Source organism: Ambystoma mexicanum, chromosome 6q (assembly GCF_040938575.1).
Source record: "Ambystoma mexicanum isolate Mex_15411 chromosome 6q, UKY_AmexF1_1, whole genome shotgun sequence".
Classification (NCBI taxonomy): domain Eukaryota; kingdom Metazoa; phylum Chordata; class Amphibia; order Caudata; family Ambystomatidae; genus Ambystoma; species Ambystoma mexicanum.
Genome location: NC_090937.1, coordinates 568,265,138 through 568,553,495, shown reverse-complemented (window position 1 = coordinate 568,553,495; position 288,358 = coordinate 568,265,138).

Sequence of the window (288,358 nt, the reverse complement as noted above, 5' to 3'; positions counted from 1 at the left end):
TGCAAAAGGCGTTGGAATGACATCAAACGCAGCACTAAGGCTAAGCGTGCCTCTAATTACAACTTGACTCTGGTGACTGGCGGTGGGCCTGCACCAGAGGAGGAAGAGCTCACTCCGCATGAGGCACTTGTTGCGGAGTTCATACCACCTGAACTGGTCGAAGGAGTGGGAGAGATGCTGGACTTTGATGCGCAGTCCAGTGAGTGTTGATGCGTGTTTGTTGAGGATGTGTGCTCCCTTGCCCCTCCCTTGCCCCTGCTCTGCCGCTCTGCACCCCAGTTCCACCTTTGCACTGGTGTTCTTCAATCTTGCCAATGTGTACTTTCTTGTTCAAGCGTCCAAACATATGCCGTGTGGTACAGCCTTAGTACTTGATGCAGGGTATCTCACTTGTACTGTGCATAGGTCAGATCTCCCGCAGGGACATGAGTGCCCATTCATGCTCCATGTGCATTGCACGCATGCCCCTATGTGTCCTTGACTGGATGATCACTGTAATACAAGTCCTTGGTTACATACATTGCCTGCCATCTCATCAGCCTTCCCATGTCAACTGTGGCTCAGTCCTGCGTTGCACACATGTTTAGGGTCTGACAATCTGTGTGGCTCACAGGCCTCAGCCTGTTCAATGGCCAATGACTCTGTCCAACTGTTGTTGTGTCTTCTTCACACATGGGCGGAATCCAGAGTTTTCATCATGTGTCCTGCTTACTGTCCCTGCATCATTTGCAGTGTTGTCACTTGAATCACATTCAGCTGTTGATGCCAGTCAACACTGCCTGTCAATACACAGGTGTATGGTCAGCCATTTGATACCATGCTAGGCATCCCTGCTTTGGTACTGGGGTGAAGGGGTGCTTGGCTTCTAGATATGGTACACATTGAATGCACAATGCACGTGATGTCTGAATTTGACATTGCACTGCCTTCACATTTCCTGGCACACACCATGGAGTCCTTGTACATGTAGGTAGTGAGTGGCGTACACATTTTCTGCACTGCATAGACCCACTTCTATGGAAACTGCCACCATTTCAGAAGCAATTCAAAGTTGACCCAGCATGCATGGCAGGTTATATGTTGTGTGTCACATGTCTGCCTGATGCGTTTGCTGTCGGTGTGTGTGTGTGTTGTGTGCTTCTGACATGTATAGTGACCTTTTTTCTCTCTATTTTTCAGGTAATGATGCAATGGAGGCGGAGGATGGTGTTGTCATGCCAGACACAGGGTTGGTACCGCTACATCAACCCGGCACTAGTGGGGGTCGTGGGGTGGTAGGCCACGAAAACCCCCAAGTGCTACAGTCCATCTTGTCTCTGGCTGCCTATGAGTCCAGCCTTGATGACGACTCTGACGTCCATGTTGAGTTGGATGAGCATCAAGTCCATGTGTCAGGGGTGAGTGATTCTGAGGTGGACACTCCTCTGTCTGCGACACCTGCACTGAGGGATCAGACAATCTTGGTTCCTTCCGCCCGTGGCGGATCGGGACGCAGGGTCACCCTCCACACCAGTCACTGATGTGCCTGGGACATCACGTCGACGGGGGCATGTAGTCGTGCAGCCGCGGGCGGTGCCAACACAGCGAGGACCCCCGGTCCTTGGGTCCCGCAGGGGTCAAGCCCGGCAACGCGGTCGCCACGCGCAACCGCAGTATACTGAGTGGGAGAAAGACATGACTGCCAATTCAGAACGGCAGGGGGCAGCAATGGAGAACATCGCTGAGAGCATGGAGCGTGTGGCCCGATCTGTGCTCCCCCCTGCTAGGCAGGTGCTTCTCCAGCAGCAGGCGACACGGTCCATGGCCCGCTTGCTCATGCTGGGCATGGCGGCCTCAGACAGGGCACACCAGGCTGAAATGTCGTCTCTGCGTCAAGCAATTGCTGCTCATGCAGAGGCGCACATGGATGCCCTGAGGGAGGAGTATGCTTCCCTCAGATCCACTCTGGGTGTCCTTATGATGTCCCAGAGGCAGCAGGCAGAGGAGAGGTTTGCACAGCTTGAGCGTACCATCTCAGCTGAGCTACAGGCTTTCCGGAGGTGCAGCGGTTGTCCAGCCAGGCCTTGCAGGAGGAACTCCGTGTTACACGTGCTACCTTGCAAGAGGAAGCACGTGTATCACGTGAGGTTCTGCATGCAGACCTACGTCACATCGCCACACAGAACCAGGCTCACCCGTCCGGCAGACTTGCTGCCGACGAGGGGCAAGCTGCGGCTAGGCGTGGCCAGGCTACTGTGCCACGTCCTCCTTTCCAGGATTTGCCAGACTCGGACGACCATCTATCTCCCACATAGGTCGGGCTGTGCAGGCGTTGGGCCCATTTTTTTGGCTTAGCATCATCGCATGTGGATGTTGAGCAGCACCCTTTACCTCCCCCCTCCTGGGTGCCTCCCCTCCACCCCGGGTCGTATGTGGCCATTTTTGATTTTTCTTTTAGTTTAGTTAGTTAAGTTTCTGTTTGATAGTTAGTTTAATTAGGTAATGTAGGTTTTCCATAGTTAGTGTAATTAGTTAATAGTTACTATAGTTTAAAATTGCCCGTCTATTGTGCTTTCATGTGACGGTGCGGTGCTTTGTGGCTTTTGAAGGCATCCACTGTCTGTTCCAGCTGGGCCCTTCAGGCTTGTCTTGTGTATGTGTTTGCTGCTTGGGGTCCTTGACTCACATATGCCACTCCTGCCTCCCTTATCCATGGGCTCACAAGGATGGTTCGGTGTTACAAAATTTTACACAAGGGCCTTGGACTGTCATATCTGTGGCATGTCTGGTGCTGTGTGACTTGTGTTTACACCCCTAGTGGGGATGATTTTGGTGTTATTGTCCACTGTTCAGCTTTTGCTAGATGGGGTGTTTCATGATTAATGTGTATATTCATTGCTATGCATTGTGTAGTATGTTTCTTATCTTTACTGTACACGTGCTTGTTGCAATTCATGCTGTAGATAGTGTTACACACTTTGGATGTGAAAGACGGACTGATGGTGGGATTTATGCTGTGACTCTCTGACATGGTCAAGTAATGAGATGCCTGAAGAGACACACACAGATGACTTTGAAGCATTAATCATGTGTTCCATGCCCTTTCTGCAGGGGGATGAGCCTCCAGAGCACCTTAGCCAGCAGACATGGCCCATTGGACGACGGAATTCTGGACACGTTTGTTGGTGCCCACATGCACATGTGTGCACAAGCAGAGGCACAGGGATTGCAGACCTACATCCTAGAACTGCTGACGTGTTCCAAGGAACTCCAGGCAAGGTGAGCAGCACAGGGGGGCCACTACACAGCAAAGCTTGCACCAGGCGAGTTGCACATGCAGGCTTATTCACAGCACTGAGGGTGAGCTTGGACGAATATTGGTGTTGAAGCACACAATGCAGCTCATTTGTGTTGGTGGACTGATGGCTGTTGATTGTAGGGTTGTCTGGGACACCTGCAGGGGCAGTGGCACATGCCCTCCGGTACACCAAGGTCCATTGAGGTACTTGTATCAACCATGTAGCCTTCCGAGACCTGGAAAGGCGCAGCTCACAGGGACAGACAGCAAGGGACATACTCGGGTGCAGTGCATTTCATTTCCATGTACTTTATGATAAATGCACTGCCAACTTTGTTTGGGTCATGGTGGTACGCAACTTGCTCTGAAGTCATGGCTTGCTATATGGGTCTGTCTGCTTACCCAGGGAACATTGCATGTTGTGTGAATTGTGACACATTGGTGTTCCATTTGCCACGCACCCACCGGCGGCTGACTTACTGCATTGACTGTGTATGACCCGTCACATGGGTGATGTTATATATGGGTACGAAGCATCTACACCAGATTGTCTGTTTGTAGAGTAGTTTGTTGCTATGGGGCATGTTTGGTGGTGTGTTTTTGTGTAATTGGCACGTACAGGTTGTTGACTGTGGCTCTCTTTGCAGCATTGCAGTGCTCCTGTAACCGGACCTGAGAGTGCGCAGGCAGGAGGCCAGCACTCAAAACCAGAGCTAAGTGTCTTGTTGTTTTTCTTTCAAACTGCTCTGCATAGACTTGCTGGGGGGTGCACTAATGCATGGATGTATGTGTGATTCAATTTGGTATGTTTTTTTCCCCCTAATCACCCGGAATCCTATGCAATTTTGAACCCTGTACCCTCTACCCGGTGTTCCTGCTTCCCGTACCTATCCAAGCAACGTTCCCTAACCCTCTTTCCCCGCTGGGGTTGCGGATGCCTGTGTAAGCCCCGAACTTGCAGGCGCCAAAACCCTAGAGGGGGTGGTTGGTTCGTACCACTCGTAAGCCTGGACTACAGAAGGCCATGACAATGATGTCCAAGTTTGTCTGGATTGTGTATGTGTTCATGCAGGTAGTACATTTTCGTGCATTCCCTACTTTCATGTGTCATTCCTCCTCCCCTCTCCTGCCACTCATTCCAGTTATCCAGTGTGCCAACACCTGTCCCGACTGCATATCCCTGAACCTCCTTCCCCACCAGGGTCTCAGGGGCCTGTGTGAGTTTGACCTTGCAGGCACCCCGGACACGGTGGGGGTGGTTGTTTTGTGACACTCCCGCGCCTGTACACGGGACCTGTGACAATACACATCCGTTCATGATGCATCATCCTATGTTATGTACCACACATGGTTCACATCCTGTTGTGACATTGTTTTACCGTGCTACCTTGGTTGTTGCATCATTGTGGTAGTACTTGGCCTTTGTGAGGTACTGCTACGTCAAGTCATCTACTGGAGGGTGTTCGGGTTCGTTTTTATGCCTTGGATTTTGTGATTTTGAAAATGAGTATGGATTCTGAGGGTGCAGGCATCTTTTTACACACAAAGTGGGAGATGGTGACGAAGGGTAAAGGTGATCCTGTGGCCAGGTGGAATTGAGGGTTGAAGGCTCCATGACCCAGGTGCAGTTGTTCAGTGGGTCATGGTCATTTGTGAGGGAGGGGGGGTTGTTGTTGATAGTTACCTTGCCCTGCAGTGTGATGGGAACTCTGACATTGTAATGGTGGTATCCTATGTACATGTTGTGTTCTGCTGATCAATGCCTGTTAATGTGTTGTGTTTAGCTTTCAGGTGCGAGGGGATAGTTGTGGTTTGACATGCTGGGTGTACACATGGTGAATGTTCACATGTGATGTGTAGAGAACACTGATGGTCACTTGAGTGCACATGCATATGTTGAGTGCATGTCCTTGCAGACCCACACACTTGCACGCTGATGCACCACATGTACTACCACCCTTGCATATCCACGTGTACACTGTTTGCCTTCTGGTGACCACTGTGTCCCTGCAGCACATGTTCTGTGACCAATTATGGATCCTGTACATGCCTAATTTGGTTTTTGATGTGGTCTGTCGCTTAGATGTGATGCTCAGGGTGTGCATCACACACAATGGCTGTTCACTGTGCTGTGCGCTGAGCAGTGTGTTGCAGGAGTAGGACACAGCACACAGAATCTGCAGTGTTGATTTTGCAATGCACAATGTGCATGTAGACAGGCATTCATTGTTATATTACGTCTACAACTCTTGTAATGCATTTGGAAATGACTTATTTTGGGTGGGAGGTTGTTGGTCTGTCATTTCATCTGATTCCTGGTCAGGCATCATTGGCTGATGCCACTGTACATTTTGGACATGGCAATGTGTACCTTATTGTTGCTGTGTTTGTGTATGGGTATTGCTTGCCATGTCATGTTGTGGTTTGGGAGGGGTTGAGTGACATAACAGTGATGGCCATGGCCTGTTGTGCAGGTGTGTGTGATGCACACCTTGCATGTCAGGGTCATCCGCTTCTCAGTGCAACTAGCTGGGGGTAGATCTCTCTCCACGGCAGGGCCCTCCCACTGGAACAGTCTTCCTGCCTCACTTGAACTTGAGGGGAACCATCTCCGGTTCGGGAAGCACCTCAAGACCTTCCTCTTTGCTTCTGCTTTCTCTCTGCCTCTCCCTTGCGGAATTCTTCACTGGAACTGCACTGGACCTGCAACTGGGCCACTCTCACCGACCTCGGTCCCTGGCCCAGCCACTCTCCACTTGCACTGGCTCCCTGGCAACCCCTGCACTGCGGTACTGTCTCTCTATCCCTACAGCCCCCCTTCCCAGCACTTGTCTGCACTTACCTTTGCAGTTGCCACCAGCTGACCTGTGTATTTGTTTTTTGGTCTACTTCCCCTGTACTGCACTCCCCCCCCTCCCCTTCCCCTTGCACTTTTCCCTTCCCCCTACCCCTGCATTTGCACAATCTGAATGACACCTGGCCTAGTTGTACCGTTGTCTGTCTTCCCTTGTTCCCCCCTCCCTGCCTCATCGCACCTTGAAATACTTGTGTATAGACCATATCATGTCATATGTCATATGTGTGCCTTTTGGTCACACAGGATAGCTTGTGTTTAAGTAGCTAGGGATGCAGACGATGTGGCACTTCCATGGCAACATTCTCAGGGTGGTAGGGTTGTGACAGTTGACTGTCTCTTTGTCATCATCGTTTGTCACCTGGTATGTGCCAGGCCTGTGTGCACTCCGCAGGGGTGGGAGTTTAGATGAAAAATGTGGCCACAAGCTGGGTCCGGACTTCCTCGCCACGTGCCCTGTCCCCTCCCATGGGCAGCGCCTGTGCCTGTGGTTGGGGATGTGGGGGCACCACCATGTCCACCGGTACGCCCTGCCGTGTTGCAACATTGTGCAGGACACATGATGCCACAATGATCCTGCACACTACTGGTGGTGCATAGAGTAGTTGCCCGTCAGAGCGGTCAAGGGAGCGGAAACGTGACTTGAGCACTCCGAATGTGCGGTCCACTATGGCCCTGGTTGCAATATGGGCGGCGTTGTATCTTGCCTGGGGTGGTCTGGTGGGGTTCCGGATTGGCGCCATCATGTGGTTGCTCAGAGGGTAGGCACTGTCCCCTGGGGAGGTGATAATAGTTGAGATTGTTAGGGTTTGAGTGTTTGTCTGTGTGTGACTTGCATGCATGTGCAAGGGCATTTGTACTCACCTAGGAGCCATGTGTCGCCATGCTGCCCAGCTTCCAGGGCCCGGCTAAGGGTGGACATTCTGTATATGAAACTGCCATGGGTGGAGCCAGGGTAGTTTGCATAAAGAGAGGTGATGATTCCCTTTGCATCGCATACCACCTGTACATTGATGGAATGCCAGTGCTTGCGGTTTCGGTAGATGTGCTCAGTGGCCCTAGGTGGACGTAGGGCCACATGGGTGCAATCTATGGCACCGAGCACTTTGGGGAAGTGTGCCACCCTGAAAAAATCCAGGACAACGGCCTGCCTTTCTGCGGGTGTTCTGGGCATGTATATGTGCCTGCGGACTGAGGGGCGCGCTGTCATGATTGCCAGTACCTGGTGTAGGCAGCGTGACTGCTTGGCCTGTGAGACCCCCCCCCCAGTATGGCAGTAGTCCGCTGAAATGACCCAGTGGCCAAAAAATGCAGGACATTGAGCACCTTCTCCAAGGGGCTCAATGCTTGGGAGCAAAGGGTGGGGGATGTAAGGTCATCTTCCCACTCCCTGACCAGGTCTAGGATGATGTGGGGTGGAAACCTATACCTGCCATAGACCTGGTCGTCAGGCATCCCAAAAAGGCTTGTCCGTGGTGCAAAAATGCGTGCCCTGGCTATTCTCCTCCTCCTGCAGTGTCCCACGATCAGTGCTGCGACAAATGGGGCATTCATCGTAGCTGTATATACGTGTTTGTTGTTTGCGCGCACTTTTGTACTGTGCGCGGGGACGCTTCCGCCTGCCTTCGTGTGGCGGACGCATTGACGCCTGTGTGCGTCTTTTGCCGTGCGCGGGTTTCCCGTATTCGGATCCATGAATATGGGTTGTTCGCGTGCCTGTGGGCGTTCCGTGTAGTTCCCTGCAGTATTTCCCCAGTTACGCCTTCTTTTTCACGCGTTGTTCCCCATTCCGTGTGTTACGCCCACTGTTCCGCCCACTTTGGTTGTGTGCGCCGCGCTATGTGCACTTTCGCGGTGCGCGTAGCGCACGCCGTGTATGCCTGCGTGCGCCATGGCTGGATTGGGCGCACGGACAGCGGGAAATACGCGCAGCGTCTTCCTTAAATCGCACGCGTGCGCGTGCGCTGCGTTTCTCACGCTTGCGCTCCCTTGCGCCTGCTTGCGCATGGATTTTCGGCGCACGTTTGTTCCATGAATCAGCCCCTAAATCTTTTTATTTTAAAACTACTGAAACTTAGATTGATCGAAACCAGCAGGCATGTGTACATGGCCTTCATGGATCTTGAGCAAGCCTTCGCTTGCGTTAATAGGGAACGATTCTAGAACAAAGTTCTAGCGTGGAACTGCCCACCCGATCTGGTAGAAGCAATTAGGCTTTTGTACTTGGACACATCGATACAGGTGAGGATCTCATCAGGGGGGTGCTCTGAGGAAAAATCCGGACATATCAGGGCCTAAAGCAAGGCTGCTCTTTAGCGTTGATCCTTTTCGACCTCTATATGTCTTATCTGAGGAGCTCCCATGGGTCTTGTAAGCCGACGATTTAGTCTTATTTGACCAGACGCTGATCGGCCGCCAACGCAGATTAAATAGGTTTGTCACCTACCTTAAATCGAATGATATGCGGGTAAACACTAGAAAATCAAAATTCCTCATCATGTCCTCTGCTAGTAAAAATCATAAGGGAGGAACGACATGGAGAGTGTGGCAGGAAATTATAGAGAAGGTAGAAATTATAACATACCTAAGGACTATAATTAACAAAAACGTGGACGAGAGGACTCACCTAGTAATGCTCTGGGGTAAGGTCGGGAGAGTGGCGTCTCAGGCAATTCTGCTGCATAGGAAATTCAGAGCTTTCTCGCTACAACCCGTGATGATGCTTTATAGACAAATGTCATCCAGATACTTACATATGGGGCAGAGGCAAACCTCAATGTTGAAAGAGTGGGGGGTACTAGAAGGGTGGTTTTTGAGGAAGGTTTTGCGACTTCCAAACTCGTTCCCAATTGCATGCATTCGCTATGAGCTGGGGCTGCAATCATTAGTTAGAGTCAGTGGTGGCACGTGGGAAAACTTTTTCCTATATAGAAAATGTCTGACTTCAGTTAACTCCCTTCCCTTTGAAATTCTGAGTCAATCGGAATCAGCCTGGTCAGATAAGGATTTCCAAAGATGGAAGGAGAAGTGTGATAGCTACCTGAAGGAATGTAACATAACGCTAGACATTTTAATTAACAATCCATTGAAGGCTAAATAGAGGATGCAGGAGCATGAGTGAATTAATACATTGCAGTTCAGACACTCCTTCAGGCTCTCTCTGGCGTTTCCTGAGGAAAGAAAAGGTCTAAATCAAATCCTGGGGTACCTCCAAAAGTTTCCCTCTGCCAATTATCAGGATTAAGTCATGCGATGCCGCTTAAATATTCTGCGACGTTAGAAAGCAGATTCTGGAAGCTGACTCTAGCTGCAGATACTGATGTGACCCACAGGAGAAAGAGACCTTCTTCCATCTGGTAATCAGCTGCAAAACATTGGCCGAGGTGCAAGGGTGATTTCTGGGAAATATTATCATGCAAGCCAAATCCCTAACAGCCAAAGAATGGTGCAACTGGATACTCCTTGGGGGTAAGACTAGTTTAGTCTTAGCTGTAATGTCCTTTTTGGAATGTGTTCTTAAAATGTTAATGACCTGGGAAATAGGAAAATAACTTATATCACTCCCTTTTTTTAATTGTTTTGTTTGTTTTTTTAAAGGACGTTTCCCTCAGTTACACAAGGTGATGACAAGAAAGTAAAGCTATACATTTTCTTTTGCCTTGCCAGGGCTTATGAATGTGATTTTACTCTGTGGAACTATGTTAATGGTAAAAGATGTTACTTTCTTGATGGAGATAATTAATGTATTTTACTATGTGTAGCATATGTAAAAGGTTTTAATTTTGTAATAAACCATAACGGAAAAAAAACAAAAAAGAATACAAATTATGTAATAACGGCATATGGGTACTGGTATTCTTCCCTTCTTTACGTTCAACACTTCAATTTGTTCTTGCTAGTGCCACCCCAGCAAACCTATTCCTTAACTGTGGTCCACACAGACTTTCCAACCGTGGCGCTACCTCTGGTGTTTGCTCCTGCCCTTTGTCATCCTTGATCTCATCCACTGTACACCATTTGTCTTCCCTCAGCTCTCTGTTCGTGTCCTTTTCGGACCTCACCTTCCCATACCCTGTGCTTCCCACTCGTTTTATCACAAGAGTCACTACCAGTCCACAACCACTGTTTCCCCAACGCCCTTTGTGAGCTCTTTAGCCTCACCCCCTTCTCACACACGCACACACACACTACCCACACTACTAAATGAGTGATCCTAAATGTTTCCCTTATCTCCTTGTCATAAATCAAATGGCTCCGTCATCTTTCCTCACTCGAAAAGGTTCCCTACACTCCTGTTTTTCCTCTGTAAAATCATCTTAAATATCCCATATATAGTAATAAAAACAAAATCTCGCCACGTGGCCTTACCAAATCTTACTCTTACTTTACTCAGGTATGCCACACTCCCCCACACACTACCTCTTGGTATTCCTCGCAAGGGGTGTACTCACAGCTGCGTGTTCAACCAAGCTCCTCCATCACAGGGTCCCAATGATGACTTGCACTCTCCCAGGAGCCATGCACTGCTACAAAGAGCAGACAAGAATTCTGTGAAAATGGCTCCTGCACACCTCTGTAGGTTTGCATGCTTGGGACTGGTTGCTGCAGGTGGGCACAGCCCCTTCAGAGAAGCGGTCTGGAAGCCTGGGGGTCACTGGGGTCATGACAGGGTCACCAAATTTAGGAAAGCCGCCCAGACGCTCACACCAGAAACCCACTAGGGAAAAAAAAAACAATAAACCTCCTGCAAGAATAACAGAATTTATTTCCACAAAAAAGGGAAAAAGCACCAACAACCATAGAGGATGCCAAGTCATTAGTCCCAGCCTCGTCCTTCCATCTTTTCCCACATGGGCGAAGTTGCAGTCGTCATTGGGAAGCAGACAGCCAAATAATGATATTGCTAACTAAGAAATACACATCTATTTCTATGTAACAGTGCACCCGGTACGAGCAGAGAGAGGGTGAGGGGGAAAACTGAGGTCATACTAACTCACACACTTCACTCTCTACGACAGGCCAGCATTTCTGCAAGTTCTCCCACCCTCGTTTTGGGCTATAATGTCATTCCTCCCTGCACCTTGCAGCACAAATCACGTGACCTAGAAGTGAAGGCAGGAAGCCCTGCTTTATAATCTTTTTGATCAATTGGGGGTCAAACAGGTTTGTGGGGGTTGGAGGCTCTTGCCCTCCTTCTCATGGGATCTAACTGTTCACAGGCACTCAGGAAGATCGTGCCCCTTCCCAACACCAATGCAGCTGGAAAGGGAAGAGGCAGGGGAGCTGCTGTGCCACCACAATCTGCTAAGTGTGGTTAGGATCATACAACAGAGGGTGGAGGGGGAAGATGGCAGGCTGCATAGCCAGCCATCAGGCGGCTTGGAACGTGGGCTAGATCGGGAGTATCAGCCTGCGTTTCAAGCCCCCTCATTGTTGGCTCCCACCCGCAGGGTGCTAATGGTCTTAATGTCCTTGATCTGCGAATGGCCTTTTCAGTTCCTTTGTTGTTTCTGGTACCCCCCCCTCTCCATTGCAGCATCTAAAAGCTAGCTGTGCATTGCAAAAGGTGACTTATAATCCAACTATAAATACATATAAAACGTTACGCTTCAATTTAATTTTCATTACTTTTATTTTAAGAAAGAGTTATATAAATAAATAAATGCATGTCTTGTATAACTCCTCATGCACATGATTCACCCTCTGGTCAGGAAGAGGGTACCTCATCAGCACTCTTTTTTTCTGGACAACACTAATTGACTGTTTTCCCCAAATTTTGAATTTCCCTGTCACGTCATGTAAAATGCAACTGAAATGAATGGATCATACAGCAGAAATTCAAAAGAAAGCGTTTTTTTTAATTTTTTTTGTACCACAATTGTGTTTTCATTTAAAACAAGATAAAATGCAGTTCAAACGCATAATACGAGTCTCTTTGAGTCCACCTGGCAGAGGTTTATCTTTCAAATACTGTACTGGGTAATACAGGTGCATTTCAATGAAAATACAACTGCTCTACTACCGTTGTAATATAAATGCCTAAAGTTAAGACCTGTGAAATCTTGACCTCAAGCAACCCGGATATGAGCTATCCTAATGAAGATAGCATTGCTGTAAATAACTCATGTTGCTTTTGAAAGGAAGTGCTACAGTATTCGAGCAGGAAATCCGTCAAGTGGGAACAATAGATTTTTCACGGAACTACATTACTTTGCCAACATTCTGCACAGGACCCTGCAGTGATAGAATTCGTGAAGGGATTCTATATTGTTTCACATTATTTTACAATGTCCAGAACAATTTCAACCTTTATTGTGACGTGGTTCAGAGAAACAAAGCTTTAAAAAAGCTACAAATCAGGAGTGTTGACCACGAACTGTTGAAACTTAAATAGAGTACATAACTCTGTTTGGAGTCAGAAAAATCTTTAGTCTGCCATGTAAACTGACAGAATTGAGAAATATGCAGCAAAGAAAAGCCTCTGGGATGCTGTGACTTTTTGTATTTTCTTCCCATCAGTAATTGGTAAGTATATCTTCTGCCTGAAATCAATGTTATTTTATTGTATTGGCGGTAATGTTTCTCGCAGGCAAATCAGAAGAAATATTGCAGGAAAACAACAACAGCAGATTGCTGATGAATCAGTCCTCTTGGATGTCACGCCAGACAGAAAAGCTGAACTCTTGCTGCCTGCTCTTCTTCCGTTTCCTCGCTATGGCATTGCCAAAAGCGGCTGTTTATGCAAAGAAAAAGGGACAAAGAGAATTAAGATACCAAAACATAGATGTATTTGTAGATTGCTTCTTCACTCCAAGGATGGTATCGTGGCGCTATGGACAGATACCAGATGCTGCATTACAGGAACTGTGCACCGATGGAAGTGCAATTAGTCATTGCATTAGTGCAAAAAGTTTATATTTATGAATTTTCTCACCAGGGCATTGTTTGCTCTCTTTCTAGCACTGGTACGAAAATTGCCCTAGTGCAAAAATGTTTTGAAAGAAACGCGCTTTTTGCAGTAGGGACATTTTTGCACTAGAAGCAATGATGCAAAGCTTCTGTGCAATGGCCAGATGCTGAGGTCACAAAGGCTAGAGCCCCTTTCAAACACTCACAGTGTTAGAAAAAATATGAGCAGCACATGAGTTCTGTAGGAATGATGTGCTGATAGCTGTGGTCCAAGCAGTAAGCCAGTATATGCCAAGAGCGTGGAGACTAAGGCAAGACCATTTCTAATACGGTTCACCGAATGGAGATGTTTGCTGCTAATTTTGTAATATTGCATTCTAATTGTGGCGAAAACTGTTTTTCAATCAGTATTTGCTGCTAATATTTTTAATGCGCCTTATTTATCAATCATAATCTAAATTAATTGTCTGGCAAATGTCTTTATTTGCTAGGCCATCATATTCAAAGTTAACTGAACCATAGTTAAATAACCCATCTCTGCAGGACTGGTTCCAGGATATGACCAGCTGCTAAGACGTTATTGCAGCAGCTGTCTTGACCAGCTTTTGAGATGCCTAACAGGGTGAAAGAAAAACTGAAAAGGTTTGAGTGGATTCAAACGCTGCAAGTGGTTTCTAAATGTCAACTGGTGATGCACTTGCCCACGGACAACTGGAGGTTCAATAGTGTGTGCATATACCTGAAATACTTCCCGGATAAAAATGTAAGAGACAATTTCTTGTAAGCTGGGTTGAACTTGTACTCAACACACGAGATTCAGGCTATTTGAGGACTATCGAAAGACAATAAGTGTCGCTTCTGCAGACAAATGGACGCGGCTGAAACATTGGTCCATATAGTCACAAAATGCACGGGGCTGAAAGATCTTCGCACATTTTACTTTAGACATTTATTTTCCAATTTTATTGTTTCTGACCCGCATGTTTGGTGGTCACTTTTAATTGGTGGTGCGAAAATCAAGTACATTATAGCCCTGGTTCCATTTCTCGAGCGCCTATCTTTTGACTCTGGAACATTTAGCTGATTGGTTTAAATAGTTCTGTTACTGTTCTTCGTGAAGCTGTGACTTCTTTCTTCTTATTTTTTCTTTTTCTTTCTTTTTCTTTTTTCTTTCTTTCTTTCCTTATCACAGTTTACATCTAAATATCATTGCTAAAAAAATGTTTTACAATTTGAATGCAATAAATACATTTAAAAAAGTCTTTATTTGCTAGGCCATCACATTCATAGTTCACTGGACTATCGTTACATTTTATTTTCTATGGTTCATCATTGTTTTGTCTAGCTCTTGCTGCTCTAATCAGTATTTGAATTGATTGTCATCATACCACATTTTTGTACCATGTTTCTTAGGTGGTATAGCTGGAAGATACTTACACAGTTATGTCTGTTCCATTAGCATGCCACGGCTGGGGGAAGCCCACAGTATTGGGGCCCGAAAACACTAACGGTGCCCTATGGGGGGCGCGCACTCAAAATGCTGATGATAAAACACGGCAAGTGAGAGGAGATCAAGATAGACACATCACACCATTCACATGCATACACTTTTGACGCTGTCACATGACATACACAGGTAGCATTAAGAGTGTGGTGTGGGCTGACTGAGTTTGTGATTAAATAACTCAGCTATCCATAAACAAAAACCTAATCCATAAAATGTGTTTTTTCACAAAACCTGTTATGTTTTTGTACCCATATACTACATAATATACACATCATTATTTACAAAGGTATCTAAAAAACTGTAATACAATTATATTCAATTTATTCCATATGACAAAAAGGATAAACATGAAATTTGCTATACACCTATCAGCCCCATCACCATTCCCCGACTGTACTAATGGTTCCCTCTCCTTCACCATCTCTCTTTGGAGGAATTGCCACTATTGGAGAATTTCAGGTGAAATACAGATTCTACACTGCAGGTGTGTTAACATTAGCATTACATTAGAATTGCAGGTAGAGTATAGTAGAGCTAGGTTTACATAAACCATACGAGTGAATAGCCTGGATGTTGTAGCTGTAGGTGCATAAACATAACAGGTTGCCACAAATATAAGTGGCAATTAAATATGAGCAGACACAAAAAGGCAATATCACAAAACTCCTGAGGGAAAATTATATGGCGTGTTGGGGGGATGAATAAGATATGTTCTGGGCAAAGTAAACCTTGAAAATAGCAAGGTCCTTCCATACAAAGAGAGAGTCATATGAATTGAGAATACAATGGAACAGGAGAAATGTATCTAAGATTTGTGCTAGCAAAGAATGTTGCCTAGAAAGATTGTCGTTGCAAAAGGAACATCTGAAAGTCAGATGGAGTGAGGAGTGACGGAAAGTTGCCGAAAAAACAGACAGGGCCTCATTACGACCCTGGTGCTCCCGTAATGAACGGTGCCGGTACGGGACTGGCACCGTTCATTACGGGATGCCCCATTACGAGGTCTCCTTGAGGGACCCGCTCAGAATGTTTGGTCAGACCAGACGTCCTTGGCGGGTCCCACAAGTGGACCAGGGAGCTATTAACGGGCCCGTTATTAGCTCCCTCCCCATTCCCATTGAGCCCTATGGGATCTCAAATGGGAATGGGGATGGGTTTTTTCAATGAGGAATTACCGGGTCCTCCAAGATTGGAATGGCCCGGTAATTCCTCATTGAAGGAACCTGGATCTGGAACCCGGTATCATTGTATAGCCCTTATTAAGGGCATGGCTGCCTCCATACTCGTAATGAGGCCCACACTCTGGGAAGAGGTGATGCAGAACAGAAGAGGTTGGAGAACGTTGATGAATAAGGAACAAGTGGGTATAGGAAGGAAAAATGACTAGAATTCAGGTGCAGAGCGGAGAAGAGGGAAGAAAAGAGGGAGAGAAGTTGGAGTTTGGACTTTCCAGAGGCTTAGTTTTGGCTATCTGACGACCATTGGTGGGATTTAGAGGCTGGTTTTGGTGATTAGATATTTTGTGGACTGCCTGGGAGCAAATAATAAAAAGACAATTTGAAGCCTTTCCTGAAGGAAGTTAATCTTCCAAACCCTGGTTGGTCAGAGAGAACATTGGAGACACGAATCCAGTACTGGGGAGGAAGAAAATCCGAACTGTGAAGTCGAGAAGGAGTCTGTAACGAATAACACAGAGACCAGGGAAAAGCTGACCTAGGTCATCCCAGGGACAGAGAGCATGAAGAGCTGCCAGAAACAGTGTCAATGGTAAGTCATATTATAAATAAATAAAAAGCCTTATGAGCTGATTGGCAAAGTGTACATTTTGACATAAAACAGCATTTCATTGACATTCTGTTACTTGGGGATGGTGAATACAATGTTCTAAGTTCATTTGGAAGGTTTGCTTCTAATGAAGAGGTTATAAAAATAATGACTGTCCATGCAAACTCAGAGTCGGATTGTTAGCAAAGAGAATACGGGAAAAGAGCTTTGAAAACACAAATGTTTCTGTTCTCACGTGGTAGCTTACTTAGCATATTACTTCACGGGTGAAAAGGCTTTTCCATTCTGTTGACGTTGGTATTGCAAAGCTAGAGTAAATGTTGTTCATACAATTGTGTGATAAAATAAGTATGTTTAAAGGTTTGAAGCTTGTATATTTGTGAAATAGCTGTTTCCTCAGCATTTTCTTTATTAAGAGTAATGTACTGGGTGACAGAGGTATTAACATATAATGGATAAATGTTAGTGAGAATTGTAGCACTTATTCCATAAAGGTGTGTTCATTTATGAGAATGCATGAGAGTTTTGTGTCATGCTGTGGTTACAGAAGTTATGGCCAATAACCGTGAATGACAGTGCAGTCTGGCAGTGTCTTGCCTGAGGCTTAAGAAAATAAGACAACATAGAGTGAGAGAGACAAGCAAATACTCCTACACCACTGAGTGAAAAGGGACAATTAATTTACAGGCAGTGATCATCATAAAGGATTGTTTAAAAGCGCTTTTTTGTGTTGCTCAGTATCCATTACCAATTCCTTTGCTTATGTATGTTGTGCATGGCACCATTATTGAGTCATTGCTGAGAAATAGGTAACCATTGCTAGCTTTCAGCAATTGGGAAGCATGTACGTTTCTCTCAGCTGCACAGGAGCTACCAGTTCTACCAGTTCTGAGACTGAAGAATACTAATGAATGATTTAATAGGTTGTTCTTTGTGCATAGAGGAGGGCATATTACATTTCTGTGTATTTACCAATCATTTCCCTCTATTTGGTGGAGAAGATTGAACGTTGAGAGTTGGTGTGAGTGAAGGAAGGGAGTGGACACGAGGACAGTTAACATATTGGAGTGAGAGTGCTGCTAAAGAATGATCAGGATGGAGGAGAGGGTGAGAGGGGGAGAGGGGCATATGTACATAAATAAGAATCACAAAAAAGGCATCCAGATCCAATTACTCATTTGCAATTAGCATTCTTGATACCACACATTAGACTGCATTACCATAAGAACTGATTTATCGTTTTGACTGATGTATAATCATTGTATAGCCATTAACATCACAAGTCTAGGTACTCATGATAATTACCAGCTAATCTAAGCCCAGAAGCTACCACTGTTTGCCAGGTATTAACATGATGGCTCTGCTACTCACACCATGAAACATATTTCGCTATCCTTTACCAGGCAATGCTTCAAAAGCCCAGGCACTCACCACTTCAAGGTTGTGTTATCAAAACCCAAGGTGCTCATACCATTATGAGAAATTGGCATTAGAACTATCAAAACACCAGGTTCTTCCACTATTACTAACCAATGCCACTCACCCCATTGTCAAGGTTATGCACAATTAGCCTAGCACTGGCAATTTCCATGATCTCCAATTATGAGCCAGTGCAAGATTTAATTATGTCAGGTTAGCAAAGAAGTGCCAGGGTATATTATGCCCATTGTAGTAAAGCAGTTCATGATTTAATTCCACCCAAATAGGATGTCACTGGCAAGTACCATTATGGCCACGTAAGACAGAAAGTGCAGTTGCTGATATGTCAAGTTATCATAAGCAATGTCAGATTCAAATATGCACAGCTAGGACATTAAGGCCACATCCCAGTATGAGTAGTTATCACAACAAAGCGAGATACCATTATGACCACCAGCACAGTAAACCCAGACTTTATTATGTCCAGCTAGCACTGGATAGACATATTCTGTAGGGGACTGTATATTTGTAGTGCTGTGGGATGTATGTGTGTGTTGCCGGGGCAGTGTGAATGTGCATTGCTGGAGCATTATGTGCACAGTGGTGTGGGTGCAGTGCAGTGCCGAGAGTTATGTGAAGTGGAGTGCTGAAATGGTGCTTATGTGCAGTTCAGTTCTGAGGATGTTGTATGTGTGTGCAGTGCCTGGGGGTGTTGAGTCTGCAGAGCTGTTTTAGGTGTCTGTGAAGTGCAGCATCTGGGTAATGTGTGTGTGTGTGTGTGTGTGTGTGCATTGCTAAGGCTATATTTAAGCAGTGTGGGAGTGGTGTGTGCTCAGTGTGTGGTATTGTGTTTGTGCCGTGGTGGAGCAGTGTGTATGTACAGTGCTGGGGCAGTATATGTGTGTAGCGCTGGGTTAGTGTGTGTGTGCAGTGCTGGGGAAGTGTGTGCATGCTGCATAACTAGTGTATGCGTGTGTGTTTGCATACAATGCAGTGCTATAGACAATTGTTGTGGTGCTGAGGGTGATTTGTGTGTGCAGTACATTCCTGGGGCAGTGCAAGTGTATTTCTGCAGTGAAAGAGGGTGTGTGTGTGTGTGTGTGTGTGTGTGTGTGTGCGCGCGCGTGTGTGTGTGTGTGTGTGTGTGTGTGTGTGTGTGTACAGTGCTGAGTGATGTGTGTGTTGTTCAGTGTTGGAATTTTGTGCCTGCATGTAGTGTTTTGATAGTGTGAGTATACTTAATTGTTGAAGGCAGTGTGTGCAGAGCAGAGTTGGGGTATTGATATGATATCATATAATATGTGATTTATAACGTGCCTGTACACAAGTGTTTCTAGGCGTGACAAGACAAGGAGGGTTAAACAAAGGGAATTCAAACAGCGATCTTACTAGGCCTTGTGTCATTCAGATTGCGCAAGCGCTGGGAAGGGAAAGGAGGGAAGTGCAAAAAAGAGGGGGGTGGAGAAGTTCAGGTAATCAAAAAATGCAGCCAGCCGGTGGCTCAGTGAAGGTAATCACAAAGTGCAGCCAACTGGTGTCTCATAAGTGTAGGTAGAGGGGACTGTAGGGTTACACATACAGACAACAAGTGCTGGGGGACCCAAGAGGCAGTGCGAGGTGCAACTGGACTGGCAGGGACCTGGGACCAGGTTCAGAGGGTGGCCAGGTGACCAGTGCGTGGAACAGACAGGTCATCAGCAGGGGAGAGAAAGAGACAAAGCAGAAGCAAAGAGGAATGTCTTGAGTTGCTTCCCAGAACCAAAAATGGTTCTGCTCAAGTTTGAGAGAGACAGGGAGGCTGTTCCGGGGGGCGGGGGGAGAGGGGGCAGTTGAATAAAGATCTTCCACTCTCTGCTTGGAAAAGCGACTGACCCTCAGAGAGTTGGATGTGGATGAGCAGAGAGATCGAGATAGGAAATACCTAGGAAGAGAGAGTTGGAGGTAGTGCCGTCCCAGGCCCCAGAGAGCCTATTGGATCCTTGCCACCACTGGGAGCCAATGAAGACATTTCAGAGCTGGAGAGATACGGTCCCTGGGCTTGAGGCGTAGGACAAGTCTTGCAGTCCTGTTCTAGATAGCTTGTAGATAATGGAGAGTAGAGGCAGGAAGATTTAGAAAGAGGCTGTTGCAGTGGTCAAGCCTTGAGAGGACCAGAGCTCTGGAGACAGGGAGCTTCTGGGGAAAAGTGAGGAAAGAAGAATACCTCTGAGGAGGTGAAGCTAATCGTTTAGCTTCTTAGAGATGTCAGAAATATGATGGGAAAAAGATAGGGTGGAGTCAAAGATGACCCCAAGGTTCTTAGCCTCAAAGGTAGGAGCAAGAAGAGTACCCAGAGTGGCCAGCCATAGAGAAAGAGGAAAGGATGGAGCTGGTGTTGCGATGAGGAGGATCTCAGTATTACTGGCATTAAGGCAGAGATCGTTGGTGGCACAACTCTCCTGAATTGCAGACAGACAGTCAGGAAAAAGATAACAAGTAGAGGTGGCTGAGGGGAGCCTGAAAGAGAGCTGGGTGTTATCCGCATAACACTGAATGTTGGAGCAGAGAGCGGCAATGCAGTGGGTTAGAGGTGCCAGGCATTGGTTGAACAACCAGGGAGAGAGGTTAGACCCAAGGGGAATACCACAGGTAGAGAGAGACTAGAAGAGAGGAAGGACCCCAGTTGGACCGGAGAGGGTTGGTCAGTGAGAAAGGAAGATAGCCAAGCCAGGACCAGATCAGTGATACCCAGGTTATCGTGGCAGCGCTTATGCAGGATGGGAGGGTTGACCATGTCGAAAGCAGAAGAAAGATCGAGGAGAATGAGGACAGAAGAAAGTTAAGGCTGGAGAGCAGGTCTTCATGGATGTTCAGGAGAGAGGTTTCCATGCTGCTGGACCTGTGAAGCCAGACGGGTGGTCATGGAGACAACCAACCGATTCAGTATGAAGGTTTAGCTTGGAAATGGGCAGCTTTTCCAGGAGTTTGCCCAGGAAAGGAGCGATACAGATTGGGCAATAGTTAGCCAGAGAGGAAGGATCGGCAGAGGGATTCTTAAGGAGGTGGTGGACAAGGGAGTGCTTCAGAGGAAGGAGAAAGTTCCAGTGGCAAAAGAGTGATTGCAGAAATTGGCCAGGGCTGGAGCAAGGGTATTGATGTGGTCCTTGATGGTTCTGGAAGAACAGGGAAGAACCTGTTTTGATGAGACTTTCATAGATCAAACTTGTCTAGATACATTGTCTGGGGTGAACAAGGGAAAGGAAGAGAATGGAGAAGGACAGCAGGTCAACGGCAGGAGAGAAGAAGGAGAAGGAAGAGAGGGTGGACAGGGTGTCCTTAGTTTTAGTGATGAAATGAGAAGCCAAGGCCATGCAAAAGGTCTGGGAGGGAACAGGAGATGTAGAGACTGCAATGGGGTTGGACAGCTCCTTGCAGATTTTGAAGATTTCAGGTGAGTTGTTAGATGCCACAGAGATGCAGCCTTGGATGTGTGCTCTCTTCTTGGCATGGACAGAGAGTCTGTACTGCCTTTGGAGCAGGCAGCAGTCCTGTTTGTCAGAGGGTGCACCTGTAGCCCTCCACATCCTCTCAGCCACCCTGCACTTGCATTTGAGGGTGATGAGGTCGGAGTCATACTAAGAGTTGCACTCAGATTTGGGCTTCAAGCAGACCCTCATGACAGGGGCAAGTACATCAAAAGTGTCAGAGATAGAACGATGTAGGTTAGAAATGACTGTGTCAGGATGTGTGTCAGCCAAAGGTGCAGAAGGAGGAGAGAAAGTAGTGGCAAAAGCCTCCACTGACACACGCTTCATGGATCGTATCACCAAGAAGGTAGGTGGCAGTGCTGGAGTAGGCATGGCCTGACGGGTAGAGAGAGAGAGATGGCAGGAAAGGAGAAAGTCTTCACTACAGGAGAGAGAATTGGTGAGAAGGTTGGAGAGGGGGAGATCTGACGAGATCAGAACATCCAGGGTATGCCCTGCTGAATGAGTCAGGCCAGAGGGAAGAATAAAGAGACAGATTGAGTAGCAGAGGTTGCTAAAGAGTCCTGCAGAAGTACAAGAAGCATGCAAGTGGATTTTAAGGTCTCAGAGGAGCAGAAGTTGAGTGGTAGGGGAGAGGAGGGTGGAGGAGAGATCTGCCCACTCAGAGATGAAGGAGGTTTCCTGTCGGGCGGCCGGTAGATAGTGGCCACAGTGAGAGAAAGGCCAGGAGAGAGCCTAAAGACCAGGCATTCAAAGGAGGAGTAGTCCTGCATGGGAATGATAGAAGCAGGGATCCATTCCAGGAAGATCAAAAATACACCTCCACCTAATGGTTGGTTCTGGGCACAGAGGATCTAGTAGCCATCAGGAAGGAGAGTTTCAAATATTTGTGACATTGCTGGCCATGAACAACGTCTCAGTCAGACCAAGGACATCCAGATCGAGTTCTTCCAGGAGATGGCAGATCTCAGAGGAGTGTTTGACATCTGAGCGAGAGTTGAGTGTGCATGCAAGCTTTGCAGGATAGTGTGAGTTCCGGGCTGGAGGCAGTTTGCACAGGGCAGTGTTGAGGCTGTGTACTTGTGTGCAATGTAGAGATGGTTTGAGTGCACAGCATGTCTGCACTGCAGTAGGATGATGTGAGCACGGAACAGAGGAGTGTGGGTGTGCAGTGGAGTGTGGTGGTGTGTATGTGGAATGTTGTGTAATGTAGAAGTGCAGTGGGGTGGGGCATATACACAGTGCTGTGCAGTATAGGTGTGCAGTACAGTGATGTGGTGACTGATAGCTGGGTGTGAGTCTTTGTGTGTCTAGGGGCTTGGGCTAGCTGGTGCCAGTGTTTATGCAAGTGCATACCCTGTGCAGTTTTGGATGTTTATTACCAAAGCATACTTGGGCCTATCTTATGCCTGTTTCATGCTTTTATAATTAAATGAGCTCACTTAATGTTGAACATATCTCAAAATACATTTCCTTTCAATTTACCTAGCTCATACTTTTTTTTACAGAGGTTTCCCTTTGCCAAATTTCAGCCAAAGTTTAAAACAAAAGTATTTAGGCTGAAAATAATATTGCTGTTAGAACTTCATGCCACAATCCTACAGGTTTGTAATGCTGTTGTAATCAAAAGTTATGTCCAAGACCCACCTAATGGGGTGCATTGTATTACTTCTGTAGGACAATGTTTTCAATTGCACAGTTACAGAATGTATTTACAATTGTTGAGCAGTGTACAAATGTTGTATTCTGTAGAAATTGGGTCAGTATGACATGTGGGTCTAGGGTGCATGTCAGCACTTCCGTGTGAAAGACAAGTTGATCAGCTCAGCTCAGGTAAGACTGTTTTCTTTGTTTTATTGTGTATTTGTTTAATTGCTAACCTTAGACATGGAACAAGATACACAAATAAATACATACATTCATTAAATTCTCAAAGAAAAATAAAGTGCATATCTACAATACCTTTAAAATACCTATATGACATGTTATGTACAATGTGTTAACAAAGATTAATAAGTTAAATTCTTCTAAAAATGATTAAGATCTAGAAATTGATAAAAAATGTCCACCCTTTAATAAATATTTACCTAAAATCCATAATGTTTATCTCATTATCTCACACTAACAGTCATATTAAACCATAAATATAATGCTTGTGGAATTTTGGGATTTAACCTCGTTACTACTTGCCTTTGATATATTTGACTGGGCACTGGAGTGCGCGCCTCGCCTTCCTCTTTTTTCACATATTGTTATGGGAGTCCCGGGCTCCAAAAGCAGCAGCACCGGGGTTACTGTGCCCCACTTTAGAGAGCCATATTGATGGTTTTCTCCCCTCCCCCAATTTTGGGAAAGATTTGTGCTCTTGGAGGGGTGTTGGTTCCTGGTGACCTGAATTGTAAAAATGTGATCACTACAGCTATCAGAATCCGTTGAGACTGAAAGAGCAATGAATTAGTAACGCCTGTAAAGAAATACAGCCTCCCTGATGATTGTTTGTGACAAGAAAGCGCTAGGAGGAGAAGAACAACAGAGCAACTGAACTGCAGCAGTAGGGATTAAACCCTGTTAATACTTGTCTAATTTTGGGATTTAACCCAGTTACTACTTGCATTTCATATATTTGGCTGGGAACTGGAGTGTCCTCTTTTTTCACTTAAACAGTATATATATATATATATATATATATATATATACATATATAGTCATACAAAATCAACAGGACTATATCCAGGAGGCGAGAAGACAGTTTATGGACAAAGTATGTTACAAAAAACTTGAGGGTGACCCTTCGGGAACCATGAATCTGAAACTCACTGAATTTCTGACGGAATGGAGCAACTTGGGCATACTCGATGAAGAGTGCAAGTGCAGGTACTTACAACTAACAGTTCCCGCCATGCCTACAATATATTTTTTACCCAAGTGCCATGAGGAGGCCACCGGGAAGACCCATCGTCAAGACCCATTGTCACTTTAAGTGGAGCTTTACTTGAGAATGTTTCCAAGCTCGTAGATGATACCCTGATTTCTTTTGTAACTTCGTTCCCATCTTATTTAAGAGATACCAAGGATTTCCTCAATAGAATCAGTGGCATCCCATGGGAATCATCTTTTCTATTGACCGCTTTAGATGTCTCTCTGTACACTTCAATCAAACATGAGGAAGGCATAAAAGCATGTGAAATCTTTCTCAACACCAGATCTATGAATTTCTTAGTTCATGGTAGAATGATTATGGAGATGATTCGCCTATGAATCACTAACAACGTCTTTTTATTTGATAATGAGTATTACATTCAACTCCAAGGGATGGCAATGGGCACCACCTTTGCTCCGGCATACGTGAATCTCACCATGGGTTGGTGGGAAACGTTTATGGTCTGGCATGGAGATAACAATCAGTACACAGACAAGATTGTGCTTTGGCTGCGCTTTATTGATGATTTGTTCATCATATGGCAAGGCAGTGCAGAGGAATGGTTGGCTTTCATCAATATACTCAATGTAAACATGTTATATCTTAGATTCACAGAAAGCCACAGGTGGAAGTTGATTGTTTTTTTGGATGTGTTGATCAAAGAAGACCAAGTGGAATTGATCACTGAATAGTTTAGGAAACCTACGAGTTCTAACATACCACTCCACGCCACTAGCAACCATCCACCTTCACTCAAAAGGAGCATACCATACAGAGAGTTCATATGGATACATAGGAACTGCTCCCAGATTGAAACTTTTGACAAAGAATGCCCCATTGTGGCACAATGCTTTCCTAACTGCAGATATCCCAAGAAGGTACTCAAACCTGCATACATTAAGACCCACAATCTGGACAGAGATTCCTTGTTACTATCTAATTTAGTTCAGAGCTTTGCCAATAAAGCCTTGCCAATGAAGACAAGGCCATTAATCTGATCCTCACATAGGGAGAAGGGTCTGTGAACATCCTTCAAATCAAACATCGACACTGGCATGTGCTCAAACCTGATGAGCACTTAAGCAGCACCATTGGGGACATAGTTAGCATCACATTTCGGAAATCCACATTCATCAAAGATTCCCTAATGGCCAGCTACATGAGTCATGAGATAATGAACCAGGCAGATCTAGGTTTAAGCAAATGCATCCAGGGATTTTACCGATGCGTGAAATGCAAAGCCTGACAGTATGCTAAAAATCAATTAACCTATAAACATCCAGTTCTGGGGAATTAAATCAAGATAGTTTCACAAATAACTTGTAGCACCTAATAAGTGCTCGTTGTTCTCTCCTGTCCATGTGAATAATGGTATGTGGCAGCAGCATCAGGAACTTAAACTTAGGGTCCTCCAACATATTAGAGCCATCAAGAATAAAGATCCAGCATATCCCATGGCATTAATTTTTGAAAAAATCCATGAAGGAAATCTAGAGGGTTTCACTTTTTTGGCATACATACACACAAGAAACATCCAAGTGGTGGAAAACATGAACTGCAATTGAGCCAATTAGAGACTAAGTGCATCCTTGATTTCGAGACCAAGACACCATGTGGGCACAATCTGGATGAGGAGCTCCATACCTTGAGGGAACATAAACTGGTTGTTTGTCTCCTGGTCTTTCTTACTATGTTTCTCTCTTCTTCAGTGTCTCTCCAGCCATACTGTTGCAGTAATCTTTTAATTGTTATTTTTTGTTAGCATTATGTGTTTTCAGATGATTAGATGTGACTCAGCTAGGGCGGTGGCCATAATTGGGTTGTCCTCGCATTTCAATAACTCGGTCCTTCAACTCAAGCGTAATTTTATTGATTTTTGTTCTAGAAGGGAACATGTGGACAAATGAAATATCTGACCATTCTATTTTGGCATGTTATTAGATACTCAAAAGGCTAGGGGAATCAAAATCCCTTGGCCATGCATTCCGAGAACTTTATTTTGCTGGTCTATTTTAATAACAGCTGACTCCTATCCCGCAAATCAGCTTTGTAGTTGTTTGTGTGTTAAATGTTTCTGTTTAACCATTCTGTCATTGCCCATATTTGAGAAACTGTAGCATCCGTCTTGGTGGGCCACGCGCAATGCAAGGTCGGTGCATGGGAATGGCCCGTGCCTGGAGTGCGGTGACGAAGAAGTGCGAGCAGAGATGGTTGGTGGTGACGAGAAGAGAGAGAGCCGGAGTCCGGTGGGGCTCAATTGACAGATAAATCTTATTTCCCCTTTAAATACTTAATGTGCCCAGCTCATTTTAATAAAGCCCTTTTCTTTTAACTTACCATCCGTGTCATCTACATTTCGGAATACTTGAAGTGGCGACGAGGATGGTTGGAATTCTATGAGCTCCACTTTGCCAGCTGAGATGCCACCCCGAGCAACTCCATACAAGAGGTGAGAGCCACCCCCTCTCTGCGGCGCCACATAACAAAACAAATGGCGCTGTGTCAAGCTTTTAATATTTCAGTGGAACCACTTCCCCTTTTCACAAACTCACGTTAGCCCTTAGCAACAAATCTCGTGAGAATCGTGACACCATAATGGAGTCAGGAGAATATCAGGACTTTTTTTCATATCCCTCTGTGTCCATCGATCAATCAAGCACAATGCAGCACTGAGATACAGGGCCTCATTACAAGCATGACAGTCTGGGAACTACGGTACCGGTAACCATGCCCCGTAGTTCCCGGATCGCCATACTACGGGCGCCTGTCAACCCACCAGGTCTGGCCTGGCGGGCAGAGCGGCACCCCGCGAGCACAGCATGTCGGCTGCACCGGCATCATTGTGAATGGTGCCGGTGCATTCGACATCCCATTCCCATTCAGCCCTATGGGGCCGAATGGAGATGGGGATTCCCTTATTGCCGGCACCCGCAAATTGGCAATTACCGGTTCCGCCGCACGCGACATGACCAAGTTCTTACCCATTCGTGGGTGCCGGTAAAAATGCAACTCCGGCGGCAGCCATGCCGGTTTTGCCGGCACGGCTACTGCCGGAGTTGTAATGAGGCCCACTGATTACATTCCATTCATTATAAATTCCCATGAGGATTGGAAGGATTTCAGAATTCGTTTTTACACATGCTGCCATACCTGCATGTGCTAATCACTAAGAGGAAGAAGAACCTCATATGCTACAAGACATAAAATAAATCACTCTAAACAAATGCTGCAAGCAAACAACAGGCAAAGAGCTGCCAATACTTTTACATCCTACTATGAGCACCACTTACTGCAATACATATTGAACCAAACCCCGGAGCAGCCACCTACCTTCAGGCCAAGCCACACAAAAAAGCAACAATCAAGTACATCACTAATCAGTGGTTCACCATCACCACATATCATGGCATTTAGCAGTGTACCACCCCCTGCATTGTCTCTACCTGAAGTGGGGGAGACCACTATCCCATTGAAAAGATGAATACAATTGTTTGAACACCACGCAAACGTAGTCTGTGGACAAAACTGCAGCATTGAAAGGAGGAAGTCCCTATTTCTACATTGTTTGGGTCCTGAAGGCTAAGAAAAATTTGAGGACCTGCCAGAACTTCCCAAAACTCAAGATGATGACCTCAACGAATATGAGAGAACAGTAAAAAAAATCAACATACACTATGAAAATAAACTCAGTACGATCGTAGAATGATACAAATTTTGAAAAAGGGCACAAGAAGAGGGGGAGAGTGTACAACAGTACATTGCCAGTCTGAGGAAGTTGGCAAGGATGTGCAACTTCAATGAACAGCTGGATGAACGTTTGAGGGATCAGTTTATGCTTGAATGCAATAATACCAAAGTCAGGGAAAGGCTGTGGTCGGAGGATAACTCATCATTTGACACAGTTTTAAGTATTGCAAAAGAAGTCGAACACACAGATAAGTGTGTCAAATTGTTGGAAAAGAGAGTTAAAACAATAAATATTAAAGCAGAGCAGAATGAAGTGAACGTGTTACCTATGAATGCACCCAATACCAGAGAAGCCATTGCGTCAGCTGCGGACACATTTTCCAAAAGAAGAACTTATGAGAGGACTCATAAGTCGACCTGCAGAGATGATAAAAGAGGCAGGTCATGGTTTCTGGGACCGAGAGCAAGTAGCCCCTGGAGGAACAGTCCAGGCAGGTTTTTCAGGTGTTATAGTGACAACCACTGGGCAGATGATCCCGATTGCACTGCTTTAAAAATAATTTGCCGTTCATGTAAAGGTAAGGGGAATTTTTCAAAGTGTTGTAAAACGAAAAAGACAGCTACGAATTGGATCGGAGGAGATCACAGCGAAGAAGAAGGAGAGTAGTGTGTGTGAATGATCTTCGATGATGATGAAGAGGAAATGGATAGCCCCAAGGCCTCTGTGTTTATAGACAATATGAAAAATAACATGATGATTGATTCTGGTGCCAAATACATATTATTGCCACAGAGCAATTGGGATTGGTCCAAACCAGAGTTCCTAAATGAAATAGCCACTAACCCCAGGGCTTATTGGGGAGTAGCGATTGAACTAATGATGGTTCTGGGGAATTTTAAAGTTTAAAGAGAGGACAGCCAGAGGAAAACTCTATGTAACAAGGAAAGGAAAGAACCTCACTTTTGAGCTGGTCACGCCAGCAGAAACTTAAGATGAGATTAGACCCCAACATAGTAGATTCAATGCTTGCAGTGGAGAACAACAGCATGTAAGATGTTGTTATGAAAGGTGTTGTGAAATAAGTCTTCTGTGATGAAATAGGGTGTCTACGTGCGTTTGTACATACAATTCAGATGAAAAAAGTTCATCAGCCGGTGGCACAAAAGTTATGCAGTATTCCACTCTCGATGAGGGAGGAAGTGAAAATTTAATTGAAAAATATTGGAAGATCATGACATCATACAAAGTATAGATTCCAGTGAGTGGGTGTCACCTCTTGTTGTCCTAAGAAGACAGGTAAACTCAGGATATGTGTTGATATGAGGGAGCTCAATAAGTGTGTGAACCCAGAAAGGCACCCACTGCCTAACATACAAGAAATTGGGCCCATAAATTGCTCAGCTAAATTTTTCTCCATGTTAAATCTAACATCGGCGTATCACCAAATTAAATTTCATCATGAATCGAAAGCTCTGATTGCATTTATCACACAAGACGGGTTATTCCAGTACAAGAGGATGCCATTCGGCCTTGTCTTTGTGGCTTCAGTATTTCAAAAATCATGCATAGGCTATTCGATGGAGATGATGGCATCATATGCTTTCAAGCTGAAATACTGATACATGCAGACAACCAGAGACTTCATAATGAGAGACAGGAACATGTGTTCAAAAATGTGAATGCGGCAGGAATGACTTTGAGTAAAGAGAAGTATAAAATCAATAGGCCAGAGATGGAATATCTGGGGAACATCATTTCGACAGAGGGAATATGCCCCAGGACGCAACTAGCTGATGCAATAGAGAGAATGCCCAGACCCACCTCTAAAGAGGAAGTTCGCACTTTCATACGCATGGCAGTATCTTACTCAAAATGTATTCAAAACTTTGACAGAATTACAGTGTTCCTGCGTGAACTCACCAAAGGAAAAAGTGTTTTTGAATGGAGAAAAGAGTGTGAGGAAGAATGTGTATCGATCAAATCAGCATTGGCAAAATCTCCTGCTTTAAAACATTTCAGAATTGATCGCAAAACAAGTATAACTACAGATGCCAGCAACATTGTTTTGGGTGCCATTGTCACTCAGGAAGAGGAAGGAAGCGATGTTGTCATAGCATTCGCCTCCAGATTGTTAAAAGGAGCAGAGAAATCATACACCACCATTGAAAGAGAAGCATTGGCAATTAAGTGGGCGGCGGATACATTCAGGAACTTTATTTGGGGAATAGACTTTGAATTTCGCACCAACCATAAACATTTAGAGGGTAATTCATAGAAATTCGCACAAAAGTGGCGCACGCGGCTGCGCACGGTGTCCCTGTGCGATACACTGCGCCAGCCGCATGCGAAAAAATCCTTTTCATCGCACAGCATATTCATGGATTTTAGCCTCCGAAACCAGCCGTGGCGCAGAATGGCGCAGCGACCCTGCAGAAGCGCCAGTTACGCCCCCAAGAACGCCCTCGCGCAAGGAAAAGCCTTCAAAATCCCCAAATCATCGCAAAGGGCTGCGCTAACCCTGGACCAGTTCACAGGGCTGCCAAACAGCAAACGCCAAGCGGGGAACGTGTATTTCAGTGGTTAGCGGGAAGTTTCACACACGATTGTCCTCGGTACGTGTACATCAGGGGTGCGTGGGAAGTAACACACGCGATTCCATCAGGGCACGTGTATTCCAGGGGTGCGCGGGAAGTATCACACGCGATTCCATCAGGGTACGTGTATTCCAGGGGTGCGCGGGAAGTATCAACGCAAAAGCAGCAGGGTACGTGTATTCCAGGGGTGCGCGGGAAGTATCACAAGCAAAAGCAGCGGGGTACGTGTATTTCAGGGGTGCGCAGGAAGTATCACACGCGATTCCATCAGGGTACGTGTATTCCAGGGTCGCGCGGGGAGCACCACACGTGAATTGCACATGTGGGTCCTCACAGGTGTTCCCTCTACACCCTCCACGGCCCCTGCAGGTGGCCCACACCACAGGGGCCTACCCTGCACATGTCCCGCAGGCACCCCATCCACCATGGCCATGCCCCCCAGCCAACCCACATGTCACCTTGCACTACTGCCCACCAACGCATGTCCCCCTGCACCCCCATCCACCAGGGGCACCCTCCACCAGGCCCCCACTCATGTCTACCACCACCCCCACCCCCCAGCATCCAGGGGCACCCTCCACCAGGCCCCCACTCATGTCCAACTCAGGTCTCCCTGCACCCCCACACCCCAGCAGTGCAGGGGCAGCCTCCACCAGGCCCCCACTCATGCCCTCCTGCACCCCCACCCCCCAGCATCCAGCGGCACCCTCCACCAGGCCCCCACTCATGTCTCCCTGCACCCCCACCCCCCAGCAGTGCAGGGGCAGCCTCCACCAGGCCCCCACTCATGTCTCCCACCACCCCCACCCCCAGCAGTGCAGGGGCAGCCTCCACCAGGCCCCCACTCATGTCCCCCTGCATCCCCACCCCCCAGCATCCAGGGGCACCCTCCACCAGGCCCCCACACATGTCCCCCTGCACCCCCACCCCACAGCATCCAGGGACAGCCTCCACCAGGCCCCCACTCATGTCTCCCACCACCCCCACCCCCCAGCATCCAGGGGCACACTCCACCAGGCCCTCACTCATGTCCAACTCATGTCTCCCTGCACCCCCACCCCCCAGCAGTGCAGGGGCAGCCTCCACCAGGCCCCCACTCATGTCCAACTCATGTCTCCCTGCACCCCCCACCCCCAGCAGTGCAGGGGCAGCCTCCACCAGGCCCCCACTCATGTCTACCACCACCCCCACCCCCCAGCAGTGCAGGGGCAGCCTCCACCAGGCCCCCACTAATGTCTACCACAACCCCCACCCCCCAGCATCCAGGGGCACCCTCCACCAGGCCCCCATTCATGTCTCCCATCACCCCCACTCCCCAGCAGTGCAGGGGCAGCCTCCATCAGGCCCCCACTCATGTCTCCCATCACCCCCACCCCCCAGCAGTGCAGGGGCAGCCTCCACCAGGCCCCCACTCATGTCTCCCACCAGCCCCACCCCTCAGCATCCAGGGGCAGCCTTCACCAGGCCCCCACTCATGTTGCCCACCACCCCCACCCCCCAGCAGTGCAGGGGCAGCCTCCACCAGGCCCCCACTCATGTCCCCCTGCACCCCCACCCCCCAGCATCCAGGGGCACCCTCCACCAGGCCCCCACACATGTCCCTCTGGACCCCCACCCACAGCATCCAGGGGCAGCCTCCACCAGGCCCCCACACATGTCCCACAGCACCCCCACCCCACAGCATCCAGGGGCAGCCTCCACCAGGCCCCCATCCATGTCTACCATCACCCCCACCCCCAGCAGTGCAGGGGCAGCCTCTACCAGGCCCCCACTCATGTCTCCCATCACCCCCACCCCTCAGCAGTGCAGGGGCAGCCTCCACCAGACCCCCACTCATGTCTCCCTGCACCCCCAACCCCAGCATCCGGGGGCACCCTCCACCAGGCCCCCACACATGTCCCCCTGCACCCCCACCCCACAGCATCCAGGGGCATCCTCCACCAGGCCCCCACTCATGTCTCCCACCACCCCCACCCCCAGCATCCAGGGGCACCCTCCACCAGGCCCCCACTCATGACCAACTCATGTCTCCCTGCACCCCCACCCCCAGCAGTGCAGGGGCAGCCTCCACCAGGCCCCCACTCATGTCCAACTCATGTCTCCCTGCACCCCCACCCCCCTGCAGTGAAGGGGCAGCCTCCACCACGCCCCCACTCATGCCTACCACCACCACCAACCCCCAGCATCCAGGGGCACCCTCCACCAGGCCCCCACTCATGTCTCCCATCACCCCCACCCCCCAGCAGTGCAGGGGCAGCCTCCACAGGCCCCCACTCATGTCTCCCATCACCCCCACCCCCCAGCAGTGCAGGGGCAGCCTCCACCAGGCCCCCACTCATGTCTCCCACCACCCCCACCCCCCAGCATCCAGGGGCAGCCTCCACCAGGCCCCCACTCATGTCTCCCACCACCCCCACCCCCCAGCAGTGCAGGGGCAGCCTCCACCAGGCCCCCACGCATGCCCCCCTGCACCCCCACCCCCCAGCATCCAGGGGCACCCTCCCCCAAGCCCCCACACATGTCCCCCTGCACCCCCACCCCACAGCATCCAGGGGCAGCCTCCACCAGGCCCCCACTCATGTCTCCCACCACCCCACCCCCCAGCATCTAGGGGCACCCTCCACCAGGCCCCCACTCATGTCCAACTCATGTCTCCCTGCACCCCCACCCCCAGCAGTGCAGGGGCAGCCTCCACCAGGCCCCCACTCATGTCTACACCACCCTCAACCCCCAGCAGTGCAGGGGCAGCCTCCACCAGGCCCTGACTCATGTCTACCACCACCCCCACCCCCCGGCATCCAGGGGCCCCCTCCACCAGGCCCCCACTCATGTCTACCATCACCCCCACCCCCCAGCAGTGCAGGGGCAGCCTCCACCAGGCCCCCACTCTTGTCCAACTCATGTCTCCCTGCACCCCCACCCCCCAGCAGTGCAGGGGCAGCCTCCACCAGGCCCCCACTCATGTCTACCACCACACCCACCCCCCAGCATCCAGGGGCATCCTCCACCAGGCCCCACCTCATGTCTACCATCACCCTCACCCCCCAGCAGTGCAGGGGCAGCCTCCACCAGGCCCCCACTCATGTCTCCCATCAGTCCAACCCCCCAGCAGTGCAGGGGCAGCCTCCACCAGGCCCCCACTCATGTCTCCCTGCACCCCCACTCCCAGCATCCAGGGGCACCCTCCACCAGGCCCCCACTCATGTCTCCCATCACCCCCACCCCCCAGCAGTGCAGGGGCAGCCTCCACCAGGCCCCCACTCATGTCTCCCATCACCCCCACCCCCAGCAGTGCAGGGCACCCTCCACCAGGCCCCCACACATGTCTCCCACCACCCCCACCCCCCAGCAGTGCAGGGGCAGCCTCCACCAGGCCCCCACTCATGTCTACCACCACCCCCACCCCCCAGCATCCAGGGGCACCCTCCACCAGGCCCCCACTCATGTCTCCCATCACCCCCACCCCCCAGCAGTGCAGGGGCAGCCTCCACCAGGCCCCCACTCATGTCCCCCTGCACCCCCACCCCCCAGCATCCAGGGGCACCCTCCACCAGGCTCCCACTCATGTCTCCCTGCACCCCCACCCCCCAGCAGTGCAGGGGCAGCCTCCACCAGGCCCCCACGCATGTCTCCCACCACCCCCACCCCCCAGCAGTGCAGGGGCAGCCTCCACCAGGCCCCCACTCATGTCTCCCATCACCCCCACCCCCCAGCAGTGCAGGGGCAGCCTCCACCAGGCCCCCACTCATGTCCCCCTGCACCCCCACCCCCCAGCATCCAGGGGCACCCTCCACCAGGCCCCCACCCATGTCTACCATCACCCCCACCCCCTAGCAGTGCAGGGGCAGCCTCCACCAGGCCCCCACTCATGTCCCCCTGCACCCCCACCCCCCAGCATCCAGGGGCACCCTCCACCAGGCCCCCACCCATATCTACCATCACCCCACCCCCCAGCAGTGCAGGGGCAGCCTCCACCAGGCCCCCACTCATGTCCCCCTGCACCCCCACCCCCCAGCATCCAGGGGCACCCTCCACCAGGCCCCCACACATGTCCCCCTGCACCCCCACCCCACAGCATCCAGGGGCAGCCTACACCAGGCCCCCACTCATGTCTCCCACCACCCCCACCCCCCCAGCATCCAGGGGCACCCTCCACCAGGCACCCACTCATGTCCAACTCATGTCTCCCTGCACCCCCACCCCACAGCAGTGCAGGGGCAGCCTCCATCAGCCCCCCACTCATGTCTCCCATCACCCCCACCCCCCAGCAGTGCAGGGGCAGCCTCCACCAGGCCCCCACTCATGTCCCCCTGCACCCCCACCCCCCAGCATCCAGGGGCACCCTCCACCAGGCCCCCACTCATGTCTACCATCACCCCCACCCCCCAGCAGTGCAGGGGAAGACTCTACAAGGCCGCCACTCATGTCTCCCATCACCCCCACCCCCCAGCAGTGCAGGGGCAGCCTCCACCAGGCCCCCACTCATGTCTCCCTGCACCACCACCCCCCAGCATCCAGGGGCACCCTCCACCAGGCCCCCACACATGTCCACCTGCACCCCCACCCCACGGCATCCAGGGGCAGCCTCCACCAGGCCCCCACTCATGTCTCCCACCACCCCCACCCCCCAGCATCCAGGGGCACCCTCCACCAGGCCCCCACTCATGTCCAACTCATGTCCCCCTGCACCCCCATCCCCCAGCAGTGCAGGGGCAGCCTCCACCAGGCCCCCACTCATGTCTACCACCACCCCCACCCCCTCAGCAGTGCAGGGGCAGCCTCCACCAGGCCCCCACTCATGTCTACCACCACCCCCACCCCCCAGCATCCAGGGGCACCCTCCACCAGGCCCCCACTCATGTCTACCATCACCCCCACCCCCCAGCAGTGCAGGGGCAGCCTCCACCAGGCCGCCACTCATGTCTCCCATCACCCCCACCCCCCCCAGCAGTGCAGGGGCAGCCTCCACCAGGCCCCCACTCATGTCTCCCTGCACCCCCACCCCCCAGCACCCAGGGGCACCCTCCACCAGGCCCCCACTCATGTCCCCCAGCCAACATGTCACCACAATGTAGATCCCTGGCCCTTATGGTCAGCCTCCAAATGCCAAACACCCACCTGAGTATTGCATCCACCCACTTAGAAATGGCAAAAACATGATAGAACCCCAATTGCAAGTTTGGAAATGAACACATGTCCCTCACATACACCCAATGGGTGTCAGTGAATGTCAAAACCCATATCATGATATGCATGAAACCAATGAGATGATACTACACATTGAACTTTGAAGAAATAATATGTATTAAAAGCAACATAAATTGAATCAAAAATAAACAAACAATAATGGAAATTTTAAAAAAAAACAGCAGGTCCGTGAAATAATGCAAAACCCCAAATCATAATGCAAAGGAAAGGTGTCCAAAGTCACAGTCCACAAATGTAAATCCAATGGAAAATTAAAATCGAAAACCATTGCTCCATGGGGAAATCATAAAAAAAATTGAAAATCCAAAAGTCAACTATATACAGATAAACAATCCAGGGTCCATGATCCCAACCGAAGAAATGAAACCTATCTAATAACACAACCTTAAAAAAAAAAACTATATACAAAAATGTGGCCCCTTGTCCAAAAGGTCGAAAAAAAATGCAAAACCAAAGGAAACCTAACACTAACTACAGAACTATTTACAAGGGCAGCGGGCTAGTCCGACGGCTCACTTCGGGATGTTCTGGGCGAGGGCATCATCGAACTCCTGCTCCATGTCCCGGAGGCGGTCCTCCTCCATGGCCCCGAGGGTCCGCAGGGCCATCCACATGTTCACCCCAAACTCCCTGTGGATTGCCTCGAGGCACTCGGCCCGCCTCAGGGCCCTCCGCATGGAGTTCTTCGCCCTGACCATCGTGAGCCGTGCCTCTTCCGCCCGCTGCCGCTATGCATCTATGGCGTGGCCCAACCGCTGCCACACGGAAGACACTTCCCGTCCTGGGTCCTCCTGCCCTCCGGCCGATGCCTGCCCCTCTGATGTCGAAGGCCCCGAGCCATCATGGCTCCCACCACATTGCTGCTGCTGCTGCGCCTATGCCCGTGCACTGCCTCCTGCTGCCTGCACATCCTCCGCTGGCTTGGGTGCAGTCGTTGATGTGCCCCCCCCTGCTGGACGTCCGACTCCCGACTGTGGCAGGGATGCCTCCTCCACCAGCCTGGCTGCACGTCAGAGGCAGCTCCACAGGGCACCCAGGTGACTGATGAGTGGGAAGATGGCACGGAGGACGACTGGCGCATAGGGGGTTCAGTTGAGGAGGGGGTCCGAGCAAGCCCCATCAAACGGATGAATCCGGCCTGGGTGACCTGTCCCAGTAGGCCGACGCGGTCAACGAGCCATTCGAGATGACGTGCAGTCTCCTCATGAAAAGACTGCAGGTCACCTCGCATGGCCGTTGACGCAACGCCACACCAGTCAGGACAGGCTCAACCCGGACCCAGATAGCCACGTCCGCAGGCAGAGGAAGGCCAGTTGTCGTGAGCTCATCCCCTGCCTGAAAACGGGTCTGGACGTAGGCATCCCTGCTGGTGCAAGATGATGCAGTGACAGGATCAGGGACAGGATTGCACACAGGCAACTCCGCGGCGACCTGTGCTGCCTCCTGTCCCTGGTCCTGCACTGCACCACTAGCACCAGTGGAATCCCCACCTCCAGACCCCATCTCTGTTGCTTGCACAGCCTCCTCCTCCACCAAACCCCCCACCAACCTGGATGACTCCGTGCCATCTTCCCCCATTGGGCCCTGTGGGGTCCCAGCTGCCCCTTCTGCTGCCGAGGAGTCCAACTCCGACCTCCGCCTCTTGGACCTCCCCCCGGCAGCTGCGGCCTGGGACGCGGCACCGGACTCCTCACTCCCCGACGAGATCACAACCTGGGTGGGGAGCCGGGCCTTGCGTCTCCGGCTGGCGGTGCGATCCCCGCCGCTGTGCTCCACAGCATCTTCTCCGCCCTCTTCATCAGTTGACGCTGCAGACAGGGAGAAATAAAACACAGGCATCAGGGCATTGTACAATGGACACATACACACATGACAGTTGCACATGAGTGGCATTGGCAAACCTTAGACATGGTATCACAATTGGAAACACACATGTCATTTCAACTTGCACACATGAGCCATACCACAGCCACATCGCAACTGCCAGCACCATCCATACACATACAACAGCATGAGCAGGCAAAGGTGAGCCAGACATCACATGCAACACAGGGAGTGCACTACACATGCACGCACACCACCACACTTGCATGCATGTGTACACCTCAGCCAACTGTTGCAGTGTTCCGATGGGCATCCATGTCACATCTGCCAATCAGGCTTCCACATCCCGCTGTCACATGCATCCATGTTGCATCACTGTTGCACCCTTGTCAAATACACACACATGCACATGTACACAGTGCTGATACATGCAGCTGAAAACAACATACATGCGTGACATCACAAACATGCCTACTTACATACACATTCATCCAAACATGTGTGCCCACACAACTGCATTTGGCATGCAAGCCTACACACACAAGCACCATCCATGTCTCACACATGACAGCCCTTGCATGTGTTAGCCTCATGGCCCTGCACTCCCCCGCCCATACTCGGCCCCATACAAACAGATGTGCAACCGGCACACTACTGGCACATCACCACACACACAGCTTACAATCATGATGCATGTACACTTACCGCTCGACTCCAGACGGGTCTGCCTCTCAAGGACCTGGACGTGGAGCGCTGGGGATATGCGTTCCAGGACCCTCATCTGATCTTCCGACAAGTGGCCCCGGCGCCCCTTAGCATCCGCTGCCTTCAAGAGGCACCGGGCCTTGTTCAGGGTCCTGGACCTGAAGTCCTCCCAGCGCTTCTTGACATGTTGGAAGTCGCAGACTGCCACCCCCTCCGCGTTGATGGCAGTCATGATGTCCGTCCATATCCGAGTCCGTCCTTCCTTGTCGGCGCGCACACTTCCGAAGAGGGCATCATACTGCCCCAGGACTTGCTCCACCAGGACACCAACTTCCCTGGCACTGAAGCTGGTGCCCCTCTGCCTCTCTGGCCGGGGGTTGTCAGTGGTGCCAGATGTTGCAGTGCCCGACATGACAACACCAGAGGCAGGAGTGGGTGGGCAACTGGGTCCTGGGGCTGGGCTGTGGAGCGATGGAATCCCAGTCGGGATTCTTCGGTTCCAGCAGGGGTGGTCACAGCAACAGCACCCCTGGCTGATGTGCAGGCAGCAAATGGCAGGGCACGTGGGCAGCAGGCAGTCAGGCAGCAGCAGATGGCAGGTGGGAGCGTGCTCGGGGCTCTGGGGGGCAGTAAGTCGGCTTTCTGGGCAGGAGCGTGGTCTTCCGTGTGCTTACGCGTGGCCAGCTTGATACGGAGTGATTTGGCACGTGAAAATCCTGCACGTCTGCGTGTAATTCGAGTAAAGGCCCTTAGCACGTAAGCGCGTCTGCACGCATACGTGATTTCATTGGCCCAAAGGCCCCCATGCGCAGCTATGACGTCACACGCATGGCCGTAGAGAATGGCGCGTGTAAAAAAAAAGATACACGTCCGAGTGTCAAAGCGTGTAATTGGTGGAAATGGCCTCATCGCGTATGCGCGTCTGTGACGTGTGTATAAAAGGTACATGTAGAACGCCATTTCCTTGTACGTGCTTTTCGTGGAGAGCGAGTGGGTGAAATCTGTACTTCTTGTCGGTTCACACGCGATTTACTTCACAGCGTTTCAAGTTCGTACTCCGTTACCTCTGACAGCTTTTTCTCTTTTCCTCTTTTTCCTGGGCCTGTTTCCTCAAACAGCGTTCCCTTCTACTGTTGTCCTGTCTCCTCAGACAGCGTAGAATTCTTCTTTTGGCGGGGGTGTTGCCAACACGCATACGCGCATATTTTTCACGCTTTTGTTCCTGGCAGACGGTGAGTCGCGCACGTATTTAACATCTGTGCTTGCTCCGTGTGTCGCATACCCCTTCAGAGGTCATTCTAAGCTGTGTGTGACACGCATACGTTCATTCTTGTGTTTCTGGGTGCCACAGCGTAGTGCAGGTTTATTTTTCCACACACGTGGTCTAGGAGGGGTTGCGTGCACCTTACTTCCCTTTTTTGGGGTGCCTGTGCATTGCGTGACCCGTCATCTTTCCCCAGGGGTAACATACAGCCTTGCTAGAGCACTAGGGTATGATTACCATCTGGTACCCAACCCCTTTGACCGCCAATTGCCTAGGACAATAGTTCACATTGACTCCCATACGCACAATAACATCAGTGCCATGGCTGGGAGGCCAACAAGCCGTAAGGGTGGCAAAGGTGGCCGAGCCCCAAGTGGTGACCGTTGTGGATCCGGTAGGGGACGTGGCCGTGACTTGCAGGGTACCCCTAACCCCCCATGTGTGGAGGAGCAGTCAGGGACACCCATCCCTCCCCCCCCCCGGTTGAGGGCAACGTGGCTGACACCATCCATGCTCAGCCCTTGTTGGACCAGTTCACTGTGGAACCAGACCTGGTACAGGGTGACTCCATGGCTGACTTCCAGGTCAGCAGGTCTAGGCCACGTGCGCCGGCGCACGTTGGTGTCATCAGGCCACGTGGATCAGGGGCAGCTAGGTCATCTGCTGCCCCGCGTAGGCAGGCTGGGGAGGCTGCAGGGGCAGCTGCGGCTCCATCCACCCCACCTCTCACACACCCAGCCAGGACAGTGTCGGTCCAAGTCCATCATGCTGACATTCCCCCTGACACCATCACACTTGAGCTATTGCCTGCACCAACTCCCATGCTGAGTGTGCCATCCCACACTCCAAGTACTTAGTCCACCGGGGCTCCAGCCCCTAGTGTCCAGAGTGGCGTAGGACACTCAGGATCCCCACCACCTTCCAAGTGGAAGAGGAAGAGTGCTCGTCCAGTAGAGGCTGATGCCCCAGACACGGCTACACAGTCCGGCCCGTCAAGGAAGCCCAGCTTCAATGAGGCCGAACTGAATGCACTTGTAGAGTATGTGTCCGCACATGACCGCGAAATGGTGATTGTTGCAGGATCCAAGACCACACCTGCACAACATCAGGCACACTGGCAGACCATCGCGGACATCATAAGTGCCCTTGGAATCGTGAGGCGCACAGCTACTGAATGCTACAAGCGCTGGAATGACCTGAAGCACAGGGCAAAGAATAAGCTGGCCTCAAGTCATGCCGCAACTCTAGTGACTGGAGGTGGGTCTCCAGCAGAGGACATAGAACTCACTCCACATGAGCAGGTTGCTGGGACCTACGTCACGGAGGAACAGATCCAAGGCATGGGAGAACTGGCAGATTACGAGGCATTGTCCGGTGAGTGCACATGCATGTGTGAGTCATCCATGTGCATGGTGTGTGTGGGAGGGCTTCTGTTTGGGTGCCAGGTGAGGGTGTGTGTGCCTGAGTGGTTTGGGTCACCCATGTGCCTCATCCAATACATTCTGCGCACCAGCATTTGGGTATAGCAGTATCCCTTCTGCCAACATTAGACATCCAGCCCAACACCACGCCAGTTGCCCTTGAAGTGTCATCTTGCCACAACATTGTTGCTTATTTTCCTCTGTTTATTCAGGCAGATTGTTTGCATACCACCACTTTTACTCGGCATTTCTCAGTCCTATTGTCACATGTCTGACATGGCTATGGTACAGTGGACTGGCTTTGTTTCCTGGACATGATTTGTTTAGACATGTCCCTGTGCTATAGGACCATTTTGGACTGGCAGATCCAGGTTAAATATTTGAACCATTTCAATGAAAAAATCAATTTCATGAGCAAACTGGACTGAATGAACAATTGGTGCTTTCCTCTCCCTCTTCACTTTATGGCTAGGGTACATGCCATCTGTGTGATGGCATGTGTATTTGACCTGCCAATCACTGGCCAATGTGTGATGCCACTGCTAGGCAGCATGCAGCAAATGTGTTCATCTTCGATCTTGGTGTCATCAATGTGTGCCATCTGCCTACCCTTCACACGCAGTGACGGTGCATGCAAGGGAGGGTTTTAGTCATGTGGGACATGTGTCAATCAAGTACTGTTTCTGTAGCCTCTCAGCCCTAATTGTGTGCCATAGTGCTAATGCCTGTTTCCATTTGTTTTCTTTTATGTCTTTGCAGGGGATGACGCACTTGATACTGCTGGGGTTGTGGAGATGGTGCAGACCCAGGAGGGGTCTGAGGCCCGACCGACCACCAGTGAGGGACGTGGTGTGGTGATGGGTGAGAACGCACAACTGCTGCAGGTCATGCTCTCAAGGGGTGTCTCTGACTGCACCTCCCCCGAGCTGTATTCAGGTGTCGATTCGGATGATGAGACCTATGTGCCGTCGCAGGTGAGTGTTCCTGGGAGGGATTCTGTTCTGTCTGACCCACCTGCACCAGGGTTAGAACCCTCAATGGTGATGTCAGTGTTGGCAGGTACGCCTTTGGTGGTTAAGGATGCAGGGTCACACTCTGCAACATCTGATCCTGTTCCTGGGCCAGCAGATCAGAGCGGAAATGCAGTCCTGCAGCCTCAGGCAGTGCCGGCACAGCAAGGCGCAGTTAGCCTTGCCCCAGACAGGTGTGGTGCCCGCCGACGTGATGGCCGTACGCCACCTGGCAATACCGCATGGGAGCAATCCATATACGGTATGGCAAACCAACAGGCAGCATCATCAGAGATGATGGCTCAGGCCATGGATAGGGTGGCCACTTCCATTGTCCCCCCCGAAAGGCTGATGGAGCGACTACAGCAGGCAACAGACTCCATCTGCCAGTCACACAGGGAGGACAGGTTGGGGTCCGACAGGGACAGGCGGGCGGCACTGGCGACTCTGCGGGAAGCCATTTTCATAGAGTCCCAGGGCCACAGGGAAGCCCTGAGGGTGGAACTCCTTCACCTCAGGACGACTCTTGTTGAGCTTGAGGCTTCAACAAACAGAAGGACAGAACAGCAGCTGGAGCGTCTCACACGTACGCTCTCAGCTGAGATGCAGGCAACTAGGGGGGAGGTCCGGGCATCCCGTGAGTTGTTGCATGGGGACCTACGCACAATTATCCTCCAGAACGAGACCTACCACACCCGCATGCTTGCTGCCATGGAGGAACAGACTAGGGCTTTGCGTGGGCTGCCTCCCATAGTGCCACCACCTCCTGATGCAGCTGCAGAGGGTGAGGAGAGCGACAGCAGTGATTCTCCCACAATAGGGTAGCCGTGTAGGCCATGAGCCCATGGAGGTGTTTTTTTTCGCAAGATCCACACAGGTGGGTTTTGGTGTGCACCCTGTCCTCGGACCTCCTGGGTGGCCTCCCCCGCCCCCCCCCCGGGCCCATTAATGGCCATTTTTTATTTTTTATTTTATTTTTTTTTGGACAGTGTGTTGCCTTGTGTGGCTCCCGTGGGCATACGCTGTATTGTGGCTGGGCACATGCAGGCTTGTCATGAATTTGGTTCAGATGCTTGGGTTTGTGTGACACACACCCCTCCTGCTTCCCGTTTCCATGGGCTTGCAAAGGGTGTGCCCAAGTGACATTGACGTGCATGGTGACGTTGGACTCCCATTCGATGTGTGGGCAGTCTGTAGTCAATACTGTATATACATTTATAGTGCATATTGTTGTTGTATTGTACACTGCATGGTGTATTGATATGTGCCTCTGCATCCATCTCATCCTCCTAATTTTCAGGTCCATTTCTCATGTCTTCACAAGGCAGTCCACCTTGGAACTGGAGTCCATGTTGTAAGCAGTGCACCTACACTCTTGCGTGGCGCTAACACTGTATACTTGGAAGTGTTCGAAGTGCTGGCATCATCAGGTAGTGAGGCTAGCAAATTTTTAAGCCTGTAATGTCATGTTTAAGGTAGGTTGGAGGTTGTGTAGGTGATTGGTATTCTTGGTGAGTATTTGGTAATGTGTGTTGTAGGTCCTGCATTACTGTGAGCATTTCATGTGTGGCCATGTTTCCATTAGCGATACTGTAGCTGGTGACACTTAGGGCATGTTGTGGGGATTAACTTTTTTGCTCTCACATTGCATGACATGCCATGGTGTGTTGTGTGGCCGTGCCGGGGAGGGGTTGGGTGACATGGCACTGTTCTCATGTAGTATTTTGCAAGTGGGTATTCATTTCTGCAGCATGGAAGTGTGTCTTTTGATGACACTGCATTGGTGGTGTTTGTGTAGGTAGGGATGCACACATTGTGACACTTCCACATGAACAATCTCAGGCTGCTATTGTTCTGACAGTTGACTGTCCCTTTGTTCGTCATAATTGTCAGGTTGAGTCATCGTTGCTTATCAGATGGTATGTGCCAGGGCTGTGTGCACTCCACAGGGGTGTGATTTCTATGTGAAGTAATTAGCCACCAGCTGCGTACGGGCTGCCTCACCCCGTGCCCTTTCCCCTCCCATGCGCAGCGGGCGTGCATGTGGTTGGGGATGTGGGGGCACCACCATGTCCACAGCCAGGCCCCGGCGTGTTGCAACATTGTGCAGGACACATGCTGCCACTATGATCCTGCACACTACTGGGGGAGCGTATAACAGCTGCCCGCCAGAACGGTCAAGGGAGCGAAAGCGTGACTTGAGCACTCCGAATGTGCGCTCCACTATGCCCCGGGTTGCAATATGGGCTGTGTTGTATCTTACCTCGGGAGGCGTGATGGGGTTACGAATTGGCGTCATCATGTGGGTGCTCAGAGGGTAGGCACTGTCCCCTGGTGAGGAGGAGATGGGTATTGTTAGGCGGAAACCTGTGCAGTTCCCTCTGGGACCACTGCAAAAGATTTAGGACTACAGGTGTTTGGCAGTAAACCCACTTGGTAGCAGTCTGTACCACACAGATTCACTTGGTAGCTGTGGCTGAGCAGTCAGACTTCCCTCAAGAAGAGTTAGGCAGTATGTGGAGTATACAATATAGGGCAATCATTCACAGTAAGACAAGCAAACACGGAACCAGGCTTCGGTGTAAAGATATAAAGGTATTTATTTATAACGACACATCTATAGAAAACACTCTGGCACTAATACAGCAAAACAACTTCAATCACAATACTATACGAAGAAAAAGATCAATCCCCCTAACAATAGTTCGACAAGTCTAGGTTTACCGGCATCACTTATTTGCAGACAGAGGTGTATGCTTTAACCTAGATGGCACTCTAGTATTCGTTAGGTAGGGAGAGAAGAAATAAGACAGGTTATGAAGTCAACTCGGTACCAATACTTTACGGACAAATGCAAGGCAAGTAGGGCAGGGTCTACTGCAGATCATGAAGTTCAGAGGCCAGGCCCACTCAGAGAGAGGCAAGGCGATATGTCCCAAAAGTGTCTCAGTGGAAATGCGCTTCGAGTCTTTATCGCAAAGTGTTATGGAAAGTTTGGAACCAGTTCAGAACCACACGTTAAAGAAAGCTTGGAGCCGACCCAATGGAAAGGCGAGGATTAAGACACCTCACTCGATCCGGCAGAAAGGGAAGCCAGGCGGACACGGTACCTTGTTTGTGGAGAGACAGCTCAGGCGGGGGCAGTTGTTCCTGGTGGTGGATGCACGTCGGGTCTTTGCCAAGAGTAGAGATGATCTCGTCGTCGAAGAAAAGTGAAGTCCGGTGCACCACCAGGGAAGAGACCAGCCGCGGAGTGCTCCGTCACAAGGCACCACCTTTTGGTCGCGGTACAGGGGTAGTGGCTATCCGGTTGCCGAGGTGCTTTGCACGGGCAATTCGACCACTGCTTCCTGGAGCGAAGAAAAAGCAAAGGGGACTGGTTGTTCCCACCAGTCAGGGGAAGAGATTCTCCGGGAGATCTCCTCTGTTGTCGGGAAGTGGTGAGTCGGTTCCCGCAGGGCTCCACCGGAGGTGTCGTCGTTGTAGGTCGGCTCAGTGTTACCCTCGTTGGATTCTTAGGTCCTGTGGCGACTTCTGAAGATCCAGTCCCAAAAGCCCTGCTTTTATGCAGAAAACCCCCATTCATTCAGCCTAGCTGTCAATCAACACACGCTAAGTGGTGAGCGGGGGGGCTCACCACTTGGGCCAATCACACCAGAGTGCGACCGGAGTTGGCAAGGCAACTCGGTCCAGGGTGCCTAAACCCCCTCCCACACCCCTGTGGTAACCCAGACAGAATGGCACCACTTTGGAGGGCCTCTGTACAGAAGCCAAAAGTGGAACAAAGGGCTCAACCTTTGGTTTAGGAGTCACAGAGACGAACACAGACGCCATTTTAAAAAGCCGAGTTCTGGCAGAAAATACCATCCGATAGACCTATTTAAGATAAGTAAATCGGTGGTATGTTAGAGATTAACGAGAAACAGTATCAATCTCCAACAATGGGAAGAATCCCATAGGGTTATATTCGGGGTCGAATATAACAAGTAGTTTCCACTGCCACCAGCCAAAACTCGACAAGGGGGGACGGGACAGTGCTCCCTCGAATAACAGACCCAGGAGTAATCGAATTACCCCTATTAGTACGTCCACAATAGGATGGTTTGTACTAGTTCTGTTAGTACATTTAGGTCTAGTAAAGCCAATGGTGACTTTACATGCCCGGGGAGACAGTAGTCAGTCCCCGGGTATGGAGTCTATGGTGGAGGTCCGCTAGGACGCCCCAGTGCTACGGCACGGAGGGTGTGTTGTAACACACATAGAAAAACATATGAGACCCTATGGAGTAAAAGACCCCATAGCCCATGGAACACATTGACATTCAAAGCAATTACACACATTCATGTCCAAGAGTGGGAGAAAAAGAGTCTCACTCTTGGCAGGATGGAAAAAAACAAACTCCAGAAATCCAGCAAAGCTGCTGGGGCACTCACTAGGTTAGGAAATTCAGCCTAAACAGAGAATTTTCCCTAACACTCGCCCCCCCAGACTAAGGGACAGGAGGATTTAATCCACTCCTGGATGAATTTCATACCTCTAGTCGATGACATACATCCTAGAGAGACCATCAGCATTTTGGTGGTGACACCCTGACCTGTGCTCAATGGTGAAATCAAACCCTTGCAGGCAGATCGACCATCTCAATAGTTTTGGGTTTTCCCCTTTCATTTGCATTAACCATCTCAAGGGTTGGTGGTCAGTCTGAATGACAAAAGTAGAACCATACAAGTACGGCCTAAACTTCTTCAGATCCCACACGATAGCAAAGCACTCTCTTTCGATTGTTGCCCACCTTGTTTCAGGATCCTTCAGCTTGCGGCTGATGAAGCAAACAGGGTGCTCCCTACCTTTCCCATCCATTTGACTGAGTAAGGCACCTATCCCTACATTTGAAGCATCTGTCTGCACAATGAAGTGTTGGCGGTAATCAGGAGCTCTGAGTACTGGGGCTTGGCAAAGAGCCTTTTTCAGGTTTTCAAAAGCCTGATTGCACTCCTCGTTCCATCTAACCTTTTTAGGAAATTTGGGCGAGGAGATGACATTCAGTGGAGAAGCTATGGTCCCATAGTTCTCTATGAAATTCCTGTAATACCCAGTGAGGCCTAGGAAGGCTCTCACTTGGGTTTGAGTAGTAGGTGTTGTCCAATTTTGCACAGCTTCAATCTTACTGAGCAAAGGCCTTATTTCTCCACCTCCTACCTCATGTCCAAGATAGACTACCTTACTCTGTCCAATTTGGCATTTACTCGCCTTTATGGTCAGATTGGCTCGTCCAAGAGCCTGCAAAACATCTCTCAGGTGGGTTACATGTTCTTCCCAGGAATTGCTGAACACTGCGATGTCATCCAAGTATGCCATGCAGAAGACCTCCATCCCATTCGGAACCTGGTTTACCATCCTTTGAAACGTAGCAGGTGCATTCTTCAATCCGAAAGGCATTACCTTAAACTGGTATAAGCCAACGGGGGTAGAAAATGCAGTTTTCTCCTTGGCATGGTCTGTCAGGGCTATTTGCCAATAGCCTGACGTCAAGTCAAATGTGCTGAGGAACTTGGCGGCGCCAAGTTTATCCACCGACTCATCTGTTCTTGGCAAAGGGTGGGCATCAGTCTTGGTGACTACATTAAGAGCTCTATAATCCACGCAGAATCTAAGCTCTTTAGATCCGGCCTTTGGCACTAACACAACTGGGCTAGACCATGGACTAGTAGAGGGCTCTATTACCCCGAGATCAAGCATCTTGCTGACCTCACCTTTGATGTGGGTTTGTACGTGTTCTGACATTCGGTATCCTCTGCTTTTGACTGGCAGACAGTCACCAGTGAGTATGTCATGCTGGCCCCAAGGGGTCAAGCCTGGTGAAAGCGAGAACAGAGAGGCAAACTGATTCAACATGGATTTGCACTCTTCTTGTTGCTCGGGTGTCAGATTGGAGGAGAGATTTACTCCTTCAATTTGTTCGTCTAAAGGTAAGCCTCTGAGGAGATCCAGAAGAGCTTCACTCTCTTCTTCTTCCTCGGATGATGCTAGAAGCAACGCTCCTACATCAGGTCGTGAGACATACGCTTTGAGTCGGTTGGTGTGGAAGACTGTCGGAGCCTCCTTGGGATTGCCCAAGTCCACCAGATAGTTAACCTCTCCGAGTTTACCCACAACTCTGAAGGGTCCCATCCATTTGTCTTGCAAGGCCCTCTGCCTTGTTGGGATCATAACGAGAACGAGCTGGTCTTGAGTGAACTCAACCATGTTAGCCTTTTGATCGTGCCAGTGCTTGACTAATGCTTGTCCAGCTTTCAAGTTATCGCTTGCTTCTGTCATCATGTGCGACATTCTCCTGCGGAGACCTATCACGTAGTCAGTCACTCTGACTGGCTTGGGGGAAGGAGCACTCTCCAACCCCTCCTTAATCAGGGCCAATGGACCTCTGACGGGATGACCATAGAGAAGTTCGAAGGGAGAATAACCTACTCCCTCCTGAGGGACTTCTCTATAAGCAAAGAGAAGGCATGGCAGTAGAAGGTCCCACTTACGCTTAAGGGGTTCCTCTAAAGCACCTATCATGCTCTTCATGGTTCGGTTGAACCGTTCTATCAACCCATTGGTTTGTGGGTGGTAAGCTGTTGAGAACTTGTAAGTAACTCCACAGGTTTTCCACATGGCTTCCATGTAGTGGGACATAAAGTTTGACCCCCTGTCAGAGATTACTTCCTTAGGAAACCCGACCCTAGTAAAAATACCAAGGAGGGCCTTAGCCACAGCCGGAGCTGTAACAGTCCTCATAGGAATTGCCTCAGGATACCTAGTAGCATGGTCTACTACAACAAGTATAAACCTGTTGCCTGAGGAGGTTGGAGGATCAAGGGGATCAACAATGTCAATCCCTACTCTCTCAAACGGGACTCCCACAACTGGGAGAGGCACTAAAGGTGCCACATTCTTGGAGCCAACCTTACCAGAGGTCTGGCAGGTGTGGCAGCTCCTGCAGTGTTTTTGTACTTCGGCCCCCATTTTTGGCCAATAGAAGTAGAGAGAGAGCCTTTCCTTAGTCTTCTTGAAACTCAAGTGACCAGCCAAAGGAATCTCGTGGGCTAACTGCAAGAACTGTGGTCTGTTCTCTTGGGGTACTACAAGTCGCTTGTAGTCTCCAGGTGTAGACTCGGTCGGTTCACTGTAGAAGAGGCCATCTTCCCAGTGCAACCTGTATGTCCCAGGCTCTTGCCCTTCAGCCTGAGCTTCTGCCTTGTGGCGAAGACCTTCCAGAGTTGGACATTCTCTCTGTCCCTTACTGAAGTCTGCCCTGCTGGGTCCACCTTCTGCCAGTAAAGACTGCAGCTCAGGATGGTAAACAGGATCCAGATCTCCAATGAGTTCCTGGCCTTCCATTAGCTCTTCCTCAGAGTCTAATTCTACCACATAGGGTTGTACCTCCCTCTCAGCCTCAGCTGGAGGTGGAGTTACGGGTGTAACTTTGGACAACCGCGGGGAAGTCCGTGTTGGCTGCACTGAAATGCTGGCTGCTGGTTTCGGGGTCGAAATCTTAGGTTTCCCTTTCGCTTCTGATTTCTTCGAGACAGCTGCTGACAATTCCAGTGGAGCAGGAGTGATCTCTTTCTTCATCATCTCCTCGAGAGTACCGCGCATGGTCCTCTCTCTTGCGGGTCTGGTTAGCTCCTGTAACCGTTTACTAGGAGGTCTGGGAGTATGCGATACAACTCCGAGAGTTTTCAAATCGTTACCCAACAGTACGCGTCCTGGTACCTCACTCTGTATGCTGACAGGTATCTTCACAGTCATGTCGTTATACTGGATCAGAACTGGTAATTGGGGAAGCATCTGCACAGGCCCTCCAGCTAACTTGGTGAGGCATTTGGGTGCCTTAGCAACATCCGCAGCCTGAAAAAACGATTTATCCACCACAGTTATGCTGGCCCCAGTGTCCATAATGGCAGGAGTCTCCTGACCATTCACCTGGACACTGTCCTTATAATACTCTTTAGTATTATCGGGGATAGAATTATAGACATCTAAATTCTGTTGTTCCCACAACCCCAGAGAAACTAAAGAAACGCTAGCTGAGACTCCAATGGGTTCGTCAGCTAGCAGTAGAAAGTTTCCACTTGCCATTTGGACTTCCTCCTCTGGAGCGAAGGCTAAGGAGACAAGCTGGACCCCTGAAGGTTTACCCTTACATCTGGGATCTCCTTTCACGTGGTCAGTTGAGCCACAAACAAAGCATTTACCGAATGCTTTTTGGAATGGTGGCTTGTTCTGGCCTCCTTCCGGTTTGACACCAGAAGACACACTATTCTGCTGAGGTTTTCCTTGTGGCTTACCCTTCTGGTTTTGTTTGGGGCCCTCTTTAGAATTTGAGTTATTTGAATTCTCTTTTGAGTCTTTTTTAGGCTGTTTTCCCTCATCCTTCTTCTGAGTTGCCCCAGAATCCTTATGAGTAGCCCTGTTGGCAACCCATAAGTCAGCGGCCTTAGCTAGCTTACGGGAATCCAATTCCTTCGAATCAGCCAAGTGCTGTCTGAGCTCAGGAGAACAGGCATCATAAATAGACTCCAACATAAAAAGATTCTTCATACCCTCATAAGTGTTCATTCTGTAACCCTTAATCCATCCCTCTAAGTTTTTCAACCCTTCACTCACCCAGGTAGCCCAAGGGGTACCATCATGCTTTCTGAGGGTTCTAAACCTCTTAAGATACTGGGAAGGGGGTCTTCCCAAATCTAGCTATCAAAGCTAGTTTCACACTTTCGTAATCCGTCTTATCTGCCTCCCCCAACTCCATTACCACATCAGTCGCAACAGGGGGGAGCCTAGAGAACAGCCAGGGAAGTAAATCATTCCCGGTGATGTCCTGGAGCCCATGATTGTACTCAAACAGTTTTAAGCAATTCACCACATCCAATCTCGGTTCATACATACCCACTAATTCCTTCGGCATCCGGGGTCTTTTGGGACTGGAGCTCCTAGAGGAACCAGAGGAGAGAGAAGCACTTTCCACAGACAACTTTTTCATCTCTAACTCGTGATTAAGTTCTATTTCCCTGAGTCTTAACTCAGCTTGCTTCTGCTCAGCCTGGGCATTCATCCGTCTGAACTCGAGCTCTTGGTTTCGTTCAGATTGAGCCAAGAACCGTTTGTATTCTAATTCGAGCTTCATTTTTTCAAGTTCAAAATAAGCAGGGTTACATGTGGGACCTGGTATGGGCCCCGTAGGTACAGCTGGTAAGGCAGGTAGAGGAGCAGGGGAGACAGTTTCGTTAGCCTCTCCTTCCTCATCAGCCTCTTCATCGCTATCGCCAGAATTACGATTTAGATCAACACCATCACTGTTATCTACATCTGCTGGAGAAGTTGGTTCCTCTGAACCAGTACCCAAACTTTGGTTTTCCAGCAATCTCGCTATAAGTTCTAACTTCTTGCCTCTTACAGAAAGACTCTCTTGTCTACAGAGAGCTCGTAAACTCTCAGTATTTTCACCGGACAAGGACTCTTGACTGTAAGCTTCCATAGTAGACATGTTTTTGAAAGTTGCTTTTTTTAGTGCTAAGCTTTGTGGTTAGTTATCCTAAAGTGTCGAAAAGCACTCTAAACTGTATACTCGATACAAATCCCACCGCTGTACACCAGTGTTAGGCGGAAACCTGTGCAGTTCCCTCTGGGACCACTGCAAAAGATTTAGGACTACAGGTGTTTGGCAGTAAAGCCACTTGGTAGCAGTCTGTACCACACAGATTCACTTGGTAGCTGTGGCTGAGCAGTCAGACTTCCCTCAAGAAGAGTTAGGCAGTATGCGGAGTATACAATATAGAGCAATCTTTCACAGTAAGACAAGCAAACACGGAACCAGGCTTCGGTGTAAAGATATAAAGGTATTTATTTATAACGACACATCTATAGAAAACACTCTGGCACTAATACGGCAAAACAACTTCAATCACAATACTATACGAAGAAAAAGATCAATCCCCCTAACAATAGTTCGACAAGTCTAGGTTTACCGGCATCACTTATTTGCAGACAGAGGTGTATGCTTTAACCTAGATGACACTCTAGTATTCGTTAGGTAGGGAGAGAAGAAATAAGACAGGTTATGAAGTCAACTCGGTACCAATACTTTACGGACAAATGCAAGGCAAGTAGGGCAGGGTCTACTGCAGATCACAAAGTTCAGAGGCCAGGCCCACTCGGAGAGAGGCAAGGCGATATGTCCCAAAAGTGTCTCAGTGGAAATGCGCTTCGAGTCTTTATCGCAAAGTGTTATGGAAAGTTTGGAACCAGTTAAGACCACACGTTAAAGAAAGCTTGGAGGCGACCCAATGGAAAGGCGAGGATTAAGACACCTCACTCGATCCGGCAGAAAGGGAAGCCAGGCGGACACGGTACCTTGTTTGTGGAGAGACAGCTCCGGCGGGGGCAGTTGTTCCTGGTGGTGGATGCACGTCGGGTCTTTGCCAAGAGTAGAGATGATCTCGTCGTCGAAGAAAAGTGAAGTCTGGTGCACCACCAGGGAAGAGACCAGCCGCGGAGTGCTCCGTCACAAGGCATCACCTTTTGGTCGCGGTACAGGGGTAGTGGCTATCCGGTTGCCGAGGTGCCCTGCACGGGCAATTCGACCACTGCTTCCTGGAGCGAAGAAAAAGCAAAGGGGACGGGTTGTTCCCACCAGTCAGGGGAAGAGATTCTCCGGGAGATCTCCTCTGTCGTCGGGAAGTGGTGAGTCGGTTCCCGCAGGGCTCCACCGGAGGTGTCGTCGTTGCAGGTCGGCTCAGTGTTACTCTCGTCGGATTCTAAGGTCCTGTGGCGACTTCTGAAGATCCAGTCCCAAAAGCCCTGCTTTTATGCAGAAAACCCTCATTCATTCAGCCTAGCTGTCAATCAACACACGCTAAGTGGTGAGCGGGGAGGCTCATCACTTGGGCCAATCACACCAGAGTGCGACCGGAGTTGGCAAGGCAACTCGGTCCAGGGTGCCTAAACCCCCTCCCACCCCCCTGTGGTAACCCAGACAGAATGGCATCACTTTGGAGGGCCTCTGTACAGAAGCCCGCCAAAAGTGGAACAAAGGGCTCAACCTTTGGTTTAGGAGTCACAGAGACGAACACAGACGCCATTTTAAAAAGCCGAGTTCTGGCAGAAAATACCATCCGATAGACCTATTTAAGATAAGTAAATCGGTGGTATGTTAGAGATTAACGAGAAACAGTATCAATCTCCAACAATGGGAAGAATCCCATAGGGTTATATTCGGGGTCGAATATAACAAGTAGTTTCCACTGCCACCAGCCAAAACTCGACGAGGGGGGACGGGACAGTGCCCCCTCGAATAACAGACCCAGGAGTAATCGAATTACCCCTACTAGTACGTCCACAATAGGATGGTTTGTACCAGTTCTGTTAGTACATTTAGGTCTAGTAAAGCCAATGGTGACTTTACATGCCCGGGGAGACAGTAGTCAGTCCCCGGCTATGGAGTCTATGGTGGAGGTCCGCTAGGACGCCCCAGTGCTACGGCACAGAGGGTGCGTTGTAACACACATAGAAAAACATATGAGACCCTATGGAGTAAAAGAACCAATAGCCCATGGAACACATTGACATTCAAAGGAATTACACACATTTCATGTCCAAGAGTGGGAGAAAAAGAGTCTCACTCTTGGGAGGATGGAAAAAAACAAACTCCAGAAATCCAGCAAAGCTGCTGGGGGACTCACTAGGTTAGGAAATTCAGCCTAAACAGAGAATTCTCCCTAACAGGTATCATTAGTGAGGTAGTGACATAACTCTGCATCTGACATGGATGCATGTGCAGTGGCATTCATACTCACCAAGCAGCCATGTATCGCCATGCCGCCCAGCTTCTAGGTCCCGCTTTAGGGTAGATATTTGGTAAATGAAGCTGTCGTGGGTGGACCCTGGATAGTTGGCATATACTGAGGTGATGATTCCCTTGGCATTACATACTACCTGCACTTTGATGGAATGCCAGTGCTTGCGGTTCCTATAGATGTGCTCAGATGCCCTGGGGGGACATAGTGCCACATGGGTGCAGTCAATGGCACCTAGCACTTTGGGGAATTGTGCCACACCGTAGAAATCGAGGGCGGCAGCCTGCCTTTCTGCAGGTGTCCTGGGCAGGGATATGTGCCTATGGACTGATGGGCATGCAGTGATGATGTTCAAGACCTGGTGTAGGCAGCGTGACTGCGTGGCCTGTGACACCCCACCAACTATGGCACTTGTCCGCTGAAATGATCTTGTGGCCAAGAAGTGCAGTACATTGAGGACCTTCTCCAGGGGGCTGAGTGCTTGGGAGCACAGGGTGGGTGATGTGAGGTCATCCTCCCACTCACTGACCAGGTCCAGTATTATGTGTGGTGGAAACCTGTACCTCCCATAAACCTGGTCATCAGGCATCCCAAAAAGGCTGGTTCTGGGAGTGAAAATTCGGGCCCTCACTATCCTCCTCCTCCTCCTTTGGTAACCCACGGCCACTGCTGCTAGGAACGGTATATTCATCCTGGCGTCTGAGCTTGTTTGTTGTTTGCGCGCACTTTTATGCTGCGCGGGTCGACGTACGCCTGCTTCATGCTGGCGTACGTGTTTCAGGATTGGACCATTTATTTTTCGGCGCGTTGTAGGCGAACGTGTGAATCTTCCCGTCCACCCCAGGAATACACGTAACACGCTCTCCCAGGCCCAGTCGCGAGTAAATATTCCCGCCCACCCCTGGAATACATGTACCCCACTCTCACAGGCCCAGTCGCGTGTGGAAGTTCACATGCACCCCGAAATACACGTACCCAGGGCAATCGCGTGTGGAACTTCCCGCGAAACCCGTAATACACGTAGCCTGCTGGTATCGCGTGTGGAAGTTCACGCGGACCCATAATACACGTACCCTGATGGTATCGCATGGGAGACTACCCGCGCACCCCAGGAATACACGTACCAAGGCAAATCGCACGGCTGGGTGGTGGGGGTGCAGGGGGACATGAGTGGGGGCCTGGTGGAGGCTGCCCCTGCACTGCTGGGGGGTGGGGGTGGTGGGAGACATGAGTTGGACATGAGTGAGGGCCTGGTGGAGGGTGCCCCTGCACTGCTGGGGGGTGGGGGTGATGGGAGACATGAGTGGGGGCCTGGTGGAGGCTGCCCCTGCACTGCTGGGGGGTGGGGGTGGTGGGAGACATGTGTGGGGGCCTGGTGGAGGGTCCCCTGCACTGCTGGGGGGAGGGGGTGGTGGGAGACAAGTGTGGGGGCCTGGTGGAGGGTGCCCTGCACTGCTGGGGGGTGGGGGTGTAGGGGTACATGAGTGGGGGCATGGTGGAGGGTGCCCTGCACTGCTGGGGGGTGGGGGTGATGGGAGACATGAGTGGGGGCCTGGTGGAGGCTGCCCCTGCACTGCTGGGGGTGGGGGTGATGGGAGACATGAGTGGGGGCCTGGTGGAGGCTGCCCCTGCCCTGCTGGGGGGTGGGGGTGATGGGAGACATGAGTGGGGGCCTGGTGGAGGCTGCCCCTGCACTGCTGGGGTTGGGGGTGATGGGAGACATGAGTGGGGGCCTGGTGGAGGCTGCCCCAGCACTGCTGGGGGGTGGGGGTGGTGGGAGACATGTGTGGGGGCCTGGTGGAGGGTGCCCTGTACTGCTGGGGGGTGGGGGTGGTGGGAGACATGTGTGGGGGCCTGGTGGAGGGTGCCCTGCACTGCTGCGGGGTGGGGGTGGTGGGAGACATGTGTGGGGGCCTGGTGGAGGGTGCCTCTGGATGCTGGGGGGTGGGGGTGCAGGGGGACATGTGTGGGGGCCTGGTGGAGGGTGCCCTGCACTGCTGGGGGGTGGGGGTGATGGGAGACATGAGTGGGGGCCTGGTGGAGGCTGCCCCTGCACTGCTGGGGGGTGGGGGTGGTGGGAGACATGTGTGGGGCCTGGTGGAGGGTGCTCTGCACTGCTGGGGGGTGGGGGTGGTGGGACACATGTGTGGGGGCCTGGTGGAGGGTGCCCCTGGATGCTGGGGGGTGGGGGTGCAGGGGGACATGTGTGGGGGCCTGGTGGAGGGTGCCCTGCACTGCTGGGGGGTGGGGGTGGTGGGAGACATGTGTGGGGCCTGGTGGAGGGTGCCCTGCACTGCTGGGGGGTGGGGGTGGTGGGACACACGTGTGGGGGCCTGGTGGAGGGTGCCCCTGGATGCTGCGGGGTGGGGGTGCTGGGAGACATGAGTTGGACATGAGTGGGGGCCTGGTGGAGGGTGCCCCTGGATGCTGGGGGGTGCGGGTGCAGGGGGACATGTGTGGGGGCCTGGTGGAGGGTGCCCTGCACTGCTGGGGGGTGGGGGTGATGGGAGACATGAGTGGGGGCCTGGTGGAGGCTGCCCCTGCACTGCTGGGGGTGCGGGTGATGGGAGACATGAGTGGGGGCCTGGTGGAGGCTGCCCCAGCACTGCTGGGGGGTGGGGGTGGTGGGAGACATCAGTTGGACATGAGTGGGGGCCTGGTGGAGGGTGCCCTGCACTGCTGGGGGGTGGGGGTGGTGGGAGACATCAGTTGGACATGAGTGGGGGCCTGGTGGAGGGTGCCCCTGGATGCTGGGGGGTGGGGGTGCTGGGAGACATGAGTTGGACATGAGTGGGGGCCTGGTGGAGGGTGCCCCTGGATGCTGGGGGGTGGGGGTGCAGGGGGACATGTGTGGGGGTCCTGGTGGAGGGTGCCCTGCACTGCTGGGGGTGGGGGTGATGGGAGACATGAGTGTGGGCCTGGTGGAGGCTGCCCCTGCACTGCTGGGGGTGGGGGTGATGGGAGACATGAGTGGGGGCCTGGTAGAGGCTGCCCCTGCACTGCTGGGGGGTGGGGGTGGTGGGAGACACGTGTGGGGGCCTGGTGGAGGGTGCCCTGCACTGCTGGGGGGTGGGGGGTGATGGGAGACATGTGTGGGGGCCTTGTGGAGGTTGCCCCTGGATGCTGGGGGGTGGGGGTGCTGGGAGACATGAGTTAGACATGAGTGGGGACCTGGTGGAGGGTGCCCCTGGATGCTGGGGGGTGGGGGTGGTGGGAGACATGAGTGGGGGCCTGGTGGAGGGTGCCCCTGGATGCTGAGGGGTGGGGGTGCAGGGGGACATGTGTGGGGGCCTGGTGGAGGGTGCCCTGCACTGCTGGGGCGTGGGGGTGGTGGGAGACATGAGTAGGACATGAGTGGGGGCCTGGTGGAGGGTGCCCCTGGATTCTGGGGGGTGGGGGTTGTGGGAGACATGAGTGGGGGACTGGTGGAGGGTGCCCCTGGATGCTGGGGCGTGGGGGTGCAGGGGGACATGTGTGGGGGCCTGGTGGAGGCTGCCCTGCACTGCTGGGGGGTGGGGGTGGTGGGAGACATGTGTGGGGGCCTGGTGGAGGGTCCCCTGCACTGCTGGGGGGAGGGGGTGGTGGGAGACAAGTGTGGGGGCCTGGTGGAGGGTGCCCTGCACTGCTGGGTGGTGGGGGTGATGGGAGACATGAGTGGGGGCCTGGTGGAGGCTGCCCCTGCACTGCTGGGGGTGGGGGTGGTGGGAGACATGTGTGGGGGCCTGGTGGAGGGAGCCCCTGGATGCTGGGGGGTGGGGGTGCAGGGGGACATGTGTGGGGGCCTGGTGGAGGGTGCCCTGCACTGCTGGGGGGTGGGGGTGATGGGAGACATGAGTGGGGGCCTGGTGGAGGCTGCCCCTGCACTGCTGGGGGTGGGGTGATGGGAGACATGAGTGGGGGCCTGGTGGAGGCTGCCCCTGCACTGCTGGGGGTGGGGGTGGTGGGAGACATGTGTGGGGGCCTGGTGGAGGGAGCCCCTGGATGCTGGGGGGTGGGGGTGCAGGGGGACATGTGTGGGGGCCTGGTGGAGGGTGCCCTGCACTGCTGGGGGGTGGGGGTGATGGGAGACATGAGTGGGGGCCTGGTGGAGGCTGCCCCTGCACTGCTGGGGGTGGGGTGATGGGAGACATGAGTGGGGGCCTGGTGGAGGGTGCCCTGCACTGCTGGGGGGTGGGGGTGATGGGGGACATGAGTGGGGGCCTGGTGGAGGCTGCCCCTGCACTGCTGGGGGGTGGGGGTGGTGGGAGACATGAGTTGGACATGAGTGAGGGCCTGGTGGAGGGTGCCCCTGCACTGCTGGGGGGTGGGGGTGGTGGGAGACATGTGTGGGGGCCTGGTGGAGGGTCCCCTGCACTGCTGGGGGGAGGGGGTGGTGGGAGACAAGTGTGGGGCCTGGTGGAGGGTGCCCTGCACTGCTGGGGGGTGGGGGTGCAGGGGGACATGAGTGGGGGCATCGTGGAGGGTGCCCTGCACTGCTGGGGGGTGGGGGTGATGGGAGACATGAGTGGGGGCCTGGTGGAGGCTGCCCCTGCACTGCTGGGGGTGGGGGTGATGGGAGACGTGAGTGGGGGCCTGGTGGAGGCTGCCCCTGCCCTGCTGGGGGGGTGGGGGTGATGGGAGACATGAGTGGGGGCCTGGTGGAGGTTGCCCTGCACTGCTGGGGGTGGGGGTGATGGGAGACATGAGTGGGGGCCTGGTGGAGGCTGCCCCTGCACTGCTGGGGGTGGGGGTGATGGGAGACATGAGTGGGGGCCTGGTGGAGGCTGCCCCTGCCCTGCTGGGGGGTGGGGGTGATGGGAGACATGAGTGGGGGCCTGGTGGAGGCTGCCCCTGCACTGCTGGGGGTGGGGGTGATGGGAGACATGAGTGGGGGCCTGGTGGAGGCTGCCCCTGCACGGCTGGGCGGTGGGAGACATGAGTTGGACATGAGTGGGGGCCTGGTGGAGGGTGCCCCTGGATGCTGGGGGGTGGGGGTGGTGGGAGACATGAGTGGGGGCCTGGTGGAGGGTGCCCCTGGATGCTGGGGGGTGGGGGTGGTGGTAGACATGTGTGGGGGCCTGGTGGAAGGTGCCCTGCACTGCTGGGGGGTGGGGGTGATGGGAGACATGAGTGGGGGCCTGGTGGAGGCTGCCCCTGCACTGCTGGGGGGTGGGGGTGGTGGGAGACATGTGTGGGGGCCTGGTGGAGGGTGCCCTGCACTGCTGGGGGGTGGGGGAGGTGGGAGACATGTGTGGGGGCCTGGTGGAGGCTGCCCCTGCACTGCTGGGGGTGGGGGTGGTGGGAGACATGTGTGGGGGCCTGGTGGAAGGTGCCCTGCACTGCTGGGGGGTGGGGGTGATGGGAGACATGAGTGGGGGCCTGGTGGAGGCTGCCCCTGCACTGCTGGGGGGTGGGGGTGGTGGGAGACATGTGTGGGGGCCTGGTGGAGGGTGCCCTGCACTGCTGGGGGGTGGGGTGATGGGAGACATGAGTGGGGGCCTGGTGGAGGCTGCCCCTGCACTGCTGGGGGTGGGGGTGGTGGGAGACATGTGTGGGGGCCTGGTGGAGGGAGCCCCTGGATGCTGGGGGGTGGGGGTGCAGGGGGACATGTGTGGGGGCCTGGTGGAGGGTGCCCTGCACTGCTGGGGGGTGGGGGTGATGGGAGACATGAGTGGGGGCCTGGTGGAGGCTGCCCCTGCACTGCTGGGGGTGGGGTGATGGGAGACATGAGTGGGGGCCTGGTGGAGGGTGCCCTGCACTGCTGGGGGGTGGGGGTGATGGGGGACATGAGTGGGGGCCTGGTGGAGGCTGCCCCTGCACTGCTGGGGGGTGGGGGTGGTGGGAGACATGAGTTGGACATGAGTGAGGGCCTGGTGGAGGGTGCCCCTGCACTGCTGGGGGGTGGGGGTGGTGGGAGACATGTGTGGGGGCCTGGTGGAGGGTCCCCTGCACTGCTGGGGGGAGGGGGTGGTGGGAGACATGAGTTGGACATGAGTGAGGGCCTGGTGGAGGGTGCCCCTGCACTGCTGGGGGGTGGGGGTGGTGGGAGACATGTGTGGGGGCCTGGTGGAGGGTCCCCTGCACTGCTGGGGGGAGGGGGTGGTGGGAGACAAGTGTGGGGCCTGGTGGAGGGTGCCCTGCACTGCTGGGGGGTGGGGGTGCAGGGGGACATGAGTGGGGGCATCGTGGAGGGTGCCCTGCACTGCTGGGGGGTGGGGGTGATGGGAGACATGAGTGGGGGCCTGGTGGAGGCTGCCCCTGCACTGCTGGGGGTGGGGGTGATGGGAGACGTGAGTGGGGGCCTGGTGGAGGCTGCCCCTGCCCTGCTGGGGGGGTGGGGGTGATGGGAGACATGAGTGGGGGCCTGGTGGAGGTTGCCCTGCACTGCTGGGGGTGGGGGTGATGGGAGACATGAGTGGGGGCCTGGTGGAGGCTGCCCCTGCACTGCTGGGGGTGGGGGTGATGGGAGACATGAGTGGGGGCCTGGTGGAGGCTGCCCCTGCCCTGCTGGGGGGTGGGGGTGATGGGAGACATGAGTGGGGGCCTGGTGGAGGCTGCCCCTGCACTGCTGGGGGTGGGGGTGATGGGAGACATGAGTGGGGGCCTGGTGGAGGCTGCCCCTGCACGGCTGGGCGGTGGGAGACATGAGTTGGACATGAGTGGGGGCCTGGTGGAGGGTGCCCCTGGATGCTGGGGGGTGGGGGTGGTGGGAGACATGAGTGGGGGCCTGGTGGAGGGTGCCCCTGGATGCTGGGGGGTGGGGGTGGTGGTAGACATGTGTGGGGGCCTGGTGGAAGGTGCCCTGCACTGCTGGGGGGTGGGGGTGATGGGAGACATGAGTGGGGGCCTGGTGGAGGCTGCCCCTGCACTGCTGGGGGGTGGGGGTGGTGGGAGACATGTGTGGGGGCCTGGTGGAGGGTGCCCTGCACTGCTGGGGGGTGGGGGAGGTGGGAGACATGTGTGGGGGCCTGGTGGAGGGTGCCCCTGGATGCTGGGGGGTGGGGGTGCTGGGAGACATGAGTTGGACATGAGTGGGGGCCTGGTGGAGGGTGCACCTGGATGCTGGGGGGTGGGGGTGCAGGGGGACATGTGTGGGGGACTGGTGGAGGGTGCCCTGCACTGCTGGGGGGTGGGGGTGATGGGAGACATGAGTGGGGGCCTGGTGGAGGCTGCCCCTGCACTGCTGGGGGGTGGGGGTGGTGGGAGACATGTGTGGGGGCCTGGTTGAGGGTGCCCTGCACTGCTGGGGGGTGGGGGTGGTGGGAGACATGTGTGGGGGCCTGGTGGAGGGTGCCCCTGGATGCTGGGGGGGGGGTGGGGGTGCTGGGAGACATGATTTGGACATGAGTGGGGGCCTGGTGGAGGGTGCCCCTGGATGCTGGGGGGTGGGGGTGCAGGGAGACATGTGTGGGGGCCTGGTGGAGGGTGCCCTGCACTGCTGGGGGGTGGGGGTGATGGGAGACATGAGTGGGGGCCTGGTGGAGGCTGTCCCTGCACTGCTGGGGGTGGGGGTGATGGGAGACATGAGTGGGGGCCTGGTGGAGGCTGCCCTGCAATGCTGGGGGGTGGGGGTGGTGGGAGACATCAGTTGGACATGAGTGGGGGCCTGGTGGAGGGTGCCCCTGGATGCTGGGGGGTGGGGGTGCTGGGAGACATGAGTTGGACATGGGTGGGGGCCTGGTGGAGGGTGCCCCTGGATGCTGGGGGTGGGGGTGCAGGGGGACATGTGTGGGGGCCTGGTGGAGTGTTCCCTGCACTGCTGGGGGTGGGGGTGATGGGAGACATGAGCATACTTGCCAACCCTACCGATTTAGGCGGTAGGATACCGCTTTTTAAGCAGTCCTACCGCCTACCGATTTTTTGACACCAAATACCGATTTTTTGGTAAAAAAAAAAAATTTTTTTTTTTTTTACAATTTTTTTTTTTTGCCCACGCCAGCTCGGGGGAGTCTTTCAAGGGCTCCCCCGAGCTGGCGTACCGGGAGAATGCCCGGCATGCAGGCTTTTAATGTCAAAGGCACCCACGGCGGTGGGCTAAAGCGCCCCTTCGCTGCGGGTGCCTTTGGCTAAAGGCGCCATTAGTCCCCCACCACGCCAGCTTGGGGGAGTCTTTCAAGGACTTCCCCGAGCTGGCGTAGCGGGAGAAGGCGTGGCATGCAGGCTGTTAATGTCAAAGGCACCCACGGCGGTGGGCTAAAAGCGCCCCTCCGCCGCAGGTGCCTTTGGCAAAAGGCGCCATTAGCCCCCCACCACGCCAACTCGGGGGAGTCTTTCAAGGACTTCCCCGAGCTGACGTAGCGGGAGAAGGCACGGCATGCAGGCTGTTAATGTCAAAGGCACCCACGGCGGTGGGCTAAAAGCGCCCCTACGCCGCGGGTGCCTTTGGCAAAAGGCGCGATTAGCCCCCCACCACGCCAACTCGGGGGAGTCTTTCAAGGACATCCCCGAGCTGGCGTAGCGGGAGAAGGTGCAGTATGCAGGCTTTTAATGTCAAAGGCACCCACGGCGGTGGGCTAAAAGCGCCCCTCCACCGCGGGTGCCTTTTGGCCAAAGGCACCATTAGCCCCCCACCACGCCAGCTCGGGGGAGTCTTTCAAGGACTTCCCTGAGCTGGCGTAGCGGGAGAAGGCGCAGCATGCAGGCCTTTGATGTAAAAGGCGCCCACGGCGGTGGGCTAAGGGCGCCCCTCCGCCGCGAGTGCCTTTCACAAAAGGCGCCATTAGCCCCCCACCACGTCAACTCCGGTGAGTCTTTCAAGGACTCCCCCGAGCTGGCGTGATGGCAGAAGGCGTGGCAGGCGCCTCATTGTCATTGAATGCACGCGCGGCGGCGGGCTCATTCAATGACAATGGGCTGCTGACGCACCCTATTCCTATCATTACCTCCTCGCCTGACTATTTTTGAAACTTTAAGATTCCTACAGATTTTTGGTCACAGAATGTTGGCATGTATGCATGAGTGGAGGCCTGGTGGAGGCTGCCCCTGCACTGCTGGGGGTGGGGGTGATGGGAGACATGAGTGGGGGCCTGGTAGAGGCTGCCCCTGCACTGCTGGGGGGTGGGGGTGGTGGGAGACACGTGTGGGGGCCTGGTGGAGGGTGCCCTGCACTGCTGGGGGTGGGGGGTGATGGGAGACATGAGTGGGGGCCTGGTGGAGGCTGCCCCTGCCCTGCTGGGGGGTGGGGGTGATGGGAGACATGAGTGGGGGCCTGGTGGAGGCTGCCCCTGCACTGCTGGGGGTGGGGGTGATGGGAGACATGAGTGGGGGCCTGGTGGAGGCTGCCCCTGCACGGCTGGGCGGTGGGAGACATGAGTTGGACATGAGTGGGGGCCTGGTGGAGGGTGCCCCTGGATGCTGGGGGGTGGGGGTGGTGGGAGACATGAGTGGGGGCCTGGTGGAGGGTGCCCCTGGATGCTGGGGGGTGGGGGTGGTGGTAGACATGTGTGGGGGCCTGGTGGAAGGTGCCCTGCACTGCTGGGGGGTGGGGGTGATGGGAGACATGAGTGGGGGCCTGGTGGAGGCTGCCCCTGCACTGCTGGGGGGTGGGGGTGGTGGGAGACATGTGTGGGGGCCTGGTGGAGGGTGCCCTGCACTGCTGGGGGGTGGGGGAGGTGGGAGACATGTGTGGGGGCCTGGTGGAGGGTGCCCCTGGATGCTGGGGGGTGGGGGTGCTGGGAGACATGAGTTGGACATGAGTGGGGGCCTGGTGGAGGGTGCACCTGGATGCTGGGGGGTGGGGGTGCAGGGGGACATGTGTGGGGGACTGGTGGAGGGTGCCCTGCACTGCTGGGGGGTGGTGGTGATGGGAGACATGAGTGGGGGCCTGGTGGAGGCTGCCCCTGCACTGCTGGGGGGTGGGGGTGGTGGGAGACATGTGTGGGGGCCTGGTTGAGGGTGCCCTGCACTGCTGGGGGGTGGGGGTGGCGGGAGACATGTGTGGGGGCCTGGTGGAGGGTGCCCCTGGATGCTGGGGGGGGGGTGGGGGTGCTGGGAGACATGATTTGGACATGAGTGGGGGCCTGGTGGAGGGTGCCCCTGGATGCTGGGGGGTGGGGGTGCAGGGAGACATGTGTGGGGGCCTGGTGGAGGGTGCCCTGCACTGCTGGGGGGTGGGGGTGATGGGAGACATGAGTGGGGGCCTGGTGGAGGCTGTCCCTGCACTGCTGGGGGTGGGGGTGATGGGAGACATGAGTGGGGGCCTGGTGGAGGCTGCCCTGCAATGCTGGGGGGTGGGGGTGGTGGGAGACATCAGTTGGACATGAGTGGGGGCCTGGTGGAGGGTGCCCCTGGATGCTGGGGGGTGGGGGTGCTGGGAGACATGAGTTGGACATGGGTGGGGGCCTGGTGGAGGGTGCCCCTGGATGCTGGGGGTGGGGGTGCAGGGGGACATGTGTGGGGGCCTGGTGGAGTGTGCCCTGCACTGCTGGGGGTGGGGGTGATGGGAGACATGAGTGGAGGCCTGGTGGAGGCTGCCCCTGCACTGCTGGGGGTGGGGGTGATGGGAGACATGAGTGGGGGCCTGGTAGAGGCTGCCCCTGCACTGCTGGGGGGTGGGGGTGGTGGGAGACACGTGTGGGGGCCTGGTGGAGGGTGCCCTGCACTGCTGGGGGTGGGGGGTGATGGGAGACATGAGTGGGGGCCTGGTGGAGTCTGCCCCTGCACTGCTGAGGGGTGGGGGTGGTGGGAGACATGTGTGGGGGCCTGGTGGAGGGTGCCCTGCACTGCTGGGGGGTGGGGGTGTTGGGAGACATGTGTGGGGGCCTGGTGGAGGGTGCCCCTGGATGCTGGGGGGTGGGGTGGTGGGAGACATCAGTTGGACATGAGTGGGGGCCTGGTGGAGGGTGCCCCTGGATGCTGGGGGGTGGGGGTGCTGGGAGACATGAGTTGGACATGGGTGGGGGCCTGGTGGAGGGTGCCCCTCGATGCTGGGGGTGGGGGTGCAGGGGGACATGTGTGGGGGCCTGGTGGAGTGTGCCCTGCACTGCTGGGGGTGGGGGTGATGGGAGACATGGGTGGAGGCCTGGTGGAGGCTGCCCCTGCACTGCTGGGGGTGGGGGTGATGGGAGACATGAGTGGGGGCCTGGTAGAGGCTGCCCCTGCACTGCTGGGAGGTGGGGGTGCAGGGAGACACGTGTGGGGGCCTGGTGGAGGGTGCCCTGCACTGCTGGGGGTGGGGGGTGATGGGAGACATGAGTGGGGGCCTGGTGGAGTCTGCCCCTGCACTGCTGAGGGGTGGGGGTGGTGGGAGACATGTGTGGGGGCCTGGTGGAGGGTGCCCTGCACTGCTGGGGGGTGGGGGTGTTGGGAGACATGTGTGGGGGCCTGGTGGAGGGTGCCCCTGGATGCTGGGGGGTGGGGGTGCTGGGAGACATGAGTTGGACATGAGTGGGGACCTGGTGGAGGGTGCCCCTGGATGCTGGGGGGTGGGGGTGGTGGGAGACATGAGTGGGGGCCTGGTGGAGGGTGCCCCTGGATGCTGGGGGGTGGGGGTGCAGGGGGACATGTGTGGGGGCCTGGTGGAGGGTGCCCTGCACTGCTGGGGCGTGGGGGTGGTGGGAGACATGAGTAGGACATGAGTGGGGGCCTGGTGGAGGGTGCCCCTGGATTCTGGGGGGTGGGGGTTGTGGGAGACATGAGTGGGGGCCTGGTGGAGTGTGCCCCTGGATGCTGGGGCGTGGGGGTGCAGGGGGACATGTGTGGGGGCCTGGTGGAGGCTGCCCCTGCACTGCTGGGGGGTGGGGGTGGTGGGAGACATGTGTGGGGGCCTGGTGGAGGGTGCCCTGCACTGCTGGGTGGTGGGGGTGATGGGAGACATGAGTGGGGGCCTGGTGGAGGCTGCCCCTGCACTGCTGGGGGTGGGGGTGGTGGGAGACGTGTGGGGGCCTGGTGGAGGGAGCCCCTGGATGCTGGGGGGTGGGGGTGCAGGGGGACATGTGTGGGGGCCTGGTGGAGGGTGCCCTGCACTGCTGGGGGGTGGGGGTGTTGGGAGACATGTGTGGGGGCCTGGTGGAGGGTGCCCCTGGATGCTGGGGGTTGGGGGTGCTGGGAGACATGAGTTGGACATGAGTGGGGGCCTGGTGGAGGGTGCCCCTGGATGCTGGGGGGTGGGGGTGCAGGGGGACATGTGTGGGGGCCTGGTGGAGGCTGCCCCTGCACTGCTGGGGGGTGGGGGTGGTGGGAGACATGTGTGGGGGCCTGGTGGAGGGTGCCCTGCACTGCTGGGTGGTGGGGGTGATGGGAGACATGAGTGGGGGCCTGGTGGAGGCTGCCCCTGCACTGCTGGGGGTGGGGGTGGTGGGAGACATGAGTGGGGGCCTGGTGGAGGGTGCCCCTGGATGCTGGGGGGTGGGGGTGCAGGGGGACATGTGTGGGGGCCTGGTGGAGGATGCCCTGCACTGCTGGGGCGTGGGGGTGGTGGGAGACATGAGTAGGACATGAGTGGCGGCCTGGTGGAGGGTGCCCCTGGATTCTGGGGGGTGGGGGTTGTGGGAGACATGAGTGGGGGCCTGGTGGAGTGTGCCCCTGGTTGCTGGGGCGTGGGGGTGCAGGGGGACATGTGTGGGGGCCTGGTGGAGGCTGCCCCTGCACTGCTGGGGGGTGGGGGTGGTGGGAGACATGTGTGGGGGCCTGGTGGAGGGTGCCCTGCACTGCTGGGTGGTGGGGGTGATGGGAGACATGAGTGGGGGCCTGGTGGAGGCTGCCCCTGCACTGCTGGGGGTGGGGGTGGTGGGAGACATGTGTGGGGGCCTGGTGGAGGGAGCCCCTGGATGCTGGGGGGTGGGGGTGCAGGGGGACATGTGTGGGGGCCTGGTGGAGGGTGCCCTGCACTGCTGGGGGGTGGGGGTGATGGGAGACATGAGTGGGGGCCTGGTGGAGGCTGCCCCTGCACTGCTGGGGGTGGGGGTGATGGGAGACATGAGTGGGGGCCTGGTGGAGGCTGCCCCTGCACTGCTGGGGGGTGGGGGTGGTGGGAGACATGTGTGGGGGCCTGGTGGAGGGTGTCTCCCACAACCCCCCCGCATCCCGAAGTACACGTACCCAGGCCAATCGTGTGTGGAACTTCCCACGCACCCCGAAACACACGTACTCAGCCTAATCCCGTGTGGAACTTCCCGCGCACCCTGTAGTACTCGTACCCAGGCTAATCGCGTGTGGAACTTCCCGCGCACCCCGAAGTACACGTACCCAGGCCAATCCCATGTGGAACTTCCCGCGCACCCCGAAGTACACGTACCCAGGCCAATCGCGTGTGGAACTTCCCGCGCACCCAGGAACACATGCACACGCTATTTTTCACACAGCGGGTGTCCGTGTTTGTCGGTACCCCTTGCACCTCATTTGTCTTAGAGGGCCACTGTATGGACCATTCATCATGGCTGTATATGGGTGCTTTTTGTTAGCGCGCATTTTGGCGCACATTTTTTTCAGGCGCAGGGACGCTACCGCCTGCTTTCTTGTGGCGTACTTGTTTGGCCCTGTGCGCGTCTTTGACCGTGCGCTGGTTTGCCCTATTCGATTCCATGAATACGGGTTGTAGGCGATCGTGTGGGCGTTCCGCGCACTTGCCTCCTGTACTTCCCCCGTGACGCCCATATTTTCACGCGTTGTTCCCCATTCCGAGTGTTACGCCCCGTGTTCCGCCTACTTTTGTGATGTGCGCCGCGCTATGTGCGATTTCGCAGTGGCCGTGGTGCACGCTGTTGGATGACCTGTGCGCCGGCGTGCGCGGCGCACTTTTTCAGCGCACATCCAATGTTTTTCTCGCGCACGGACTTCCATGAATCGATGTGCGCTGGTTTCCCTGCGATTTTCGCACTTGCACTGCGATTTTCACACTTTTACTGCAAATCGCACGTTTTGGCACCTCTGCGTGGGAATTTTCGGCGCACATTAATTCCATGAATCGACCCCTTAGTTGAGATCATTATGTCCAAAGGATTGGACAAGGTTTCAGGTCGCATCAGGAGATGTATTACTCAGTTGCAGGGATTTAACTGCACTGTAAAGTATGTGCCTGGTGCAAAGAATGTGACTGCAGACTGTCTATCCAGACTTACGAATGTGATGGAGGAGGACAAAGAAGAAGACAATTCAGAAGTGGTTTTCAATATAAATTCTGTACCTGTTGCACTAGAAGAATGGGACGAAACAATGGTACAAGACAGTTCTCTTAACAAGCTTTATTATGTATTGGAAGACAACAGTCTTCAGATGAAGAGTCATTTTGAAGAGTTAGACTTGTTACCCTATTGGAACGTCATTGACAATTTAAGCATCCAAGGTGATTTCTTGATGGGCAGCGACAGGATTATTCCACTGTTAAATAAACATCAGAAAATCATAGACTTAGATCATGAAGTCCATCAGGGGATTATCAAAAAAAAGCAAAGATTAAAGAGTGATTTTTGGTGGCCTGGATGCGATCTCCTAATTAAAAGAACAGTTCGGGATTGTACCCTTTGTAATAGGAGTGATAAGGTTTATGTGGGTTCGAGATATCCTATGGTCATGAAAGATGTTCCTGAGAGACCGTGGGACAAACTGGGTTTGGATGTGTTAGGCCCAGTGTAGAGTAATGGGAGGGAATCTTTTTGTTTAGTTGTAATTGATTTGTTAACTAGGTGGGTGGGGGTGTTAATCAGGCCCTGCATTAGCACTAAATCAGTTATTGATTTTCTAGATGAAATTAGTGAATGTGAAGATCTTCCAAGAGTGATTGTCACAGACAATGGGATTCAATTTTGCTCAAAAGAGATGGGAGACTACTGCAAAATAAACTCTATTGAGCATAAATACAGTGTCATTTATCACCACCAAATGAATGGTATTGTGGAACGTTTCAACAAAGTTCTCAAAGAGGCCTTTCGTTGGGTGTGGTGTAATTGTCTGGAGTGGGAGAAGGTTGTGAGGGATGTGATTGTGGCACATCTCTTCACTCCTCATGGTGCGATGGGTGTTTGCCTGTTCAAGTCCAGTAGAGGGCAGAAAGCCAAAACAAAACTGGTACCACCTTGGTTGGGAAAAGAAACTGATATAGGAAAGAAATTGTGTGTTGCGAAACATATCAAAAGCAACCAGTTTAAGAATAAGATAGCACATGACAAGTCAGGTACAATAAGATTCGGGAATACCCTACCTGTTGTGGGTGACACTTTGAGGAACAAGTTAGCTCCTGTTCTCAGGAATGAACCGTGCAGATGGTCCGGGCCCAATTTAGTGACTGACATATTCAAGCATGCAGTGAGAGCAGATGACAGTCGTGTGTGGAATATGGAGAGAGTATGTGTGGTGAAAGGTTTGGATGAAAGAGTGAAGACTGGTTCTGATGCTGATGATGCTAAAGGGAAGAGGAGATCAGAGGAAAGTTGTTCTGGGGGAAAAGGAAACAGAAATCTGAAATGTCCTTGCATAGTAACACAGAGGAATGTCTTTTCTGGTCAAGGTGTGGAAGAACTTATCAGAGACCTCGACAGTCGACTGAATATGTGTAGACAGAAGGAGAACAATGCTGAAGTGTTCTGTTAATCCGCAAACAAGGGAGAATGTGTAGCATCCGTCTTGGTGGGCCATGCGCAATGCAAGGTCTGAGCATGGATCGGCCCGTGCCTGGAATACGGTCATGGAGATGTGCGAGCAGATATGGTTGGCGGTGACGAGCAGAGAGATAGCGGGAGTCAGGTGGGGCTCAATGGACAGATTAATCTTATTTCCCATTTATTTACTTAATGTGCCCAGTTCATTTTAATAAAGCCCTTTTCTTTTAACTTACCATCCGTGTCATCTCCATTTTGCAGTACTTCAGAAACATTAATAGCGAATCAACCTCTTCCTCCACATCTAGTAATTTTAAGTAAAATACCCCACTCATCATCATCCATGATGTCTGTAGTGACCTCAAGCCAGCCTCACAACAAATTAAGTCAGTGGGAATACAATTGGGCACACCTAGGAGATATCTCAAAAAGTTCCCTTCCTGACTGTGCTACCACTGTGCTTCTTTCTCTCTAAATACTTATAATCCATATAGGATTCCTGGTACAAAGCAGCCTTTATATAATTGTATAAATCCTGCCATGGAGTATCCGCCCCTAAAAGTAATAAAGTATTCAAAGATGTTATCTTCATCTTAATGGCCCTTTTTGGTAGCTCTTGTGTATGCATTGAAGATGTTGTGAAAACCAATAAAAACGTATAGAACACCCCCTCGGGGGTCTGTGGGGTAGAAGTAAAAAATGGAATTGGGGGGTGAGGATCAATGAAACCATGGTACTTTTTGTACCTCCAAAGAAAGACCATAAATACAACATTCTGTCCAGGCTTGACCTTTATGGAAATTCTAGTGTAGGTTACTTTCTGCCTTTGATCTCATCCTCTCTCCATCATTTTCTCTCTCTCTCTCTCTCTCTCTCTCTCTCTCTCTCTCTCTCTCTCTTTCTCTCTTTCTCTTTCTCACCTTGTTTCTCTCTCTCTGCAGACCATTATTCTATTCTGTTCGCTCTTTCCTCATTACACTCCTACTCTCTTTCTTGCTCTCTTTCACCTATGCTCACTCTCCTCGTCTCTCCTATCTTATCCCGAGATTTCTTGGACCCTTCTTCTCCCTTTCTTTTGAATACTTTCTGTAATATTTCTGGCACAAATAGAACTCTTTACAGACTGATATTTTGCATATTTAATTAATCTTCATGTTATATATTCATCAATCAAATTGGTGGTTACTGGGAAAACACTGGAGTCTGCTTTCTGTTGTCATGACAAATTGATAAATACTAGAAAACAAAGGCTGTCAATTGTTTGGAAAACACCAGAAAAAAATCCACAGGAATTCACAAAACATTCATACTGAAAGCAGGGCACTCTACCAAAATGGCCCTGAATGGTGCCAATATTTTCTCTCCAAAAGATTCTCTTATGTCTTCCAAGGCCCCTACACTGTTCCGGCCATTCCCATTCTGTACACATGTGGAGACTTGCATGTTTCTATTTTATACTCCCTCCTTTTAAACAGCCACATGCAGCCAGTGGACAAAATCCACAACGGTGCCATTATCGGCTACTACATCTGTATATTGGCATCACAGAAAATGGCTCTTCCCAGCTAAACTACATGAATATCACCCTGAACCAAATGCAGTCTTGGATAAGTCAAAAACTGATTTCCTCACATTATGATCACCCAAGGCTTTCTGCACTCTGTTTACCTTCTAAGAAAACCTGAAGAAGAAGGACCATAGCATCCTTGAGGCCTCAAGTGTAGAAGTGGCTAAAGACACCTGTCTTTCAGTAATACTTTCTTCCAGCTATTTCAGACTGAAATATATCTTATCATTCCCTTTCAAATCATCAAACTGAAACCGTAATGTTGATTTTTTTAATCAATTTTGTATCGGGCTGAGTCTACTAATCTCTAATAAAAATAAATAAACTAATCTTGAATAAACTAACTACAAATCCTCTAAGATTTTGCAGCTAAACCTGTCACTGGTATCAGTTGTCTGAAACACATTTAGCCCACAATCCAATCTCTTCACTGGAAATCTTTGGTCCAGAAAGCACTGCAGAGAAAAGCCCCAAATGATGTCTCCAACATAATATCCCCACAAAACAGTTAGACTTGTAAGTTCATCCAAAAAGAACCATTGTAGAATCATCTTGCTTAAAACCATCTTAACAGGAAGCACACAATTACGGATCATGGCACTCACCTTTTGGAACTTGCTTCTTCAATATCTTCATGACAAACCCAGTCTCCATTTGTTCTGACCCAACTTGAATACCTTGCTTTTCACCTAAGCCTTCTAAGACTATTTCTCCTACTGTGTCTGCTACCTTTCCAGGTACCTTGTGGCTTCATTATGATATGTGCACTTTACAAATTTCCAAGATAAATAATACAATAAGTAAATGCACTTAATCTCTGACATACCTTCTCAGTCTCTTCTTTGTAGGTTTGCAATCACTTAAACCACTTTTGAAAATAACAGTGTTACCTCGTTCTCATCAATCATGTTTTATTTCACTAAAACTTTTTGATTTGTTTAGTTGTTTTACCTTTTCAACACCAAAGATAATTAACCTAAAACCAGACATTTTGTGCTTTATTAAATTGTGTTTTCACTGATCTCCAATTTTTCAGCTGCAAGAATTTTGTTCGCTCCCTGAAACCAGAAGAGTAGACTTAAAAGTGCTTGTGTGCAAAGTTTGTACAATCTACCCAAGACTGAGTTTTAGCGGAGTTCTGGTTGAAGGAGCCTTCCTGTCATTCACAGTCATCAAGTCCTTTGAAGGTGAAGGAAAGTCATAACAGTGCCTTTCACATTATGGAATATTGGGCTTTGGAACGTTCCAACTAATTCCAAACCAATGTCCAGAAACTAAAAGGCTGGTGAGCCCAATGTTTGATTATGTCGTATATAACCTGTGTTGCCCCTCATACTTCTCTTGCCAGGATAAATTGATCCACCAACGCAAAGAAAAGGGTGATTGGAATCCTTTGCAGGAAAATCTGAAATTGTTAACCTGTAATCATATGTTGATCTATGGCCCTAGAATGCATTTAGGCTGTTCTATTCTTAGTTAACTACCTATAAAAGCCATGGACGCTTTGGCAGAGTTGTTAACCCATTCCACCTAACGGGCTATTCAGAGCTTGGTCTGGATAACCCCCACATGTCCCCTGGCTTGCCAATCCACAGCATCATAATAGTGAGTATGATTGTATGTTTTACTGGGCCACAATGGATACATACACACTTGTGACTAGTAATAGGTAGTTTTAACATTTTAACAACGTGGGTGCTACTTTATTGCTAGTATTAGAAACTGTATATTGCATGCCTATTCTATTTATAAGAGTTGTATTCTATCTCTACAAGAGAATAAATATGCATGAATGCTAAACAAGAGAGTGAGAACATTTGTGAATATAAAATACACTATTTTGCAAGTGCAAACACTTGTTGGTTTAGTGATAAATATGTGTACAGAAGATAACATCAAAGGTTCATCATACAAGGGAAATGAGGATTGATACATAGATTCACCCAGAGGGTGGATACAGGACAGTTTTGCAATAATAAGCCTATTGAGTGCTCATATGTAGTAGTTCCTCTTGCAGTAAGGTGCAGAGACCCATCCTTCTCCAGAACTTTGCTTCTGGTATAGCACTATTCTCTGCTGCAGAACTTGCCCCAGCAACAGGTGGGCATTTAGACCGACTTCGGGGTGGAAGGTAGGCTCTGGAAATCAGGGCTTGATGAAAATCATGGCTGTGGAAGGTGTTGCTCCTTCCTTGGAAATACTTATCTTCTTCAGAATGGCATGGGACTTTGGGCAGACTGATTCCCCAATAAGGTTCCAGTGAAATCCTTCTTCTTCTTGATTCCAAAGGTGATTGGACTAAGCAGGGTCTCACCCTCTTAAATAGCCATATGACAACAGTGAATTGGTCCATTCCAAGCCTTTTGTATGAGGGACCATCTCAGATGTAACACAAGTTTTGCCTTATGATGTCAATTCCCAGAGAACTGTGTCTGCATGAAGTTGGGAGGTGGTACAGAAAGGAGTGGGGCATAAACATTTAAAAGCTGAATAGACCCTCCCTCCTGGGACAGATCGTCTCTTTATCTCCATTTTCCTCCTTCTTGCCCCTGCGTTAATAAAGAGACTCCAGTAATGATCCCCTGGTGTGACTTTGCCATTGTGCTGGCAGAGCTTCCTTGGAAACACTGTCCCCCGATCTATCCCCTGGGGTATGCCATTTTCCTCTGGGATTGTGTGAAGCATTAAAAACACATTCCTCTTTTAATTCAAAAAGATGATCTTAAACACACTCCTCATGGGAGTTTAGACCTTCAGAAATTCCCAGAAAAGAATAAAGGATGTTTCCAGCAAACAATTGTGAGTGTTCACCAGCCCCAGGCATAAATACACAAAGCTCTGACAGATGTAGGTACTACTGGATACTTATGGTTGCTTAGCTTTCCATAACTGATGAATTTCTGAGGCTTTTCATTTTTACTTGTAACCATAACGTCCCTTAATCAACGTTTCTTCATTGAATTTCATCGATTTTTATTAGTGCAACTTAACCATAACTTCCATTTAGCAAAGTTTTTTCAGTAAATTTCATTGGTTTTTATTAGTGCAACTTAACCATAACTTCCATTTAACAAAGATTTTTTCAGTGAATTTCATGGTTTTCTACCACTGCATGCTACTTCCCTACAACTTACTAATATCATACCTACCCCAATATAGCAACATTTGTGACCAATTTACAAAGTTTCACCTTAAAACCCTGCCATTTCCCACCTTCTAGCATCATTTTTAACACTTCTATACACTTCTTGTAACTTTTTCTACTGTTTTTGCGTTCGTCAATGTCCGCGGATGTCTGATGTCATCGCGGACCGTCCGGACAGTGCCAAGTGACCACGCACTTGCACGTGGCATGATGACGTGTCCGCAAATGTGTCTGCACTTCACGATCAGGTCCGTGCTTCGAGGACAGTTCAGAACTGCATTTTCTACTGATCTAGGAAATTTCAAGCTCAAAATGTACCCTTGCACAGCTCCTACACCTAAACGTACTCATTATCCATTAACAATCTAGTACAACGCACTGTCAGGATTATCACAAAACATCCAGCACTAAGGGCCTCATTACACGGAAGGCGGTAATGGTTAACGGCCACCGTTAATGGTAACGGTGGCCGTTAACCATTACCGCCTTACTACGAGGTCCCTTAGCGGGTTGGTGCTTTAACGCCTGCTTTTTGCAGGCGTTAAAAATCAACCCGCTAAGGGTCCTCAGAGCTAATTACGGCACCGCAAAATTGCGGTGCCGTAATTAGCGCCTTCCCCATTCCCATAGAGCCCTATGGGGCAGAAATGGAAATGGGGAAGGGCAATGGCGGAAGGGGGATTTACCGCCCCTCCAACCTTGGAATGGGGCGGTAAATCCCCTTTCCGCCAAGGCGGTGCCGGTATTTTACCGGCATGAGCCATGGCGCTAATAGCGCCATGGCTCACCGCCTTCCGTGTAATGAGGCCCTAAGTCTTCGACAGCGTACCCTGCACTTCTCAAGTAAATTCCGTCCCTCTGTTAACGAGCCAAAACACCCTTTCCGAACGTGCGCTGCCATGTTACCATGGCGATTAGGGCGTCCTCTCCACAAGCGAGACTACCGTGCTATAGGGAGGAGGAGCCAAAGGAGGTCCCGGCTACCCGTTATAATGCTTCCGGGTAGCCGTACTCGCTGCTTCTGATTTCGTTTGAATCACAGCTCTCATACCTATGTCCTGTTTCCCTTGGCTGTGCCTGTTAAGTGCTTTTGGCCTTGACCGCAGTCTGTGTCTTTGACCGCCTTGTTTTTCTGTTTTGTCCACTACTGCCTACACGTTGCCGAACAGCTGTTGACCTGCCTTTTCCCACTGTTTGTCTGCTACTGAACTGCTTACACGTAGCCGAACCCCGGAACACTGTTGACCTGCCTTTTCCTACTGTTTGTCTGCTACTGAACTGCTTACACGTTGCCAAACCCCAGAACGCTGTTTGACCTGCCTTGCCTACTGTTCTATCGCTACTGTATGCACGTTGCTGAACCCTGGAACGCTATTGGTTTTCCTTGCCTCTTGTCTATCTATACTGCAATGCTCGCACGTTCCTGATCCCCAGAACGCTTGACCATCCTTGCAACAACAAAGTAGTAATCATCCTGGATTGGCATTTGGATTCATTCCGCCGGGTCAAAAGGAACAACGACCCGACCCACCACAGTCCGGCATTACCTGGGCATCATCACAACCATCCTACCTGAGTGAATCTGCATAACCCAAGAGAATAGCGCACAAACTAGAGACTGACACCTTGCGCTCAGGTGAATGGTGTCTTCGTTTCGTCGGGTTAGTCTGTGGACTAGAGACTGCTGAATCCCACCTAGGCGTCCTCGTTTCGTCGTGAGTTAGGGATAGGTTCGGTTTTGCAGAGTTCCTCAGTAGTGTCTTCCCATTACTCGCCCATTGGTAAGTCAATCTATGCTTATTATTTGTTCATCTTGCTACAAACGTGCTTATTTGTCACCTCTTGACCTTTTCTCTCATGCTATGTGTCTTGGCCTCTTCTGATATACGACTTTACTTTTCTACAGTCCACGCTGTCCGTATACATCAACAGCCACTACAGCGTTCCCAAATCGGCTCCCGTTTCTGCACTCCATGATGTCCGGGTCCATCTCCAGCTCCTGCAGTGTATCCATCTTTCGACTAATCAGTCCCTTTGTAATTTACTTTGGAAATACAAAGGGACACATTGGTAGGAAGAACTCAACAACTACTCTTCGAGTTCTTCTACCGGTCCTCCTGATCAAGAGTTGGCCTAACTTGACACGCACAATATTGGAAGAATATTAGCAAAACTGCTGTTTATCTTAAACATGTCATCAGCTATTGCCACCCCTCCTCCCCAAGAGCCACCACCACCACCAGCTGGAGGACCTACACAACAAAGAAAGTGCAGTACTTCCAAAGAGAATGAAGAAGACCAAGAACATTACGTGGATGAAGTGTCTACATCTAGCACCCAGAGAGAATCATGGGTGTGGAAGTTCTTTACCAATGATGGGAATGTACCAAAGGCTTAATCTACCAAAGTGAAATGCACTGAGTGCAACTTTGTACTCAGTGACAGACTACTTCGACAGTACTCCTACGGGACCACCTCCATGCACCGCCACACCAAATCCAACAACTGCAATGCTCTCAGAGAGGTTGTTCCTTTCTTAGCAAGTAGTAGGCTGTCTTCCTCCATCCACCTCATCTTCCTCAACCAATACTGTAACCACATAGCCTACTTCTGTGGGACACAAAATCCCACCAGCTACCTTGCAAGCAATAAAAGAGTCTGTTGATCCATATCTTTCGAAGACAACAGTCCTCTGGTAAATACTTCAACACACCACTCTGCAGGGGGAAGCAGTTTCAAAGTGCTTTGGAAGCTGTAATCAAGGAGCTTGAGAAACACTGCCCCCTACCATAGAGGTAACACATGCACAACATCTTCCCCTGTCCACCTGCCCCTCCATATAAGTGCTTGGTGCCTCTTTCCTGATTTCCCTCCCCACCTTACGTTGTAACCTCTATTGCAAAAAAAAAAAATACATCAAACAACAACGAATAAAAAAGGCTCCTTTAGGAACCACCTTTCACAGTTAAAAAATAGAACAACAAAAAATCTTATAGACTCCATCTACTTAACATTTCTCAGTAAATTACATTGGCCCTCATTACGACCCTGGCGGAAATCGAAAAACGATAGCGGAAATGTAATACCGCCATCGAATACCGCTCGGTGCGATTATGACCCGTCACCGTAAAGTACGATGCCATTAGCGACACCGTAGTGAACGCCAAAGCTAACTGCACCAAGTACGCGCACGCGCGCCATGCAAAACCGTAATTACCACCATGGCGCAACGGTACGCGAATTCTGACCCTAGCGGACATTTACTTAACGCCATCAAGCATGGCGGAAAGTACCATTCCGCCATGGTGAGAATTACGGCATCGTGAACCAACCGTAAATGGCCCTACTGAGTGCCTGTACACCACTCCCTGCCCACATTGCACAACTCCTCGTAGGTGCAATGAAGTTACACAATGCAACCAGTGAAATGTACAAGTCACCCATGCATGCCAACAAACAAATGAATGTAGGGGCTCCAAGTGCCTTGTGAGTGGCCATCCATATTTGGCATGTCACCATTGCCGTACTGATGCAGCACAGGCATGTGAAGGTTCAAGTACAGCAATATGAACTGAAATATGAGACAAAACAACAACAGGCCCCCATCGCTTGACACCAGTGTAAGGCAACATTCAAAGCAGTATCCTGAGGGAGACTGCACCAGCCCTGTACTCTTGCCAGTAAACAAACCAACCATCAGCATAAGCATGTACCACACAAGTTGGCAGAGTGACTGAGCAGCCAGGCTCATCTCAAGAGGGGCCAATGGGAGCTGCAGGGCACAGATGGCACGAATACAGAAGCTATTCCAATGGACATGACCTCAGTCTCCCTCCAAGAAACGCACGCAAACACAGGCACCTGTGACCAGCCATTTTCTGATAATCACATCATTCCACCAATCCACCTGGCTGACCGGCATCTGTTACACAAAAGCTAATCCCCCGCCCCTGAGCATGACATCATTAAAACAGTCATAATGGCAGCCCCTATCCCTGACCTTACTGGGCTTCGTAGGCAAACGCGGCCAGTACAGTACCACTCAACTATACTCAGAAGCCGGAACCCAATGCAGATCTACTCACAATACATCGCTCCACAAATAGGAATATGCTACATTACTTGCAAAGAATAACGCTACACGGTTAATATCAGAATAAAATTTTAATGCACATCAAATTCACCAAGCCCATACAGCTATTCGGTCATAAACCCCAAAATATTTTTCATTACTGTGGGCTGCATCCGCAATAAATGACCAGCTTCTCCTTGTGTGACGCCCTGTTCCTTCATGGTACACAGGGGCTACATTCACGTTCAAAAAGGCAACATGGAAGCGCCTAGAACCGCAGGGCCGTCCCATTAGGTAGGCACTAGTCCAGCTGAAAGGTTGATATGTTGCTCCTAGCCACTAGTACTGCGTAAGGGCATGTGGCCCATTGGCGATCGTCCCATAAGATTGTAATGGTGCTCCACTGATTAACTCGAAGCAGCAGGTGTCGGGAGTAAAAGCCATCTGCAGGAGTGGCATACAGATGGCAGCGGCAAAAGGGGAGGAGATACCTGTCACCCAAATGAAATGAAAAAGAATAGTATGGGCATCAGAACTTCATTTGTATTACTCACTTCAATGATCACACTAAATCTACAGCCATATGCATGCTAGCCCACTCAAAAGGATTATTTCCACCCAAAAATCACTTGCGAATCATAACTATATAAATCGAGGTGAAAACACTATTACAAACGAGTGTTTGTGTGCATGCGTCTGTTAAAACAGAATCCATTAGATGGGATTAGTAACGTGCATAGACACAAGTGTTGGAAGGCGCATCGAGACAGGGTGGGTTCAACAAGGGCAGATAGACGATGGTCCCACTATGGCAGCTCTGCATCACATAGCGCAGGGGAAGGGGATAGATTCCAAAAAGCCATGTACATGGCAAACTCTCAATTAAATCATCTGTCCATGCATCCATACATAATTCCCTCATCCCGGTATAAAAATGCCTGATTATTTACTCACATAACATTTGAAATTTCCATTGAGTCTGTGCGTAATGCAGTCTGCAAAATCCACTGTGCTCCAGGCCGGAATTCTAGTGTTGTGAAGTAACATGTATTTGGGAACGTCCTGCCTTATCGTCCACTACGCTATTGTGCATCCCATACTATTCATATCAATCATTGCATTCTCGCCATGGCCCCTGTCCCAAGGACATTAAACAATTGAACGTTATATTTGCAGTCAGACCTGTGGGCGTCTCCTCGCCGCTAGCTGAAAACCGAAAGCGCTGTCCTTCGAATTCCTCATTTGCAACATCACATCGAACAGGCATCTGTGACCGCTTGAAATCACAAATTCATCCATGTAGTGCGGCAGTGTGTGAAATTGGCAACTGGCTTCACTCACAAATGGGACGCCCCGCCCGTCGGTGAACCTCGGTACAGTGCTCGCCCAAAGGGGATTGCAGCTGGCACAGGTGGAATGAATCACCACAGGTGGAGGCTATACAGCCTGAAAACACATAAATTGCACACCCAACCCCCTCCCACAACCACACCCACTCCAAAATGCTACCGGCAGGACTAGCGATGTTGGCCCTGGGGGACCTGATAGCACTGCAAGTACTCCAACTTCAAGAAGAAGACGAACACCAACTACTACAACAACCGGCCGCACAGAGGAGACGCAGGAGGAGGAGGAGGGCAAGGCAGGGCCAGCAAGGCCCACCAGCACAGCCACTACCACCACGCAGGCAGCCCGCAATCCCACGCCTCCGAGCTCATCCGTTCAACCTCACTGCTGAGCAGATCCACACCCTCTACCGTTTGGACCGGGACACCATAGCCGCCATTGTGGACATGACACACGCTGACCTTGTCAGCATGATAGATAGCCCAACCGCCATCCCACCCCTACTGAAGGTGGTGTCTGTACTCCACTTCCTGGCCACAGGCACCTACCAGCACACAGTCGGACAGTTGCATGGCATTCCACAGCCACTGTTCTCACGGACACTATTGCAAGTGCTCGATGCCCTCCTGAAGCACGCAGACGACTACATCTCTTTACCACGCTCGGAGCAGGAGATTACAAACACAAAAGTGGGATTCCATGCACTTGCCGGCATACCGGGTTGCATTGGTGCCATCGACTGCACCCATGTGGAATTGGTTGTCCCACATGCCATGGAGGTCCAGTACCGCAACCGGAAACAATATCATTCTCTTAATGTACAAATGGTGTGTGACTCCAACAGGATCTTTACACATTGTTGTGCCCGATTTCCTGGATCAACCCATGATTCTATGGTCTTGAGGAACTCTACAATACCACGCTACATGGAGCGACATGCAGGGAACAGATCCTGGCTACTCGGTGAGTCTCATTTCATGCATGATAATGTGGGGTATGTGATGCAGCAATGACCTGGCAGGAAGGGGGGGGGGATGCGTACGTAGCAATGTCATTCCACAAACATCCTTTATTGTCCACATACAGGTGATGCCGGGTATCCACTGAAGAGATGGCTCCTTACACCACTCCGGAACCCACAGAACCAGCATGAGGAGGACTACAACCATGCCCACTCACGTACCCGTGTAGTCATAGAACAGGCATTCGGCCTACTGAAGGCTCGTTTCCGCTGCCTCAGCAGGTCTGGCGGGGCACTCCTGTACCGCCATGAGAAGGTTGCAAAGATGGTCATGGCATGTGTCATGCTACACAACATGTGCGTACGTAGAAATGTGCCCATGCCCCCTGACGCAGAACTGCAAGCACCTGAAGATGGTCATGATGAGGGTGGGGATGTGGCAGCACCTCAAGGAGTCCGCGAGGCACAGGAGGCCTGTGAAATTCGTCAGAATATCATGGATTCATGCTTCTAGCACTCACGCCTGGTGGCTGATACATGGACACGGGACTTGTGGCAGTGTGTGTGTCTGGAACATGCACAATGTGGACTGTACGCCTATAAAGGCCTCGTACACAAAGATCAATGTCCACACATCTCATTGGATGATTATGTAATGTTTATAGCATATGTGAAATTATATTACACACCCCATCGACCCGCCACCCAAGTAAGCCCAACACCCCCCCTCCACCCTCCTACCTCCCCCCCGAACACCAGTGTCCAAAGATGCTCATTGTCAGTGGGCAGACGCTATTGCAAGCCCCCTCTCCGGGTATCAGGGGCACCCCTGCCTGTGGAGCGCAGGTTCCTCCCAGATGTACGTTGGGGGCTGCCCTGGACGGAACTTGCAACGGATGATGTCTCGGCCTGCTCACGTCCATGCATGTCCCTAAGGGTTTGTGAGAGCTCAGTGAGCACACGGCGCACAGCGGCAAGTTCACCACATACGTCTTTGGACGTCGCATGCAGTTCCCCCCTCAGGCTCTCGGTGCTTCTCTCCATTTGTACCCTTAGTGTCTCTGTACTTCGCTCCATTTGTGCCCTAAGTGTCTCAGTAGATGTTTCTATGGCTGCCTTAGAACCCCCACATTCATCAGCATGCTCCTTGAGGAGCGTGGCCAGTTGCTGCTGTTGCACGATCACCTGGTCGAGGGACTGTTGCCTCTGCTGGGCCATGCCCATTTGCAGTGGTGTCACAGAGGGGCTGATCACCTCATGTTGCCTTGCCACAGGGCTTGTGGGGGATGGCCAGTCGTCGTCTTGTGGGTGCCCCTGCGTGGTATCCTCATGGTGTACGGGATGAAACAAACAGGGGGATTGAGACAGGTCATGGATGGGTCCTACATCGACAGCACTGTTGTCTGTGTCGGAGCATGCTGGCATTAATGCAGTGTCACCTATGGTGCTGCTGCCACCAGAAGCAGTGCCTTCTGTGGCATCCATTGGGGGGACCTGTGGTGCTGCTGGTGTGGGCATGCTGGCTGCTGGGGTGCCTGTTGAAGTCCCCTCCTGTGTGCTGCCACTTGATTTGTGCTGCTGCCGTGTCTTGATCCGTGCAGCTGAGGTGGAGGGTCTTTGGCCGTTGGTCTTGGCCCTCTTTGCAGGTGTGCTGGTAGGGGTGTCCTGAAGCTCGTCGTTTGAATCGGACCCTGTGGTGGAGTAAAGGAGGGCGAGCGTTATTTATGGGTCTGTGGAAATTGGAATGGCAATGTATCACATGCATTGGGGTGGTACCTGAGGGTGATTTGGGTCAGGGCCTTGGAGGTGGTTTCATTTTTGTGTGGATTGAGGATGCAGTTGTTTTGCAGCCTGCAGTTAGGGTGTGCATGCTGCACGTGTAGAGGGTGTTTTTAGGATTTTTGATTATTAATGTATTTAATGTGAGTTTTAAAGTGCGCTATCAGGCCAATGTATGTGGACGTTCTCCTGGACATGTGTTTCTGTTGCACTATGTGGACACATGGTACTTCACATGATTGGACATTGTGGATTTAGCATTGTTTTATTTGGCCCACCTACCTGATTCTTCGGATGTCTGCACTCCTTTCTCCATCCCTCCGACTCCCTCTATACTCTCCATTCCAATGGTGGAGGCACAGATTTCTTCCCAGGGGGTCAACTTGATGGGTGATTCCGATCCTCCTCCGGTAGCTGTGGCAATGTTACGGTTGGCTGATAGTATGCTCCGTACGCGTATCCGCAAGTCGTCCCATCGCTTTCTGCATTGCTGTGGGTTGCGGGGTGCGGTCCCCACCGCACTTACCCGCTGTGCCACCAGGGCCCATATGGCCTTCTTGTTCGCAAGTGCCGTCCTGGTCATTTGCGTCGAGAAGACGACGGCAGCATTCTCCTGGAGGGTCTCTGTGAGCACGGTGAGTTCCTCATGGGAGAAGTGGACCTGCCGCTTGCGGTCGCACGCTTTTTTAGCAACTTTTCCCATTTTGATTGTTTTAACTAGGGTGGCTAACGGGTTGGGATGTGTCTCAGGGTCGGATTTTTGATGGTTGTGTTGGGATTCTGATTTTATAGGTGTACGGCGTGCTGTTTCCCGTTCCGGCCCCATGTTTTTACTTCCGTTTCCGTATATTTACGGTCACCGTATTTTGCGATTACCGCTCATTACGGTGACCGCTATGATGGGTGGCGGAATTGCACCTAGGGCGCCGTACGACGGCGGTGAGGGGCGTTTTGGGGACATTTCCGCCATCGCGGACTTTGCACTTCCGCCATGGCGTAATGCTCGTGCCCGATGGGTCAGAATTAGCCGCACTTTACTCCATCGTGCAATGGCGGAAACGCTATTTACGCTATGGCGGTCAGGTCAGTTACTTTCCGCCAGGGTCGTAATGAGGGCCATTGACTCAATAAGATATTCCAATATTTCCATTAGCATTTTGTGTTAAGCTCATGGGAATAATGTGGCGTTCATCCCCCGTTCCATGGACTGGAACAGGGGATAACAGCCCAGCAGGCCAAGTTATCGACCCAAGCGAAGCAAGGGCGGATAATGAGGGCTCTGGACCATTATGCCCCACTCCAGACCCTGCAATGGGAGATCAAGGCCATTAGCACCCCAGGTTCCCAAAGCAGTAACCCGGGGTGCTAAAAAAAAGGATTTTTATTCCTACACCGGGATGCCTATAGCGTCCTGCTCTAGGAAGGAAAATCCTTTTCCAAGATTGCCACCATGGAAAGGGAAGGCGGGGCTCTGTACAGAACCCCTCTTCCCTTTCCATAGCACCTAACCAGAGATTGTTTGATAAGTTTGACAAGTGCAATTTTGTGTTTTTTTAATGTTTTTACTACAATGTCCACGGACACCTGCCGTTGCATGTGAATCCATCATGGCGGGCATTTCCAAAACTCTGATGCACTTCACGGTTTTCTCCATCCAATCAGTGGATGCATCCAATGTCCGCCGACATCACATCGTCCTCTAGGTCAATCGGATGCCCGTCCATGGACCAAATAGATAAGTGGGTCTGCGAACCAAACGTAGATATCACTAATATTTTTTTACCTGCATTTAGCCCATTGTACAGAAAACTTCTGAATGGATTTGCACCAAATTTACAAATGCATGCTTTCGGGACCAAGCCACCACTCCTCCCACAAATTTGGTGAAAATCCATCCAGCGGTTGCGCTGTAGGCATGAGCAAACTTTTTTTCCATTGCGTCTTTGGAAGAAAAAAACAATGTTGGACCCCCCCTAAAACTTTGCCCTTCCTTGTTGAAACCTCACCAAACTTGCCAGAGAAATTCAGATGAGGCCATATACTTTTCTTGCAAAGTTTGGTAAGGATTCGTCAAGGGGGAGCAAAGTTATAAGCCACCCAAAAAGTGTTCTTCCTAGAAGTTGAGCAACTTTCGGCACTGAAGGCCCTGCAATATTCACTGAAAAAACATTGTTAAACAGACATTATGGTTAAGTTGCAATAATAACAATCTTTGAAATTCATTGAATAAACTTGGTTAAAAGGACGTCATAGTTTTAAGGTAAAATCGAAAATCCAAAGAAATCTTCCTGTTATAATAAGGTATGCAACCATAACTCATGCCACCGCCATGAACTGCTATGACTAACACCCAGGATATCAAAGATGACATCACAAATGGCAACATCGATGACATCACATAGAACACCACTCCTCTGGAACAATCCGCATGGAAAGTCCCTACAAGAGGTTCTGTTTAAAGTGTAGCTAGCAACATTTGAAAGGTGATCCGTAGGCTTCTCGTGAACTACTCTATGTATCACAAAATGTACTTATTGAACAGAAACGTTTTACTGAAGTTTTGTTGTTAATAAAGCAACCTAATAATACATCAACAAAGACAATGGCTGTGGCATGGACCATAGAAGTAGAGTATTCTAAATCTGGTATGTTTCACCAGTAGAATTATAAGTCTAAGCGTATCGGAATCATGACTAATGTTAAACTTGGAATCAACAGCTAACAATACACGATTTACTACACACATGTGTTAGTATAGACAGTATATGTAGAGCATCAATGCATGCAAATCTGAGAAACATGCAGGGAAACTCTATTAAGGGGGAAACAAAGACTGTGATCGGAAAATGAAACCAAGATTAGAGACCATGATCATGTATAAAAAATTTACTATTTGTCTGGGGCCTGATTATTGTTCCATGTGTGTGCGTCATGAGCTCAGGCCAAACACTAAGGAAAGCAATTTAAGAATATAACACAAGCACCTTTAGAATATGTGTATCATGTTTTCAATGTACATGACCAAATCAAGACCTCTGCTTAAGATTCTTACTGTCAATGAACAAAAACAACTTCCCAGGATATGTGATGTCATCAGTGACGTAATTGATGATGCCATTTGTGATATCATCTTTAATGTACTGGTTGTTAGTACTAGCAGTGCATGATGGTTTCACAAGTTATAGTTGCAGAGTTTACCATAACGGGCACATTTCTTTAGTTTTGGGATTTTACCTTGCAACCATAACAACCCTTTAACAATTTATTTTTCAATTCATTTCTTTGGTTTTGATAAGTGCAACTTAACCATAAAGTCCCTTTAACAATGTTTTTTTTTTTATTGAATGCCTTTTGTTTTTATTGGAGCAACTTAACCATAACATCCGTTTAACAAGGACCTTTTGGTGAATTTCATCGGTTTTTGCCAGTGGAACCTAATTTACCAACAACTTTATAATTTCTCCTCACAGACTTTGCTCTTAAAAATCATTCTCCCCTGCAATATATTATCTATAATGTCCGTGGACAGTATTACTAGTCCAGGGATGTACCTGGTGACAGGTGGCATCAAAATTACCTAAAATCAAAGGGGCCAAAATATGATTTTTCCTGGTTTACTGACGACTATGAACTCATTGTTCATGACGCCTTTTCCCCATGCTACAACTTGACTGTTCACAACGGATCCAGAAGAAGTGGGGGATTAGCAATACTACACAAACACCAATTTCCAGTGCTTATCAAGGACACCTTAGCCAGCGCCAAAGATTATGATCATACCCCGCTCTCTCACAGATAACCTAGAAGCTTTCAACTGACACAACACATTACTTTGCCCACCCCACCGCAGGCCACACCCTTGATGCATTTTTTAGTGCCACAACCATTATAACCATTCTTCCAGCATGCCCCCTTTCATGGATAGATCACTCAGCAATCTTCTTCTCCCTAACATCTTCACCTCCGACCACCTCCCAAGGCCATGCCTGACCTCAACCAACCTCGGCCCCCACCGCACTCTGGAACAAAGTCATTATCAGCCCCAATCTAGCTAACTCCCTCCTCAACTCACTCCCTGCACTCTCCCTCTGGGAAGGTCCCCCTGATCAAACTCTTCAACGACTGGCTCTCCAACACCCTCACTACCCTCACTCCAACAAAACAGACCTCTCTGAGATGAGGTCTAATACCCAAATGGTACACCACCCACCTCAAGTATCTGAAAACTCTCAAGCACCATCTGCAACAGACCTTGAGAAGCAACTTGACCCATCTAAACAAAACTCCCCTGGCAAGACTAACAAGGGCCTATAGTTAAGAAATAATAAAAGCCAAAAAAACATTTTGTGGGAAAAGAATCTAGAACTCTTCCACCCCAAGCAGGGAATTGCATAGCATCATATCGGAATTCAAGTCAGCATGCTGCTCAATCCCTCCTGCACTTAACTCTCAATGCCTATTCAATGCCTTATCCAAATATTTTCACAGCATCATTATCAGCGGACATACTGCCGTAATCTCTAAAATAGCAATAATGCCCCTGTCCACTCCCCACCCACCTCCCATCCCCGGTCCTCTCTTTGGCACGATGCAACCCTTTACCTCCTTCTCCTTGATCTCAGACCAGGAGTTACTCTTGCTCATAGAACAAAACTGCCCTTCAGGGTCCCCTGAGGACCCTTGCCCACCCACTCTCCTCAAAAACATCCTAACATCAGCCTGTGCAGGCAGCATTGCATGCTCAATCCTTAACCAATCCCTCCCATCAGGAATCTTCTATGAAGCATTCAAAACCTTATGTCAAACCATTACACAAAAACCCAACGCTCGACCCTCTCATTCTCCAGAACTACAGGCCTATCTCCAACAGCCATTTCATGGCAAAACTCATGGACCGCACAGCATACAAGCAACTCTGCCACTTCATCGAAACCAACAAACCTCTTGACTCTGCTTAAATTCGGATTCAGACCCCTCTGAGGAACAGATTCCTCCCTATTGTCCATCTAGATGACCTAAAAAGAACAGCGGACACTGAAGGATGTGCAGTTCTCATTCTCCTTGACCTCTCTGCTCCCTTCGATACTATTACCACACCATTCTCCTAGATAGGCTACACTCTTCAGGAATCATAGACACTGCCCTCACATGGATCTCCACCTTCATCTCTAATTGCTTGCAAATCATACTGCTGCACCCTTTCACCTCTGCATCCCACCCAATGCCAAATGGGGTCCCACAGGGAGAATTGCTATCTCCCCTACTCTTCAATATCTATCTCATCCCACTTCCAGTATTCATTCGCTCCTACAACCTCATTTGCTACAATTACACAGACGATAACCGAGATTATCCTCAAAATCCCAAAATCTCCAGGCTCCACCTGTTCAGATCTGTCATCATGCCTTTCAGATATTAACCACTGGATGATGACCAACCACCTCATCCTCATGCCAGGGAAAACAGAAATCCTAGTCTGTGAGAAAACAGTGCTACTCCCCCAACCTATCCCCGGCTGCACTCACTTGGCCCACCCTCGGAACCTCAATTTCAGTGAAAAACCTCAGATGCACAATAGACACAAATCTATCCCTTTCCCTACACACCAAATCTGTATCCAGATCCTGCTTCCTCCACCTATGCATCCTTGGGCTTATCTTCCCTTACCTCCCCTATCCACACTAAATCTCTGCCATCCTCACCATCACCCTCTCCCGATTAAATTATGCAAACCTAGGAAACTCCAAAGAATCCAAAATTCTGCAGCCCGCCTGTTCATTGCCCTCCCGCTGAGAGAACACATCAGCCCTGTACCGAGAGTCCCTCAATGGCTCCCTATTGGTCGACAAACTACCGTTAAAGCAATGTTCATTATTCACTGCTAACACACATGCTATTGACCGTCCAGGACACTCAGATCTGGCGCAGCTTTTCTCCTAGTTATCCCCCGATATAACTGCACCAGACTGGGTGGATGCTCCTTCTCCATCCAATCTCCCTTTATCTGGAACACTCTGCCTCTCCACATCTGCAGCATCAACAATCACCTTGCATTCAGAAAGGCCATCAAAACCTGGCTTTTTCATTCCCCTATTGAAATCCCTCTCCCATTTTATACTTTGATTGCCCATCCCACACAAGTACAGCCCCAGACCCAACAAAACACCTACACCTTCATACTACTATGGATGCCGGAAGCGTTCGCAGCGGCATACCATGGTAAACTAATCCTACTCCCTCCCCACAGACTATCATACATCCTCCCACACCTCCATCCCCATCTGCACCACCACCTCTTTAAAGGACAGAAACCGCTTACCACACATTACACCTAAATCTGATCATGCCTTGGATGGGGGCACATAAAAGTGACTGGATCGAATGCTCACCCAGACGGAGCGCTAAAGCAGCAACGATAGTGGGACCAGTTCAATGGTGGACAGGTATGGTCACATATTCAGTTGGATGGCCCTACCTAATTATGAAGGAGGTCACCCAAGCACTCAGAAAAATCTACTCATAGGTTTCACTTAGGGTAAGAGGGAAATGCTTCAGCTTGACATGGGCTATTGGCCACGGAACACACTTTAATGGCTTTTGGTGGTAGGAATAGAGATGCACTAAGATGCACTCAGACAGTTCTTTCTGCAGAGGATGTGAAACCATACCATTGATCTCAGGGCAAAGGTGGCAAGATCTATGTAATGCATTTACATATTGCACTTGAGAATGGCGAAAGCCGGGTCCATCCAAAGGTAGTATGCTAAGTACACTAGGAGAGGCACTCAAATGACCAGTGTGTCGCCATGAGAGACTGTAGAAAATCGACACAGATGAAAAAATTGTTCCGAGTCTAAGGTATCTATAATCTGCATCACATCTGTGGAAACATGCTGCAGGCACGGCTCCCCATCCACGCCCTCTGGAATGTAGCTATGGCTAAAACAAATGCAGTGTAGCAGTTTGCATAGTGGTCGGTACTGAAACCCCTTATGTGCCTCAACTTCCCTGCCACTATTGTGCAGAGACAACCTGCATAAAAATGTAGTCTGGCTGGGCACACATCGAATCATCTACACTAGCAATCTATCTTAAACCACCGACAGCACCAGCCCAAGTGCCTGACATCCGGGTTGCTTACCATAGCCCAGCCAGCCCCTACGTCCTAACCTGCCAGAATGCACACACATATCTTAAAGTAAATTCCTTGAATGTTCACGTACTTAGACTTCGGTACCCGTGGCCATTGAGGCCATACTAATGGGGAAAGGGCACTATATAAATGATGAATACAATACAATACACAATGTAGAGCAATCATTCAAACAATTAATACAACCATGTTTTACATCCATTCTAAAAATTAAGTACTGTTTTTAAAACACAATATTATAGATTATACCAAATATTGAAGCAAACTGTATACTCTGTATAAACAATTCATTTCAATACTTGACAGGCAATGAAGCACAACATTGGTTTCAGTGAAGAAGAGAATTTCAAAACTTTAGTAAGAAAACAATATGTTTTCATTTTATGTATAAACATGCAGTATGTAATAGCAATACATCTGTGAAAATGTTATATATCTAAATATAAACATTGTATATTGCAATAGAAATGATAAACATTGTGGAATGATGAGAATTATACTCCCCAAAGAAGATAAAGATGAACAAGAAGAACCTACTCATGGTACATTTAGTATTTTATAACAAATAATACACTTCTGTTGCTTACAAATAAACTATTACACTCAGTATCTTATAAATCTTTTCTACTTCACAATCTAGAACAACAGAATAATAACTGAATCAAAATCATGAGGAAAAAAGAACATTTTGAAGCTAGATCTCACTACATGGTTTGTGAATCTAAATTGTGCAGAATATGCATGGGATGATATACATGACTTTGTACACACTGCAGGCCAAAATAAAAAAAATAATAGACATGAAAAGTGCAGGAGAAGTCTAAAGATACTTTCACCATCCTTTCATTGCTATGTTACATTTCATCTGTAGTGCAAACTCCTTATTTTGGAGGAAAGATGATCAATCCAGAGAAGCGCCACACAACTGCATGCGTTTGTGGATATAAAATGCTCCCAAATTTTGCCCAACAGTGAGGGCATTATTTTGCAATTTATTGAAAACTACATTACCTGTGACATCCCTTCAGAAGATACATAATTTCAACACCATAATTGTGGCATATACACCAACGTTGACACAAAAACAAAGGAAAATACTTCCCAAAAGTCATTTTGGATTGGCTAGACCAGTTTGTACTAAAGGTCAAAGTTAGGTAAATGTCTTCTGTTAAACATAATGCCAAAGGGAAAACTCCCAAAACACATACAACATTAAAAGGGATGAAGCATCCACGTACATCCATGAATACAATCCTGTCATTTCACTCTTGTGAAATACTAACATAGACTTTCAATGCATTGCAAACAATTCAACTGCAGTTGAAAGAGATGTCACAGCCTATCTCATCAAAGCTGAGAGAACTGATCTAAAAGACCTCTGGGATGACATATCATCTGACAAAACCCTTTCACAAAAATTGTACAGCTATCAAAATGATAGAGAGAGTGCAGGTCCTACGAAGCTGCAATTCATTTAACAGGTAAAGCCTTGTATGGGAAATCTGTAAACATTCTTTGGCTCAACCTTGGTCCAGCGCCATCGGAAAAAAGAAAGTAATTAAATCCTACCAATAAATCAATCCTATTGCTACAAAAAATCCCAACAGACAAGACATCAAAAAAACATTCTCATTGAAGCATTCTATCCAAATAGAAGTACTGCTTTGCAGCACATATGCCTGTATAATATCGTTCAAAACTATACATACAAACATAATGTTATGCCATATGCGACAACTGGCAAACACTCAATATTAAATTGTGAAGGAAGTCTTAGTAAGACTTTCAAAACCCAGTCTAATTAATCATGTAAAATATCATTTAAATCTGCAGAACATGGAGACTGAAACTCTGTGGCCCGACTGCAACTATTTAAACCTTTGAGAAAAGAGGAAGAATTGTCGGTGATCATGCAGGTGTATTCAAGGCAAATTAAAGCAGTGTAACAAATGATGATTTTAAACAGTAGAAAGAAATGTTAGACAATGCACGTCAACAAGAAGAAGAAATTGAAACACCCCTAGCTTAAGGCACTCCTGAAGGGAGTCAACGTTCTTTTACAGAAAGCCAAGCACCACTTGGATTACAACTCACTCAAAATGAAGCGGAAATAGCAATGAATTAAGTAGAAAACACCAGGCATCAACCCAACCTTAAGAAGATGTGACGGTGCTCAAATCACAGCTAAATGATAAACAACTCACTGTTTGCCTAGAAGCCACTGAAATGATTGAACATGGACTAAAGCATGAAAATCATACTTGCAGTTGTAAAAATTAACTGTGTGTAAGTGGCGAAGCTGGTTCTGGCCAAACCTTCTTAATTAAAATAATCAGGAAATATTTTGAAGACAAATACATTGTTGTAACAGTCCGCACAGTTCTAGCTGCTTACAACATAGTAAGTATAACTTTACCCCAACTCCTCCTTCTCCTAGTGGAACACCAAAAGAAATCAGAATATTACAAATTGTCTGCGGAATCTGCAGCTGAAGTACACAGAATTCTATGAAAAATGTAATTCCTTCCTAGTAGATGGAGTAGCTTGGTTTCCAACCTAATGGTTGCTTTAATTCATCTAAGAATGCAGGAAGTACTAAATACTGGATACGAAGAACTGTTTGGAGTAAAATATGTAATTGTCTTTGGAGACCTCCTACAGTTAACACCAGTGAAAGGGCAACTCATATTTAAAACATTAGGCTAAAAAGAATGCTGTAATATACTCGGCAGCATAGGCAATGTCAATCTGTGACATCATTTGCGCTACACAGAACTTGCTCAAAGCATGTGTCAGTGTGCAGATCCAACGTGTGCTCACATTTTAGAAAAAGTATTAGAATTGTTGGGCTTACTGAAGATGAAAGTCATCCTTGAAAAGTAGATTAATAAATGAGCTCCATGGACAAAACACATCTGTCCCTGATGTAATCGAACAATTAATTCACCAAAACAAAAAAATGCATGTGCCTAATGCCAATCCTTGGAAACTGTGACCAATTTCACAAAACAATGCTGAAAAAAGATATGCAACCCATAGTCCAAATCAGCTGCACAGACAAACTAGATGTGCATGGCATGACACTCCCTATATATTAACAAGCAACAGCACAACTAAATCACCTGGAAAAATCTATCCCAAACAGAGATGGATTTGAAATACTATTAACTATCTGCCTAAGCCACAGAATGATACTAAAACACAACCTTTTTTTTAATAACATATTTTATTGTATTTTCATTGATCGAAAACAACAAAAACACACATCATGATAAAACACATCCATACAACACAGATCATTACAATTTTTTACTCAACATTGGGGTCATCTACTCCAAATTTCGTAAGTCTTTACAACTGTTATGCAGTTCAAAGCCTATTCACACACTACATTGTCTAGCAGCAACCACTTTACACATCATGCAATCTGTTCCCACTTTTGCCAGATTTTGTGGGCCTTCCCGGAGCATCCTATAGCTGTGTACACACGGTGCTCCATTGATATGCACATGTCCACGTCTGCCACCCATTGGTCATATAGAGGGATGACATCTGAGCCCCATAGTTGTGCAATGTTCCTCTTGACCAAGCCAGTGGTCGTCGAGAGCAAGAGATTTTCGAAACGGGTCATCTGTCCTTCCTCTACAAACCCCAGTATTAAGAATTTGGGCTCTCTAGGGACTGATCGGCCCATACCCACGAGAGCCTGTCGCAACATTTCTGCCAGAATCGTTGTATTTCCGGGCATTCCCATACAATGTGGAAGAAGGTGCCCTCCTCTTGCCTGCAAGGCAGGCATTTGGAATCTGTGATCTTGCCCCAGCGATAGAGTGTAACTCGCGGATAGTATACCCTCTGTAACACTTTCAGTTGTATAAGCCTGATCCTGGCTGATATTGCAGTTTCTCAGGGGTACATAAGGCTATGGTCCAGTCTTCCGGTAGCAACGGGCCCACACCCCTTTCCCACTTGGATCTGAGGTTATAACGTTCTGTCATAGCAAAGGAGATATTGTACTATACATGATTGATGTGGTTTTAGTATTCACACTGTCCAAAACAATGTTTCTCTCAATCGATGTACATTCAGGTAAATCGGAGAGGTTTGGCATGTGAGCTCGGATTGCACGGGACAACTGTGTATAGTGATATGTTCAGTCATTGGGAGGTTAAAGCGTCTTGATAGGTCTGCAAAGGCTATAAGTCTGCCTTCCTCTATCACATCATTGATTTTCGATACTCCCGCTGATTCCCATTTTGGCCATTTCGGGAGTTTATGGAGCTCAGGAAGAAACGTATTCTTCCATATTGGTTGTATCAGAGTAATTTTGTTGCCCCATCCTATGTGTTTGTGAGTTTCCACCCAGATTTGTGTTATGTGAGTTGCCATTCTGGGAGAGGGTGGGTGGCTTATGCATTGGTAGAGGCTTTCCAGTGGTGATGTACCTTGTCTCACGGCTTTTTCCGCTCGGATATGCGACAGTTCTGTATTACCAGGTAACCTATCATTTATGACTGCCATCTGACTTGCCCAGTAATACGCTTGTAAGTGTGGAAGTCCAACTCCTCCATCCCTCACTGAGAGCTGGAGCACACGTAAAGCTATTCTTGGGTGTCCGCCTCCCCACAGTAGCTCCTGCAGCGTTCTATCAATTTTACGGAATTCAGCTGTGGGAATGTGTAATGGTGCATTTTGTAAGACATATAAAAAATGAGGGAGAGCTAGCATCTTAAAGAGCGCTGCTCTTCCTAATAATGTCGGTGGCAGCGCAAACCAGTGGCACACATCTTCTGTGAACCTGTTCATGACCGGGTATAGGTTTCTGGGGACATATAGTCTTCAAGTTTGGCTGTGATTTGGATACCTAAATACCGGAATCGTTCTAGTTCAACTCAGTATGGGGAGCCCTCAGATGGTATACAGTCTATTCCTTTGATAGGGAACAGTATTGATTTACTCCAGTTTACTCTCAGGCCGCAGAACCCTCCATACCTCACCAGTATCTGAGGAGACGCCTGGGTCACCTAAAAAGATCAGCAGGTCATCAGCGTATAGGGATACTCTATCTTCCCAGTCATGGGCCCATTTGAAGCCCGACCATGTCTGTGTGTTTCTCAACATTATTGCCAGGGGCTCGATAATCAATGCAAATAACATGACTGATAAAGGGCATCCTTGTCTTGTCCCCTTCCCCAGTCTGAAGCTACTTGAGAGCCATCCATTCACTTTCACCTCCGCCTCAGGGGAGTTATATAATAGCTTAACCCGGCCTATAAATTGTTCTCCAAAACCCATTTTTTGCATTATTACCCACGGTGCCTCCCAATAAACAGAATCAAAGGCCTTTTCGAAGTCAATCGCTAGCAGAGCCAGGGATTTTTGTAAGGCGGGTGCTTTTTCCAGTGCTAGATGGAGCCTATGGATATTCATATGCGTGGATCTCCTTGGCATAAAGCCACATTGGTCTGTATGGACCAGGGACATGATTACACCTTGCAATCTATTGGCGAGAGTTTTGGCCAGAATTTTTGTTTCACTATTTATTAAAGAGATCGGTCTATAAGACCCACATTCTTTAAGTGGTTTACCCTCCTTTGGTATTACTATCATGCTGGCTTTTTGCAGATCTAACAGGAGTATCCCTTGTTCCTTCGAGTAAGTGAACATACGGAGCAGGTTTGGGACTATGCTATCTCCTTCTATTTTTTGCCATATGTGTATTGGGAGGCCATTTGGGCCTGGAGTTTTCCCATTTTGGAGTTGCGAGATAGCAGCCATTAGTTCCTCTTCCGTAATGTCCCTTTTAAGCAAGGCTTGTTGGTAACGTCTAGTGAAGGGAGATTGACCTTGTCTAGTACTCGTCTAGTACTGTGGTATTTATGGGGATAGTGGGGGCACTATATAGCTCTGCGTAATAGGACCCAAAGCTTTCTGCAATGTCATGGTCAGACAATACTAACCCTGCATTTGTTCCTGACCTGTTGGTATCCCTCATCTCGTTTCTCTAGCCATGCCAGCAGTTTCCCGGCCTTATCGCCTGTCTCATATAGCCTTGCTCTCATCGCTCTATGGGCCTGTTTGGCGCAATCTAATGTTACGTTATGCAGCCTTTTCTGCGCAAGAATCAAGGCTCTGCTTGCATCGGGTGAGTTGTTGCTCATGTATCGTGTATCAGTGTGTCTTACTTCTCGTTCAGCCTCCTCTATGTCTTTCCGGTGTGCCTTCTTGTGTGCTGATGTCCATGCCAGGATCTCCTAAAACACAACCTTGACTTAGAACGAGGTGCATCCAGTGGAGCAATTGGAACAGTTGTTGGCTTTCAAACATATCCAAACGAAAACAATATCCAGTTTGTCATAATACTTTTTGACAAACTTGATCAAATTAAACAAATTCCCTGCACCAAAGCATGTTTCCCTCTTTTTAAAGATATTTTTGTATGCAGAGACATGTTTTCTCTGTCTCTTGGATATGTTGTTACCTTTCACAAGTCACATGGTCTATTCCTAAACCACACACTACCAGACATTGGCAGCACAGTCTTCAGAGAAGGTATGAGTTACGAAGCACTTTTGTATCTTGGTACACTCACAGGTCTATTCTTGAACTTTGATGCATAGTCAACGCTGGCATTCTTTGCATCCTAGAGTACAACAGACTGAATGCACTGTACACTCCAAATGTGGATATGTAGCCTGTACCTCAAACGAGAAAAACTTTAAAAAGACACCTAGTATCAACAGAAACCATAGCAGATCTACCCATAATCCATGTAAAAAACAAAGGAACAACACAACAACAAATGCTGGACCTTCAAACCAAAGAGAAACCAAATTCTCTGGTACTTTTAAATTCAGCAACACAACTTGAGTAAATTGCAATGTAAATGTAGCAATTAAATCTTCTATTCCCATTACCACCAATTGTGGACAATATATACTTTACAAATCCCTCACCCTCCACAGAAATGCTACTAACAACTCTGACACCATCTACAGTGTCATGGGTATAAAGCAGGAATTGGACAACTATGCAAACATTGTTAAACTCACCATAAAAACACAGGAGGATCCAAAATAATTCCTAATGCACTTACTAGAAGTACTAGAGACAGAACACATCCCACACATTTCATACGCTTCGAAACATACATGCAGTCTCTGAAACCACGTTTCACAAGAGCATGTCCCTAATGAACGATTTAGGTATGCACATATATCAAATTGTAATGCAATTCCATTTCAACAACTTATCCAAAATGCAAATCATTGCATATTATGCTCATTTTGCAAATCAGACAATCTTTCAAACATACAAATATATTCACATGCCCTATATGTAATATGAATGCTTTTAAGATACAATGCATATGGCACTAAAAGCAACTGTAAACTCAGTAACTTCACATGCGCCCAATATCTCTTGGCAAGAAAGCATTCACAGCAGTAGGCATAATATACTACACTGATACCACAACCACTTTAGGACACTATACAGCATATGTGGAAAAAGAAGTGGCTGACTTAAATATAAAAGCACTTCTGTTAATCAAAAACAAAGGTTACCAGAAAATCTAACAAATGCCTACTTAATGTTCCTTAAACCCAAATGTTATCATTAAATTATGCTTTCAATTCACATTTACAATACTATACAGTTAGAATACACCAATTGGTATCTAACAACTTTAAACATAAACAAACACACACAACAGATATTTCTTGATTACATTACGTTTAAAGCATGCCACCACCTATGTAATTACTTAATACACCTCTGCTATCACTATAGTACTTTCTATACATACATACATGTGTCACCCTTTCATGCATTTCACTGTCTGTAAAAAATTGATAAAAAGTTTAACAAGATGTACATTTTATTAACAGTAAAAATGTTTTTTTTCATTCCACCTTGGATTTCTTCCTAATGACTCAATGATTACAATATGTTAGTACAAAAACAATGTATCACACATAGATGTTGTAAAAAAACATAGTGCATACAATATACTACTTATGAGGGTAAAAAAAAAGAAATATATGTGTAAAACCTTAAATATGTACATCTTCCATACCATTTTCTACAACTAACACCGATCTTCCCTTATTACCATGTCCAACTAAGCACACTATTTTAGCCCTGACAAGTAGTCATATTGTTTCAGGCATTCAACCCAAGGTAAACATACTATTGTAGTTATGGCCAGTGGGCATATTGGTCCGACCATTCCCCAAACAATCTGGCCTCTGGCCATGGACACAACAATATTATTTGCTAGTACTACTACTTCTATATCCACACATGCAGCCATGCCCCAAACAGTATTCCCTTTTTACTATTTTCAGCTAAGTGCACCATTGTAGCCATGGCCAGTAGTCACATTGTTACAGTCATTCAATCCAAAGTAAACATATTAATGTGGCCAAGGCCAGTGGCCAGATTGTTCAGACCATGCCCCAAACAATCTGGCCACTGGCCTTGGCCACAACATTATGTATTATTATAACTAGTACTACTATATACACACTCTATGCGGCCATGCTCACTCGCCAATCCACAACAATTTGTACTGTAACGTTAACTACAACTACTATACTCATACTTCAAAACTACTACTCTAAGCATATGTTTGTGGCCATTGCCAGTGGCCAGATTGGTTAGGGCATGATCGAAAAATCAGGCCTTTGCCCATGGCCACAACTATCGTACTATGACTACTACTACTACATTCGCAATCCATGTGGCCATGCCCCAAACAATATTCATATGTTACCATGTTCAACTAAGTGCACTATTGTAGCCATAGTCAGTAGCCACATCGTTGCAGGTATTCAACCCAAAGTAAACGTACTATTGTGGCTATGGCCTGTGAGCAGATTATTCAGCCACAGCCTGAACAATTTGACCACTGGCAATGACCACAATAGTATGCTCAGTACATTTTGTTGTGGCTATGGCAATCTGGCCATGGCAACAATATGTATTATTATTACTACTAATACTATATCCACACTCCATGCAGCCATGCAATGCACAATCTGCTCACTCGCCATCGCCACATCAATATGTACTGTAAATTCCACTACTACTACTGTATTCACACTCGAGAACTACTGCTCTGCCTCTAATGCGTGGCCATATAGTTAAATCACATAACCATAGCCAGCGGACATATTATTCAATTCATGAAACTCAAAATGGCATATTATTGTGACCATAGCCAGTGGCAACATTGTTCAGGGTATGGTCGAACAATCAGGCCACTGGCTAAGGCCACAGCAATATGTACTGTAACTACTACAACTACTACATCACTACCGATTCCATTGGCAAAGTCCAAGCTGTGTCCCAATAGCTGCATTTTGAAGTGGTTGCAACACTTCCAGCAGCTCAATATGTGTTTGTTGGTGGGGTTTCTCCTGGAGCTGGAGGGTCGATTCACCACAGTCAGTTACCTAACCTTCAAAAATACTATTCTGCCTCTACCCAGAGTTCACATTGTTCAAACAATATAATTATTGCACCTAACTATATGCCAGAATGTTGAACGTGAAGAAAAATACTCTTGTGACTATGCCCTACACAGTTTAGTTATAGTCACAATCACACTTACTAGTTATATTACATAAGTAGTATAACACAATTAAGGATTGTTGTAGCATATAACATAGCACCACCATGTTCAATGGATGTCTGCAAACACTTATTTCTGTCTGTGTTGGTTCCGACAGTAAAAATGATTGTGAACATGGCATCAACCCCATGGCCATTTCTACACACAATAATGCATGCATGTGTCCTTTTCTTCTTCACCTCACACTCCCCAGACTCTTTTATCCTCAAAATAACAATTTTTTAGAGCTTTTTTGTACTGGGATGTCTTCAGACTAAAAATTTGCGAATCTAACATGTCATCCATTTCAAAACATTTGACGCTCTTCATGTTGTCGCATTGACCAATCTTCGATTGCGTACCATGTCCATAAACATTACACAGCTTTTTGATTGGCTCAGACATGTCTGGAGACACTGAATCGGAAAGTGAGTCCCTGGACCAGTTTTTTTTAAAAATCTACAGAACAAATTTAAACCAAAAATACAAAAGCATGCTTTCTGGACCAGCCCGTTGCTCCTTTTGTGCAAATTCGATACAAAACTGTTCCGCCGTTTGAGCGGTAGCCATGAGCAAACATTTTTTCTATCATGTGTATCCTGATTTCAAACTTTTGGCCCCCCTCTATAACTGTGTCCCCCTTCACGAAATCAAAAAAACTTTGCAGAATAATTCAAACTTACTTCTATACTTCTTCTTGCAAGGTTTTGTGAGGATTCGTCAAACAGCACGAAAGTAAAAAGCTGCCCAAAAACTGCTCTTCCTCTGGGAAGAGCAACTTAACCATAACTACACGGTAACTACTGCAGACCCTGTTATTTAATGAAACTGCCATCAGTCCTTTAAATATGATTTGAATCATTGGCTGCCACACTTTAAGGTAGCCTATGACAGCTGGAATTAATTCAATTACACCAGGCTATTATCAGCAATGTACATTCTACTCTGTAGCTGCCATGTTGACAAACTACATGCCAGCCGCTTGTCTGCAGTAGGCAGGGCCCAGAAGAGCAAACACGCATGTATTATACTTGTTCAGCATCGGGCATTTAAAGGGCGAGGCCTAATTATCAGAGCTCACCTTCTCATAGAGAAACAACAGCAACATTTTACATAGTAAAATAAAACAACAATCAATCTTGGGCTTGCACACCCATGCAGATGGTATTATCTCACACTAGCACCGGTATGTAGACTTGTGTTTGGATTATTTACACTTTGAACTGAGCAACACACCTGAATTACTGTAGTATTGTTGGAATAAACAAAACAAACTTTTGCAATGGTCATCTACCAATTTCACGAAATATACATCAATGTTTTAATTTATTTTTCATGTACACACTATTTGTATGTATTTATGTAATTTACATTTTTGTTTAGCGCTGGCCCTACAATAGAAACTGCCTATAAAAGTAAGGTGTATTTGTCCCCACTTCCCCCTCCAGCACTATTCTGAATCGTCGTCAGACCTAGTATGTTAGTCGCTTGTGTTCTTCTTCTCCTTCTCCCTTCTTGAAGCACTTTGAGACATATTGTGAATAGGCGCTATACAAATAAACAATCAAATCAATTCAATTCATGTGGTGAGTTCTGTCCACACTCTGAAAAAGACTAATGTACACACCTCTCTCGATTTGGTTCCTGTTAATGGGGCGGTTTCCTACTATAATTAGCACTTGATTGCTGTTAAAACGTAAAGATTGCATGTTATTCACAAGTTTGTAACATTTCTGAACAGCGTAGGTGTTCCCTCGAGGGTAACGGACTTGTCTCGTGGTCCGTTCAAATCCCCTAATGGCAATGCACCTGATTTATATTGCCAAATCATGGGCATCGGCAATCAGACCACATTGGTGGCGGTGCCCTTGTACAGCGCACCCAAAGTGTACACTTTGCAAGGGAAGGAAAGAGAGTAACAGTGAACCCTGCGTGTGGGCCTCCAATGAAGTAGTGCTTTTTCAGATATTATTGTCAGCACAAACTTATAAGGCCTCATTTACAAAACGTTTTTCAATGGGATCGTAGCATTGTAAAACGTTTTTGTAAATGTGGCCCATACTATTGTCTTGGACCGTGAAGCCAGCATTAGCAAGAGTACCAGCTGGCAGCATTGAAAGCATGCTGCTGTGTCCCCGAGTGCTGCAGGTGCACTCTGTAGTAGGTTTTTATTAATAGAGAGCACAGCTTTGATTGCACAGACTGTTTGACCTGAACTAAGTGTGGCCCAAGACGTTGGTAATTTGGTACCTGGTAGTAAATTCCATGCACCATGTGCTCAAAAGCGTTAAGATGTGTGTTGCTCTGTTCCATGTACATTTCTATTTTTACGTATATCCATCTTCTTTACATGAGTGGCTAAAAAGTTAACTCAAACCAGGAAGTACGCTATTTGTCGGAGTGGCATTTTAAAGTCGATGCCAGCTTTATAGATACAGCATTACGGAATGCCATCAAGAGAAATCTCTTTCTAAATCTCAGCCAATGCCTGCTGCAGAAAATCAATAGGTAATTCTCTTTCAAATTCTTAACAACTGACTGTTGGTACCCTATGAACTTCCCATTGTATATGATGTGATCAACTGCTTCTCTACAGGAACAGTGGCAAAATCGCCTTCTCCAGCTCACATTACAACAAACCAACAGTGATCCCAATTATAAAGGTGAAACAGGAGCAGTCAACAGACATACCTCCTTTGCCTTTTGTGGCACCGTGGGCAGAGGTCAAACTATACTCTTAAGAGGGACAATAATGTGATAACAATAGCAACCCAAACAGAAACAGTACAAAGACTTCAAAATAAAAGAATGTCCCATCCAAGTTCTATACAAATATATATACTTCAATTAAGCATACGCAAATTTAAAATAACAAAACTAAAAACACTAACAGAAACCAACCACTGTAGAAAGAACTCTGAAAATGCAAAACATATGTGTTAGCACTCACGGTACTGGAGCAGAGGTGAATATGCAAGAAATTGCAGCAATGTCTCTTGAAAAGGATATGCCTTATTTAGAAAAAAGATGCAAAAGTGTGCCTTATCAGTCACTATAGTCCCAGAGGTAGACAATGGGGCCTTGAGCCTCTCATCAGTACCTATTCTGGTTCTTGGCCATTTCAACAGTGTCAAACCAAGCTTCTAGGTGCTGTCTTTGACGGTAAAACAGGGTTTGAATGTGGTGAGCAGTTGTTGATCTGATCATTGAGTCAGCTCTGAGTGGTTCGATGTGGCATTTTAGGAGTGCACTCCAATACGTTCGCCTGGGTTGTTTTGACAGTCCTGCTTGTTCAAAAAAATGGGTACTGGTGGGTCAAGTCGGTATGTGACACAATACTTCCAACAGTTTGAGTCAAGGTTTGGGTCAAGTTGCTCAAAATTGAAGTGAGTTGAAGGCTACCACAGCAGTGAACTGTTGTTCGAGCTGAAGCAACAGTGAGGGCTGCCAGTGCGATGCAGTGTTGAGATGGTTTGAAAAATGGAACCTGCGAGTCTAAGAGAGTGCCAAAGATAGCACTGTTCAGATTGTGCGGTTTGAACATGGTTGAATCAGTTTAAGGATGGTTATAAATGATGAAACAGGAGTTCTGGTTGCTTTAGGCTTCTTGGGGTACTGTGGGTCCCACATCAAGGGCTCTAGGACAAGTTGAATCCTTCCTTCTCTTCACTTCCAGTCCAGGGAGCTCGACTGGCACCTGCAGGGGTTCTTTCATCTCCAGTGCAACTAGCAGAATCGCAGACCGTCTTTCAAACTGCATTCACCCTTAATGTTCCGTGGGGGCAGATAGTGGTCCTAGATCTTCTTTGCCTAGGATTCACCTTTCTTCACTTCTATGTCAGAGGACATTGGAATGGACTGCACTCGCAACAGAGTTTGCAAAATGTCTTTCTCTTGGTGTTGATGAAAAAATCAAAGAAGGAGTGGGAGCGCCATTCCTATAAAGGTAAAAAAAACACAGGTATTGTACAAAAACAGGGTGCTGTACGGGGTCCAATACCTATTGCTGTGAAAAGTGACCTTTGTCCTTTTGCATCATACCTAGAGTGCTTTGATACTCAGGACGTGGTGAGGACAGGAAGGAAAGAGCCCCCACAGAAAAGCAAAATGGCAAAACCCTTCTCAGAACCCATCTGTCCTCTCTGGCTACTCTAACACCACCCTCTTCTCAATCGTGCAGCTTCAAAGGCCCTTTGGTGTTCAACACCCTGGTGTGAGGCTGGCCTTTGTTATGTCTTTGGTTCTTTGAAATGTGGTTCCCACAGATTTCCAGGTAAGAGCTCCTCAGCTTTAGGGGAGGTGTTACCTTTCCTCCCAGAGAATTGAAAGAGCATATAATTCTGCATTGTGTTTTACTTGCTTCCATTGAGGCAGGCAAGCTAGTTGTGAATCCACACAGACTTCATACACCTGAGCTGGGCTTACAGGGTTGACACTTGTATGATATAAAATAGGGTGCAGCTCTAACCAGACACCGTAACAAAACCAGGTGTAGCTTTTTCTTAGAGTTTACCCTTCCATCAGACTAATGGGGTACCAATTATGATATTTTGGATCATAAGTGCAGCTTCTGTCCTCAGGGACATCGTGTCCCAGCATTTGTTAAGAAGGCACACTTGACATTTGAACCGGCCCTGTGCCAGGTGCTACAGATATCAAGACACTGATGTAGCAGTGTACATGTGAGCAATATGCGTTTTGCATGGAACCTAAAGAACGGGGGGTTAGATAGATTACTGGTAGGTAGTTCTGCTATTCACTGGTAGGTATGATTAGCAGAATAACTGCTAGACACCCCTCTGGTTCTGCTCTTGGATTTCCAGGTGCATACCATTAGCAGGCATGTGCCTTTTCAGGCTGATTGCATAGTGCATAATTGCATAGCCTTGATCAAGCTCATGAGTGTCATTGGCGCTTGGGGTGCGGGTCTAGCACAATGAGCCCTGATAATGGTGATAGATAACTCTAGGCCTCATAGCGTACATAATTCTTGCAGATGAGGTGATAGATACATTCTGTCAAGTACATGGGTGCCACTAGGATTTGGGTTTCAAATCTGGGGAAATACTTCTGATAGTGGAGTTAGATATCAACAGGCCTGTGGGTCTATCACAGGGTCTGTACTCAGCGTGGTGCCACGTCAGGTGTCAGTCGTGGTGGTAGGTTGGGTGATTCACTGCATTCCCTTATGTGTTTTAGGTGAAGAGCCAGGTTTTTTGTGCCTTCCCATAAGCCATGAAGTATTTGTTGTGTCTAATGCAGGGAGGTAGTTGGTGCCAGGGAGGATCCTGGCCGAATTGAAGGTGAGACCACTAGGAGCAGGGCAGTGCTTAACCTAATGCTGTGGCTGCGAGTAGGGTGTCAAAGCGTTTCTTGTAGGAATTCGGGCCTGCTTTGTACACCGCTCACTGTGTAATACATAGATGGCCCAGCGTCTAATTGGTAGTCAGTGTCGGGTTCGGAGAGCCGGGGAGATGTGGTTCCTGTATCCCAATACAAGAATACAAGAAGCAGTCTGGAGGAATAGTTTTGTACTCTTTGGAGTTTGTTTAACTGGTAGGCTGGTGCACCGAGGTAAAGGGAGTTTGCATAGTCAAGTCTGGACATGCCAATGGACCTAATTGCAACCAGCCTGTTCTGGTAGGTAAGGTACAGGAAGATACACTTCAGGAGCCTAAGGTGGAAATGACAGGCTTTGGATGCATTGTTGATGTGGTAAGACAGAGTTAGTTATGAGTCCATTGTGCAGCCAAGGTTTTTATCAGTGGTGGTGGTAGCGTCGGGAGGCCGGGTTAGGGTGGCCAGGAACTCTGGTCTGGGGTAGGGAGGTTGGGTCTGGTAGAGCAGGTGTAGACCGGGTGGACAAAAAGGAGAGTTTGGCGTTGAGGGTGGCCCTCCTGTGTAGGGCTGTTATGTGAAGGTGTTCAGAGAGAGAGTTGCAGGGTGTTGTAAGGAGGCAGTCGGGGCTGTTGTGCAGAGTGGGTTCAGGAATTCTGTGATGATTCTGTGGAGCAGTTTGCTGCCCCTACAGCAGTTCAGGATCCTTTTATTATAATATGCTTTTTTGGCCTTTTGGATATCTGATTTGTAGTTTCTGTGGTGGTGGCCGATCACTGATTTGCTTTGTGGGGCTCTGGAAGCTCACCATTAGAACTCAGAGCAGTTATAGGTTTTTACAGTCTTTAGGTGGCAGTGAACCATTTGGGGGTGGGTCCTTTGGGGAAGAGAGCTGACTTGGAAGGGTTAAGGGGAATGAGGGCATCATTTAGCCAGGAGTCAAAGAGCTCTATGGGTAAAGGTCTAGCTGTGGTCGGGAGTAACAGGAGAGTGCTTAGCAGGGCCTCAGCCAGGTCCGGTAGCACCTTGACCTTGTTCCAAAACTAGAACTCAGATTTAGGGGTAGAGGATGGCTTGGTGGGTGGAAGAGGTGGGAGGATGGATAAAGGAATTGCAGAGTGGTCTGTCCAGATGAGGGATTCGGGGTGGGCATGGAGAGGAGGCCAGAAGTGCTGAAAATGGTGTTGAAGGTATAGCCTGCAGTATGTGTTGGTCCTCTAATACGCTGGGTGAGGTTGAGTGCCTCTAGGCTGACGACCAGGGTTGGAGTCATGGAGTTGTTAGGAGTTCAAACCAGATGTTAAAGTCTCCCAGTAGGGTTACTGCCAGGTGGTTAACTAGAATGGCTGCCACTGAGTCATATAGGCTGTTGGTGAAGGAAGTTTCTGTCATAGCCCGGGGGCATGTTGACAAGTAGGAAGCTCTGTGAGAGAGTAGTGAAGAGAGAGAGTTTGACTAGGTGGGATTCGCAGTTAGCTCTGCAGGGTTGTGTTTCAGTAGAGGTAATAGAGATGTGAGGTTTGTGAAGCTAATCTGCCTCCGCTGGAAGTTCTGTTGTGGGTGAGGGGTGATTAGTCAGGTGGGAATGCTTCATCAGCGATAGGCTTGAGGTCATCTGAGAACCCGGTTTCGGTGATGAAGATAAGAATTGGTTCTCGAAAGTTAGGAGATGGTAGATTCTGTGTTTGTTCTTGGGTACAGAGCGGGCATTGAAGAGGAGGCAGTTGATTTTGTGCGAGGTAGAGGGGGCAATGTTTTCCCGTGTGTCCGTGTTTGGTCGGGTGGGATGGTTGGGGTCATCAGAAGGTTGGTATTTGTGGTGGGGATAGGGGTAATTTGGAAGGGCAGTGTAATAAAACAGACAGAGGTGGTCAGTGGCAGGATAGTGTAGTGGGTGTGTAGAGGGTCGTGGGTGGCTAGGGACTGGGAAGAGAGGGTGGGTGGTTGCAAGTCTTCAGCTCAATAGTGACATGGGATGGGCTGTTTGGTTGGTAGATTTGAGGATTGATGGTGAGAGGTGGTTGGTAGTTCAGAGTTGTCTGTCTAGGGGTTGTTACAGGATGGTGTACAGGGGCTGGGAAAGGTGGAGAGGATGACGGTTGAAGGAGAAAGAAGGAGGATGCTGTCTTCAAGGAGGGTGTTGGAGGGAATGTGGAAGTGGGGGTAGGAGAGGCGAGGTGGATCGAGAGGTGCAGGGCAGGTGAGGCATGCAGAGTTGTGGGTCCAGGGTTGTCGTTTACCTCTATGTTTTGTGTGTTTGGGTGCTGAGGGAGTGTGCGAGAGGGTGGGGGGCCAGCAGGGAAGGGGGTTGAGGTGATGGTTCAGGAAAGGGCAAGATGTACCAAGCTCAGCGAACAGAAGTGGGTTGCCGGGGTAGGCCTTTTGTAGGTGGTCAGTGTGATCGAGATGGTGGTGGGTAGGTAGGCAATGCTTGCCAAGGGAGGTGTGATCGGGGCAAGGGAGGTGGAGGTAGCATCAGACAAGGGAGGGGTTGGGCATAAGCTGTCACAGCCCTCCCAGGATTCCTCTTGGTTGGATGTGGCGACAGTGGGAGGCAGATTGAGAGTGTGTGTGACTGAGGGCATCTGTTTGGAGGGTACTGGAGGGCAAGAGGGGCAGATGGGCTGAGCAGAGCTTGCCCTCATGGTAGAGATGGGCTGAGGCCAAAGTGTGGTGGTCTCAGAGTTTTTAGCTCAAGGGCGAGGGACAGGGGCATGATGAGAGAGGTGCAGGGTGTGTTTTCGAAGGTAGGCACAAGGGTTGAGCTGGCATGGGGGCCATGTTTTTTGGAGCGCCACTCCTCCATTCTCAGAGTTGGATACTTGGTGGTGGGACATTTTGGAGGGGGAAAGTCTTCTGCCTGGGGATGTGGAGAGGGGAGGAGGGGGACAGGGAGGAAATGGGCAGGGGTTGATGAGAACGGTGCAGGCATCATTTTTTTCTGGGCATGCCATAGTCCCCCTCTGGTCTGAGAGTTGGAAGGTTTGTGCTGAGAGTATGTGGGAGGCTGAGGGGTTGTCAGTGAGGGAGGGCTTGGACATTGGAGGAGGCTCAGTGGCAGTAGTTCGAAGGGGGTATGAAGTGGGTGACTCATGGTGGGCCAGGGAGCTCCTCTGGTCAGTGAGTTGGAGGGCATATGCTGAGTGGTGGTGATGATGGGTCAGAATGTGTGTGGGATTTGAATGGATATCTCAGAGGTGACGTGGTTTTGTGGGGTGTGAGGTCGGTCCAGGAATGAGGGTGTGAGCGTGGAGGATGTAGGCTGGGTGGGGTGTAAATAGGAATGTCTGAGAGCTGTGTGTGTTTGGGAGTGGGGTAGTGTGTGGTGAGAAGGGGTATGTATGCAAAGGATTCTGGGTGTGTGCAGTACTGGGTTTGGGAAAGAGGGTGTGAGGGTGAAGGATGAAATGCAGATGGGGTGTGTTCTGGAACATCAGAGAGCTCCATGTGTATATGAGTTGGGGTGTGTGTGGTGGGAGGCAGTGTGTGTGTGTGCCTCATTCTGGGTGAGTGTGTTAATGGGTAATGGGTTTGAGAATGACGGTGGGTGGTGTAGGGTGTATGTTGTGTATTCTGGAGTGCATGATTCTGGGACAGTGGTGTAATGGGTTTTAGAATGAGGCTGCAAGGGTGTGTGGTGTAGGGCAGTTGTGTTGTATTCTGGAGTGCTTGGGAGCTGCTCTTGTATATGGGCGGATGGTGTGTGGTGAGTGGTAGTGTGTGCATGAGTCTGGGTGAGAGTGATAGTGATCTACGGGAAGGTGTGGGATAGGGATCTAGGCAGTGCATGTGCCTGGCTTGAGAGTATGCTTATCGCCATGGTCATGCAAGGGTGTGCCTGGTGGTGGGTGGGTTGGAGACACTAGGGTGGCTGTGATTGAGATACTACTGTAGATATGAGGGAGTCTGATCAGTGTGCGAAGACAGGCAGAGTCAACAGTGGCTAGTGCATCTGGATTGAGGGAGAAGGGCTTTAAAATCGGGTGCATAACAGCAAATGCAGTAACACCTAGATTTGGGAAAACTGGATAGAGGGAGAAGGACCTTCAAGTGGAGCACAACAATAAATAGAGTAACACCTAGACTTGGGACACCTGGATAGAGATAGTAAGTGCCGCATGGTGCTGTGTTGTGGCAAGCCTGGTTCATATAGCTTTGGTACTACATCAATGAAGCGACACCTAAAGTCGATCCACGCTGGGGCGATTCGTAAGGTTGCACCTTGCGATAAACGTTGTAGGTTGAGTTCCTCTGCAGCATCCTCTGTTTCCACTCCTGTCATCACAAAAGACACTTCTGTGGGACAGTACATCCCTCCAGCTGCCTCGCAGGCCATCCATGATGCTGTTGACCCTTACCTTTCAAAGCTCACAATATTGTTAATGTACTGTGACGCAGTACTCTGCCGGGGTGAGAACCTTTGGAGTGCTTTAGAGACTGTGGTGTCAGGTTCCCTTTTGTTTTCTTTTTGTATTGAGGATTGTAAGTGGGTTTGGTGTGAGTGGGAGTATTCTAGAATACTGAGTCTGGCCCAAGGCAAGATGGAGTTTCTCAATAGGAGCTCTGATTCGCTAGAGAGAATAGCAGGACCACAATGAACATTCTAAACTGTCACTCTTGGCCTTTCATCGTCGTAGCCCCAGCTGAGAGGACATGTCTTGTAGCTGCTCCTGCTGAAGTCTTGGGCCTTGTGGATCTGAACTGTCAGGTCTCACGCAGTCAAGCAGCTACTCTTTCGGGGCTTTCAGGAGAAGAGTCTGGGCTGTCAGGAGAATTATCAGAAGATAGGAAATCCTTAAGTACTAGTGAAAACCATACTTAAGATAAATGACTTTCCTTTGGTTTAAAAAAAAACTGTTGGCCACAATTTCCTAGAGTCCTCTTTAAAAGAAAACTCAAGCTTTGAACAACTTATTCGTACTGTTTTTAAGAGCGTGTGTAATTTCGTTTTCATTTGTAAGTGCGCGCAAGGTTTGTTTTCGTTTGTGCTAAGTACTTTGCACATGCAGTTCCTCACAGTGACATGTTTAATCCACGCTTGCAACGGACCTCTGCGTGTGCGAGAACTCTCCTACTAGGGCGCGTGGACTTTCTTGTTACGTGTTTTCATCAGCGTGTGTGTGTGAAAAATATTGCTACGTGTATTCAGCTACGCGTGCGCGCGATCTTCAAAAAACTACATGTTTTCTTCATTGCGTGTGTGCGGTAAATATTGCTACGTGAATTCAGCTACATGTGTGCGGGATCTGCAAAACCCATGTAGTTTCTACAGTGCGTGTGCGCGGTAATTGTAGATATGTGTTTTCTTCAGTGTGTGTGCGGGGGAAATATTGCTATGTGTATTCAGCTACGTGTGTGCGCGATCTTCAAAAAACTACGTGTTTTCTTCAGCACGTGTGCACAGTAAATATTGCTAAGTGATTTCAGCTATATGTGCGTGCGATCTGCAAAACCAACATACTTTCTTCAGCGTGTGTGCACGGTAATTGTAGATACGTGTATTCTGTTGCGTGTGCGTGCGTTCTGCAAAATCTACACGATTTCTTCAATGCGGGTGCGCAGTAATTGTAGATACGTGTATTCTTTTGGGTGTGCGCGCATTCTTCAAAATCTACGTGATTTCTTCAGTGCGAGTGCACGGTACTTGTTGCTACGTGTTTCCTAGCATGGGTGCGCACAATCTGCTAGAAACTACGTGCTCTTTTCATCGCGTGTGCGTGTTTGGAGTTCAAGTGCAAAGAAGAGCCTTTCTTAAAGCCTAACTTTAACTGGAACTGTGTGCAGTTTAAAAGGCAAAGGTCACGGTTCATAAGGAGTGCATATGTTAAGAAGTTGCTGTTAATCTCAAGAGACTCAAGAGGTAGAAAGATTTTCAGCAATTGCTACAGTCTTCTCTGAGATGTTTTAGGAAAAGAACCAGGTACAGTTTTTTAATACTTTAGTTAAGGATTAAAGTCTCTAAACCTTGATATTAAGTAAGTAATGAGAGGATCTGTATTTGTTTATGTATTCTCTGCAGGTTCAGCATCAGCTAGCCTTGATGTTGCCAACCTGGAGTTGTTTATGTTATCCTCTTCCCCCTTTCCCTTTGGGGTGTAGTAAGCAGAGCTGAGTTCCATCTAGTTCTGAGTATTACACTTCGGGGGGATTGGCGGGGGTTCAGCAGCTTCCGCGGATGCAGGAATGCTCTCAGCCTGATAGAATGAAAAGGCAACAACCTTAGTCCGCCTGAGCTGTCATGAACCCTGACGAGATCTCCATGGAGGCTTTAGGTTTATTGATCAGGGAGTTACGGGAGGAGTTGAGAATAGCCCATAATGAGAATGCTTCACTTAGTCAAAAGGTGGATGATTTGAGTGTAAAGGTGACACAAATTCAACAGATGGGAGGTATGAGAGAGGATGAGGTGTCTGGGGGTGCTGGTTCCCCGCCGGAGTTGGAAAGGGGCGGAGGTGACCGTTTATCCCCTATAGTACGGGTCTCACGAGCTAGTGAAGCGGCAGATGGAGGAATAAGGAGTTTGGTTATGCTGGTTACCCTGGCACCACCTGAACGTTATCAGGGGGACTCAAAGAGGTTTAGGGTGTTTTTAACTTAATGTGAGTTACATTTTCTGATTAGACCAGAGATCTTCCCTTCTGACGCCTGCAAGGTAACATTCATGTTGTCCTATCTTACTGGGGAGGCCTCTGCTTGGGCAGGGTTGTTGATGAGTCAAAATAGTGTAGTTCTGGGGAATTATTCCAGTTTTTTGGAGACTTTTAGGAACATTTTCAACAGGAGGCAGATGTCTTTGGAAGTAGATGGGGAACTTCTAGAGTTGAGGCAAGGTAATAGAGATTTGGTTGCTTATATTACACAATTTAAGTCCCTTGTGTTAGAAAGCAGATGGCCCGAGGAGAAACAGGCCTCATTATTTTATCGGGGCCTGAGGGATGAGTTAAAGGATGCCTTATTAGGAATTGTAGAACGCCCCTCTACATTTGATGCCCTGATATATTCGGTTATCCAATTGGATTTTTGCTTGAGTGATAGAAAAGCAGAGCGGAGACATAGTCAGGGTGATTTTAAGCCTCCAGTTAAAGTGGATAGGCCTAGGATAGAGATGAAGACAAAAGGGAATGATCCCCTTTCCAGGGTCCAGGGTCCTTTAACCAAGGAAGAAAGGGCTAGGAGGAGAGATAATCATCTGTGTTTATATTGTGGGGGAAGCGGCCATTTCTTAGGGAATTGTCATTACACTCCCAGAAGAACTTCCACTGCAACAGGCAAGATGCAGCAGATCGCTGATAGCGTGCAGACTGCTGTTCCTCATATCACAGTGACTTTATCCTTGTTTTTGGAGACAGAGTTTAAGGGAATTGGCCCAGTTATGGTAGACTTAGGAGCCACTGGGAATTTTATGGATTGGGGTTTAGCAAAATCTCTGGGAATTCCAATTATTCAGAAGAAGACGGTTGAGCAAGTTAGAGCTGTTAATGGGACTTCTCTTTCTTGTGTTCCTATTACTCCCAAGACTAATTCATTGATCTTGGGGTTGTCAGGGGGTCACAGGGAGAGGATATCTTTTGAGCTAATTGATGCTCCTTTGTTGAAGATCATTTGGGGATACCTTGGCTTACTCTTCATAATCCTTTGATTGATTGGAGTGCCAGGATAATTGACATGGAGTCTCATTTTTGCCAGGCAAATTATTTCTCTGGAAGGTTTCTTGAGGAAGAAGTTAAACAGATTAATTCTGTGTCGAGTTTTTTGGTGGAGTTTGGGGCTGGAGGTCAAGATGTGGGGGCAGTTGTTGGGAAACGTACACAGTGTTACCAATAATTTTGGGATGTGTTCGATGAGAAGGTGGTGGGGGAATTACCACCCCATAGGCCCTTCAGTTGTAAAATTGAGTTGGAGCCTGGGGCAATCTTGCCGAGTAGTAGAGTATATGCTCTTACTGAGAAAGAAAATGACTATTTAAAGGAGTATTTAACAGAGAATTTGGGTAAAGGTTTTATCCGTCATTCTAAGTCACCTGCAGCCTCTCCTTTATTTTTTCTATCAAAGCCAGCTGGAACCCTCCGAACATGCATAGATTATCGAGCAGTCAACAGAGTCACAGTTAAGAACCGATATCCTCTTCCTCTCATCTCAGAGATGCTAAATCAAATCCAAGGAGCCACTATTTTTTCTAAACTAGACTTGTGTTGAGCCTACCATCTAGTGCATTTGCAAGAAGGAGATGAATGGAGGACAGCATTTAAAACCAGGTTTGGGCTGTATGAATATCTAGTGATGCCATTCGGTTTATGCAATGCCCCAGCGGCTTTACAATTTTTATTTGCAAGGTTTTTAGAGAATTCCTGGATGTTTTTGTTGTCGTGTATATAGATGACATTTTAATATTTTCTTCAGACTTGGATCAACATCAGAGTTCATCTGGTTTTGCAAAAAATGCGCGAAAATCATTTGTTCGCTAAGTTGGAAAAATGCCAATTTCATACTGACTCCATGGAATTTTTGGGTTTTATAGTTTAGTCTAAGGGTTTGGAAATGAATCCAAAGAAGGTACAAGCAGTTCAAGAGTGGCCCACCCCAACAAGGGTTAAAGAGATAGAGTTTTTTAGGGTTTGCTAATTTCTATAGGAGATTTATAGAAAGATTTTCTCGGTTAGTTGCCCCTATAACAAGACTGCTGAAAAAGGAGTTAAATTTGAATGGGACCTTGAAGCAGAACAAGCTTTTCAAGAATTAAAGAAAAGGTTTACTTCCAGTCCGATTTTGTTTCATCCTGATCTTTAGAAGCCTTTCTTTGTGGAGGAGGACGCTTCAAATCTGGCCATGGTGGTGGTGCTTTCACAGAGACATGAGACTACGGGTCAGTTACATCCAGTAGCTTTTTTTTCAAGGAAATTTTCTGCGGCAGAAATTAATTATACTATTTCCGATCGTGAGCTGCTTGCAATCAAGTCCGCTTTTGAAGAATGGAGACACTTTCTTAAAGGAGCAAGACACACAGTAACATAACCTATTGATCATCGAAATTTGTTGTTTTTGAAATCTGCTCAAACTTTGTCTCCGCAACAACTCTGTTGGTCCTTATTCTTTGCAGATTATGATTTTGTTGTGACTTTCAAACGAGGGAGTTTAAATGGAAAAGTGGATGCCTTGTCTCGTCAATTTCCTGGAAGTGAGGCGAGGGTGGTTCAGGAGCCAGAGCCTCTTATTGCTCCAGAAAGTTTCCTGTTAGCTGGAGTTTTTAAAGGCATGGATGTGTTGAACAATGTTCGCCAGTCAATGTCCTTGCAGAACATGGAAGAGTGGGTGAAATTGGATCCAGCTAGAAGTGTGAAAGAGGGTCTACCATTTTTTGATAACAAGCTCTATTTGCCCACGGAAGAGTTAAGAGAAAAGGTATAGAAGAACTGTCATGAGTCGATCTTGTCGGGACATCCATGTTTTAGAAAAATTCTGGAGTTAGTAAGAAGGAAATTTTGGTGGGAGAAGATTTGTCAAGCTACATTGAACTTCATCAAGACGTATACAGTTTGTGCAGAGGCAAAAAGTCAAGTTGGGAAGCCGTATGGTTTAATCAACCGCTACCTGTTCCTCCTCGTCCTTGTCACACTATTTCCTTGGATTTCATCTGTGTTCTTCCTTAGGATAAAGGATGTACAAAAATTCTAGTTGTGGTGGATTTTCTTACCAAGGAAGAACATTTCCTACCGATGGAGGGAGAGGTTACTGCGGAAAGACTGGCCCATAGATTTGTGCAAAAGTGATTAGGCTGCATGGACTTCCTAGTCAAGTTATTTCTTTATTTATTTTTGCATTTTTAAAGCACTCACACAGCCCGCAGGCATTGAGGCGCTGTTACAGGGATTGTTTTCTTTTTTCTTTTTTAGTTGCGTACATTTTTTTTTTCTTTTCTTAGTTGCGTAGTTATAACACGCTTAAATAACCATAGGTTTCTAAGCGCAGACCCGGGAATCGAACATGTGTTGCTTCATGTTGTCTTGCTTCCAAGGCAGGCATGTGGCCACTGAGTTATCCTCCTGGGATTTCTGACAGGGGTTCTCAATTTATCTCCAAATTTTGGAGGGCCTTCTGTAAGAAACTTGGGGTAGAGGTTAGCTTAACTTCTGGGTATCATCCAGAGGCTAATGGACAAGTAGAGATAGTCAACCAGGAGTTGGAGAAGTTTTTAAGGTGTTATTTGCAAGTTGGTGAGGAATGGGTTGATTGGTGTGGTTGGCTGAGTTTGCTTACAACAATTGTGGTAAGGATGCTACTTCAATGTTTCCTTTCTATCTTGGACGTGGGTTTCATTCTCGTTTTTTGAATTTTGAGGCGCTGGAAGATTCAGGGAGTCCTGGAGTAGAAGAACGTTTGTTGGTGATGGAATAATTTGGAAAGAGCAAAAAAGGTGCTGGGGGAAGCAAGTTGAGATATAAAAGGTTTGTGGATTTGATAAGGAAAGCCAGTCCTAAGTATGGGGTAGGTGATTTAGTTTGGCTTTCTACCCGTCATTTGAGGATTAAGGGTAAGAATAAATTTAGTCCTCGATTTGTAGGCCCTTTTGAGGTTGAGAAAATCATTAATCCGGTGGCGGTGCGGCTGAAGTTACCTAAGCATTTGAGGGTACATCCTTCTTTCCATGTTAGTCTCTTGAAACCAGTTAATGCAGGCACCAGATTGAGAACACCTTCCCCTCTTGTGGTTATGGAGGATTCATCTGAGGAATTTGTGGTTAAAAAATCTTGGATTCCAGGCAAGTGAGGGGGAAGTTGCAATATCTGGTAGACTGGGAGAGATATGGGCCTGAGGAACGCACTTGGGAATTCATCTGATGTACATGCTCCTAGGTTAGTTGCTAAATTTCACGCTAAAAATCCACATAAAGTTTGCCCAGGGACTGGGCGTTAGGAGAGGGGTACTGTCAGGTTCCCTTTTGTTTTCTTTTTGTATTGAGGATTGTATGTGGGTTTGGTGTGAGTGGAAAGTTTTCTACTTTGGTTGGTGTGGCCTTAACCTTATAATACAGAATACTGAGTCTGACCCAAGGCAAGATGGAGTTTCTCAATAGGAGCTCTGATTGGATAGAGAGAACAGCAGGACCACAATGAACATTCTAAACTGTCATTCTCTGCCTTTCATCGTCGTAGCCCCAGCTGAGAGGACGTGTCTTGTAGCTTCTCCTGCTGAAGTCTTGGGCCTTGTGGATCTGAACTGTCAGGTCTCACGCAGTCGAGCAGCTACTCTTTCGGGGCTTTCAGGAGAAGAGTCTGGGCTGTCAGGAGAATTCTCAGAATATAGGAAATCCTTAGGTACTAGTGAAAACCATACTTAAGATAAGTGACTTTCCTTTGGTTTAAAAAAAAAAAAACTGTTGCCCATAATTTCCTAGAGTCGTCTTTAAAAGAAAGCTCAAGCTTTGAACAACTTATTTGCACTGTTTTTAAGAGCGTGTGTAATTCTGTTTTCATTTGTAAGTGCGTGTGAGGTTTGTTCTCATTTGCTCTAAGTACTTTGCACGTGCGGTTCCTCACAGTGACGTGTTTAATCCACGCTAGCATACGGACCTCTGCGTATGCAAGAACTCTCCTACTGATGCGCATGGACTTTCTTGTTACGTGTTTTCATCAGCGTGTGTGTGAAAAATATTGCTACGTGTATTCAGCTACGCGTGCGCACGATCTTCAAAAAACTACATGTTTTCTTCATTGCGTGTGTGCGGTAAATATTGCTACGTGAATTCAGCTACATGTGTGCGCGATCTGCAAAACCCATGTAGTTTCTACAGTGCGTGTGCGCGGTAATTGTAGATATGTGTATTCTGTTGCGTGTGCGTGCCTTCTGCAAAATCTACGTGATTTCTTCAGCACAAGTGCGCGGTACTGGTTCCTAGTTGTTTCCTATTGCGGGTGTGCGCAATCTGCAATAAACTACGTGCTCTTTTCATCGCGTGTGCATGTTTGGAGTTCAAGTGCAAACAACAACCTTTCTTAAAGCCTAACTTTAACTGGAACTGTGTGCAGTTTAAAAGGCAAAGGTCAAGGTTCATAAGGAGTGCTTAAGTTAAGTTCCTGTTAATCTCAAGAGACTCAAGAAAGAGGTAGAACGATTTTCAGCAATTGCTACAGTCTTCTCTGAGATGTTTTAGGAGAAGAACCAGGTATGATTTTTTTAATACTTTAGTTAAGGATTCAAGTCTCTAAACCTTGATATTAAGTAATGAGACGATCTGTATTTGTTTATGTATTCTCTGCAGGTTCAGCATCAGCTAGTCTTGACATCACCAACCTTGTGTTATACTCTTCCCCCTTTCCCTTTGGGGTGTAGTAAGCAGAGATGAGTTCTATCTAGTTGTGAGTATTACACTTCGGGGGGACTATTGGGGGTCAGCAGTTTCCGCGGATGCAGGAATACACTCAGCCGGTCACTATATTGTGCATGTACTGCGACGCAGTACTCTGCAGGGGTGAGAACCTTCAGAGTGCTTTAGAGACTGCGGTCAAGGAACATCAGAAGGTCTGCGACCTACCTCAATAAGGCCCACCCTACATATTCCTCTCTCCACCTGTCCTTCCTTACCCTCCTTATCCCTCCTTTCCTTATGTGTCCTGTTTAAACCCCACTCCCCAAACAAAAAACAGAGCCGCCTTTCACAGTTTAAAAATAGAAGTGACAAATAAATACTGCAGGGCCCTGTGCGTTTTTAGAAGTGTGCGGACATGTATTTTTGGGGAGAGATGCCCTATCAGAACCATTGCACATTTCTATAGGGGGAAGTGGTGGCTCTGAAAAGAGCCTTTTTGTGGTGTTTTCTTGTGTTTCAAATACTTCAAATGGTCAACACCTACTGCAAAATGAATTGCTGTAATTCAAAAAAAGATTGCAATGCATTTTGTATATTTCGCAGAAAAATCTGATTGCTGGCATAAGTAATATGTACTGCATCTCTGCGAAAAATGTGTCTGCTACGAAACATGTTTTAATTCTGAAAAGAAAACATACCAACATCTATCAAAAAGGCACAAACAGCCTTGTTAACATTGCGCCTTGCTTTCTCCATTTATGGAACAAATAAAAAAGAACACAACCACATTTGTATCTGCGCAATATGGGAAAATATTAGTCTGGCGTTTGGATACATGTCCATGACTTTTCCAAGTCCTTCTTTCATTGCAAGCGAAGAGATTCCAGAGACATGTCCTAAACTGTTCCCTCCACAATGAATAATAATAATGTCTGGATGACTCTGTATCATCAAAGAAGCACAGAAAGGTAACAAATCCACCCACTTCATTCCACGCACCCCATGTCAGTGCACTTCCACATGAGAGAATCCAAGATGTGCAGCCACTCCGCAGCGATCTGCATGCTCCTACAACCAATTTATCCAAGACTCTCCCAAAATTCAGACAATCCGCTTCCTGAAACAAACAGCCATATCTATCTGCTCTTCTCTCAGGAAAAAGACCTACTGACAAACTCTCTACTTACAGAACAAACCCAGTAAACCTTCTTAGCCAATCCCTTGCTCTGCTCATTCTCATTTGCATACCTCTTAACCCCAAAATCCCCATATGTAATACGTGCTGTCCGCGGACAACCGCGGTGTCTGCGGACAGATCGAAAATCTGAAAGTGCAGAATGAAAATTTAAATAGTGTGCCCCATTGCCCCTTTGAGGTTGGCTCTGAAAAGAACCTTTTTTTATTTTGCAGATGCTTCAAAAACACCTTTTATTTTGTATTTTTGTTGGTTTTCTTTCTTATTTTCCTCGAAAAATCTTCACATTAGCTTCTCCAAAGCAACGCTTATGTTCTGAAACAGCATGGCATTTCCCATAAAAGATAAAGAAATGCCATCTTCTTTAAAATAAACAACATTATCATAATCAATGTTCTCATTATTACAAAAGAACATACCAGCTCTTAGCATGAAAGCAAACATGCCTCAGTTGATTGCACACCTAGCAATTTTTTGCTGAGGACAAAAAACAAAACTATTGTCCCATAATGTCCTAGGTAACAAAGCAGAAGAAATAACCTTGGCATTTAGAAGGACTTTCATGATTGCATGAACTAAATTTTGCAGATCTTGCAACAAAGTAGGGGCACTGACATAGCCCAAATGCACAGCACCACAGTAAAGGACAACTACATCTGGACTATTGAACCTAGCCATATCCTGACAAACTTCCAAAATTGCCTGCAAATGAAAACCAGGCACAGTACTTCACACCACCTCCACTCCTTTTACATCAAAAATCTTTTCCACGTTCCTACATTTAGCATACTGCTCCAAACTATCAACAAACATATCTCCGAGCACCAAAACCCTGACTTTCTCCACGTCTGCCATCTTCACTACACACAGCCTCATTAAACACAAACCACAACCTCAACATCTGATTGGCTGATCCCTACAGTCCCTTTTCCATGCTGGATTTGCTGAGAATCCCCAGATATGGCACGCCTGGTCCCCGGACAACCACAGTGACCGCGGAGCACTTAACACTGGGGCAGCCCTTCTACCCTTTCCATTTCACTCTCTGCACCATTCCCTCATTGGCTACTGTTAAGCAGTCACACAACCATCCACCAATCACATCCAAGAACTCTACATCTAACTCTATCTTCACAGATCAGCACTTTAGATGTACGATTGATCACTCTCAGTACAATTCGGCTGTGACTGCAAAAGACCTAGAGCAACAACTACTATAAAACTCCCCAAGACTTCTACTTGCAGATTCATGCACATCCACATGCATGAAGAAAGACTACAGGTATGAATATTTTCTACACAGTACATTTACAGCTCTGCTAGGAATACAATACATCCCGGGAGCATAGCTCAGTGGCCACATGCGCGCCTTGGAAGCAAGACAACACAAAGCAACACAGGTTCGATCCCTCGGTCCTCCCATATAAACCTCTGGGTGTTAAGCGTGTTATAAATACACAACTAAGATAAAATAATTACAACACTAAAAAACAAACAATTCCTGTAACAGCGCCTTGATGCCAGCGGGCTGTGTGAGCGCTTTAAAACTGTAAAATAAAATAAATAAAAATAAAAACATTTTAGCCTGTAAAAACTGTAAAATGAACTTACTGTCATTTCTCCCATCTGCTATGATGAAGTGTCAATTGCGAACCTTTCTGCTCTCCAAATTTGTTTTTACATACACACCTATCTAAAAAAATAATATTTCATATTATAAGATGGGAGAAATAACTGTATAATTATGAAAACAAAAAATAACAATGTCTACATTAACACAAGTGCTATAAACACACATATTCACTAACTCCTTTCGTTTATATTTGCAGTGAAGAACACTCTCCTGAAGAGCAGCAGCGTCTGAAGTATGAACAAGGACGTAGAAGAAACCTACTCTTTCCATACAAGAAAGTATGTACAATACTAACATAATGTTCTGTTATTCAAACACAGTAGCATTTTAGTATTGTAGAACAAAGAAGTGTATTAATCTGTCATCATTCGATGTAGTATTAGTGGTTCCCCTTACCAGTTCCATACTTTATATTGTCATCTGAACCCAGCATAGTAAGACAAATACAAGAATAGCCTTCCCAACTTGATGTAGCTGCCCATTGCACAATAACACACCACCAGAATCATCCTTACCATCATACTCAGACATTCATGCACAAAGAACGCACACACTGCACAACAAACCAACCCACACTTTCTTTTTTTTCTCCAACAGACCCCAAAGAATGCCTCCCAAAAAGCAACTCCATAGAAAAGAATGCAGAAGTAGAGCAAATCAAAATAAAAGTGTCCAAAATAAGCATCCATCTCTAGCAGATTTTGTACAAAAAGTTCAAACAAAACAGCTAATACAGTCATTAAGCGAAACAAAACAAGCTTCCAGAACAGAAACTTGCCCTCCTCTATCAAAATGTAAAACAAAACAGAAAGTAATTAACAAGACTTCAGCTACCACTACTGCTAACGCTGCACCTATAAATCTTGATGTAGTGGCAAGTAGGCATACCAAAAAAAATATTTTACAAAAAATGTTCCGCCACAGAGTCCTTCAAAACCTTATAAAAAACAGGAGAGAAATCATGCACAACCCTTAAAACCTACCGTGGAAAATTAATCCTAGAAGCTCTCAAGCTTCTCAAGAGGAAGTTATTTATTTTAGTTTTAAACGAATGAAACCACTAACAAAACTAACTAAACTATAAAAAGACTTCTCAATAAATGGAATATCAACAAAAATAGCTTCTTAAACATCTGTGGAGATTAATGGAGTCACACCACGACCACAGAACCATAGTTTAATGAAGAAACATATAAACAAAAGCAAACAAACCCAATTGCCATACATAGAAGTGGACTAGGGTATGAAAAACTTAACACCATTATGGAACAAGAAACTCTGCTCACAAAAATATCCCCAAAAAATTCATCATCACCTCCCCATTCCACTGAACCAAAACATCCAGTCTACAAATGGCCATGCACATCAATGTGTAACATTGCCAAAAAATGTTTCAAATCTTTACGCCAGTTCCTCAACCAGTATGCAAAAAGCAAAGACAAATTCAAAATGAAACTACTATAAAATATGTCCAGTGCGCAAATACTCAGGACTACAAGGACATTCATTAGCCTGTATTTCAGGACCTATTTGCAAAAGCACCTTCCATCATATCAAATTGATATCAACACATCATTCAACTATAAGAAATCTGGTCCAAAAACTCTACTATGCTAAAAGTCCTGCTTTAGCACTAGCCAATTTAAATAACAATCTTCTACATGGTACAGCCAAACAACTATTCAAAGAAATAGAGCATATCCAGAGAAAATATTTTGGAATTGAAAGCCACTTACAAAATGCAATTGATGTACAACAAACTAGCAACTACTGTACAAATAGCAACCTTCTATTAAACACATACAAAAAATAAATACTAAAGTTTAAAAGTACCTCCGCTGAAGTCAAACCATGTGTGTGTGTGTGTATGTGTGTGTGTGTGTGTGTGTTGCCGCAGGACTTCTTATAAAAGTACCACAAAAACTAATAACATACAAAATAGAAGACAATGAAGATTTGAAATGGTTCCAATTAGCTCACTACCTCATAGCAGAAAACAAATACGACATTACTGACCCCTTAATACTTTGCAATTACTGCACTGCAACACTTGCCAACAACCAAACACCTTCACATGCTATCACAAATAACTTGGAATTATTCCCACTACCAAAACCCCTGCAACAATAAAATTTATATGAAAGTATCATAATTCAAACAGTGCACCCATTTCAAGCAATAATACGCCAACAACCAAAAACAGCAAAATTACCTCCCTCTGAATTAGTGAAAGGCATTCGTGGCAAAGTAATTTATTTACCATTAGATTTCAAAGAAGATGTACACACTCTAGGAGTGCAATGCCAGCAGATTAATTTGTAATTGCCTTAGTAAATGGCGTACCTACAAAAGACAAAATAATTTGGCAACAACTCGTGGACTTACATAAAATTAGACAAGCCCTGCAATATCTAAAAAACAACAATGAATACTACTAAGAAATTAATATTGAAGAAAACCTAAGAGAAACCATTGAAATAATTCAAGAGTCACCAGAAACTGGTCAATTTGAACTTCTAAATCCTGCTACAGAATCCAATATTTTAAACCATAATACAATTCATCCTTTACAGTCTAAAGACACTATAGATGATGCACTGACAAAGTACCAACTGCGACAATCCAAAGGATCTCCAATCAGCATATGGGAAAAAAGTATAGAGGCACAGGCTTTTCCTCTACTGTTTCCAACTGGAAAAGGAGGAAGGTACGATGATAGACCCACACAAATAACAGCATCAGAATATCGCTCTTTACAAATGTATTCTGACAACCCCAGATTCAGACAAAACGTGGAATACATATTCCACCTTCTCTTTGAAAGTGAACTAGCAACTCTATGCTACGGAGTTGCACACACATTAAATCAGGTACCCATTCACAAAATATGTCAGCTATGCAATTATTACAAAAAGTGCAAGAAAAAGATGACGTTTTACAGTCAAGTATTAGAAATCTTTTAGCAAACATGCGTGGTGCAAAAGAATACTGGTTCCGACATCACAGAGATGTACGCTGTATGATAAGAAACCTTGGCCCACCCACTTGGTTTGTTACATTAAGTTGTTCTGAATATGCATGGGAAGAATTACACGATTTCCTATGCATAGCAAACAAAAAGAAAAAGAACAGATATAAAAAAACAGGAGAACTCTGCTCTCTAGATCCTGTAAATGTATCAAGATATTTCCATCATCACTTCATTGCTATGCTACACTTTATTTGTAATAAGACTGTTCCTCCCCTCGGAGAAGTTCAACACTTCTTTTAGAAAAAAGAATACCAAGCCAGAGGAGCACCACACATCCACATGCTGTTATGGATTAAAGATGCTCCTAAATTTGGTCAGGACAGTTATGCCACTGTTTTGCAGTTCATCCAAAAATATGTCACTTGTGAAATCCCTTCACAAACACATAGTGACCTTCATGCACAAAGTCAAAGACTCAAATGTGGGAAATTTTGTCGTCGCAAATATTAAAAAAAGGGAAATACTACACCAAATGCCGCTTTGGTTTCCCTAGACCAGTTTCAGCAACAGGTCACGTAAACAACTTCATGTCTTCAGTCAGATATAGTGTCAAAGGTAAATCACCTAAGAATACATATTACATACAAAGAACAGAAGAATCAAAATACATCATTTATTACAATGCAATCATAGCCCTCCTATGGAATGCAAACGTAGATGTGCAGTACATTGCAGACAATTCCACTGCAGTTGCACGATAGGTCACAGCCTACTTAACCAATGCAGAGAAAATAGAGCTTCATGACCTCTGGGATGACATATCATCTGACAAAACACTATCACGGAAATTGTACAGCTTAGGCATTAAAATGCTGTCTCATAGAGAATGTCGCTGCTATGAAGCTGCAGACCGTTTAATCGGTACTGCCTTGTATGGAACATCTGACAATACATTATGGCTAAGTCTTGGTCCTGCTAAATCTAGAAAAATAGTTCTCAAATCATGAGGACATAGAAACAATAGCCAAAAATGATCCCAACATTTTGAAAAACAATTTACTAGACACATACTACCCAAACAGAAGTACCACTTTGGAAACCATGTGTCTCTACCAAGTAGCCCAAAACATCACATACAAAAATAATGTTAAACCAGATGAAAAGAAAGGTAGATACAGAGTTGTAAATTGTGAAGGAAGCTTTTTTTTAAACCATGGAGAAACGAACAAGAGATACTGGATAAGTATGACTCCTATGAAGACACTTTAAAAGCAAATGAAAGCACTATAACAGATGTAAACTTTACACAGTACCAAACAGTGTTGCACAATGAACAGCAACACGAAGAAGAACTCCAGGCCCAACTATATGTGGACACTTCCGACAGTCAACATTCTGTAACAGGAACAAAGAACCACTTGGACAGCCACTAATATCAAATGAGTCAGAATTAGCCATGATAGAAGTAGAAAACACCATGTGTCAGTATGAACAAGCTACAGAAGACTTTGCTGTGCTTGAATCACAACTGAACAATGAGCAGCATAGCATTTTCCAAGAAATAAAACAAATTGAACATGGTGTGGAACATGAAAATAAAAACTGTACCTGCCAAGACTACAAACCTATACGGCTATACGTGAGTGGTGAAGCTGGTTCAGGCAAAACATTCTTAATCAAAATCATCAGCAAGTTCCTTCAACAATTGACAAACAAGCTGTCATCTGTTGTAACTGCCCCATAGGTTTAGCTGCCTACAACATAGGTGATGTCACTTTACGCCGATTACTACAAGATGTCCTCAAAACAGATTATGAAGAGCTCTTTGGAGGAAAACACATTATTGTTTTCAGAGATCTTCTTCAATTGACACCAGTAAAAGCTGAACCTATTTTTAAAACCTTACGGCACAAATTGTGCCATAAAACTCTTGGCTGCATAGGAAAGGTCAACCTTTGGCAACATTTCCAAAACAGAGAATTAACAGAAAACATGCACCAGTCTGCAGACCTCACATATGCCAACATTTTAAAAAGTATTAGAGTTGGTGAACTATCTCAAGAAGCACAATCAATATTAAAAACCAGGCATATCCATGCACTCTTATGGCCATAACTCATGTGTTACTGATGTCATGGAACAATTAGCACACAAAAATGTCAATTGTATGTCCTTGATGCCAACTCTTCAAAGCTGTTAAAAATTCAATGAAACAATGTTGAAAAAAGAAATGCAACCAATGATTGAAATTTGCTCCACTGATAAACTTGACGTACATGGTATGACACTACCCATGTGTCAACAAGCCACAACAAGCCTAAATACCCTAGAAAACTCTATCTCCAACAAAGCTGGTTTGGAGAAAACATTACAATTATCTTTAAACTGTAGACAAACTATCAGAAGTTAAAAGGATAGGATGCTCAACAGTCCGCTTTCGTCTATTTAAAGACATGTATGTACGCAGAGGACATTTTCACTAACTCTAGCATATGCATTTACCATTCACAAATCACAAGGTCTTACCCTATATAAAGCATTAATAGATATTGGTAGCACAGTCTTTAAAGAAGGCATGAGCTATGTAGCACTATCACGCTTACGTACACTTGACAGCCTATTTCTAATCAACTTTGATGCAAGGTAATGCAGATATTCCTTGCATTCTAAAATACAATAGGCTGTGTTCACTCCACACCCCATCTAAAAACCTATCCTGTTCCACAAAAAGCAAAACGTTGTAAAAGAAAACTATTCAAACTGAAACGATACAGGATATCACTGCAATTCCTCCAAAGAAAAAAAAAGAAACTTATACCACAACCAAATAAGAATCTACTGGTCAAACTAACTCAACTACTTCTTCAAAGAAGCAACACACACTCCGAACAAATGACTTTGACACAGAAATGTCAGGTCCATTTAAATTTTCTAATATAACTGCTATAAATTGCTCCGCAAATTTTGCAACAAATATTATATTCCAATTGCCATCAATTATTGAGAACATTTACTTAAACAGTACAGACCATTTGTGTTTGCAAATGTTAGTCCTTCATAGAAATGCAAGCAACAATCCTGACAACACTTACAGTGTTCATGGAATAAGACAAGAATTGGACTACTGTGCTGGAATTGTCAAATTCACTATAAACTCACAAGAAGATCCACAATAATTTCTAATGTACTTACTACAAGTACTGGAAAACAAAAAACATACTTATAAATGAAATCTTCCAGATTTCATACATGTGGAAACATACATGCACTCTCAGCAACCATGTGGCACAGGAACAAGTCCCTAATGAATGTTTTGTGTATGTATCCATACCTAACTGTGAATCCATTCCATTTCAGCAACTTGTACAAAATGCAAACCATGGCAGATTATGTACTACCTGCAATTCAGATAATTACTCCACCTTACAAATACAGATACATAGTAAATACGTAATAGTAATGTTTTTATGTTACAATGCAGATGGTACCAAAAACAACTGTAAGCTGACTGGATTCACACATGGTCAAGTATCACTTGGTAAGAAAACCTTCACAACTATAGGTATAATCTACCACGCAGGAACCACAACCAATGCATGTCACTACACAGCATATATAAAAAAGAAATGTGGATGGTTCAAATGTAATGATAGTATCATTACTCTAAAGCAGAGATTGCCAGCAAACCTTGTAAATGCTTACTTAATATTGTTAAAACCAAAATTTAATACGTAATCTATGTATGAACATAAACAAAACTTCAACTTCAAAACTGTGCACAGAGTACGCCAACATGTATCTAACTGCCCCAAAATTCTGCAATAAGCATACAGATAAATAAATACCACTAAAATGTAACAAGAAATATAGAGTTAGAATACGCCAACAGGTATCTAACTGTCCCAAAAAATATGCAACAAGCAAACATATAAATATATAACACTAAAATCAAACAAGAAATATACAGTTACAGTATGCCAACATGTATCTCACTGTCCCAAAAAATCTGTAACAACCCAACAGATAGATGAATAGCATAAAAGTAGAAATAAACAATTAGAATACGCCAACAGGTCTCTAATTGCCCCGAAAATCTGCAACAAGTCAACAGATAGAAGATTAGCAAGAAAGAATAAATACACAGTAAAGCAATGAAAGAAATATATTGTACCACAACATAGAAGTTTTTTTCTTTAATCCAGCATGGATTTTTTTCCCACAGACCCAATGATTTAGAAAACAAACACAGAAACTGAGCAAATTGTGCAGTACACTGGTTTGAACTATAGTACTTGTAAAGTACTAAATATGAGGGTCAAAAACATACTGAAATTACTACTATGCAATGCAATAACTCATTATGAACTACCTACTCTAACATATGATCATTTCTTTTATCACAGAGATCAAAAAGTATGTCTGATCCAGTTACCCATGTCATGAAAAAACTGCATACAACCACAAAAAACCAACCAGTAAGCATAAAATAAATAGCCTCACAAACACTGCAGTCCTTGTTACAAACTCTACAATCTTAACTGCATACCCTAGCCAAAACCTCACATACAACTCTACAAATGAAACAGTACACAAAGTTTTGGTTGTGGATATTTGATGGGTGTTTGATTCTATGACTGTGTTATGCTGTGGTGGTTGTGGCCAGGCCCTAGAGTCTTGGGTGCATGGCCTACGGCCTATGGCCTTCGAAATCAGTTAAGACAAATGCATGATTGAACACTGGTTTAAAATGATTATCTAAATAGTTGTATCCTCCACTTTGTTTACCATATTTCCAAAGGGGCCACAGGGTCCTTACTTAAAGGCAACACCGCATCATACTGAGCTCCTGTACCTCAGCAATTGTGCACTTGTGTCAGTTCACATGTGTGCACATTGCAAAGCTCTGGTGGCGTGGGTGCATCAGGAAATAAAGCAATGTCGAAAACATAACACAGTACCACTAAGCAGTGAACGTTCTATGAAGCATGCATTTGAATGTCCACACCTCATCTACTGGCATCAAAACCTGGTCTCCATTAGACAAAATAAATCTATCTCTATCGAGGGTACATGCCAGGTCATGAAACTTGTTGCAATCCATTCCTGAAGCTGCTGATGGTCCCCTCATTAGGGTCAGGACCCCGTTCTTGATGGATAATATGCACCACGTGAACAAATGTGGGTATGTAAGTTACATTTACTACAGGCTTTTTGAGAACTCCTCCCACACATCTTATAAAAGGCTCCCCATACTGATGTATGAGCCATGTACTAAGTCCAGAATCCCTGCAACAGGTCAGCTGTCCCTTTGTTCACCGATGCTGCATCATTTGGTATGCTTGTTGTTGCAGGGTAGTTTGTGTTTTCTTCAGGAGGGCTGTGCTAGTCTAACCATGATTTAAAATGATCGATCGGCAAAGCAGCAAATTATTGCCAAGTCCTGCTCTATTGAGGTGGTTGTGTGCTCCACCGGCTCTTCTATTCCCATTGAGAGGGCAAGGGTGGCTTCTGTGTCTAGACCATGCATGCGCAAGGCTGGTTCTTTTACCATTTTCAGAACCTGAACTGGTCCTGTCTGGAAAAATAAATCGCCAAAGGCCTGTGCATTTACCAGGGACGCACTGGCAGCTGTAGCAGGTGCTTGTGGGAGGAGTACATTCCCTCTGTGACTTCTTACATGTCCCACGGTTGATAAGTGGAGGACAGAGCATTGGGCGGCTACATCTGTGACATACTCTGTGTCGGTGATGGTTGACTGAATAGGTCCAAAGAAGGTATCAGAGTCTATTGTGTTCATGCAGGTAGGCAAGACGGGTCATGCAACGATTTATGCTGGCAAGTCATAAACATATCTGCATGACTTTGCTATGTCATTGGCATGCACATGCAATACCATCATTGTTTTGGGTGTGAGGTTCCATCCATAATACCATGGCTAAGTGGTACATGTGCTTGATAGTGGTATGCCTTTGGGTTGGGTTTACTGGGGTGATGAATAAGGCCCAATGTTGCCGTTGTGGGCATGCCTTATGTGTGCTAAGGCCATGCTACTTTTTAATCGACAGATACATTTTGGACCATCCTGCTTGCTTTGGGGATGCCGATGGCAGTTATTTCATTCACAGCAAAAATGTTACCTGTGGGGGCGTGGCCAGCTACGGAACAATGCGGACGTGAGCCTTCGAGCGCCCGGGCCCGCTACATACATTCTGCTTAAATCACCTGCCATCCGTGTCGAACAACAATTTTTAATCAGACTCTCGACAAGAGGGACCGCTGCTGCAAATTTTCAGGAGGAAATTATAGCGAAAAGTGCAACAGCGAGGTGACCGAAGGACAGAGATCTCCCCGAAACGTCCCGAGGAAGCGTTTCCAAGATTGCGCCATACTTCGTGATGCCGATGTGAACCTGCCTACGCAGCAAAGATACAAGATGTGAACGGACGCCGGCGAAGGGGATGAGAGGTGTAGGGAGCGGGCCTGAGACGTCCCCCGGCGCGGGGCGGGTGCAGGTGGACAGTAACATACGGCGAAGCACGGAGCAGAGCTGTGCGGAGGTTGACCGGGAGAGGAGCGCCCCTCGCCTCCGTCCCGACATCCATCCCCCTGAGAGGAGTGGCGCACTCCCCACTCATCCGCCAGGCGCTCCGGGGGAGAGAAAGTGTCACGCCTGAAGAGGACGCATACGAGGACAGTCCCGGTGGAAGGGGCAGCGATCACGGACGAAACGCCCTCGGGCGTCGGCCTAAGCTGGGGGAGGAGGCATGGGTGGCGGCGATCAGGCCAACTCATACGAACGCCCTACATGCGGCACACGGCTGTTCCACCGCATGAAAGTAAGTGAGGAGCCTACACAAGGAAGGGCTGGAGGCACCTCAAACCAGGATTTATCCCCGCGCCAAGCCCCAACTGGCCCCCAGCACATAGCCTCCCAAATCGAAAGGCGAAGGTGTTTACCGGACGCGGACACATTGGCGGCATATGTTACGCAGAAACTCCTGTGTAAAGACCTCTGACATGGGAAAAGAAAAATCCAGAAAAACGGGTACTCAGAGCAAAATTGACCAATTCACCACTGCCGCAGCGAATGCGCCGGTGGAGCAAGACTGCAGTGAAACAATGGAAGAAGAAAGAGGAGCAATTTCTCTGAAGGACATTATGGCGGCGATCGCCGATTCCAGAAAATCGATGGAATAAGCGTGGATATCTCGCTACTACAAAACGACCTTCAAAAGTTAACGTCCCGCACCAGTGAGGCCGAGCAGCGCATATCTGTGACGGAGGACGGACTGAGGAACCTGGAGCAGCAACTGCATAGAACTACGGCCCGCCTGAAGGTACTGGAAGCGAGAGTAGACGAAGGAGAGGGCAGATCGAGACGGAACAATGTACGCATTCTAGGCTTGCCTAAGAAGGCCGAAGGTGACTGCATGGAACTGTTCCTGGCTCATCGATCTGTTCGATAAAAAGAGTTTCTCCAAATTCTTCTTGTTAGAACAAGTTTACCGAGTGTCCACTGGACATCCCCCGCCTGGGTCCCCGCCGCGCACGGTGGTGGCAAGGTTCCTAAATTACAGGGACCGGGACGCATTGCTGCAACGCACGAGGGGCTCGATAACCCACAATGGCTCCAGAACTGCTTTATTTCCCGACTATACAAGAGAAGTGCAAAAGGCGAGGCAATCATTTGAGCAAATCAAGAAACAGCTGCGCTCTCTAAATGTCAAATATGGCCTAATCTTTCCAGCCCAACTGAAAATGTTCCACAAAGGGACGACGGTCCACTTCACTGACCCTAAAGAGGCATGGAGGTGGGCAGAACTACACATAGATGGCGACTGGAGACCGAATCGAAGAAACAGACCCGCGCACCCTGGCAATCCTCCGGTCAGAGACCCCCCCCGGACCATCCACCGAACCGTGATGACATTATGCCACCACTTGAGGGGGAGGGCTGAGAGGGGAGACAAGGCAGCAGCGATCACCTAAGTGGCGGGCTCCATCACGGGGATCGGCATCCAAAGGAAGCAACGCAGCAAGGTATTTGACATGGATGAGAAGACATATAGCGGCCGTTTCGGACGCACGCACCCCCCTAGTTACTTGGGAAAAGTTGTAGAAGTTGTAGGGGTTGTTAATTGTTGTCTGAGCAAACCGTTGGCGAGCTCGGACTGATGTTCGGCCGACAGATACTTCTGTTGGGGCGGAGTATGGGGAGGGGGTAGGGGAGTTTGAAGTTGCATCAGAATTTGTTTGTTTATTGTTTAGTTCTTTGTTTTAAGATGGCCCGTGGCTCCACTCGGGCAGAGAAGTTACAGCACACTTTATGTCTGGATCTGGCTCCCACCAGAGAGACAAGGTTCACTACCACAGGACACACACAACACAACCCATCACACCCAATGCCTATCCGATATGATGGAATCCAACAATAGGAATAACACCAAATCCATTAAGATTATGACCTGGAATGTGAATGGGCTGGGCAGTACCATTAAGAGGCACCTTGTTTTACAACAACTAAATCGACATGCGCCAGACGCAGCTTTCCTAACGGAAACCCACTTAGCTGGCACGAACTGCAACCTCTTCAAGCGAACAAATTACTGCATAGCATTGCATTCAGGCTTATCCATGGGGGCCCAGGGAGTTCTGATCCTAATACACAAGCGATTACCTTTTAAGCTGTTATACGTTGCACAGGACACAGGGGCAGATTTGTACATATAACCGGGACTCTCTGGGAGTGCACCATATCCATGTTAGCCATTTACACACCACTGACCTTATTCACCTCCCTAATTGACGACTTAACACGTGTAATTACTGCAGATCCCTCGAATTTGGTGATAGTGGGGGGAGACTTCAATGAGGAAATGAACCTGGATCTTGATCGCACACACGTCCGCGCGAGAAACCCCTCCACGCGTACCAAATTAGCCACATTTACGGATGCCATGGGACTGAAAGATGTGTGGAGGCATCTACACCCTGGCACGAGGGAATACTCGTTCCTATCTGGGGCACATGCCTCATTATCAAGGCTTGACTATTTCTTTCTGCCAACATCCGAAATACACCTAGTAAGTGCAGCACAGTTCCTACCCAGAGGCATATCAGACCACTCCCCACTCATGATAGAAATTAACACCGATAGCCCGACCCCGCCACCTACCTGGCAGCTAAACGGTTACTACCTGGGTTTTCCAAAGCTGTTGGAGCATGTACAAAAAACTACAGAATTGTACTTTGAAGTGAATGAACACTCTGTGGGAAGCCCAACAACCGTATGGGAAGCATATAAACCAGTATTAAGGGGGGAACTTATCTCCTGGATCGCGGCCCATAAGAAAAGACAAGCTAAATCAATCCAGGAAGCGGAATTGTGAGTGCAGAGGGCAGAGGCAGCTCATATATCCAAAGGTCAACCAGAATCTCTTCGGGCATTGCAACTAGCACAAAAGCAACTACAGAACGTTGCCCTAGATAGCCAAACAGGCACACACAGCAATGCGGGCCAGAGTGTACGAAACCAGGGATAAAGCGGGCAAAATGCTGGCATGGCTGGAGAAGCGAGATGAAGGGCTCAGACATGTCAGAGCGATTAGGGCACAGGGACACACACTGTTAACGGCGGATCGGGACATTGCAGAGGGGTTCGCCTCCTATTATAGGGAGCTCTACAAAGCACCGACCTCCCCCATTGATACCACAATCCTATCGGGAGTCACCCTTCCCTCTCTAACACCCGAGCAAACTGCCCTCCTAGACACTAACATATGGAGGACGAGCTGTCCGCAACCATGGCGGACCTCCAACCCGGGAAAACCCCGGGACCCAACGGCTTCCCGGTAGAGGTGTGGAAAAAAATAGGTACAAACATAGTTACACCACACTTACTGAAAATGTATGAAACCTCCCACAGTGAGGGATTCCTTCCACGAGACCTGAAACAAGCCATTATAGTGGTATTACCCAAAGCAGACCGATTTCTCTCATCAACACTGAAACCAAAATCCTAGCGAAAACACTAGCTAACCGACTCCAACCAATTATATCCGCCTTGATTCACCCAGATCAATGTGGATTCATGCCGCAAAGATCCACGCGCATGAACATACATCGTTTACATACAGCGATAGAAAACGCGCCCGCCATTCAAGGCCCATTAGCCCTGTTGGCGGTAGATTTTGAAAAAGCGTTCGACTCGGTGAACTGGGAAGCGATCTGGGAGATAATGCAAAGAATGGGATTCGGGGCCCAATTCATGAGCTCGGTCAAACTACTGTATAAATCACCAATAGCAGTCACAAAATTAAACAGTTACGTATCAAACCCCTTTGAAATAGGAAAAGGAACCAGACAAGGATGCCCACTGTCAGCCATGATATTCGCGATAGCAATCGAGCCACTCGCATTAATACTGAGAGGTAATGAGACATGGAAGGGCTTCCGCTGGTCAGAAAGCTGGGAAGACAAAGTGTCCTTATATGCGGATGACTTGCTTGTGTACCTGCACGATCCAGTAAGATCCTGTCCCATAGTGACTGGATTGCTACAAAAATACAGCGCCTTCAGTGGCCTGCAGGTTAACTGGGCTAAATCCATCCTGTTCCCGCTGGGGCAGGTAGAACAAGCGATACCACCACAATGCCCCTACCAGGTGGAAAGGGAGCAGTTCAAGTACTTGGGCATACTCGTCACAAATAATCTTAATGATTATGTCCCCAAAAACGTACATCCAGTGATGACAAGACTCGTGGAAGACTCCCAACACTGGACATCCCTCCCCCTGACGCTACTAGGCAGAGCAGCGCTCTTTAAAATGATGTCCCTGCCCCGACTCCTATATATATTACAAAATGCCCCACTTCACTTCCCCCCAAATGTATTTGGGAAAATAGATCAATCAATCCGGAAGTTGCTGTGGAACGATGCCCCCCCGCATAGCACTTGCCACGCTCCAAAGATCCATTTGGGAGGGCGGAATAGGGCTTCCCCGAATGCGACATACTATTGGGCCAGCCAATTGACAATTGTGAATGACCAGTTGCACGGGGACAAATCCGCGCCGCATAACCGTTCATTAGAAGCTGGCACTCCTGAAAACCCTGTCATGCAATATCTCTATAGGAAAAGGGCCCGACCAAACACCTCCAATATGCAGACACATATAACCCAGATTTGGACGGACACACACAAATGTGTGCGATGGGGCAATAAGCTGTCACTAGCCCAGCCACTGTGGAATAACAGAAATCTCCCGGGTGTATATAATCTTCCCAAATGGCCGCACTGGTCCCAACATGGAACACTTACATTGGGTGACGTCATGAGAGAGGGCACCGTAATTCCATTCACGGAGCTGGCGCTCAGGCTCGCACTTCCCCAAACCGAACAATACCATTACACTCAGTTGCACCACGCACTACAGGGCAATCTCCCTGACATGACCGCATTGCCGGAATTTATCCCAATAGAAAGGAACCTTTTCCCGGAGCAGATCACCCAAAAAGTGACGTCGGTCCTATATAGTGCCATAACCTCCTTTGGCACGACAGAATTGCTAGTACTAGAGACCAAATGGGAGACTGATGTGGGTGCAATACTACCGGAAGAATGGGTCATAGCTTTGATGTTTCCTAGCGAGGTAGCCATATCGTCAAGGCTCAGTCTGATTCAGTTAAAGATACTGCACAGAGTATACTATCCTAGAGTAGCCCTCTATAAATGGGGAAGGATAAATGATCCAACCTGCCTGCCATGCAAAACAGAGGAAGGCAGCTTCTTTCACATACTGTGGACATGCACACACATTCAGCAGTTCTGGGGCGCATGTTGTAATGAATTATCTAGAGTCCTAGGCAAAGAGATTCCCAGAGATCCTAAGCTACTACTGCTGGGAATAGACGATGAAGTTGACCTGACAAGACATGAAAAGTTGTTTGTGTTCACCACTACCGCACTTATCAAAAGAAACATCGCTCAAAAATGGGGGTCGGAGTCGACTCCGAGTTATGGACAATGGATGACAGACGTAGACATCTGTGTTGCAATGGAGCGCAGGGTATACACGGCCAGAGGATGTCCGGCCAAGGCGCAGAAAGTATGGCAAAAGTGGGAAGACGCCCATTGAAAGGTGACTTTGTATAAGTGGACAGGAAGAGAGAATGTGGCGCCCCTCGACATCCAGGGTGCCATCAAAGCAGGAGAATCGAATGTAGCTCCTGCAAAGGGGCAGTGAACTCAGATTTAAAATGTTGTCTGAAACGACGGTGGGAAACAGTCAATGACCTGTATCGACAGTGTGCTTATGTTGTTTGTTTGTCTCAAAATCAATAAAATGTGTTATCAAAAAAAGAATGTTACCTGAAGGTGCATTGAAATGCCATGTGGCTATCCCCTTTCAGAGTGATTGGCTCGAGACTTGCAATATACAGGTATAAGTCACACATGGCCAGAATGCATGGCCCCATTGTCCCGCAGCTGCAGCAGGCTCCACATCCGCAAGGGGTGCATATGTAGTGACCACGGTTTGCCAAACAGATAAGAGGCAAGGCACTAAGTGGTGGTAGGGTTTGGAAGTGCTGCCGCCAGGTCACCTATGGCAGGCATTGTTATGCGCAGGCATTTTTGCTGGAAATGGCACGCACATCATGTTGTGCTTTGCACTTTCAATTCAACTTGCTCTGCACCAGTAGTGCTGAAATATGTGCAACCTTTCTGCCGAAATATAATTAATATTTAATCTGAAATGGACATTTCAGTGATTCGTTTTCACTACAGAATTAGCCAATGTTGCTGTTGTTATTATTATTATTATTATTATTTTTATTATTATTATTATTATTATTATTATTATTATTATTATTATTATTATTATTATGACAATTATAATGATGCGAGTTCATTCTGGATAGAATGCCCATTTAATATCTGTAATGGACTTGCTGTCCTTCTGTATTTTGATTTGCAGAGCAAAGCTTATTTCTCTGGCAAAAATCACCAAAGGCGAAATTCCATATCAGTATTCTGCGTGCGCGGAATATTAAACATCAAGAGCTGAAAAGTTGAACAGCCATCTGACGGCAAAGAGAAGCGCATGATCGCTTTCCATCCTGCTACGGCTCAGCCAGACACATGAATGAGAGCACGCGATGAAGGGGTAAAAATACCCATCCATCACGCAGCTCTAAAGGCCGCTCCTGTAATGGCGGGCACCTTAAGTAGCAGATTATAGGCCAGTGTATGCGTTCCCAGCGCAAATGCTAAACTGAAAAGCTCTGAGCAATTTACCAGGTAATGGCAGGGGATGGATTGAAACTTAAGTACATTAAGCATGCTTCAAATATCAAAAGTCAAAGGCAGGCCTGCTTTCCGCTGCTTGAGTAATTCAGCAATGTCTCGTGCCAGTCACCTGGATGAAGCTTTAGCGGCTGAATGTGAACCTGATCCCAAAGTGTCACCGGCAATCCTCGTAGTTAGGCCCAAACAAGGAAAGTAAGTGACGCAGGCAAGTCTCGGTACGTGGCATCCGAGGCAGAGCCCTGCAGCTCGGGGGCTTTATGCGATTTTGAACAGCGCGGACCTACCACACGTTTCTGAGATTTGGAGCTGAGAATGAATTATATTTGGTAAGCACCTCTGAGAGAAACCGCAGTCTGCAAGACTAACACAAAGTCCAGTTTGATGTTTGATTCGTCAGAAGACAGAGGGAAGGAATGCTACCGCCTTCGTCCTGCAGGCTTCCATGAAACGGGGGAGATGAAAGACAGCAAATGGATGTTCCTTCCTACTTCATGTACCAGTAAAAAAGAAAAACGTTGCAGAGGAGCCATCCTTAAGCCCATCTTTCGGGGAAATGTAACTTGAATAGAATTGTATAATATTCATCTTATCCCAGTAGACATCTGCGTGAAGGAACGTGCAGGGAAAGCACGCCTTCGATAACGATGACGCTATGGTGTGTTTCGCCAATTGAGCCTTACCTTTCCGGTGTGTACGATACTTTGCAGACACCTGTTTAAAAATCGAGCTCGAGCCTTGCATAGGAGGTATGTTCATGTGGGTCCTGGCAGATGGCTCGCTAATCATCGCGCTGCCCTGTCCTAATGAAGGCGGCCTGGGATAGGCTCCCCATCCAGACCTGTTCACGTCCCCATTTGGTGACAGTTTGTCAACTACTCACTGGCTAGTCCTTCTGGGAGGTGTTGGCTTGGCCAAGTATCGCTGCTAAGGGGAATCCTGCTGGCAAGCCAAAGAACGTCAATGTTAGGATTTTGGAGGCGACAGATGCTAAGTGCTTGGTACCAAGTAGAGTCGCGTCGAGTGGTCTGACGACATCTTCGTGTAGGCATTCACACGTGCCACTGCCAGGGACCATGTGTAACTGGTTAGTCATTACAGTCAAGGGAAAATAAATTAAGACGGGAGTTGAGTTGAGAGTTTCTGGAACATCATAACTTCTGTGCACTAAATATGTAGTACTCTCTCTACTAATGCGCATTAATCAGAGCAATAATGATGATTTTCCAATGTCATAATAAATCTGACATAGAATTGAAAAAGTGATTACTGCCATGGACTTGCGGCTTTAAATCACTGCAACTACTAGGTGATATAATTTCCTGAAAACATCCAGAAACATTGAATTGCTCTTTTGACCTTCAAATTCTGCAAATTCTGCAAAACAATTTGAAATCCCCCAAAATTGATACATACCAAAGAGGCCCTCAACTGGCGAAGGATCGAACGCGACTTTCAAACATACGCTGTTAAGGTGTAAACAGACGAGAGCCACCTGGTCATTCGAGGAGAGAAGAGGGAATAGACTGCATTGCAAATATCTGTTCTCCTTTTTTAAAGGCATTTATGCCAATAAAAATAATAAAAAAAAAAAAAAATATTCTAACCAACCAGAATTAGCCCGAAGCAGACCAAATATTTATTGACCCCATGTCGATGGTTGGATAACAACTGTTGAGGCGACATACTGCGTGGTCTGCTTTTTTGACACATATGTAATTATGATACTATGATATGCTGTATTTCTTTTTTTTAATGTAGAACGTCCCTGTTGCTTTCTACCTTTCTACCATCTTTAAGTATATATCTATTCAATGAAAAAACTTTGTTAAAGGGACATTATGGTCAAGTTGCACTAATAAAAACCTATGAAATTCAATGAAAAAACTTTGTTAAAGGGACGTTATTGTGTTGCACTATTAAAAACCTATCAAATTCAGTGAAAAACTTTGTTAAAGGGACGTTATGTTTACAAGTAAGACCGAAAAACCCCTGAAATTCACCAGTTATGGTTATCTAAGCAACCATAACTCACGCCACCACAGTGCACTGCTAAGAATAACACCCATGACATCAATGATGACATCACAAATATGATTGATGACATGACTGATGACATCACATGTGCATTTCATTTTCATAGGAAGTCCCTACAAGGGGTTGTGAATGTAATGTTGGAAAAAAAGTGTTAGGGGTCATCTGGAGATGTGTGATGAACTACTACATACTTGATTGTACAAAGTTTTTTCATTGAATTTCATAGGTTTTTATTAGTGCAACTTAACCATAATGTCCCTTTAACTAAGTTTTTTCATTGAATTTCATAGGTTTTTATATTTTGTTCAGTGAATTTCATGGGTTTTTATCAGTGCATGCTATTTTCCTACAACTAACTAATAGCAGTGCGTGATGGTGGTGCGAGTTATGGTTTCCTTGCTTACCATAACTCGCAAATGTCTGGGGGGATTCGGATTTACTTGCAACCATAACGTCCCTTTAACAAAGTTTTTTCACTGAATTTCATAGGTTTTTGTTAGTGCAACTTAACCATAACGTCCCTTTAACAATGTTTATTCACTGAATTTCATGAGTTTTGACTAGGGCACCCGTAACCCCAATATAGCCGCATTGTCGACCGATGTACAACATTTTAACTTAAAACTATAGCATTCCCCACCTCATAGCAACATTTGTAAAACTTCTATACGCCTTTTGCAACTTTTTCCACTGTTTTTGTGTTTTCCGATGTTTGCGAATATCTGATGTCACCGCAGACTTAACGTGATGACAAGCACGCACAAAATGATGCCATATTCGCGAACGCGCCCGCACTTTGCGAACGGGATCCGTGCTCCACGCACAGTTTGAAACTGCATTTCCATCTGATCTTGAAAGTTTTAAACTGAAAATGTACCCTTGCACAGCTCCTACACCTATTTTTTACTGATTATCAATCTAGGACACAGCACATACTTTGAAGAATATTAGCAGAATTGCTAATTATCTTACTCAATGGCATCAGTAATTGCTATCCGTCCTCCCCAGGAGCCATCACCACCACTAGACAATGGAAGAAGAAAAATGCCTACCACTAGCACCCAGAGAGAACCATGGGTGTGGCAATACTTTACCACCGTTGGAGGTGTACCAATAGCTAAAGATACTAAGATAAAATGCACCGATTGCAAAAATTGTACTCAGTCGCGGATAACCTGGGCAGTACTCCTGTGGGACCACCTCCATGCGCTGTGGCACCAAATCCAACCTCTGCAATGCTCTGAGAAAGGCTGTTCCTTTCTCAGGAAGTAGTAGGCTGTTTTCCTATACCACATCTTCCTCAACCAATACTGCCACCACACAGGCTACTCCTGTGGGGCTCAAGATCCCACCAGCTACTCTGCAAGTTCTAAAAAAGCTGTTGATCCATATCTTTCAAAGACAACTGTTCTCTGTATATACTGCAACACACCACTCTGCAGGGGGGAGCAGTTCTAAGAGCGTGAGAAACACTGTCCCTACCTTAGATTTAATGCACAACAAATAACTCCCCCTGTTTACCTGCTCCTCCATAGCTGTGCTTGCTACCCCTTCCCTTACTTCCCTTCCCACCTTACTTCCTGGCCTCTCCTGCACACAAATAAAAATAAATAAATAGAAAACACCACCAAAAGGTTCCTTTAGGAACCACCTTTCACAGTTAAAAAAAAACCTAATAAGCTTACAGACTCCATCTACTTTAAATTGTTCAGTAAAGTAGTTAGATTCAATAAGATTTTCCAACATTTCCATTCACATTTTGTACTATGCTAATGGAAATAATGGACATTTTTTTTTTTTAATTAATATTCATAATGTTGAAACAAATCAACTTTTCAATATAAAACTTTACATTCAATCAATCAAAAGCATAAAGAATTCATGATTAGAAAATTAGTAGTACAAAACTAACAATCATTAAAAAAAAAATTCAATTGATATAAAACATCAGATGAATTAAAAGTTACCAAAACACACAGAGAATAAGAAGCACCAATAAATGAACTCAAAATTCTTCAGCAAGTCAATTTCACTGCATAGAGAAAGTTGACAACTGCAATTTGTAAGGAGACATTTGTCGTGCACAACAAAGTGGACCACCTCTGTGCTGGATCCAAATTCCCCAAATAGCTACAATGATAGGAAAAGAATTTCAGATGCTCCTGAACTAAAGCTGGACATAATAACAAGATGTGTTCCAGGGTTTCTGTGACCTTAGTGCATAAGCAGAATCTGCAGGAAGTTACGTCCCCGTCGCAACGCTTGCGTTGAGCCAGTAATTCACGAGTGTGCCATACGTTCAAATGCATTCTTAGAATGCCAGACTGTAGAGGGCGCTAGAGGGCCATCCAAGATGGCCGCTTAGGTCAGAACTCCCTCGTAGCCCCGCATCAATCCTGGAAAATCCTGCGGATCCTGGCGTTACTGAGCCCCAGTCTGTCTGTGCATGAACTGCTGATGTCCCCAGCTATGCCACCCCGAAGTTTCGTGCAAAATCGGAGCTCCCAGCCCGAGATTCAGCCCGGGAGGCCCGGCTGCCGAGACTAGCGGAGCCCAACGCGCCCCCCCAGCCACCCACGAGACGGGGGCCCAGTATCCTGGCAAGGAGTCGGCAGCGGCCCGGGGAGCACGCGCCGAACAGCGGAGAGCCGGCGGGAGATCCTGACCACCCCCTCCCCCCGCCTGGAGCCATCGCCAGAGCAGAGAAGACGGCCGTAAGACGCCATAGCCTCCCCCACCCCCTGAATCTGCACCTGCGGCTCCGGCATCCGGCTTCCCAACCGAGGGCCATGGAGCGACAGACGTGGACGACAGCCAACGGCCCAGCAAGAACCCCCACACCCACCTAGAGGCGGCGAGCGATAGCGGAGCTGCAGCGACACGGCGGGAGAGCGGGAGTCCCCCCTCAAGGTGTCCACGTTCACGGGGCTGGCGGACGCCCGGGGGGGTCGTTCCGGGAGGTAAGGAGTGGTGGGGAGACGGCGCTGTCCCCCCCTCCGCCTTCGGGACTCGACAGCGGCCTCACCTGCAGTGGCAGGAACAGGCGAGCAGCACGGCGCCCCCCGGCAAACCATTCACTCCTGCAACCCGCTGGGCCGGGAAAGGTGCGGCATCCGCACACACTGGGCACCTGGGGGGCCCCGTCCACCTGGACGACCTGAACCCCGCCACTTGGGGAAGAGCATCCTCCCTGCCGCAGACTAAAACACGGCCCTGTACAACAAAACAGGGGCACAAGGAATTGCCCAACACTTTGCCCCCTGGCACAAATCCTCTGTAAACATCTTTGACACGAGCCAACGAAGCTCCTCAACAGTCAACCCCCCACTCACATAGCGGGTAACACCCTTCCCACACCGGTCTTCCACTGTAACCCATCAAGGAGGCAGCGCAAACAGTGGACAGCTCGGCACATGATGAAAACCGCCCCCCCACCCCGCATTTCTGATCAAACACCACATACAACCAGCCGCGGCCACCCCAGTCCGGAGGTGGGTCCCGAGGGGGTTCGAAGCACAACTAGACCACCTGCAACTCATTTTCGACGCTTCCATTCTCACAGCCAAGATGGGAAAAAACTATAAATCTCAGAGGAAGCTAAACTTTGAGAGTGGCCCGACCCCCAGAGCCCCTCACCACCCAGAAGACTAAGCTTCATCGTCCGAATGCTCCCACCAGGATGAAGTGGCTGAGAACCCCTTTGAAATCAAAGAAATCCTTCTTGACTTAAAAGCAGGCATTGGCAGCCTGAGCAACAAAATGGACGGTCTCGCGTCCAAAGTCGATCACATGCAACACCGTATGGACTCCCAGGCCGAACGCCTAAACGAGATGGAGCAGAGGGTGTCAAATCTCAATGACAGTTCGGCATCCCTAACTAATAGAGTTTTGCAGCTGGAATCGCAAATGTAAATAACCGCTGCCAAGTGCGAGGACCTCAAGGGTCGGTCGAGGAGGAATAATCTATGGATAGTCGGGGTGAGAGAACATCAAACGCAGGAGAAAATGGAAGACTTCGTGGAAGCCTTATGCACCACTCTATTCGGCCGCAAATCCCTATCCCGCCTATTCATAATCGAGAGAGCCCACAGGATTCCTGTGACAAGACCTGCTCCAGGAGCTCCCCCTAGGCCCATAATAGCGAGACTGCTGAACTACAGAGACCGCGACTCCTTGCTCCGCCTCGCCAGAGAAAAAGGCGAACTGAGCCACGACGGGGACAAAATCCATTTTTACACTGACTTCTCCCCGGCAGTACAGTCACAAAGGAAAACTTTTGCTAGCGTCAAACAGAGACTGCGCAACAGCCAACTGCCGTATTCCATGCTTTATCCAGCACGCTTAAGAGTCCAACACGTGGGAAAGGTCCAATTTTTCCAAACCCCAGATGAAGCAAATCTGTTCCTGGACCGAGTCTAGGTCTCCCGGATCGGAATCAGGCTGGCCCCAGACCGCAAAGAGACAGAATCCCCAGGAACCCTCCTTAAATGGTTGGACATGGCCGGACACAAGACCCGGCACAGCAGCACTGAGTGGGCCAGACCACGCACAGCAGCACAAGTCGGGGCTGGGACACTTGGGAGACCCCAGGTGCCCCTAGCTCAGCTACTGTTAAGTTACTGTTAGCCTGAGTTGAGTCTGTCCGGCGAGGTGTGGACCTCACGTCTCGGCATGGCGACTCCAATGGCCGTTTTGGTTTGGGGTTGGGAAAGTTGGAACCTCCCGGTGAGCATGTTCGGGGTTGCCCACCCTCGGGAGAGTTACGTCTTGGGCCTGTTGGGGTTTGCCCGAAGTTTGAACATTACAAAGTTAATGGGGAAGTTCAACGCCACCAGTTCCCGATTGTCGCGCTCGCCGCCTGCTCCCTACTCGCTGCCTTACACATCATCGCATCGAGACTCCCATCCCTCACGTACAGACCCAGTCAGCAGCTCTGGCTCAACCAGACCATGGCCGCCCGCTGAATCAGAAATGTGGTCCGAAATAAGAGCAAAGTTGCCCCGTTCAATGTTTCAACAAGGAATATAAGAGGCGGTAACATCCTGGCTAAATCTAGGAAAATTCTGCACTATCTCAGACGCCACGATGTAGACGTGGCCCTGATTCAAGAGACACACTTTACCCCGGGGAGAGACCGCCAGTCGGCCAAAAGCTGGGGCTGCCACAGATACTTTTCATCCTACTCCACGTACTCGAGAGGAGTTGCGATCCTTATACACAGGCGTCTCAGCTTTCGGCTACTGCACACGGCAAAAGACGAGGAAGGCAGAGCACTACTGGTGAGTGGCATCGTCGCAGGTCAGAAAGTGACCTTTGTCAATTCATATGCCCCGAATGTGGATGGCCCTGACAACTTCGGCTGGGTGTTGACGCAGCTCTCCGTGCTCGGCCCGGCCACGGTTGTCTGGGGCGGCGACATGAACACGGTTATGGATCCTACGAGAGATAGATCATCGGCCGTACAACAACCAACCTCCAAAGCTGGTCTCCAGATATAGGAAATCTGCAAAGCGTTTGATTTACAGGACACTTGGAGAGTCGCCAATGGGGACAGGCGCAACTTCCCCTTTCATTCTACAGTCCATAATACGAGCTCCCGAATTGACTACTTTTTTACCTCAACTAACAGCCCGCTGGCGTGTGGCCGGTGCCACATCCACCCGAGAACACTCTCGGACCACTCGCCAATCTTCCTTAAGCTCAAGCCAGCTAACCTCCCTCCGCCGCTACAACGTTGGCGCTTCAAACAGGGGTCACTGCGGGACGAGGTCTTTGCCTCCGAATTAAGAGAGGAGATTGACGTGTTCTTAGAAGCCAACCTGGGTTTGGTCCCCTCGGCAAGCATAATCTGGGAATCCTTCAAATGCTTTTTCAGAGGAGTCTGCCTCGCCAAAGAAAATGGCATTCTCAAGTTCATTAGGGGCGAGCTTGCAAACAGCAAAAAAAAATTAAAACAGCTCGAAACTCAGAACCCGAACAAAGACAACCCGGAAGCTGCAGTGGCGTTGAGGACGGAATTGCAGAAATTAAACGACGCAGCAGAACGTGAGGTTACATTTCTACACCGCACCAACCAAATCCGCCAATACGGCGAGGGCCAGAAACCAGGACCTTTACTGGAAAATCTAATTAAAGCCGACAATAAACAGTCCCAAATCGAAAGGATCAGAACTAGGCAAGGGGAAGAGGTTCACACTGACGAAAGGATAGCGGAGGAATTCAGTCTATTCTACCAAGATCTCTACAGTGCCAAGCTACCGAAAGACTTGCACCTCCCCCTGGAATATCTGGAAGACACAGAACTCTACTGGGTCGAACATCAACTACGTGAACCTCTGAACAAACTAATCTCACAAGAAGAGATTAAAGCAGCCACAAAGACCCTACCACCCTCCAAAGCACCAGGCCCTGACGGCCTAACGGGAGAATTTTATAAGGCCTTTGCAGAACCGCTGGCTCTGCTGCTGGCAGCGGTATACGAGGAAGCGCTAGAGCTTGGGACCCTCCCTCACTCTTCTCGTGAGGCCAATGTCATTCTTCTACACAAAACGGGAAAACCACCAGACGAATGCGCCTCGTATCGCCCGATCTCCCTGCTCAATCTGGACAGTAAAATTCTCGCTAAGATCCTGGCGAATAGATTGATGCCCCTGATGCCTGTCCTGGTGCTAGCAGACCAGGCTGGTTTCATACCAGGCCGTAATACAACCTTCGGCATCTGGAGAATGTTTGGAATCATTGAAGCTTTAGACCCCACAGGCCAGGCAATCGCGGTCCTGCTTGATGCAGAAAAAGCATTTGACTCAGTGGAGTGGCCGTTCATGTTCATGGTCCTCACCAGAATGGGGCTGGGGGCCCGCTTTATCAAACTTGTCTCTCTCCTGTACACCAATCCACAAGCTAATATCATAGTGGGCAAGGCAAAATCAGCATCAATAAACCTGCAGCGTGGGACGAGACAAGGATGCCCCCTGTCAGCACTAATATTCGTTCTGGTAATGGAGCCACTGGCCTCCAACCTGCGGGAACTATGCCCACAAATGGGACTCACCATCGGCCCACACAAACTCATCGTATCCTTATACGCCGACGACGTGGCACTATTCATAAGGGACCCAGAGGTCAATCTGAACCCGGTCATGCGGGAAATCATCAGATTCAGGGCGGCCTCCAGATTGAAAACCAATCACTCAAAATCAGTCGTCTTCCCACTGACCCGAGACACAAAACAATTCGCTGTTGACTTCGGACTCAAGTGGAGAACCTCGGGGGTCCGCTATCTTGGAATCCAACTGTCACTGGACCCACAAGAGGTATTCCGGGACAACTATGAGGAGGTGTTTAAGTCCCTACAAGACAGGGTCACGCGCTGGAAGACGCTCCCACTGACACTCTGGGGCAGAACCTCCTTAGTCAAAATGGTACTGTTGCCAAAATTACTGTATCTCTTCAACAATATACCGCTGCAGATACCACAATCCTTCTTGAAAAGGCTGAAAAGCTTGGTTCTGGATCTACTGTGGGCTGGCAGACCAGCCAGAGTGGCGTACACAATACTGACGCTTCCCGTGTTCAGCGGTGGTCTAGCCCTCCCCGACATGGAAAAATACTTCTGGGCAGCCCAAGCACAGTACCTCAGCCACTGGTATGCAAAGCAAACGATTCGCCCTCATGTACAGGTTGAGAGGGCCTTGGCAACTCCCAATTTCCTGACTGCTGTGGTTTTCAGCCAACTTCCCGTTCCCCACCGCACAATGAACGTGATGCTCATAACATACAAGGTCTGGAAGTCGCTAGCAAATAAACTGGGGGTGCAGATAAGGTACTCTCCCATCTTGCCAGTCAAGTTTATTCCTGGAATCCCCCTAACATCAGAGAAAGTGTTTCACCAGTGGGTCGACAAGCTACACATACAATCACTAGGAGACCTATTCACAGAGGAGGGCTTCCTAACCCCTGACCAAGCTAAACAGAAAGGGGGCAACACGGCACTGGACGTGTTCCTCTACTTCCGAACACGATACACTATGCAGATCCACCTGCCTGGTTTCCCGAGCCAACCACCGACCTGGCAGTTATTGCATGATGTCATTCAAGCACAGGGGGAAGGCAGGCTAGTGTCGCAAATTTACAAAGCACTGACCACCGGAACACCCCCCGTCAACACTGGAGCGAAAACAAGATGGGAACGAGCGCTAAATGCAAGTATATCAGAGGTTGATTGGGGCTACATTCTGAATCAGACCCAGAAAATTGCACTTAACTCCCGGCTCAAACTTATCCATTTTAATTTTCTCCACCAAACCTATTATACACCTGAAAAAGCTAATAAACACCATCCCGACACCCAGGCCGAATGCAAGAGATGTGGAACTCTATCAGCGAGCTTTATACACTTGGCATGGGAATGCCCTGAGGTAGCCCCATTCTGGAACCGAGTGATAGACACGACAACCGCAATCGTGGGAGAAGCAATACAACCGAGATGCACGGCAGCTTTGTTGGGAATGACAAGATTGCTATCCAAGCCGTTGAGGAAACTGACCGGAGTCCTACTGACACTAGCTTGCAGGAGAGTTGCTATGGCATGGGGCCGCGGCCCCCCACCTTCCTACACCGCTTGGCGGAAAGACTTACTCTACTATCAGGACATAGAAGCAGATTTCATAAAGCTCCTCCCTCTTCACGCGTGCCCGCCCGACATATGGGGCCCGCTGATATCCTTCCTGATAAGTGAGGCCGACACCTCCTCAGAGGGACCACTGGACGCTGGGAACACACCCTGATGCAGTCTTAACTATGGCCGATAGTGCTTGCCACAGGGTCACAGGGAGGCTGAAATGATGCACAATGGGGACGATGCGGAGGAGCGGCGAGGGTTAGGGGAGAGACTCGGGGGTGGGGGGGTGGTTGGGGCACTGGTTGACGGCGTAAAGTTAAAATCCACCCTAATGTGGGTGCGTATTTGTATGGTGTGTTGAAATACCAAAAATAAAGGTTTTTAAAAAAAAAGAATGCCAGACTGTATTTTTTTACAAGGGAACTTAAGGAGATATGGTTCCATGTATCCCAACCTTTTATGTCTAAATGTTTCTGGTATTGCAGATTTGTATTGGAAACATTTGGATCTAGTCTTGATCCAATAAATCATAACGATAAATTAGCTGTTTAACTTTATCAGGATTTATCAAAAGCATATTAAGGGATGCATCCTCTTCCACTAGAATGTTATAGATGGCACGTAACCACTGCTTGGCAAAATGATGTGTGGTTTGAAATATGTAATTCGACAGGAATTGCAAGACATTGTGTTCTCGATTAGGCATCAGACATTTCCGCAGAAGGGCACAAGCTCTCCACTGGTATTGTGCATGCAGAGAGGTTAGCCCTAGCTCGTAACGCACCCAGACTACTGGGATGCATTGTGGAAGTTGAAGAATTGTTTTCCAAAATGTACCTTCCAGCCTGTCTAAGACTCCTGACTGCCAAGGTGATTGTGATTCAAGACCATATAATATGCATGGAGTAGCTTTTTTGACTGTTACTGAAGAAAACCATGTGGCCTAGATATGTCAGCAAAGGAAAAAAGAGGGAGCCAGACATGTGATGTCATCAGTGATGTCATCAATGACATTTGTGATGTCATCTTTGATGTCCTTGGTGTTAGTTTTAGCAGTGCACTGTGGTGGTGCGAGTTATGGTTGCTTAGCTTACCATAACTGGCGAATTTCAGGGGGTTTTCAGTTTTACTTGGAACCATAACGTCCCTTTAACAACATTTTTTTTACTGAATTTCATAGGTTTTTAGTAGCGCAACTTAACCATAACGTCCCTTTAACAAAGTTTTTTACTGAATTTCATAGGTTTTTAGTAGCGCAACTTAACCATAACGTCCCTGTAACAAAGTCTTTTTACTGAATTTCATAGGTTTTTAATAGCACAACTTAACCATAATATCCCTGACTTTATATACATGTAACATAGAACATACTGAACCCCAGCTGGTGATTTTGATGTCCGGGGACTGTGCGAATGTCCGCGGATGGACGCGGACAACAGCAATACTACCCAAAAACTCAGGGGGTATTTTAAATTGTTATATCATGCCATATGAACACTTCATAAGTTCAAAAACCAGCACAAAAACACATTCTATGTACTAAAAAAGAAGAAGTGAAACCTATATATCTTAAACATCAACCATTCATTTAAATACAATATGTTCTAAAATGGAATATACCAAAAGAAGAAAAATAGCCTTCCAACATGATTACCTCACAGAAACTCCACAACTAAGAGCAACAGCAGATGTACAGACAGTAAGAACACACCTTACCAGAAGCTAGTAAGTGTACTTCATTTTATTAATATATTTCTAAAATGTCTGTATTAGATACAAAAAAAAGATATCATTTTTTTTTCTCACAGAAATGTCTAGTACTCTGGAGTGGCTAGAGGAACATTTCCCTCGTGAGGAAATGTTAGAAGATAGTGAACCTAATGATAGACACTTTTCTGTATAAACCAATTAATAAATATTATAATTTTTTTTTCTCTTTATTGTATATTGGTTTAAGAAAACCTTTACAAATTTTCAATATCAAAACATATAACATTAAAATACATTATCATTTTACACAAACAAAATAAAAATTATCATTTTATCCATATATAGTTAAAATCATTTCGAACACAAGAACCAATTTCGGCATTAAAATATCTCACAAACAATTCTTGAATTCCTCTCTTTCAATAAAAAACCATTTAAATTTCCATTTCAACCATAGATATGCACTTTCCATGGTCCAAAGTTTTCATGTCTAAATATCATTTAATTTCCCAACTGTCATAACTCTTTTTATGTCACTTTGCAGACATTTGTCAAACACGCTATAACACTTATTTTCAGTATGATATTATGTCCATGAAGCATTTCATACCATTATTGCTCTCTTAGTACATAGGAAGTGTATATACAAACTCCGAAAAGTAAGCAAGCCTTTCTGTCATCAACATCGGACAACCTAATAACAAATGCAACAGTGTTTCTGGGAAATCCTCATTCCTACAAAATCTGCAAATATATATTATTTTATATATATATAACATATCCATTTTTTTTGTAACGGACCATACAAACATTGAAATTAGTAAACAAAAAGAATTATTAGATAAGACTCTCCAGCATATGGAAGAAAAAATGGACATACTCATGGAAAATTTCAACAATTTAAAAAACTTTGTGGAGGATCACTTGGAAGAAAAAACTGGATACCATTGTCCCACATGTACCTGTCTCCCTCACCATATCCCACTCAATTATCCCCAAATCCTCTCCATGAACAAACATGTTTTGATGAGACTTCCATCCCTTCTTCACCTCATATGAATCCTCTTGAAACCCCCAATTCTCCTGTTTTTGTTTCAGTTTCTGCCTCACCTTCGCTGTCATAAATTTAACATCCATATAAAATAAAGTAAAATTATTATATTGTGGCCTAATTCATTTTTTGTCTTTTTTTAAAAAGCAGTTCAGGTATCCGCAGACAGCGCAAGTGTTCAGAATGTCCCGAAAGAAATGAAAATGGGGGCGTCCTAAGGACACTATATCTGTCCGTACTGTTCGCATGCAAGTTGAAACTGTTCAAAGAACACACCTGGTGTTCGGGATGTCCGCAACCAAAATACCACATGCGGTGTCCTGAAATGTTTGTAAATAAACAAAATGGGGGTGTCCTGAGGACGCTAGACCTGTCCGTATTGTTCGCAGGCGAGTTGAAACTGTTCTAAGAACACAGGCAGTATCCTGAAATGTTCGTAAATAAACAAAATGGGGGTGTCCTGATGACGCTATACCTGTCCGTATTGTTCGCAGGTGAGTTGAAACTGTTCTAGGAACGCACGCAGTGTCCTGAAATGTTCGTAAATAACCGAAATGGGTGTGTCCTGAGGACGCTATGCCTGTCCGTATTGTTCGGAGGCAAACTGAAACTGTCCTAAGAACACACGCTGTGTCCTGACATTTTTGTAAATAAACAAAATGGGGGTGTCCTGAGGATGCTAGACCTGTTTGTGCTGTTCGTAAGCAGGTTCAAACTGTTCTAAGAACACATCAGTGTCCCGGGATGTTCGCAAATAAACAAAATGGGGGTGTTCTGAGGATTCTATGCCTGTCCATATTGTTCACAAGCGAGTTGAAACTGTTCTAAGAACAAACGCCTGTTCGTAACTGTTTGTTTAGTTTGTGACGCACTTTTAATTAGTTTCAGTACCCGAACAGTGTCCGTAGAACACCAACGCACATTCGTGAAACAGTTCAGTGGATTTAGTGTCCTGCAGACACCCGCTCCCTTCGCGGACATGTTCGCAAAGCTATCATATGACCGCGCCCATGCTGAGCGTGTGTTCTGATAGCGGACACTGTTCGTGTCCCCGAACAATTTAAAATGACCTTTTCAAGCAATCCACAATATTGTTCAATAATAAATCACCATAGCACAAGTCCCAGACAGTAATCCTGAGTTTCTACATACTTTTTGGGACTTTCTGAACCTTTTTTTGGTGTTCGATCTGTCCGCGGACAGCGCGTGTGTCCGTGTACCGTGCACAAACACCCCTATAAAAGGCCACACCCTAGAGCTCATTCTCATTGTGTTTCTGGCTATCTTACAGAACACAGTGCATTTTGCTGCCAACTTTCCAGATTTTCATCTGAAACCTGATGGCATCCATGGCTGCAGTACTGCCACCTGGTGCTACATCTGCCTCAGCACCACCCCCACCCCCTCCACCACCACCACCTCCCCAAGGGCCTGAAGAGGGGAACAGGGGTGAGGATGCAGAGGAGGATGAAGAGGATGACGAGAATGAGGTAGTGGAAGTCCCTACTACCAGCACTCGGCGTTATTTACTGTTCATGGTAATGTACCTAAGGCGCGTGCAAACCAAGTCACATGCAACGAGTGCAAAAGGGTACTCAGTCGCGGGAGGCTTGGTTCATACAGCTTTGGGACAACTACTATGAAGCGACACCTAAGGTCATTCCACACTGGGGCCATTCGCAAGGTTGTACCTTGCGAGGAGCGTAGTAGGTTGACTTCCTCTACTACATCCTCCGTTTCCGATCCTGTCACCACAAGGAACACTCCTGTGGGACAGTGTATTCCTCAAGCTGCCTCACAGGCCATACGCAATGCTGATGACCCTTACCTTTCGAGGGTCACAGTTGTGCGTATGTACTGCGGCGCAGTATTCTGCAGGGGGAGAGACTTCGAAGTGCTTTTGAGACTCTGGTCTCAGAGTATGAGAAGATTTGCTCACTACCCAAGTAAGACCCACCTTACATCTTTCTCTCTCCACCCGCTCTTTCTTATCCCCCTGGTTGGTGTCCACCCCTTACCCTCCTTTTCCCTCCTCTCCTAGTATGTTGTGTGTAAAAAATAAAAATAAAATATAAAACAACAAAAATACAAAAAAAAGGCTCTTTTCAGAGCCGCCTTTCACAGTTTAAAAATAGAAGTGGCAAATAAATGGAGCAGGGCCTTGTGTATTTTTTAGAAGTCTGCGAACAGTCCGCGAACATCCAACATTTTGTGGTGCTGCCCTATCATAACCATTGCACTTTTGTCTGGGAGGAAGTGGTGGCTCTGAAAAGAGCCTTTTGGTGGTGTTTGTGTTTGCAAAACCTGAAATGGTCAACACCTACTACAAAATGGATGCTGTAATTCCAAAAAAGGTTGCAATGCATTTTGTACATTTCTCAGAAAAATCTGATTGCCAGCATAAGATGGATTCCATCTCTGCGAAAAATGTATGTGCTACGAAACATAATATTTTCATTGTGAAAAGAGGACATGCCAACATCTCTTAGAAAGGCACAAACAGCCTTATTGACATTGCGCCTTGCTTTCTCCATTTGTGGACCAAACAAAGAAGAACGCAGCTACATTTGTCTGCGCAATCCGAGAAAAAATTACTTGAGAATTTGGAAACATGTCCATGACCTTCCCAAGTCCTTCTTTCATTGCAAATTGCAAAGAAATTCCAGACACATGTCCTAAACTGCTCCCTCCACAATGAATTACAATTATGTCTGGTTGATGATCTGTCTCCAAAGTAGCACAGAGAGGTAGCAGGTCCAACCAATTCATTCCACGTACTCCATGCCAGTGCACTTCCACTTGTGGGAATCCAAGATCTACAGCTACTCCACAGCTTTCTGCATGCACCTTCAACCAATGTATCCACGAGTCTCCCAAAATCCAAATAATCTGTTTTCTGAAACACACAGCCATAGCTATCTGTTCTTCTCTCAGGAAAAAGAGTATCTGACAAACTCTCTCCTGGCACAACACACCCACTAAACCTTACTGACCAATCCCTTGCTCTACTCATTCTCATTTGCATGTCTCCCCACCCCAAAATCCCTGTATGTAACACGCGATGTCCGCGGACCACCGCCAAGTCCGCGGACATATCGTAACATGGACAGCCCTTCTACCATTTCCACTTCACTCGCTGTGCCATTCTCTCTTTGGATATAGCTAACCAGTCACACGACCATCCACCAATCACACCCAAGACCTCTACATCTAACTCCATCATCATAGATCAGCACTTCAAATGTACTGTTAATCACTCTGAGTACAAGTGTCATATCATTGGAAAGCACCTTCTACAAGAAGTCCTGTACAAGTCTCCAAGATTTCTACTTGCAGCTGGATGCATATCCATATGCATAAACACAAACTACAGGTAAGCATTTTTTCTTTATAGTTCATGTACAATTCTTATACATTCATATAAAGAGATTAACTGACTTTTAACTTGTGTAACCTATAAAATGAACTTACTGTCATTTTTCCAATCTGCTATAATCAACTGTCACTTCCAAACCTATCTACTATTTAATTTCTTTTTACACACACATTTGCAAACCATGTTCAACTAACACATAGTAAAATACATAGAGTGCACATAGTCAAACAAAATTGCATGCACACACTATGTTCAAATCTCAAACAACAATACTTGTACAAAAACATAAAAATCAATGTCTAAATTAACATCAGTGTTATAAACACACAAAATTACTAATTTGTTTCCTTTACAACTGCAGTGAAGACCACTCTCCTGAAAAGCAGCAGCAGAATTTGAACTACAAACAACAACTAAAAAGAAACCTGTTCGTTCAACAAATAAATAATGTTAAATACCACTATAATATTTTTACTATAACTCAAAAACATTGTGGGGTTAATTCATGCTATTTCTGCGCCTATAAACAGAGATTGTGCACCATTCTGTCCACAAATCCCCATTTGTTAAAAAGAGATTTACAGGCAGGATGGCGCACAATCTCTGTTTTAACTCAGCCCCTAGAATTGTAATATTATAGAACAAACAACTGTTTTAATTCTATACCATTAGATTTACTATTTGTACTTCTCCTCACCACTAGCTTACTTTCTACTGTCATCTGAACCCCAGTTTCATAGCACATAAATTCAAGAATACCCATTCCAACTAGTTGTAGTTGCCCAATGCACAATCACACACCATCAAATACATCTTTATCATCATACTCAGACACTCATGCACACAGCAGACATACATTGGAGAACACCCAAACCCATACCTTCTTTATTTTTTTCAACAGACACTAAAGAATGCCTACCAAAAATCAAGTCGGTAGAAAGCAACGCCGAAGTAGAGCAAATGAAAATAGAAGTGTCCAAAATAAGCATCCATCTCTAGCAGAATTTGTAAAAAAAAGTTCAAACAAAACAGGCAATACAGTCATTTAGCGAAACAAAACAAGCTTCAAATTACAGAAACTTTGCCTCCGCTATCAAAATGTAGAATGAAACAGAAAAAGATTAAAAAGAATTCAGCTAGCACTACTGCTAAAACTGTTCCTATTAATCTTGATATACTGCCAAGTAAGCATACCAAAAAAAGTATTTTAGCAAACATTTTCTGCCACAGAGTCCTTCAAAATCTTATAAAAACAGGAGACAAATCGTGCACAACCCTTAAAACCTACCATAGAAAATTAATCTTAGAAGCTTTGATAGACAGTGCAATCCTTCTCAAAAGAAAGTTATTTATTTTAGTGTTAAACAAAATGAAACCACTAACAAAACCAATGACTAAATTACTAAAAAGACTTCTCAATAAACAAAATGTCAACAAAAATAACTTCTTAAATATCTGTGGAGGTGAGTGGAGTCACACTACAAGCACAACATATTTTAATGAAGAAGCAAACAAATACAATTGCCATACATAGCAGTGGACAAGGTTATGAAAAAGTTAATAATGCCATAATGGAACAAGAAATACTGCTTACAAAAATATCCCCAGAAAACTTAGAATTACCTCTCAATTCAACTGAACCAGAACGTCCAGTATACAAATGGCCATGCATGTCAATGTGTAACATTCCCAAAAAATCTTTCAAGTCTTTACGCCAATTCCTCAATCAGTATGTGAAAGGCAAAGACAAAATCAAAATTAAACTACTGCAAAATATGGATATCTGTCCAGTGCGCAAGTGCACAGGACTACAAGGACATTCATTGGCCTGCATTTCAGAACCTAATTGCAAAACCACCTTCCATCATATCAAAATGATATCAACACATCATTCAACTATAAGAAATCTAGTCTGTAAACTGTACTATGCTAAAAGTCCTGCTTTAGCACTAGCCAATTTAAATAACATTCTTCTACATGGGACAGCAAAAGACCTACTTGAAGAAATCAACTATATCCAGAAAAAATATTTTGGAAGTGAAATCCACTTACAGAAAGAAATAGCTTTACAACAAATTAACAACAATTCTACACATGGCAACCTTCTACTAAACACATACAAAAAAGAAATACTGAAATTTAAAAGTACGTCTGCTGAAGTACCAAACCATATGTGTGTATGTTGCCGCAGAACTTTTTATAAAAGTAACACAAAAACTGTAGACCTAACATACAAAATATAAGACAATGAAGATTCTAAATGGTTTGAATTAGCTCTCTACCTTATAGCAGAAAATAAATACGAAATAAGTGACCCCTTAATACTTTGCAGTTACTGCACTATAAAACTTGACAAGAACCAAACTCCTTCAAGTGCTATCACAAATAATTTAGAATTATTCCCACTACCAAAACCCCTACAACAACTCAATTTATATGAGAGCATCACAATTCAAACAGTGCACCCCTTTCAAGCAATAATAAGCCTTCAACCAAAAACAGGAAAATTACCTCCCTCTGAATTGGTAAAAGGCATTTGTGGCAAAGTAGTGTATTTACCATTAAGGGCCCCGAGGCCAAGGGCGACTCCAACAGAGGCAACTCCAGGAAGTGTGAGCAGGTGTCTGCAGGGGAAGCCACCCCAGTGACCAGCCGTCAACCAGCGACTACAAGGACCAGTAAGGTAGGAGGGCCGGGGTTGGGAGAGGTACAGCTTTACACCAGATACCTAACCCCGTTGCCCCAAAATGCATTTGATAGAAGGGCCGCCGCGCCCAAATTGCATTGTCTGTTCTCCAAACTGCATTGATGGGCTTTTCTCCCACTACACAGGTGTCTCAAACTTAGCAGGGCCGCCATGCCCAAAGTGTACTGTCTGTTCTCCAAACTGCATTGATGGGCTTTTCTCCCACTATACAGGTGTCTCAAACTTAGCAGGGCCGCCGTGCCCAAAGTGTATTGTCTGTTCTCCAAACTGTATTGATAGGCTTTTCTCCCACTATACAGGTGTCTCAAACTTAGCAGGGCCGCCGTGCCCAAAGTGTATTGTCTGTTCTTCAAACTGCATTGATGGGCTTTTCTCCCACTATACAGGTGTCTCAAACTTAGCAGGGCCGCCGTGCCCAAAGTGTATTGTCTGTTCTCCGGACTGCATTGATGGGCTTTTCTCCCACTGTACAGGTGTCTCAAACTTAGCAGGGCCGCCGTGCCCAAAGTGTATTGTCTGTTCTCCAAACTGCATTGATAGGCTTTTTTCTCCCACTATACAGGTGTCTCAAACTTAGCAGGGCCGTCGTACCCAAAGTGTATTGTCTGTTCTCCAAACTGCACTGATGGGCTTTCTCCCACTATACAGGTGTCTCAAACTTAGCAGGGCCGCCGTGCCCAAAGTGCATTGTCTGTTCTCCAAACTGCATTGATAGCCCACTCCCACACCGTACGGGTGTCTCAAACCTAGCAGGGCCGGCGTGCCCAAATTGCATTGCCTGCTCTCCAAACTGCACTGATAGGCTTTTCTCCCACTATACAGGTGTCTCAAACTTAGCAGGGCCGCCGTGCCCAAAGTGTATTGTCTGTTTCTCCAAACTGCATTGATAGGCCTCTCTCCCACTATACAGGTGTCACTCAAACGTAACAGATAAAAGAGCCACCGTGCCCAATTTGCATTGCCTGCTCTCCAAACTGCACTGATAGGCTTTTCTCCCACTATACAGGTGTCTCAAACTTAGCAGGGCCGCTGTGCCCAAAGTGTATCGTCTGTTCTCCAAACTGCACTGATAGGCCACTCCCACACTATACAGGTGTCTCTCAAACGTAACAGATAGAAGGCCGCCTTGCCCAAATTGCACGGTCTGTTCGCCAAGCTCCATTGACGGGCCTCTCTCCCACTATACAGGTGTCTCTCAAACTTAGCAGATAAAAGGGCCGCCGTGCCCAAATTGCATTGCCTGTTCTCCAAACTGCACTGATAGGCCTTTCTCCCACTATACAGGTGTCGCAAACTTAGCAGGGCCACCGTGCCCAAATTGCATTGTTTGTTCTCCAAACTGCATTGATAGGCCTCTCTCCTTCTATACAGTTGTCTCAAATTTAGCTGGGCCGCCGTGCCCAAAGTGTATTGTCTGTTCTCCAAACTGCACTGATAGGCCTCTCCCACACCGTACAGATGTCTCAAACTTAGCAGGGCGGCCGTGCCCAAAGTGTATTTTTCTGTTCTCCAAACTGCACTGATAGGCCACCCCACACTATACAGGTGTCTCAAACCTAGCAGGGCCGCCGTGCCCAAATCTGCATTGTCGCTAAGGGAGACGGAGACTAAAGAGAGCCACTGTTAGAACCCAACTACATAACTATACAACCCTTAACTCCACCCTTACACCCCGACCAAGACAACAACTAAACTAAAACAACTCAGAATCGTACAATGCCGTGCAAACGACCCACCCAGAGGGAAAGAAGAGAAGAAAGAACAAACACCCCGAAACTCCAACTAAGAACCGTAACAACAGAACACACCCCCACAGACAGGTTCAAAGATCGGACCAACACTGAAAGAAGAGACAAATCCCTTTACCTAACTCCATACCTCACTGAGACCTACTCACCAGATCGAAACAACGCGACGCCAAAACCAACTACACTGAACAACCTACCAACATCACGAAGAATGACAAACTCCACCAGATACAACATGCGCACAACTGAAGCGATAACACCATACATCACCAAAGCAAGAAGAACCCCCAACCCACAACCATGTCCCCTGGAAGACGAACCAGATGAAAACAAAAACCCTAGGCTAAACCTAGAAGTACTACTTGAGAACGCTGACAACCCGAAACCTGCTCCTGAACAAAAAAAGGCAAACCAAGCTCACCTCTAAACTCCACTGCAATCTAATAAATGCAAGATCCATGTCAAAACACTCTACAGAGATCTTCGACCTACTCGACGACAACGGCATCGACATCCTCTTCATCACAGAAACTTGGCTAGACGACAACTACAAAATCACACTCCAAAGCTGCCTCCCAGCAAACTTTAAATGCCTTCAAATAAACAGGAAAAACAGAAAAGGAGGAGGCATCGCAATAGCATTTAAAGAGCAGCTAACAATAAGAACAGACGAACCACTCAACATCCCCAACTGCGAGTCCATGGTCATACACCTAACAACTAGCCCAAAAACCAACATAACATTCATCCTGGTGTACAGACCCCCAACTTATGATGCATCCTTCGTCGACAACTTCATAGAAGCCATAACCAACATAGCCATCAACCACGAACACCTAATCATACTGGGGGATTTCAACATCTGGTTCGAAGACAGTCATGCCAACTCCCAAAACTCACTGATTGAACAACTCGCCACCATGAAACTACGACAACTAGTAAAAGGGGCAACTCACTCGGCAGGACACACCTTGGACGCAATATTCGCAGAGGAAAAACTCATCACCATGGCACCGCCGATACAAATACTGTGGAGTGACCATCTCATCATCCCATTCGTAATCACTCTGCCTACTCAAGTCTACATCCAACCTCCCAAACTCACAGCCACCACAAAAAGAAACTGGAAAGGCGTCAAAAAAGGCAACCTATTCGAGCAACTGGAGTTAACCAAGCCCTCAACAACAGAACTAGACCTAGCTGACCTAGACGGGAAAGCGGAGATACTACACAAATGGATTACAGATACAATCGACAAGATGGCCCCAGAAAAACCATTCACACCATCAAAAAAAAGAGCAATGGCAAAATGGTTTACCCCACTACTAAGCACCATGAAAAAGGAAAACAAAAAGATGGAAACTGAATGGAGGAAAGATTACAATCCAGACAAAAAAACAATGTTCCAGAAGCACATTCGCGTATACAAGAAGGAAATTCAAAAGGCAAAGAGAAAGCATTATGATGACAGAATCACAAATGCCACCAACACACAAAAAGAAATGTTCCGTATCATTAAAGAAATGAGAAACCCACCAGGCTGTGACAACACCCCAACCCCCTCGGAGAAACTATGCAACAACCTTGCAGACCACTTCAAAAAGAAGATCAATGACATCCGACAAACCATCCAACAGAGACCAACCAGCAGCGACTTACAACCAAACGAACCCAAATCAGAACCGCAGCACAAACTCAATAACTACCCTCAAATATCAGCAGAGGCATTCGCAATGCTAATAAAACACAGCAAGAAAGCGGGCTCACCGATGGATCCCTGCCCCCCGGACATCTACAAATCAATCCTCGGACAAGGAACACCAGCAGAATACTTCATAAACCTTCTAAATCTATCACTGGCAACAGGGACAGTACCAAGGATCTTCAAATCGGCTTAAATCAAACCACTTCTGAAAAACACAAGCGGGGACGTAGATGACCTCTCCAACTACAGACCAATCTCCAACATCCCCTACCCAGCCAAACTCCTCGAAACCTACGTATACAAACTAACCCAAGAATACGTTGAAGAACACCACCTGCTAGACCAAGCTCAAGTCGGCTTCAGACCCACAAGAGGTACAGAAACAGCACTACTATCCATCTGGGATGACCTAAAAACAAACGCAGACTCCAACACAACATCTGCCCTTATCCTGCTCGACCTCTCAGCAGCCTTTGACACAGTTAGCCATGACACCCTAACCAAAAGACTAGAAGACATAGGCATAACAGACACAGCGCTACGCTGGACTAAATCATTCCTAGCAGACAGAACTGAAACCGTCTGGATCAAACCCTTCAAATCCACCCCACGAGTCAACGACTGTGGAGTACCACAAGGATCCTCACTATCTCCATCGTACTTCAACATCTACCAAACCCCTGTAATCAGAATCTTCAAGAAACGCAACATCAAATGCTACAACTATGCAGACGACACTCAAATCATCTACAAGATCGAAGACACCCAAGCCGATCATTCAAACCCAACCGACTGTCTAAAATAAGTCTTCAACTGGATGAATGTCAACAACCTGAAAATCAACCCAGGAAAAACAGAAATCATGATCATATCCAAAGACCAAGAGAAGGAAACCGCCATCCCGTGGCCAACAGAAATGGGATCTATACCATCACCATCTAAGGTAGTAAAAAATCTGGGAGTCCTGATGGACAACACCCTAACCTTAGAACCGCAAATAAACGCAACAGTCAAGAAATGCTTCTTCCTCCTCCACACGGCAAGAAAAATACTACCTTTCCTCTCCTTCACACACAAAACACTCACCATCCTCGGCCTCATCATGTCAAGTATCGACTATGCAAACAGCCTCTACCTCGGTATACCGGAATACCTACTGAAGAAGCTACAACGGATCCAAAACACTGCAGCCAGACTACTCCTCAAACTATCCAGAAGAGACCACATCACCCCGGCCCTAAAAACACTACACTGGCTCCCAGTAAAACAGCGTATCATTTTCAAAACAATGTGCATAACGCACAGGGCAATCAGCGGACAAGGAGCCGAATTCCTACAAAAAAAAATAACAATCTACAAGCCAACGAGACCACTCAGGTCAACCAACGAAATCCGAATGGAACAAAAACCTTACACCAAGAAGAAACTCGGAGGCACCGCTTTCTACCACTTAGCCGCGAAAACCTGGAACAACATCCCAAAATTGATAAGGAACACCAAAGACCACCTTAAATTCAGAAAATTACTAAAAACCTACCTCTTCAACACCGGAGACTAAAACCGAAACAACAATAAGACAAACGAATCATCAAAAAAGGACAGTGACAAACCGCTAGAACCGACAGAAGTACCCTGGGCACCAGCAGGGCTGACGCTGGACACAGGGGTCCACCCGCGAGACCCGGAGAAACGGATACAACTACTCCAGCCAACCCTTACCATCCCCCACCGCCCTCACAGCCACAACTAGGTCCCACGAGGCTGTGGAACAGACAAGATACCACCAATCACCACACAACTGGGTGTATGGACAATAGCAGCAGCGCTAGTCATGTGGAGGGGGGGAGGAGCATGCAAAGTTATTAAGGGAGCGGGCGGAGGGGACAGCTAGATCCTCAAACGGCCTCGAATGGAAAATCGGGCACGTACCTCCTGAGGCTCAGGGTGTACAAGCATCCCGTCGGGTAAGATTACACGAGCCCAACCGGTTTCAGTCCAGGATAGAGATGACTAACGAATACCATTAACAATTTCCTTCTCTGCATACACCTCTCAAACTCCGAACCAAACACAACCACAAACCTCTAGCGCAGCAAACCGCACGAACTTCACTACACTGCAACAACAAAACAAAAAACACATAGGGCCTCATTACGACCCTGGCGCTAAGGGGTCTGCGCCAGCGTTAGCTGCGCGGACCCCTTACCGCCAACTACGAGTTCCCGGAGCGCCATGGTCATTTTTCCGCCCGCTTTTTGCGGGCGGAAAAATCCATGGCGCTCTGGGACCTTGGTGTTAATTACGCCACCGTACTTTACGGTGGCGTAATTAACTCCTTCCCCACTCCCATTGAGCCCTATGGGGCCGAAATGGGAATGGGGAAGGGTAAATGGGTCAATGGGGACTTACCGCTCCGCCGACCTCGGAATGGGGCGGTAAGTCCGCCATCCGCCATGGCGTAAAGGGACTTTGCGCCGTGGCGGAAAAGTCCGCCGATGGCGGAAAAAATCCGCCAGGGTCGTAATGAGGGCCATAGACTCGCACATCAGCACACGACGACTACCGGCCGCATACACCCCAGGCCCAGCCGACGGAACCACCGGGCTGAGGCTGCCAACAGCACATCACTGCAATCTTGCACTTTTCCAGCCTCCACCCACTAACCCACCATCCCCCCCCTCTTTCAGAGCCGCCAGAGCGCCAGGGGACCACTCCGGTGGTGATAGTGCGCGGTACAAATGACCTTTAACATTAACATTAACATTAGATCCAAAACAAAATGTGCACACTCTGGGAGTGCAACGTCCAATGGAGCAATCTTTAATTATCTTAATAAATGGTGTAGCTACAAAAGACAAAAAACTTTGGCAACAACTGGTAGACTTACATAAAGTTAGACAAGCCTTGCAATATCTAAAAGACAATAATGAATACTACAAAGAAATTAATATTGAAGAAAACCTGAAGGAAACCACTGAAATAATTCAAGAGTCACCATAAACTGGTCAATTTGAGCTTCTAGATCCTGCTACAGTATCCAGTATTTTAGACCATTATACAATTCATCCATTGCACTCTAATGACACCATAGAAGATGCACTAGAAACGTACCAAATGCGACAAACAAAAAGATCACCAATCAGCATATGGGAAAAAAGTATAGAAGCACATGCTTTTCCTCTACTCTTCCCTACTGGCAAAGGAGGAAGGTACGATGATAGACCTATTCAAATAACAGCATCAGAATACCGCTCATTACGGATGTATTCTGAAGATCCCAGATTTAGACAAAATGTGGAATACTTATTCCACCTACTCTTTGAAAGTGAACTAGTAACTCTATGTCACGGAGTTGCACACACATTAAAATCAGGAACCCACTTTCAAAATATGTCAGCTACACAATTATTAGAAAAAGTGCAACAAAAAGATAGATGAGGTTTTACAATCAAGTATTACAAATCTATTAGCAAACATGTGTGGTACTAAAGAGTACTGGTTCCGACGTCATGGAGATGTACGTTGTATGATAAGAAACCTTGGCCCACCCACTTGGTTTGTTACATTAAGTTGTGCAGAATATGCATGGGAAGATTTACATGATTCCCTACGCATATCAAACAAAAACAAAACAAACATAGATATACTAACACCTGGAGAACTTTGTTCTCTAGATCCTGTTAATGTTTCAAGATATTTTCACCATCGCTTCATTGCTATGCTACACTTTATTTGTAATAAAACTGTTCCTCCCCTCGGAGAAGTGCAACACTTCTTTTGGAGAAAAGAATTCCAAGCCAGAGGAGCACCACATATCCACATGCTTTTATGGATTAAATATGCTCCTAAATTTGGTCAAGACAATGATGCCACTGTGTTACAGTTTATCGAAAAATATGTCAATTGTGAAATTCCATCGGAAGCAACAAATAGTGATCTTCATGCACAAATTTTACAATTTCAAAAACACAAATGTGACAAATATTGTCGTTGCAAATACAAAAACAAAGGGAAATACTACACCAAATGCTGCTTTGGTTTCCCTAGACCAGTTACAAAAATAGGTCAAGTAAACAACTTTATGTCTTCAGTTAGACATAGTGTTAAAGGTAAATCACCTAAGAACACGTATTACATAAAAAGAACAGAAGAAGAAAAATATATCAATGATTACAATGCAATCATTGCCCAATTATGGAATGCAAACATAGATGTGCAGTACATTGCAGACAATCCCACTGCAGTTGCACAATATGTTACAGCATACTTAACCAAAGCAGAAAAAACAGAGCTCCAAGATCTCTGGAATGACCTGTCATCAGACAAAACACTGTGTCAGAAATGATACAGCTTGGGCATAAAAATGCTCTCCCATAGAGAATGTGGCTCCTATGAAGCAGCAGATCGTTTAACCGGTACTGCTTTGTATGGAAAATCTGAAAATATAGTATGGCTAAGACTTGGTCCTGCTGAATCTAGAAAAAGAGTTTTGAAATCATACGACGACATAGAAACAATAGCCAAACATGATCCCAACAGCCAAGACATTTTAAAAAACAATTTGCTGGACACATACTACGCAAACAGAAGAACCACTTTGGAAACCATGTGTCTACACCACATAGCCCAAAACTTCACATACAAAAATAATATAAAACCCGATGAAAAAAAAGGTAGATATAGAGTGTCAAATTGTGAAGGCAGCTTAGTAAAACTCACCAAACCAAATTTAATTAATCATTTCAAATTGTCATTAAAGACTCCTCAACATAAAGAACTATATTACATGTCCCTGCTACAACTGTTTAAACCATGGAGAAAAGAAGAAGAAATACTAGATAATTATGACTCCTACGAAGATGCTTTCAAAGCAAATGAAAGCACTATAACTGATGTAACCTTTACACACTACAAAACAATGTTGCACAATGAACAGCAACACGAAGAAGAACTCCAGGCCCAACTAGACAAGGACACTCCTGACAGTAGTCAACCTTCTATAACAGGAAGCCAAGAACCACTGGTACAGCCACTAATAGCAAATGAGGGAGAATTAGCTATGACGGAAGTAGAAAACACCATGTGTCAGTATGAAGATAAAGAAGACTTAACTATACTACAATCAAAATGAAACAATGAGCAACGTAGCATTTTTGAAGAAGTAACAAAAGAAATTGCACATGGTGTAAAACATGAAAATAAAGAATGCACCTGCCAAAATTACAAACCTATACTACTGTACGTCAGTGGTGAAGCTGGTTCTGGCAAAACATTCTTAATCAAAATCATCAGCAAATTCCTTCAACAATTGACAAACAACAAACTATCAGCTGTTGTCACTGCCCACACAGGTTTAGCTGCCTACAACATAGGCGGTGTCACTTTACACAGATTACTACTCTTGCCAGTAGAACACCAAAACAAATTAGACTATTACAAACTTTCCACAGAAGCTGCAATGGAACTACGCAGAGTATTAAAACAAATGTAAATGCTACTAATAGATGAAGTGAGCATGGTATCCAACCTAATGTTGGCTTTGATTCACCTCAAATTACAAGAAGTACTCAAAACAGATTACGAAGAGCTCTTTGGAGGAAAACACATTATTGTTTTCGGAGATCTTCAATTAACACCAGTAAAAGGTCAGCCTTTTTTTAAAACATTATGACACAAACTCTGCCGTTAAACTGTTGGCAGCATAGGAAATGTCAACCTTTGGCAACATTTCCAATACAGAGAATTAACAGAAAACATGCGGCAATCTGCAGATCTCACTTATGCCAATATCTTAAAAAGTATTAGAGTTGGTATACTACCTCATGAAGCACAAGCAATATTGAAAACCCGGCACATTCATGCACTTTATGGCGATAATGCATGTGCTTCTGATGTTATGGAACAATTACGTAACCTTGACGTGGACCAAGGACTAGTTAATGGATCCCTGGGTACAGTTGTTGGCTTTCAAACATACCCACGTGATAACAACATTCAGTTTGTCAATATTCTCTTTGACAAACTTTCAGAAGTGAAAAGGATAGGACGCTCAACAGCTCGATTCCTTCTCTTCAAAGACATGTATGTACGCAGAGAACAACTTTTCTCTAACGCTTGCATACGCAGTCACCATTCATAAATCATAAGGTCTTACCCTAGACAAAGCATTGATACACACTGGTAACACAGTCTTTAAAGAAGGCATGAGCTACGTAGCACTATCACGCTTACATACACTTGACGGTCTATTTCTAATCAACTTTGATGCAAGTAAAGTAAACACTGATATTCCTTGCATTTTAGAATACAATAGACTTCGTTCACTATACACCCCCATCTAAAAACATATCCTGTGCCACAAAAAGTAAAACGTTGTAAAAGAAAACTAAATCAAACAGAAATGCAACAGGATGTCACTGCAAATCCTCCAAAGAGAGTAAAAGAAACTAATACTTCATCAAGTACCACAAGAAAAAAAGAACCAATTAGGGAAAGTAAAACAGGTACTTCGTCAAAGAAGGAAGACAAACTAAAAAAAAAAGCACTCAGATACAGAACTACCTGGTCCATTTAAACTCTCAAATATAATTGGTATAAGTTGCTGCACAAATGTAGCAATGAATATTCTATTTCAATTACCACCAATTGTTGACAACATTTACTTACACAGTACAGACCAATTGTGTTTGCAAATGTTAGTACTTCATAGAAATGCAACAAATAATCCTGACAACACGTATAGTGTTTATGGAATAAGACAACAATTGGACTACTGTGCTGGAATGGTGAAATTCACTATAAACTCACAGGAAGATCCACAAGAATTTCTAATGTACTTACTACAAGGACTGGAAAACAAAAACATACCTATAAATGAAATCTTCCAGATTTCATATATGTGGAAACATACATGCACTCTCTGCAACAATGTGACACAAGAACAAATCCCCAATGAACGCTTCGTATATTTATCAATACCTAATTGTGAATCCGTTCCATTTCAGCAACTTGTACAAAATGCAAACCACGGTAGATTATGTTCTACCTGCAATTCTGATAATCGCTCCACCTTACTAATACAAAAACATAGTAAATATGCAATACTAATGCTTCTATGTTACAATGCAGATGGTACCAAAAACAACTGCAAGCTGACTGGATTCACACATACCACGCAGGAGCCACAACCAATTCAGGTCACTACACTGCATATATAAAAAAGAAATGTGGATGGTTTGAATGTAATGATAGTACCATTACTCTAAAGCAGAGATTACCAGCAAATCTTACAAACGCTTATTTAATCTTCTTAAAACCAAAATTTATTAACTAAACTGTACTTAAACATTATCTAAACTTCTATTAAAAAAACTATAAACTGTTACAATATGCCAACAGCTATATAACTGCTCCAAGATTCTACAACAACTAAACAGATAAATGAATACTACTAAATTATATCAAAAAACACATAGTTAGAATACGCCAACTGGTATCTAACTGCCCCAAGATTTTACAATAACTAAACAGATAAATCAATACCACTCAATTATAAAAAAACTATAAACAGTTAGAATATGCCAACAGGTATATAACTGCCCCAAGATTCTACAACAGCTAATCAGATAAATGAATACCACTAAATTATATACAATAAATAGACAGTTAGAATACGCCAACTGGTATCTAATTTTTTTAATTCAACATGGATTTTTTTTTATTTTTTTCTCCCACAGACCCAATGATTTTAGCAACAAACACAGAAACTGAGCAAATTGCACAGTACACTGGTTTGTAATCTACTAAATATGAGGGTAAAAAAAAAATGTTGATTATTCAATGTTATAAGTCGTTACAAAATACCAATACTAACATGATCTTTTCGTTTATCACAGAAATGAACAAGAAATACATGTACTCCAGTTACTAAAACAAGTACAACTATCGCAGCACGTCACACACATAGTGACTTATAACTTCGGTGCTTATAAATTTGGTCTTGTCCATGCACCCAAGACTATAGGCCCTGCCCACAACCACCACAGCATATCACACCCTGTATTGCTCGCCCAGAGTGCACGGACAGTCATTAATCACCAATGCAATTACGGAGCCAATACTTTAAACGGAGGTAGATGCATTGATTTGCAACCACACACACTCTTAGAAAATAATGAGCACTTATATGGCTATTTATTCAAAGCTTGGAAGCAACAAGTGATAACACAGTAATAAATCACAGAAGAAACACAGAATTCAAAAGAAAATACATCACCGTGGGCGTAACTGGATCCCTCATCTCGCCAGAAGCGGCTGGAAGACCCCGATGACAGCCAGGCCGAGAGCACAACAGCCCACAGGTATGCCAGACGGAAGCGTCCCCCCCTCCGACTGAGGTCTCGTCTGACCGTTAAGGGGTTCCGCATTTATGCACTCCTCAAAAAGGGGTGGTAATTTCTCGAACCTTCTGGCAACGCACTTGTGCATTGATAGGCAGCCGTTGGTTGCCAGCTGGGTCAACCGACAGTAACCTCAAGGAGCAAAGTGCTTCCCTCCTCTAAAAACAAGCGCCACGGAAAACAGTCCCATAACTCATAACAAGACATAACAAAGCTAGCTTTCCCAGCAGAATGTCCTTGACTGCATGCCAGGTTTGGAAAGCATGTTTTCTTCAGCATAGTAAATCTAGCTCTCAGCAAAATGAGTACAGCTTTTCACTGCGGCATGAAGTAAATATCCATTATGGCTCTGAGTGCTCCCAGAATACACTGCGCACAAGCGCCATGTTTTAGCTCAAGCATAACAATTCCACCCTTGGATATTTATCTTCCATAGCACAGTGGCAGAGGAGCCGGTCTCTGAAACCGACGAAATATTAAAACTAAGTTGGGAATGCATTGAATGCAACAACAACAAGCTATTAGATTGCTAATATAATGCAAATACAAGCAAAAGCGTAACGCAGTGTACTCCCAATATCAGGAATCCATGAAAATAACCAATCCCACCAATTCCCAGTATGATCTTGGGACACTTGAGAAATTAGATCCCTCAAACCTCGAATATGACTTTCAATGGATCGTGAATGGTCACTTAGATTGAAACAACACATACCTTCAACTGGGTTACAACCTAAATTATGCTTTAGCAATAGATAATCAACAGCAGCTCTGTTTTGCAAAGTTGCTTTTCTAATAACTTTGCTATCAAGGAGTAACTCTTCTAATGCCTGAGAAATACGATTAAGTCCTTTGACTGCTAAACATGCTAATTGTTCAAAGATTTGTAACCCCCAGCAGCTAAACCCCAAATTCCCACTAATGAAAAGGTTAATGCTAGAACCTCAGCTTCTGGTAGCAAATGCACATGTGAATCACAATTGGGGGATAGACCCACAGACTCAAAAGTTGACCTTTTGCCTCGAGATATAGCTGGGTGTAAAGGGAACATCATTGGTCCTAATTGAGTTAAGGCACATGGACCTCCGGAAATGTTAGCTGGAATATAAGTGTATGTGATGTTGCCACATGAAAAGAGCCATCCTGTTGGAAGTTTCACATGATTCAAATGAGTGGCAGCTATCACTGTATGATTACAAGACATAGGCCCTCATTACGACCCTGGCGGGAATCGAAAAACGATGGCGGAAATGCAATACCGCCATCGAATAGCGCTCGGTGCGATTATGACCCGTCACCGTAAAGTACGATGCCATTAGCGACACCGTAGTGAACGCCAAGGCTAACTGCACCAAGTACGCGCACGCGCGCCATGCGAAACCGTAATTACCATCATGGCGCAACGGTACGCGAATTCTGACCCTAGCGGACATTTACCTAGCGCCATGGAAAGTACCATTCTGCCATGGTGAGAAGTACAGCATCGCGAACCAACCGTAAATGGCCCTACTGAGTGCCTGTACACCACTCCCTGGCCACATTGCACAACTCCTCGTAGGTGCAATGAAGTCACACAATGCAACCAGTGAAATGTACAAGTCACCCATGCATGCCAACGAACAAATTAATGTAGGGGCTCCAAGTGCCTTGTGAGTGGCCATCCATATTTGCCATGTCACCATTGCCGTACTGATGCAGCACAGGCATGTGAAGGTTCAAGTACAGCAACATGAACTGAAATATGAGACAAACAAAAACAGGCCCCCCATCGCTTGACACCAGTGTAAGGCAACATTCAAAGCAGTATCCTGAGTGAGACTGCACCAGCCCTGTACTCCTGCCAGTAAACAAACCAACCATCAGCATAAGCATGTACCACACAAGTTGGCAGAGTGACTGAGCAGCCAGGCTCATCTCAAGAGGGGCCAATGGGAGCTGCAGGGCACAGATGGCACGAATACAGAAGCTATTCCAATGGACATGACCTCAGTCTCCCTCCAAGAAACGCACGCAAACACAGGCACCTGTGACCAGCCATATTCTGATAATCACATCATTCCACCAATCCACCTGGCTGACCGGCATCTGTTACACAAAAGCTAATCCCCCGCCCCTGAGCATGACATCATTAAAACAGTCATAATGGCAGCCCCTATCCCTGACCTCACTGGGCTTCGTAGGCAAACGCGCCCAGTACAGTACCACGCAACTATACTCAGAAGCCGGAACCCAATGCAGATCTTCTCACAATACATCGCCCCACAAATAGGAATATGCTACATTACTTGCAAAGAAGAACGCTACACGGTTAATATCAGAATAGAAATTTAATGCACAACAAAATCACCAAGCCCATACAGCTATTAGGTCATGAACTCCAAAATATATTTCATTATTGTGGGCTGCATCCGCAATAAATGACCAGCTTCTTCTTGTGTGACGCCCTGTACCTTCATGGTACACAGGGGCTACATTCACGTTCAAAAAGGCAACATGGAAGCGCCTAGAACCGCAGGGCCGTCCCATTAGGTAGGCACTAGTCCAGCTGAAAGGTCGATATGTTGCTCCTAGCCACTAGTACTGCGTAAGGGCATGTGGCCCATTGGCGATCGTCCCATAAGATCGTAATGGTGCTCCACTGATTAACACGAAGCAGCAGGTGTCGGGAGTAAAAGCCATCTGCAGGAGTGGCATACAGATGGCAGCGGCAAAAGGGGAGGAGATACCTGTCACCCAAATGAAATGAAAAAGAATAGTATGGGCATCAGAACTTCATTTGAATTACTCACTTCAATGATCACACTAAATCCACAGCCATATGCATGCTAGCCCACTCAAAAGGATTATTCCCACCCAAAAATCACTTGCGAATCATAACTATATAAATCTTGGTGAAAACACTATTACAAACGAGTGTTTGTGTGCATGCGTCTGTTAAAACAGAATCCATTAGATGGGATTAGTAACGTGCATAGACACAAGTGTTTGAATGCGCGTCGAGACAGGGAGGGTTCAACAAGGGCAGATAGACGATGGTCCCACTATGGCAGCCCTGCATCACATAGCGCAGGGGAAGTGGATAGATTCCAAAAAGCCATATACATGGCAAACTCTCCATTAAATCATCTGTCCATGCATCCATACATCATTCCCTCATCCCGGTATGAAAACACCTGATTATTTACTCACATAACATGTGAAATTTCCATTGAGTCTGTGCGTAATGCAGTCTGCAAAATCCACTGTGCTCCAGCCCGGAATTCCAGTGTTGTGAAGTAACATGTATTTGGGAACGTCCGGCCTTATCGTCCACTACGCTATTGCGCATCCCATACTATTCATATCAATCATTGCATTCTCGCCATGGCCCCTGTCCGAAGGACATTAAACAATAGAACTTTATATCTGCAGTCAGACCTGTGGGCGTCTCCTCGCCGCTAGCTGAAAACCGAAAGCGCTGTCCTTCGAATTCCTCATTTGCAACATCACGTCGAAAAGGCATCTGTGACCGCTCGAAATCACAAATTCATCCATGTAGTGCGGCAGTGTGTGAAAATGGCAACTGGCTTCACTCACAAATGGGACGCCCCGCCCGTCGGTGAACCTCGGTACAGTGCTGCATGAGGGTCCACCGTTGATCGAGTACTACATTCCACTGACCCTTCACAAGTTTGTTCGCGACTGCAAAGATAGTATGTGAAACAATGGGACCATAGCAGAATGAACATATAAACCAATATTTCACTGCCATCGGGATTAAATACATGATTGTAATAGCAAGATGCCATGCGTCAAATTGCAGCGTTGTGTGCGGGACGTGCTCGCCCAAAGGGGATTGCAGCTTGCACAGGTGGAATGAATCACCACAGGTGGAGGCTATACTGCCTGAAAACACATAAATTGCACACCCAACCCCCTCCCACAACCACACCCACTCCAAAATGCTACCGGCAGGACTAGCGATGTTGGCCCTGGGGGACCTGATAGCACTGCAAGTACTCCAACTTCAAGAAGAAGACGAACACCAACTACTACAACAACCGGCCGCACAGAGGAGACGCAGGAGGAGGAGGAGGGCAAGGCAGGGCCAGCAAGGCCCACCAGCACAGCCACTACCACCACGCAGGCAGCCCGCAATCCCACGCCTCCGAGCTCATCCGTTCAACCTCACTGATGAGCAGATCCACACCCTCTACCGTTTGGACCGGGACACCATAACCGCCATTGTGGACATGACACACGCTGACCTTGTCAGCATGATAGATAGCCCAACCGCCATCCCACCCCTACTGAAGGTGGTGTCTGTACTACACTTCCTGGCCACAGGCACCTACCAGCACACAGTCGGACAGTTGCATGGCATTTCACAGCCACTGTTGTCACGGACACTATTGCAAGTGCTCGATGCCCTCCTGAAGCACGCAGACGACTACATCTCTCTACCACGCTCGGAGCAGGAAATTACGAACACAAAAGTGGGATTCCATGCACTTGCCGGCATACCGGGTTGCATTGGTGCCATCGACTGCACCCATGTGGAATTGGTTGTCCCACATGCCATGCAGGCCCAGTACCGCAACCGAAAACAATATCATTCTCTTAATGTACAAATGGTGTGTGACTCCAACAGGATCATTACACATTGTTGTGCCCGATTTCCTGGATCAACCCATGATTCTATGGTCTTGAGGAACTCTACAATACCACGCTACATGGAACGACACGCAGGGAACAGATCCTGGCTACTCGGTGAGTCTCATTTCATGCATGATAATGTGGGGTATGTGATGCGACAATGACCTGGCAGGAAGGGGGGGGGGATGCGTACGTAGCAATGTCATTCCACAAACATCCTTTATTGTCCACATACAGGTGATGCCGGGTATCCACTGAAGAGATGGCTCCTTACACCACTCCGGAACCCACAGAACCAGCATGAGGAGGACTACAACCATGCCCACTCACGTACCCGTGTAGTCATAGAACAGGCATTCGGCCTACTGAAGGGTCGTTTCCGCTGCCTCAGCAGGTCTGGCGGGGCACTCCTGTACCGCCATGAGAAGGTTGCAAAGATGGTCATGGCATGTGTCATGCTACACAACATGTGCGCACGTAGAAATGTGCCCATGCCCCCTGACGCAGAACTGCAAGCACCTGAAGATGGTCATGATGAGGGTGGGGATGTGGCAGCACCTCAAGGAGTCCGCGAGGCACAGGAGGGCCGTGAAATTCGTCAGATTATCATAGATTCATGCTTCTAGCACTCACGCCTGGTGGCTGATACATGGACACGGGACTTGTGGCACTGTGTGTGTCTGGAACATGCACAATATGGACTGTACGCCTATAAAGGCCTCGTACACAAAGATCAATGTCCACATATCTCATTGGATGATTGTGAAATGTTTATAGCATATGTGAAATTATGTTACACACCCCATCGACCCGCCACCCAAGTAAGCCCAACACACCCCCTCCACCCTCCTACCTCCCCCCCGAACACCAGTGTCCAAAGATGCTCATTGTCAGTGGGCAGACGCTATTGCAAGCCCCCTCTCCGGGTATCAGGGGCACCCCTGCCTGTGGAGCGCAGGTTCCTCCCAGATCTACGTTGGGGGCTGCCCTGGCCGGAACTTGCAACGGATGATGTCTCTGCCTGCTCACGTCCATGCATGTCCCTAAGGGTTTGTGAGAGCTCAGTGAGCACACAGCGCACAGCGGCAAGTTCAGCACATACGTCTTTGGACGTCGCATGCAGTTCCCCCCTCAGGCTCTCGGTGCTTCTCTCCATTTGTACTCTCAGGCTCTCGGTGCTTCTCTCCATTTGTACCCTCAGGCTCTCGGTGCTTCTCTCCATTTGTGCCCTTAGTGTCTCTGTACTTCTCTCCATTTCTGCCCTAAGTGTCTCAGTAGATATTTCTATGGCTGCCTTAGTACCCCCACATTCATCAGCATGCTCCTTGAGGAGCGTGGCCAGTTGCTGCTGTTGCACGATCACCTGGTCGAGGGACTGTTGCCTCTGCTGGGCCATGCCCATTTGCGGTGGTGTCACAGAGGGGCTGATCACCTCATGTTGCCTTGCCACAGGGCTTGTGGGGGATGGCCAGTCGTCATCTTGTGGGTGCCCCTGCGTGGTATCCTCATGGTGTACGGGATGAAACAAACAGGGGGATTGAGACAGGTCATGGATGGATCCTACATCGACAGCACCGTTTTCTGTGTCGGAGCATGCTGCCATTAATGCAGTGTCACCTATGGTGCTGCTGCCACCAGAAGCAGTGCCTTCTGTGGCATCCATTGGGGGGACCTGTGGTGGTGCTGTTGTGGGCATGCTGGCTGCTGGGGTGCCTGTTGAAGTCCCCTCCTGTGTGCTGCCACTTGATTTGTGCTGCTGCCGTGTCTTGATCCGTGCAGCTGAGGTGGAGGGTCTTTGGCCGTTGGTCTTGGCCCTCTTTGCAGGTGTGCTGGTAGGGGTGTCCTGGAGCTCGTCGTTTGAATCGGACCCTGTGGTGGAGTAAAGGAGGGCGAGCGTTATTAATGGGTCTGTGGAAATTGGAATGGCAATGTATCACATGCATTGGGGTGGTACCTGAGGGTGATTTGGGTCAGGGCCTTGGAGGTGGTTTCATTTTTGTGTGGATTGAGGATGCAGTTGTTTTGCAGCCTGCAGTTAGGGTGTGCATGCTGCACGTGTAGAGAGTGTTTTTAGGATTTTTAATTATTTATGTATTTATTGTGACTTTTAAAGTGCGCTATCAGGCCAATGTATGTGGACGTTGTCCTGGACATGTGTTTCTGTTGCACTATGTGGACACATGGTACTTCACATGATTGGACATTGTGGATTTGCCATTGTTTTATTTGGCCCACCTACCTGATTCTTCGGATGTCTGCACTCCTTTCTCCATCCCTCCGACTCCCTCTATACTCTCCATTCCAATGGTGGAGGCACAGATTTCTTCCCAGGGGGTCAACTTGATGGGTGATTCCGATCCTCCCCCGGTAGCTGTGGCAATGTTACGGTTGGCTGATAGTATGCTCCGTACGCGTATCCGCAAGTCGTCCCATCGCTTTCTGCATTGCTGTGGGTTGCGGGGTGCGGTCCCCACCGCACTTACCCGCTGTGCCACCAGGGCCCATATGGCCTTCTTGTTCGCAAGTGCCGTCCTGGTCATTTGCGTCGAGAAGACGACGGCAGCATTCTCCTAGAGGGTCTCTGTGAGCACGGTGAGTTCCTCATGGGAGAAGTGGACCTGCCGCTTGCGGTCGCACGCTTTTTTCGCTACTTTTCCCATTTTTGTTGTTTTCACTAGGGTGGATTTCGGGTTGGGATGTGTCTCAGGGTAGGATTTTTAATGGTTGTGTGGGAATTCTGATTTTATAGGTGTACGGCGTGCTGTTTCCCGTTCCGGGACCATGTTTTTACTTCCCTTTCCGTATATTTACGGTCACCGTATTTTCCGATTGCCGCTCATTACGGTGACCGCTATGATGGGTGGCGGAATTGCACCTAGGGCGCCGTACGACGGCGGTGAGGGGCGTTTTGGGGACATTTCCGCCATCGCGGACTTTGCACTTCCGCCATGGCGTAGTGCTCGTGCCCGATGGGTCAGAATTAGCCGCACTTTACTCCGTCGTGCAATGGCGGAAACGCTATTTACGCTATGGCGGTCAGGTCAGTTACTTTCCGCCAGGGTCGTAATGAGGGCCATAGTGTTATTCACACTGGTACATGTGCGTGGAACTCGTGAACACAATTGTTGCTCGAACACAGTTTGATTTTGCTGTTTGGTTAAATTGAGCTGTTGGTATTTGCCAATTTCGTTTGCATTGCATGTCATAAGGTAACACACATCACCTTGAGTTATATTATAGGTTATAATACGTTTCAAATGTCTCCATTTGCGATCTGTTTCCTGGCAAAACCTGCAGTACTCATAGACGGAAAAGGATTGCCTGATATCAGAATCTTGAACCAAAAAATCATTGTGCGTGATGCCGAAAATATGCTTTAGAACCAGAACTGGCGTCGGCACTGCTACTAAGCACGTAGTCAGTAAGGCTTCAGCATTGGGCACATCAGTAAGGCAAAAGTGCGTAATGTTGAGCACCTGTTGTGCCAGATATATCCACATATTCTCCGTTTGGGTGATTATGGGAGAATGTTTTCGCCGTCCTGAAGATGCCTCTCGCCTGACTGGCATCAATGTTGTTTTCACTTGCGCCTGACGTGTTTGCCGCATTTCACGAATCCATGTCTTTGGTCTGGCTGGCTTTTTGGCATCGGCATAAGGCTGCTTTTGGACATCATTACTCATCATTATCAGTTTCTCCTTGATCACTGGCACAATCCCACAATTACACCAGCCAGACACAGGATCTACAAGGCAAACCCAGAAAAGAAATATCAGTGTTGTACATCACTCTCTCAGGTAACATTTGTCTGCGGGCACATATTGCCATTTCTTTCTACCGGGTTCCATTACTAAAACCACTTGGTCTTTGCCTGATGCAATGACATCTGCGGGCACTGGTGGGCCACTTGGCCTTTCCAACCATCCCTTCGCACCCGGTACCATACTGTCTGAAGAGCCAAAACCACGATCCCCACGCATAGTTAACACTGTAGGAGGCTCCCCCTTCTTAATCATGGACAACTTAACGGGGATAATAATCAATTGGGCCATTCAATCACCCTTGTGGATCGGTAACAATTGGTCCCTACTATTCATCAGGATGACTTTGATCTCGCCTTGGTAATCGGCATCAATTACCCCTCCCAACACTTGAACTCCCTTCAATGCTAGGCTAGATCTAGGGGCAATCCATCCCATATGCTCTGGGGGAATTTGTACTCCAATCCCTGTTTCAATTACAATACCTCTTGGGTCTAAACTGATTTCCTCATGGGAATGCAAGTCTACCCCTGCTGACTCTGGAGTCGCCCGATAGGGAGCTAAAGAACCCGGGATAATTTCCCAGTACAATAGGGTTTCTCTGACTGAATTGGGTTGAATCTGTAAAGCAGGAGTCATTAGCCGCATCAAAGGAGTTTCATGCTCATTCACTGGCTTATTGTTTAGCACTTGCACCGCATCAAACACGCGATCACGCCAGCCTGCCAAATTGCCATCTCCAGATTTGTGCAGCTGTTCTTTCAACAACCCATTCATTCGTTCAATTAGCCCTGAAGCAGCAGGGTAATAAGGCACATGGTAGAGCCACTCAATGCTCTTTTCCTGACAGAATTCCTTCATCAATTTGCCTTTGAAGTGTGACCCATTGTCACTTTGAATCTGCAAAGGCACTCCGTAATGCAATATGATCTGATCTAACAACCTAATGGTGTTCAGTTGTGTGGCACGCTTGCACGGCAAAACCATCATGTATCCTGAGTATGTATCCACAATAGTGCATGTATACTGACAACCTTTACTGATTGGCAGGGGACCGATATAATCAATCTGCCAAATTTGACCTGGTAGTTTTCCTCTTCGCAATGTACCCCAAACAATCTGAGGGATAGGCCTATGCTGTTGGTGTTGGCACACTGGACATTGCAAAATGATCGTTTTCACTACCTCTAAAGGAATACTGATTCCTCAAGCTTGTGCCCACCTGATAGTAGCCTTTTCTCCAAGGTGCCCACATTTCTGGTGAGCCCACTTGGCCAAACCCTCCAAATCGTCTTCCTGAGCCTCCGCATCCACAGATGAAATCTCGGTGTGTTCATCTGCAACAGAATTAAACCAACGTCCTAATGAGTCTGTAGCACAATGCGCGTCCACATGATAAACAGTGACTTCACTTTGTGATAACATTTCTGCAATATCTTGCCACAGTTCTTTTCCCCACAACTCTTTTGAATGAATCTTCCACCCATTCTTTTGCCAGGTTGGCAACCACACCGCCAACCCATTCGCCACTGACCATGAATCCGTGTATACATGACATCGACCAGGGGTCTCTTGTTTCAATGCCTGGTAAACTGCGTAAAGCTCTGCAAACTGACTGCTCTTCCCTTTCCCAGACGTTGTCAAAATCTTTTTTGTCTTGGGATTGTACAACACTGCTTTCCAGTATATCTCAGTTCCCAGATATCGGGCTGAGCCATCCGTGAACCAGGCATGCTCTGTCTGCTCCACGGTCAAATCGCTGTAAAGTATTCCGCATTTCACGGGAGACTCGCGTTTTTCAGGCACTTCCGGTGGTATGTAATCTGAGGGTGTTATGTTGGCTACTTGCTCATGTAATTTCGCAACTCCACCCTTCCCTGATTTGGCTCTGTCTTGAATGTACCATTTCCATTTAATTATGCTGGCTTCTTGAGCATGTCCGATTCTATGCGTTTTAGGAGAGCTCAGTACCCATTGCATAATTGGTATTTCTGGCCTCATCAATACATCATGGCCCACCGTCATTTGCTCGGTATCAACAGGGGCCCAATAACATGCCAGCAACTGCTTCTCAAACGGAGTGTATGAGTTACCAGCATAGGGTAACTTACGACTCCAGAACCCCAATGGCACACGTTTCCTGTCCTGTTTCTGCCACACACTCCAGTTAGCATAATTGTCTTGTACAGACACATTCAATTCCACTTTGCCTTCCTTCAATGGCCATAAATCAAGCACCTGCTGCACGGTGTCTTTCGCCAAATCAAATGCTTCCTGCTGCTCTTCCCTTCACTGAAACTCATATTTCTTTTGTGTCACTTTGTAGAGGGGGGCCAATAACTGCCCTAAATGGGGAATGTGCTGTCTCCAGAACCCAAACAGCCCTATAAACTGCTGAGCTTTCTTTTTGTTCATTTGAGTGGTGAACTCAAGTATTTTCTGTCGGGCATTTGGCACCATTTCTTGATGCCCATTATACCACTGAAACCCTAGGAATATCACTGTTTCAGCTGGGCGTTGAATTTTATTTGGGTTAATCTCCCACCATTCCTTCTTCAGTCCTTCCATAATGACATCTAACTGGTTTTGCACACTGTGCTCATCCTTGCCCTGAATCAAAATATCATCAGTGTAGTGAGAGATGTGTATGTCAGGTTTACACGGTATCTTGTCTAAGTGCTCTGCCACCAGCCGGTGACAGATAGTCTGGCTATGTATGTACCCCATAGGTAACCTTGTAAAGGTGTACTGACGCCCGCTCCACGAAAATGCAAACTGCTCTTGACACTCTTCAGCAATTGGCACAGAGAAAAATGCATTGGCTAAATCTACCACTGCATACCAAATCCCCTCAAACTTTTAGAAATTCTCAATCAAGGTAATGGCACCTGGGACCGTGGACACTAAGGGAGGAGTGTGTTTATTCAACTCACGGTAATCCACAGTCATCCTCCAAGACCCATCCCCCTTTTTAATAGGCCAGAGAGGATTGTTCCATGCGGTGGTAATAGGGTGTAACACACCCGCCTCCACATACCCTTTTATGGTGTCTGAAATTTCCTTGTGCCCCCCAGGAATGCGATATTGCTTCATTGCTACCCGCTTGGTTGCCACAGGCACTTGCACTGGGGGCATCTTCAATTTGCCTACGGTAATGGGTGTGCAGATCAATGCACTTACCCCAAACTGGTACGTTTTACCTCCAAGTCCCAAAGTCAACCCTTTCAGAATGTCAAAGCCAATATCAGGTATCGGGACAATCAACACTTGCTATTTCTGCCTATTCAAATTGCCTATTTTCATCTCAACTTCCGTTTGTACTGGGGGGGTCTCCTTTCCCCCAAGACCTGTAATAGTAAATTGTCTGCCTTTGAATCGTGTTGGATTGCCATGAATCAGAGAGGCCTCCGCCCCGGTGTCTATCAATGCTCGCACCCCTTGCGTATTTCCTGGCCCCCAAAAAATCTTAACATTAACATGGGGCCGCCTATCAACTTTCATGCGAGCAGACACTGCCGGAGCTTGGCCGTAACCCTAGTTAAATTTCGAATGAGTGTGACTTGACTCTGCCTCTAGCATTGCACTCACCACCTTCCTCAATTCAGCGTATGTTGGCTGGTAAGGGGAAGGTGTCCCCATAGACCCTTCTTCTTGTTCTTCCTCAGGATGAGCGGAAGGTGAGGTGTCTCCCTGTGGCTTGGTTTCTACCTGTTTCTTAACCTGTTTATAGCGCTCTTTGGCTGCAAGCCCTCTCTTTTTGTATAATTCATACATTACCCTAGTTTCAATGCCATCAATTTCTTCTCGTGACACACCATCTTTTAACAAAGCCAAAAACATGTCCTTTCTGGACACTCGGGAGTCTCTACTATCTTGCCTCCTGCCTTCAGTTCTTCTCGCACTACGCCCCTCTCTCTCCCGTGGCTTGTCCTCACTCTTGTCCCACTCCCCTAAATCTGCCAGTTGCCGAATGGCATCCACTACCTCATCAGTGGGTTTGCCCGTCATACCTACGAGCAAAGTCATAATGACACTTTTGTAACCGGGTGGTGCAGTTCTGATCACCATGTTTCTAATTGAAACTGAGAGCGGCACGGCCCCCATGTGTCCTGGAGCATCGACGTGAATTGCCTCTTTCATAGCATGCTCTCTGACCTTTTGAATTGCCTCTTTCAAAGTATACCACTTTGTTTCCTCACTAGGCCAATCTGTGGTAATGGGGTATTTACGGTTACATGCTTGGCCTGCTAGGTGCAACAAAGACACCTGTGAATCGTGACCATTCTCATCAGGGGGCTGCCCTGCCCTTAAGACCTCCTGTACATTGGTGTCAGTTGACAAGGGTAGAAAACGTGGTGAGTCCGTGGAATCTACCAGCAACCCCGCAGCGCCCCCATCTAGCAACCTCACCATCCATGTCAATAAAGGTTCCCCCTGATTTTTGTCTCAAACGGGTAATAATTTCCCAAACCTCCTGCTGGGTGTAATCCTCCATCATGGTTAAATCCACAACCCCGCCTGCAGGATTCTGCGGGTGTGGTCCGGCTCGCCGTCTTCTAACTGGCTTAGCAACCACTGTCTTCTGCTTTATTTCCATTTTGGGGTCTGACTCATTTGCTGAACTACTCTCTGGACTGGTTGAGTCAAAAATATCACCATCCCAATTATCCGGATCCTAGTCCACACCGGCGGTAGCGATTACAGCTGCCACCTTTCTTTAGTGGACCCCTCCCCGTCTTTTCCTATACTTATACCGGGCTACTCTGACTGCTGCCCTCTCGGCCACAGCCTGGTATGTGTCAGCCTTATCTTTTAAAAGTTTCATTTGAATCTGCTGCATTAACACAGTCTGCCTTTCTGCAGCCAGCTCTCTTTCCAATTGCAAAACCTCATTTTTCATTTCCAAATTTCTTTCATGTATTTTCCTATAGGCATGCAGGAGGACCCAACCCCGCCTACCCAGCGCAGCACATTCCCTGCCCCGTTCCATTGGAACTTGTTGTAAGCACAACATTACATCAGACGGATCAGCATCTCCTAATCCCTGATCCCATGTTTCACTTAGCCCCGCGCCGCATGCCCACACCTGGGCCAATTTATCATATGGGCTCTTAGTCCAGCCTGGAATGATAACATCAGAACATTCACCGCCAGCGGGAACGCTCTTTTTATTGAACAAACTATTCATTATTGCAAAACTGTACAAAACCTCTTTATATCTATATTTTTTTTCACACTGCAATTACTCATGCAAGCACGCACACACCAGCAAATAAAAAATAAAAAAAACAGCTTAACACAGTTCAACACTCACTGCCAAATTACTTTTGCTTGCAATGTAAGCAAAGCTTATCTGCGTTCAAACAGATTCTTTAATATTTGGAACAATTCATCACAAATATCCTGTTCGTGACGCCAAAATGCATTGCTCGCCCAGAGTGCACGGACAGTCATTAATCACCAGTGCAATTACGGAGCCAATACTTTAAACGCAGGTAGACGCAATGACTTGCAACCACACACACTCTTAGAAAATAATGAGCACTTATACGGCTATTTATTCAAAGCTTGGAAGCAACAAGTGATAACACAGTAATAAATCGCAGAAGAAACAGATAATTCAAAAGAAAATACATCACCGTGGGCGTAACTGGATCCCTCATCTCGCCAGAAGCGGCTGGAAGACCCCGATGACAGCCAGGCCGAGAGTACAACAGCCCACAGGTATGCCGGACGGAAGCGTCCCCACTTCGACTGAGGTCTCGTCTAACCGTTAAGGGGTTCCGCATATATACACTCCTCAAAAAAAGGGGTGGTAATTTCTCGAACCTTCTGGCAACGCACTTGCGCATTGATAGGCAGCCGTTGGTTGCCAGCTGGGTCAACCGACAGTAACCTCAAGGAGCAAAGTGCTTCCCTCCTCTAAAAACAAGCGCCACGGAAAACAGTCCCATAACTCACAACAAGACATAACAAAGCTAGCTTTCCCAGCAGAATGTCCTTGACTGCATACCAGGTTTGGAAAGCATGTTTTCTTCAGCATAGTAAATCTAGCTCTCAGCAAAATGAGCACAGCTTTTCACTGTGGCATGAAGTAAATATCCATTATGGCTCTGAGTGCTCCCAGAATACACTGCGCACCAGCGCCATGTTTTAGCTCAAGCATAACACACCCATAGTGGCTTATAACTTTGTTGCTAATAAATTTGTTCTTGGATCCCAAAGTTATAAGCCACTATGCATGTGATATGCTGCAGTGGTTGTGGCCAGGGCATAGAGTCTTGGGAGCATGGCCATATGGCCATGCTCCCAAGACTCTATGCCCTGGCCACAACCACTGCAGCATTCCAGAGCATAGAGTCTTGGGTGCATGGCCATATGGCCATGCTCCCAAGATGTTACGCCCTGGCCACAACCACCGCAGCATATCACACCCAAAGAGTCAAACATTTTAACTATGCCATATGGGCACTTTTAATGTCCGCGGACTTGATGAGTGTTCTTAGAACAGTTTCAACTTGCCTATGAACAGTACGGACAGGCATAGAGTCCTCAGGACACCCCCATTTTGTTTATTTCCGCGCATCCCAGGACACATGATGTGTTCTTAGAACACTTTCAACTTGCCAGTGAACAATACAGACAGCGTCCTCAGGGCACCCCCATTTCGTCCATTTACGAACATTTCAGGACACTGTCAATCTGGAAAAGTGCATACCCTTCATTTAAATGACAGACGTAACTTGATGGCCGAAGGACAACTGTCTTATGCACAGAATTATAGAAATACAGACTGCTATGCTTGACCAATACTCGGCCATTTTAAACGTAGCAAGAATCGCCATTTTGCTTGTTAACCATTGCTCATTGCTTTCTGTCTAAACTGCTTTCGTTGAAACTCCTAATGAGTAGCCCAGAAAGGAATGCCCACGCTCTCTCTCTGTAGCCTTGAGGGAGAGCTGCAGGGCATTTAATCATTTCACAGCTGCCAGCCAGTCTCGTACTGTGGTAGAATATGTTAGAATAAAACAGCTAAAGGCTTGAATTATGCTCTTCTTACGGCCCCCCTTCGCAAAACCCTTTAGAGCGTGTCGGCTCCCAGGACACGAATAGTACCTCATAGATAGCAAAGCTTGGAATGTGGCTCTTCCCCCGTGTGCAGCTTGCTTCCAAGAACAGAACCACCGTGTTCTGTTCAACAACTAAAAGATGCCTCCGCACTTTCTAATTGCACATTGTTACTAGAATAGACATCGAAAGTGTCATAATTGTCATACCCGTCGGAAATGTCCATCGTCATCCCGAGTTCAAAGAAACTTAATAAAGGGGGTGTTAAACATGACATAGCTGATTGTGATATGCATTTTGTATATATGTAACTGATGTACGTAATTCGCTCTCTTGCGTCCCTCGAGGTCTAGGAAACTCACGTCGCGGGGCGTGAGACCACAGTTGGCCAATTTGGGACTATTTTTGCTTACAATAAACCCTAGCATTGGGAATTTGAACCTCGTGTCTGGAGCATCTTTTCGTGTATGGTTATTGCCTTGTTTCCATATCGCGAGGGACCCCTAGGGGCCCCTTTCAATATGGCGCCTGAACAGGGACCCTCCCCCACTTGCCCCATCGTATACGTTGTAACGGAGTAAAGGTGGAAGAACGGCAAGGACGGGACGATCGAGCCGGGATCAAGAGGTGTACGGGGCGCCCTGTAGAAGTGAGGAGAGATTCCTTTCGCAGATCTGCACACATCTGATCCCTGATCGACGTACCGGGCCAGAGGGAAAAGGAGGCGAGGGTCCCGAGACGAGGCAGAAGCCAGAGAAGCGCAGACACGACGTGGGGAGAGGTTGCGTTAGGACAGGCGACTTGTTTTATCAGGTGAGTCATTCCCCGATTCAAACAAAAACCTGATTTTTGGTAGAGTGTTGATTTTGCAAATTCAAACGTCCAGGTAAAGGTTAGCTAACCAAAGAGGAAGGTTAGAAACATGCCTGGAGTACTGTCCACTCTAGCGGGGCTTTTCCGCTGCGGTAGACAGTCCTTGGAATATGGCCAAAGTGCACCGCCTGGGGGAACGCCGGTTTATGACATGTATGCACAATATGGTGTGGGTGCAATCATATTTTGTGAAATTTGGCATAGGCAAACTAGAAAGCAACAGGACCATCAGTGGCCGATTAATGGTAGTTTTGAGATTGTGAGGATAGATAACCTAGAAAGGGTGCTGATTAGGAAAAAAGCGCGACCCGCAGCTTTTGAGACTGTCAAAGATTGGAGGATGGAAGCAATGCTCCGACTTAGGAGTAGAGAGAAGCATGTGCGTAGGCACAAATCGAAGCTTGAGGTAGCAGAAGAAAAGGAGGAGGAGGAGTGGACGGCAAGTCTAAGACGGGAAGGGAGACATGAGCAAATGAACATAGAAGGAATATACCCGCAGCGGGAACTACACATAGCAGATGAATTAATGGAACATTTGTTAACTAATACGGGTCAAGGCCCAAAACCAGAATCGAAACCAAACACGCCAGTAATGACTGCACAGGCCCAACCAGTAGCTCTCATACCCCCTCCCGTAGCCCAAGCACTTCCCCTCACGCACGCATTAACCCAAGCCCCACCAACAGCTCGAGCCCTCCCACAAGCGCAGACTGCAGACGCACAATTTCCCAGCACCCAGGAAGGCCCTTCACAGATGACACCTGTGTCACTTGTCCCATCCGCCCCTCCCGCTCCAGAGACAGATTCAGCACCATCCGCCCCTCCCGAAGTCGAAATTGAGACCGGGGAGGCGAGAGGCGGGGCTGAAGGAACAGGATTTGGACGGGCAACTCGAAGCGCGATCAGCAAAGAAAGAAAGATTGAATTACAGCAAGAGGCAGACATGTACATAGAAGGTAATGATGGGACGGCAGCATTGGCCTCATTGTATGGTTACCGAAGAAGCAACGAGAGACAGATAGTGTTGGAATGCATGGGGGAAATTTTGGTGGGAGAATGGAAAAAGATACTTGGGAATCTACCGCCACAACGATTGTTAGATTTGAATAAGTTAGCACGCAGTGAGCAAAGAGATGAGGATGTAAGAAAACATGTGTACAAACTCATTGAACTGAAAAATGAAATGGAAGATAGATATGCTGAAATGTTTGCTACACCTGAATATAGTAGTGAGTGCATTAAGAAAGGTAGGAAGGAGGCGTCGAGGTTGTATACGCAAAAATCGTGGCCGAGAGTTTTTTCAGGTGGTGCAAAGCATTTGCCGGTACCGGGACACATAGGTGATAAACAAAGATTGCAAGCATGGGTGGGGGAAACAATGCGATGGATGTCGAACAAAAGAACGTCAGTGAAGGAAGTAAGTGAGATATGTAATGGGTACCCACTGGAGATGAGAAAAGAAGCAATGCGAACAATAGTAGGAGTGTTACTGCAGCAGGTCATTGGATACAATAGAGGTAGAGGAAATGCACAAGGCAGGGGAAATTTTAATAATATGCACGGGGTGTCATTGGGAGTAAATCAATGTGCGTACTGTAAGGAGGAAGGACACTGGCAAGCGCAATGCCTGCACCTACAGAATAGAGGTGGGTTTGGCCAGAGAAGGCCTCATAGAGGACATCAGGGGTCAAATGGCCCAAGCAGAAATAGCATGCAGCAGCAACAGGGATATACCAATGGAGGTACTCAAAACCAATCCTATGGTCAAAATCAAGCTCAACAGAACCAGGCATTGAACCAAAGTGTTCCGAACCAAAATAAGGGTGGGCAGGGCCAACAGAGAAATTATCAGAGTGGAGGACACCGAGGGGGAAATGGGAATATTTTTGATACACAGCCAAACACGTATTATAGCAGCAGCCGTGACTACACGTCGGACGATGTGTTATTTTCGCAATAGGACAGCCAACGGCAGGGGTCGGACCCGGTGTCTATTCCCGTGAATCAGAGAGGACCCTACGTAGAAATGAGAGTCGGGAATAAGGAGCACCGTTTCCTTGTAGATACAGGGGCACAGAAGTGTTCGATAGACCACCACTTGGTTCCGGAGATCCCACTGTCGGGGCAAAATAATGTTTCTGTAGGGTTCGCAGGTACACCAGTAATTAACCCCATGTCCGAAGCTGTCCCGATTACAATAGGACCATTTACAGAACAGTGTCCATTTCTTCTGACGGAAAATTGTGGGGAGAACTTGCTAGGATTAAATTTGTTGAAAAAATTGGGGGCAGTTATACATTGTACGGCAGATGGAGTGTTCCTCACGATGTGGCCTCACGATGCACCGGTGACGAATTTATGTCAAAAGCGTTACCAGAAGAGCTAAGTAGAGTACCGACCTGTCTGTGGGCAATGCATGATAACGATGTAGGATGCTTGAAAATAGAGCCAGCAAAAATAACTTTGAAAGAAGGTGTTACCTTACCACGAATTCCCCAGTATAAAATTTCTGTTGAAGGTGAGAAGGGAATAAAAAGTATTGTTACTGACCTGGTGAGTTTGGGGGTGGTTGAAGAAATTGCAGGTAGCACGTGCAACAGCTCGATTCTTCCAGTTTACAAGAAAGGAGGCAATGAAGTACCATATCGTTTCATAATTGATCTGCGCGCATTGAACAAAGTGGTAGACCCACAATTCCCTTTGGTCCCAGATGTCACAACAATACTGACAATGATACCGGCCACTGCAGAATACTTTAGTGTAGTTGATTTGAAGAACGGGTTCTTTAGTATTCCAGTGGATAAAAGCAGTAGATATCTGTTCGCGTTCACTCTAGGAGGTCGATCATTCACATTCACACGCATTCCACAAGGATACACAGAAAGCCCGAGCATTTACAGCAGAGAGCTAAAAGAGCAGCTAGACATGCTAGAATTACCCGAAGGTTGCGTACTCTTGCAGTACATAGATGACTTATTACTAGCTGCTGACACAAAAGAGATCTGCAAAGAAAGTACTATATTACTATTGACACACCTAGCGACCCATGGTCACAAGGCAAGTTTGAAGAAATTCAAGTATAATCAAAAGGAGGTGTCTTATTTGGGTTACCTACTTCCGAAGGAAGGGAGAAGATTAACACCAGAACGCATAGAAAGTATTTCTAGTATGCCTATTCCAAAAACTCAAAAAGGAGTGAGAGCTGTAATAGGCATGTCCTCTTATTGTCGGCAGTGGATCAGTAATTTTGCGTTGATTGTGAAGCCGATGATAAAGTTAACTAAAAAGGATGCAGTGATGCCTTTACAGTGGGATGAGGAATGTCAGAAAGCGTTTGAGCAATTGAAATCTGCATTGTTTGCTGCGCCAGTTTTAGGCACTCCTAACTATAAAAAGATCTTTAGACTATTTGTGAGCGAGAGTGAAGGATGTGCATTGGCGGTTTTGACACAGGAACAAGGTGGAAGAAATAGGCCGTGCGGCTATTATTCTTCCACGCTGGACCCTGTAGCTCGCACTACCACGATGTTTGCGATCTGTCGCAGCGGCTGCTGTGTCAGTGAAACAAACGGAAGGAATGGTATTGGGGCACACTTTAATTCTGATGGTGCCACATGCCATAGACGTTCTATTAAACAGAACACAGACGCAACACCTCACCTCTGCTAGACTAACAAGATATGAGCTCATCTTGTTTGCACCCCACATCCAAATTATGAGGTGTAGCGCATTGAATCCTGCAGAATTAATGCCACTGCCCATAGCAGAAATTGGTGACAACGAATCACCACCCCATGATTGTTTAATGGTCACTGAAGAGGAAACAAAGGGAAGAGTTGACTTGAGCGACATCCCACAGAAAGAGCCAGATTGGGAGTTGTTTTGTGACGGCTCTTGTTTTAAATTACCTGATGGCACTTCAACGGCCGCATATGCAATTACTACCCTAGAGAGTGTTGTAGAAAGCAGAAGAATCCCCTACAATTCGGCACAAGCCGCAGAAATAATAGCACTGGCCCGAGACTGTGAACTCTCTGAGAATTTGAATGTGAACATTTATACTGACAGCCAGTACGCCTTTGGCGTGGTTCATAACTTTGGCCGACTCTGGGCTGAGAGGGGTTTCTTGACATCACATGGGGCCAGGATTCAGCATGGGCCTTTGATTGTGCGATTGTTGTCTGCACTCACGTTTCCAAAGCGCCTAGCTATAGTGAAATGCGAGGTGCATAATAAAGTAACATGTAAAGTGGGAGAGGGAAACGCATTTGCAGACAGGATTGCGAAACAAACAGCCACAGATTTGGGAAATAAAATGATGACAGTACAGACTGAGGAAGTACCTTGTATGATAGAGAATGGAGTTGCCACAGAAATGCAGGCTGAGGCCACGACCGAAGAGATTCAGGGGTGGGCTGAGGGCTCTGCTGAGTTAGATTTGGAAGGATGTTGGGTGGACAAGGAAACAAAGAACTGGATGTTGCCAAATTGTTACGTGACCACAATGGTTGTTAGGCGGAAACCTGTGCAGTTCCCTCTGGGACCACTGCAAAAGATTTAGGACTACAGGTGTTGGCAGTAAACCCACTTGGTAGCAGTCTGTACCACACAGATTCACTTGGTAGCTGTGGCTGAGCATTCAGACTTCCCTCAAGAAGAGTTAAGCAGTATGTGGAGTATACAAAATAGGGCAGTTTACACAGTAGAACAAGCAAACACGGAACAAGGCTTCGGTGTAAAGATATAAAGGTATTTATTTATAACAACACATCTATGGAAAACACTCTGGCACTAAAACGGTAAACACTTCAATCACAATTTCTTATACGAAGAAAAAGATCAATCCCCCTAACAATAGTTCGACAAGTCTAGGTTCAACGGCATCACTTATTTACAGACAGAGGTGTATGCTTTAACCTAGATGGCACTCTAGTATTCGTTAGGACGGGAGAGAAAAACAAGGCAGGTTATGAAATCAACTCGGTACCAATACTTTACGGACAAATGCAAGGCAAGTAAGGCAGGATCTACTGCAGATCACAAAGTTCAGAGGCCAGGCCCACTCGGAGAGAGGCAAGGCGATATGTCCCAAAAAGTGTCTCAGTGGAAATGCGCTTCGAGTCTTTGTCGCAAATTGTTGTGGAAAGATTGGACCAGTTCAGAACAGAAAGTTAAGAAAGCTTGGAGGCGACCCAATGGAAAGGCGAGGATTAAGACACCTCACTCTATCCGGCAGAAAGGGAAGCCAGGCGGACACAATACCTTGTTTGTGGAGAGACAGCTCCGGCGGGGGCAGTTATTCCTGGTGGTGGATGCACGTCGGGTCTTTGCCAAGAGTAGGGATGATCTTGTCGTCGAAGAAAAGTGAAGTCCGGTGCACCACCAGGGAAGAGACCAGCCGCGGAGTGCTCCGTCACAAGGCACCACCTTTTGGTCGCGGTACAGGAGTAGTGGCTATCCGGTTGCCGAGGTGCTCTGCACGGGCAATTCGACCACTGCGTCCTGGAGCGAAGAAAAAGCAAAGGGGACTGGTTGTTCCCACCAGTCAGGGGAAGAGACTCTCCGGCAGGGAGATCTTCTCTGTCGTCGGGAAGTGGTGAGTCGGTTCAGCAGGGCTCCACCGGAGGTGTCATCGTTGCAGGTCGGCTCAGCTTTACCCTCGTCGGATTCTTAGGTCCTGTGCCGACTTCTGAAGATCCAGTCCCAAAAGCCCTGCTTTTATGCAGAAAACCCCCATTCATTCAGCCTAGCTGTCAATCAAAACACGCTAAGTGGTGAGCGGGGTGGCTCACCAATTGGGCCAATCACACCAGAGTGCGACCGGAGTTGGCAAGGCAACTCGGTCCAGGGTGCCTAAACCCCCTCCCACACCCCTGTGGTTACCCAGACAGAATGGCACCACTTTGGAGGGTCTCTGTACAGAAGCCCGCCAAAAGTGGGACAAAGGGCTCAACCTTTGGTTTAGGAGTCACAGAGACGAACACAGACGCCATTTTAAAAACCGAGTTCTGGCAGAAAATACCACTCGATAGACTTATTTAAGATAAGTAAACCAGTGGTATGTTAGAGATTAACGAGGAAAAGTATTAACCTCCAACAATGGGAAGAATCCCATAGGGTTATATTCGGGGTCGAATATAACAAGTAGTTTCCACTGCCACCAGCCAAAACTCGACGAGGGAGGGTGGGACAGTGCCCCCTCGAATAACAGACCCAGGAGTAATCGAATTACCCCTACTAGTACGTCCACAATAGGATGGTGTGTACTAGCTCTGTTAGTAAATTTAGGTCTAGGAAAGCCAATGGTGACTTTACATGCCCGGGGAGACAGTAGTCACTCCCCGGGTATGGAGTCTATGATGGAGGTCCGCTAGGACGCCCCAGTGCTACGGCACGGAGGGTGCGGTGTAACACACATAGAAAAACATATGAGACCCTATGGAGTAAAAGACCCCATAGCCCATAGAACACATTGACATTCAAAGGAATTACACGCATTCATATCCAAGAGTGGGAGAAAAAGAGTCTCACTCTTGGCATGATGGAAAAAAACAAACTCCAGAAATCCAGCAAAGCTGCTGGGGGACTCACTAGGTTAGGAAATTCAGCCTAAACAGAGAATTCTCCCTAACAATGGTTACGATGGTGCATAGCGCTACCCACATTTGCGTGAAGAAGATGGTACAGCATTTATCCACAGTATGGAAAAATGAGCACATAAAAAAGAATGCAGAAAGGCTAGTGCAGAATTGTATTACGTGCCTGCAACACAATGTAGGGAAGGGAACCGTGACTCCAGTAGATAGTTTTGGCCCACCCTCTATGCCATTTGAGGTGATCCATTTTGATTTCATAGAAATGGAAAGGTGCCAGAACTACAAATATGTGTTAGTGGTGATTTGTTCATTTAGAAAGTGGGTGGAGGCATATCCTTTAAAAGACTGCACTGCCATGTCAACGGCAAAAGTAATGTTGAAAGAGTATTTCTCCCGGTTCGGGTTGCCCCGTGTCCTGTGGTCAGACAACGGCCCACACTTTGTGGGTGCAGTAGTGCTACAGATCTGTGCAGGTCTACAGATAGAGAAACGATTCCACAGTTCCAGGCATCCCATTTCTGCCGGGCTTGTTGAGAGACATAACGGTATCTTAAAGTCAAAGATAGCTAAAATCTGTGCTGGGAGCAAGTTGAGTTGGGTGGATGCATTACCCCTAGCGCTATTGTGCATGCGCACGTCTGTGCAGGCTAAAACTGGGCTTTCCCCCTATGAAATTATAATGGGGAGACCAGCAAATGTATGGTGCGCACCGCAGCCCAAAAGATTATGTGAGGTCGAGCATCCTGTGTTAAGCACGTACTGTGGCCTTTTAATGCAGAAGTTGCGTTTGATTCATCAGCAGGTGCATGAGGTGTTACCAGTGCGATACACCAGACCGGGGCACGCGCTGGAGCCCGGAAGCTGGGTCCTGATAAAGAACTTTGAGCGGAAGACAGCATTAGCACCCAGGTGGCGCGGCCCCTATCAAGTACTTTTGGCGACGCAAACGGCCATTCGAGTGGACGGACGGAAGGCATGGATCCATGCAACACATGCCAAAAGATTCCCAGGACTGCTAACAACTTCCGACGACCAGAGAAAGGAAACGGTCTCGGAAACGAAAGAAACTGTTGCCAGTCCACTGCCACAGCATCAGCCTGAGCGAGAAGTGAAAGATGAAACAAAGTCCAAGCGAGAAGTGAAACTCGAAACAGAGCCTGAGGAGGCTGCCAGTAAGGGGAAAGGGCGAAAAGTGCCCCAACGTTGCTCAGCAGAAACAACATCACTGCCGAGCGACACAAACCCTGCATTGCAAACACGAGCAGAAACAATGCGTGTACCCCTTTGGCGCCCGCGAGTCTCTGCGAACGCACCAAAGCCAAAGAAAGAAACTACATCATTGCCACGGCGCTCATCACTACCCATCATTGTGCCGCAGGCTGACACTGAGCCTGATATTGGAAGTGCAACGGCACTATTCACGGATCTTACAATACCAGGAGTGAAACAGTATAATTTGCGGCCTCGACAGGCAAAGTAATCCACAGATCTTTGGTGCTTTTCTTTTGCCTTTGGTTCCACTCACGGACGGAGTAGGAGCCAGGGGCGTAGAGGAGAGAAGTATGAGAGTTGTGCAAGTCAGACAATTCAAGACTCATGGCTCCTGGGTGCGCTTATAAAAGTACATGTGTCAGGAGCCAGACCAGGACAAGCTGGACGCACATAAGTACTAAGGCTGATAGAGTACATGTGTCCTAAGCCAGAGTGGGACAAGCTGGATGCACATAGTACTCTGTCAATAAAAAACTGTTCAGAAATCGTCTGAGCAGTGGGAGAAAAACAACTAATCTTGCTCGGAGTGGATAAGTGATCTAGGCTGTGAAAGGGCTGGGAGATTTGAACTGTGACATTTTCGTTTAACTTTTCTGGCATCAAGAACGAGACACATTTGCGACGAACTTTGCCAGCAAGAAGAAGGACGATGAAGAACAAGTCAAGACCGGTTTCAGCCTCCTCCTGCAACCCAGCTGAAAAGATAATAGTTTTAGAGACTGTAAATTTAGGGAAAAAGCATGGTAAAAGGAATAAGGTACTGATTTGGACATTGGTCCTGTGTTTCTTAAGTATAGTAGTACCAACAATAACAGCTATTACACTATGGTTCCTGGAGTCCGCGCACCCATTAGAAACACTTTTGCCAAAAGCAGCTACTTAAAGCCCGGTTCATGTAATCACTGCTACTTTGCCCCCAATGGAAGAAAGACATAGAGAAGGATATGGCAACAATACATTGTTGCTCATTATGAACATGACCCATGCCGTTTTAAAGATAAAAAGATTGCTGGGTTTGTGCCCATTTACCACAGCACGGTGGGAAAGGGATAGGCTGGTATGTACAACCGTTACCATTGGTTTATTCATGTGAAGTATCGTTGAGTGCAATGTTCTTTGGGAAATGGAAAAAGAGTAATACGGGTCAGCTAGATGAGACAAATATGAATGAATTTGAGGAAGTGATCATGAGACCTGTGGGTTGTTCCATATTCCACAAAGCACGCGTGTTTTCACCAGATCCCATAAGGAAGAATACATGAAAAACAACAAGACTAGATAGATGACATAGGCAGAATAGACCAACCCCGCCAGCAGAAGAAACATCAGTAATGACATTTCGAATGAGGGATGAATGGAATAAAGATGCTGTGCCCCCTACCTATACAGTGGATCACAGCCCCGAAACTGCTCCCCTATGTTTACAGAAAAAAAGTTCCTATAAAGTAGGAATGTTTAGCAGCTGCCTGAACAAAGTGGTTTTGAAGCACGAAATAGAACCCATGTACGTAGGGGACCCTGTTTACTTTATAGGTGGGGAAAAAGCATATCCATGGTTACCTAGGAACTGGGGAGGTACATGCTACCTAGGTCTACTGTTCCCAGGAGTGTTCCTCTTGGAAACAGCAGAAGTAGCCAGACGAACAAAAGGTAGAACTCAAAGGAGTAGCAAGGATGGAATGATAGCAATAGATATAGCCAAATCATTTATACCATTCTTGTCCCAAATAGAAAATTCCTACAATATAAGAAAACTGTCTAGAATATTAAAAAATACAATAGATTCAACAACGGATATTTTATTGAATATGATGCTAGAAGAGAAAGGAATAAGACTAATGGCACTACAAAACAGGATGGCTCTCGATATAATATTAGTTGATCGTGGGGGAGTTTGCAAACTCGAAAAAACTGCATGCTGTGTGTATATAGATGATTACCCCCTACGATATTTAAAGCAATCCGGAAATTACATGTCCTAAGTTCCACACTCTCTACTGAAGAAGGGGGTTGGGGGATAGGATCCTGGTTGTGGGGACTATTGCGGTCCTGGGGATGGAAGTTAATTTCGATACTAATGGTGGTACTTGGTATATTCATAACATGTTGCTGTTGCATACAATGCCTACCAATAGTTTGCACTGAGACAGCTGAGGGATGTACTAAGGGATGTATGGACATGGTGTCGAGAGGAAAACAAACGCATGGCCGAAATAACAGAGACACTGATGAAACAAAAACAGTAAAACAATTCATGGCTATAGACATTAATGATGAAGATGATGCTCATGATAGCATGAAAGGTTCAGACATAGATGCCCCAGACTTATCCTCATCGGAGGCGGATGCAATGAAAGAATAAGACGTTTGGCATACGGCCAAAAGGAGGGTTTGTCAATCTGGAAAAGTGAATACCCTTCATTTAAATGACAGACGTAACTTGATGGCCGAAGGCCAACCGTCTTATGCACAGAATTATAGAAATACAGACTGCTATGCTTGACCAACAAGCGGCCATTTTAAACGTGGCAAGAATCGCCATTTTGCTTGTTAACCATTGCTCATTGCTTTCTGTCTAAACTGCTTTGCAGCTTGCAATTCTTGCGAATTCTGCTTACTCTGCTCAACTGTTAACATTGTTGTCTGAATATGAAAGGGCAAGGTCGCTGGACTGAGGAGTTTGTTGAAACTCCTCATGAGTAGCCCAGAAAGGAATGCCCATGCTCCCTCTCTGTAGCCTTGAGGGAGAGCTGCAGGGCATTTAATCATTTCACAGCTGCCAGCCAGTCTCGTACTGTGGTAGAATATGTTAGAATAAAACAGCTAAAGGCTTGAATTATGCTCTTCTTACGGCCCCCCTTCGCAAAACCCTTTAGAGCGTGTCGGCTCCCAGGACACGAATAGTACCTCATAGATAGCAAAGCTTGGAATGTGGCTCTTCCCCCGTGTGCAGCTTGCTTCCAAGAACAGAACCACCGTGTTCTGTCCAACAACTAAAAGATGCCTCCGCACTTTCTAATTGCACATTGTTACTAGAATAGACATCGAAAGTGTCATAATTGTCATACCCGTTGGAAATGTCCATTGTCATCCCGAGTTCAAAGAAGCTTAATAAAGGGGGGTGTTAAACATGACATAGCTGATTGTATGATATGCATTTTGTATATATGTAACTGATGTACGTAATTCGCTCTCTTGCGTCCCTCGAGGTCTAGGAAACTCACGTCGCGGGGCGTGAGACCACAGTTGGCCAATTGGGACTATTTTTGCTTACAATGAACCCTAGCATTGGGAATTTGAACCTCGTGCCTGACGCATCTTTTCGTGTACGGTTATTGCCTTATTTCCATATCGCGAGGGACCTCTAGGGGCCCCTTTCAACACTACATGTGTTCTTAGAACAGTTTCAACTTGCCTGCAAACAAAACGGACAGGCATACCGTCCTCAGAACACACCCATTTCGTTTATTTTCTAACATTTCAGGACACCGCGTGTGTTCTTAGGACAGTTTCAGCTTGCTTGCGAACAATTCGGACAGGGCTAGCGTCCTCAGAACACTCCCATTTTGTTTATTTACGAACATCCCAGGACACTTGATGTGTTCTTAGAACAATTTCAACTTGCCAGCGAACAATACGGACAGCATCCTCAGGACACAACCATTTTGTTTATTTACGAACATTTCAAGACACCGCAAGTGTTCTTAGAACAGTTTCAGCTTGCTTGCGAACAATACGGACAGATGTAGCGTCCTGAGAACACCCCCGTTTTGTTTATTTACAAACATCCCAGGACACTTCATGTGTTCTTAGAACAATTTCAACTTGCTTGCAAACAGTACGGGCAGGCATACCGTCCTCAGGACACCCCCATTTTGTTTATTGACGAACATCCCAGGACACATGATGCGTTCTTAGAACAGTTTCAACTTGCCTGCAAACAAAACGGACAGGCATACCGTGATCAGGACACACCCATTTCATTTATTTTCGAACATTTCAGGACACTGCGTGTGTTCTTAGAAAAGTTTCAACTTGCCTACGAACCATACCTACAGGCGTAGTGTCCTCAGGACACCCCCATTTCGTTTATTTAGAACATTTCAGGACATTCGTGTTGTCCGTGGACAAAGCGAACACATCAGGGGGGTCTACAACCTAAATAAATACAACATTTAACCCATCTCTTACTCCCCCACCCTCCCCAAACAGTCTTACACACCAACACACTCTACTAAATAGTATTTTTCCACCAAGTTTCACCGCGCTGTCCGCGGACGTCCACGAATCCAAGATGGCGGGCGTTCCTGAAAATCTGACGCGCTTCATGCTTTTCACCGTACAATCAGCGAACACGTTGTATGTCCGTGGACATGACGCAAGCCGGTTGGCCAATCAGGACACTGTCCGTGGAGCGAACAGGGAAGTGTGTCCGCAGACCGAACATAGATATCACTAAATGTTTGTGCCCTACTTTTTGGTCATTTTAAAAAAAACTACTGGACGGAATTTCACCAAAAATCCATCCAGCGGTTTGGGCTGTAGGTGTGAGCAAAGGTTTTTCCCCATTCAGTCTATGGGAAAAAAAAGAAGTTTTGTGACCCCCCCTTGTAACTTCCCCCGCCCCCTGGACCAAACCTCACCAAACTTTGCAGAAAACCTCAGAGTGACCCATACACTTTTTTTGCAAAGTTTGGTGAGGATTCGTCTAGGAAGAGCGAAGTTATAAGCCACCCAAAAAGGGCTCTTCCTATGGAAATAGCAACTTAACCATAACTACACAAAAAAAACTTTAGTGAAGGTGCAGTTAAGTTTGTGCCTGTTTAACGCAACAAAACCCTTAAAATTCAGCAGATGTGGAAAGTCATGACCCGCTTAAGTGTTCCTGTTGATGTCCCCCATAACCCCATATACCCCATAATGCCATGTTGGTTATCATTGCAAATCCCTTCTCTTATAATATGCATGTGCTCATGGACTTTGCAATGGATATGCGCCGAGTGAAGCTGGTCATGACTTCCCACATCTGCAGAATTTCAAGGGATTTGCTGTGTGAAATCTGCACAACTTAACTATACCCTAACTAATGTTTTTTCAATGAATTTCAGGGGTTTTGTTATGCCATAGTTTTAGTACGGGCCACTAGATATGGGCTTTGGCTCTGTCCACTGTACATGTTCCCCCAGTAGGTTTCTTTTGGACCCACTAGAAAGCCATGACCACTATACATGACCTTCGGGCCCACTAACCGGATCCTTTGGCCCTGACCAGTGAGCATGGCCGTGCCCACTGTATCCTTTCCTGCTCACTAGCCATGGCCTTAGACCATGACCATTGGACCCGGCCTTAGGCTGTGGACTCTGCACATGTTACCAATACAAAACTGAGTAGAGACACCAGAAAATAAAGGTAGAGAGGGTAGATTGAAATAAAGAGACCCAAAGTACTCTGCACTGTTTATATGGCCTAAGTCCTCTATAGAGCCAGTGTGGGAATTGACATATATATATATATATATATATATATATTACATGTGCAGTAACAATTTGTAATGATCCTCAGGAAAGAACAATAACACATAGAAATGCTGTATTAATACATAAATATTAAAAACACATAAAATATATGTATATATTCTTTATCTAAATACAACAGAATTCTGCAAAGCCGCAAAGTGACTAGTGCAACCCATAAAAGTGACAAGTGCAATATATCACAAGTACAAACAGTTCTATAAAGCTAATAAAAAAGAAGAGACTTAGCTCAAATAGTGACTGCTAGCCAACACACAATATTCAAATTAATTGGGGACACTTCTTGATACATTCATTGTGTCTGCCGATTAAGGTTTAATATACCAACAAACTACAAAAATGTAGTTCACATAGACATCCAATGCATGGTTGATAAGTCTGTCCTAAAGGTACAGCACAGATATGCCCAACATGTTATGTTCTTCATTGTGCATTTGCAGAATTGGTAGAACTTCTTCAGTGGACAGTTTTCTTAATATTGGCATAGCTTTTATGGTTCTTAATAAAACACAGTAGAGATTACATCTTTACTTCTGTTATTAGAGGCCACCCACAGTGCAGAAACAGCAAATATTAGTTCTGTTCTGTATAGAAAAAAGTTAAATACTATAGCATATCTAAGAAATGTATAATTAGAGGGGGGCGCTGTTGCGCGCTTGAGAGATGGCTGCCTAATCCACGCAGCTCTGATCCGTAATAAATCCTGATTCAAAATGCTCCTCTGGTGCCACCCACAGACTAGAAACGTAGACATTCATGTGTGTAAAGGTCCGGGAGACACAGACCGCATAAATCCGGATTAAAACTGCAAGGAAACTGCAGATGAAACACATCGGTAAGCTCCCCCGTGAACACAGGTGGCCCCTGGCCACCCACGAGATCCATGCAGTGACTTATCGAGACTGCTGGGGGAGTCCTACTGAAGGCCGCAGGTGGGAGGAGCTGCGGATTAGCAGCAGGTGCCAGGTAAGCCATACAGCTAGTTGCACAAATGGAGCACCAGAGACATCGTGGGACCCTGGCGGGCAGTGTCGGGTGAAGACTAAAGCCTACCACGGGTCGGAAACAAGTGCACATAATGAACCATTGGGGATAACGCGGTGAAGTAAGGCCCTCGACTCCACGAGCCCCCCGACTCGTCTCATCACCTGAACGGTGAAGTGAATCCTGCTTCCAACGGCACTACTGGAGCCGCGCTGCGTGGTGGTTTAGAGGGGGATCTGTGGGTCTCTGATATCCCCACGAGTGGACTGGAAAGGAGACACCCGGCCATGGACGAACCTGGGTGCGGTGAGTCCGGCTGGGCACTACCCCATAGCGTGACCACGCCACGCCGGGTGGCTGCACTCAAACGACAGGTCTGCCGCATCTCGCCCCCTTCTACTAGGCGCCCTTTCAATCTGTGCATGATCCTTTTCCCCCACCCTGCGGCAATGGACCCGAGGAGCGGGCCCTCATATCAAGCGTTGTGGGAAACACCTGCTACAGTGGTACGTTGAACGTGGCAACATCCGCACTGGGGAATTACTCCCCCACCACCTCAATTTGGGTGTCGAAACACACTTCCAAGGCAGCTGGAGGAAGCAGTCAGACCCTCCATTACGCGTTGCACTGTTTGAGCGCTGAAGCTCCGCTGCCCCCGGACCACGATGGCGCTGTACATCTCCACGGCATAATTGCACTTAACGGACAGAACTACGCGAGAGAATGCAGTACATCCTTGATGCGGATCACGGGAAAAGATACAGTCTAACAACACGCTGAACACAACGTGTCACTGTCCTGCCTGCTGGGCTTGAATGAGAAGACCTAGAGGGGTTCACTGCACATATTGACAGCGCAGAACCAGGCTACACAACCCTGCATCAAATATGTACTGCATGCTGCGTAGCATTACCAGCTAGCCCGCACATCGGGGATCCCCATTATATTGCAGACACCAGCCGAGCCTTCAATAGGGAGGCCGGCCGTCCCCTGCATCGTGGTGTGGAATAATAACGAGGACTGGAACGCTGGGGCACAACAGTGAGAAGAGGTGCGACAGAGGTGGGGGATACAAAGTACATATGAGACTGATCAAACTATCCTTCATGACTAGAGACACCTAGGGAGGTGGAAGCAACCACGGTGGAGCGGCACAGTCTGGGAACCCACCTAAAAACAAGTATCAAGAGACCCTAGGACATGGGAGGGCACAGTCCATTCTTAAAGCAGATCACAGAACTGACACATCTATAGATCTTGTCAGGACACACACAATGCTCCTACACTAAGGGTCACTGAGAGGTGCTTGATAAACGGTGTGCGTCCTTAGACGATGTCAAGCCTCGCAGCACAGACCCTATATGGAACTGCATCATTGACTGTGCTGAAGAGAAGCCTGGCGCGGAGAAAAGGGCGGAGCACCAAGACTGTTAAGAGACTGTGGAGATGTGGCTGTCCTGCCCTTCTGTGCTCTGTGCTGACTTTGGAGCGTACTTTGGAGCGTACCACTCAGCATACTACTCACCTTATTGGGCTCTGTCCCTTTTAACATCTTTATTTCAACACCCGGCTCCTAGCGTGTCACGTGATACGTCACCTGATCAGGAAGTGTGCTAGAAAAGGAGCTGCTGTGCCCCCTTGCGGCAAGAAGCCCGGTGTGGAGAAAAGGGCGGAGCACCAAGACTGTTAAGAGACTGTTTGGAGCTGTGAGGGGAAGAGGATCGCTTTTTGTGGCAGTCCATGGCGGAACAATCTGATCCAAAAAATGGCCAGGAGTGAGCATCTGGTCCCCTGCTGAGGAGCTCTGCTCTACAATGCCCTGGTCCACGCTTGGATTCAGTCCGCCCTACAGCCGTGGTTAGAGGCGGCCTCCCACCGTCTCACCTTCAGCTCCCCGCTATTTCAGGTAAGAGAGCACGGTTTATAGTCATAATATCGAAAAAAAAATGTCGACAAACAAAAATGTCGAATTTTTTTTTTCGAAAACAATAATGTCGACATCCTATACTTATAAGGTAAAAAGTCATTTTTTCGAAAAAAAAATGTCGACAAAAAAATGTCACTTAAAACTATCAACACCTCACCCAACACCCCCCTGCCACCCCCCCCGCACCCCCCACCACCACCCTCCCACCCCTCATACTCAACACATTCTATTTATATATTTATTTATTTATTTTTTCAATAAATAAATAACCAAAAAGAGTATCATTTACTATTGGGGGGGTCCCCCCCCAACCCCCCCTCACCCAACACCCCCCTGCCACCCCCCCACACCCCCCCCAACCACCCTCCCACCCCTCATACTCAACACATTCTAATTATATATTTATTTATTTATTTTTCCAATAAATAAATAACCAAAAAGAGTATCATTTACTGTTGGGGGGTCCCCCCAACCCCCCCTCACCCAACACACCCCTGCCACCCCCCCACACCCCCCCCAACCACCCTCCCACCCCTCATACTCAACACATTCTAATTATATATTTATTTATTTATTTTTTCAATAAATAAATAACCAAAAAGAGTATCTTTTACTATTGGGGGGGTCCCCCCCAACCCCCCCTCACCCAACACCCCCTGCCACCCCCCCACACCCCCCCACACCCCCCACCCCTCATACTCAACACATCTTAGTTATATATATATTTATTTATTTATTCTTACAATAAATACAAAATTTTCGAAAAAATATCGAAAAAATGTCGACATTATTGTTTGTCGACATTATTTTTTTCGACATTTATTTTTCGAAATTTTGACTGTCGACATTTTGACTGTCGACATTATGACTGCCCACCAGAGAGCATGCTCCATCTCGTGCACGACCATGTCAATATCTAACCTACCACTCCCAACTCAGGATTGTTTGCTTAAAAGGGAGGGTAGTGTTGGTGACAACTTGACACTGACTTTGCCTATGGGAGAGATAGGATCTGCTCATACATCTTTAAACAAACCTTCTGAAATACAACTTGTGGAGGAGCAAACTACAAACGAACCGCCCTGCGATCAGGTCCCCGCTGAGCTTACTCAGCCCCATTTGGACCTGATCGTGACTCAAGACGACACGACCTTACAAGACCCACGTGAGGGCGATCGCGAAAAACATCCTCTTTCACCAGTTGGGATAGATTCGTTCTCTATCCAGGACACGCTGCTTCTCTGGGAAGAACAAGGAATGAACCCGCAAACCAACTGATGTTACAGGCAGAGGTCTACGGGCCTCCAGGCATGGCTGTCTCGTTTGAGTCCATACCTAGAGACAATACCTCAGCTCTGCATTCAGCCCTCCCCAGATACCTTATTGAGTATCTACATGAAGAACCAGGGCACCCTACAATCTCTCAAGACTCATATATAACGGTCCATTGGATCATAAATAAAATAATAGATAAACTGCCCCTGGACTCTTATGAAACTGTAACATCAGACTCATCTGATTCGGATCCTGAGCTTATGAAGCCGCCCAAAAAGGTTCTGAAAAGGGATGGTCCACATTCGCTCCAAAAAGGGGAAAAATATCTTGCAAATCGGTCCTTAATTACTTCAAAAAAAGAGACCAACTTGCGGGAGAAATCTCCGATGGCGAAATTCTTGAGGGGCTGGCTGAATCAGCTGCCTTAGTTGAACCATCAAATGCAGTTGAGGAGCCCATAAAAGAATCATCGGACTCCACGACACTAACATCTAAAAACATACCACCTCAAGCTCTAAGATGGCATTATGGCAGCCTGAGGCCCTCCCCCATGACGGGGAAAAGTCAAATAAGTAAGCAATCTGGATTGTCGGCAACGGCTTCAAGATCTTCCCCACAAGATGATAGGAGTTTGGATGAATCTTCTTTGCTTCCAAGTTTAAAACATAGCAACAAGATCGGTCTCTCAAGGCCCAATGACACATTACACAACTGCTCTCCAGATCCCGTGGAAAAGTTACACCCTGAACCTATGCTGGCCTTAGGAACCAAAGGTGGTTTACTGGATATTCTTCAAATCTCACCAGGCGAACTTCAAAGCGAAAGCCTACCTCAATCAGGAGACAAGAGGGAGAACGCAAAAGTTAATCCCTATGAATTAACCCCAAGGTGAGATTGCATCTCTCTCAGCTCTCCGCTGAGGAGAAGACGATCCAACTTTCAGACACCTAAATTTGCAGACTCACAAGGGAAAAAGCCTGATCTATTAACGATCATGTCCACAATTACAATCGCTATGGCCCTTTCTGCAAATTGTATGAGGGAATAGCAGAAACCCTGAAGGATCACACAAACATCGCGGCTGCAATGAACTCTCCTTGTTGGAGGGCTATATGTTGGCAAAGAACATAGAAGCACCAAAAACGAAGAATCAAGCAACTGAAACCTTCTCTACAGACCTTCAACATCTATTCCCCAAAATTAGTCAAGAAAATTACAATTATGTAAGGGTGCAACGCTTTTGTGTCCAGGGAAGTCAAACGAACGAGTGTCCAAAGGACTTTCATCCTAATCCCGGACACAGAAAATGGTCCTATCGACCTGACTGAGGGAGGTGGAAGTCAAAAAGCACAAAGATCAGAGAAGTGGGCAGCCATTGCAAATCCACTACCTTTAGGGGCGGGGAATAAACAAATGAGTGTAACAAAGACCCCACTCAAGGGAGGCACAGTTACAAATGGATGCATATCTCAGATTAACACCTCTGTGATAAGCTCAGAATCAACTATAGACAGACCTCTCTTGTATGACAGTGAGGCAAAGAAACAGCTGGACGAGGTGGCGTCTTTCGGAATATTTTCAAAAAAGGCATCAACAATCACTGATTTTGTGTGGTCTTCAAATTCAAAGTTAAAACCAACCACAGACAAACAACCCTTGGAGAAGCCACTCTAAACAAATAGCCGTCGAGTGCTTTTGCTGAATATTTAAGAACCAAGCTCCCCACATACACTCAAGGGTCAGTCTAAAGCTTCTGGATCCAAGCTAAGAAGTATCCAGCCTTCATCCAACATCAAAACTTCTGACAATTCATTGGATCTACTGAACATGAGCGTACATCTTGAAGATGACCCGGACCTGAGTCACCTGTCGTCAGAAGGAAGGAAAAGGAAAGCAGCACTGGGAACAAATGACGATAAAGATCTACCATCACAAGAAAAAAAGAAAATAACGAAAGATTCCCTGGCACCCACGTTCCTCACGCTCAAAGATAAAAGAAAAATCCAATTGAACAAAAAATTGAAAGAAAGTCATAAAACCACAGAACATGTTACTCCAACTCCCCAATTTACTAACTATAGATCTAAAGGGAGGTATGAAAATGGGAACAAAAAGGTATACTAGAAACATGACACCACCAATACCACCGATTCTCCTAAAAAATCAAACTACAGATCCGCGGTGCTGGACGATCGCAGAGACTGAAGATCGCTGCAGCCAAAAAAACTTGCTCCCAACAACAAAATACAGAAAAGTTCCAGACCGAACCTCAAATCGAACAACTCACCAGGAGAAAAAGCCAGGCCAAAAAAAATTGTTTAAAATTGGAAGAGTAGCTGACAAAAGGGATAATCTGATATTAAACAGACGGACCCTGATGCAACTATTCTCAAGAATACCAAGCCTAAAACAATCAAGATCATGGAGCCTGGGATAGATGGGCGCAATGATTCGGCTTTCTTGTTCATCGAATCCTCCATGGTAAAAGACTGGATGAGAAATGCAGTTGACGACCTATATCATTGGGGATATGTACTTGACGACCTTAGCCAGAAGACTCATGAACGATCTTCTGCCCACAGTAACCCTGGTAGATCAACTCATAGATCACATCAATCACCTCATGAACCTAGGTTTGAAGGCCGAAGACGTTTGCTTTCTAGTGGATCCAGCTTCCCCTCGACTACCAGGAATATTTTGGAGATTAAAACCGTAGACAGACCAGCAAGGAAAAGCGACTATTCATTGAAACCTCGATCACACTGTGAAAGATCACAGTACAAAAACCCCTCAATGGAAAAATCTCAAGGTCTCGACCATTCTATCTCTAATGATTGTGATTCACGAGCTGAATCTAGAGACCCTGATCGTTTTTCGAAGGGCCCAATACCAACAATGAAAATCACCTTCGACCAACAATTAACATTGAACGCAAATAAAAACTCAACCCAACTTAAATCGAATGGAGACAAGAGCATGGAAAAGTGGTCCTGGATCGCGCATACCTTAGCCAATAAAAATGCTTAGCAATTAGCAAAATCCGCTAGAGTACATCAACTATGTGAAGCATCTAACACAGGCCCAACGGAGAACCTATGCATTATTTTGTGGAACACTAGAGGCTTCGCTCACTTGACTAAGGAGAGTGATATAAAACTGGGATCACACGACATAATAATGTTACAAGAAACATGGCTGCTAAATAAACCTTCGCTGGACGGCTTTGAAATGCACTTCTCCCTTGCATATAGAGGCATTAAAGGCTGTATGATGTCTGGCCTATTAACAGCCTTCCGTTCTAGCAGTGGGTTCCACTTGATCGCATCATTGACATCAACAAAATGTATACAAGCTTCCCTGGTTCTATGGAAATTCCACACTGCAAAACCGGAAGTGACAAAAGGAAGCTGATGTTTATAAATACTTACTGGAACCCAAATGCAATTTCTGATAACAATTTCATGAACGCTCGGGAAAACGTTATCAAAACAACATCTGAGAATCATGACATTGACCACATTTTGATTGGAGGTGACCTAAACATAACCTGTGAAGAGACCGGTAATCAAAAAACTACTTATCCGCAACACACGGACATGTGAAGAAGAGCTCAATTATGGGAGTCAATTATGAAGATTAACGACCTGCACAACCTCCATGTGATATTTGAAGCAACAACTGAAAAGTCACCTACTTGGGAGAGAGAAAATCAAGCAGGAATCATAGATCATATCTACGTCTCAGAAAATTTGCTTACGGAAATAACATCTTTTAACGTAGTAAGAACAACTCATAGCGATCACAATATGCTCCAGATGCAATGGATTTCTCCAAAACCACCAACTCAGACATCTCACTTTGATTTAGAAGCCGACTGCAGTGCAGTCCGCCTCAGGATAACTGAAGCAGGAATTGCACAGCTAACAAGATGTTACTCTGATACTGGCATGGCCGACAAAACAATATACTATCGTCCACTCCTCTTGGCATTTAAGAAACCGAATGGAAAATCAAAAAACTATGTAAGACCTGAAAACCATACATATGACCAAGAATTAGTCGCAAAGCGCAGATGGATGCGCAATTTAAAGAGGCAAGCAAAAAAAATAACTTCACCCAACACAACAGGGGGCGCTATCAAAGCAGAAAAAGAATATAAAGTTGGGTGAGAAACCACAGAAATAAAATGTAGCAGACTGACTCTGAAGAGATGTTGAAAACCCTCTGTGGGGGAAAAACAAGTACCTTCTGGACGCTAGTTAAAACTACTACAAGATCAGCAAATGAGGCACTACAGAATAGCGTGGGAGAAGCAAAGTGGATCAATCATTTTGAACAACTGCACCAAGCAAGAAACATCTGCCCCAACTAACGTCGGAAGAGGATCCTGAGCCATGGACCATTCCGCATAACCCAGAGCGAATATTGGTCAAAATAAAAAAACTAAATCATTCTAGAGCCCCAGGTCCAGATGGGGTGACCAATTTCGATCTGAAAAAACAGGTGGACACATGGTCGATATTCATCAGTAAAGTATTTGCAAAATGTCAGAAAACTAGATCAATCCCAGTGTCATGGAAATGCGCAAACATTGTCCCAATATTTAAGAAGGGAGCAAGGGACAACCCTAAACACTACCGCCCGATCGCACTACTTGATACAATAGGAAAGATCTTTGCCTCTTTTGTATTGGATCAGTTCCAAACCTGGACCAATAATAGCAAAATCAATGATCCCCTGCAGACTGGATTTGTTAAGGCTACAGGAACAACAGCAAACATCCTTCTGCTGAGCATACTCAAGGACAAAGTGCTGGAATGCAAACCAAGAGTATTTATGGGGTTCATAGACCTCGTACAGGCATTTGGTCAGGTCAACCGATCCAAACTGTGGAACAAACTTGCCTCTTGGAAATGCCCATCGCAACTATTGGCGCAAATTAGAGCATTATACTCCGAAACCACAATTCAAGTACGCCACAGCAGAGCGGATCAATTAACAAAACCTATTGAAACGGCCCAGGGGTGAAACAAGGCTGCCCCTTACCCCCGGTGTTATACAATGCCTATATTGCAGATTACAAGATCAGTGAACTCGAAGTTCCAGCTTTTCCTCCAACCTTTGGCGGTGAACCACTACCGCGATTAATTTACTCAGATGACATTATCATTATCGATCAAACATAAATAGGTCTTCAAAGAAAATTGAACAACTTGGCCTCGTTCATCAAAGAGAACGACTTGGAAATAAACGACTCCAAAACTAAGATAATGGGCCTCATCATGAGTTGGGCTGTATTCTCGGCTGTAATACCCCTGACTGTAATAGCCCTAGCACCGACCGGTCCGGTGGTATTACCACTGGATCACAGGTTGGGCCTTAACGGTAAATCCCCATTCCTGACTGGGTCCATTGGATCCAATGGGGAATTTTTGGTGCTAATACTGCGGGCTAATACAGCCGGCTGTGATAACGCAGAAAACAGGGATTATTACCTCCAGAAAAAAGCTGGAGGTAAAACAGCTGATTTAGCACCCAACTCATGCTAAGGCCAGTCCTTAAATGTGGAGGTAATACCGTTACCACCACATTTAAGGGCTACAGCCCAACTCGTGATGAGGCCCAATGTATTTGAACTTTGGTTCATTGAGGGTAAAAAAATAGACACTGTCATCAGTTTCAAATATTTAGGTGTGACCCTTAGCTCAAGCAGAAGGAATTTACCATTGCAAGAGGCACTCCAGGAAAAACTGAAATCCCTGATCGTACTGCAAACAAGAAATATGGAAGATTTTCCTTCTTACCGTTCCTGAACTTTTATAAGGCCAAGATCATACCAAGCCTGACATATGGTGTAGAGGCAATGCCAAACCTCCCTGAAACTTAATGGGATAAGTTAGAAGGAAAGTTTTGGCGAAGGGTCCTGTCACTCCCGCAATCAACACCTATAGCATCGATCCGGAGGGAGCTAAGCCTCCAATCAATTTGATTGATAGTAGTTTGTCACAGAATCATGCTATACAGAAAGATAATTGACCCTGCAAGCCCTCACATATTTGGCCTAATCAAAAAAGAACTTCAGGAAAACAGCACTAAGATCATGTCAAGATGGGTCACGGATATTCAAGAGAGACTTGGACAAATCAGTTGCACAGAGGAAGATCTTTTGAAAAATCCGACAAAAAAAAAAAAGTTACTTACCCACAACTGGATACCAACACAAGATCGGGCTAATAGAAACAAATTTACAAAGAATATTCCCCTAATACTAAACAAAATCAACCAACCTCCAAACTACATTAAAAAATGCCCTAATAAAACCTTAAGCGAAAACTATATGAGAATAAGATTAAACCTACTAATGACTAAAGAGGTGATAGCCATAAGGAGCAAACAAAGTGAACAATCCTGCCGTTTCTGCCAAAATAGGGAGTCAATTGAAAATCTAAGACACCTATTATTAAACTGTCAAGCCCTTGAACAGCAGCAAAAGACTCATTTTGGACATATTCTTTTTCGACCTCCACTCCTATGATGAAAATGAATGGTGGTCACGTCTGCTGAGTGGCGAAAGAACTACATGGGTTATCGCTGTTACCAAATTCTTTAAGAACTTGAAACTAGAGACCATAGGGATGGATTGAAAGCTAAAACGAAAGACTGCATAAGGGGTCGGGGGAAAGTAGTTGTTTGAACCGATTAGTGGAACTTTTACTCAGAACATGAAATGGAATTTTCTGGGTTATAGATTAACAGAGTCTATGTTTCGGCAACTTGTGAATTGCATCTACTAATCATCCTTCCTTCCTTCCACTTCCATTTAACACCCCCGTCCCCTCCCTAGGATCTTGATTTTCTTTTTAAACTTTGATCAAACTACAGAAACTAGAAATTTTCGACTCTTGTAAAAATTGATTTTCAATTAAAACAAGTAATAATAAAAAATAAAAAATTGACTGCTAATACGATAAAATACATATTAGTTGCCCCGATATTGCCGGAATCACGGTCTAAGCCGTCAACAAGAGTGCAACGAGAGCACCCTGGTCGCAAAGAGTGGACACCTATTCAGCCCACGAACATTGAGTGGATCTATCCATTGACAGAGAGGCAATTTGGGGGCCCAATCACGTCATGGTCCTACCACCTAGAGGCCCAGGCAACAGCGGGTGAAGTACGCTGGTTAGTGTTCGAGCAAGCATCCACGAGTCACATACCAGCCCCTTAGATTGTGTGGTGCGAGACGCAAAGAACACTGCAACAGGGACAAATACAAAAGGAGCAGGAGCCAAAAGAAGGGGCCGATGGATTCATTCACAAGTACCCAGACACAGGGCCACACGGGAAATGTCAGCAGCTGCCAACACTCAAACTGAGACCCTGGACAATGACAGAGAGGATCACCTAACTGCCATCATACAAAATGGATTCCTAGCTGTGAACGTCAAGTTAAACAACATTGTTGCAACTATTGGATCACTTAAGGCGAGGGTGGACAAAGAAAGTTCACACATTGCGGAGGCTGAGGGCAGTAACATTTCGAATGAAAACACAATAACTCAGCATGGCCGAGACATCGCCCAATTAAAAGATCTGTCTAAAATGCAAAGCAAGTGTGAGGATCTCAAATCAAGATCCAGGAGAAACAACATCCGGATAGTCGGTGTGTCGGAATCCTTTGGCAAGGGCTTGATGGAGGGATGTGTGGAATCTCTTCTAAAATCTCTCTTCAATGAGGAATCCTTTTCAGAGCACTTCCTGATCGAGCGAGCCCACCACACTCTGGCCCCGGTCCCCAAACCTGGAGCTCCACCCCGCACGATAATTGCTCATCTCCTCAATTACAGGGACAGAGACACGATCCTTAGGCTGGCAAGAGAAAAAGGAACACTACACCACTGAGAGAATCAAATCCACATACATGCGGATTTCGCCGCAGGTGTACAAGCAAACAGAAGGTCATACAAACCAGTTAAGTAGCTACTCTGAGCACGGCAAGTGACCTACGCCCTAATGTTCCCTGCCAAAATGAGAATCCAATATGGGGGAAGGGCGCATTTCACTGAGAGCCCCTCTGCAGACATGGCCTACATCGAAGCCTCCATCCCTCTTCCCCCCAGAGAACGCGGGGTGGACCAGAACAGGAGACCCCGACCTGACGAAGAGAGACATGGCCCAGCATACTGAACGATGTTGAATGTCGATATCCTTTACATTTGTTGAATGGTTATACAGTGGGTGGCACTATACGTTATCCTTGGAACTGGATCTGGGGCAACTTGTAGGGGCAGCCATGAAGCTGCAACATGGTAATCTCAGTAAAGCTCCACAAGTTTAAAGGACAGCATTGTCAAGTTGGGAATGATGAGGGTGAGGGGTGTGGAAAGGTGGGGAAAGGGTGTTTCTCCACGATGTTCAGATGTTCAGATGAGAGGGTTGAGGAGTTCAGACCCAGTTATGGGAGTTAAATGTTTTAAAATATATGGTCATGCCACCGTGACTGGCACTTCCTTAAAGAATGCATACAATGACACGGAAATAGATGCGGAACAGATACCCAACAGGCGAAGGGCAGAAAATTAATTTATTGTCATGGAACGTACGTGGGCTCAATAACCCAACAAAATCTAGAAAAGTTGGGCCTTACATCAACAGACAACACCCCCACATATTAATGTTACAAGAAACTCATGCATTGGGGAAAGTCAACACCGATTTTCTGGTAAACTGGGTTAAGCAGCGATACTTCACAGAATATTCCACTCAAACTAGAGGGGTACTAACATTGATAAGCCCATCACTAGGATTTAAATATGCAGGTGGTAAAATTGATCCCCAGGGTCGGTACGTGGTAGTTTGGGGTGATGTGGCGGGACAACCGATTATCCTAGTCAACACCTATGGTGCCAATATTGATGACCCAAACTTTTACATTAGTATTCTTGATATACTCACTCAGCTGGGGAAAGCCTGTATTATATGGGGAGGGGACTTTAATACAGTGTTAGACACCACCTGCGACAGGTCCTCTGTGGTTCACCAGTCACCTGCCAAGACTACCATCACTTTGCAACAGATACTTACACAATTATCATTGATTGATGCATGGAGAACACTACATCCGTATGAGAGACAATACACATACTACTCCTCTGTGCACGACTCCGAATCGTGCATAGACTACTGGCTTCTCTCTTCCTCAGCTTTGAACACGTTGCTGAGCTGTGGCATCTACCCTTGCACACTATCCGATCATAACCTGTTATCTTTGGTTGTGGTGCTACGTGAGACCCCACAACCAGCCAAGAGATGGAAGATGCCTGGGACTATCCTAAAAGACTCCAATGTAGCGGAGTCCCTCCATGTGGAGATTGAAGAATTCATTGCGAATACCCAAGGGTCTGTGGATCGATATGCAACACTCTGGGAAACCTTGAAAGTTTGGGTAAGGGGGGTCCTATTATCTAAATCTACGGGGCTCTTGAAATCTGTGAGACTAGTACTTATGGAAGTTGAATCGCAACTACGGGATATGGAACTCGCATATATGATATGATATTGCGCTTGATACCCAGAGGTTTCTAAGCGCGGACCCGGGGATCGAACCTGTGTTGTTTCGTGTCGTTTTGCTTCCAAGGCCAGCATTTTGCCCCTAAGCTATCCTCCCGAGACATATATTGTGACACCCGCAATAAAAATATTCTTTCTAACATCAACAAACTACTACGGGATTTCGATAAATTGTCTTCCAGGGAAATACAGTACATCGCTGCCCCTGTTTAAGCACGTAGATAAGGGGAGGGAAATAAGGCGGGCGGTCCCTGGCCAATTTGATAAAATCTGAGAGACAACATAGCCCCATCACAAGTATTTATACGATGGACGGTACAGTGATTATAAGGGAAGAGGGAATAAATCAAGAATTCATGAAATTCTATACAGAATTTTACTCCAACCAGGATAATAAATCCACGTCAGACACACACAACTATCTTGACTCGTTAAAATTACCAAAGCTACCCCCGGAAGTCAAATTGACCCTTGAGCAACCGGTCACATGTAGGGGATAATGGAGGCAATTAAGGCCCCTTGCATCGGATAAGGCCCCGGGCTCGGACGGGCTGGGAACTGAGCTCTGTAAGGAATACCATGCAGAGATAGCACCCGTATTGGTAAAGGTATGGGAGGAGGCAACGGAACATAACATCCTACCAGAATCCATGAGGCAAGCCATAATGACAGTACTATTGAAACCCAGATGCCTGCCCCAGGACATGTCCTCGTACAAGCCCCTATCACTAATCAACTCTAACGCCAAGATTTTGACGAAGGTCTTGGCTACCAGGCTGCTCCCTAGTGTGCCGATTCTGGTGAACCCAGATCAATGTGGCTTTGTTCCGACTCGATCCACCACATTAAACCTATCTAGACTGATTGGGGTCATTGCACAAATAGATCCCGAAGCGAGAGCTGCTGTGATATCTCTCGATGCCGAAAAGGCTTTTGACTGTGTATCATATATTTGTGGTATTAGGCAAAAATAATGAATTGATAGAAAGTTTGTTGGAATTTCAAAGTCTGAGAAATAGGTCTGCTATACCTACTTCTTTAGAAAATGTGGAAAATGATGAGGATGATAATGTTTCAGAGTCCAACTCAGATGTTATCAATGAGTTCGAAGGGGCAGAGGAGTCTCAAGATGTAGGCCCTACTGCACCTATACCTGCTCTTAGGCCTCAACCTTTAGCCAACAAAGTAAACATCAAGATCTTAAACTAAGGGAAATGGAATTACATGCTCTTGAAATGAAAAAATTGTCTCTTGAGAATGGTTCTCTCCCAGAGTCTTCTAGGTCTTCCAGTCTTAAGAGGCCCACATGCCCAAAGATGCAGTAAGTATGTATGAGGTAAAGCTTGATATTTTGGATTGGTTGGATGCTTTTGAGTATAACTATGGGATTCAGGAAACTAGAGGGAATCAGCTGATTCCTTGGCTTTTATCTAGGCTACCCCATGTTGCAACTGATGCTGTAATGGAGATGGGGGAAATAGACACGATGGAGTATGAACATGTGAAACTAGCTTTGATAGCTAGGTTTGGGAAAAACCCTTCCAGTATCTTAAGAGGTTTAGAACCCTCAAAAAGCATGATGGTACCCCTTGGGCTACCTGGGTTTGTGAATGTTTGAAAAACCTAGATAGTTGGGTTAAGGGTTACAGAGTTAACACTTATGAAGGTATGATAAATCTGTTCATGTTAGAATCTATCTATGATGCCTGCTCTCCTGAGCTCAGACAGCACTTGGCTGATTCCAAGGAAATTGATACAAAGAATCTAGCATAGGCTGCTGACTTGTGGGTTGCCAACAGGGCTACTCACAAGGATTCTGGGGCTACTCAGAAAAAGGATGAGGGAAAACAGTACAAGAAAGATAACAACGAGAATTCCAATACCTCCACTCCAAAAGAGGGCCACAAACATAAGAAGGGTAAGCCCCCTGGGAAACCGAATCAGGCTAGTGAAACCTTGGTGCTAAACCCCCATTTATCAGAACATTTGGGAAATGTTTTGCTTGTGGGTCAACTGACCATGTGAAATGGGATCCCAGACGTAAGGGTTAACCTTCAGGGTTCCACACTGACACCTTAGCCTTCTCCCCAGAGGAAGAAGTACAAATGGCAAGTGGAAACCTTCACCTACTGGCTGAGGAACCCATGAAAGTCTCAGCCGGTGTTTCTTTAGTGTCCCTGGGTCTGTGGGAACAACAGAACTTAGATGTCTATAATTCCATCCCAGACAATACCAAAGAATATTACAAAGACAGTGTACTTGTGAATGGTCAGGAGACCCCTGCCATCAGAGACACTGGGGTCAGAATTACTGTAGTGGATGAATCGTTTTTCAAGGTTGAGGATGATGCTAAGGCACCCAAATACCTCACTAAGCTTGCTGGAGGCCCTGTCCAAATTCTTCCACAGTTACCAGCTCTCATCCAGAGCAATGCCATGACAGGGATGGGTGGATTATCAGTGGGGTGGGTGATACTGGGGCCAAATTGGCAGTGGTGTGGGCAGGACTGCGGGGGCAGAGGTAAGTGTTGAATGATGTGTGTGCCCTGAATAAAGGATGCTGGCTGTTTTGCATAAGACCAAAGTGTATTTTGGGAACATAAGAATGACCACCAATTTATGAAACGTGTGTGCTAACAATGCAAACATTAATTCCTTCTGAGCATGCAATGCACACTTGGTATGGTGCTCATTTCCTTTGTTGGAATAGTTACTCTGAAGTAAAATGTGTGAAAAGCATGGGACATATATACAGCTTTCAACAGTTCTATTTTGTTAGCTTGGGCAATTGAGCAAAGCACAATGTTCAGATGCAGTCTGTGATGTCATTGCATATCATGGCTCAGCAGAGCAGTGATATTCAACAGAGTGCCATAAATTCACCCCCTTTCCCAGCAGGTTGCAGAAGGTCTCTGCTGCACATGTCTCAGACACAGCGTTCAGGAGACTCACAGCAGTCAGGGGCAGACATCTTCAACTTGGGGAAGTGGGGGATTTGGGCTCTTGTCTACTTGGAACAGAGATCCAGCATGATGCTTGTTACAGCCCCCGTGCATAGGGGGTATTTCAGTGGGCTGTTCCACAATTGCAGGGTCAGCCCACAAAATGCCCCCAAAATGCCCCCATGCTGGCAAAACATTGCTGCTCCCCTGGAAGGGAAATTTGTAATTTTTGCCCACCATTTTACCAACCCCAGGAGGCTGCAATGGCCCTAGGCCATCAGGAAAGAGTGGTGAGGGTTTTTATATTCCCCTTGCCCTCATCCCACTCTCCCATTAGGCATGAATTACATTTTGCAGTTTATCCTTCCTTGGTGGCAGATCAATGGTATGTATCATTCGATTTATGGTCATTTCATTAAAATCATTTCATCTAATGCCATTCCATCGAAATGTTTTCCATCTAAAAAATGTCCATCTAATGCATCTTTTTATTTTTTATTGTTATTTTTGGGGGGGATCCAAACCACAGTTTTTTACCATTTAAAATGCACCTGAACAAAAAGTAACCCTTTACCTCCCAAAAAAATGCATTAGATGGACATTTTTTGATGGAACCATTTCAATGGAATGGTATTAGATGGAATGGGTTTAGATGAATTGACTAGATACCGTATCATTCATCTGGCCCAAGAAACCAAAGGTTTGTAGATAGGAGCATGACCGTTTAGATGCATTTTTGCTGGGCTGACCACAGATGATCACTGTTTTTGTTTGGTTTCATTTACAGTTGTGCAATGCGGCATTTGTCTGTGGTTGCAGCTCAAGCTTTCACTGTTTTATGAAAGTAGTAGAGAATGTGCTCCTTTGCTCATTATACATTATACAGGCGATCAGATTGTCAGTGGGGTTAGGGGTATGGTGCAGGAGTGGCAGTGCTGTGGGCGGCAGGTGGGGAGGGTGGAGGCAAGTGTAGAATGATGTGTGTGCCCTGAATATAGGATGCTCGCTGTTTTGCATAAAAACAATGTGCATTTTGGGATCATAAGAATGACCACCAATGTGTCTAAACATGCATGTGATAGTAATGCAAATGTTTATTCCTTCTGAGCATGCAATGCATATTTGGTATGGTGCTTATTTCCTCCGTAGAAATAGTCACCCTGTCAAAAAGTGTGCAAAGCATGAGACATATATCCAGCTTTGGATAGATTAATTGTTTGAATTTGGGCTGTTGAGCAAAGCACGACTTTCAGATGCAGTCTGTCAAGGCCTTGCAGACCATGGCTAAACTGCATGCATAGAATCACTTTGCCGGTGTCTCTGTGTGTCCAGCTGAGCAGTGATATGCAACAGGGTGCCATTGACAGGGTTTACCCCCACATATCCTTGCAGCAAATGGATTAAAGAAAAGAAGAATTTGATGTATTTGGATTTGACCTAATGTCCTTGATGAAATAACAAAGAACTGTTTTTATCCTATTGACTTTTTCTACTTTTTTGTGGATGATGGGTTAATTTTATACATGGCTGAGCAAGCCAGTCTTTATGCTGAACAGTCCTTAAAGGCACGGGTACAAATCTGAAAAAACATTCCAGAGCACACCTTTGGTTTCCAACCATGGGCATTGAGATGAGAATATTTTGGGGTCTCACTCTTCTTAAGGGAATAGTGCAGAGGCTGTCTATTTCACTTTACTGGTTTACTGAAGCTTCATTGGCAAACCCTTCTTTCCAACAAAAATGAGTATAGATTGTTTCTTAGCACTGCAACGTATGCTGCATTGCCAAGAACTGACCCACATTGTGATAGGCTATACAAAATGCATTTCATTACTGAAACACTGTGTACAGCTATTTTCTGAGGTGTATGTTCCTAGCCAGAACATATCCATTTATAAATCTTGGGTATTGTTCAAAGGCTGACTACTGTTCAAGCAGTATATTCCAAGCAGCAAGAGAGCACGACATGGAATCAAGTTTTCCACGTTGTGTGAAAGTACCATTGGGTATGCCTACAACATTTGTTTTTACAACATGAGTGTCTACACTGGAAAAGACTCCAGCATAAACCCTACGGGCTTCCCTGCCCATTTAGGGATATATGAGAAGATGGCATGGGATCTTGCCACATCATTGTTCCACAAGGGTCAACATGTGTATGTGGACAATTCTACATGGGAATACCACTGTTCAATGAATTGTAAAATGTGGGCACAATGGCAAGTGGTACAAACCGCAGTAACTGCAAAGGCTTCCCCAGACAACTTGAAGCTGGACAGGGAATTATGTATGGCTCTGCGGCGTGATGAACTGTTGGCAGTAAAATTGTGCGACGGAAGGCATGTGCATGTGCTGAGTACTAATTATAATGAAGGTACGTCCCTTGTCACTGTGAAGGGGCAGTCTCAGCAAGTGTTGAAGCCCATGTATATTCTGGACTACAACAGGTACATGGGGGGAGTAGACACAATATACCAATTACTTGAGCCATACCATGCAGCACATACATCTTGCATGTTGTACACAATGTTAGCAGTTCACATTATGCATGTAGCTACACACAATGCATATGATGTATATCGTGCAGCTGCTCCTAAAAACAAACAGGCATTTTTGATGTGTGAAAACACAGTTGTATATTCTCTGACCATTGTGCATGTACCAACTCCCTATTTTGCAGAAGTAGAGGTTGTAGCCAGATTGCATGAACAACACTGTTGATTGGGCACAAATGTCTGCATGGGTATTGTGGTTTCTGCATAGAGTCACACTGTGGAGAGAGTGGAGTGCTGCGGTTACTTTTCTTTAGGCAAATAAGCAATGGGAAAATTAAATATATCAAGCCGAGGTTACTCAATGAGATATGGGGAAAAGGTTCCATCGAATGTCAGCAATTTCAGTTCACAGGTACTGTAGCTGCAGATAAAGTCTGAAAGGAAAGCCTAAATGTGTCTGAATATTGTGCTTTCATTTGCTTTTTTAATAATCTGCTCTTTAATAGAGAGATTCAGAAAGCGTTTACTGGTATTGGACAGGGTCGCCCTTTGCCTGAGGGATTTTAAAGGCCCCCAACAACATTTTACTCTGGAATGTACTCACTTTTAACTTGCTCATAGATAAGATTGTTTTAAAATCTGCCACTACATTTTGCTCAGCAGCTAAGTGTTTTGGCACTACTATCAACTGCAGATTAAATCTTCTGGATCTATTCTATAGATCTTCTGCTTTGAATTGTAATAATCAAAGGTGCCCTGTATGAAGCATATACCATTGGCATATAAGTAGAGATGGGCTGTGAATGGGATGTGAAACCCGACACAGAGCTTGTATGTGTGGTTTGGCTCTATACACAACCTTTGACCACCCATGGCTGCGCTAATCTCTATAATCAATCCCACCCACTACGCATCCTTCCCTACCCAAAACACACCTTGCTGGGACCTATTTGAGCTGACTCTATAATGCAGGAAGATATTACTATGGGGTCTTATGTGGGGTTACCATTGCTATTTCTAAGTAGTCTTTTGAAAGATAATAGCTGTTAATTGGCTCCTGGTGAAACAAAAATGTCATAACCAAGTTTACCTGCTGACACTTGATTGCGAAGCAATTTGCTTTCCCTCACACCTGTCCTTTGTATCAAATTCCTGTTTAAAACAAGGATTGATAAACCCAACATCTTTGGCCCTTTCATAGGAATTTTCCAGGCACTACTGTCATCTCTAAAAGGTACTCAACTCTTTTGCCAGCTTTTGACATTTTATGGTGAGTTAGAACCATTATGGCAGTGCCTGGCAATTGCTTAAACAATGTCTACACAAAGGCCAAAGCTATTGGCTTTTCCAGTGCTTGTTTAATGATGGCATCATTCTTTGGAGTGTTCTCCTGCAGTCACCCAGTGCAGTTCGCAAAGGTCTCCATCATATTGTGAAAAGCTAACATTGTTCCATTCTAGGAGCTCACCATGACAGTTAACTCATCTATTTTATTGCTTCATTTTATTTGTAAAAGTTGAACCCTCATAGTCCCTTTCAGTATCACCACTTGTAGAGCTCTTGTAGATTTCTTGAGTGCTTTTGCCTTCATCTTTGATACCTCTTTGTCATCGAGGAGACAGGTACCTGGACTTCAAAAGCTTCTGACATGTCATTGCCTGGTTCGTAAGTGGAGACACTGGGCGGGTGTCCCAGTCATATCTAGCCACTACAGACATATCTCTTTGCTATAGAGGGCAATGGAAAACACCCATAGTGCCTTACTAGGATGTGGTGGCCCACCATCTGTGTAACAAGTGGTTGATTCAATTAGACATCTCTCAAAGGTCAGATCTATGTTAGTTGGACAATCAAATTACAGTCACTGTAAAATAGGATTGCTTAACTATAATTCAGCTGCCTGTGTGATTTTCCTTTTATCATTTGAATTTTATGATAAAGAGATTTTAAGTTTGACCTCTCGACATTGTTCAAGCTGTGTGCAATGGGCCGACAACTGACACATGACACATTTTTAATAAAAACACTATTCATATAAATTGTATTTTTTTAAATCACTAGCTGGGGTACCCGGCATTGCCTGTGTCCTGATCGAGTGGTGTCTCATGTGCCCTGGAGGATGTTACTCCTGTCCTCATGTCAGCAAGTCTTGCTTCAGTTTGCTCTGGCATCTCATTTGCCCTGGAGAAAATTGCTCTTGTCCTGTGGTCGGCAAGTTGTGCTGCTGTGTGTTGCTGTGTTTCAGAAGCTCTTGATATTGAGTATCGCTTTGCATCAGAAGGAGCTTTTCCAAGTGATGTTTTACAAGGTCTGCATGTGCACCATCCAGTGGGCCTCCTTCAAGATAGACGAGCACACCGGTGCTACAAAGACGCACCTTGCTTAAAGTTAATTCCAGATCTATGATCTCAATTCTACATCCTCGTTTGCTTTACGAGGCGACAGCCTGCTCTTAAGATGGCTGCCCACTCCACAGTAAGGTTGGCACTGCCTTGCTAGGCAATGCGGCTCGCATTTTGTACAGCGCAAATCTGCCAGCAGGTGGAAGCCGGGCCGTTACAGCAAAGGCCCACAAACACAAGGCCATGTTTGTGCCTGTTCGCGCACAGGAGCGCAGTGCTGTGCCAGTACCCCTGCTACTAGTGTACAGAAAAGGTGGGCTCCCTACCTCAGTTATTCGCTGACCTTGACTCTCCACTCCACCACACGGCTCTACCACTGTCAAGGGGCCACTAATTAAACTTGCAAAAATTGTATTTTGCCCACTCTGTGCCGTGCCCAGTCTGCCCGTACAATACTGATGCTCAGTTTTGCAAAACATTGTATTTTGCCCACTCTGTGCAACACCCAGTCTGCCCTGTACTATATTGATGCTCAGTTGTGCTAGAAAATTGTATTTTGCCCACTCTGTGCAATGCCCAGTCTGCCCCGTACTATATTGATGTTCAGTTGTGCTAAAAATAAAAAAATGTATTTTGCCCACTCTGTGCAGTGCCCAGTCTGCCCCGTACTATATTGATGATCAGTTGTGCTAAAAAATTGTATCTCTCTGTCCCGTGCATGCCCTTACTTACCAATGTATCCTACTACACCACCCGACCACCACACATGTCTACACATCAATACACTCCCTACACCTCTCTCTCACTACACCCCCTCATTGCAATAGTACTCACAGTAGCCACACTCCTGCACACACACACAGCTACAAAGACGATGTCCAACACACACCTCTCCCTATTCTCTCCTCACAAGCTCACTAGGCTAGCCAACACTGGCACCATGAGCAACTTCTCTGCCATTCCAGCCTCTCAAACTCATCTAGGAACCAGGAACTCCAGGCTCAGAGCATGCACAAGCCTTCGCTGCACCCTAGCTGCCCCATCATCACGGCTAGGAGAAATCTTAAACTAGGCTCTCACACCCCCATCACATACTTACCCCTTCATAAATCCATGGCCAAATACTCATGGCAGGCCCACACCATTACGCCAGACTCATACCCAGTGCCTCCTCACACAACCTACCTACACTTTCATATCCCCACTACCAAACTCAACCACCCACCACCTCCTCAGTCACCCCCATCCTGCACTCCATCAGCTCCCCTCCCCACACCTCCCACCCTAAAAAGAACAGGCCTCCCCACACCCTCAAATGTGCCCTTATCAACGCTCGATCTCTCCCTGCTCGTGCCCTCAAGAATAACGACCTCATCACCACTCTTGACCTGGACCAACTTGCCATCACAGAAACCTGGCTCCATGAGGCATCTGGCCCAGCTGTCTCTCTCACTCTCCCTCAGGGTTACTCTATCCTATGACAGGATAGATAGCTCATAAAAGGCGTCAGGTGTAGCTCTCATGCCTAGGGATGAGCTCCCCATCATGCTGTGCTATCACAAATGGGAAGGTCACGCCAACCTCCTCTAAGCCAAACTGTTCCTGTCCGTGAACTGCACTATAAACATACATACAGGCCTCCTGGAACAGCCCCCGACTTCCAAGGGCACCTCCTCCATGTTCTAATTAACAACTTAAAAAGCTCAACTAAAACTATCCTACTCGGTGACCTCAATCCAGGTTTCACCAACCCCAAGGACAACACAGCCTCAGCCCTTGCCAAGGAACTCAAAGACCTTGGGTCCAAACAGAAAGTTACTCACTCAACTCACTGCAAAGGCCGCAGCCTCGACTGGGTGGCAGACCTCAACTGCTCATCCACCCTAACCTCCAATTCGGCATACCCATGGACGGACTATAACTGCATCCAATTTTCCATCCCACCGAGCCTACCACCAAATTACACTCCTATGCCCCCAGCCAAGGTTAAAAGCTCCAAAAAATGTGGAAAAAACAACCATCTCCCCTTCCTGGATGTCCAGGAACTTAAATCCCTGTTCGCCAGTGACCCCAACACACTCACTGACATCGACTCTCACACTCTCACGAAAGCCGTTGACACCATAGCCCTGATTGAAGCAAAAGAAGAGAAAAAATACATGCGCACTAACTCATGGTTTATGAATGACTTACTAGCCTTCCGTGCCAGCAAACGTATTGTTCTAACCAACTGGCAGTCCAATATCTGTGACTCCACTAATAAAAAATTCAAAAGGCTATCTACGCAATATAGAAAAGCTATATTCAATGCAAGTCTAACGCCTTCAACCTTTCAACCTACGGATCTCAGAAGCCAACTCTAAATCTAAGGAAATGTTCTCCATTTTTAAAGATCTCACCACCCCACCCACAAACCCTGATGAGATCATAAAAGATGAAGCATGGTGCTCATGTATACAGGCAGCCCAACTAAACAAAATTACTCTTCTCCAAGATAAAATACGAACACAACGCAAAGCAGTACCCAAGTCCAACCGTCATGCTATGCCGAACACCCCCCACATGAGCTTCCCATACCTCTCTTCTCCTTCAGAGACATCTCAGAATCAGAAGTCATAGATCTCCTCCAACATCTTAAACCTTCCATGTGTAAAGGAGATATCTGCCCACCCAACATCAAAGACTGCGCTTATTCCCTGGCTCCTCTCATCACAGCATTCATTAATGCCTCATTTACTACAGGTATGGTCCCATCCAGCCTTAAAGAAGCCTGGGTCTGCCCCCTTCTCGAAAAACCTTCTCTAGATCCCTCATCCCCTAATAATTACCGCCCTATCACCACCGTCCCATTCCTCCTTAAAATTGTAGACAAAGCTGCCCACAACCAGATCCAACACTTTTTAGAGTCCAACACCATCCTAGGTAAAAGGCAATCAGGATTCTGTAAAGGCCATGGCACTGAAACTGCCCTTCTGGACCTGAAAAACCAAATAACCAAGATAACGGACAAAGGCAAACCAGCCCTCTTACTGCTACTGGGCCCATCAGCTGCGTTTGACCTCGTGCATCACAACATCTTTACCGCCCACCACACCAATTCAGCCCACTTTTCTAAGCTGGCCTCCTCTTGGATAACCTCCTTCCTAGGAGGTAGAGCCATGAAGGTCTTCTCTGACCAGGCAAACACAGCCCCTGCCACCATCCACTGGTTCCCCAGGAATCTTACACAGCGCCAACCCTCTACAACCTGTTTACAAAGCCCCTCTTCGATAAACTGGACTCCCTCGGCATAGCCTACACCAACTATGCCGATGATACACAAGTTCTTCTCCCCTTTACTGACTCATACGACCAAGACTCTGCAGTCCACCTCCAAATATATTCCACCCTCCAAGCCTGGATGGCAGCCAATGGACTATGCCTCAATGGAGATAAAACAGAGATCATTCTCATGGGCCCCAAAGAAATACTGTCCAAACTCAACCACAAATAAGGCAACTTCATTATCGACAATGCCACCATCCCATCTCCTCCTCAGTGAAGACCCTTGGGGGTTTATCTAGATTCCACCCTATCCATGACCCAGCAGGTCAGTGCCATTGTCTTTGCCCACACCACCAAACTAATAAATGCCATAAAACCATTCCTTTCCAACCAAAACTGCCTCTCCATCGCTCGAGCCACCATTGGAGCTAAACTAGACTATTGCAATGATCTCCTTGCAGGTACCTCAGCCAAAAACCTAAATCGACTCCAAATAGTCCAGAATAATGCGCTCAGAGCAGCAATCAATATCCCCAAAAGAGACCATATCACACAGGCCAGACAGGATGCCCACTGGCTCCCTGTAAAGGAGAGAATCACATTTAAGGCACTCACCTTATCACAAAAAAGCCTAAGCCTCTCGGCCCCTCCCTACCTATCAGAAACCATCACCAGAGATACCTCCTCACATCCCAAGAGAACTCACTACACCAACCAATTGCGCATCCCACCCATCAAAAGGGCTAAACAGGGGGACTGGCTTTCCTCATTTAGCACCCAAACTCTGGAACGCCCTGCCCAATGCACTCGGAGTTGAGACATCACTTGCAGCGTTCCGCAAAGGCCTCAATACTACACTATTCAACTAACACTCCTCCTCATGCCAGTCAAATTATGCAGCTTTATGTATTGCCTGTAACTAAGCATGTATATCCAAACACATGTAATTAAATACTCTTGTTTCTGTTAACAGTTATGTTTCTGTAACCAGTTATGATTGCCTGTAACAGCGCCACGATGCCTCAGGGCTGCTGTGCGCTATATAAATGTTAATAAATAAATAAATGTTTGTTTTTTGTGCAGCATGTTTCAGTCACTCAATGGCTTCAGCACATTTGAGAAAATGTCCAAGAAAGATTGATTGACTGTGCTCTCTTCTTGTGAATTAACTTAGGTAAACTGTAACCTTGCCATTTCACATATTTGGATTGGAGTGATAAAAACATTGTTTTTTATTCCCTTTAAAAATGCTTTAAGAAACACTTTCGAACTGTATACAGTAGTAATACATTTAAAAGGAATAACCAACACATGGAACATTTTGCTTCAGAAATTTTTCCAAATTGTGCCTCCTTCTAGTACCTACTGTAGTGAATCGGGGTGAGCATCAGTAAATGAAGGTGTTTAGGGAGTGCATTTTTTGCATCCAAACATAGACTACAATCTTGCCCCAGACAAATGAGGAATCCACGCAAAATTTGGTGGCAGTGGGTTCAACGGTGTGGATTTTTATAGCTGGACAAACACACACATCGAAATTTTTTTTTGCATGTAACATTTTTGCATCCAAACATACAGAACAATCTTGCCGCAGACAAAAGAGGAATCCATGCAAAATGTGGTAGATGTGGGTTCAACGGTGTGGATTTGTTTAGCCGGACAAACACATACACACATACATTCATTTTGAAGTATAAAGATATGGTGGCTCTCGCCTGTGTTTCACTGTGCAATATACAGTATTTTTTAGTGACATGAGGAATTTTGACCCTACAAATATGTACATTTCCCTGTGTTTAACCCTCAGCGTAACTGAACTCCCATATCACTGATTTAGGCCTCAGTATAATCCCTTTTATGAGCAGCTGTGATACAAATAAGTGCATTGTTTGAAAGACCTGGAAGCCATCTTGACTTCTCTTAAATTTGTTTGCCATAAACATCGCTTTCTCTGTGTTATGTGTGAGCACATCTCTATAGTACTTTTCAGTTGTCTCTCATTCAGATCTGCTTGCTAATTCATTTATTAAAAATTGGTGCCCTTTGGCAATCGTTTTATTTGCAAAAATATTTCCGCTCCGTTTTCAATCTCTCTCAAATAATTGATTAACATGTGCGAGGTGATCAGAGTAAAAAAGATTATTATTGCTCAGATTTGATTTACTAACTGTAAATCAGACAACTGTATCCCTCACTCTCCAAGGCAGGCAACAAATATGACCATACATTGCAATATCCATATACTACTCTTTTTAAAATTAAAAGCTACAGCATAAACATGTGTCTATTCAGTTTGTTAAAGGGAGGTTTCGAGTTTCCCCATTCCATTGGTCTGTAGGCAGATTTTGGTCAGGGCCATTTTTGCAGGGGAAGATGCATGCATGTCTGCATTGTCTTCTGTGCAGCAACCTGCTTTGTGAGGCTGGACATATGATTTGAAGCCCCATTTTTATGAGCAGAAACACTTCACGATTAGATCATTTTGTCTGCAACAAATACGACATGTGCTATTGTCGATTGCAACTAATGTAGCCACATCTTAAAATAACATTTTAAAAAGTAGAGTTTAATGTGGTGGTAAGGGAAGAAATGATGGACCTATTTGTCACTGGTGTGGCTGCCCCTCAGCGGAGGCTTGAAAATGCAAATTAAATCCATATGAAGGTTTAAAAATCACACAAACACAAATCTCATATCAGGCACCAAAAGGGTGCAGAAGTTTACAATTATGGAATAAAGAAATAGATGTGTATTGTTTATAAACACCCCTCCCAGTAGACAGTATATATTACGCTACCCAAAAGGTGGATGACATTTTCTATAGAAGGACAAGTCAGAGAAACCTCCAACACTGGCTTTAGTGTTCCCTGATTTGTTATTCACTGTAAATTATAATTGTTGGAAAGATATTTCAACCATTAGAATTTTTGTTTTTCACTCTTCCGTGCCACGAGAAAAATTAAGGGACTTTGATTCATCAGTATGTGGGCAACTGAGGAGGATTCTCCAAGCCCACCATTCAGGGTGTAGGATAAACTTCAAAAACCTAGGCAAACAGACGATTCTTTGCAAAGTGTAGAAGACAAGAATAAAGGACAAAGCAAAATTACATTGAATCAAGGAATCTCCACAAATAGGCATAATGAAAATAGAAAGATATCTCGGTAAGGGTAATTAAAGATGTTGATGGATGTTACAGGTACACAATTCTAGTTAATGTTGACCAGAGCATTCTTAGGACTTTTTAGGGGCAAGTGTTACACCAAATCTCAACTGGAAACGTTTGGGATAACTGAGGACATGCATAGGCTCAACAAGCAATCATCCTCTCCTAGGAATCATTAGAAGAAGTGGAACAACTTTTTATTAGAGGAACTAGATATTGGTGCTGCTACTGTGTAGTGGTCAGCTCGTTCTAGCCAGAGCTGGGTCTTCTAACATGTTCCACTGTGGAATTGGAACCTGGGTGGTGGAGTTGCATTTTGAGCTTGGAGTAGGCAGCTGGATGTTATGTGGGCTCTGTCCTGTGGGGTCCTTATAATAAAGACTTACCTCGTTCTCAGCCTCTGCCTCGATTACATAATTTTGGCGATGAGTTCCGGTTTTGCGTCCGTAGGGACCTGCATCGATGACCTGCAGTGCATAGTAGTTTCAATCGAGGGACGATCACCGGCTGCAGCTGCTTAAACCAGAATGTGGGAAAGCAGTAAAGGACCCTGCAACTGCCTTGGAGAGCCCATTATTTCTATGAAGTTGGGGATCAGAGCCCAGCATGAGAGAGTGCGGGACCCCAAGCCGGGCAGGACCTCACACCACAAAGGGATGTAATTTGCTCGCAGGTTTGAGAAAAGTACCCACGAGCGTGATCCAATGTGGCAGCCATTTTGGTTGCTGCAGCAACCAGGTAAACAGACTGCAGGCAGGCTATTCTTCACTACTCAATGCAACTCTTCCTATTCTCAGTAGAAGAAAAAAAGGGGGATTCTTCCAGCAGTGAGAATTGCAGTGAGTGGCAGGTATTTTAACAACACAGACTTTATAGGGGATAGTTGGCAGAGGAAGAGGCTGAGTCATAAAAGGGTTGTGACATTCTTCAATAGTGTCAGTATCGATACTTCAACCAGAAGCATTCTTATCTAGCCCGGGCAGCGCTGTTACGGCTTAGAAGGGATGGAAGCAGTATCGGAGCAACTACCTGGGTGCAGTGTAATATGAAGGAATGCCATCCATGAAAAAAGAGATGTTTCTTCACTCTCTCAGGAAGGAATGTCAGAAGAAATACAAAGAATGACCACCTCTGACTGAGGCTCAAGGCGCGGCTGACACATATGTATATGAGGAAGCTCTTCTCCAGTTGGACACCTATTATGTGCCCAAAACAAACATAGCGATAAATCATTATAACTTCTATACTCGTAAACAGGAGGACAATGAATCACTGGAGGAGTATGTCAGTGTCTTGAGGAGTCTAGCAAGCTCATGTGATTTCACGGCCAGAATGGGGATAGATGAGCTAATTAAAGATCAGATCATCATACACACAAACAATATGATTGTAAAAGAGAGGTTATGGATGTGTGAGAATCTGACTCTAGAAGAGGCTGAAGCAATTGCAAAGAAGGTGCAACACACGCAATTATGCTCCCGGGCAATGCTAGAGAAGAAGAAGAACATGATGGAGTACTGCATGAAAAATCCAAACAAGGAACAGGTTTAAGTGAATCTGGTTACCAAGAAAAGCAAGAAGGGAGACGCAAAGAAGTATGAACTGCATAAAGACTCTGATGCTCATGGTGATAAGAAAAAAGTCATAGCAACCCCTAATGGGGATAGAGGGAAGTGCCACAAGTGTGGTCGGGTGAGCCATTTTGCCAGCTCGAAGCTCTGTCGAGCCATAAATCAAAATGGCTTGATTTGTGTGCTTGGAGATAATTTCACAACCTTGTGCAAAAGAAAAAAAAAGTGGCGTGTGTCCAAGAAGGAGAAGAGGAGGTGAGCTTGGATGAGAAAAAGCATGTAGTGATGGTGCGGGAGAACATGGAGGATTATTCTCAAATGAAGTGCCCCAGTTGTCAGGGTTGAAGGTTTCCCTGTGAAGGAAATGGTGGACAGTTGTTTGCCTTATTCAATCTTAAATGAAAGCAGGTGGAAGAAACTACACGGAGCAGTGTTTAAAGTCTCTCTCAAATGTTCCAAAGTCAAGGATTCTTGGGATATGAAGGCTCTAGGATTGCTATCATTGGAATGTTTCAAATTGTAGTCCAATACAAAGGAAGGTTGGCAGTAATCAGCGTTTATTGGTGAACTGCAGTCCAGCAGCAGGCCTTGTGTTGAAGCAAAGATCTTCAAGTAAAAATAGCCACTCTAGGATACTGCTGTGTCAAAGAGAATAGGTTGGCTATGGTGCAACTATCCATTTGACTGAAGAGGCACCTCCTTGCAAGTGATGCAGATGGCATCCAGCAGAGGATAATTCAGGTATGAGATAGGCTCCTTATAGTATAGCCACTACTTGTGTTTCTTTGGATCATAGCTCTTTTCTTGTCTTTGTGTAGCAACCAGAGGCTTTAACACTGTATGTTTCTGGTGATCTCAGTGTACAGTGCTTAGGCCTGGGCATGCCAAGTGAGTGCAGGCACTGGGCAGCAAAGCTTTCCCGGGAGCTTGTGATCCTCAGGGCCTTTTAAATCAGCTGTGCCCGCCAGGTCGGAAGAAAATATTAATAGTCATCAGTTCCTTATGTGCTATAGAAGTCCAGTTTACATGGATACCGTGCAGAGGTTTCCCATCTTAACAGTCAATGGAAGAGTGCGAGGACCAGCAGAACTTCCTTGTGTTCCCTGTTTGAGAAAGCATTTTCTTCTTTGTTTTAGGCCACACCCCAGGTTTGGCAGTTACACAGATGGATCCTACGAGCATTTGATATATGTGGACATCTGAGGTGCCATCCACAGGGTTGCAGTCATTCTAACTTTTAGATGATACCTACACCTGAGGAGTTGGCACCTTCACTTTGGAGAGATTCTTCCTCATCTATCTCTCAGATGTGTAATCAGGCTTGTAAGATGACACAATTCACAAGAGGGTCATCTCTTTTTTTCAACTGTATGCCTCAATCCCCAAGGTTGGCAGCAACTATGACAATATATGGCAACATCCATATCCCACTAACTCTTTTGTAGTAGAAATGCTTCAGCATTTGAAATCAGCACTGAAGGATGTAGTACAATGCATAGAAGGCCAACTCAATGTGCCTGTTTTCACACATCTTTCACAGCATTTATGTATGGGGTGGCATCCACACCCCTTACCCAAAAAGTCAGAGGGTCTGTGGAGTAATTTTCGGACCAACATGCTTGCTGCATTTGATTTAATGATTTGGGTACAGGTGCTAGTCCATTGATTTGGATGAGAGTTGGGTAGAATTTAAATGGTTAATGAAAGAGGGCAATTGTCTTTGGGTGCAACAGGTCAGGAAAAGGTTTTACATGCCACAAACTGAATCTGCATATTCGCACCAGGGGAAGGGTGCCCAGCCAATCAGGTGGCTGGATAATTGGGAGCAAACACACTGTCGCACCCATTGTTTACAGCCACCAGAGGTCCTTCACTAGGTGGTGCCATTTTGATTGTGCCGAGGCAACAGCGTCAGGCTCTACCAGTTGCCTTCCCATGCCAATTATCCTCTCCACCCCCAAAGACGTCCTGCACCCTTTCCCCGCCTCCTCCCTCCCCCCCACTTAGCTCTTGTCCCAGTGTTCCTTCCCAACCCCAGCCACCTTAGTAATAGAAACAGCATGAAGTCCATTTTCTAGTTACTATGGCAGTGTCCATCTTTGTTTTTTAGGGGAGATTGGGCAAACACAATATGCGCAGAGCCTTCCTCTGTAACAAAGAAAAAAGAAAAGAAAACTATTTGCACCCCGGACGAACATGGGTGGTAACGGCCCACAGCCCTCGCTGAGGGCCTTACTTTGCTTGGGCCTGCTCATGGTCAGGCTGGCGGCCTGTTGACAACCATCTATTCCCTCCAATGCAGTGGGGCATATCTACATTCCATGCTGAAAAGAATGTAAAAGGGACGTACACCATCTCTCTGGGACATTCTCCAACCCATGCGTAGGTTATGGAGTACCTTAGAATGGTAGAATCAGGCCTTTTTAAACAAACACAAAATGTAATATTGAGATGAAATCCATGGGTTTGGTTTCACAGACTTCTCGTTCAAAAAAGGATGGGAACATTATCACTAGTGGTACTCTAGGGACACATTTAGAACTGGGATGTCCACACATTGCCGATGAGTGACTATTGGCTCCAGTCTCGCATTGGCTGGCACTATGGGCTAACCAGAAAGCCACTCTTTCACGTAAGATCATAAGAGCCCTGGTGAGTAGCTCAGCTGTAAAGAAAATCCCCTGGCTTATGTAAATCCAGAAATGCATTAGACAGTTAAATTGTGCTAATCTTGTCTGCCCCTCAATCTTCTTGACCCCCTGTGCGGTCAGGGCATACAAACAAATGTTTAATTCCATCTTGGTAGCAAATAGGGAATCCGCTGCCTTGGGCATTCTTGCAAACAGAAGGCATATTGTGTTAACATCTGCAGATGCTATTCAGCCGTACTTGCTTCACAGTGATAATCCTGCAGATCGCTGGGCCTTGACCCGAGCCCGGTTTGATTGCTTATGGCTAGGGGCACAAACAAAAAGCTGGACTCATAATGTGCAACCTACAGCTTGCCCCTGCTGCCAGTGGCCAGTGGAGGACCTTCTACACTTTGTGTTGTTTTGCCCACATCACACAGACCTCAGACAAAAAACACTTCTGCCACTACTTCGGTCCACTGGCTTGTCTCAGGCTAGGCCTGCTTTATCTTATCTGCTTTCAGCCGCTACGATGGCAGTGGCCTGGGGCATGGTGGACTACTTCAGAAGGGCCTGGTACCGTAGAACTAAATTCACTGTCCAAAATATGATCAAACCCTGAACATTTTATTGAATCATTTGGAGGCTTCCTGTGGATTTTATCTTGATTTACACACATGCACATTTTAATCTTTTTTTATACATATGTAATGTTTGTAAGTTAATGCCGTGGACTTTTTTTTAAAAAAAATGTTGAATTGGATTTTGTATACTATGCAGTTCTATTTTGTTTATGATTTATGGATAATTTGCTTCTGAATAAACGTAATATGATGATGATGGTACTCTAGGGTTCTAGGGACGTCAATAAGAACTTTGTGGTCGACAAGGAGATGCTGTACTTCGTAATGGACATGTTGAACAGCGTCAGGGAAGCAGCAAAGTTTACAAGGTTGGATCTGTCAGCAGCGTATCATCAGATACCACTCATGGAAGGTTGTTAGTTGTTGACTACATTCATAACACTGTTTGGCCTTTTTTGCTTTCGCCGTATGGCGTCTGGCTTAGCCTTTAGGGTTCTAAACATAAGATCAAGCAAATAAGATACAAATGTGGAAAGTGGTCTGTGGTAGACAAAATAGGGCATGCATGGTACAAGAGAATCAAATTTAGAGCTGGGCCTAGAGCAAGTGATCTATAGTCCCAGATCCAGAGATCGAGCAAGCATATAGAATATCATTGAAGGTGTGATTGAAGATCATGTTTAGTGGCAGTGTGTGTGTGTGTGTTTGTGTGTGTGTGTGTGTGTATGTGTGTTTGCTGTGTACTAAGGCCTAGTTCTGAGCATAGCCTACAAGATTCATGACCACAGTTTATTATTTTTTATTTTTATTTGTATTTGGTTAAAAATAAACCTTTACAAAAAAAACACATTTAATTTATCATAAAATAACAATTCATACAAAACACCTTAAAACAGTATTAAACATCTTTACATTCCTAAAATGTCACACATTTACCCTTTACAAAAACATATATTTTACACATTGTTTAAAACACCTTTTAAATTGAATTCATTTATCAAGATTGGCTGATTTCATCTTGAATTTCAAAACGAGCAAGTTCTTTTCCCACAATCTTTAAGAAATTTCTTAATGCTAAAATTAATGGGTAATGTGTACCATTCATGAGTCTGTCCCATAAAAATTCAGTGCAATCAACAAATTCCGTGCTTACAAATTTCATCAATAAAATAGTATGTGAACTTTTAAAATGTGGACACTATCACCAAATGTTTCAGGGTTTCATATGGTTCCATGCAGTGGGGAAACCTACATTCCACAGATTGCATACGTTATGTCATGCCTGCCCAGTGGTGACATTGTTCCTGAGTACGAAATTGATTCATCTTAAAACGCATATATAAGCTTCTCATAGCAGAACAAGGAAATAAAGCAACATAGGGATTACAAGGTAAACGCTTCCGTAAGAATTTGGCATATTCTAAATACGAAGAATAGAGTTTCAATTGGTCTAATGCATAGATCATTGTGTGTTACCCCAAGTCTTTCTAAGATCTCTTGCATACGGGTTTTAAACCTATTAATGGAACCCACTGATTTTTCTTCCATCAGACATTGCAGATCTTTATATAAGCAATTGTTTGCAGGATTCTGAAACTTTGTATAGCTCGACAACGAGTGCCATATCACTCTGCAAGATAATTATATGAGACTTCACTCATGCCTGATCACACAGTTAGGAATTGACAGTGCCATGTGTAGAGCTCCTTTGAGTAGACGACCTTGCAGGGAGTTGAGATAGGAGCTTAAATCAAAAGGGCATATATCCAGAATGTAAATAAGAGCAGCTTGCACTTTCATAGGTACAAAATCACATAGAGGGATAAGAGAGAATTGACAATATTTTATAAAAATTAGCTTCATTTGGCTTCCTAACGGACAAGCTTTCTGGATGAGTCTTTCTTTCCAGATGGAAATGGAAGAGTTGCTACTTAGTTGGTCTCCAAGGTAGCAAATCTCATTTTGTAGTTGTACTACAAGTTAGCCAGTTTTCCATCTGAATGAATTTATTTTTCTACCAGCATGGAGAATTAAAATACTTGTTTTAACATTAGGAATAAGAATTCAATTATAAGCATATTTTTCAAATGCAGACAATTTAGCATGAAGACCAGCTGGAGTAGTGTCCATTATGAGCAGATCATCAGCAAATGCTAGCCAATGAAGTCTAAGCGTGCCAATTCTTACTGGGTACATCCCCAGCTCCTTCCATACCTGTTCCAGATCACAAAGATAAAGGTTGAAGAGAATCGCTGCAAGGTTGCAACCTTGTTTAAGACCAATGTAAGTTTTAATGGCTTCAGTGATAGCACCTTCTCTTGACAGCTTTACCTTATGGGCAGTGTTAGAGTGCAACCTTATTAACCAATATATTATTTCTTGAGGAATGCTCAACAAAAGTAATTTGGACCAAAGTAATTTCCTTCCCACACAGTCAAAGGCAGAGGAAAGGTTGATACTTGCAATATATAGAGGGTACGCTCTTTTCTTTTTCGTGTTGGCAATGATGTGTTGCCTTTCTTGTAAATTGGAACAATGATTGATGTGCCCCATAGCTCTGGTATACTAACGGTTTTAAGAATTACATCAAACTTGATCTTAAGTATGGTTGCCCATACGGCCTGTTCGGCTTTGTACATGTATGAAGGTATGGCATCCCGACCCGGTGCATTAGAGTGAGATAATTTATTAATTGCCCAAACAATGTCATCCTCTGACCAATTCAAAATGTCCCATTTCACTGAATAACCCAACACAAACACATTCGATCTGAGACAAGCAGGAATAGAACATTTCTCTGATATATAAGAGACCCATATATGCGCCGGTATTATATTCTCATTAAAGGCTGCTTTAGAGGGAGTGGTATTGCGAATAATGGACCATATGTATTTGGTGTCATGCATACATAATTTGCATACAATCTCGCAATTAAGCTCATTTGACTTTGCTTTCCGTGAAAATCTCAGTTTGTTTTTGTACAATATTAAAATTCAATTTTTCGCAAGTTGAAACTGGGCATAGTTGTGGATTAACTTTTTGATCGTGCGCAAGTCTTTATTTTTTTTGCGTTTTAAAATCTGCGTCTCGGAATCAAATTTTTGAGGCAGGGATGGACCTTTTGTTGAAGGTTTAACCTGAATAGCTTGTATAGCGGCAGTAATTATCTCACCTATAATTCCTTCTGTAACAAATGGTGGTACTTGTGGACCCCAATGCAGTGAGGCGATAGTTTATTCGGATTTTACTTTCTCTGCTATTCGCTTACATAAACCAGGAATCCCCCTCACTGATAGCTTGGGTCTATTGATTTCATTTTGAGGAAGCAAGTGATTAATACTATGGCAATCATGTAACAGTGTCAAATTTAACTGAATAGGCGCATGGTCCCCTGTAGTAATCGGATGGATCAACACCGGCGAGACTAAATGCAGCAATGTGTTAGAAATAGCAAAAAAGTCAATCATTAAGGTGCAGTTAGCACGGCACCATGTGTTCTGGTGGCCCACTGCCTGATTAGTTACAAGGGATAGCTCCCAAGTGCAAAGTAAGCAATCCATTTGGCACCACGACTATGAGCTCCAAGCTCCACTGTGTTACCATTGTAATTATTCTCCACATTGCTAATGAGGCATAGGGCCTCATTACGACCCAGGCGGTAAGGGGTTAACGGCACCGTTAACAGCGCCGACCCTTACCGCCTGAGTACGAGGTCTCTTAGCGCCATGGCGCTTTTAACACCTGCTTTTAGCAGGTGTTAAAATCAATGGCGCTAAGGGACCATGGAGTTAATTACGCCACCGTAATTTACGGTGGCGTAATTAACGCCTTCCCCACTCCCATTATGCCCTATGGGGCAAAAATGGGAATGGGGAAGGGTAAATGGGGATTGGGGACTTACCGCCCCGCCAAGGTCGGAATGGGGCGGTAAGTCCGCCAACCACCATGGCGTAAACGTAGTTTACGCCATGGTGGTAAAGTCACGGCCCAGGCGGTAACTTACCGCCTGGGTCGTAATGAGGCCCATAGTGAATTAAAGTCACCCACTATGATGATCTTGGGCAAGGGTCCCAAATTGTGTATACTTTCTAAACATTGATCCACGTCATCAAACATCTCCTCTATGGCTATTTTCAGTGGATTCCAATATAGAGATAGCACAAACAAACAGTCCACATCCTTTTCGTATATAAGCATTTCAATCGCTACCACATTAGGAGAGAGATATACCTGGGACGATTTACATTTAATCCTGTTGCTAATTGCAATTGCAAGCCCTCCCATCGGACGTCCCAGTAGGCCCTTAGTTGCATGCCTAGAGACAGTATAATACCCTTCTAGAGACAAATCAGTAGTACTCATTGTTGATATCAGGATAAACTTCATCAATAAAGGTGGCCATCCACCCATGAAGTGCATGATGACCACATGAGTTCCAAGTAATGAGGGTTAAGCCTGGTTTCTTTATTTGCTAAGTCGTAGTAAATACATTTTTAACAGAAGAAATTGAACACGTTAAGGGCTCTACCCACGCTAGGTTTTGATTTCCTGCTGTCATTGCAATAAACTGGGATATGCAAGTTTTCTCCATAGTCGTGCCAATCAGCACTGCATTGAGCGAAACATCAACTCAATTTGGAGCTGGTTTCTGCAAGAATTCATGGGCCTCAAGCTCACAGTTAAAGGTATGAAGAGAAAAACCCATATCCTTTAGTTCTGATCTAAAGCTCCAAATTAATTTTAACACCATTGGATTACATACATATCCTAACATTCTGTGATTATTCTCGTGCGCCAAGGCGATTCGATCGAAGTCCGCCGAGGTTAGGATGCGGAATGAGGGTATCCTTGCTAATATTCCCGAAAAGAAATTCCTACTGATCCTTTCACCCCTTAAGATTTCAGGGTTCCTTTCCAGTCCTATGATGTTAAGCCCTTCTGATCGAGCCGCCCTTCCATTAGATCGCTGCTCTAAAAGAGCTGGGTTGTGAGATGTTACTGTAGGATTTAGGTTGGAAACCACAGGGATCTCTGAGTTGGCCTTAGAGGGATCGTTGATAGTTGGGGAAGTAAAGTGAGTCAAATTTGAAGGACAAACTGGAGGAACATGATGAGAATCCTTCATGGTCTGCGGCTGGGAGTGTTTCATCTCAGTTAGGTTAAATTATCTTGCTAATAATTGAGAAGAAAGGACACCACTCTCTACTGCTGTGTTTAAGATCTGTATTTAAGATCTAAGGCTATAGTTCCCTTCATTTGATCATTACACAAAGGACCTGGTGGAGTTGAGGCTGCTAATTTATGTCCTAATTCTTGACCTAGATTTGTTGGATTATGTTGTGTTGCTCATGACCCCCTGCATGTTCCTGTGTAAAGACACAGAAGGTACTACTGACATTGATGCGACTTCAATCAGAGCAGGGTGGGGAATGCCTCTATGTTAACCATGCCTTGGTCCCTGATTTGGAGGTAGGTTTTATATCCTTTGAAGGAAAGTAGTTTCCTAATCTATTTTGAGTTTTCGTGGCTTCTTGTTTAGGTGATGGAGCTAGACCATCCTGAACCCCAGATACCGTATCCTTCACCTTAGGTTTGTCTTTAATTGCCAAGTTAGGAGTGCAGATCTACTTAATCTGCATACCATTTCGGCAAGCGCTGAGAGGGGCCTTGGTGGTATTTTAGTTTTTTTATTATTATTTCAAAGGAAAGTTGATGAACATCAATAGCGTCGTCTTCTTGGGGGGAAAGCAATTTGCTTTTCGGAACATGAACAGCAACCATCTCCACAGCGACTGGATTAATATCATCTTTCTTCAGCATCTGTTTGTCCTTCCTGCGCTTTTCAGTGTGTTTTTTAGCTTTCAGGTGGATTTTTCTTAAACGCCTTGAAATAAACAGATTTTTCATTCTTAACACATTCGTTAACTTCCTCAATAGTAGACTCTTCGATAGTTTTTATCAAGACAGATGGACTATCAGGAGGTTCAGGCATTGTGCCAGGCTGCGGGGCGCAAGAAGTTATATTTAAAGCAAGCTTAATCTCTCTAAAATCCTGTTTGATAGAGTCAATATCGTTGGCATCAAGGGCAAAGCACAGAGGGAAAGGCCTCTTTTCTAATCATAAAGCCCCCAAGGCGATTAAGTTTAAGCAATATATAATTTGAGGTGCACTTCATTTCTCGTAGCTCCATATGTGTAAAATCGTGGCCTTTGTCAAGAAGTTCCAGTATCCTAATAATAACCGGAAAAGAATATGGACTAGAAGGCGGAGTGGTACAAGGTATATCATTGCCCTATGCCTGTAGATCATTATGGCTAGAATTGTTCTTGGCCTCATTAGACTTATGATAGAATTGCTGTGATGATGACAAAGCCGGTGTTCTTTCCTTTTGCTTAATGGAAGGACACGGACTAGCATCATAAGGTAAATATTCATATTGCAAAGCATGTGGGCAAGGAAACATAGATGTCAGATTTGCTGCTCGATCAAACAGCAATTTCTTATCAATTAGTGGCGTTAATTCGCCAATGTAAGCCTGAATTTGTTTATTTAATTCGTAGATCGGGGCAGATCCATTACCCAATTTATCATTAACAGCGTCACCATCTGAGTTTGAATGATTCATTTCATCATTTATACTAGAAGATGGTGAATTCAAGCTGTATAAAACATTTACCTCTTTTACTGCAATTGCTACAACATTTGACGTAGATGCAGCATTATTACCTTCAGAAATGCTGAGCGGACAAATGGTTCCAGCAGCTACTGCGGCCATGGACTGCTCAGCAAGCCCATGCTTAGATGAACAGTTTTCTGATGCTGACTATTTCATTATACACTCCTCAAGTGCCACATTACAATCATCCGGAGAAGAAGGTTCCCCTAAAGAGGCTGCAACTGAATAAGCAGCGTTACTGCTGCATATCAAAGCGTCAGCATTAACAATCTTAGTGCAAGGCATATTGGACAAGCAGCAACTACGCAGGCCAGACGCCATTGCAAACTCAATAGTACCTAGGCACACAGCCTATACACAGAACAGCAAGTTTGGGTAGAAGAGGAGGGTACCACTCACCCACCACCCTAACAGCCCAACAGCCAAGCCACTTGAGGATCCGGGTGCGATGCACGGTCACAGTGGTTTTAAGATCTTTTCCGGTTCCTGGTGGAGGTGTGGCAATAGGCGTGGCAATGGGATGGCTGGTAGGCATGGTGGGCGGGGTATGAGGATGGGTGTGTCCAAACTAGAGAAGTAAAGTACAAATAAAGGAAGTTAGGAAGTTAGAGCTTCGGTAGTAAGGCATACAACCATGACCATAAGCATAAGTGCTGTAGAAACACAAAAGCGCATGCACGAGAAAAGTTAAGTTACTTGAGTCCAAGAGCGCCGACTAGTCATAAACGCGTGTCTGTAGTAGAAAGGCAGTCAACTGAGAAAGTAGCAGCACGGCAGCCCAACAGCCAAGCCACTCGAGGATCCACTGCGATGCGTGGTCACTGTGGTTTTAAGATCTTTTCCGGTTCCTGGTGGAGGCATGGCAATAGGTGTGGCAATGGGATGGCTGGTAGGCATGGTGGGCGGGGTACGAGGATTGGTGTGTCCAAATTTAGTCCAAGAGCGCGGCAACGCTCTGCGTTGCGGAATGACTGGCTTCTCCTTGCCGACTAGTCATAAACGCGTGTCCGTAGTAAAAAGGCAGTAAACTGAGAAAGTAGCAGCACGGCAGCCCAACAGCCAAGCCACTTGAGGATCCACAGTTTATACCCATTAGGCAGTATGGCGTATTTGTGTTTCCTAAGGCTTGGCCAAAAGCCATGCCCCAGCAGGTCAACGCAGTATGCAGAGTTGGTGTGTTTGAGGTGCATGAAAGGCATGACCCCAGCACAGTATCCATTGGGTAAGGCTCCAGGCCATGTCCCATGGAACCCTTGAGTGTTTTTGCAGCGCCGGGGACATGCATATATGGTTTCTTTGCTTTGGGATTTACCGAATGCCAATCCTTTTGCACATGGTACACTAAATAGTGTGCAGTGCAGATGTGCTTGAATTTGTCTGGTGTCTGGCAACTGGACAAGACCAGTGGGCATTGTGTCTTTCTGCTGCAGATGGCAGTGTAAACTAGGAACCCCTCAGCAGAGATTCAATACAGGTGACAGGGCACCAGCTATCGATGTAGCTTCCTAGAGTGTGATGGTTCCTGAACTGAGATGTGAACTACCACAGGCATCTTACTGTGAAGTGCTGTAAGGCGAGTGCAGCCTAAAAGCAAGTACATGTCTTTCACAGAGTTTGAATTTTCAAGATATGTCTTTAATTCAGGTCATATGCTTTCATGGCCTTTATTCCAAAGTGACAGGCCTTCGACAGTCATCATATGGTTTGAAAGTATTGTCTCGTTAGGACTCTTGCACGCACCGCAAGCTCAGAAGGGTGATGTGAACAGTTTGAACATGCATATAACGTGTACCATGCATTGATACCAATTTGGTGTTTAGCACCTGGCATTGCATACCTGTGTGGGACTCTTGCACGCACCGCAAGCTCAGGAGTGTGATGTGAACAGTTTGAACGTGTACCATGCGTTGATACCAATTTGGTGTTTAGCACCTGGCATTGCATACCTGTGTGGGACTCTTGCACGCACCGCAAGCTCAGAAGTGTGATGTGAACAGTTTGAACATGCATATAACGTGTACCATGCATTGATACCAATTTGGTGTTTAGCACCTGGCATTGCATACCTGTGTGGGACTCTTGCACGCACTGCAAGCTCAGAAGTGTGATATGAAAAATTTGAACATGCATATACCGTGTACCATGCATTGATACCAACTTGGGGTTTAGCACCTGGCAGTGCATACCTGTGTGGGAATTAGATACTTTTCTCTTTAAATCACCAACCAGCTATACATTGCCACTTCTTTAAAAGAACAGAAACAGTTCCATAAATGCACCTATGCAAAGACTTGTGAGAGCAGGTTGTGTACTCTACATACACTGCCATCAACGAAGCATGACAATAAGGACGAAAGGCGCCAGACAGAGATGTCAGTCACGCTCATGAAATTCTCCTGGCAAAGCATCATCACCTGGGAGGCGACGATCCTTTAAGGGCGTAATTGCATCCACAGATGCAGCTATTGTTATTTCCTTTTGCAGGTTAGGAAAGGCTCACCCCACAAGGCATGGTAACTCGATTTGAGCTCAATAGCTGTCAATTCGTGAAGACACACAGCTTATTTCCCTATGGGCAGCTCAATGATATTTGACAAATGCCCCATCAATTTGATTTGGTTCCGTTCAATGTCACGCTAATAAAAGACGCTGTTTTTATCACCTATCTCCTCAGCCTCCGATGACGGCAGTTTACCATTTTTATTAGTAAAATCACTATGTTATTTTCTAGAATCCTTTGCGTATTTCGGGGAAGTTTTACTGAAATGTCCAAAGCTTTCCCTTTTTGTAAACAGTGAAGGGGACGCTCTTTTCTATTTCTCGTGTACTTGTTTTGCAGTCATGACTTTATACATTTGCATGGCATAAACTACTCAATGTACCAAACACTTGGCTAAAATGTGCAGACAAATGAATATAGCTGATCCAGTCAGATTGTCCAACATTCATTGGAACAACTTAACACAACTCCTCACAAAGTTGTGATCTTTTTCATTGTACAAAGGCAAGAATGCTGATAGGTGCACCTGGACAAACATTTAGGGCATTGGCTGGGTCCAGCATGTTATACACCGTTCTGACGCTCTCCCGGTCTCTCTGCACTCGCTTTCTATCTCTGACTCTGTCCATCTGTGTCACTCTTTGCCTCACTCTATGTCTCTGTCTCTTTCTATGTGGGTGAGCAACTCACAGTGAAGAGTTTGCTGGAGACACCTAAGCGTTACTGACTGATGCCTGACCAACAAAAAACAAATAAACAAAGGTTCGAGCTTGTGAATAGACTACAAAACAAATTGTCCCCTGCTCTTGTACATTCTCATTGTCACTGGGCCGAGTAAGATCGTTGTTTTGTCCACCCTTGTACCCCTCCCCTGCCTCGTTGCGCCTTGTGACACTTGTGTATGGGCATGCTATAAATAAAATATCACATCCTATCATATCATCATTTCCAATGCTCCTCTTCATTTATATACTCATATTATCTTTCCCACACTCGAATTGGAACTTTTTCTCTTCTGTTCATTCAGTAGGACCTGCATCGCCGAGGGAATCCAAGCTGTCAAAGAGGGGTCTGGTGAATATATTGTAGAGAGTAGGGGATATACACGAGCCTTGTGTAACGCCACACCGGATGGGTGTAGGTGCAGCACTGGCATTCTGATTGTCTCTCGCCGGGTACTAATGCTATTTGAGTCCATAATATTAACACGCTGGATGTTTGTTTACATTAAAGCCAATACCTCAGCTGCCCCCACTACGCATTTTATTGGAGGAGGCATTGATGACTTCATGGAGGAAGAAAGGTAAGGCTAGAAGTACCTGCCTGCGATCTCTGAGATGAAGTGGAGTGCAAGTGCCCAATACTCAGCATTAGGACTTCCCTAAAATCATGGTGATGGTCCTGAGGTTCAGGGGTTTACTTCCAATGAAGCAGGACTTTTGAGTGCCTGAAAATGCACTTGGCACCTGCGTGGGTGGCCCTGCCTCCAGGGCACCTGAGTGCAGAGTATTTTTACAAAACCCATCAGAAAGATGCAGCATTTGCATCTCCTAAGGAACAATGGGCCTCTTTACGAGTTTGGCAGTGAGTTAAAAAAGGGCCAGTAATTTCGTTACCACAACCTTTTTGGTGGTAACTAAATTACTACCACTTTTTTACTGCACTGCCAAATTCTGAGTTTGACAGTAAAGTGGAGGATTCACCTCCAGTAAAAGGTTGGAGGTGAATCCTCCACTTAAGCGCCAATGATTGGCAGATTTACCATGCAGAATTACGCTCATGTTAAATCCACCAGAAATCCCCATGGAGTCCCCATTGGGATTTGCACAGCCATACCTCCACTTGTAATTCTGTGGCAATGCCACCTGGCTGAGTGGCAGTAACTGTAAATGGGTTTGCCAGTAAATGGGCAGATGTACCACCAATATAGTGCCAAACCTGTAATGAAGCCCAATATGCTTCTGTTAAGGAAGACTGTACAAAATAAGCATGGGGTCCTGGCTGCACCTGTCTGGCTGCAGGGAGAAGGATCATGGGCACTGTCAACGGCTTTTGATATACACTGCATCACTGTGGAATAATCCCTTGAGAGCCCATGAACTCTACCCAGCTTTCCATGACTTGGACACCAGCACCCCTGCACCCTAAGCTGCCCCTTGGAGTGGGAATACTCCTTGGACTGCTGAATCATCCACATCATTACCAGTCATCCCAGTGAACCTCCTTGACACCCTGCCCATCCGACATGCATGTTGATCCCCCATGACACCTACACCCTTGACAGCATCACTCATAAAAGCTTCCCCACACCACTGATCTCCTGTGTACTGGATATAAGCACCCCAGCAACTCCACCAGTGTTGCTGCCCATGGTAGCACAGAGGAAGAGCAGAGGTGGCCCGTTGTATGGCTACCCAACGTGTGCCACTGTTGCACTGCTTCTCTGGTACACATTCAGCTCACATATTTGGTCATTGTTCAGCAGAATTTGGAATAGTTGAATAAATTTAGCTTTGATGGGTAAGACGACAAGGCATCCCTGACTCCTGATATGAGGACGATGATGCTGCACTTTGTCCTGCAAGTTTCATAGGAGATCATTCCCATCACTGCAAGCACAAGATCAATGAAATCTTGGGGATGCTGTGATGACAGGTATGGCTACCATTGCACAAAGTGAATCAGCATCCCTCTTTCCTTCAAATCATGCAAGTCTCTCTCCCATCATCCTCCGGGCCAGACACCACATCCCTCAAACCCCCAACAACTTCCCCACACACACTTAACTCCCCCAATCAACAGTCCCATGTATTCATTAACTTTATTTATTTTTGAAAAATTCAGTCTGAATCATGAACTGCACATAAAACACAGAACAAATAGCGTGTGTTTATTCTTTCTGTGTACACGGAATCCAGCAGCCACATCTGGTGTAAATGTCCCAAAAGGGTACATCAAATGACATGATTAAATGTTAAGGGTACACCAGGCAGCCCGTGGATACAATGATCACCTGGAGAATTTGGGACTGAACGCCACCTCACCAGCAAGAATCATTAGGGAATAAAAACAGCCCCCATAAACCCCATCATCCTCAGGCAGTATTGTCAGTGGTGAGGGATGATGGAACTTGTAGGCTTAATATCTGGAAAGCCACAGATCGAATAGAACCACTGTTCACAGGGGCTGAATTACTGCATGGGAATATAATGTACTGTGCAGACAGAGTCCCCCCCCCTGCACCTCAAACCATCAGGGTTACACTAGACAACTTGGGGACAAAAGTTTCACCTTCAGGCTATGGGACCAAACACCTTCTTGCCAGCAAGAGATATTAGGCTGAAAAATAACTCCCGAAAGTTCCATTAGTAGTTCTAGCCAGCATTGCCAATGGTGTGGAATGATGACCAAATCACTTAAAAAAGATGAGATAAAGCACAGTTTAGCCAGATTCCTGCCTACTGCATCAGGCCCTGCCCCAACAATAAAGAAACATATATTAAAGCGAAATAGCGCACAGATTCAGTCTACAATATGCACTGTGAGGTCACAGTTGCAGAGTAAGGGCATTCCATGTCATAATGATGGTGGTTCATGGGCCGACGGCTGTTTGCACAACGTGATACAAAGAGAAACTTCCCTAGGTGTATGAGCTAGCAAGTTTCAAACAGATAATGAAAGAGTCCATGAGACAAAATGACTCTTGCCCAACAAGAGAACAGGGCTGACTAGAGGCTAAAGTGCCTGCTCAGCCCTCACACTTCTACAAAACAAGAGTGGCCACAATCATAAAAAGGACAAACAACTAAACACGGTCAATCCCATGACTTATTCCAGTCACAGAAGGAGAGGAGAGCAGAAGCTCCACACAATTTCAACCTTTTAGCTCCTCAAAATGTGGCTGAAGCCCAGGAAGTCCCTGTGAAGGGACCCGAGAGACCCGAAATATCAGAAAACACTGGAACCCCTGGAATAATCTCAGCGAATCCCCAGAAGACTCCCCCCACGGCCCACCTACCTGGTACTCCTGGAGGGGTGAACGGGTCAGCGTTGTCCAGGGGAGAAGCTCTGGGGTCGCCTTCCGGAACGCCGAGAGCACTCGCAAGTCTGGAGGAAGTCACGAGTAACACGCCCAGGGAGGATGTCGGAGGCCGTGCTCGGCCAACTCAGGCGATTGAAACTGGAGGGATGGGGGTAGGGCCGGGGGAAGCTGTTCCCGGCACTCTCATCTCGGTCCGGGCCCTCGTTCACAGCGGCGAGGGAGTCTCTCAGATGAGGCAACTATCGGAGGAGACTCTAGCGCCCCCACAGGACCCGGCACTGGAGTGCCAATGTGGAGATGCGAGTCGAGAGGTAGGCACGGATGTTCAACAGCCACCTCTGACTGAATTAGTTGCAACTCCAACAGTCTTGTCGAAAAACTCAAATCCCAGGAAAAGACAAAGACTTCCCATCCCTGCTCCACAGAAAAGGAAAACCTGCAGCCGCGGGTCCAAAGGTCTACAAAAGAAAGCCTGTTTGCCTGATAATCAGACCCCTAACAAAACAACTGGCAGCTGAGTCACTGTTTTTTCAGAGTATTTGCCTGCTGAGGGACCTGATCAAAGACATTTTGTGAATCAACCCCTTTGATAATTAACTGACTGTTTTCAACTGCTTTATTTGCAATTGAAAGTCCATAATGTCATCCAATATGACTCTATTATGGGCAGCTTGGTCATTTAGTTTGTGTTGGTTGCAGTGTGCTCAGATTTTCTACACACTCTTTATGTGCATATTTCAGTGCACAGAACTGTGTTTCGTGCTCTGCACGCTCTTGTTGCACTGTTTTTCAGCTCATCTTTGAGCTGTTGAACACATTCCTCTGCTTGTGACAGGTCTCCAGCCTGATTCATCCTGCTAGCCTCACTATTTTGCAAATGTTCTACTACTAAAAGCAAATGAAAATATAACTGAGCAGTTAGCTGATCCATTTGTATCTGTTCATCACGAGCAGTTGTGGTCATATAAAATACTTCAAGTGCTTTGTGCAATATCCTGGCTTCAAACCGAATATCATTGCTTACTGAGGTAACCTCCTGCACATGTATGGTTTACCAGTTTCCTGCATCGTCCTCAACTCATTCTCCTTTGAGAAATAATTTAGTTAGGAGATGCTTCCTGGCTGCCACAATTTGTACAGTAGTCACTTTCACAGTTGGATTTTTGCGCTTTAATGAATCTTTCTTTATGCAGGGCCAAAATCACCCTGCCCCTGCTTCATTTCCTCACTAAAATAAATTCGTACACACTCTTAATTTGCTAACCTATACACCTCCCAGAAACTCAGAAGTCAAGTTCCAGTGGCACTTGAACAATACAAAGGTGACTTTCCCTCCACCTTAATGCAATTGCATCAAAATGATTAGACTGTCACAATATACTTAGAAGCTAAATCCCAGACGAACCCCCAATTTGTAACAGTTTATTGAGAAGCCACCATCAACACAGGGAGTTCCTTCCCTCCACACTCATGTGGTTATGAAACAAACTGTTTAACAGATTCTTTTTTAGCTCTATCTCAGACACATATGATGCACCTTGGTTCCCTCTCCCCTGAGCTAACAATGAGCCAAGAACCAGGCCGGTGTACAGGAAATATATTGGTATTTATTTAAATAAAAGTAATAGAAATTAGCATGAAAATGTCAAACACAACTTTATCCGTAGCATAACCCAATCAACATTTCTTAGCATAAATAAATCACATAAGTGAAATTGAAAAGAACACAATCAAAAGTCTTCCCTTTCTGCAAATTTAAATTCACAAAATAATTACACTGATCATCCACAAAGGTAATTATTGTGTAATGTTGTGCGATTTTGATTTTCCTGCTGGCTTAAAAGGCTAGCAGTAGGATTTCAATATTGGCTCAAATACGTATGGCAATAATGATTTCGCTCAAACCTTTTGGTTTAAAATATACACAGAGTAATTTAGCTGTTTGTTTTTCAGCAACCCCCCCCCTTGCTTTGGTCTATGTTGGGATGTCAGAAATAAAAATTTGAATGATTTGGGCAATTATGGATTTCAAACCCCCAGAGGCCTGTGTTGTGGAAGCTGGATAAAAAGGTTGGACTGATTTAAAACCAAAGACACCCTCCTTCCTTGAGAAGATGGGGTCAGCTGGACAACAAGGATTACCCAATTAAATTATAGGCTATAGTTTTCAGTGCACACCGGGAAGTGAGCTAAGGATCTGCACAGTTTTACCCCCAGCCACTATAAAGGGAAAGGATTCAAGGCAAGCAGACTCCGCCACCTTTTGGTTTCCCAGAACTCAGTTCTACTTACATAGCAAGCTCCTGTTTAAGGTTCAGGTTCAGGAAAGCCAGCTGCATCTCAGGACCCTCTGGAAAGATAGGGCAGGGGTCTGGTCACTCCACTCTCAAAGATGACCTTCCACTCTCACCATAGGGACCAGTCAGCTTTGAGGCCTTCCTAGAAAAAGACAGCTCCACTGTTACACCCGGCAGCAGGCAGCGCTCCGCTAATGTCATTCCTGCAAAACGGCATTCCTACCTTTCATTCCGGCGCATGGCCGCACCCTTTTGGCAGTGTTGGCACTTGCCATGGCGATGCGCTGCAGTGGCTTACGCTGCTGTGCAGAAACAAAGTGTATGTCACGTGATTGGCCAGCTGACTAGATCCGCGACAGGATTGATAAAGACCCGCCTATTCAGCAAATGCTTAAAGCCAGCATCCCCCTTCTGAACGCTGCCTCTGTTTGTAGTGTTATTCCTGCAGTTCATTCTGATTACCTCTTGTTTCCTGATTTGACCACGGCTTTCTGAATGTACTCCTTCTTGCCTTAAGACTCGGCCCCTCGAACTTTCACAAATCGACCTGCACTGTCTTTGGACTGCCTTTGCCTAACGTTTTGCATATCGTCTAGTCTTCACGTTGCCGAACTCAGCCTGTCCCTGGAATTCCTTTGATTGCACGTTGTTCTCCTTCACTGTGTGACATTGCTTGTACAGAACTTTATATTGGCTTCCCGCCGCACTCTGCAGACATCGGCTAAGCCTATGTTTTCAGGTCCATTTGTTTTCGCACAAGTTGGGGAAATATTTCTTTGCACTCTAAAGGCTTACCCCGTTCCATTATGTGACTATCTGCACCACTGGCCACCCAGCCTCTCATATCCTCTGTTGTTCAACTGTTAAAACTCATCTGCTCCAACGGCCCTTACAGGGATCCACTCTCTGAATCTAAAACCACCACTGTGCTCATAAGGATGCTCTGCAGATAGTGCACCATCCCAGACCTGGTGCGGCCCTCATGCCGCTCAGGTTTAATTTACTTCTACTGACTCCCTGTATGTTATTTTGTCCTGTCATGGTTTCAAACTCTTTCTTGGTTCAAAGAACTTCTCTATCTCTGTTTTGGTAAGACTCTGCACTGACCTTTTCCTTTTCTACTATCAATTCCTGATAGCAAGTATTGATTAGAGTTGTTACCTCCTTACATAGGGCCATACGTCATCCCAAGCCAAAACAGCCTTTCTCATAAGGAATAGTCAGGGACGTGTTAGACTTAACATCTGTCTCCTATTCTTCTGTCAGCATTAAACTGGTATCACTTTATTAATACAACATTGCGGTTTGGTGGTGCGCATGCTCGGCGCTCTTTAATTTGATCTACTCCTCTGTCTGTCCATACCATCCAGCAGAGATGCATATCATAGTAAAGAGTTCACTCAAGTTGAGGAGGCCCAGGTTCTGGATGAACCCCGGCTTAGAGACCCACAGGATTTCCGTCTTTCATCACTCCTTTGACCACCTCGAGGTCCTGTACTGAACGCCCCAGCCAGCGTGGTGAGTAACATCCACCCAGATGCACTCTCAGCACTCTTCTCTGGCGTCTCCTTACAGCTGTAGATGGCAAGTTTCAGCAGCCTTCCTGATGGTCTGCCTCTTCTCTCTGTCCTCCTGTCTTTCCGCTTTTTTCTCTCTGTTCCTCTCTGGGTGTCTGGTATTTTTGTGTCCCTGACTTAGTGCAGTCCCCCTCATATAGCAGCGATGACACCACCAATTTCACAATCTTGGGGAAGTACCCTGCAATAAACCCTGCTACTAGGATTGGACAGTTACCCTTCTGTCTCCTCCCAAACCCAGCCTCCAAGTCAGGATTGGTTTAGGGGTCTGGAGCAACATATGGTAATTCCCATTTGTCATCGCCCCTTTGTTGTCCTCTCAACTTTTTGGCAAAAACTAGTTATGTATCACAATGTCATAATTTGACTAGAAACTGCCAAACTAAACATATTTTCTGTTTCAGCTAATCATGGGGAATTATATAAGCCAACAACCAAATCTGTATCATGTAGCATTGCCATGTGGCATCTTTCTGCCATTTTCATAAAAAGCACAACAGTTATGAATATGTATGTTTGTAAGCATATCCCTAATTTCATTTACCACCCGCTCACCAATTCTCACATTTGGAACATGTTCAGATCAGCCAGAAACACATCTTAGATAGCCATTACAGTTCCATTAGTCGCATGTGGAAATTACATTAAAAAATGGTACATAGATGAAATCCATCCGCCTTATGATGGCTGTGAAAAAAGCCTAAATGATAATAGTCCTTTAAAATTAATTTTGAATCTTCATGTGAGACAAATGGCCCTTTTGCTTGCCTTCCAGCCATTTGTTTTTCACTCGGTCAACCTGTGCCCACAGTATTTTTTTATCAATCTCCTTTATGTTGGAAGCTTGCTTTCAAAGCCAGCAGGTCTGGAGAACACTGAATTTCTACATCTTTAGCAGGAAATGTTTTTGCAGTTGGTCATAACATGGGAGATGTGATGACCACGCTGAAAGTGGGGGTTTTCCTTGTTAGGTTTTGCCCACAGCAAGCAAAAGGGTCTGCCTTCGGCTGACATTTTCCATGAAGACAAAGTGGCTTTTCAATTGTCAATGGAGTTTTGGTAAGTTGAACATAATATACATTGCTTTTGGTCAACCCACACATCATGTTTTGTTTTCCTGACATTTTTCTGTGAGTAGTGATATTCTTTTCACTTTTACTTTTTAAAACTGTTTGTATTTGCACACACGGGCAGGCCGTTTTTGTTTTCAATGTTTAAAAATCCTGTTTTCCATGTGACAGGGATCTTTGATTCCTCCTTCCTTTGTAAATTAAAATACTGTTTATCAATTTGTAATGACAGGTAGGCCCCCTTTCCACATGACTCTTTAATTTTACTTGTAAACAACAATATAGTCCAGGCCGTTTTTGTTTCAGTGTTTAAACTGCCTGCCATTCATGTGAAGGGGACTTCTGTTTGGGGCCTTTAAATGCACCCCACAATCTCATAAAAATATTTTCTATTTATGCTATCATAGAAAATTGGATGATCAAGTACACCTTCGCTCTCACTGGTAATAAAACTGAGATCATGCTCGTTGGTACTCCCCAACGCCTTGCTAAACTGGAACCCAGATATTCTGCCTTCAACATTTCTAGAGTCTCTATTAAGATCAGTCCCTGGGTCAAGACCCTTGGGGTATACTTCGAGGCTAACCTCAATATGAATAAACATGTCAGTCAGCTGAAGGCCACTTGTGCCTATACAACACGTCTTATTAGGGAACTCAAACCATTTCTATCCGATTCTAACACTGCGGCCCTTGCTTTAGCTCTGGTCAGTTCTAAACTTCACTTTGGCAATAGCCTTTTGGCTGGCACCTCTCAGTCTAACTTTGCCTCCTTACAGGTTGTGCAAAATAATGCTGTTCGAGCAGTATGCGGCCTCTCGAGAAGGAATCCCGTCACTGAAGAACATAATTCTCTACTTTGGTTTCCTGTTAAGCACTGCATTACCTACAAGGTGCTGTCTCTTAATTTTTTTATTGCAATTGTTTTAGTTGTTATTACAACTTTTTCAATAGACAATTAGCAGAAATTTCAACTTTCATCAGCATTCAAACAAAGCAAATTTGAACAAATGTTTCACTTGACTTTTAAGGAACATATTTGCTTTGTTATGGTTTCAGTATAAAACTGCATGTAGCCATAACATAAAAAAATATTGAATTTATGCAAAATAGTAATACAGTCAGATCATAAAGAAAAAATGCATACCGTGACTATAACTATAGAATTTACATTATCCTGATGTTAACATTTAGCATTAGACATTCTAAAATCAACAGTATTATCACTAAGACCTGTGTAGTAGTTAAAATCAGTTGAATAAAATCATTTTGATATATGAAATCATCATCAAGTATGTTAATCGAATATGTATACCTCGAGAGTTTAGCTTTAGAGATTCCAAGCATTTGATAAAAACTCATTTATAAAACTTTAAAGAATTAAGTTCACGTCCTATGTAAAACAAAATACAAACAATATTACATTATCTTCCTTATACAAAGTGAGAATCTTGCTTATCATCATTTAAATTTAAGAAATTCAAAACATTTACCATCGCTATGTTTAAAGAAACATTAGAAGCATTGAAAATCTCTATCCATAGAGTCTCTTTGGTTAGAAACTTTTTGATAATTAAGTATTTCTGGAAATATAATTTCCTTTTTTCAATTAGAGCTGAGCACTCAGTCATTAAATGTTGTAGTGTTTCTTGTACTCTACCATTTTTACAAAAGCAGCAAATAGTACCGGAGTCAGTCAATTTGGAATAAGTAGCTAGTTTCACCTTTGTAGGACATAGATTAAATCTCATTCTAAGAATGATGTTTGCATGTTCTCTGTCCGGAAATTTTTATTAAGTAGGCATGTAGTTGCTACAAAGTTTTTTGAATAAACGCTCCAGTTTTGAAATCAGAGTATGTTACACATTTTTCCAAGGTTGAAGTACAATCCCACCAGAAAAGTTTCAGCTTCACTCTCTCTGGATTTTGGAGTAGAAGTTCAACCGAGATATCTGCTTTTTGCAAGGTTGTTAAACATATATCTCTCCAAGTTTCCAAAGGACTAGCTTTTGTCGATTGTAACAGAGATTTTAGTGGAGTGAACAAGTTATTAGTTTCTTCAGCAGTTAGTCTTCATTTTCTATATGCAGCTAGCATGTGCCAAAGTGCTACTGCTCTAAGCGAAATTAGTCACAATCAAATCTAATAATTTGGATAGGAGTGCATTGTGATAGTGGTAGAATAGTCTTCCAGAAGGTCCCGTTTTGGAGTATTACACAAAGCTTTCGATTGGCTGCCATAAGTAATAATTTCCTCTTTCCATTTCCTTTTTGCTTTCTTATCTTGGTTGGCTTCCCTTTCACGCTCAACTTAAATTTAACTTCCTCTGTCTCGTCTTTAAATCTTTTCATGAAATTGCCTCCCCTACGTTTCCTCCCTCCTCTCGCTCTATGCTCCCACTTGCCCCATCAGATCTGCTGATCTCTTCCTACTTACTGTTCCTCCTTCCACTTGTGCACGTTCTCGTTTCCGTTCCTTTCAGCTCCTTGCCCCTCTACACTGGAGCACTCTACCTCTCTCTATCCGCTCAATTTCCTCTTACACCTCCTTCTGTTCTTCCTTGAAAGTTCATCTTCTGCATTCCTCTTCCTCTTAACCCTGATTCCCTCTTACTCTTCCCCAGTTCAGTTTCTCTTAACATTCTTCTGAAAATTGTTCTATGTATTGCTTTTGATGGTTTGTCTCATGTTGTACAAAAATGCTTTCATTTTAGTCTAATGTATTCTTGTTGTTTCTTGTAAAGCGCTTTGGTGTAAAGCGCTATATAAACCTAATTTATACAAATACAAATAATGGGTATCACTTTTAGGTTGTAAAATATAATGGCAGGTTTGAGAGAAACTCTCTTATTACAAGTGCCTTACGGAAAATGTGCCATCCTACGTGACGACTACGATCAAGCTCTCTCGCCCTTCCCGCTCACTTCCCTTCAGTAACTTAAACAACTTGAGCACCCACAATGCAGGATTACTCACTTTGGAGTCACTAGTTTTGATTCTGTTGCTCCACGCCTCTGGAATTCTCTCCCTGTCTCTTTACTTATCTGCTCAGAGTTTTTTCCTTTTAAGAAATCCCTCAAAACATTTCTTTTTAATTCTGATGATTAGAACTTCCTAGTGATTCCGGTGTCTTCCCTGGCGTTTTTCTGTGCTTCTTCTCTCTGTGTCCTTCTAACTTGCTGCACACTGAGGCTTTGGGGCGAATTGCGCCTTATAAGAGTTAATTAGCATTAACATTAATCTTAACACACAGGAACCATGTGTAGTGATGATGTTGACAGGTGGGCGGATTCCGTCAAATAAATTGGATACTAGTCCCAATGTCAAATGCAGCCTGATTCTAGATGTCCAAGTCACAGTCCTAGGATTGGTATATGCAGAGCTCAACCTCGTGGATAAGGACAGTGGGGGTCATTCCGAGGTTGGAGGTAAGGGATTACCGGCGCCTGTAAGGGCACCGATGGCGGTAATCCCTTACCGCCGTATTCTGAGTTCCCTTTGCGGGTCCCTCTTTACCTCCTGCTTTTAGCAGGAGTAAATTACGGGACCCGCAAAGTGACCTTGGAGTAAATTACGGCACCGTAATTTACGGTACCGTAATTACCTCCTTCCCCATTCCCATTGAGCCCTATGGGGGCAGAAATGGGGATGGGGAAGGGCTATGGTGAATGGGGAATTACCGGTCCATCCAACCTTGGAATGGACCGGAAATTACTCCATTCACCATGCCGGTATTCCATGGAGTAAATAGCTCCATGGTTGCTAACCATGGAGCTATTTACTCCATGGTGTAGTCCTAACTCGGAATGAGGGCCAGTGACTTTAAAGTTAGATGAGGAGGTAGTAGTTTGCACAGTCGGTTTGACATACCCGTGCGTTAAAGTGCGTAACAGAAGGTAGACAATCATCATTTAGCATTGGTGCAGTTGACCCATTAACGTTTAGTTTGATCTACCTGTGAAGGAAGCATTTCATTTTAAGAATGCATCGCTATTGTATGGTTGCCAGCATCACATGACAAGTATTTCATATCTGAGGTCAAAGTTGTCCACTACATTCCTTTCTTTGAATCCTTTGGTATTATCCAGCCCAGGTTGAGGATGGTTGGAGATGCATCTTCATTTCCACTTACACACGCAGTACCATCTTTGTGGTGATGTTGTGCAGCATGGCAAATGTCGCTATGATTTTGTAGCACATCACAGGTGTATTCTGACGTACCCATGAACTGTTGTACAGGAATCAGAAACCGTACTTGAGAATTCAAAATGTCTGCTCCACTGCATGTTTTTTTTTTTTGATACCCTCTGCTGGTCCTGCGTCACTTGGCTCTGGAGGGATTCATTTGTGACCTGATGATACAGGATGGAATGGAATATGCACTGTCACCTGTTTAAAGACAGAAGGGGATATCCGATTCGAATGGCCTGTGTATGCACGTGGCCCATGGCCGCCCCTATTAATATGACAGGCAAACTCACCTAGAGGTCATTCATCTCCAAGACTATCTATCACAAGCAAGTTGGCCATGGATGCAACTGTGTGTGAGGATTAAGGAGTCACTGCTGCTCCCAGGATGTCATGCCACTATGGCCATGGTCAAGTGCTTTTCTTTGACAACAACTTGCGCGTTCTGTGATTGCTGTCTCTTTCTATTCATGTAGAGCTGTGCACAGTCTAATGTTGGGCAGGGCTTGATGGATAGGGAAGCTTGCAGTGTGCCTATAACTCTTGGGAAAGTGGCAATAGCATACCAACCTTCCTTTAAATGCTGCAGTTTTGCTGGTGTCTTTAAAAAGTATAGGTCTGCGTTTATGCGATTGAGAATGACATTCAGAAATAGGTAGAAGCAGTGTGACATGGCAGTTCGGGGTATTTTACCTGCCATTGACAGGGTAGAGTGGGAAGACCCTGAGAAAAGCAGGCGCAGAGAACCAGCACCTGTGCATGTGTTGATAGTGACTGATGGCTCTCTTTTCCGACCCTAGACAAGGATCCAAATCCTGAACGAGGTCATATGTTGGCTGTTCACTTTGCCTATATTGCCCATGAACTTCCTCGTCACACTGCCCAACAGTGTTACCTTCCCCGGAATGTGTGCTACCTTCTCCTGCCCCATCTATGCCTGTCTGCATTGCCTGCATCCAGCATCTGGGTGCGTGCCACCATCACTAACACACTTGCCATTGTGAGCGCTCTGTGGCCTCCCTGGTGTGCTAACATGCTTTGCACCTGACTATCACCAGAGATGGTAGGTGGCAGTTTTCCATAATTATCCTTGTTTCTGCGAGAAATCGCTATTAGCAAATATTTGAAAAATGAGGTTTGTTATTCTTAATTTGTGATTTGACCTGCAATGTCGTCACCTTTTTCCATTGAAAGTCAAAGATTGAGAATCTTACTCGTTTGAGCTTTCATGGATTGTGGACAGCATAATTGCTAACCTTTTAACATGGACTCGGGGGTTACTTCTGCATTGCTCCCATGGCCCTCCCACCCAAAACACAAACCACTCTAAAAGGACACATTGCTTTGTGCACCGACCACATTGAGGACACTGGCAGCAGAAATAGTTCGCTTTGGTTTGATAGATTTTGGCAGTACATATGAGTGTTTGCCCAATAGAATGACAGTTCCTTAGATGACTGTGATCTGCAGTGAGTTTAACAGGCAGCACCTGATCTTATTTGTATCACTCAGCGTACTGCATTGCACTTGCGAACTACGTTTTAATCTAGCATGGGGCATGCCAGGATCCTTGTGATCTGGGGGAAAACTGTATTGTTCATTATCAACAAACTAGGGCCAAAGTACAGGTTTTCATTGACACGGTCAGACCACATCCTAAGGCAACAGCTCCCTCTAGCGGTGACAACAGGAAACGCTATGCGAATTGGCATCATCTCTATATGACCTAAGGCCAAACAGTTCTCCCTAGGGCAGTGGTCTTCAAACGTTTTTAGCCTGGGCCCCCCCTGAGCCAAGTTTGGGCAGGCCGGGCCCCCCTAAAAGTGCCGGATGGACAGTATGTAGAAATCGCTATGAACTTTTGCGTGCCGTCACTGCACACTACTCCCAGTACAGACCCTGGGCTCTCCCCACCCTACTCCCACCACTATCCCAGTACTGCCGCCCATCCTGTTCCCACCACAGTCCCATAACACAAGCATACACACATCCATACACATTTAAATAAAAAATAAATCGCCATAAACGTTCCTTCTGCAGGGGCCTGCACATGGTTGCTAAAATTCCCCGCTCCAGGTTGCTCTGCCCATATGTGCGAGGAGGCGCAGGAGCACCCCCTCGCACATGCATACATGCAGTGCCCCAGCCAGCATTTCCAATGAGCTATGCAAGGCTGGCGAAGCAAAACACCCCCACCGTTGCATGGCTCAGTGATCATATGCGGCTGGGGAAATGAACTGTCAAAAGCAAACAGTGTTTCCCTTTGACAGTTCAGCCAGCCCAGGAGCACTCCTTCAGCTGGAAAAAGCAGCTGAGGGAGTGCTCAGTGTTTCACTGGGCTGGCTCCTCGGCTCCTCCATAATGGGTGAGGTTGCCAGTGTGTGGACGCCCCCTCACCCTTTACGGATGAGTCGGCAGGCTTGGACTGGCCTGTAGGGCAATAGGGCGATGACAGTACCAAAAATGCAAAATGCTAGTGTAGGCCAATCAAAATGGGGCACTTTTTTGGCCAATGTGGGCCAGTTTGAGGAGTTGCTTCACTATGCAGCTAGTAGTTTTGACCATTGTTGCTGAATAAATATTCTTTAAACAGAGTCTAGGGTGTAGCTATTGCATGGGACAAACATACAGGGACAAACATACGTCTAGCCTTTTCTTATATTGTTAGATCTCTTGACACAGTGCAACATTGCTTATGTATATAGATTTTCGGTAATAGAGCAAACGTAACTGTCTACTTACAATTAACCAAACCGTAAACACGTGGTTCCCCAAAGCATAGTTTCAATATTTTCATAAATGTACTTTATTTTTAAGTGGGGCCCGTTCAATTGTGAAGGTCATGGGAGGTCAAACCCCTGTCACTGCGTGAAGAGAAGCCCACCTCAGTAAGGGGGTTCTGCGCAGAAGCAGGGGAGTTGTTAGGTCTGGAAAAGACCCGGGGCTAAGCTGATGTCGGAACTGTTGGGACTGGGGGCTAGCTAGTCTTTTGGCTGTAGCTCCTGAGATTCTATCCGGGGCTACAACCAAAAGATCAGGGGCTATAGCCCCCTTAGCCCCCCCCCTAGCAACGCCCCTGCGCAGAAGACAGGCTCGCTCTGCTACCCGAGGGCTTTTGGACACCTTTGCGACCTCACATGTTAGGTATTTTTTGCGGGTCAGTGGCATGACGCGGCACACAGCTCCTCGCTATACCTGGTGAAGGATGCGTGCCCTGCTCCTGGCACATCTCAGGGCTTGGTTAATCAGGTGCCTGAGCACGAAACGGATGCATAAGGTTATGAATGAGGCGGCCATTGACGTCATTTCACCCAGACACCACATTTCCAGCCCAGGGGTTTTATTAATCAAAGGTTTTTATTAGGTGTGTTAGTCAAATCGGTTCACTTACAGTAAACGGGGACTCTTCACCCCTTAAAGCACTTTATCCATAAAGAAGCTGCGCTTGAAATATCCAGCCACAGACTGGAAAAGTGCTGTTGAATGGAGTGTATAGCCACCCTCAGTGTGATATGATTCACATAAAGTGAGGGCAAAGGAAGGCTAGTGGCATGTATGTGTGATGTGGTTTGTTGAAAAATGCAGTTCCAAATCTCTGGCGTCTTGGACTGTGCGTGTACACTCTAAGGCAGACCTTGTTGACCCAGCAGATAGTAAAATAGTACCGCCCAATTAGTCTACAACGATGCAAATATTCACCAATGGAAGTTATAAAATGTTTCACTTTCATTCGTATTGTGGATAACCTAAACACGTGTATGACCTCAGCTTTGGTTATCGCGAAATGTTAATTAAAACAATTGAAATATATGACGTTTCCCACGAGCTTGCCTGCATACCATAATCAAAACCTTTCAGCTTGGCGGGTTGAATAACATTTCCGTTTCTATGTACACACCCACATAACATGCAGCCTAGACCCGTTTCACAGCGTGGAGAGTTGCAGCACTAAACAATGTTTACCGCGTGACCTCCACCTGCAGTGCTTTACAATCTGGGAAATGGATTACGCCTTTTAATTCTTAACTCTCTCTATTTCCTCAGGTTGTCGAACTGGGTCGAACTACCTTCTATCCGTGTGTCCCCTGCAGTTATCTGCTAATAACAGAACTGAAGTGTGTGCCTGCCATTGGTTGACTGCAATTGTGTGAAAGTAGCTACTGACAGCATATACGCAGCTGCTGCCTAAATGGATATTTTTTTTTTAGCAACGTGACAGCTGCCGACACTTGACTGTTTAACTGGTTCCAAGGCCCTTCGTGCCCTGCAGTAATCACTGGAAAGCAGCCAAGCCCCAAATGCTGAATGAGAGCGGCTGCCTTGCATGGTCGACCTTGGTTTTATCCACTCTTTTCTCATCTTGCAGAGTTAGCATCATTTGGCAAGAGAAGGGTGGGCGTGTGTGTACAATATGTGCCATGGCGCTAATACAGCAATATTGGTGACCTGAGTAAGGATTTCATGTTCAGATGATGTCATTTTCAAGCACAGCTTCTTTATGGATAGATGTTCTTTGTTAAGTGCTGACACATTTGTGTAAAATTGTACCTTTAGGCAGTGCTGGAGGTGGAAACTAGGAACTAGAGGTAACAACAAATGCAAATGTACAAACCATCAATCCTTAAAGCAAAACAAGCATACTATACCACAAGAATTCAATCGGCAACAAACCCACAAAAAGAACTATTCAAAATCATCAAAGAAATTAAAAACCCAACATTTTGCAACAAAGGACAACATACCATCACTATCCCTATGTGACAACATCACTAAATACCTAAGAACAAAAATAGAAACAATCCAACAGGCCATTGACGCAAGCCACGCAACAATAAACAAAAATACGGAACCACCAATAATCAGCACACCACCAACCGCAGCAACAGTCAACCGATTCAAACCCATAGATAAAGAAGCGTTCAACCCACTAATAAAACACTCGAAGCTCGCTGGATCCCCCAGTGACCCACAGCCACCAGGCATCTTCAAAGAAATCCTCAACCACAGAACCCTCAAATTGTACTTCTGGTTACTGATGAACCTATCCCTAAACACAGGAATAGTACCTGAAACCTTCAAATCAATATAAATCAAGCCCCTCATAAAAACTCAAACAGGAAATGCAGAAGATCCAACCAAATACAGACCTATATCGAATCTATCCTACCAAGCAAAACTATTGGAGAAACACATCTACAAAATTCTACTCAAACCACATAGAAACCAACGGAGCACTCAACCAATCCCAAATCGGCTTCAGACCCAGGAGAGGAATGGAATCAGTGCTTCTATCCATATGGCACGACTTACAAATAAATGCAGACAACAGCACCTGATCATTCCTCATACTGCTGGACATATAAGCCACCTACGACATAATCAGCCACACAACACTAATCCAGAGACTGGAGGAATGCAGCATTTGAAGACTCTGCTTTACAATGACTCAAATCTTTCCTCAATAACCGAACCAAAAGAACTTACCTACTGCCGTTTACATCTAGCACTAAAAACATCTCCTGTCCCACACAACAAGCCTTTCGCAACTCCTCTTCAACATATACATGACCCACATAATGAAACTCATGACTGACTGCCTACAACCATGCAGATGATACCCTACTCATCTTCAAGATAACCTCAACCAAAGACCCAAAAAACACCATCAACAAATGCCTCCCAGACAAACACCTAGATTATAATAAACATCCTCAAATGAAACCTGACCAAAACAGAAATAATTATCTGACCCACCAGTGGCAACATAACAGATACACAAATGTACTGGCCACCAGGTATGGGAACCAAACTGGAAGCATCTACTGTGAAAAAAAAAAAACCTAGGAATACTCATGGAACCGCAAGTCAATGCAATCCCTAAGAAATCCTTCTACCTCCTATGACTAATTAGAGGAATCCTCCCCTATTCACCTTCCCATACAGAACCCTTACAATCAGCTCTTTACTATTATCAAGAAGTGACTGTGCGAGCAGCCTCCATCTTGAAATGCCAGAACGTCTCACTAAAACACTCCAACACATCCAAAATACTGCAGCAAGGATAATGCTGAGACTAAACCGAAGAGACTACATCACACCAGCCGTGAGAAGTCTACACTGGCTCCCAGCAAAAAAATGCATTAACTCCAAAGCCATCTCCATCACCCACAAATCACAACAGGGACAAGTAGCCAAATTCCTCCATGCTAAAAACAACCTCTACCAACCAGGAAGAAACCTAAGATCAAGCGACAACCTCCAAATCAAAATAAAGCACTATGAAAAAAATGAAAATTTGGAAGGAACCACATTCTCCCGTCTAATAGCCAATCTATGGAACTCAATTCTGAAGGAAAAAGGACCATAGAAGATCACCTTACATTCAGAAAACAACAGAATCTGGCAATTCAACCACCCGAGACTAGAATAAAAACGGCTGCCTCCAACAACTATCACTGCATACCCAAGACAACCAAGAGCCAGTACAGTTCCTGGAACCAACAACAAAACAACCACTCTGTGATAACCACTAATGACTAAATACCTTGCTCCTAGCGCCTCTCCAGCATACCTCACACATAACTCACACAACCCAATGGGCGAGCCCTAACACACACAAATGCACAACCCATACACCCACCGGAAGAACAATATGTCACAAAACAAACAGAAACTGGACGATGTCCCTCTGGACGCAATAACCACAGTGTGCAAAATTTGAACACACTCAGAAAGCTGACACAGACAGACACCAGTTTCTCCTATTTCTGCAGGCACCAACAGAAGAACACTATCTCTATCCTCTCTCTCTTCCTTCACTAACCTACCCAACCCACTTTCTTCCAGAGCCATGTGAGCGCCTGGAGTCCATTCAAATGGTAGCAGTGCACTGTATAAATCAACTTGACATAGCATACTCTGGCTGTATCCAAAAAGGAAGGCATGGGATGGTGGGACAGATGGAGAATAGATGTTTGCGGGCTAGGTCAGGGCTTGACCTTTGGTTTGCAATGTTCAATGGCTCTCTTTGCATTGTGGCAAAACAAACCATTGGCTGGAACATTAAACTAATAACACTAGATTTGTCCCTGACAGAAATAGCAAAACAATATATACATACATTTAAATCTTTGATACGACTGTGCATGCAAATTAAACAAGACACTATTTTGCAAACATCTCTTTAGAACATGTTTATTAGTGTTATCTGTGAATCATCCTTTACACTAAAACACACAATTACAAATATAGTTTAAATGTATTTTGATTGGCAATACAACGTGAACGCTCTAGGGCTCTGTACATTGTAAGTATGCAAAAATGCAATTTTCCTACGTGAATAGTACAGGAAGGAAATCCATCTTTGGCAGGTGATAGTTTAATGTTCATTTTAATGTACTTTTCTCTTAATTAATAATTTTATTGGTAAGTAACTGTAATTGAGCAAACCAGAAATTCAGTACTTCAAGCAAGCCCATACCGGCGCCTTAAACTCAATGCACTCTTACGTTGCCAGTAATCATTTGGCTGCAGTCACTTCAATTGAATCCATACATTGGCAAAAACAAAAAAAGGGCTAGATCCCCTCTTTGAGCAGATCACCTGAAGACCGTGCATGAAGAACTCAACGTTGGACCCTGGCTGAAGGTGCAATCTGTTTTACAGCTTCCACCAGTGAGGGAAGGCCAGGATATCCAAAGAGAGAAGCAAGATCCCTCCCCTAAACCTCTCCCAGGGAACATAGGGAGTTAAAGAACTCCGAGGACCCTCCAGATGCTTCCGAACCGGTACCCAGTCAGCACACAGCATGCCCTGCTAGGCTTTGCAGCAAGCTTTCTGGATAGTGTGAGAAACCAAAGGGTTTCGCACACTCGCACACTCGCACAGGCCCTATGAACCAAAGGGTTTCTCACTTACTAGTCCCTGGGAATATCTTTCTCAGGTTGCCAGGGCACAGCCATTGCCTTTGGATCCAGACCCTCGGGGTGGACCAGTGTGGGAGGATCACCTGGGTGAGGGCTCTTTAGGGAGTGAGGGTCAGTCAGGCAATGGTGAGATCCGGTATTCCCTCCTTTCCCGAACCCATGCCCCAACCTATTTATAGGATCCTCTAACTTCCCAACTCCCCCTCATTTCTACACAAACACTGGGACGAGGAAGAGGGCGACTGAGAGTAAAGGGGCTAACACGTACATATCTCATTGGACATGTCCTGCTAATCGGGTCAGGCAAAGTCAGGTAATTGACTTTAATCACATACATCTGAGCTTAGGGCCCTTTAGGAACGTGCATGCAATGGATGGGTTCACCTAATAACTCTGAGTCCAAATAACCAAACCAATTTAGGAAGAAGGCAAAGATACTGTTTTTTTTTTACAATTATCTAAAACAGGGAGTTAAAACGAACATCAACAGGCATTTGCTCAATTTTCTTTCAATAATCTTTCCACAAAACAAAGACTTTATACTAAAAATACATCAGAGGTAATGTCATACTACGTAGCAAATAATAGAAAACATACTGGGGATTGTGATAGGCTTAAGGGGAACATCTAAGTATAGAATTGTGATTGGCAGCCCACTGTCATGTGGAAAATACATGCCTAAATCTAAAACATGTCATCTTTAAAACCATTAAGTACACAGTTTTCAAATGGTCTTCATACCATAAGGTCCTTAATTATACGGACCTCTACAACTGGTTGGCACACTTGTGCCATGTCTGGAACATTTGGTTCACTTAGCAGCATGTAAACCCAGACCCAGGTGCAAGGATGTTGGACTGACTCTGTCTACTCACCCGATTAGCCCAACATCTCTCATCACCCAAGCCTTCTGCCATGAAGATTGTCTTTGAACTTGGCCTTGCAAAGTATCCTTGTCTCTAAGTACACTCACTATCGTTGTTCTAGGACTCCAAGTTCAATTCTATTTTCATCCTTGGCTCATGTAACAGGAGACCACAATTTGGTCCATTGTGCAGGTTTTTAAATGACTGAAATGAATAAAACTTGGCACCCTTGGTGTTCATTCTTTGCACCTTAACAAGAGATGATTCATCCTTTGCATGTTCAGTCCTTTCAAGTATAGATAAATGACGTTGGCTGCTTTAGTTTTTATACCAGGCCAGACAGCCTCGCCATGCAGCTCCACAATTTCAACTTACTCTTACTGCAACACAATTCTCTCATTTTCTCTTCATGGGTCCTGGCTAACTAAATTCATGACACTGATTTGCAGCTCCTGTACAATGGCGGCTCCACCTGCATTCTATTCACTAAAAGAACCACAGAAAACAATTGGAAAAAAGCTTATGCCATCAATAAAGAAAAATTCACACCCAATTACAAAGCAAGCTGCAATATTAAACACTAAAAGGGAGACCTATAACGCAAGAATACAAAATGCCAAATCAGGCTCAAAAGAGCACTTCACTTTCCTCAGGCAACTGGAGACTCCTGTACCACCCACAGACCTTGCACTAAAGACCCCTCTTGGTGTGCTAAGATCCAAAAAGCCCTACTAGACAAATTTGCTTTGCTGCAAACCGAAATACAGACAAAAAAATCACAGCTTGAATCTGAACACCAACCTCAACAACCCCCACAACTCACAGCCCATACCATGTCAGCCCTTCCAATTCACCCCATTCACTACTCAAGTGGTAGAAAACATAGCTAGTCTAAAACTTTATAGATGTGAAGGGGATATCTGCCCAGTTACGGCTATAAAGGAAGAAGCAAAGGATCTTGTGCCATTCATCACCTCCTTGATTAATGCTTCATTTGAATCCAGCATATTCCCGGACAATCTTAAGGAGGCCTGGGTCATGCCCTTTCTCAAAAAACCCAACTTGGATCCCAACATCCCGACTAACTACAGGCCTATAACTACATTTCCATTCCTCTTGAAAATCATTAATAGAGCGGCTTACCTCCCGATACAAAAACACTTAGAAGACAATGGGCCTCATTATGAGTATGCCGGTACAGTAACAATGGTGCGGGTAAGCTACCGGCACCGTTGTTACTGGACCGGCATACTCCCAGTCCTGCTGGCGGGTGCCATCCCTCCTGCCAGGTCTGACCTTGTGGGCGTAACGGCACCCGCTCGCAGGCTTTGACGGAAGCACCAGCACCGTCATCAACGGTGCCGGTGCTTCCGAGCTCCCGATTCCCATTGAGTCCTATGGGAATCGAATGGGAATGGGGAGTCATTGTTTCCAGCACCTGGGAATGGGGAATTACCGGGACTGCCGGCGCTGTAATGCCCCATTAATTCCCCATTGCCAGGCGCCGAAAAAAAATTACTCCAGCGGCAGGCATGCTGTTTTTACCGGCACGGCTACCGCCAAGGTCGTAATGAGGCCCAATAACCTTTTAGGGTTACGTCAATCCGGATTTAGACCTAGACATGTCACTGAAACTGTCCTCCATGATTTGAAAATCCAAATGCATGAGTTAAAGGATAAAGGGGATATCACCATTTTCTGTTGCTTGCCCTCTCAGCAAATTTCAATCTGGTCGACCACCAGATCCTTACAGAACATTTGACCTCAGCAGCCACTTTCTCCACTAATGCCGCTACCTGGATTCAATCCTTTCTAGCCAACAGGACCATGAGGGTCTTCTCTCCTACATTATCTGCAGACCCAGTTCCAATCTTGTGCGGAATCCCACAAGACTCCTGCGTCTCGCCTACCTTATACAATATTTTTACGAAGCTCCTGTTCGACCACCTTGATGGCTTGGATGCCACTTACACTAACTATGCAGATGACACCCAAGTCCTAATCAACCTTACAGGATTCTATGATAAGGAAACACAAATATGAAATTATATCTATCTATAGATCCCGGCTTTGATGGCCACCCAGAGCCTTTGCTTAAATGACGACAAGACAGAGCCACTCATCATTGGCTCTCAACCACAACTAAACAAGTTAGACACGCTCTACAAATAATTTAACATCGATGGGAACTGCATCAAGGTCTCTCTTTCACTAGCCAAATAATGCAACCGCCTCATCATCTGCGTATACTACCAAGTTGATCAATGCGTGCAAACTTTACCTCTCCACTAACAGTTTTATCATGCTTGCTAGAGCTCTGATCTTGTCTAAGATTGATTATTGCAATACTCTATACCTAGGCACCAATGAATGCAACCTAAACACACTTCAAGTGCTGCAGAATGACATGCTCAGATCAGCCTTATATATTCCCAGATCTAGCCATGTCTCAGCAATCAGGCATGACACACACTGGCTTCCAGTGCAAGACAGAATTTCTCTGTGAACACTAGTGATTACCCATAAATGCCTTTCCAACACTGCCCCAAAATACCTTTCAGATAAATTCACTAGGAGCCACTCATGCAGGCCTACCAGAGCCAACTACCTACACCGCCTCAACATTACAAATTACAAAACGCAGGCGGATCCAGCTTCCCCGTTCTAGTGGCTAAACTATGGAAAACCTTGCCAAACACTCCCAGAGCAGAACCCTCCTTCTGGTCTTTCAGAAACAGCTTAAAAACCTGGGTTTTTACAAAGCAAATCTAACCTTCCCACCAGTCCACCCTAATCACACAATAACTATCTTGTAACTTTCTCCAGACTTGCTATGTAACACAAATCAAATACTATGTAACTTTGTATCTGCCACTGTTTGTAATATTAGTATTCCTGAGTTGTTATGTATCCAAAGTCAGCTACTATGTAATTTTGTATTTACCATTGTTCGTAATATAATTCTGTAACCATGTATTCAAGCATAAAGTGCATAGATACCTCAGGGTTAAGTGCGCTCTACAAATAAACAAAATAAACTAAACTACATATAATCCAACTTCCATGATGACTTAATCTACCTTGCATTTCAGCGCCAGTACACTTATTGAACGGTTGATTCTCTGCAGCACTTCATGCACATGTAATTTTCTTTTTCATATTTAAGAGTTTGCCTGACTCTTTACTACTCTTTACATTAGTTTCTGTAAGATCCATGCATCCTCTTCAGCCAATATCCCAATACGTCGCACAAGTCTTGTGTGACATCACTAGCTTCTCTTTTTGCTCTCTTTCATATTCCTTCGGGGAGTTCCTCCCTCAGATTGTCGTCTTTTCGGGGATGCATTCGATAGGGTTGTCTCAAAGGGTATCTTCTTTCTAACAAACGCTGAGGTATTGGCACAACTGGTGGTGCCAAACATGACACAATCTTAGACTTCCAACATATAGGAGGTAGGGAGGCAGGATTTCCTGCAGAGGCATGTAACTACTCCTCTACATTCCCCCCTCTGATCGAGTCCTTGACCACCTCTTCAATTGTTTCCAAGCCTGGTATTTTCTCTTAAAGAATTGTTTCTTTGCCGTCCATATCTTGATCACCCCCCTCAGGGTGTCAGCTGAATTGACATGTTTGTCTACCCTCCAGGTCATGTAGTTGCATTGTCCATTTGGAGTACAATAGACCAATCGTCCCACTTACCTCTTATGATGATTTGGATATAGGAAATTCAGATGCTACAATACTGGCCTCTATATATTTTCTGACAGCTTCATCTGTCAGCGTTCCTACCATTTTCTTTGCTGATTTCTTGCATTGAGCAATCGCTATCCTGATTACACAGAATCCGAAAATCACCAGCACCAATATAGCTCCAAGGATTTTAAATAAATTTGCCAACCACTGTGTAATCCATGAGAACAGGGAAGCAAACCAACTGTCATCTTCAATGCCATCTGTCTCATCTTCCATCTTGTTGTGCAAGTCTGTCAACAACGTTATGGTCACTGTCAATGTCCCATTTTCTTCATCATGAGAAGGTATAAACGTGCAATATGATGGCCCGATTTTGGCGCAAACTCTTCCTTCCATCACTGTGATCATATGTAGGACGTATCTGTTCTGGAGGGTCAATAGTTGTATAGCCCTGAGTTCTTCCTTGATAGCATTGAATCCCTTTAGGTAGCATTGATTGCCTGCAGAAGCTCCCATCTGGTGATCTGTAGCCACTTAGCGTTTCCTACTGTTTTGAATATAGTCGTAAATATCAGCAGTCTTACTGAACAACCTGTGTTCATCGGGAATGGAGTCCTATGCTGTTATTGGTTTGGCTGAAAAATTATTCTCTCTTCTTGTCCAACTGAGAAGTTCAAGCAATCTTCTTTTTCTCAAATGGGCATCCACTTTCGGAAATTCACCAATGTTCAGGTCACTTTGAGGAATCACTAATGCTGCAACATGAATGACCACCAAAGATCTTACTCCATCCCAATCGTTGGGCAACCTTATGTATTCTCTATATCCACAAGCCAAAATGGGTCCATAAGGATGGCTATCCCTTCTCCCATCCTGGGAACGTCAATGGTGGTTTTGCATTCTTTGTTATATCCTACATGGTTCTTTTTTGTGCCTTCTGAAGCAAAGTACCTCATTAGCCAACAGGATTACAACTACTGGTCCTGATTAATCTTCTACCCATGTCAGTAGTTTTGGTGTGTTTAGCCCACAACTTTAAACACCCATCATTCACTGTTTGCACTTCTTGTACGTATTCTGTTTTCAGCAGGTGAGCTGCACAGGACATCATTCCTTCTTCCCATCCCTACTTGGATTTCACTCATCCATATATCACAAATTGAGTTACTTCCCAACATCCAGGTGATCAAGGTATTTCCGTCACATCAGGGCAGTTAATTCTCTTAATCTCTTCAATGATCACCTCATCCTGTCCTGCTGCAGGATACACAAACATCTTGCTCTTCAATCCAGGTTCCTTTTCCATTTGTAAAGTCTTGATGTAGTCATCCTGGTATGAAAACAAGCATTTCTACCTGCATCACAAAGTTGGCCAGGTTCCTTGGAATTGTCCTCAAGTTTTACATGTTGCAAGATGAATGAGGCACCTTGCATCGTGCTCTGGAACCTCTCTAAAAATGAAAGTGAGTACTGTATTCATGGCATAGGGGATGAGAGAGCAGACGTAGCAACCCTCCTTAGATGCTTTCTCCCCCACAGACTGTGAAAGATGTGGAACAAGAAGACACAGAGAACAATCATGCAAGCGTATATTATGCATAAGAACGAAGGCATCCAGCTCTCACGCCATCCTACTACTCGTTGCACTTGTTCAGGTTATAGAACCATGCCAATTTCTGTTATGTTTATAACTGTAAAATCTGTTCAAATATAGCAATAAGGAGCCTTCTTATCACTGGCCCATTTTTAGAATCCTGCAAGAAAGTGTGAATATTAACATCTCTTCTAACAAGAGCAGGGTAAGATTGAAGTATGAATACAAAAACAGCTAGAACGAGCCAATGCATGCCACTATCAGCAGGTACCATATGTTTCATTACTTAAAATACATACTCTCCATGAAATGCATCCTGGCACTGATCTCATTTCTGATTTCTAATCAAGAACTGATATTTAAGCATAACTCTGATGCTTCAATGTGTATTTCTAAAAGTTAATTTAGAAATTCCTGGAACTCTCTGCAAATCTTTTCACTCTCTGATAAGATATCTTTAAGTGGTGTTCATTGAATTCCAGTCCAATATAAAATCTGTATTAATCACTTGTTTTATCGTCCTTCTTTGTCATTGATTGAGTCTGCACATGCTGACATTCTTCTTTTTGTCTTGTTTCTGGATCAACAACGGTGGGAGGGCAGGTCTTTCCTTTATAGATCTTCACATCACCCAGGTGTAGCTAAGCTCTTCTTCCATGTATTTTGACTGCAGAAGGGGACACTTCTTCAACACAGAAAGGGCCATGGAAACGTGGCTCATGCCACTTTCTGGTAAAATGTGTAATGAGTACAACGTCCCCAACATATAACTTAGGTGGTGGTAATAGTTTATATTGATTGGTTGACAAATTATCTTCTTCTGTGTTCTTAGACAGACCCCCGCAGGCACTTGACTTGATCTGAAATGAAAGAAATGTGAGAGGTCATATATGTGAAATAATCATGCATCTCATCACCTAAAGATTTCGCTACGCTCTGGGCATCACTTCTACTAAAAAACAGAGGTGTAAGGGGCATTCTCATTTGACACACTTCTCATGCGGGGTGAGGCGGTGTTCTAATCCTGGCTGATTCCGAAGGGCATATAAGGCTATGGGTAGGCAATAGATCATCCCTTTTTCAAAGTCAATTTGATCTTGGCAATCCTTGCTTTGAGGAGGCCACTGAGTCTCTCACATATTCCATTTGTTTGCAGGTGATAAGCAGAAGAAAAATGTGCTACATGTTTAATAGTAGTCCTATCTATTTGAATAGTTTATTGACAAAATGCTCCCCATTATCGGATCCCAGCACCTCACACACACATCCCACCTTGGGAAAATTTTGTGCACTAAAAACTTTGCTCTGCAAGTGACTTCATGGTGTGTAGAAGGACCTGCTTCGATCCACCTAGAGAAGGGACACACCACCACCAATAGATATCTATATCCATTACAGACCTGCAGCATATCGATATGTAAATGCTGAAACAGACCATTCGGTCAAGGCATTACCCATCTGATCGTTCTCAGTGTATGCCCAGCATTAAACCTTTGACACACAATGCAGTTCACCATAAATAGCGTATCGTGTTCCAACAAATTAGGAATGAACCAGTCTTCTGCAATATTGGCAGCAAAACTTTCTGTAGTTATATGCGCTGGGTAATGCATCTGTTCAAGAGCCACCTTTAATAATGTTACTGGCATCACTGGCTTTCCAGTGCTGTCCTATCGTCATAATGCTTCTCTGGGGGATAAAACACCCCCTTCTTTTCCATAATTCTTGCTCCTCCTGTGGTGTGCTTCCTTGAATCTTCATTATTTGGATTATCAACAACTTATTAAACCCCTCTTGCACTAACATGGTTGTAACTCTTTTTTCCTTAATATTCTAAGTATCAAAACTATGCAACCCTTTTGGCTTCTTCATCTGCGGCTTCGTCCCTGCAAGAGATAACATCTGTTTGCTTAGTATGCGCTGCACATTCAATGACTGCTATGGCCACAAGGAATTGTAGTGCCTTAATGAGCCTATCCAATAAGGATGCATGCTGCACTGGAGTGCTGTCTGCGCAGATGTAGCCCCTCCTTTTACAATGCACCAACCCTGCGTGTATGGTTGATGTCACATAGGCAAAGTCACTGTACACCATAATTTCCTGCCCTTTGTGTTTTTAAAGCACAACAATAAGCATTGCTAAATCTGCTGCTTGCGCTGAAAAGTGAGACAGTAGTCTTGCACTTCCCACTACTTCAAATTCTCCATTTTACCTGTGTCTTATTACTGCAGCGCCTGAATGCCTTTCCCCAATAGTCTGATCAATTTTCGAATAACCATCCATAAAGGGAAGCTCTGCTCCTCCTAAAGAATTTTCCTGTACAAGGGGTAGATCATCATAAAATTCAACATAATTAGCACAGTCATGCACATCATGACCTACTTCTACTGGTTCAGCTATAAATGTGGCACGGTTCACTATTTTACATCTTACGATATTAATCACTGGGTTAGAAATCATTACCTCATAAGCTGAAGCTCTTTGCGATGACAATGTGCCTTGGACTTTTCTAAAATTACAAATAGAGCATGCTTCACAAAGAGGGTCATAGAGCAGCCCATAACAATACTTGTGCACTTCTCTAACACAAATGCGGCAGCTGCCAAAGATTGTTTGCAAGGGAAGTGCCCTCTCATAACTGGGTCTTAAATTCCACTGTAATATGCCAGGGTTTGTACCCCAATGGTCTTCTCTGTGTAAGCACTGCTGTCATGACTGTCCCATTTTTGTGTGAAAACAAATAGAATTCCCCAGCATAATTGGGAATTCCAAAAACAGGGGCTGTACGAATTTCTATTTTCAATTCCTCAAACCCTTCCCCCATTTCTTCAGTCGATTCTATTTTATTTTACCCACTTGCACTTTCTTTAATGCTTGCAGAAGGGGTCTTGTGTATGTGCTATATTCAAGGCTCTAAAATAGTTTCACAAACCCAAAAACTGTAGCATCTGCCTCACTGTGTTTGGTTTTGAGGTTTTCATAATCGCCTCAGCTCTTTCAGGTGTTACTTCCTTTCCTTCATGCAAAATCAACTGACATATATATATATAACACCTCTTCTTGACAGTATTGTAACTTCTCCTTGTGCACTTTATATCTCTTGTGTGCTAGAATAGTCATCAACTGAACAGAACCCTGTCTGCACTCATCTTCTGAGGTGCTACAAATCCAGATGTCATCTACGTATTGTATCACTGCACTTCTGAGATCAATATTACCTAAATCCATCTGTAGGACTCTGTTAAAGATTGATGGGGACTCACAGAACCCTTGAGGCAAACAAGCATGTTTTAATCTTTTTTAGCGAAACGTAAATGTAGTCAAGTCTTGTGAGTCCTTGTGCAATGGGATTGAGAAAAACGCATTTTTCAAATCGATCACCATGTAATATTGAGCTTCCACTGGGATACTGCACAATATCGTCGCCGGATTAGGAACTAGAGGAAACTCTACATCTACAATGTGGTTAATCGGTGTCATATCTTGGATAAATCTCCACGACCCTCCTTTAGATTTTTTAATCGGATACACCACGATATTACATGATGATTCTGATGGTACCAGAATTCCCTGATTCATCAGTGCAGAAATAGTCTGAAATATACCCAGCATCTCGAGACATGAGGTACTGTTTTACTCGAGGTAAAATCACTCCTGGCTCAAGCTTTATTTTAACCTCTCCTTTCCCTTTCAATAAACCTCAGTCATAAGGGCATGTAGTCATGTAGTCCATAAGGCACCTGGCACCTTTTCCAAGTCTTCCTGAAAAAATGTTGGTTTTTCCCAGATTATTACCATTCGGTGTGGGTCTTCCCTTTTCTCTATCCTTATCCAGCATGTAATGCTCATGGAGAACACCACTTTGCCATCTGTTAATTCCTCCCAGAACATATCGTCTTTGGTTAGGTCAGTCAATCTATACCTTCCTCAAGAGCTATCACTGTTCTCCAGGGTCTACCATCATTGTCTTTACCTTCGAGCATCGCCATTTCCTTTCGTACGATGGCTGCTTCCAAATCTATAGGAATAGTTTGTCCACCTTCCTCATCCATAGGAATCTGTGGTCTAAACAGAAACTCATCAGGTAGTCTCACAATCTTTCCCACCAGGCCAGGTTGACATGTCAATAAAATACTCACTCCATATAGGAAAATCTCTGGATCTACTGGAACGCCTCACAGAGCCATTTGTCCTGTGGACGCCAGTATAAACACTCGCACATTTAAAAAGTGTATTCCGAGAGTGGAGCACACTATTCCTTGATCAGTTAATGAAATCATCACATTAAGTGTCTTCATTAAATCTCTTCCCAGAATATTAACCAGTGTCTGTCGTGACTATAACAGGGGAACGGATTGTCACATTCTCCTATAGAGACAGGTAATTTATCAGTAAAAGTAGCTTGACTTGTAGCTCCAGAGAACCCTTGAGCATTCATGGCAATACCTGACATTGGATATTTTCCCTCTCGTATACACAAAACGAATTGCTCCAGTGTCTACAAGAAAATAAAAGGTTTTGCCTCCTATCGTCACATCGACCCTTGGGGCCTCATTACACGGTAGGCGGCAACCATGGCGCTATTAGCGCCATGGTTGCCGCCGGTACCGTACCGAGTCCGCCTTGGTGGATGGCAGAATTACCACCCTACTCCAAGGTGAGCGGGGGTGGTAATTCCCCATTCACCAAGGCCCTTCCCCATTCCCATTTTTGCCCCCATAAGGCATAATGGGAATGGGGAAGGTGCTAATTATGGTACCACAAATTGCGGTACCGTAATTAGCTCCGAGGTCCCTTTGCGGGTTCCGTCCTTAATGCCTGGAAAAACCAGGCGTTAAAGTTGGGTCCCGCAAAGGGAACTCGTAGTAAGGCGGTAGGGGTTTACCGGTACCGGTGCCCTTACCGGTACCGGTAAACCCCTACCGCCTACAGTGTAATGAGGCCCTTGGTTTCTCTTGGGTGTTGGGTGTCATTGATAGTACTGAACACATCAATTCACCCAATGAGCTGTCCTGTTGTGGATACAGGCTCATTCCCGTCTCTGTGAAAGGATTTCCTCCTACCACAGTGACACCTCCTATTCTGGGCTTCAATACTTGTCCTGCATTTGCATACTGTTGTGTCTGCATAGGGGCTTGTTGCGACTGCCCTTGTGGCAGATTCATTTGCATTTGTTTCTGCTATTGTACCTGCTGTACTAGCAGCGCTTGTGTGTGATAATATGCGTGTTCTTGGGCAAAACCTTCTCTGGTCTGTGTATTATGAGGTGTAGGATAAGTTGTTCCCCCCTCTTGAAAACTGTCCATTCTGTACATTCCCTTGGCTCCCACATACACGCTAAATATGTCCTGTCATTCCACAATTCCAACATACTGGAGGAACTCTCCTATTAGTCCCTCCTTGGTTATATCCTCCCTGAGCACTTTGGTTTTAATTATGTGTACCTTGAAACCCACCTTGATTATTTTGAAATCTACCTCCTCTTCCTTGTTTACCCATATCTCTGCCTCATAGTGTAAACCCATATCGATCTTGGTTCATTTGGCACAGATTATTTGCCTGTGATGTACTCATTGTGTCCTGCATTTCCAATCCTTCTCCGCCTGTCAATACCGGCCCTTCTATGGCAAATGTTGACCATTTTTTCTGAAGTAACTTGGCTCCCTCGATTTTCCTATTCTCAACTTTCTTATTATTTTTCTCTTGTAATAACAGACAATGGTGAACTATTGTCAATTGTATCGCAGACCATGGCCTCACCTCCATCCTTTCATCTGCCTCTGTACTGGCTCAGGCAATCGCTGACATAAAATGGGGTAAAATAATGCCACTGACTTTTCCCATGGCTCGTGAGTTTCAAGCAGACATTTCTCCTGAATATCTTGAATGTAAGCAATCTTCCTTCATTTTATGTGTCATAATAGCACCCATATCTGATGTGTCAGCATACTGTACCCAGAGTGCCCTATGAAAATCTGCTCTACAATTATTAAACGGCGCTCCATCATGCGGTGTGTTTTGTGCAGTCACACTTGAATATCCCACGCTCCTCCATATGTCATCAGACCTTTCTCCAAGGATGGCTGCCAGGAGACCTTTTATGTCCCTATGGCCAGCGTATTTCCTCCTGTCATTTATTTCTAATTCTTATATCCATTTCCCAGCGCCTAAAAGTCAAACTAGGAAGCTTGCATCTTAAGTTATTATTACCCATCTGTGGTCATGGAATATATTGCAGTCTTGCTTCCCCTTTTTCTAACAAGGGAAACTGTGTAAACCCCGTCCCATAGTCGGATCTCACTATTAGCCGATACATAGCAGGGGTAATCATTCCTGTCTGTCTCCTTGTGGGTAATGACCTTAACCTGCTCACATGGGTTAGGGACTCTCCCTTCTCACTATATGATCGTTCTCTTGGATGCTCAGGATATGCTATAGGATCTGGAGTTCTATCTTTAGGTAGTTCCAGATCAGACCATCTTACTTCCTTACCCATTTGTAGACTTACTTCAGGGGCACACAAGCTCCCTCCTTTAGTTCCAAGACCGGACTCTCTTTCCTCGTCTGACATGTCTCTTTCCTCTCCTTACTCCTTCTCCTCTCTCCTCTGCTTCTCTTTGTCTCTGTAATATCTTAATCTGTGTAGTTCTTCCTTCTCTCTCTTTCTTTCCATTCTATCCCTTTCATCTATCGCTCGCTGTCTATTTTTGTGCTTTCATTGTTCTTCTGCCTGTTTTTCTTTTTTCTCTTGCTCCTCCTGATATATCTGGGTTTGGTATTGGTATTGTTTATTTATATAGTGCCTATTCACCAGCAGGTGTTTCAAAGCTATCAAGGAGGGTGGGAAACATGGGTAAAAGAACAGTCTCTCAGAGCCCATGATATTCTAAGACGATAATAGTCTGCACAGGAAAAATAAGTGCATATAATAACATTTACAGTTGAGACAGCAAATAGGCTTGACAGCGATTCTGCAGTTTAACCAAGTTCAATTAAGGGGCAGGGACAGTGGAGAAACAAATAGAGAATCTTCAGGCATTGTGCATTCGGATCATGCAAGTGCACAGTCACAGGGAGAGGGGAGTCCAAGTACACCTAGTGGATGGAGGCTAGGGTAAGTGCAGGGAGAGCCACTCTCATGGGTTGTTTCTCTAGTGCAGTGAGAGTGGTGGGCAGGGCCCTGAGGCAAGTGTGAGAGAGGACTGGCAGCAGTGCCCAGGACCTGTGAGACTCTGAGGTACACCAGGCAGCCAGTCAGCAATCTGTAAGGAAGAGGGGGGAAAGAGGGCAAGAGCAGAGAGCTAGGTTAGCAAGGTAGAGGGAGAAAGAAGGAAGATGAGAAGAGCAAGGTCTTGAGGAGTTTCCTGAACTTAAGAAGATCAGGCTCAAGGTGGAGGGAAGCGGGGAGGCTGTTCCAGAGGGAGGCACCTACTGAGGATAAGGATCTCCCTCGAAATCTCTGTTTGGCGAACCAGCTCATGAGTGAGGACTTGTGAGGGACAGTATTTAGGTAGACAATGTTGCAGGTAGGTAGGTCCAAGGCCCCAGAAAGCCTTGTGGACAATGTCGAGGCTCTTGAACTTGATCCTTGCAGCCCTGTGGAGCCAGTGAAGGGATTTGAGCACCAGAGAGATGCAGTGTCTGGGCTTGAGGCCAAGGATAAGTCTTGCGGTTCAGTTCTGGTTGAGTTGCAGAGAGCGCAGGGAAGAGGCAGGAAGGTTGAGGAAATGGCTGTTGCAGTAGTCCAGCCTTGAGAGAACAAGGGCTCCGGAGACAGTGAGCCGCTGGGGGAAAGTGAGGAAAGGTAAAGTACCTCTGAGGAGATGTAGCTGATAGTTAGAGATTTTAGAGATGTCCGAAATGTGAGAGGAGAAGGAGCGAGCGGAGTCAAAGATGACCCCAAGGTTTTTAGCCTTGCCGGTGGGTGCAGGCGCAGAGCCAAGGGAGGCTGGCCAGAGTGAAATCGTGAAAGCGGGAGCAGGGGTCCCAATGAGAACGATCTTAGTCTTGCTGGCATTGAGGCAGAGAGCGTATGCAGCACACCATGACTGAATAGTGCTGAGTCAGATACGAGCAAGGAGGAGGAGGCTGCTGTTGATGGTAGCCTGAACAATAGTGTGTGTGTCATCCTCATAACACTGAAAGTTAGAGGTGAAAGTGGCAATCACACAGGGAAATCTGCTCTCGTCACTGCCTGTTTTTCTTTTTCTGCTCATCCTCTTTCAATCTCTTCTCTCGCTTCTTATCTTTTCTTTCTTGCTCGTCTTTATCTTCTCTATGCCTAGCTTCCTCAATACGTTTCCCATCTATTTTGAGTAATATATGTCCTCCCATCCATTCGTTCAGCATGAGTGCTATCTCATCAGCCTAATCCTTCTATCCTTTCTATCTCTTAATCTCCCTGTCTATCTCTGTTGATAATTTTGACTGCTCACTCTTGTCTTTCTTGTCTTGTATGATCATAAAACTCTTCCTTTCTTTTATTCTCCACCGGAATATCATCACTACTGTAAGCAGGGGGTTCATATATTGGATTACTATACCCTGTCGCTGCTTTCAACTCCTTTAAAGGATACACCCCTATTTCTTCCATAGTAATAACCTTTGCTTCAGGTGAGGTAAGTGGAGCTGAGGGATCAACGACTTCCCCTTTATGCTGACTAATCATCCATTCCTCAGGTGGCGGGTTTTCCCTTTCCTCTTGGTACATTTTTCAGAGCTCTAAAATCGCGAATCTTTTCTCTAATGTCTTCCCTGTGTATGCTGCGTGCAAGTATGTGGTCATATGTTGTAATACAATGATCCCCCTTGTGGCCATGGCATGACCATTTTATCTGCCATGCCTTTTACGCACTTCCCACTATACTGTGTGAGCTTGGGGCATATGCTTCGGCAGTGTTTTACACAGGTCCATGAGAGGAGTACCCCCCATAATAACAAGTCTCAATTGACTGTCAATACTTATCAGACTATTAAATAAACTTTATACCTTGGCTTAAATCAACATTTTCTTATTTTATTTTAAACAACAAATATGAGCAGGCACCCTCAATTGTTGCTCAATCCTCTTATTACAACACACTGTCTATAATTTTGATTGGCGTATCTATTCTCTTGATTGGCGCCAATCGCTTTACTATTCTTAATCACTTCAAAGATTGAAGCTGCAACAGTGTATCTCATAAGTGAAGGTTGCACACATGCTCATGATATGCGAAAGAAAGCTAACCAGTGATGACCTTTTAAGTGGCTGATAACTGTGAAGCCAGTGATACAGGGTAGTGGAGTGGTCCGGCGAAAGGAAGTAGCCCTCTCAAAAGTCTCAGAGAAATGTGAAATGTTTTGTTATAAAGCAAAAAAGTGAACGAATTCTGAAATGCGTAATGGTCAAGATTAACCCCAGCAAAAGAGGAAGTGAAAAGGCAAATGCTTGAAGAAAAAGATGTCTTTGAACTTTTGTGCTTATGGTACTGAACTAACAAGACCAAGAGACACTGGGGCAAATAACATGAGAGTGTGAGCTGAAGAGAAAGTCAAAGTGGTCCTGCGGAGGTCTATGGTAAAAGCCCTGCACATTTGAAAGTCTTCGACATGAGTGAAAGGTCTGAGCCCGACTGAGGGAGACTGGAAAAATTAAATACATTAGGGGAAGGGAACCCCTAACAAATTTAAATGAAGCTTGGAGATGGGAACCCCTGCAAGTGCTGTGATTGTGAGGTGCGAGCCCGGCTGAGGGAGATCTATGTTGAATCAGGTACTTTTTGTTGAAAGGACCGAGCCCGACAGAATGAGACCTACCTGAACTGTTCATGCCTTGAGAGGTATGAGCCTGACAGAGGGAGACCTATGTGAACTTTTGTTGAACTGTGAAATAACTTTTTTGAGAAAACTGGAATATGTGATTTTAACGTGGAAGCCCAAGCAGGCCTAGACCCACGTTTTCAAATGCCTTTTTTTGGATAACCTGAGCCAGAGTGTTTCATCATGTTTACAGCGGCTGCCTTATTCTGTGCTGTCCAACGTGGGCAGGAGAGCTGAATGTCACCTTGATTTTTTATGTTATAACACTGATGTTCCTTTGCATGCACATTACCCTTTACAAACTTTTTGTATAAGGGATAGGGCAGGTATTAGATTTTGTTAGTATAGGCCATTTTGATTTGACAAAGACTGACCAGTGCTGTGTTTTCTTTATTATGGTTTATAGTGACTTTTTCGAACGCCATATTCTCGAAATGCCATTTTGTCTACACCAGATTGGCGAAAAAATAAATTTCAAATTTTTGTTCAATTTTCTTTTTTTTTTAAATGGGGGGATTCCCCCAACCCCCTGTTTTTTTTATTTACACTTTTTTTTAACTTACAAAACAAAAATAAAACATATAAAATAAAAAATAATACATTCTGATTTTTTTTTGGACTTTTTCTTGACAAAATGGTATTTTGAAAATATGTTTTTGAGAATTTAACCGGATACCCTTTATTATTTGATGGTAGAGACTACTCCTATCATAGCTTTAGGGCAAAGTAGGTGTTTTTCCAAACCCCAAGAATTTAACAAAGGCTTTGAAACTTGTAACTCTTGTGTCATTGTCATACTTGTAATACCATGCCTCCCTTACAATAGGACTTGCCATAAGATCTCTGAAACTACAACCAAGAGAAAAGCAGCTACCTGAAACCCACTCCACAACTGTGAACTGTCCACCTACAAAGACGACACAAGCCCATTGAAGATGCTGGGAGCAAACACGCATCTACTGATGTCTGTCCTAAAGGACATTTTTGAGCCAGTCGAGTTCCTCGATCTGCAAATGATGGCAACGCTGACCATTGTCAAGCCGCCATCGCTTAAACATATCCAAAATGTCTCAACCAGTGTTTCAGAACCACCGATTATCACCCAGGCAACGATTCCTGACCCTGAGTCGCCATGTAGGCCAACCTGCAGCCGTTCGTCCAGCTTCGCTCGTCAAACTGTCTTGCCCCCAGCTGACTCCCATCTTGAACTCCTTGAAGCGTGCAAAGTGCCCTGAAGCCGAATCAACCCACAGTGTGGTTCTGTCCCACTGGTCCTTCCCAGACCCATTGCTCTCTTTGTGAAGTAGCCAAGAAACTTTAAATTGTTGTTTGAAACTGTCTGTCCTCTGCATTCCTTTGCAGGGTGGGTTGTATTTTGCAGTTTGCTACAACTGTCTGTTGTGATTTAAATAAAGTAGGTATTTTCGATGCACCTTGACTCGACAGTCCCTTTTTTTTATTTGACAATAATTGTATTTTCACTGTGTTGCAACTAACCAATGAGCCCAGAACCTTTCAGAGATAACGCTGCCGTTCCATCCACATTATCAAATTTGGACAAGGAGGGTAATAATTTAATTTGCTTGTCATTCCAATCTGTTTGAATCCCTTCTGCTGTATTAGAGGTGTGGGGCTGTTTGATGGTTTAGAAACTGATATTGTCCCCAGGACCAGTGGTAAGTGGGAAGTTGATTTGTTACAATATTGGCTCTGTTACAGTTAGTGTACCAATGATTCTAGGGTAGTGGACTGACAGGCTTCTGATACTTTATATTTGCCTGTCAAATCAAGTGATATAAGACTGACGCAGCAGTGCAGCAGTAATGTATGTCTAGCTGACGCCTTTGGGATCCACTAACATAGGAGCTTAAGTGTACACTATTTTCTTCCTAATCATTAAAGCAATCCCATTGCAAGGGTATCTTTTTTCAAATAATGTGATCAAGACTCCAATCGAAGTGTGATCAACTAAATGACCAGGATCACACACCCTGTCTAAACATGGCTCCTCTGTTTTTAGAAGAATTTCAACAGCAGAAACATATGAGAAACTATCAAATAACTCCTGGAAACAGAAACCCTATCTTGACTCTACAACCAAGACCAAACGCGGCAAGAGAGGAGGCACTCATAGACAGTCAAGAAAAAACAGGAGTACAGACCAGATCGCAAAACCCATTACCCCAACGCAAAATCTAGTTATTAACCTTACAGGAGATGAACTATCGGCACCAATAATCCAAGCACTAAACAAGGGACTCAACTTTTGTCCAGACCGAAACTACGATTATTTTACCACAGTAGTTGACCTTCACACTGTTTGCAGAAAGATGAAATTGAAAAAATTCTTTGCCAATATGGAAATCAAAAAACAAACCTTAGAAACAACTCTGGACCCCTCCGATCTGTCTGTCAAACATGCTGAACACACAGTGGACCTTATAAACATTACAGAAGACAATGGCCCATACACAATGGACAAGTTTATAGAAGAACAAAACATTGCTTCAGGATTAGCCACACAGACCAAACTCAAAGACAAATCCAAGTTCATACCTACCTTACCACCAGAAAATGCAATTGACACCTTTTGCAAAGTAGTTCAAAAGGAACTTAGAGACATCTATATCAACAACAATGACACCAATCGAGACAAGCTTAAACACTGCAACAACCTCACAATTTCTCAAATTCGAGTACTCAAAGATCTCAAAAACAACCAAGATATCGCCATCAAATCATCTGATAAAGGTGGGAACATTGTTCTACTCAAGACCGATGACTATATACAAATGGCTTCAACACATTTACGAGACCATAATTGCTATGAAATCATCAATGACAACCCATTCACCAAAATAGGGGAAAGATGGAAAACTATGAGCAGTCACTGGAGAGACCTATCATTACTTACAGAAGAAGAATACCAGTATATGATCAAAACACATCCCATAATACCGACCATCTACTTTTTACCCAGAATTCACAAAAAAGTTACCAACCTACCACCAAGCAGGCCCATCATTAATGGCATTGGATCAATCACTGAACATATCTCAGAGTATATAGACCATCAACTTCAACCATTCCAAACTCTCTTGCTTCATACATCAGAGACACCACCCATATCATCCACCTGACCGACAACATACTTTGGAACAAAGACTACTGGCTGATAACTATGGATGTCACAGCATTATATGCCAGCATTCTACATGATAAAGGCCTCACAACCACTGAGTATTTCTTGAAAACCCGCTCCATTTCTTTCCATGATCAAAATAACATGATTCTAGAGATGCTACAATTCACACTACAGAGCAACATCTTCATCTTCAACAAAACTCTATATCGGCAGACACAAGTTACAGCCATGGGTGCGAAATATGCCCCATCATACGCAAACCTTTATATGGGTCACTACGAACTAAAATTCACGTGGCAACACCCATCATTTACTCACCTCAACAATATCATTTTTTGGGCCAGATATATCGATGATATCTTTCTCATTTGGAATGGATCAATAACAGCATTTCAGGAATATTTCCATTACCTCAACCACAATACGTACAATCTCAAACTAACTACGGAACAAAGCCAAACCTCCATCAATTTCCTGGACATCACCTTCTACATTGAAAATGATACTATCTGTACAACACTTTACACCAAACCGACAGCCGTTAACAGCATACTCTATGCATCCAGTAGGAGAATATCATACACAATATACCCTAGGGTGAAATTTTGAGAGTTAGGAGTAACTGCACTAAAGATGATGATTTCACACAAAAAGCCACAACAATAGTGCATAAATTCATCACAGGAGATTATCCAACCAAACTAGTCGACAACAGTTATCGGAAATCCCTCACCAGAACCAGACAATCACTGGTACAAGTCAAGTCCAAAACCAACTCTACCATTGTAAATACAAACAGGAAAATCAACTTCATCACCAACTGCAGCTCAAACAACCTAACTATTCCGAAATCTCTCACCAAATACTGGAACAACCTAAATTCAGACCCTGACCTCACAACCATATTGGAAGCAAAGCCAACTATCACTTTGAAGAAGGCCAAAAACCTTAAGGACAAACTTAGTCCATCGCACTTTGAGATCAACATCGCGACCAGAAATACCAATCCACAGACCATGTGGTTACAAAAACCATTAAAAGGAAGTTACAAATGTGGCAATGCTCAATGTGCAAGTACTCAGATAATGCAAGAACCACTGTCACCAAACCGAATGACACCACTCATACTATTCAACATTTTATCAACTTCAATAGCAAATTTGTTATATACATTATCAGCTGTCCCTGCAACAAACTTTACGTTGGAAGCGCCATCAGAAAACTTAAAACCAGAATCAGTGAACATATTCGGGCAATCACCAACCAAGACACAAGATCTCCGATAGCCAACCATTTTTTGGAAACGCATCCATCAACCAAGATCAGTCAACTTAAATTATTTGGAACCGACAAACTCAAGCCTGCCCCTAGAGGAGGCAACATTGAACACAAACTAAGACAACAGGAAGCACACTGGATTTGTTTAATGGACACCTGCAACACTGGTCTGAACAAAGACCAGGAGCTATGCCACTTCCTGTAAAAAACCCCGACTGGGCAAAATCCTTACCATTAGCTCAAACATATACCATATACTCTCTATTCAGGTAACATTACACAATGCCACACCAGTCTTCTACCCGACCACTTTGCTTTGCATCACCAACATGCCTGATACTTCTCTTGTCTTACCAAGATTGTCCCCCTTTACTCCCATTATTTACCCATTCACTTTAGACCATATGATTCCTTTGTAATATCATTCCAACCAGCTTTTGCCTTGTTCTTTGTTATATATAGAGCATATCTTGTGCTTTCTCATTTTCATCTTAAGCACCATGATCCCCTATAAGCATCCATCGATCACTACCTAATATGATAATTCAACTAGCTTGTGATCATTACCTCACATCTTTAATCCAATGCAACCTGTCGTGGTTAATTGGAGAGCCTCCATGCTTTCCCTTTTTCTCTCTATTTTTTGGAATGTTCACCCTCCCATTTTTTTAAACAACAGGCTTCCCAGTCGAATATGGCATTTCCGCAGCGATGCGTGGGCGCGATGATGTCATCACGCAGCAACTTGCGTGTGTATGACATCATCGCGCACACGTCATTCCGCTGCGCGATGCCCTATAATCACACTGCTCTCAACCAGAATGGCAGAAACCATCGGACGAGCAAGACCTAGGAATGAAGCAGCAGTAAGCATCAACTTCCTAAATACCCTGCAGAATTACTTCTTTTTTGACTCATGGATTTTCTTAAAACTTCTTCAAAACAACTATGACTGCAGTTAAGCTTATACTACCACCTCGAATGTGGCCTACAAATATTGAACAGCCTACCGCTAGCTGCCAATAGCACAAATTGTTATTGCTTGCGCTCCACTATATTCAGCAATGCTTTCAAAACTACTTTTATAGAATATCTCCATCTTACCCAATATTTACATTTATAGTTACTTATCTAAAGATCAAAACACATGATATTTAAGCCAATTACTTGAGATTTTCTCCATGTGAGCACTTTTAATCACATACAATACAACTATTTCAGATTAGACCGTTTTTAACAACCTACAAAACACGTTTCTTCACTGAGATGAACCATCATTTCGCACAACATTGAATCTACAAACCTGTAAGTACAAAATGTAATGCATCTGTATCCACAAATATGGTCTCACTTAAAAGACTAGATGGCACAAGACTTAATGCTCTTTCAAACCCTTTTTCTCTTCTTCCTCCTCTCAGACAACTTCAGTTTCAATAAACCACACATTCCTCCTGAAGAACCACTGCGACCTTGCGGTGGGGAAACACATGTAGAGGAACTGCATTCTATTCTTTCAAGTTGTGTGCTCCATAGGACTGTTTTTTCAAAAGATTTACTCCTAACAAAGAGCCAATTGCTCTTGCAAATCCTAGTTTGGAACCTCAAGCTACTTATAGAAAGACATTGGGCCACATTACGAGTCTGGCAGTAACCAAGGCAGTAAAACCACCTGGTTACCGCCGGACTCGTATTACCATTCCACCTCCATGACTTCCAGAAATACCAGGGCATTACGACCGTGGTGTCCCAGGAATTCAGGAGGCGGAGTTCGGTAAATCCCTATTCCCATTGAGTCCCCTAGGACTCAATGGGAATGGGGAAGTGGAAACACCAGCACCATCTCGTGATGGTGCTGGTGTCTCCACGTCCGCCTACAGGCAAGCGATGTTAAACCCGCCAGGTCAAACCTGGCGGAAACATCACCTCCCGCCTGCAGAAGTCGGGATCGGGCGGTCCGGAATTAACAGTGGCGGCGGGTTTACCGCCACTGTTAATTCCGGACCGCCCGACCTGTAATGAGGCCCATTGTCTCTAAGCATTGAGAAGACCTAGTGAATTTAACTAAGGTCATATCGCTTATAAGGACTCACTTCAATCAAAGGATACCCAGACCCAGCGACAACAACTGAGGTCGCAACTCTCCAACACTATTGGGAACCTTGATTCAAGAATTAAGAACTTAGCTTTAGTGACAACAACTAAAGTCATAGTCAATCAGCACCATTTTTGAAACCTTGATCTAAACACGAAATCTTAGTGAAAGCAACTAAGGACATTATTATTTTGCACTGATTGGATTCTACTTTGACAACATATATTACATATGTGATTTAATTTACATGTTTTCAACTAACCTGTTTTTCAACTCATTTGTGTTTAGACCTATGATAAGTTATTAAAAACCTTCTATTCTTTGAAACTCATTCACTTGTGTCAACATCCAGTTTTACAGAGAAGCGCGACAGGAGGGACTCTTCCTTTCACGAAGAAGGGATTTTAACCCAATCTACAAATTTGACCACATACTTTCCAAGCTTTACTTGGTACAAAAAGTTTACGTTTTGGATTTCAAGGCCTGCAATAATGCTCTCTTATAGAGTTTACTTACAAAAGACACTCATTGCATGTAAATCCTTACAGCAACATGTTAAGCCCAAAGAATATCATTGTGGCTTTATTTTTCGCATCCTGAAAAACTAGAAGTACCTGAATGTACGATAATGCAAACCTGAAAAATCTGTTTAAGCCCACTGTGCTTTCAGTGTTTAAGACACGCGATAAAAGAAGTTGTGTAATAAACAAACACAGATATGCAGATTCTTTGTCACAAACCTCCAGCTAGTTTTTATTTAGTAGAAGTGACATAAAAACAACATTATTTGTTTTGCATGTTAAGCTAGTAGACATCATGGATACAACAGAACTTTAGAAGGGCGTTTTGTGTTGCTCACTTCAACTATCATAGATTTGCAAGATAACTGGTGCGTTGCACAGTCTTTCAGTTGGAAGTGTTCCATCGGCATATAAAAGGCTCTGCTGCTGATAGTTTGCAGGTCGTTAAGGTGCTCAGGCTGCAGAACCACGTATGGACGCTGTGTATCTGCGTGTGTATGTCTATGTGTGCTTGTGCTTGGTGTTGGCTTTGGAAATTGCCAGTGTTTGAACGTCTAACTGAGCTGATTGTAAATTTGGATCAGGGGAAAGAAAAAGCATTCAAGATGCTTTTCTCGAGCCTTTGAGCTAAAGGTACTCTCTGTAAAAAGCAAACATTCTAGTGGTATGGTGTGCCAAGGATTTATATCACACTTCCATCTCTGCCTTAAGGTGGTGCGTGTGGGAAGCTGAAAGGTATGAATGTTGGTAGATTTGCGTAGAGCCCCTCAGATGTCGTTCACGGTGCATGCTGCGGCTGTTACACTGCTGCAGACCTTCGCAGTGCTGAGAAGTAGCACCATGCCTGTGCTGGAATGAGAAATAGCTTTGGGCAAGGTCTATAATGACCTTAGCACCCATTTATCCTTTTTAGCATATTTGTGTAAATAAAGTTAACGTGTTTACAACACATATTACATTAATTGTCATGGAAAGGTCAGCAATAGCAACCATGTAGTTATGGTTTAGGTGCTCTTAAATACCAAGGACGAGTATGCTCGTCCTTTTTGCATAGACTTACATAATAGCCTGGCACTTAAGGGGTTAAGAAGATCATTTTTTGAGGCTTTCATATATATACACCTGAGTCTGAATATGTTGTCAACGTTGTCAGGTTTCCGTCAAGTGGATGAACAGTAATATGGTGGGCCCCAAAAACAGGCATTGCTAACACGATCTCCCATAGGGTACAATTTTCTCTCACCACCACTTAAACGACTTTCTGAATTTTCACCCAACCTTTGCATGAAGCAGAAGCGTCTGTTCAGGGCTACTCGATCGTTTGTTGTAAATCTGTCCAAAAGTGATTGAAAATCATGTAAATTATATCTCGATAGGCATAACTGTTCAAGGGCTCACAGGGCCATTTCATGGTCCTGCTTGAATAATTGTTGTTGATGAAGCTGCCAAGGCCATGTCTTGTAAAAAATGCAAACTCCTCATGGCTGGAGACTATTGCCAGGGGTCATGGCCAGTGACAACGATGGTATGGGCAAGGGAAAAACACATGCCAAGTCAAACTGACCACTTGCCATGTCTTAAGGCCAATCACAGTGACAATGGGAGGATAGCTCTTTGGCAGAGCGTGGTTCTTGGAAGCAAGACCACACTGAGCAAATACAGGTTCGAATCCCGGACCCGCGCTTGGGAGAAAAAAAAAAGTGCGCTATAAATAACCTGTCCTTCCACAATGAAACTAGCACCTAGATACCTAGGGGTTATGTGCGCTGTAAATAAATGCAAAAATAAAATAAAAATAAACTATAGGTGGCTTGCCTGGTCTTGGGGAAGTGCCAAAGACCATGCCCCAGGAAAGGTTACATCTGCCATGAACAGTGCCCACAGGCCATTAGCAGTGTCCACTATGGGTGGCTTGGGGGTCTAGGGCACTGCTGTAGGCCATGTGTTGGGCTACGTGCGGCTCTGGCTTGCTCATTGGGAACTGTCAACACGATAGTGTTTTAAAAAAAACATACAACTTTAGATAAAACACTTGTTTAAAGTGACGTTGTGATTACGTTTTGCTTAAAAGTAAAAACAACTTAAAGATTGAGTGTAAAAACATTGGTTAAAGGGAATCTATGTTTAAGTTTACCCAGGGGTGTTGCTAGGTCTGGAAAATATCCGGGGCTATGCTAATGTGAGAACTGTCGGGACTGGGGGCTAACTAGCCTTTTGGTTGTAGCTCCTGAGATTCTATCCGGGGCTACAACCAAAAGACCAGGGGCTATAGCCCCCTTAGCCCCCCCCTAGCAACGCCTCTGAGTTTACCTTACAAATATTGCAAGAAAAATCTTTGGCACTGATGATGCTGGACTCGAAGGAGGTATATGGGGATCTCCATACCTCCCCAACTGTGTCCATGCACCAAGGCAGGGAGCAATCACAGAAACACAAACAACCTGACAACTCCTACAACATCCCATGATCACCAATGGAGCATGTGAGGAATTGCCATCTAGCAAGGGTTTAGAAGCCCTGGCCTTTTTATATTTATTAGTTAATAAAATGATGCAGGAAATTCTGTTTCAGGATGGGTAATCTGCTGATCAGATTTGCCTTTCCTAAGCTCCATGCCAAGAACATAACATACACCTGTGCCCAGCTGCATCAGTAGTCTGACCTGCAGTACCTGCTCTCCGGTGGCACAGAGAAGGTTCAGGGGCCACAGGCGCCCTCTTGAAAGCTGTTGCGACAGCCAAGTCTCTGCAGCGCAGGGGCTGCATTTAAGATATGCACCTCTGTTCCAAAAATGACATAACTGTGAGATAGCTGTTCTGGTGGCACATAACACTGCAAAAATAAGCCATACCTGAGTTTAGGATCTGGTGGCCAGCATCTCGTATCGTTAGCCAAGCCACATCAATCTGATATCACATGTGTCAACCATGTGAGGACAGCTCAGCTTTGGAAGGGTTATGCATATTCTCCCACACAGGCTGTCCTTGCTGCTGCTAGAAAGACTGTAGCCTTGGGGATTGCCACTCTGTCTTCTATTGTGAGGGTAGGTAACACCCTCCCCAGAGAGGCAGCCACTACACAGGAAGCTGTACTGTAGACAGGAATAAAAGGTCGCTCCCATTCTCAAAAGTAGTACCATCACACCAGAGTGATTTATATCAAATGGTCTTTGATTCCATTGAGAAGGGAAGGGGCAACGTTACTGTAGACAAGCAGAGCTCTTTACAGCAGGAAGAATGTTCCACCATCTTATTTCTCTCTGCTTCTATATTTCCTTCCTGTCCCCTCCATTTCCTGTAGCACAAACCACTTTGGGTGTGATATCAGGAGGCAGAGTCCACCTGTTCTATGAACTGGGATTGGACCCCTAACACAGGCTAGATTTAGTCAAATCCTGTAAGGACTTTTTCCTTTAAAAGAAAGGGTCTCCCACCATTTCATTAAACCATCTCTGGACTTCAAACCTTCAAGAAGATTTTGTTGTACCCCATTGGGAGAGTAGTCTTTTCCAAATTCCTCCAGTTGTGAAGTGAAAGCAGGTGTTCCAAGGCAGGCAAAAACACTGTCCCCCAACCACCTTCAGGGACCATTGGGGTGAACTACTGCCGGAACAAGACCTGCATCACTTTCAGCTACACTGCTGCCCAGGACCTTACCATGTGGTAGGACTGCTGAAGGCATGTGCCAGCCCCCACAATGTTTGGAAACCCAATAAAAGGACTCACCTTGTCCCCGAGACCCTGCAATGGGACTCACAGCTCTTGGGAGTCAAGACAGCCAGGATTCCTACAACTTCACATTGAACCATTGCATGCTGTAATTTGAGCGAGTCTGACCCAGATCGAACCGCCAGGACCTTCTGGAGCTGCCTTTGGAACTCAGAGATCTTCAAACTGCTGTGCCGCACATTTGAACCTGTTCCCCGATACACCACAAAATCCAGAAGTGGGTTATTTCCTCAACATGAAAAAAGCAGTACTGCTGCATCTGCACTGTGTGAACCACTGTTCAAACCTCCATCTTTTTCATCGCTGTACAAGTCGCTGATTGAAATGACCCTGGTGTTCATCCCGAATTGCGTCCTTTTAGCCCCCAGTTCTAACTGACTTGCCTGCACATTTCAAAACCAGCCTGTCTGAATCGAACCTCGATCGCTGATCCAAACGTCATGATCTGCATCAATTAAGTAATGTTTTGAACCACAGCCTTCTACCCTACTTGCCACTGGACCAGCACGACTGCCTCCTTTTGAACCGCATCAAACCATTGAACAGCATAAAGAAACCTGGTTCACCATTGTCGAATCACCAATGCATGACAAAATGTATAATTGCTGATCTGTGCCCTGGTCTATTTTGGGCCTTACAAATTTGCTAGGTCACATGAATCCCTTTTAACAACTGAAGAACATATCCCTTTTGAACTGTGTGGATTTTCTTGCTTTTCTCCCCCAATCACATTTCCCACATCTTGCATATTCTGTGTTCATTATGCAGGGGTGGGTTTTAGAAGTGTTTTATATGTAATTATTATTGTACATGGTGTGTTTAATCAAAGTATATATATATTTTTTAAAGGACTTTGATTGCACATTCCTTTATGTTGAACTGTTATACTTCGCTTTTTGGGTTGCTACTAAACCCATTTCCACACCTCCTGACAGTGAAGCCTTCCCTCAGCCCACTTTACCACAAAAGGTGAGGGAGTTATATTTATTAACTGTGGCTGTCTCACCTTTATGAGTGTGTTGGCTCTTGGTTTGTAGAAGCATGAGGGCTGAGTATGCATTTCAGCCTCTACTTATCCTTGTACTCCTGCAGGGCGGAATTACATTTGTCACAGGGCAGCCATAGGAAACATTACAACGCCATCACCCCTATCGCTGTCTGTGATCCCCAAAGGGGCAGTGAAAGGAGGAGATACACTCCCACTACTCTTACAGGGCCCATGATTACCAAGGGGCAGTCACAGGAGCACTTATACACACACAACCCCGAAGGACACCTATGGGAAATAAGAAAGACAACACTTCCTATCAGGTTGGCCAACATATCAGGTTGCCTTTACAAACTCCCTAGACACATCCAAACTCTCAGACTCTGGTCAAACATGCATGTTAGTGCATGGTATGTATGTGCCACTGCATTGTCACTTATTCCTAAAGAGGTGCCAGTCATGAAGACATCCCCATAGGATGAAGAGGTGACAGTCATCGTCACAGTGCAGGACATTACCTCTCAGAATCAGCCAACTCATTGGGTGCCAGAAAATGAAACAGAGCTAATACGACAGCCAGAGCAAGACAACACACACATAGCTGTAATCAACATATTCACTAGGATTTGAAAGAGAATCCAGGAGGGTTTTAACCCAACTACAGAACAGTTAATCAGCTGGAATGGTCCATGAGGTGTGCGCAGAATTAAAAAAAATGATGTGCCAGGCACATGCTACGGTGATATAGAGGGAAGATTAACCCCAATGTGATTGCTGCAACCAGTGGCTTGCAGCACAGTGTACAACATGTAACCTAGGCTGTGCTGAGTGTTGCAGGTGTTGCGGATGGATCCGAGAACAGGAAAATTGCTGAACCAGGGTAACATGCAGACCACCTTTGCATGTACATGCAGTAAAATACAGTTCAGATTGGCCACTACCACTATTA